Source organism: Culex quinquefasciatus, chromosome 3 (genome assembly GCF_015732765.1).
Source record: "Culex quinquefasciatus strain JHB chromosome 3, VPISU_Cqui_1.0_pri_paternal, whole genome shotgun sequence".
NCBI classification, from domain to species: Eukaryota; Metazoa; Arthropoda; class Insecta; order Diptera; family Culicidae; genus Culex; species Culex quinquefasciatus.
The window spans coordinates 120,083,915-120,371,575 of record NC_051863.1 but is presented as its reverse complement, the minus strand read 5'-3'; the positions used below and the strand labels follow the sequence as shown (position 1 = coordinate 120,371,575).

The 287,661-nt window shown below is 39.7% G+C and overlaps 6 protein-coding genes across 6 annotated transcripts; 3 read left to right on the top strand and 3 right to left on the bottom strand.

Moving 5' to 3' along the window:
* The first annotated feature begins 2,048 nt into the window (after positions 1 to 2,048).
* LOC6045499 (ribosome biogenesis protein BRX1 homolog) lies at positions 2,049 to 3,456 on the top strand. Its single transcript, XM_001862826.2, has 2 exons — positions 2,049 to 2,328; positions 2,400 to 3,456. Exons 1-2 carry the CDS (start codon positions 2,167 to 2,169, stop codon positions 3,399 to 3,401), a joined length of 1,164 nt encoding a protein of 387 aa, XP_001862861.1. The 5' UTR covers positions 2,049 to 2,166; the 3' UTR covers positions 3,402 to 3,456.
* A 10,473-nt stretch (positions 3,457 to 13,929) lies between these two features.
* On the bottom strand, positions 13,930 to 15,210 carry LOC6042340 (zinc finger matrin-type protein 2). The gene is made up of 3 exons (XM_038265556.1): positions 15,068 to 15,210; positions 14,847 to 15,006; positions 13,930 to 14,788 (listed from the first exon to the last, which is right to left on the bottom strand). Exons 2-3 carry the CDS (start codon positions 14,950 to 14,952, stop codon positions 14,313 to 14,315), a joined length of 582 nt encoding a protein of 193 aa, XP_038121484.1. The 5' UTR covers positions 14,953 to 15,006; positions 15,068 to 15,210; the 3' UTR covers positions 13,930 to 14,312.
* A 148-nt stretch (positions 15,211 to 15,358) lies between these two features.
* LOC6042339 (type 1 phosphatidylinositol 4,5-bisphosphate 4-phosphatase) lies at positions 15,359 to 33,989 on the top strand. The gene is given in 6 exon segments (XM_001851415.2): positions 15,359 to 15,864; positions 15,867 to 15,917; positions 23,521 to 23,690; positions 23,981 to 24,190; positions 24,265 to 24,429; positions 32,387 to 33,989. Coding segments are annotated over 6 exon segments (738 nt in total). The 5' UTR covers positions 15,359 to 15,839; the 3' UTR covers positions 32,504 to 33,989.
* A 4,131-nt stretch (positions 33,990 to 38,120) lies between these two features.
* Positions 38,121 to 38,908, top strand: LOC6042338. The gene is made up of 2 exons (XM_001851414.2): positions 38,121 to 38,421; positions 38,488 to 38,908. The coding sequence occupies exons 1-2, from the start codon at positions 38,245 to 38,247 to the stop codon at positions 38,857 to 38,859; spliced, it is 549 nt and encodes a 182-aa protein (XP_001851466.2). The 5' UTR covers positions 38,121 to 38,244; the 3' UTR covers positions 38,860 to 38,908.
* Positions 38,909 to 38,951: 43 nt separating this feature from the next.
* LOC6042337 (probable tRNA N6-adenosine threonylcarbamoyltransferase) lies at positions 38,952 to 40,275 on the bottom strand. The gene is made up of 2 exons (XM_001851413.2): positions 40,027 to 40,275; positions 38,952 to 39,960 (listed from the first exon to the last, which is right to left on the bottom strand). The coding sequence occupies exons 1-2, from the start codon at positions 40,139 to 40,141 to the stop codon at positions 39,032 to 39,034; spliced, it is 1,044 nt and encodes a 347-aa protein (XP_001851465.2). The 5' UTR covers positions 40,142 to 40,275; the 3' UTR covers positions 38,952 to 39,031.
* A 5,153-nt stretch (positions 40,276 to 45,428) lies between these two features.
* On the bottom strand, positions 45,429 to 257,182 carry LOC6042336 (DNA N6-methyl adenine demethylase). Its single transcript, XM_038263793.1, has 15 exons — positions 257,001 to 257,182; positions 222,965 to 225,369; positions 222,756 to 222,896; positions 186,257 to 186,331; positions 186,064 to 186,123; positions 181,472 to 181,546; positions 68,361 to 68,747; positions 58,047 to 58,175; positions 54,947 to 57,737; positions 54,683 to 54,887; positions 54,410 to 54,573; positions 54,060 to 54,338; positions 53,761 to 53,992; positions 51,989 to 53,654; positions 45,429 to 49,884 (listed from the first exon to the last, which is right to left on the bottom strand). The coding sequence occupies exons 2-15, from the start codon at positions 224,171 to 224,173 to the stop codon at positions 49,846 to 49,848; spliced, it is 7,452 nt and encodes a 2,483-aa protein (XP_038119721.1). The 5' UTR covers positions 224,174 to 225,369; positions 257,001 to 257,182; the 3' UTR covers positions 45,429 to 49,845.
* Positions 257,183 to 287,661: the final 30,479 nt, after the last annotated feature.

Sequence of the window (287,661 nt, the reverse complement as noted above, 5' to 3'; positions counted from 1 at the left end):
GTGTCAAACGAAAAAGTGACCAACCACCGGGGGTTGAGTGTACTTGACATTCCCGTCCGTGAGTTGGAAGCGCTCATTTTGCAAAATCTGTGCATTTTGAAAACATTTTAAAACATTCAATTGTTTCAATAGTTAAACTATTTTGCCAACAATGAAAGTTTTATCGAGAAATTAAAAATGCAACATGGAGTTAAACTTTCTGTCAAGCTTCTGTGAAGTTTACCATGACAGTTGCGAAAGTTTAACTCCATGTTACCGGCTCACATCTCTCTTTTTAATATCTCGATAGCAAATTGGGTCCTAAAATGAAGCTTAGATTGCTGATATTATGGTTTACAGCGATAAAGCTTATTTTTCTGAGTACAATGACTCTTTGTACGAGCACAAAGAGTTTAAAATGGATTTTTTAAATCAATTTTGAAAAATTAACCTCGCGGTCCTTCTTGACAGAAAAGCTCCTACTTGACAGCTCGTTCCAAGGGGACCATTAGGGTGTAATATGGTTGTATGGAAAAAAATAAAGTTGTCCAAATTTAGCGAGCACAGCAATTTTTCAGTTCCTTTTGGGGTCCTAAACAACTCCCCAAAGTTTGGGAACGATTGGTTTAGTCCTCACTTTGCGCAAAGCGATTCAATTTTCCATATAAATTTGTATGGGAAAAACCATTTTTTTTTGGATTTCGATATTTATAAAATCCACGTTTCACGCTGTACTAAAACCGGATTCATATTCGGATGCTCTGGAAGGTGCTCTACAACTTTCCCGAAGAGAGTATGGTGCTAACTTGCTCCTAAAAAAAGATACAGCGTGTTCAAAACTCGTCTAAAACGTGTTTTTTGCTCGAAAATCACGTTTTAGACGAGTTTTGAGGACGCTGTATCTTCTTTCAGGAACATGCTAGCACCATACTCTTTTCGGGAAAGTTGTAGAGCACCTTTCAGAGCATCCGAATATGAATACGGATTTAGTACAGCTTGAAACGTGGATTTTATAAATATCAAAATTCAAAAAAATGGTTTATCCCATACAAATTTATATGGAAAATTGAATCGCTTTGCGCAAAGTGAGGACTAAACCAATCATGCCCAAACTTTGGGGAGTTGTTTAGGACCCCAAAAGGAACTGGAAAAGTGCTGTGCTGGAAAATCGACTTTGATATTACACCCTAGGGGACCATAGTTGATCCATCGAAAAAATGTTGTCTTGTCAAAAAAAAAAATTTGCATTAAAATGAAAAAAAGTGATCAGAAATGGTTTTTAATCGTGTTTTTTACCGTTGTACATAAAAATTGACATAGGACTTTAGTACCCAATTGCTGAATAATTTTCGAATCGATTGGAACATAAATCGTGTCGATTCGATTAGAGGGAAGGAAGATATAAGCGTTTGACGGATGACGCAGTAATCCAGGGCCTTCGGCCCGGGTTTTTTGAAATGGCACCCCAATACCTTCGACAAAGACGTAAGTCTACGTCAAAAGTGACGAACTGTCACTTTTTAGTTTGTCGAACTGTCACCCTTTACACGGTGCTCACGCACACTATCAAAACAAACGTTTGATAGTGTGTGTGAACTCCGTGTAAAGGGGTGTCAAACTAAAAAGTGACCCCGTTCGTTTGACAACAGTTGGTGTCAAACCATCGTTTGAGTGTACATATATGGGGTGGCACGTCATTTCGTCAGTGGCAAACTTTGACGATTGGATGCGAAAAAACTCATCTGAAATAGCGGGATTCGAATGGAGCACTTCCATTCGAGCAGTTTTGCTTTTTCTACAATGTATTTCTTATGGAGCGAACTGTCAAAAACTGCTCGACTGCGGGTGCTCCATTACCGAGGTTCCAATAAGCGAGATTCGAGCTAACAAATCGACTCTGAGTTGCTACTTTTTGAACTACTCAAAATTAACTCCAAATTAAACAAGGCTGCAGAATTGATTACCTTTCGCTAACCGTGTAGACGTGAGATGTGAGCCGATTTGTATTCTCAAAATCTACCCCCTTGAGTTCGGCCCATTGAGTTTCCAATTTAGGTAAACATGTCAAAAGTTCTGTTTAAAACCGCGTGTTGTCGTTCAAGTTTCACTCGTGCTGCTGATTTCGCTGAAATTTCACGGAAATTTCGTATTTTGTGATAATTATAAAAAACTTCCCGGCGCACCGTCATGAAGGCCAAGCTGGACGTAAAGAAGGTCAAGCCCAAAAACAAGAAACAGAAGGAGAAGGCCGCCAAGAAGCGTAAACACGAGGATCTGGATGCCTCCTCGGAGGACGAGGGAATTCACCTGAAGGAAACCCGAACCTCGGACGAACCGGTGCCCAAGAAGGTTTGTGAGGGTCTTGTTGGGTTAGAGCGTTAGAGGATGGTTTTCCTTAAAGGGGGTTTCTTTTGTTTCAGACCAAATGGGTTAACAAGCAGCGCGTGTTGGTTCTGTGCGCCCGCGGTATCAACCACCGGGACCGGCACCTGATGAAGGACCTGAAGACGTTGATGCCGCATCACCGGTCCGAGCCCAAGATGGAACGCTGGAAGACGCTGTCGGTGGTGAACGAGATGTGCGAGATGAAGCACTGCAACAAGGTGGTGCTGTTCGAGGGTCGTCGCAAGCGGGATCTGTACATGTGGCTGGCAAATGCTGGCCAAGGTCCGTCGGTGAAGTTCCTGATCGAAAACATCAACACCATGGGCGAGATGAAACTAACCGGCAATTGCCTGCGTGGATCGCGTCCACTTCTGTCGTTTGATCAGAACTTTACCAAACATCCGCATTTGGCCGTCATCAAGGAACTGTTGACGCAGATCTTCGGCGTCCCGAACCACCACCCGAAGAGTCAACCCTTTGTGGACCGGGTGGTGAGCTTCACCTATCTGGACAATCGCATCTGGTACCGACACTTCCAGATTCTATCCGAGGACGGGGGCCTTGCCGAGGTGGGTCCACGATTCGTGATGAATCCGATCAAGATTTTCGAGGGCTCGTTCACCGGAGATCCAATTTGGGAGAATCCCAACTACCAGAGTCCGGCCAAGCACCGGCAGCTGCTGCGAAAGTCCGCCAAGGACAAATATCTGAACAAGCAGCAGCAGAAGGTCGATCAGGAGGTGAACGCGCCGAAGGTGACGCACGACTTTGATCCGCACGCGGAGGTGTTCCAGGGTGACGAACAGAGCAAGGCCAAGGAACTGCTCGAGAAGGAGGAACAGCGGGAAGCGCAGGAGCAGGAGCGGCAGGCCATCGAGGAGGAGCACAAGCGTATGAAGAAGAAGGAGGAAATGCGCAAGCTGAAGAAGATGGCCCAGGCGAAGACGAAGACCGGCAAGAAAGCGTTGACGAATGGCAAGAAGAAGGCGATCAAGGCCAAGAAGGCAAAGGCCAAGGTCGATGAGGACAGTGAGTAGGTGAGGTTTTTTTGTTTTTTCATCAAGAGCTAAAAATATAATTACATGAAATCAATCAAAACTTGTTTTTTTACTCTAGGCAATTTTGAAAGAAAGATTCACAGGAGTAGACTAAAAAAATAATAGTTGAAATTTAATAATAGGCAAGTTGGGGAAAGATGGCCACCCTAAAGCCTTATTTCTAGATTAAATTTTCAAAAGGTCCTATCTGCATAGGAAACCTATTACGGATAGGTTGTTTTGAAAATTAAATCTAGATTTAAAATCAAAACTAATACTTGTTTCTACCTCTAACCTAGTACAGATTCTAGTTGGATTACTTATTGATAGAAATGATCGAACCTGATATCTTTAAAATAAACTTTTCTTTCCTCTACAATCCACAGATGTTGGCAGTCTCTATTGCAAGATTTCTACTCGAAGCAATGCGTCCGAAGGCTTGGACACCCAAACCACTTTTACACCTAGTTCCCTTTCACCTCGGGATTCAAACTGGTGACCTTTGGATTACAAATGTAACCATTTAAAAAATGTGAACTAAATATTTCTCTAGAGAGAGCGAGGGAAAACACGACTGGTTGTGGGGAAAGTTAAATGTGGAATGAAGTTTTATTGAACGGAAAACTTAAAGTTAATGATCACCGATTGTCATTGATTACTTCGATCTTCATTACTCCTCCTCAATCAGTGATCTTGAAGTCCCATAGCAGCGCGATGTAACTCCAGTTTCTGCTTCTGTAAAGGCTTGGTCAATCCATCGGCTACCTGCACTTCGGTGTTGATATAGGTAATCTCGACATCGCCACGATCTAGTGTGTCCCGTATAAAGTGGTGACGAATGTCAATGTGTTTCGTTCTGGAGTGGAAACCACCGTTCTTCGAAACGGCTATGGCGCTCTGGTTGTCGCAGTAGATGACGATCTCCTCATTCTTCTCGATCCGGGCGCGTAGACGTTTCCACCACAAAGCTTCTTGTACTGTGGCAGACAAGGCCATGTACTCCGCCTCGCAGGTTGACAACGCCACGGTTTGTTGTCGTTTGCTGCACCACGAAATAGCTCCACCTTGCGCGATGAAAACGTATCCCGTTACAGACTTCCGGCCCTCGCAGTCTGCGGCCCAATCAGCATCCGTGTACCCTTGATGTCTGCGTTACCGTCCTTCCGATACGTCAACTTGAACTTCGATGTCCCTCGCAGGTACCGCATCAGGTGTTTGACGGCGTTCCAGTGCTTGTCTCCGGGGTTGTCGTTGAAGCGGCACAGAACGTTCACGGCGTGGCATATATCTGGACGGGTGCACTGTCCCAGATACATCAGGCAGCCCACTGCCTCCTTGTAGAGTACGTTCGCCATCCGCTTGGCTTCTTCAGGATCGGTTGGTTCCATCGACTTGGTCAGATTTTCGGCGGCGTTCATCGGTGTGGCAACCGGCTTGCAGTTGGACATCTGGAAACGAGCCAACACAGACTCAACGTACGCCTCTTGGTCCAGTGAAACGGAGTCCTTGGTCCTTGAAACACGAATGCCCAAGACGTGCTTAGCTGGGCCAATATTCTTCATCCGAAATTCACCACAAAGTTGATCCTTGACCTCCTTCCTCCAGCGCTTGCAGTTGCTGAAGATCAGCAAGTCATCCACGTACAGCGCAAGAAACAGAACCTTCTCTCCGACGACCTTGTAGTATACGCACGGGTCGTAGTCGGCACAAGTCAGACCAAACTTCTTCAACGCAGCATCCAGCTTGAGGTTCCACACGCGGCTGGACTGCTTCAAGCCGTAGAGTGCCTTCTTGAGTCGGCAAACCTTCGTCTTGTCTTGGTCGTCAAAACAGGGCGGCTGTTCCATATAGATTTCCTCGGTCAGCTCACCTTGGAGGAACGCGGTGATGGCATCCATCTGGTCGATCTGGAGATTCATCCTGGCAGCGAGCGCAAAGAGGTATCGCAGGGAACTATGACGAACCACGGGGAATAGGTTTCTTCATAATCCACCCCTTTCGCTGAGAGTACCCTTTGATCACCAGCCTTGCCTTGTATCGATCCACCTTGCCGTCAGCGTCAACCTTCGTCTTGTACACCCATTTGCATCGAATCGCCTTCCGATCAGCTGGTAGTTCCGTCATCTCCCAGGTCCCGTTGCTGATGAGAGCATCGTACTCCTCCTGCATCGCACGTCTCCAGCCAAGGGGAAAACCACTCTCATCAAAGAGCCCTGGGCACCATCGGGCACGTTCTCGGGCACTTTCGGGCACCTTTGGGCACCTTCGGGCTCATATGGGCAAGTGTTCGGGCACATTTCTTTCAATGTGAAAATCCAAATCAAAATATCAAAGTTTTCAGGATTCTGTCCAAAACATTTTAAGTTTTCAGAAGTACTTTTCCTGGGTGCAAGCGCATTTGTTCATTTAAATGAGTTGTGTTCTAAACCATTGTATTTTTCGTAAAATCATTATGTTAACATTGTTTAGATCATGTGTGTGTAATGAAAACATGGAAAATATTTATTCCATGCTGAGGAAAATCTTACAACAAATCTTCAAGATGAATTACTAATCTGGGCATTCTTATTCAAGATCAATTATGGAAACAAATTTTATGTATGTTCAAAGGAAAGTAATTTTAAACTATGACTTTATAATTATTTAACCCGCATATCTTTTCTAGATGCAGGAAAACAGCTCGGTCCTGAGGATCAATTGAAGCTAAATTTCCATATTTCTGAACTCGGCTTCGGAAGAGCTTCATTTTGAAATATGACTTTTTATTTGTACATGAATAAAATTAATGGCAAATTTCTGATGTAGTTTTTTGTGGGAAAAATTAAAAAGATTACGAACGAAGTTAGAGGTCTAGAAATTGTTTATGTCTCGTTACACCCTGTTGCGTTGCGAAAGCCTGTTAATTGGAACGGATTTCCGTTTCGGATTAGTGAAAATTAGAGAATTCATCATTAAACCATTATTAAAACAAGTTTTCTTTTATTTTCCATAAAATTTTATTGAATTGATAAATATCGATAGGTGATCATTTCGTCGAAATACCCAATAAACAGGGCGTATTTTTGGCCACATGGAACAACTCTTGAACCAGCCAGGGTCATCGCCGAGTTATTTGTAAACAGGATGAGCTGGGTGCTTGGCTGATCGGGACCTAAGAGGAACCTAGGGCGGGACCGGAATTACTTCCTTCGGGGGATTCGTTTCCTAGCTTCGAATATAATTACAAACTTTTCCAGTAAGTTTATTCCACGGTTTATTCCAAGTGTGTTTGGTTTTACGAGATTTATTCTATCTTTTTCCTGAAAGGGCAAAGTACCTTATTAAATAACATTCTATAGTTTATTTAATGCTTCTTACCAACAAAGAAATGAACAAATTCCGCAGCACTAGAACTATAACGTCCAGAATAAAAACATGAAATTGATTTACTCGTTTACGCTGACAGGATTGTAAAACTATAAACAAATATTGTAACACGGTTGCTATGCACCGTCTTGTTTTTTTCTTGGCTTCAGGGCTCTATCGGGCACCTTCGGGCACATTTGGGCAACTTTAGGGCACAGCCTACTCGAGGGCAATGAGCAGAGTGGTTTTCCCCTTGTCTCCAGCGGTCGGAATCGTCACGTGTCAATGCTTCTTGGTGTGTACACGGATCATCGAGATTGCGCTGTGAACAGTTGGAACCAGTATCGCCATCGTGGACATCAACATGGGAATACTTGCCGTGGGGTGGGCACCCCCTATCGTTGAGCATCAACCCATGTTGGAAAACGTCGTCAACTGGTCTTTGATTTGATGACGACGGGGGTGCAGTGCTGGCAGCATTCTCTAGTCGGGCAGCTGAAGTGGACGGTCCGTCCATCATCGGGGCATCTGAAACACGCGAAGAGCGCTTACCACTGCACTGGACATTGAAATCTTTATACTTGCCAGGGATTGCGCGCTCCCTACCGCTGCGCCTCAACGCCTGTGACTGGGGCGGATGTGAAGATTGTCGCGGCGGGAGCGCAGGAAGTGTCACGGAGTCATCAGCATCCTCGAACTCGTCCGAACTTGTATCGGATGCCTCCTCTTCTTCCACTTGCTCGAATTCTTGAGCAGGTTCCGGTTCTTGAACAGGTTCCGGCTCTCGAACAGGTTCCGGCTCTTGAACAGGTTCTGGCTCTTGAACAAGTTCTTCAAAGTCCAACCTCACGTACGTCGATTGTGGCCCGTTGGTTACTTTGAGAGTTGTCCTTCCGTCGCGATCCGCCAATCCTTCATCGAGGAAAGTCACGTCCCGGCTCATGAAGATCTGCTTCGATTTCACGTTGTAGAGACGATAGCCCTTCGTCTCCTCGTCGTACCCGATCAGGATACATTCAACCGCCTTCGGATCCCATTTGCGCCGCTTCTGTTTCGGGACATGGGCCATCGTTGTCGTCCCAAACACTCGCAAATTGGACAGATCCGGTTTACGACCAGTCCAGGCTTCTTCTGGTGTCGTCTGAATCCCCGTGCACGGAGATCGGTTGATCAAATACACGGCAACAGCAGCTGCTTCCGCCCAAAACGTCTTCGGCAAGTTGGCCTCGAATAGCAAGCAACGTGCCTTCTCGACGATCGTCCGGTTGGCCCTCTCCGCTAGACCGTTTTGCTCGGGTGTGTACTCAACGGTGGTCTGGTGGCGAATCCCCAGCTGACTCAGGAGCTTCTCGAAACCCTTGTTTTTGTACTCCGTCCCGTTGTCCGTACGCAAAACCTTCAGCTTGTGTCCTGTCTGCCTCTCTGACATGCTGTGAAAGTCCTTGAAGCAGCGAGTCACCTCTTCTTCGGATTTGTGACGCAGGAAGTAGATGAACATCTTCCTCGTCCGATCGTCGATGAAAGTGATGTAATATCGACTTCCACCGATGGATACCTGCTCCATTGGTCCGCAGATATCGGAATGCACCAACTCAAGCACCTCGGTCGCTCTGGTTCCACTCTTGTTGAAAGGCAGCCTGGTCTGTCGCCCCATGGGACAGATTTTGCAGCCAGCAGCACTATCAGCCTCCAGGAATTGGACTCCAGTCACCATGCCGTTGCGCAATCTGGTCAAATTCTTGATTGACAAATGACCGGTACGCTTGTGCCACAGCTCAACGGTTGTCAGCTGACACACCAGCACCTTGGGTACGTCCTGTTCCAGCTTGAATAGTCCGTTCGAGCGACTTCCGGTCGCGATGCACGTGCCCTCGAGATCGAGCACTTCACAGCCCTTCTGGCCGAAAACAACGGTGTGGCCACTATCGACAATTTTACCTACCGACAGTAGATTGACTACCAGTTCCGGAATCAGCTGCACTCCGTTGCATTTCGTCTTTGTTTGCGGCGAACATCTTCCCATCTGCTTGATGAGCGTCACGCAGCAACGACTTCGTCCGGGTGAGATGGCAAGTGGCTCCGGAATCGAAGAACCAGTCCTCAGTCTTCATCTCGTCCATCGTCGTCAGCACGGCACCAAATGCACGACCTGGCTTGCTACCACCTTTTCTCTCCGGCGGTTTCGACGACGACTTGGCGGGACAATCCCGCGCGATGTGTCCAAACTTGTGACAGGAATGGCACTTTGGACCCTTGGACTGCGGCTTACCAATATTCTCCTGCTAGTAGCTCGGCTTGCCCTTCACCGCAAACGCTGGTTCGATGGTCTCCGTCGGCTCGTGATCCTCCTGCAGCAACTTTGTCTTGATCAGGTCGCCCGTAATCTTCGAGCCAGAGTTTTGTAGCGCCATCACCATCGGCTTGTAGCTTTGAGGCAGGCCAGCAAGCAGCAGCATTCCAACCCATTCTTCCGAAATCGGGAATCCGACACCACCGAGTTGGTTTGCGGTAGCAACCATTCTCGTCACGTACGCCTCCATGGATACGGAGTTGGTCAAGTTCATTGTCATCAGCTTGTGCAGGAGACCCCAGCGACGCGTCAATCCGTTGTCTTCGTAGGTCTGCTCCAGCTTGTCCCAAGCGCCTTTGGCCGTTGTTGTCCCCTGGACATGGACGTACAACGAAGGGTCGAGGCCAAGAATAATCTTTCCTCGAGCTTTACGGTCCTTCGCCTTCGGAATTGCTTCAGGCGTACCGTCATCCTTCAGGTTCGGTTCCACAGCTTCCCACAGCTCCTCCGTTTCCAAGTAGGTCTGCATACCGAATTTCCACGTGCACCAATTCTCCCTGCCGAGCAATCGTTCGACGACCGGAGATGGTCCCGTAGCGTGCGCCATTCTTGAGGAAAACGGTTCTTCAGGAAAACTGCTTGCGTGAACTTCTTGTTTAAAATTCTTGGGGAAACTTCTTGCGAAAATTTTCAATCTTCTAGAAGCTTAGACACTTTCCACCCACACCTGGGCCCATAACCTCTAGAGAGAGCGAGGGAAAACACGACTGGTTGTGGGGAAAGTTAAATGTGGAATGAAGTTTTACTGAACGGAAAACTTAAAGTTAATGATCACCGATTGTCATTGATTACTTCGATCTTCATTAATTTCAAAACCTCAAAAGTTTAAAAAATTAAAATTCATTTATTCAGAAAACCAAAAAAAAATCTAAAATTAAGAAATTCCGAATTAATAATTTCGGAAAAAAATAAAAATCTGTAATTTAAGAATCTACCTAAACATTCAAAATTCAAAGAAATGAAAAATATTACAATTTAAAAATTCAATGTTTTAGGAGTTAATACGAGAGTTCAAAGTAGTTTAGCAGTTAACGTAGGAACGGAGAGCTTGTTATTTTTACAAATAAACTATTAACCTGTGAACCCTTACCCGAACCGGACGTACTTTCTTCACGCAGAATAAAGTTTTGTAGAATCAGCCTGTACGAGGTTTGAATCAACAAAATTTTTGTTGAATATAATCAACGCCGATTTTGCGTTGAAACAAACCTTGATTTTCTCGATTCCACAAAAGTCTTTTGTTGTTTTGAAAAAGCTGCTTTGACGTTTAGCGTTGAGTCAACAAAAATTATGATTTTTAAATCAACAAAACGTTTTGTTGATTCAAATATGTCTTATTTTTCTGCGTGTTTGAATTACAACTGAAACCTAGAAATTCAAAAAGGAAGAAATAAGAAAGAAATTTCAAAAAATCCTAAGATTTAACAATTTAAACAGTTAAAAATTTAAATTTTCAGCAGATTCAAAATTTTAGAAAATTATAAATATTAAAATTCAGGAATCCAAAATTAGGAAATTAAAATATTTAGCTATTACACAAATAACAAAAAAACTATTTTTTATTTGAAGACTCTAAAACTGAGAAATTAAACAATTTAAAAATTAAAACAATCTTTTATTGTAAATTTCCCAAATAAAAAAAAGATTTACAAGGTTTAGGGTTTGAATTTTTTTTTAATATTTCAATTAAATTTATTTAGAAACATGTAAATTCAAAAAGTAAAAAATAAAAAATAAATTAAAAAAATCAAACAATTTACAATTTTTAAAACTGCATATATTTTTTTTTTGAAGTTAATGTCCCTCGACTCTGATCCAAGTCGAGGAGGGTAGGGTAGGGACCCTAAATAGGGAGACTGGTCGAAGTGAATTTGACGTACCCAAACAGACACGAGTTTGACGTATCCAAAGGAGCATTTGCCTTTACGCCCAGCAAAACTTGGCAGTGTTAGCAAGCTCAAAACATACGTTGCCAGACCGATTTAGCAATGTTTGACCAGTCTCCCTATTTAGGGTCTCTAATCCGGCCAGCAGTAGCAGAATTAATGCATCGTGTGGTGATCAGTACCAACTTGCGGTGTCTTATGCCTTTGCTGCCGGTCGAGCAGTACCAGGATCGCTGCTGAAACCTTGATTGTTGCTGCCCGCTACATTACTGTAGTCCTGTTCAAATCCAGAAGTCTTAGAAGAATTACGATTCAAGTGGCATTTGATGATAAGTTCAAATCCTGCTGGAGCTGTTAAATCTTGATTTGGTGAGATCTATCCATTTTATCTATCATTATTTGATAGATGATATTACAGTCGACTCTCTGAGTTGTCAATATCCAAGGGAACGTCGAGGAAGAGAATCATCAGTTTACAGAACGATGCAAAACAAAGGCTCGATTGAAAATATTTTTTTCTTGATACAAGCATAAGAAAGTGAAATAATTGCCAACATTTCAAAAAAGCGCGTTTTGAGAAAAACGCATTTGAATGTTGAGCATCATTCGTCAATTCCCATTTTAATATAAAGGCAAAAGACGATGTTCTAATGATAACAAACGATGAAAAACGTTGTTTTTATTCATACTTGATCATCATATTCAATAAAACACTATTTCCGTCATTTTATTTGAGAAAAACAAGCATAACTTCTTTTAAAATTACCAACGATTATATCACCCTGCTGTCATTGAGGGGGGCGCTTTGTTATGATTCGCTTTTCGTCGGCGAATGTACATGGCGCTTTTTCATGTTGCTTTTTTCGTCACGAGGTTCATGTATCACTGAGCAAAACTTACACAGCTCAACGAAGTGTTCTACACATGATCTGGCCCTGCTGTACAGAGCACTCAAATATCAATCGCAAAACACTTGAAATTTCGGTGATTGGCCATGAAATAATGTCAATAGCCAAACACTTGAATTTTAAATGGTGTTGAAAAATAAAATTACGTACAAGCGATTTACAGGTTCTCGCTTGCTAGTCGTGCACGCTACCACTGCGCCGGCCGGCCAGTTGAAGACGGGAGAGTTTTTTGTGCTATTGGTTCTTGCCTCGCTTCTAGCCTTCGATGAAAGTCGCGCAAAAATCAATCAGTGAAACAAATTAAATTCATGTGGATAATCACGTTGACTTTGAATAGTGCCTGTTTTGGGTAGATCTTAAGATCATTTTCAAGTGTTTTGCTCATCACTTTGAATAGTTCAAGAAGGTGGGACAAATTCATGAGCAAAACAATTGAGAAGCTTGAGCCACCCGAATGAAAATAACATGTTAAAAAATACCAAAAAGTCAACCGCCTAAACACTTGCATTTGATAGTGGATTGGATTGATGTTGAAACACAAACCAATTAGATCTACGATGTGACTTTATTCAATCATTCAAGTGTTTGGGCACTTGAATAAAAAGTGTGGCATGTTTTCAGTGTAGTCTTTTATTTGACAGATGGACAGGGCTATATAAACAAGTATTGCTGATGCCAGAGATTTTGTTTATGTTACTTTATTTGAAATCATGATTAAACAGACTTTACTGAAGTAACTTTTGCTCATTTTTGGTGGAGAGGTAGCTTATGGGGAGTACTTTTAGAATATGCAATAACCCAGAAAGTGTCAAAATGTACATGATGCCTTTTGAAATGTTGCCGTCGAGACGCCAACATTTCAAAAAGCATCATGTACAAACCATGCGTTTTGAGAAAAACGCATTTGAATATTGAGCATCCATTTTCAATTCCCATTTTAATATAAAAGCAAAATAAGATGTTCTAATGATAACAAACGATGAAAAACGTTGCTTTTATTGATACTTGATCATCCAAATTCAATAAAACATTATTTCCGTAATTTTATTTGAGAAAAACAAACATAACTTCTTAGGAAATCACCTGGCATTGAGGGGGACGCTTTGTTATGATCAAGGGGCTGGAAACTCTAATATTTCTTTAAAATACTGAGTATATTAACGATATTCCAGTATACTTGTTAGTATACTAACCGAAAAGCAAAAAACTGTTAGTATATTAAGATACTCTCAGTATATTGGTAAGTATACTGGCGATATGTAAAGGAAATAATAAGTATATTAACATATATTTTGATATACTGGTTGACATAATAATTATAGCTCTAAGAGTTTCCAACCCCTTGGTTATGATTCGGTTTTCTTCGCCGAATGTACATGGCGATTTGTTCATGTTGCTTTTTTTCCGTTACGAGGTTCATGTAGTCTTTTGTTTGACAGGTTGACAGGGCTATATAAACGATATAAACAGAGACTGCTGATGGCAGAGATTTTGTTTATGTTACTTTATTTAAAATCATGATTAAACAGACTTTACTGAAGTAACTTTTGCTCATTTTTGGTGGAGAGGTAGCTTATTAGGAGTACTTTCAGAATATGCAAGAACCCAGAAAGTGTCAAAATGTACATGATGTCTTTTGAAATATTACCGTCGAAATAGATGAATTAATCGCGTGATCTTCTACCAGTCGTCATATAGATAGGTCCTCAACAATAACTACAACTTTGTCGAAGACACCAAATTGATCAGAAAATTCACTCAAAAGTTACAGCTGTTTGAATATTTACGTACCATTTTTGCATGGACAGCAGCCAAAATTGTATGGAGACTTGTATCAAAAAATACAAATAAATTCCATTTCCGGTTTTGGTAAAGAATTGCGCACTTAGCTTATGCGAGAGGTTTTTTGTTTATTTCGATCGTTACCACACAAAATTTGATTTTAATAACGATTTTTGATGGATTTTAATAATGACCCCGAATCGAAATCAAATGAAGGATCAATCTTTGTCACCAAAAGTAAGAAACACGTTTGCAAATTTCTGGCAGGCTTTCTAATATATTTTTTCCTATCATTTTCCACCGCCGTTCACGGCGGCTTCAAACTGTCGTCACGCCGTAGTAACTAATGCAGTGAATACACTTAGAGATATTCTGATTAAGATGTGTTGTTGTAGGTTGATTTGCGCCCCCCAAATTACGAATCTTGTCCACGGAGCTTCCACATCAATAAATATAAATACGTTATTCTGGTTGGTTAGTTTGCTTCGAGTTGCTTAATTGTTTTGTTTTTAAGATTGTTAGCCTTGGTTTGCGGTATCGGTGTATTGTGTAAAAATAGTTTTTTGTTGTTGTTTCATTGAGTAACGTTAATACTAGACTTTTGTTTGTTTTTTCCTTCTTCTCATTTTGTTAAATGTTCCTACTTCTTCGACCCGCCAAACCCGGCAAAGCCCATCACGGCGGCTAGCTCGGAGGGGCCCGCATCGGCGTCGTCCACCTCCTCGATCTTCCGCTTGCGTTCTTTCCTCTTTTCGCGCTTGTACTCGCGGTAGCGCTCCTCCTCCTCTTTGGCCTCCTTGACGCGGCTCTCGAGCTCGTAGTCCTTTTTTTTCTCCTCGGTTTTCTTCTTGTTAACCTTGAACCGCTCCTTGACCTGGTCCAGCGAGCTGCGCTCCACCTTCATGGACATGCCGAGGTTGCGCTGGTGCTTCTTGCCGTTGATGTGGTCGAGGAAGTTGATCGAGTCCTTGACGACGCAATCGCACACGTTGCAGTAGTAGCCGCCGGACTGGGACGACGGGGTGCTCTTGTTGATGACCATGCTCTTGCCCAGCTTCGAGTCCAGGTCGACCTTGTACTCACGCTGCTTGAGCAGCTCCTTCGTGATGGGTTCCTCTGTAATAGGTATTACGATACAATTATATGGAAGAAAACGGGACGATCCGGTCCTTACCATCTTCGGTGGTGCTTTTCGTGCTGTCCAGCAGACGCTCCTGGGCCAACCGCTCGTACTCCTTCCGGTCCCATTTGCGACGGTGGTCATCCGGACGCATCGACATCTTGGAAAGTTGCTGGCGAGCTTCTCCTGGCGAGCGTTTGTTAACTTGATGAATCTGCAATAGAAACTTTTAACTGATTTTCGCCTGGGAAAACTTGTGAAACAGCTTTACTCACCCAAAATATTTAGAACGATTGTTAACGTTTGAAATTTCTGCAATATTTGTCTCAAAACGAAAATAATTATTATTGCAAAAGTTGCAAGAATTGTAAATTTTTGACGTTTCTTTGTTTACGAAAACAGCTTGCTGAAAGTGGGAACAACGAGATGTGAGACGACATTTCAACCACTTTCAATGTACGCAGAACAGAATCGCTCTAATTTTTGAGTTTGAAACGCGGTGAACCCTACAACAGCTCGCCTCCTCCCAAACTTGTCAAAAACGCTCACTGACATTTGGCTCAGTGCACTGGGCTGACTGCACTTTCGTACGAGTCATTTTCATTGTTTGCTGTGCAAGTCCGTCGTGAAAAACGGTTCCCGTTCGTGCCGAATCCCCTGTTTTTTTCGTCGGAACAAAATCCACCGGAAGAAGCCGTGCGTGAGCAGTTCTTCCGTTCGCGAGTGGACCGTTTTTGTGCCGTTGAAAAGTGTTTTGTAGCTTGGCAGAAAATTTGCCAACGCAGAAAACCATTTTGCTTTGATTTGCCAAGAGGCTGCTGTCAAAGTGGGCAGCAAAAGAAAGGAAAAAAGTGATTAGAGTTCAGAGCTTAGCTCAGAACAGAAGGAAGGAAGGAAAAAAATCTTTATTACTTTGTGTTGTAAGCGATAAGAGAGTGGAATTTTGTCACCATCCGCCGCTGTCGGACGGGGACTAAGAAATCCTGACCAGACCTGATCCGGACGCCTTCCCACCAGATTCGCACACGGATTAAAAACCGCGAAACCATGGACGGAGAATCCGAGAGACAGCCCTGCTCAAGCAATCGTCCCAATCCGGCCCGGAGGAAGCAGCGGCGGAACGACGTAAGTGAAAAGAACGAATTTCTCTGGAGGGAGAACCTTGCGGGGCTTCCCTTTGAGGGGCCTCACACCGTATCAGGTTCCGCCTCAAAACTGGGCATCATGAACAAACTGTCCTTCATTATCATCGGCGGCGGTCACCACCAGCAGTGGTAGCAGTGTGTGTACTTAGCTCTGAATTATAAGAGGAAGAGGGGGGAGGGACATAGAAAGAAGCAGCAGCAGGGCACACACACATTACACATTATGAGTCACCCAAACTCAACACAAAACACAACACACTCCTGCTAGTCAGTGGCATGCACAGCGTTTCGGTGCCCCTCTTTCCACCTAGGCTCTGTTTGGTGGTGGAGTTTTGTTGTTGTTTTCATACACTCGGATAAGCATTTTTTGTTCTCCACCACCACTTGCCTCATTTTGCCTTCCCTGCGGGAGGTTTCGTTGGATTCTTGCTGAAAGATGTTCTGCAATCCGAGCAAAGCTTGGAGCTTATTTGTAAGGCGAAAGCTGTAGAATTGATCGCTGATTTGCTGAAATAACCTGATTGACTGTTTTATGTTTGAATTATCCTCTTCTGACCTTGTGTACTTTATTTGGTATATGTAACTAATAAAATTTTAAAACAATTATGAGCAATTTTCTACCAAAACCGGAAATGGATTTTATTTGTATTTTTTGATTTGGCTCAAACTTTGTGGGGGCCTTCCCTATGACCAAATATGATATTTTGTGTCATTGGTTCACCCATACAAGTTTCCATACAATTTTGGCAGCTGTCCATACAAAAATGGTATGTAAATATTCAAACAGCTGTAACTTTTGAGTGAATTTTTTGATCAATTTGGTGTCTTCGGCAAAGTTGTAGGTATTGTTGAGGGCTTATGAGAAAAAAATAGGTACACGGAAAAAAAGAGGATTTTTTTATAAACTTTATTTTCACTAAAACTCAATTTCCCAAAATACGTATTTTTTGATTTTCGAGATTTTTTGATATGTTTTAGGGGACAAAAATCCGCAACTTTTGAGCCATAGAGAAACATGGTAAAAAAATTCTGCCGCCGGGTTCTGAATTTTTGAAAAATAGTGATTTTTGGAAAAAAAATCGAAGTTTCATGCAAAAACAAGTTTGACATTATTTTTAATGCAAAATTGAATTTGCAATCGAAAAGTACTTTACAGATTTTTCGATAAAGGGCTCCGTTTTCAAGATATAGCCACCGAAAGTTTGATTTTAGCGAAATATTTGCAGTTTTTCAATTTTTAAAAATAGTGACCAAAAGTGACCATTTCTAAAAATATTTTTTTGAAAAGTTCAGAAAATTTGCTATAAAATTGTCTAAGAGACATTGAACATTGGATCTCTGGTTGCTGAGATACAGCGGCTTAAAGAAAAAGAAACACGAAAAATGAAGTTTCCTAAGTCTCACCCAAACAGCCCACCATTTTCTAATGACGATATCTCAGCAATTATTGGTTCGATTTTCAATGTTAATACATGAAACATTCGTGAAATTTTCCGATCTTTTCGAAAAAAATATTTTGAATTTTTAAATCAAGACTAACATTTCAAAAGGGCCAAACATTGAATATTACGCCCATTTAAAATGCTCGTCTTGATTTCAAAATTTTCAAAATATTTTTTTCGAAAAGATCGGAAAATTTCACGAATGTTCCATGCATTAACATTGAAAATCGGACCATTAGTTGCTGAGATATCGTCATAAGAAAATGGTGTGTTTTTTTTGGTGATATTAAGAAAACTTAAATTTTCGTGTTTCTTTTTCTTAAAGCGGCTCTATCTCAGCAACCAACCAGCAATTTTTAGAAATGGTCACTTTTGGTCACTATTTTTAAAAATTGAAAAACTGCAAATATTTCGGTAAATTCAAACTTTCGGTGGCTATATCTAGAAAACGGAGCCCTTTATCAAAAAATCTGTAAAGTACTTTTCGATTGCAAATTCAATTTTGCATTAAAAAATAATGTCAAACTTGTTTTTGCATGAAACTTCGATTTTTTCCAAAAATCACTATTTTTTCAAAAATTCATAACTCGGCGGCAGAATTTTTGACCATGTTTCTCTATGGCTCAAAAGTTGCGGATTTTTGTCCCCTAAAACATATCAAAAAATCTCGAAAATCAAAAAATACATATTTTGGGAAATTGAGTTTTAGTAAAAAAAAAGTTGATAAAAAAATACTCAATTTTTTTTCCGTGTACCTATTTTTTCTCAATACGACGGTAACATTTCAAAAGGCATCATGTACATTTTGACACTTTCTGAGTTATTGCATATTCTGAAAGTACTCCTAATAAGCTACCTCTCCACCAAAAATGAGCAAAAGTTACTTCAGTAAAGTCTGTTTAATCATGATTTTAAATAAAGTAACATAAACAAAATCTCCCTGGAGATGGAGCCACACGTTGCCGTCGTTTCAGGGCTACTTGCAAAGATGGTTTCCGATGTTGATATATATCACACATTTATTTTATATTTATATACTTGTGTTGATAGAAATCACAGCTTTTATAATATGTAAAATTGCAAGATATTGATTTTTTTTATTTGAATCTCAATATTCTTGTTCGTAAAATCTGTTAGGAACAGGTTTAAATCTGTTTAATAATGGGGAGGAATAATTAGTTTTTTTTTTGGAAACTTTTTTAGGTTGTTTAATAATAATTATTATTATTCCAGACTCCAGCTATGTGTAAGCCAGTTTAGTAATACTATCAGCATCTCTGATTCCAATTGAAGTGGTATACTAACCATTCTGAATTGTAAAAAAAACCATAGAGTCTCGATCAATCAATAATGCAATGATATCGAACAAAATTCGTTAATCTGTTGAACTAACGGTTTTCGGATTATGGTTGTATCGACCATTGTTGCGAATCGAGGATCTATTGGAGTTTTGACGATCAATTAGAGCCTAACATTTCAAAAGGACACACAGGTGTGAACAGGATTGTGGCTCTTTCACTCAAATGATAGTGTACATAAGGTATGATAGGGATAAACTCTTGTTTGCAAAGCTTGTGTGCCCTAATGAAATGGAAGGCACGAAATAGTCGTATTAACAATGTTGCAATGTACGACAAGACGACATGACGAAGCCCAGAAAAATGCCCTTGACAAGTTAGTTTTCATCTTTCATTTTCCAGTAAATTTATTTGATTTCCTTTAAATTTGAAATACATCATAGGTTCCCTTTGTATAAATCTCAAATTAGTTTTAGATTAAATCATAATTTCAGATTTCCTTTATTCAGTTTTAAAGTTAGATTAACGTAACTGCTCAAGTCATCAAAGTTCTTACTACTCACACCTACACTAATTTTTCTTTCACCTTCCCCCTTTCGATCCCCTATATCTTCCGGTGGTGTTCATTTGGTATGCAATACTAGTTCGGCCACTACCCTTTTTTCCACAAGAAACCGGACTTGGACTGACTTGAGGCCACGTCCCCCACCTTGCTCCGTAAAACGAAAACGAAAGTAACATAAACAAAATCTCTGCCATCAGCAGTCCCTGTTTATATAGCCCTGTCAATCTGTCAAACAAAAAACTACATGAACCTAGTGACGAAAAAAAGCAACATGAACAAAGCGCCATGTACATTCGGCGAACAAAAACGAATCATAACAAAGCGTCCCCCTCAATGACAGCAGGGTGATATAGACGTTGGTGATTTCAAAAGAAGTTATGTTTGTTTTTCTCAAATAAAATTACGGAACTAATGTTTTATTGAATTTGGATGATCAAGTATCAATAAAAGCAACGTTTTCCATCGTTTGTTATCATTAGAACATCTTATTTTGCTTTTATATTACCCTGGGCTTTGTCATAATGAGTGTCATAGGTTTGATGCTTGTTTGGCAAAGAGTATGATTTGATTCGATGTGGAATTAAAATCGAAGTGTTCAGTATATTGCTGAAGCTTCCATTTTTACTCATGGACACCACTTCATGCTGCGAGAACCCACTTTGGCGTAGTCTCAGGGCTTAATCGATGGCCGGTAAGCTGTCATCGAGACAAGGAGGTTCTCTGGTAGTGGAAATATCACATTTGTACAATGAACCGCTACATATGTGATTTTTCCCTATCTTAATGTGGGTGTCAGGTTAGGATGCGTGTTTAAAAAAATAGTGTTTGTAGAATTTAGGATTTTAACTATAAATATCAACTTTTTATACTTTGCCTTTAGTTATTTAGGGACAAAATTAGTAACATTGAATTTAGTAATTCTATCAGAATCGGTGATTTTCATTCAAGTAGCATAAAAACCATTCTGATTTGTCAAAATTTCCATAGAGTCTCGATCAATCAATAGTGAAATTATATCGGACTAAATTCGGTGATCTGTTGAACTAACGACTGTCGGATTATGATTGTATCGACCATTGTTGCGAATCGTGGTTCTACTGGAATTCTGACGATCAAATGGCCGTCTCTTTTTCAATTCACGACTTGTAAAATATGAAATGTTAATCTATTTTTTTGTGTTTTTTTTAAGAAGCCAGACAGGTTTTAAAAGAAACGTTCTAGATTTTTTGGCTATTAATTAAAATGTCGGGGATTTGAGATAAGAGTAGCTTTCGGATAGGTTGCTTTAAATCTTGTATCCAATTCAAGTTAGGTAGTTATCCGCAAATGAATATTTGGACTTATATGAATAATTGAACATTTTGGACTTATGAATAACACACAACTGTGCATTTATTCTAGAGTCAGATCCTTACAGCGTCAGTGTTTATTTGGTCGAAGTGTACTAATTCATTGGCAGATCTGATTCTAGTTGTAATGTACGACAAGACTACTGACGGACGTGACAGGACGAGGGCCCAGTTTAGAGGTTTCGACATCAACGATGTGCGGCTGGATCACCCTCCCAAAAAAAAAAAAAAAAAAAACATCTTATTTTGCTTTTATACATATTAAAATGGGAATTGAAAATGGATGCTCAACATTCTGATGCGTTTTTCTCAAAACGCATGGTTTGTACATGATGCTTTTTGAAATGTTGGCGTCGAATAGTCCTCAACAATACCTACAACTTTGCCGAAGACACCAAATTGATCAGAAAATTCACTCAAAAGTTACAGCTGTTTGAATATTTACATACCATTTTTGTATGGGCAGCTGCCAAAATTGTATGGAGACTTGTATGGGTGAACCAAGGACGCAAAAAAGCTTATTTGGTCATAGGGAAGGCCTTCACAAAGTTTGAGTCAAATAAAAAAATAAAAATGGTCGAAATCGGTCGATTTCGTAATTTGCCATTTTCAGTGTAAGAACGAGCCTTGGCCGAAAAAATATAAAAATAAGTAGAAATTTTGGTTGTCTTTGTATACTAAGAAAACTGTGGCCCATTCTGCCTTTAAAAGGATTTTTATTTAAAAAGCAGTTTTTGTAGTTTTTACTCGGTTTGTTCTAGAGTTCGTATCAAGGTGCACCGATTTGGATGAAACATTGATGGTTTGACTTTTTCTCATAGCTTTTGTAAATTACTGTTAAAAATAAATATTTTTAAAACTTTAATATCTTTTCTTCAAACAAGTGGGGTTCGAGCCCTTACTCAGTTTGTGGGATGATTATGAACACAAAAAATATTACTATTGTACTTTTGAAAAAACTTTTAAAACATGCCTCAGGACCAAAAAAATGTAAAGGAACTATTAGACTATGGCAAACGAACAAACTTTTTGACAGTTTGGCAGTTTGCCTGCATTTGTTTGCAGAAACGTCAACCTGCATACCTACACACTTTTTGAGTGATTTTATAGTCTTTGCTCAGTGAGGAATGCAAAATTGCGATTGGCCAAAAAGTTAGTAAGGAAAATCGAGCCAAACATTTCATTAGGGCACAAAACCAAAAAACGGGATTCGAGAAAATCGCTGGCAAAAAGTGGACAACTTGTTTCAATTCCTATTTAAAAAGAAAGCTTGACTGGTGGTATTTTTACTGATGATACGATAAAACACATCATTATCCTCAACTCTGCATTAATGCTTCTAAATTTATGTTGATTTTTGCAATAAAAATCATAATTTAAAAAAAATCTCGTTATTAGGCCCTTTTAGCTTTCCAACTGCTGTTCATAATAGGCCCTTTCATAATGCAATTTCGAAGAGAATTAAAAGGGCACTAAAGCGCTGTCACCGGATTGTTGTTTTGAATGATGTTTACGGGCCCTTTTGTTCAGTAAGAAATAATGAGGAATTGGGTACTAAAGCCCTATGCCAATTTTTATGTACAACGGTAAAAAACACGATTAAAAACCATTTCTGATCACTTTTTTTCATTTTAATGCAAAATTTTTTTTTGACAAGACAACATTTTTTCGATGGATCAACTATGGTCCCCTTGGAACGACCTGTCAAGTAGGAGCTTTTCTGTCAAGAAGGACTGCGAGGTTAATTTTTCAAAATTGATTTAAAAATCCATTTTAAGCTCTTTATGGTCGTACAAAGGGTCATTGTACTCAGAAAAATAAGCTTTATCGCTGTGAACAATAATATCAGCAATCTAAGCTTCATTTTAGGACCCAATTCAGTAGAAATTTTGATTATTGGTGAAGTTTTGTGATCGAATGGTGTAGATAAGGTATGTGAAACATAAAAATTCTTCAAAAGTGTACTGAACAGCAGCCGCGGACCGTATTAAATATTGTATTTCGACGAAGTTTTTTTTCTGCAGAAATCCTTGGTGAAACGTAAACCAAACTTTGTTTTGAAGTGAATTAGTGTTAAGAATGTATGAAAAGTTCACTTAATAACATAGAAAGTTCCTTAACCACGAAAAACTAACAAAAAAGAAAAGGGCACAATTGAACTTTTTTTCTGGTTTGGAGTGAACATTGTTATGTGCCCTTTTGTTTTTTTTTATTTTTTCAATAGGAAATTGTTTGCTATCAATCTGATTCTTGGAGGGCATGTAGGGAGTGTAATAATGAATGGAATAGTGGAATAATCCTAAATGTTTACGTTTTGGTTTTGTGCCCTAATGAAATGTTTGGCTCGAAATATCCCCATCTCCAGAACTCTAAGCCAGTCCATGACCGTCCATCTCCAATGTTCACACACAAATGAACAAATTGCTGTTGTATCATCGGCAACTGCACGCTGTAACCACTGCTGCCATAATTGATTCAAATTATTGCACACATGCGATATAGCTGACCAGCGCGGAGGGCCTCTACTGAACTGGCAAGCGCGCGTTTTGTTATGCTGCACTCGCGTTTTCTACTACGATTCGTCCTGTGTTCGAAAATTGTACGTATTTGATTGTGCAGCTTATTCAGCTGGTTCATATTTGATATTTTACTAGCTTGTACGGTATTGCCGGAAGATGGCCAACCGTTCTCAGTAATCAGTGTTGTTACATATTGATTATTACGAAATTGATAAGGAGGAAACTAAAACAAGAGTTACATGCCTCGAGATGAGTTGAGATTGAGAGTCTGACTTGTCGTTATCACGGTTCAACATTTAAAACATAACGTCATTACGACGAGACGAGCTGTGAGTCATCCGCGAAACTTTCAAGTCGGTCCAATTTAGACAAAAACATAATGCATTCCTTTGATTTCTCCATCCCGCCAGCCACCGTCGTCACAACGTCGTCAATTGGGCCGGACGAGGTGCCACCGTCGTACCAGCAGGAACAGCAAAACAGCGTGATCGTCACTTGCCGCGTCTGCCAGGCCCTGATCGACATCTCCTGGAAGAAGGAACAGCACGTCGTCAAGTGCTCCCAGTGCAATGAAGCCACGGTAAGTGTGTTAATCCAGTATGTACAAAGAGCGTACAACTGAAACTGAAAACCGGCGTCGCTGGCTCAGAGAGATAATATTCCTCCTCGTGACAAGTTTATTGCGCCCTTCTCCGATTCCTGGGCCACTTTCTTTGCCATGGCTTTCAGCCGTGTGTTTACCTTCGTCTGCGAAACCGTGCAAATGATAAACCGACCTTCCAGGTTTGATTCACTTTATGAAAATGAATTCCATTCAACCCGTACAAGTGTGTTGACGAAAGCCCCCTTCTCCCCTCACCCCTTTTCCAGCCCATCCGGAACGCGCCACCGGGCAAGAAGTACGTCCGATGTCCCTGCAACTGTCTGCTCATCTGCAAGAGCTCTTCCCAGCGGGTCGCCTGCCCGCGGCCCAACTGCAAGCGCATCATCAATCTGGCGCCGAGCCCGGTGACGCCGCCGCTGCTCTCGATGCCGGGCATGTGCCGCGTCACCTGCGGTCACTGTCACGACACGTTCCTGGTAAGTGTATCGTGTTTCACACGCTGGCTGGGCTGTGTTCATTCACGAAACTTGTTTTTTTGTTGTTGTTTTAGTTTGACACGCTGAAGAACAATCTGGCCCGGTGCCCGCACTGCCGCAAGGTGTCCTCGGTCGGGGCCGAGTTTTGCCGCAAGCGGCGCAACCTGCTGTTCTTGGGCGGGCTGATCTTCCTGGCGATCGGGCTGGGCGTCACGTACGGGACCATGTCCTACGCGAAGGTAAGTGGAGAAAGCATTTCGACGAAGCACTTTGTCTTAGGGCTCTATACAGGGTAGCTTAGATGAAACGCCGTTTCACCTATGCTTCTCTCAAGGAAAACTAAGCACCCGGCTTCGTTCTGCCCTCAAGCGCCACAAAGTGGTGGCTTTGGGAACTAGCTTTCTCTTTATAAATAAGGGTAGATCCGGTAGATCCCACTTTTGACTTAATTCTCAGGAAGGTACTGTGTCCTATCCCTCGTCAAGACCAGACCAAAATCCATGAAAAAGCTGTCAGGCCAAATCTGTCAGACCAAAGAGCAAAAAGTAAACAATCTTGGTCTTCGACGTAGGTGCATACAAAATAAGAAAAGAATATCTGAAAAAGAAGTTTATTTTTCCAATTCAATAACTGGTTTTGGGCTGCAAAATTAGTTGTACGCCAGAAAATGATTAAAAAGTACGGTGCCCTGTACACCGACAGTTAAATAAGCAGTTAAAAGCCTTATTATTCCACTTTAATTTTTGATTGCGTTTTTGGTTTACACCTGAATAATCTTGAAATTATTTATGCGGATTTGTGATTCCTCTCATTCCATCATTCCCTTGTTAATTCTAGGACCCAATTGGGATCATTGCCAGCAGGGTGGCCACTCATGTCGGGAAAAAGTCGGGAATTCGTCAAAATCCGCCAAAAATCGGGAAAAAGTCGGGAATTTATGATTTTATGTCAAAAAGTCGGGAAAAGTCGGGAATTCTGAGCTTTTTTAACTCTTGAATAAATTTTGTTATATTTTGTACAATTTTCAAATTGAATTCACTCATTTCGGCTTTAGTAACTTACTTTAAATTTAAGGATATTTTCACTATTTCAATATATTTGAGTATGGTTTTCCATACTGTTTAAGACCTTTAAAATCTTTATCTTTATTGGAGTCTTTGACACAGATTTTCATAATATTTTTTTATGAATCAAATAATCGCTTTTAATTATGGTTCACAAAGCAAGAGGTATAGTTGATAAAAAACTAATATAAAAATAGAGCGTAATGGCCAGCTTAGAATTATGATTCTATTCCATTTTGTCACATAATTGAATATTTGAAACAGGATTCGAACTTGAGTTTGGCAATAGTTTTTTTGGGTAAATATTTGTAATTGTTTAACTAAATTCATTAAGTAATTGAAAACGTGTTTTTTTTTCCAAATGTTGCCCTTGAACTTTTTTTGTGAGTGTTCGGTCTACACCCGAACGTTCTGCAGTTGCGCGATTCTACCCAACTTCGCGCATACTGTTTTCAGCGTGCAACCGACGCAACGCTGCCAACTTGACAGCGACGAAAGAGGAGGACAGAAAACGGCGCGCGTTGACAAGCAGGAAAGCGCGCGCTGTCAAAATTTTTCACACTCGTCTCGTGGAACGCGTACAGTTCGGACGTTCCCTACCACTTTTACTTCAATAAATAGTTAGTAGTTTAGTTTTAGTGGAAGTGTGTAGTTTTTCTTCTGTGGAATCGCCCCCTAAACACAGTGTTTACAGTCCACTAAATTCCGCCGTCATAATTTCACCGCCGACCGAGTTGCGGCGTGAACAGTGAGTATGGGTAAATTACCTACCATAGATATATCTTGATTTTCAGTTTGCGGAAAACTTGAATATCAAATAAAATCCAAAATTGAAAAAGATTTTTACGTTTTGTTGAAAACATTAATAAAATATTGAAATTGCAAAAAAAAAAAAAACCAAGAAATTTTGAGTTCTTGCATAATTATTTAAAAATAATGTCTCTTCAAACAGTCGCTTCAAATAAGTGGGAAAACATAAAATCATATCAAACTGAATTTTCATCGAAAAAAAAAAAAAACAGTTAAATACTGACCACTAGAAAAATTAACATTGATTAAAAAAATCAATATCAAAAATTACATAATTAAAAAGGAAACTTGGCAAAAACATTTGTTTTAATGAATTCCTTGACATTTTTCTAAATCCTTCGAATGAATAATAACAGCAATTACGTTTTAATCATTCTTTGATTTAAAATGATGATGAAATTAAAAAAATATCAAAAACTATACGTTTGCCAATTTAAAAAAATACCAACGAAGTTGTAAGTATTGTTGAACTTTCGATAATTTTTCAAAGACTAATTGTTTGTGTTTCTACTCTGAATCATAATAACGAAATTACATTTTTGAAGTTTTCTTTATAATAAAGAAATAAATTAATAACAAATTTTGTTGTTTAGTTTCTGTATTTTCAAAAAATGCTTATATTTGGATTTTTTTTTTAATTCATTGAGATTTTTTTTTCGATGGTTAATATTGACTTTTCTTATAGTGTTTGAAATCATTCTTAAGATAAGAAATGCATATTATTTGAGCATTCTGGAAAAGTCTGGAAAAAAGTCGGGAAAAAGTCGCGAATTTGAAAATGAAATTTGAGTGGTCACCCTGTTGCCATTATTTAGAAAAAGTAATCAGACATTTCATACCGTTTTTATATATTTCTCATTTTTTTTACTCTATATCATCCCCTCTACTAAAGTCACCCCTGCTGACGGTACAGAAAAATAAAAAATCGCAAAAAAGTTCTTGAATTCCCCTGTGGTGAATTTTATTTGCTTCAAGCGCTCCTTGCACACTCGCCCCGTGTTACCCATTTCCGGGTTATGTTTACTTAAATTTCGTTGTAATTTTATAATAATATTACTCAGAAGTAGCCACACCCAAATTTCAAGAAAGATCAATCAGAATTCAGCATAATGTGACAATATCAAAAGTTACATAAACCCTCACCACAAAAACTTGAAACAAATTTTGCAATGGAGCAATTCTCTACGAAATCGGTCTTTTTTCTTCAATTTTAATTTTTGTATTTTTTAATCCGACTGAAACTTTTTTGGTGCCTTCGGTATGCCCAAAGAAGCCATTTTGCATCATTAGTTTGTCCATATAATTTTCCATACAAATTTGGCAGCTGTCCATACAAAAATGATGTATGAAAATTCAAAAATCTGTATCTTTTGAAGGAATTTTTTGATCGATTTGGTGTCTTCGGCAAAGTTGTAGGTATGGATACGGACTACACTGGAAAAAAAATACACGGTGAAAAAAATTTGATGATTTTTTATTTAACTTTTTATCACTAAAACTTGATTTGCAAAAAACACTATTTTTAATTTTTTTCATTTTTTGATAAGTTTTAGAGGACATCAAATGCCAACTTTTCAGAAATTTCCAGGTTGTGCAAAAATCATTGACCGAGTTATGAATTTTAATCAATACTGATTTTTCAAAAATCGAAATTTTGGTCGTAAAATTTTCAACTTCATTTTTCGATGTAAAATCAAATTTGCAATCAAAAGTACTTTAGTGAAATTTTGATAAAGTGCACCGTTTTCAAGTTATAGCCATATTTAAGTGACTTTTTTGAAAATAGTCGCAGTTTTTATTTTAAAATTAGTGCACATGTTTGCCCAGTTTTGAAAAATATTTTGAAAAGCTGAGAAAATTCTCTATATTTTGCTTATTCGGACTTTGTTGATACGACCTTTAGTTGCTGAGATATTGCAATGCAAAGGTTTAAAAACAGGAAAATTGATGTTTTCTAAGTTTCACCCAAACAACCCACCATTTTCTATCGTCAATATCTCAGCAACTAATGGTCCGATTTTCAATGTTAATATATGAAACAATTGTGAAATTTTCCGATCTTTTCGAAAAAATATTTTCAAAATTTTCAAATCAAGACTAACATTTTAAAAGGGCGTAATATTGAATGTTTGGCCTTTTGAAATGTTAGTCTTGATTTGAAAATTTGAAAATATTTTTCGAAAAGATCGGAAAATTTCACAAATGTTTCATATATTAACATTGAAAATCGGACTATTAGTTGCTAAGATATTGACGATAGAAAATGGTGGGTTGTTTGGGTGAGACTTAGAAATCATCAATTTTCCTGTTTTTAACCTTTGCATTGCAATATCTCAGCAACTAAAGGTCGTATCAACAAAGTCCGAATAAGCAAAATATCTCAGCTTTCAAAAATATTTTTCAAAACTGTGTGCACTAAAAATGAAAAACTGCGACTATTTTCACTTAAAAATGGCTATAACTTGAAAACGGTGCACTATCAAAATTTCACTAAAGTACTTTTTGATTGCAAATTAATTTTACATCGAAAATGAAGTTGAAAAACGACAAAAATTTCGATTTTTAAAAATCAGTATTGATTAAAATTCATAACTCGGTCAATGATTTTACAACAAATTGAAAAGCATTTTATGTCCTCTAAAACATATCAAAAAAAAAAATTAAAAATAGTGTTTTTGTAAATCAAGTTTTAGTGACAAAAGTTAAATAAAAAAATCACCAAATTTCCGTGTATTATTTTTTCTAGTGTAGTCCGTATATACCTACAACTTTGCCGAAGACACCAAATCGATCAAAAAATTCCTTCAAAAGATACAGATTTTGAATTTTCATACATCATTTTGTATGGACAGCTGCCAAATTTATATGGAAAATTATATGGACAAACTAATGATGCAAAATGGCTTCTTTGGGCATACCGAAGGCACCAAAAAAGTTTCAGTCGGATTAAAAAATACAAAAAAAATCGAATGACCGAAATCCTAGAGAACTGCTCAATGGCCTTATTGGGGATCCTAAATAGGGAGATTGGTCGAAGTAAATTTGACGTATCCAGACGAGCATTTTAGCCCAGCAAAACCTGGCAAGCTCAAAACATACGTTGCCACACACAGGGTTATTACGGACGGCGCGAATCGCGCGGATCTGGCGCGGATTTGCTGGCTAATTTTGCTCAGGCGCGGATTTCGCGCGGATAGCATTTTCGATAAACAAAATAATTGAGAACGATAGAATTTCTTTCAAATTACTTAGGAAAATATTATTAGGAATTAAATAAATTCAATCTTTTTCGCTGAGTGCAAAAACATCAATTTCTAAGCAGTTATTAATGAAGAAAATTTTCTTCTAAAAATTATTGATTTTTTTTTTTCTTAATACGAAACTTCGAAATAATATTCAAGGAGCGATTTTTTTAAATGTATTGAGATTTGTTATATAAATTTAAAACATCTGCTTAAAAATTCAAATTAATAACAATTTTATTAAAATCAAAATAACAAAATTCGAAAAATTACAGAATTAAAAAAAATGAAAGCTTTTGGTTTATTAAAAAAATTAAAAATTCTGTTGCAACTCTAATTCAGGTAGAATTGATTCTACTCCCAATTATCACAAAATCTAAAAATCTAAAAGCGAAATGTAATGTTAAAATTAAAAACAATAAGAAATCTGGAATTCAACAATTTGGAATTTCAGAATTTACATATTCAAATAATAATAAAAATTGAATTCATAATTTGAAATTGCCAAAACTTACAGAGTCAAAAAACGTAAAAAATTACGAATAATTAAGTTATCAAATAATCAAATTATTAAATTTTAAAATTAATTAATTAATAAATAATTCAATGATTAGATCATTATATTATTAAATTATTAAATTTTTAAATTATTTAATTATTAAATTATTAAATTATTATATTATTAAATTATTAAATTATTAAATTATTAAATTATTAAATTATTAAATTATTAAATTATTAAATTATTAAATTATTAAATTATTAAATTATTAAGTTATTAAATTATTAAATAATTAAATAATTAAATTAATAAATTATTATTTTTTGCCATTTTCTTAGTTCGGATCATTTTCGAAGTCATATTTCAGTTTAGAGAAATTTAGAGAAGAAAATGATAGAAATTTTGTGTTTCGATTTTCCAGAGTAAAATTTTGGCGAGAATTATCAAGTACAAAATCCCTAGATTTTTTAATTTGGATAAATATGGTTTAAAGTTTTTAAATTTTTAAATTTAATTTTTTTTCCTGAATTTGTTTTTAAAGCAACGATATTTAAAGTGTTACAAGAAATGCTAATATTGTTTAAGAAGTAACAAAAAAGGTTCCACTTGGTGCAGGTGGGATATTAATCCACAACTGATCAACAAAAAAAAAAAAAAAAACGGTTCTGATCCAAATGCTCATTGTATTTTTCGTTTTTCGTTTAAAATTTCATTCATTATGTTACTTTCTTCTATGTTTATCGCGAATTTTTTTTTATATGGCGCGGATTGGGTTTTGGGGTTGGCGCGGATCTGGCGCGGATTTTTTTTCGACTTTTCCGTAACAACCCTGCACACAAAAAAAAAAACTGTTCGGTTAAAAAATCCGTAGAATGCTCAAAATTGTTGTTCACACTACGTTTCGGCAGCGCCATGTCTCGATAATCTCGTCCTAGTCCTCGAGAGAATTGACCACCCATCCCGGGCGACCACCACCGAATGCAAACGGTTCAAATCCACATCCCGATCTTTGGCAAACGCATTAACGGCGTCCTACGAAACAAACAAAATCAATCACAAACTCCACAAACAAACCCAAGCTTCCTTCTTACCCATTCCGGTCGTGAAACACCTGGAAGCTGACCTTGTCCACCAATGTCCACCAACCAATTTTCACCTAACCCCTCGACCTCGTCCAGCACAAGCATCACCCTCCTCTGAAGGCTTTTCGTTGCTGCTGTTTGGCTCACGAAGCTGTCTGCGTCCGAGTCCTGTTTGTTTATATTTGGAACTTAGGGTTACACGGTTACACGAGAACGAAAAAATGAAAGAAATTATACCGTCGTATTAAAAGTTGAGACTTTTTAACCAGGAGGAAATTTTCAAAAACCTTAGCAGTAAACTTTTAATGTAACGAACTTTGACCACTTTTCATTTCAAAAGTTACTTACTTTTGTCATTACAGTTATTTTGTTGTTTGCAGGTCGATTGGGCAAAGTCAGCAAAATTAAAGCAATATGGTATTGCGCAAACCATCCATTGTTATACCTCAAAAGTTTCGTTTTTGCACCAGGACTATTATTCCGATGAAAAATCACAATACAAGTACTGGTGGCCGGAGTAGAAGTATCAGATTTATCCGATTGTGAACTATTTGTTTGATTCCGAATTTCTCACTCCACAGCAAAGCTGGGAACGTTCACCTACCCCTATGTTTATTTTGAAGTGAGGCTCGGATGGCTTGCACAATCCAGTGAGATATAAATCTCCGATACGCTTTCTTCTGCCATGAATAGTCATGCAAAACAATCCTATGATAATATTACCATAGGACCCATCAGAACTGGATCCACCGATGTCCGGTGGCCTCAACCGGAACCGCAAACTAGCGAACTTCTTGTATCTTATGTGCGAGTGGTAACGATTGTTTGCCTTGTTGTTCGAATTATTCGTGTGTTCTTATTTCTAATGAGAAAGCTATCAATTTTTCTCATCTGTTTATTGTATTTAATGAAAAATGCCTGTCTAGGTACATTGAATATTCGTAATGATCATCAAGGGTCCTGATTGCTCCAAAAAGACTCAGTCACTCGCGAGCACAAACCTAGCGCGACGAAAAACTGCTCTAATGTATTCCACCGTTTTTCACTTGCACACCAATCGCTACTGAACAATCTCGCTTTGCTCTCCTCTCACTCCAATCGGGTTGTACAGCAAATGGTTCAGAGAGACCAATTTCGTTGAGTAGCTCAAAGCTGACTGAAAAAAGTTTGCGATCGGGCATCGCTTTGATCAGTAATTTTTAGGTTCTTGCCTCTCTGAGCATGTGAGTTGTTGCGATTCGTTCGGTGATGACTGAGTGATTTCTGATCTTTGAACTGATGATGATCGATAAATGTAACAGAAAGTTAAATAAAAAAAAAATTCCAGTTTGTATAAAATTCCAGTCACAGTTTAAGTAAATCTTTAAAATCTTTATCGTTTCACTAATAAATTATTGTAAATCGTTAATACTGGTCTTACTTTTAAACTTGCACGTTAAATATTTCAACAAAATAGTATCAATATGTCTTTCTTTCATTCAATGCCCTCCCGACAGGACCACAGCGGCATGTACATCGCGTACGTGAGTTTGTTCTTGGTAGCGCTGCTTCTGTTCGGCAAGACGATATACTACTGCACGCTCAAGGTGAGCACCGTTGACGGGCCGATCTAAGAGTACGGGGACGTTGTTTTCCAGCGGGCTCGGCTGCGGTGCCATCCTGCGTGGCCGCAACACTGATCAAAATAGCAAATCGCGCTCGCGGTGCCTGGATGTCTGGTCACACCTAACAAACAAACAAAAGCGAAAAGTTGAAAGAAAGATGCAATGATACTGAAAGAAGAAAAAATGATACATTATACACACATACACAACCGAACGCCGCTCTCACAAACATACAACATATGTACACACATTCCTAGCAAATTGGGTGGTATTCGGTTTGATTGGAAGCCATTCAAACCGTACATTTGATTAAACAAACGTGGATTGTGGAGAAAATGTAAAATCAATGATCAAAACTAATTTGGTTAGAATCGCAAAAATGCGGCTTAGGATAAGAGTAAAATGATGGAAAACCACAGATATACCCATACTGATTATGATTTATGCTTATTCGTATTTTTACACTTTTTTACAATTGTAATCACTCTTTCTGAATTTATATATCCTGTATAAATAGTTTGGATAAGTGATAGAAAGTGATGTTTTCTTGTGTTTAATGGTTATATTTAAGTTGAAAATATGGAATAAAAACAGCGCGAAGGAAGGAGTGATAAAACGAACAGAAAGAATTGAAGCAAGTTGCATGCAAACACGAGCATTAGCCGACGGTTTAATACAGTCAAATATCCAATATAAAAAATAAAATTATTACTACATACTAGCAACACCTTCGTAAATATTTTGGTAAATACGAACTGAAGCAAGGGCGGAACAAATCATATACCACACATACTTGTAATGCATAACAATTTACAGTAGTTGGAATCAAATCAAGTAATTGTGCTGTACGAATACAGAAAAAACACACACACGTAACGAAAAACAGTTAAAGCTCATCGCAGATTTCTGTCCCTGTCCGCCGAATATTTTTTCCCATTTCCAGTTTTTAAACAAACCCAATCGCAAGATTCTACTAGAATTAAAAAAAGGTTCAGTGCAGGTCAATGAACGAAGAAACGGTCGGAATGGCAAATTACACATGCTTGCCTTTTCAGAGTAGTTTGGATTTCTTTTAGCCAGACTTAGCTAGCTAAACATTTTGCCCCCCGAATTTGGTATCGAATTTTCCCAACGAAAACAAAAACCCACACCTTTCCGATCATTTCGCAGTGTTGTAACATATTTTGCTTTGCCTCTAAAATGATATTAAATCTAGCGAGTAATCAACCTAAAATGCAGTCGCAGATGCTACAGTAGACAGTAAACGCTTTGGAAACTGGGAATAATAGATACACCATACAGCTCTACAAATAGACAGTCTCTTTTTAAAACAACACACTCTCCCTCTTTACTGTGAAGTTATTATTGAAAAGAAAAAAAAAAAACAATACTAATCTATAACGATAAACAAAAACACACACTATACATACAACATGCAAGAACACAACTGAGTTAGAATGAAAATAAAATGAAAGTTTAGATAAATTGTAACCGTGGTTAAGCTCGTATGTTGTTTGTGCGATAGAAGCGAAAGAAATTGCCCATGGTTTTGTCTATCAAGTATGTACTAGTCAACCAAAATCTATCTTTGTTTCATAACGTGTTATGTCTTTGGGTATTCAACAATTTGTGGGAGACTTAATTTCGTGAAACATTATTGAAGAATCATAGGCCAAATTCGATAAGCAACTTTGTAGCTCTACACAAGTTTTTTTCAAAGTAAAAAATAATCCCGATTTTGGCTATGCTTTAAAATGTGTTAATAATTTCACAATTTAGGATCACGTGTTTAATGCACGAGCTCTGATGACAGGTTAAACTATTTGGCAAATTTCGATACAACAGACACACTTTGAAACAAAACCCGAGAGTTGAAAGGTAGTTGGAGAGGCCATTCAAAACATAAAGGACAACTGGGGTGTGAAGCAACCACTCTTACCACTACACCACCAATTCCGGTAGTTTGACAAATCATTTGCTGAAATTATAAATGTTTCCAATGCTGTTTATGATAGATATCTAGAGATTTTTTTTTGAAAAGTTCCTGTACTGCCCTGTTTGCATAAATGTCCGATATGCATTTTGGTCGATTTTGAGTTTCGTACGAAAATAGAGTCCATTTTGGATTTACTTTGTGCTACACTTACCATTTTCACAACTTTGTTCTGAAAAATTGAAAAACAACGCCGGTTAAGTTTGTCCCATCTTGAGAATGGCCTTATCCAGGTTTTTAACAATATGGATGAATACCGAAGGTAACGCTTGTAACGGTACGGGGGTACTGTCAAACCAATTTTGTAACGCACGCGCACGTCACGTCATTCCTGAACGAACTCCTGTCATAAATTTTCACCAAGATGGCGTCTCACATTTTTGCTTCCGCACCGCACCGTCCGCACACAACAATTTTTTCTGCTGCTGCCCGGAATATTGTCGAGAGAACCCGTTTCTCTACAAAAGCAGCTACCCAGGAGCAACCCGAGACAGATCCGTCTTTACCCGCTGGCCGGATCGTGAGACGATAGTGCCAGAAATAAACCGGAGACAGCAAGGCAGAAAGAAAGATCGTGAAAGAATCCCAGCTTCCTGCTAACCGCCAGCAGGAACCGTGTCCGTGGCTAAGAAAAACATCAGAGGCAACATTCGCTGGCCACTGGCCGTAACATTGCGAAAGGCGCGTGGGAATACTCGACACAGAACCTGTTGTTTTCGAGCAGCGGCTGCCGGTAAAAACGGTGTTGTCTCGGGGTCGAGTGTTTTTCTTAGCCACAGACACGGTTCCAGCTAACAGTTCTGTCGCGAGTTTGTTTCTGGCGTCCTGACTCTGGTATTTTTCTGGTTCTCGGGTTTCCGGCCAGTAGGTTTTGTCTGGGGTGTTTCCTCGTGATGTTTCCCACTTACTTTGTTGCAAATTCCATTCGCCAACCCACGCCCTGGTGGATCGTCAGAGCGGTATGCAGCTAGCAATCACCCGGTGAGCCGCCCTGTCAATGTCAAATATTTTCACCAACATGGCGACGGAGCGAAACAAAGCCAAATTTTCTCAATCATTTGCCAACTGTTCTACCCGACCCGCTGACTTTATTTGTCCCATCGAGCGGAACCCTTCGGACTTTTCTTCGCATTTCCTGGTCCATCTTCCAAAAGCGGTCCCCATTCCGGAAGGAAAACACCATCTCGAGTTTTAAGGTTATGATGACAAAACAAATCGAACTGTTGTGTGCACTTAACCGTACTTTTACGAGATGTTGTTTTTCTTCCGGCACAGAACAGGCTCAGTGTCCGTAACACCAAAGAGCATCTGAGAATAAACGTTTCTGCCGGATGACAGCTACCGGGAACAAAGAAGAGCTCGTTGAAAAGTGGAAAAAAAATCGCTAGGAAACACCCCAGACAAAACCTTCAGACCAGAAACCAGAGAACCAGACAAATACCAGAGTCAGGACGCCAGAAAGAAACTCGCGACAGAACTGTTAGCTGGAACCGTGTCTGTGGCTAAGAAAAACACTCGACCCCGAGACAACACCGTTTTTACCGGCAGCCGCTGCTCGAAAACAACAGGTTCTGTGTCGAGTATTCCCACGCGCCTTTCGCAATGTTACGGCCAGTGGCCAGCGAATGTTGCCTCTGATGTTTTTCTTAGCCACGGACACGGTTCCTGCTGGCGGTTAGCAGGAAGCTGGGATTCTTTCACGATCTTTCTTTCTGCCTTGCTGTCTCCGGTTTATTTCTGGCACTATCGTCTCACGATCCGGCCAGCGGGTAAAGACGGATCTGTCTCGGTTGCTCCTGGTAGCTGCTTTTGTAGAGAAACGGGTTCTCTCGACAATATTCCGGGCAGCAGCAGAAAAATTGTTGTGTGCGGACGGTGCGGTGCGGAAGCAAAAATGTGAGACGCCATCTTGGTGAAAATTTATGACAGGAGTTCGTTCAGGAATGACGTGACGTGCGCGTGCGTTACAAAATTGGTTTGACAGTACCCCCGTACCGTTACAAGCGTTACCTTCGGTATTCGTCCATATTGTTAAAAACCTGGATACGAGTCCCACCTGGAAAATGTTCGAATATTTGTCCCTATCTTCGTAATTACTTACATGATAATAAAATGAAATTTAATTTGAAAACAATTCTTTCAACTAACTTTTTTTACTTCAAAAAAAAAAAAAAAATGTTTAGCTCGAAAAAAAATCACCAAATTTGTTTACAACTGCTGGTACCCTTGACACCATGCTTTGATCGGGCTGGTATGCGAACATTTTGATGATCCCGTTCCGCGTACTTTTGTCAAATTGAAAGAAAGAAATCAAGAGAGATTTCAATACTAACATCTCATAAAAGCATAAACAAGAAAATTTGTGAGATCCCTGTTAAATTATTTTTAGTGAAATGGTTGGTTTTTTCGAAAAGATCGGAAAATTTCAAGAATGTTTCATATTTTAACATTGATAATCGGACCACTAGTTGCTGAGATATTGACATTAGAAAATGGTGGGTTGTTTAAGTGAAACTTAGAAAACTACAATTTTAGTGTTTCTTTTCCTTAAAGTGACTGTATCTCAGCAACCGGAGGTCCAATCTTCAATGTCTCTTGGACAATTTTATAGCAAATTTTCTGAACCTTAAAAAAAAAAATTAGAAATGGTCACTATTTTCAAAAATCGAAAAACTGCAAATATTTCGCAAAAATCAAACTTTCGGTGGCTATATCTTGAAAACAGAGCCCTTTATCAAAAAATCTGTAGAGTACTTTTCGATTGGGAATTCAATTTTACATTAAAAAATTACGTCAAATTTGTTTTTGCATGAAATTTCGATTTTTTCCAAAAATCACTATTTTTTCAAAAAATCACTATTTTTTATAAAATCACTATTTTTTCAAAAAAATATAACTTGGCGGCAGATATTTTGACCATGTTTCTCTATGGCTCAAAAGTTGCGGAGTTTTGTCCCCTCAAACATATAAAAAATCTCGAAAATCAAAAAATACGTATTTTGGGAAATTGAGTTTTTGTGAAAAAAAAGTTGAATAAAAAATCTGCAATTTTTTTTGCGTGTACCTATTTTGTTGTCAATAGTCCCCAACAATACCTACAACTTTGTCAAAGACACCAAATTGATCAGAAAATTCACTCAAAAGTTGCAGCTGTTTGAATATGTACGTACCTTTTTTTGTATTGACAGCTGCCAAAATTGTATGGTGACTTGTATGGGTGAACCATTGACACAAAATAGCTTATTTGGTCATAGGGAAGGCCCCCACAAAGTTTGAGCCAAATAAAAAAAAATACAAATTAAGTCCATTTCCGGTTTTGGTAGAGAATTGCTCAAGTGGATTTATTTCAGCGTAGCCAAAAATCGAATGGTCCTAAGCACCTGAAATTGAAGCACAAATCGCGAAGACCCAAGAAGCACTTACGACACTCTGATTTAATTTACTCAAACTGAGTAGAAAGATAACTTCCAATATTCATTCCTGGTAAGGCGAACTGATTTCAACTAAATCTGAGTAAGGAAAACCTAAAAAAGCGTAATTTAAAATAAGCGTGTCTATTTTTTGTAATCCTAAATCCACCAGATGGGCATGCTCAAATTTTGACATGTTATTGTTGTGCACGCATGCGGCTTATTTTGACATTTCGCTTGGTTCGTGCTATATCTAAACAAATTTTACATAACTAGTAGTTTCTGTAGTAGAATCAAGAAATTTTCTAAAATCCTCGGGAGTATTCTACATAAAAAGTGACGTCAAAATGGCAACGATAAAGTACATCGGTAGGACCACCGACTTCAAGGGCAAAACGCTGTGGGAGATCGTCGGAAACTTGAAGAACTTTGGAGTTGGTCGGGTTGTGGTTCGCAGCATGTTCGAACGGTATCCGGAACCGAGCTTTATGCGCATTGTTAAGGTTGACGCTCTGCCTAACGAGGTAAGTGGGATTGTCATATGAGGAATTAACACTAGGAACTGGAAAAAAAACACGATTTAATTTCAGGAAACACGCAAAGTGAAGGTCACGGTGGAGAAGACATTCCGCGGCCGAAAGTATCCGAAGCTGGTCGAGATCGACAGCGTTTCGTACAAGGCGGACTATCGGTTGCTGCACAAACACGAGGAGGATGCGTACTGCCGTGGCCAGGCCCGCGCCGAGAAGATAATTCCCAGCGAGATTGATTTGCCGCCGCTGTTGCGCGAGTTTGTCCAGCGCGAGACGGGCAAGGTCGACCCGAAGATTGTGGTCAAAATGAAGCCCGGACACAACAGCATTTATCGGCTGGCGCGCGAGGGCGAGAAGCCGAACGTGGACATCAGCATGGGGCTGGGAAAACCGGCCAGCCCGAGTTTGTACGCGAATTGTGAGTTGTAGAGTGAGAGGGGGATTAGATTGATAATAAACATTTGATTAGCTTTAAAAATCTTGTTATTTTTCCATTTTCGGATGTAATGGAAATATAAATGTTTAAAGAGTTCAGCTTTGAAAATAACAAAATTTAACATTATTTGGTGTCAATACTGCCAATTCGTTTCCGCAAAATATTTCAGTCATCCCTCCAGGTGACCTCGACTTCGTCCGTGCGGAACCGTTGCGTAATAGTAGCGTCCTTCCAGGCCATCCGCGTTCCACTCCGGAACTGTTCCCAGCCGGCGTGCGCAATCATGACGCCATTGTCGATGCAGAACCGTTCGTCGGTGGCGAACAGTTTGGCGCCGCGTTCCTCGCACATGATGCCCATCATCTGCTGAAGTCGCTCGTTGCATCCGACACCGCCGACGATCAGGACTTCCTGCGAGCCGGTGTGGGCCATGGCCCGTTCAGTGGTTTCGACCAGCATAGCGAAAAGGGTTTCCTGTAGCGAGAAGCACAGGTCTTCGTCGGAGAACTGCTCCGGAATGGCGTCGGTTGTCTTTTGCTTCTTTTTTTGGTTAGCCTTCGGGCGCGCCTTTTGCTCCAGGAAGGATAGAATTCCCGAGAAGCTCACGTCCATCCCTTTGACGGAGTAGGGCAGGGGAAGGTACTTGGTGCCCTTTTTGGCCATCTGTTCGATGTTGTAGCCCGGGCTCGGGTCGTTAGAGAGGCGGATGATCCGCGCAAACCTATCCAGGCAGTTACCGATGGCGATGTCGATGGTCTCGCCGAAGATTCGGTACCGTTTGCAGGCATAGCTGATGACCTGGGTGTTCCCACCACTCACGTACAAAACCGTCGGATTCTCCGCCTTCGTAATCAACCGACCCATCTCAATATGGCCAATGCAATGGTTCACGCCCAAAATCGGCTTGTTCCAAATCAGTGCCACCGTTCGGGCTACAATGGCCACGGCCAACAATGGCGGTGCCATGCCCGGTCCCTTGGTGTAGCAAACCACGTCAATGTCCTTCGGAGATATTCCGGCGACGGCCAACGATCGCTTCAGAATGTCGTGTATCTTGGACCGGTGGTGCTGGGCAGTCTCCTTCGGAAGGAACCCTACAATCAAACACAACATTTTTAATCATTTTAAAACAAACCTCCCCCCAAGTGCGGACAACTTACCCTCGCCCGGGGGCGTGATGTAGGTTTCACGCACGTTGGCCAGCACCTCGCCGTCGCGAATGATTCCGACGCCGATTTTGTTGGCACTTCCCTCGAAGCCGATCGCAATCACCATTTTGTCACTTGTACTGCTGCTGACTAATGCAATAAATTTGAGAATATCCGCTCCGGCGCAATTTATTTTCGGCTAACCAATTGAATTGAATTTGCGTTTTGTTTTTGTCGGTGTGAAATGCCGGCTTTGACGTTTCGCCCACAGACAACGAGAGCAGACAAAGAGGGATGTGAAACGTATGCGAGAGCGCAACCTGGTGGTGGGTTGGGGACCGTGAAAATTAAACTTTAAAAAAAATTGTTGAATCCTGCACACGTGGAAGAAATCCGGATACAAAAAGCTGGAAAAATTTTGATTGCGAGTCCAACCGCCGACATGCGACTCTACCGAAGCAAGTTTGATGTTTTGTGTTGTTTCGCATTCGCATTCGCATTCGCATGGAGATGGTGATCTTAGCGGGTTGCAGACTGGATTTCGTGATTAGAGGGAATTAAAACCAATTCTACCAGAACAGGAAAGGTAGCACCATGAGAGCCATCCATTGCCGGCCGCTCCCATCTCCACCATTCACCGGGAGAGGAATAAGGATTAGGAGCACGGGAAGTGTTGATGCTGAATTTACTTAGAAAAAGGTAGCGAAACCGCAGGCTCTTTTTCCTAACCTTATTGTGGAACTCGATCAAACTGACCATTTGATCAAATTTAATTGAATTAAAACAACAAGGATGCGTAAATGTCGCGTGGAGTTGGTAGTTTTGATGGGTAAAGGTCTGGGATTCGCCCTAAGCAAGCGATACGACGACTTCATAAATGAAGTTAACTGCTAGATTTTTATTCTCAAGGCAAGCAATCGGATGCTGCTGTTGAGACAATTCCCGTTTAGATTAAGTAAAGTTTATTATTTTAACAGGATTGAGAATTTATTCTCAAAGCAAGCAGTCGGATGCTGCTGCTGAGAAAGTGTTATTATTATTTCAGTGTATTTTATATTTTAATCCCGACGCGAACATTTGTTTTTTTCATTTCATTTCATTTATTTTTTATTTTGGTGGGCAAAAAGCCCCCTTGAGCTGTGTCAGACACATTCTCAAGAAGGCATAAAAACCACCTCATCTTAACGCATCAACAAGTTTACAAACTCCAATGATACAAGATTTCTTAAACTAATACATAGAACACAAATAAAACTTTCCCTAATCCTAACCTAAACTAAGATCACAGTTGGATATCACAAGTAGAAAGCTTCTGGTAGCGATGGGTCAAGTTTTAAAATGGTTTAGGAAAAGTTTCCGAAGTACGTTGCGAGACAAATGGAAGTCAAAGTGCACGTAGCAATCGTTAAAGACTCTACACATGCTCGACACGGCCGCGTTGCGACCGTAGTTGGTCGATGCGCGTGGAATTCTAATGAATTGGTGAGATCTGATCGTACGGCGTTGAATGTAGAAGTTGACTTGCTCAAGAATCTCAGGACAGTCAATTGAAGACTTTAACAAATCAGACACGAAGATTGCTTTAGCTACGTCACGACGAACAGATAGAAGGTCAAGACCAAGGAATTGCAGCGATCTGCGTAGCTAGGTGGATTTAGTGGGTCCACTAGGGGGATGTGGCGAAGCGCATACCTAGTGAACTTCCGTTGAACCTTTTCAATTCGCTCGATACCGTTTTGGTAGAACGGAGCCCAGACCACCGAACAATATTCTAGTGTCGAGCGAACCAGTGAGCAATAAAGTGCCTTCAAACACGAAACTTGACGAAAATGTTTAGCCACACGAAAAACAAAACCAAGAACTTTGGATGCCTTAGAGACGGTGTAGGAAATATGTTCAATAAAGGACAATTGACAGTCTAACACAACACCAAGGTCTTTGATAGATGACGAACGACTAAGACTAGTATTTGATAGATTATAGTCAAAGGATATTGTCGATCGCTTGCGGGTAAAGGTAATCACAGAGCATTTCGAGGCGTTAAGGACCATTCTGTTGTCGTCACACCAGTGGGCGAAGATGTTAAGTTGGTCTTGCAGCAAGAGCGCATCGTTGCTAGAGTTTATGACAGCAAAGAGCTTGATATCATCAGCATACGACAGTTTGTGACACTTAAGTAACAGGTGGACATCGTTCATGTACAACAGGTAGATGATTGGACCGAGATGACTTCCTTGAGGTACACCGGAGAAAACAGCAAAAACTGCGGACAAGACATCACCAATTTTGACACACATTTCACGGTCAGAGAGGTACGAGCACAGCCACTTAAGAAACGATCCACAAAAGCCTAACCTTTCCAATTTAGCAAAAGCAATCCGATGATTTATCTTGTCAAAAGCGGCGGAGAGATCTGTGTAAATGGCATCTACTTGCTGGCGTTTTTGCATAGATTGGGAAATAAAGGAAGTGTAGGCAACAAGGTTGGAGCACGTCGAGCGTTTTGGCATGAAACCATGTTGCTCTTGAGCGATGTAGTTGTTGCAGTTAAGTTTAATGTGGTCAAGAACAATCAACTCAAACAACTTGCTGACGGCACACAGAGCAGCAATACCTCGATAATTTCGAACATTTCGCTTAGGTCCTTTCTTATGTACCGGAAATATGTAGGATTTTTTCCAGGACAGTGGGAACACGCCAGATTTGAGGGAAATGTTGAACAGCTTCGAAAGAGGGAGAGCAAGACTGTCAGAGCAGCTCTTCAAAACAGCTGCGGGGATGCCATCCGGACCGCTGCTGGTGGAGTACTTCAAAGCGCTGCAAGTTCGGCTAACAGTGTCGGGATCAACGAGTGGGTGCTGGGCAATAGTATCGCGATCAGGAACGTTTGATGCAGCTTGTTGTACCGTTATATCATCCAAATCCTCATTAGTGAATACGCTGCTAAATTGAGAGCGAAACAATTCGCAGATGGCAATTGGTGAAGATGCTTCTCTGCTGTCAAGTTCCATGACGCTTGGTAGGCCAGTTTCCTTCCTCTGGCTGTTAACGTGGTTCCAAAACTGCTTCGGGTTCTGCTTTAGGCGATGCTGGATGCGGCGCTGGTATCTCAAGAACAAAGTGTTGTTCAAGCGGCTGTACTTTCGGTTGATAGAGTTGTATTGGACCTTCCAGCGACGCGTTGGGTGCTTGTTGAACTTCTTGAGGGCTGCCCGTTTCTGAGTTTTCAGGCGTTTCAGTTGATCGTTGGACCACGCCGGGTGACACGCTGGCAGGTGTAACTTCTTGGGGATGAAGATGTTGATAGCTCGTAACACAACCTCAGTGAAAGCAACAACAGCGGAATTAGCATCACGGTCAGCTAGAAGGTGGTTCTAATCTTAGACAGTCCGCTGTGGAAAGAAAAGATCCAAAATAAGAATAAGTTAATGTTAGTTTTTTTTCAGATTATAGGGGAGAGTGGGGAGACTTGATCCCCGGGGACACTTGATCCCAAGCCTGTATCTCGTCAGCATGTGGGTAAAACAATTAGCTTTGTTCTAGAAAGTTGTGCGAAATTAACTAAAACTCATTGTAGAAAACAAAGAAAAAAAATAAAAAATGTTTAGATTCAGTTACACACATTTTTCTAAAACGAGCTGCAAAAAACTTCCAAGAGATCTTTTTTTCTTTGTGTTGATATGTATAGAAAACACTCAAAAATTATTCAAAAAAATATGTTTTATACATGAATTGTTTGATAAACTTATCAACTCCAAAACCCTTACGCATTTGATGTTAAATTTATCGTCATACTATTTTTACAATCAATTGTTTAAAAAAGTGCGTTTAGGGAGACTTGATCCCTGCATTTTTACAGTCACTGGAATCAGCCTCAAGATTCATTAATTGAGCTGGGTTTTCATACATAGTTTCCTTTAGTATAGTTGTACATAACTTACTGCAGTTTGAACCATTTTTCAAAAGTTTCGTAAACAAAAATTTCCAGCTTTTGTAAACATGCTTAATTTTGGTCTAAAAATAATATTTTAAGTTTTTAAATATTTAACATAATAAACTTGTTATATTTTGAACACAAACGTACAGGTTTTATGTGAAATTGCTGTAACTTATAGAAAATTAAAAGTTTGGATGAATAAGAAACATTTTGCTTAAGATTTCTTCAAAATGTTGAAAGGGGATCAAGTTACCCCTAACATTTTTAAAATGCCAGTTTAAAATATTTTTTTAAAACGCTTGGCATGATTCGAAGAGTTCATCTGATGAAATACCCTTATTAGCCAAACATAGATGAATGTTTAAGCTTTCATTTCATGCAAAAAGTTTATAGTTTTGTGAGAAATTGACAGAGTTATGTGCGATACAAAAAAAGGGGATCAAGTCTCCCCACTCTCCCCTACAGCCTGAGCATTTTAGATGGAGGCGGTGAAATAAATAAATAAACATTAGGGATTTTTTTCTCATGGTACGTTAATCAAACGGCTCTAACTCCAGAACCACATGATGAACCTGGATGAAAATTTAGGAGGTTGTAGAGTTCAAAAAATGCAATTTTTGAGACAAATAAAAGATATGAAAATGGAAAAAATTTACCATATTTTCATTTGAAAACTTTGTAATTCGTTGGAAAATCATAAACTTTGAAAAATATTTGCAACGGTCTAAATTAAAAATCACAAATTTTTTGTGCCTTGTTTCATTTTTTAAGTGTAGTCCTTATCCATCCTAGAACTTTGCCGAAGACACCAAATCGATCAAAAAATTCCTTCAAAAGATACAGATTTTTGAATTTTCATATATCATTGGTCAGCTGCCAAATTTGTATGGAAAATGATATGGACAAACTAATTAATCAAAATGGCTTCTTTGGGCATACCAAAGGCACAAAAAAAGTTTCAGGCGGATAAAAAAATACACAAATTGAAATAAAAAAGACCGGTTTCATAGAGAACTGCTCAATGAAATCATTTTTTTTATATCTCGCTGCTTTGCTCAATAAAAATGAAACTGGGATGTTAAAACTTGTTCTCTTATTATTTAGGCTGGGCTCTCCGAAAATATTTTGATTTTGTTGTACAATAAAGCAATTATTTTTCAAAATGGTAGTACAGAGAAACGTCTTTTTACGCGGTGGCGTTACGCTTTTGATTTTGTCGATTTCTCTTAAACCATATAATATTTTTGCAAGCTTCAAAAAGCGTTTTGTAGATCTGAACAAAACGTACAAATTGCTGCTATCCCAAATCGGAAGCAATAAATCAAGATTGTTTAGGGATCTCACACAATGAATGTATTTTCAGGGGATTGCATTTATGATATTTTTTCAAACTTTCAAGCTCGTATTCTTTGATGCGAACGCGGGCAGTCAAGAGGTTTTCGGAATGCTACATTTAAAAAAAGCAATAAAAACACAATTATTTTATACAATGTTTCTTTATTTTCATCATTAGTTTTCAAAAAAAAAAAGCTCACTTTCATTATTTTTTTTCCTTTCTTCTCCACTAAATATAATAAGAATATATAATAGTTTAATAATAATGTTCATAATAATTGTTTTTTTTTCTTGCTTATTTTTCTGCGTTTTTCTCCCTCGCTTCTCGTCATCCAACCGTTCATCATCACTTATAATATTGTTTTCTGGTTGCTTCACTGTTTTTTTCTCATTCTTTTTTGTTTTTTTGCATTTTGCCTGAATCCGTGTTTTTACTTATTTCCGAAGCACGTGGTTGCTGCTGCATACAATAAATACCATCCTTTTTGCACCGTCGTTCCTCTAACTTTTTATTCTTTCCTCTTTCTAAACGACACGGTGCAATCAAATCATGACGAATAATTACGTTCAGTAGGTTTAGCATGTTTTTGTGTTGCTATTTTTGTTTCTCTTGGAAGAGTTGCTCTAATCTCTATGTTCTTTTCCTTCTCTTTTGTGTGTTTTTTTTTCTCTTGATGTTGTTTAATGCTATTTGGAAATTTTGCGCTAAAGCTGCGGCTTTTTTTTTAACTTTTCTTTTTACATTAGTTCAAGTAACGAAATCGCACGCGACTGCGGATGACCGCTGTGTTTAGTTAGTTCGTCATAGTGTCTTTTTTATCCTCATTTAGTTCGCGTCGCGCTTCTCTATGATATGAGATCATTCTGAATGTTTTTGCTCAAGTTTTTTTTTATCTTTTTGCTTCAAATTATTGTATATGGGCAAAAAGAGGACGTTTCGATTATTTTTCCAGCGTCTTTTATTATTCATGATTGCTTTGAATTTCTACAAAATATACTCCTCTCTCCTCTTTTGGCATCGCATGCATGCTCCTTTCTTGTGGGGATTTCTTCAGCTGGTTGCTTAAACGTGGTAAATAGTGAATGAACTACTTTACTTTCTTCGAAGCATATGAGATTACTCGGTATTATGTGGTGTGTTTGTGTTTCTGTGGTTTGCGTGTATGTATTTTTTAGGTGGTAAAATTGAATAGCAAATATCAAACGAATCTCAAACGAGAGATTGATGAGATGTTTTCTACTACGATACGTTCTCTCAGGATTGGAACGAAATAAACAGCTTCTTTTGGTATATTTTGCTCGCGCAGCTTTTTTTCTCCTGGGCGAAGTGTAATAATCTTCCAAATCTACTACAAGCCTATCTCATGTTTAATACGTATATTAATTTTCTCAATATCTAACGTCTTTTTCAAGTTTCACATTGTTGTCAATTTTGTTCTGGTTGTTTCCGAAAAATATATAACTATCTTATTTTGCTGCTTTTGCAGCGTTTTTTTTTCTTTATTCTTTTAACAATATTTTACACTCAAATATGGCATCTTTCGATTTGTTCTTACATTTTCACGTTTTTCGATTTTTGCTGGATCTCGCCTTTTGGAAAAAGAGAATCACTTTTTTTTGTTCTACTCACTATTACAGTATATGTGGGTGTGTAGGTGTGTGAATGCTACGTTTCTCTCTATTTATGATAAATCAGTACAATCACTAGGGCTTACTTTTGCTCTGTACACAGTTTGATTGATATCGGTTAACAGGTGAATCAAGCTTATTGTTTGAAACGTAACTTTCGGAGTTTGATCGGTAAACAGTTTTTTTTCAACTCTCAGTTCTTCGATTTTTCTTTCACTTTCAAATTTGGTGGGACCAATTGGTAAAAATGGATCCACGCTGAAACTAAACAAAAAAATGGAACAAAAAATAAAACAAATTGGAAATTTTGCATCAAAAACTGCTTTTATTCATTTATTGTAAAATAATTGTCCACGTATTCCGTGTGTGTTTGTGTGTTGAGTATTCATTACCTAACGCATGCTTCTTTTTACGGGGGCATTTTATAATGTTTAATCAATATGGCAAATGTGTCCTCTCCTTCTTCGCTCTATGCTTACACAATGTCTTTCACGCACCGCATATTCTTTCTCTCTCATTGTAGGGCTCATTATTTGTTCATATTTTACGTTTTGTTTTGCTTAATAACATTTCTACGTGTTTTGTTTTGTTTTTACATCTACTAATAATGGTTTGTTGTTGCCATATGTTTTTTGTATTTTTTAATTGGGAGCAGAACACGAAATAAACGCGTTTCGTGAGAAAAGAAAGCAAAGGGGGGAAAATCAAAAGAACAAACGTCAACAGAAATGTTTGGATTTGCTCTTTTTGTATGGCCAAAACTTAAGCGCGATCCTGCCCTCTAACTTAATCGTACGAGACTTCTTCGGGTGCACGAAGCAAAAATGATACTCTTACAAACTAACGTATAATTTTAATGACGAATAATCGCTGTACTTATATGCTTAAGTGTGTGTGTGTGTGTTTGTTTGTTTGTGATTTTCTTTGAATAGATTCACTTCGTTACCGTGTGAGTGTTGTCAATAAATAGTTAAATAAGAGTTGGTTTTAAATAATTGATGATTTGATTCCTTTGCAGAATTAAACAAAAAAAAAAAACGAAAAAGAAAAACTAGCATGTTTCATCCTAACTTACGATGAGAAAGGGGGGGAGGGGGCATTTGTTGTTTTGTTTTTGCTCAGTTCTTTTATTTGATAAAACTGATTCGAGTTACGGCTTCACGGGGTGTGTTGTGTTGTCTTTTATTTGTTTCAGTTCACGACGATTTTACTTTAAAAAGGAGGGTAAAACGATAAATATTTTTAAAAAGAATTGTGTACAAATACTACAAAAATACGACAAAAACAAGAAAAAAGTGAACTACATTAATTAAAATATTAATACTTTCCATCTTTGAAATATTTCCGTTCGCTGCAAAAGCATTAGCGTTTGCTTTCGCCTTTTTGTGTGCAGTCGCGATTCTTACATGCGTACTTTTTTTTTCATTAAACCTAACAAACTAGATAAAAAATGGGGAGGGGAGGCACCGTCAATGACGTGACGGCGGAAAAGTATGAAATGATTTAACCTAGGAAATGTGTGTGTGTTTGTTTGTGTATAAAATTATGGGAAAAATCTTAAATATTACTAGTTGGTTGGCCTAAGAACGAGTAAAGATTGGAAAAGGGGGAGAGGGGTTTCGTATGTACAGAAAAATCAAAATTCTATAACAGCTTCGAATTGATTAGTTTAAAAAGTGTGTGACCTTTCACTTAGAAGCAAAGTTGGCGCGGTAAATTGGAGCTAGAGCGCGCGCACGTGTTGCGTTCTCCCAAGGGGGCAGGAAGAACTTGGTTTTCCGTTTTCCCTGGGGAAAAAATGTTGAGAGTTTTTTTCTTTCTTTCTTTTAGAACGAGAGCAGTTTCGTTTGTTTGTTTTTGTTTTGCGTCATTTTGGTAGTAATTTTTGTTGATGGTTTTGTCTTTTTTTTTACTAAGCAGCAAAGAATCAAGAAGATTAATGCAGGAGTGTGTCGCGAACAGCAAGTATTTTTGAAGTTTTGGAAAGAAAATTTGTTGGTTTCACGCATTTTTTTAACACAATTTCGAGAAGGTTCAAGATTGTGTTTGTGTGGATCAAACAGTCAGATTTTTTTTGCTTGTTTGTGTGAGTGTTAACAATTTGTTTGTTTTGTACTTTTGGCTTCGATATAGACTTTTTGTTTTTTTTTTGTTTACGTTAAATTTGCTATTTTCGTTTTCTCTAAAATATTTGATTTCTGTTCAAAAGTTTGATATACTCCCTTTTTCTGTTTACAGAATAGCGTGTGAGTGTTTTAGTGAGGGTGTGCTTGTTTGTGTATGTTTTGATCTTTGAGAAACTAACGAGAAATTGAGATTTTTGTTTTGAGGTTTCACAGTATAAAACTAAAACAAGTGAGAAGAGATTTGAGCACTGACTGGGCAAAACTCAACCCAAATGCTTATCACAAAGTAAAATGTATAGTACAACAAACTAACCTTTTTTTAAAAAAACATAAATCTTAAGCTTAAAAAAAGAACAAACAAACAAACAATTTGTGTTTTGTCTTTTGTCTTTCCTTTCGTTCAAAAATACTGGAGCGTACGTGTATTGTTCTCCCTCTCGAAGGTCCGAACCTTTCATCAACCAAGATCCGCACAGCTTCGTTTCAATAGTAGTAGTAGTAGTAGTACTGGTTGGGATCGTGCCGATCGTGGTGGTGGTGATGGTGGTGCGACTGGCTCTGCAGTCCCGCCGGGGGAAGCCATTGGTGTGACAGCGACGCCTGCTGGTGGTGGTACGATCTGGAACTAGACTGTTGCTGCGGCAGCGACTGTTGCTGTGACACCAATGGAACCGACGCCGCCGCCGGCATCGACAGGGCCGATGCCGAGTAGGGGTTGGTGGTATTGGGGGTGGTGTTGGTGGTTTTTTCCGTAATCTGCTCGTCCAGTGTTGGTCGACCTGGCGGCAGATTCTTCTCTCACCACTAGACACCCGAGTACTCCACGTCCATCATGTCGTGTTCCTGCAAAGGGAGGGACAAGGAGGGGGGTTATTAAAAAGTCACCTTTTTGGCGGGAGACTTCAACGAGCGTTAAGTCACGAAACCTTAAATTTAACTGACAGTTGGGCTATTTTTGTCTTATTTTGAACTAAATAGTGTAATTAATTGTTTGTAAAAAAGATATTACACTACAGCAAACTTTGCTTTTAAAATTATTTGGCAAGCTGTGTCGAACTAACATACAAAGTATTTCTTTTGAAACAAAGTTTAATGTTGTGTATATTCTAGGGATTTTTTTTCTTAAAAATCATGAGTCTGGACTAATTTCTTTTAATTTCCGTTAAAAAGAGTAAATTATTAGTAATCAGAATCGCCATGTTTGTTTGAATTTCATTGTTTTATTTAATTAAAAAATAAGAGGAAATTTTAATGTGAAAATTCCATTGATATTTGGGTTATTTTTTCTTCATTTCCTACAAAAGGGTTTATATGAGACAGTTGAGCAATTCTCTGAGATTTCGGGGCTAAACATTCAATATTACACTTTTTTAAATGTTAGTCATGATTTATAATTTTTTTCGAAAAGATCGTAAAATTTCACGAATGTTTCATATTTTAACATTGTATATCGGACCATTTGTTGCTGATATATCGACATTAGAAAATGTTGGGCTGTTTGGGTGGGACTTAGAAAACATCAATTTTCCTATTTATAAATCTTTGCATGGCATTTTATCAGCAACTAAGGTTCGTATTAATTTCGAAAAAAAACTGTACAGAATTTTCTTAGCTCTTCAATAATATTTTTTTCACATGTGGCAAACATGGGCACTTATCAAAAAAAATAATAACTGCGACTATTAAAAAAAAATCACCTAAACATAGATTTAACTTAAAAACGGTGCACTTTATCAAAATTTCACTTTAGTACTTTTTGATTGAAAATTTGATTTTACATCGAAAAATTAAGTTGAAAAATTTTTGCGACCAATATTTCGATTTTTTGAAAAAATCAGTATTGATTCAAAAATTCATAACTCGCTCAATGATTTTTTGCACATTCTGGAAATTTCAGAAAAGTTGGCATTTAATGTCCTCTAAAGATTATAAGAAAATTAAAAAAAAAAACAGTATTTTTTTTGCAGATCAAGTTTTAGTGACAGAAAGTAAATTAAAAATTAGCAAAAAAAAAATTCATATTGTTTCACCAAAAAAGTTTCAGCCGGATTGAAAATACAAAAATTAAATTAAAAAAAGACCGATTTCGTAGAGAATTGCTCAGATATTTCAAGGGTTTTCATTAGCGTTTTTCAAAAAGTGTTCAAACTTGTATAAAAAACGATTAAAATAAATTGCAGGGTTTGAGTTTTCAATAGGCTTCTTTTTGGGTCAAAATGGCCTTGTTAAAAAATTTCAGCCAAATCGTTGCAGACTTGAAATTGAATTGCCCAAGTAAAATTTTTGAGGATTTTTCCGGGGAGACCTCAACGCAGGTTAATAAACGAACCCTGAAATTTAACTAACATTTGGTCTATTGTTGTCTCAATTCTGTTATGAAAAGTAGATCTTGATGAGCAACGCAGTTTTGTGTTTTACGTTGTTTGTAACTAAAAAGTTTTCGAAAATACATTTTAATGAGAATTAAGTCACGAACCACTGAATTTGACTAAAAAATGTGGTCTTTTTTCGTCACAATTTAAACGGAAAACAATGAATTTTGGATGCATTATCAAATTACCATGTTTGTTAATATATTTCTGGAGTTTTTTTTGAAAAGGTTCAATAAACCAAATTTTCAGTTTTTGCTTTTTGGGTGTTTTTTAATACCCCTGACTAAAGACGGTTTCGAAAATACTCAAAAAGCAAAAACTGGAAATTTGATGATTTGGACCTTTTTTTAAAAAAAAACTCCAGATTTGGACTTGTTTGGATTGTTGACATTTTTTTAGTTCAAGTTGTGACAGATGAACTTGAACTAAAAAAATGGTTGAATGAATATAAATTGTGAAGACTTTAAGGCAATTTAAGTCATGAACCATGAAATTTAACTGTCATTTGGACTATTTTCGACTCAATTTGGTTTAAAAAATTTAATCTTAATGACTATTAAAAAAAAGCCACTCACATCCCCAATGTGCCGCATGTGGTGCAGCTCGTCCAGCGGTTCCGCCTTGATGTCGTCCAGCAGCATGTCCTTGTCGTCGATCGGATCGTTCACCGCCAGGCCCAGCTTCTTGAGGCGCATCTTTTCCGCCCACTCGGCGATACCGTGCTTCGGCCGGTTCAGGTTCCGGTGCTGGTAGAAGATCAGCGTCATCCGGGTGGGGTTGAGGCGGTTCGGCTTCTTGACGGCCGTCGTCGAGTGCATCTCCAGCTTGGCGCACTCGATGACGACGCTGCCGTGGGGCAGCGCGATCGCCACTCCGCCCATCTGGGGGTCCTCGAAGCAGTCGGTGTTCTCGTTGGATTCGGTCACCTCGCCGAGCGTTTCCTTGGGGGGTGGAGGAGGGGCCGGCGGTTGGACGGCCTGCTGCATGACCGGGGTGAGATCTTGCTGCTTGGAACCGAGGTGGGACGCGTGCAGCTGGGAGGCGGTAGTTGGGGCGATGTGGGATTGGTGGTGAGGGTGGGGTGGGTAGAGGTTCCAGTTGGAGGGTGGTGGTGGAGCTGGGATTACCGCGGTTGGCGGTGGTGGCGGCGCGGGACCGGTTCCCGCTAGTTGGGTCTGCGTGGCAGGGTACATGTTGTGATATGTTGGGTGGTAGCTCTGCGGGGGATAGCCGTAGTTGTAGTTCTGGTACGGATCGTACGGGGTGTACGGTGGATGGTAACCGTAGCTCATGGCGGTGTTCGGGTGGTAGCCGTAGCCGGGGTTGTAATCTGGAGGTTTGGGCTTGACGAAGCCTTGCTCTGGCTGTTGGAGCGTGTGGTAGGTGTTTTGGCTTTGCTGCTGACTCAACTTGGTTGCACTGTAGTCATCCATGTGGATCGGCGTTGGCGTCTTTGTTGGGTCCGGGATGCTGGGGCTGAACGCAGAGTTGCTGCTGTTGCTGCCTGGACGAGTCGTAGTGTCTGGGATCTCCTCGTTTCTTCCCAACATCTTGCTAGGATCAGTCCTGTTGCCGTAGTAATCCGTTGGCCAGTTGTTGTAGTACTGCCGATTGTCGATGTACTGACCGGTGTTGTAGTCATAGCTGTACGGCGAATCAAGCACCGTGCTGGAGATCTGATTCGACTGAAGTTGCGCATCCGTAAAGTTGTCAATCATGGACGCCATATCAACCAGCGTACTCGTACCTCCATTATTATTCGGAGAGTTGATATTATTAGGTGCCGTGAACGCACTAGTTGAGCCATTGTTTGGAACTACTGCCGGTACCTGCCCATTTCCAGCTTTGTTAGGAACATTCGGCACGCTACCACCGCTGCCGCTACCACTTCCAGCCGATCCGCTCGACTTTGTGCTGTTGTTACCCGGTGTCTGTGCCCGCGGTGAGCCCGATCCGGTCGAGCTCTGACTGTTCTGGTTGCTGTTGCTGCCGTTCGAGTTGCTACCATTGCTGTTGGTCGTCGTGTTGGTCGCACCACTGTTCGACGATCCCTTCTTGCTCTTCGACTTGCTTTCCTTCTTGGTCGGCGGCGGTGGAGGTGGCGGCGTTTCCGGCACGGAATCCTCATTGTTCGAGCTGTTGCCGTCTTTGTTCTTCTCGTCCTTGCCATTGCCACGCTTCTTGCCGTGTCGCCGACACGGTTGCAACGGAGTGGACCGCACGCGAACTTCGGTAGTGAATCTGTAAAGGAAACAAATTGATATTCCGAGTTAGTATTGACGATTCCGTCACCCGCGGTGGACTCTTGGGGGTAAGTTAAAAACGGAAACCAATGCTTTACACTCACTTCTCCAAGACTTGCACGGCTCCGGTTTCGGCCTTCTTCTTCTGGCCCTCCTCGCTGTCGAACTCGTCCGTCGTGTCCATCGTGTACAGCGGGAGTATGTGCAGCTGCTCGTCGTCGGGCTTGACGCCCGGCGGCAGTGGCTTCAGCAGCGTTACCTGCACCGTACACCCGTCCTGCATGTTGTGCAAATCACGGTGGGTGTGGGCGCAAAAGTCCAAACAGCAAGTGACACCTGGAGAGAGAACAAGCGGAGTTGTAGCCGAACGTCATACCCACGCGAAGACGCAAGCACAAATTACCTGAAAAAGGCTTGCCGGGCTTGAGGCCCAGCCGACAGTCGGGCGCCTCCCGCTCGTACTGAACCTGGTTCTGGAAGGCTTGCGGCGCGACCGTCACGTACAGCGGACTCAGCATCGTGGCGAGCACGTTCATGCGCTCCTCAATCTCCGCCTCCTCGTTCTTGACGGACAGGCGGAACTTGCGCACCGTCTTGGAGCGCGCGTACTTGCACCCGTTGTAGTACATGGACCAGCTGCAGCCGAAGCTGTACGACACGCCGCACGTTTCCGGGTCCAGACCTGTTGGTTTCGAGGAACGGTAAGGGTTAGCTTGGGGGGTTGCTTATCACGAGGCGAAGATTCAAACTTACCCTGGCAAGCGCAGGTTCGGTTCTCGTTCGTCGCGCAGCGACGCACCGTCGGCAGACCGTACTTGTTCAGCTTGACCGCCAGCATCCGGTAGACGCTGTCGGCTTCCTGCGTCGGGATGCCGTCCCACACGACGATACATATCACAATGAAGGACGCCTTGCACCTGTGTTCGCGAAAGAGATTGAAGGTGGGATTAGTAAAGGCTGCTCACTTGGCCGGCGTTGCAAAGGGGGTGTGGAGAAAGAAGTTCCGATCCGACCATATAGACTCACCGATGCCCTTGTCTTCGCTTGACCACGAACAGTAGCTTCTCCTCCTGGTCGACGCGCCGGATGACCCACTTGGCGATAGGGCAGCCCTGGCTGCTCTTGCCCTCCTTGCCGGTGTACACGACCTTCTCTATCCGCAGCTGCTTGCCGGTCAGGCCGACGCGAGCTTCCGTCTCGCGGCGCAGCTCCTCGAGCGTGCTGGCGGAACCTGCAAAATCAATGCGTTAGCATCGTTGTTCAGAGGATTCAAGAAATCAACAAACTCACCTAGATGCGTGTAGTAGCTTCCCGGCTCGGACGGTGCCTTGTTGTCGGTGGAGTTGAAGCAATCGCAGTCCGGAGCTTCCGGCTTGTGTGCCTTCTCGAGCTTTTCGTCCTCGGCCTGCTTGGCCGCGGCGGCCTCCTGCTCTTTCTTGGACGCTTTGGGTTCCTTCTTCTTGGATTTGCCACCGGAGGTGGTACCGCCCTCGGTTTTGATCTCAACTTCGCCGCCGGCAGCTTCCTTGTTGGCTTTGTCTTTCTTGTCGGACTTTTTGGACTTGCCGGTGGTGGGAGTTGGCGTGGTTTGGGCCGCGGGTAGTGGTAGCTCCGGTTCCGGGGTGATTTCCGGTGCGAGAGGGGCGGACTTGCTTGGCGGAGGTTCGTTTAGTAGGGGATCGATCGGGGTGCCCGATCCGGCGTTGAGATACGAGTTATCTTCCGCTTCCAACTTGATGGGGACGTCCGGTTGGGGTAGGTTGCTGTTCTTGGGGATTGGGTAGGTGTGGGCTGGGATTTGCTGCTCGAAGTTGGTTTGATGAGCGACTGGGGTGGTTATGGCCGGAAGGGGGATGCTCGTTTCCGGCGTCGAGGAAAGCGTGCTGGAAGTGCTGTTGAAGTTCTGGTTGTGGTAGTTGGGATAGTTTTGGTATCCCGGGTAGCTACCGTAGGGGGAGTAGTAGCTGTTGTACTCGGACTTGGTGGCACCGGGTAGACTAGAACTGCCGTGTTGCGGCGGTTGGCTTTGCGGCGGCTGGCTGCTATCGTTGTAGTCGCCGTAGCGAATGAAGTTTTGGTAATTCTTCTCGTACCCGTCGAACTTTGGTGCCGGCTGGCCATCGTCCAGCAGGCCGGGCTCCTTCTTTACGCTCATCAGGTTGTAACTGGAGGCTGTGCTACCGGAGGCAGCGCCACCACCTGCCGGATGGTGGAACGCCCCGGCCGACGATTGCTGATGCGGTAGGTGCGGATTGAAGCCGCTGTTAAGGTTGTCATGTCGGAATCGGTTCAGTGGACTCTTGTCGTCCAGTTTGGTGTCCAGGTGGCTCGGGTAGCCACCGAGGTTACCACCACCACCACTACTACTACTACTGCTGTTGCTGCTATGATGATTGGTAGCTGGATATGTTTGATTAAGATTCGGATACGGCGACGACGACGAAGATGACGACGAGTGATGTTCGTTCATAAAACTACTACTTGAATAGCTATTAAGATTATTGGAAGATTTGTTAGAGTCTATTTGTTGATTCATGTCGAGATGATGATTGTTTTTCGATTTGCTATGCTTATCGCTACCCTTATGGCTACTGCTCTTGGATTTCGAGGAGGAGGACGATGATGAAGACGACGATTTGGAGGAGTTTAGCTTATGCTTAATGTCATGTCCGCCGCCGCCACCGCTATCGTGATGGTGTCCGCCGCCACCTCCTGGATCAGTATTATTCTTGTCGATTAGTTGCTGCTTCTGCTCAAAACCCTGATGCTTACTACCGTGGTGCAACTCACCGCCCATCATTGCTCCGTGATGGTGGTGATGCTGCTGCTGCTGCTCGTGCTCTGCTCTGTTTGCTCCTCCGCTATTGCTCTCTATTCCAATTCCCGGAGATTTGCTAGTCTGCTTCCAGTTGGGATCGACAATGTTGCTGATGCTGTTGATCAGCCCGCCGCCACCATCTCCGATAGTTCCATCGTTGTTGGATGCACTATTACTGCCGCCTACACTGCCCGCTCCCATCATGGCTGAGTTCGGTGCCGGCGACTGGACGCCAGCCGTAGGCGTTAGACTGTCTCGGAGATGGTGGCTATACGATAAAAAATGACCGGTCTGCTGTTGCTGCGAAGCCGGTCCCTGGCCACCGAGGTGACCCATGTGCTGCTGCTGCTGCTGTTGCCCGATGTCCTTGGGGTCGCCCTTGTTCATGATCATCGTTTTTATCCGCGAGTTCAAATTCACCCGGTCCGACTGGTTGAACAGATCGGCCGACTGTTGCTGCTGCTGCTGTTGCTGCTGGTTCCAGCCCCAGTCCTGACCCTGCTGCTGTTGGCCACTTCCGTTCATGTGGTTCGGCGACGCGTGATTGTCTGGTGTTTGCATCGGCGACGGGGTGTGCATGCCGGTATGCGTTTGCTGGGCGTACACGTTGCTGTTGGCGCCACCGTTGTTGTTGTTGTTGTTGTGGTTGGGTGACTGCTGCAACGCGGTGTTGTTGTTGTTGCCGTTGTACGGGTTGGGCGATTGCTGCGCGTACAGCTGCTGGTTCGAGTTGGGACGTGGGGGTTGCTGTTGTTGCTGGGTTTGCCGGTTCGGCGACTGCGGAACTTGCGCCGGAGGATGCATCGGGGCTGTGGTGGCGCCGGTGCTGGTGGATGTTCCGTTGGCGTTCGTTACGTTGGTCGCGTTAGCCGAGCTGGCTTGGGTCGTGGTTTGGCCGCCATATTCTTGTTGGCCTGAATATCCATTACAATTGAGTGAGCGCGGCGGTACGCTGTTCACCCGTGGATATCCAGGCATGTCGTTTCCCGACGTCTGCTTGGCGAGCTGCAGATTGAACTGGTCGGCCGCGTGCGGATTGTGGGACACGACGGTCGCCGGGCCGGTCGAGACCTGGCCGGCGTACGTTACGGTCGGTGCGAACGAGACGCTCTGCAGCGACACCTGGTTGATGGGGGTGATCTGGTTGGTTTGAAACTCGTACCGCTGTACGGTGGGTGGGGCCGCGTACGTCCGACCGTAGTTCGGGTCGAACCCGATGCCGGCGGTTTGCACGTAGCCGTTCGGTTGGTACGCAGCGTAACCCTAGAATGGTTCAGAGATGACTCGGGTCAGAGAGACGTTGGAAAGTTGAGACTGTTTGTGTTTGAGGGATTAGAGGGTAGCTTTTGTTTCGTCCAAAATCATAATCGAAAAAGCGGAAACAAAAATTTTGACGTTCGTTTCGTTCGTGTAGGGGTTGGTTGGTTAGTAGAAAGTGTTGGTGATCGGAACCACCCGCTCCGCGTAGTCGAACTGGTCTGGCGGGTGGTGGTGATGATGGTGATACAGTTGCGGTTGCGGGTGGTGTTGCGCGATTTGGTGGTGCACAACGGGATGGTATTCGTAATGTACCTGTGGCTGGAACTCGAGCGAGTTCAGCGGCGTGATGGCGGGAGTGTTTTGCGGAATCTGCTGGATGAACTGGTTCTGCCAGCCCTGGGACGGGTCGGCCTGCCAGGTCGGGTAGAACGCCATCGGTGCCTGTAAGGAGAAAGAGGAGATAGAAAATTCATGAGTAATTTGTTCGCGATGGCTCTCCCCGGAAGCTGAACTTCTTCGTGTGGTCATATTTCAGCAAGTCTCATTACTTTGGAGCACGTGCTCGCGACCTCCATTAGAGCCATATTGCGCGTTCTTGGCGTCGCAGTTGTGCTTTCTTGGCTCACTTTAATTTTGACGTTTTCAGTGTAGATGTGTTAGTGAGAGATCACTTTTGTGTTTATGCAAAACAAATTTATTGACAAAACAACATTGCCGTGAATCAATCATATAGTTATCTACGTGCGCATGTATTGCGTGTACGTACACGATGGATTTTTAGGTTAAAATTTGTGGAAGCCAGCAAAAACAAATGGTAAGCTAGTGTGCGTTAGATCGGGCTTAGATAACTCTATAGATTTATCTAAGCCCAATCTCACGCACACTAGCACCCCATTTGTTTTGCTGGTGGGTACAAAATTTAACCTCTTCTTTTTCGTGTACGTACACGCAATACATGCGCACGTAGATAACTCTATAGTTCCACTTGGAACGAGCTGTCAAGCAAGATATTTCTGTCAAGAAAGAACGTGAAGTATTTTTTCAAGATTTATTCCAAATCTATTTAAACCCCTTTTTGGTCGTACAAAGTGTAATTATGCTGCTAAAAATAGGCATTATTGTTGTAAACAATAACATTAGCGACTTAGACTTCATTTTAGGACCCAATTTCAGCTCAATTTTATAACCCAATGCTTTTGAAGAAGATTACAACAGATTGCCCGTTGCAATAAAACATCAGAAATCTGAACCAAATTTTGGCGATATTTAAAACAAATTAATGATGTGTATCAAATACCGCATGTAAATATGTCATTTTTGATTTTTTCTCTGGTGAAATTTCTAAGATGTCAAACTAAGTTCTGAACAATAATTTGAAAAACTTTTAATTGACAGTTGATAAAATGTAAAACTGAATCAAATTGCATTTTTGATCTCAAAATGACACAACTTTAAATGACACAACTTTAAATGTGACAAGCTAGCACGATAGTGACCGTCCACTGAATTTCCCCAGCGGCGGAAAGAAAATTTGTGGCGTAATGTTTTGAAGTAATGGTAACAATAACAAAACACATTTAGAAAAAAAGCCGGAACCAGTATTGTGCAGAATATTTCAGTAATTGAGGCAAAACGAGGGGAGAGAGTTCCTCTCGCACCGTGTGCGTCTGTGTGTGTGTTTACGTTTGTCAGAAAATGTGCTGCTGTCATGTAAAATTAAAATGGTTTGCATGTTTGTCCACTTCCTACCCCACACGTTTCTCTCCTCCACTTTGGACTGATTCGATATAGACGGTATTGTGTTAAGGTGAGGGTGGATTAGAGGGAAAAAAGGGGACACACAATGAGGGAGAAGCTGTATTTCTCAGCGAGAGTAAGAGCGCGACGCTGTGTGAGTGTGTGCGTTTCTCTAAAAATAAAAGAAATTTAATAGAGTGATTTCTATGCAAACGAGACGCATCCATGTGTGGGTGCGCCACTCACGTGGCACGCTGCTGCTATTTATTGTTATTTAAAATAATTTATTATAAAATTTGCAGGGAAATTCTTTTCGTTTCTCTTTTTTTGCTTCGCGCTCTTGCATTCCGTTCGCCACTTTCATTTTAGCGTGTACACCACCTTTGCGTGTGTTTGTGCGTTGAGCCAAACAAAAAGAAAATAGGGTTGGACCCCTCGTTTCCCTTAAACTCTAGTGTGAGTAACGATGCAAGTATTCTTCCCCCTTCTGGGCAAAACGCAAAACGACGAGTGTAGTGTTGAATGTTCGTAGAAACAACAAACAAGATCAATACCCGCACACACACACACACACACATGACACACGACATGTGTAAAAATGTTTGCGCAGTCAAGATACACACATAGAACGCGTAAGCGCCAGGATAAATAAGGAACGCACCCCAAGAGAGCGAAGATACTCGGCACGAGAGACGACGGGGGCATTAGACTTTGTTAATTGGATTCATTTTGATTGCCAATAAAGCATTCCGGGCCGGCCACGACAGGGTCTGCACAACAATGCAATAAAAATTTAATTGATTTCATAAGTTATTTTTCGACCGTGTCGTAAAAGGTTTTTGCTCAGTGTCGAGGGAATGGAAATTGCAGCAAAGTTGATTCACCTGCTTATTTAAAGGCCTTTTGATCAATTTTGCCGTAATTTTGAACTTAGCAAAAAATGACTTTTAAGAAACTAGTTAAACATTATTTCGTTGATTGATTCTACTGAATTTCTTTCAGCAAAATTTGCTAAGTTTCCCAAAGACACTGGAAGAAAAAACAGAAAATCTTAGCAAAATAATTTATTTAAATATAGCAAAACTATCAAAATGTTGTTTCCGCAATTATTGCTGAGCTGCGAAACGTTGAAAAACTTCCCTAATTTATTTAATTTAATTTCAGCAAAATTTGCTGTGTTGCGTAATCAGGCCAGAAGAACATAGGGGCAAATCTTAGATAATTTGTTTCATAAAAATTTGACGAATTGCTTAAAGTCAAGTGAAAAAACTTGTTCCAAATTCTAGCAAAAAGTTGAATCGAAATTTCGTAAAATCATCGTAATTTGTTTTAGCAATTTTTGTTGCGTTCCCTGGAGACAGTAGAAGAAAATGGTAGCAAATGTAACAAAAAAAAAAAAAAAAAACAAGTTATAATCAATTCCAAACCTTATTAGCACTTCTAAATTTTGTTTCAGCAAAATTTGCTGAGTTTCCTGAAGACGCAGCAAAATTGGTTGAGTTCAAGTAGGCAACACTTTTTAGCATAAATTCCAGCGAAAATAACTGTCACTACTTAGCAAGTTTTGCTTTTAAAAGTACGCATTTTGTTGCTGAGCTGATTTTCAAATTTAGTTTTGCTCAGATTTACCGATGGACACTCTCCCGAGAATCATGCGGTATGAGGAAGACCAATGCTGCTGGTGGGGGAGCCCCAAGATTTACGCCCCAACTGGCATTTTCTCCAAGGAATGGAAGGTGAAATATTTCCTGCAAGTGCATTGTATGCGAGTGTGTGTGTGTGTGCTGATTTATTGAAGGTTTCCTGTTTTTCGTGTATTTGTGTGTGTGTGTGTGTGCAGTGCGCAAACTTTGCGCCGCTAGAGTGAAAAACTGAAATTTCCTTTTAATGACATTAAAAACACGCACACACATACACGTGTGCACACACACTCACACAAACACGCGCGCGCCGCGCGATATGCTATAGAAAATTTCGCAGACAATAGGGGTATAAATTACGTTTCAGCGACTTTGTTTAATTTATTACAATTGAATTTTCCCCTTTTCGCGTTGCCAGTGTGGCACTGACTCTGGTTTTCTCCGGCGCAGCCGGTGCTTTTCGACGTCGTCGAACAGTCGGAGAATTGTTGATGAAATAAGGGCAGAGTAATGTTTTTTTGATAGTTTTTATTGAATTAAAAAATAGTTTACCTAAACAAAGAAACTGTACAAATTTTATATTGACAAGTTGATCAACAATGTGTCCCACAATGGCATACTTCTTTTAAAAAAGATAAGGTAAATTTTCGTAACAAGAATCCTCAAATTTCAAAAGATATATTTCAAAAGTGTGTTGGTCGCACTACTTGCATAGGGCGAATCCAATAAACTGTTCCAAAGATGTTAATTTGTTCAACACAAAAATTGATCCAAGAAATTTATGTTTGTGTCCACTGTCCAGATGCACCACCCGCTGTGTATGCCCAAGGTTTCAACCAAGGTAGCGCAGCTACCGTTCTCGACGTCGTAATTTATCGATAGCTACCGAACAGAACAACCCGACAACACCTCAAACTATTGTTCCGCACTTTGCGGGGACACCAAAAACGATTGTCGCCATGTTTACTCCGTTTAAGAGTCTTTCCGCGTCATCGTGTATTCACTTTTCGCGCGGTAAACAAACAGCTGTCACTTTTTCGAGAAACTCCCAGTTGCAAAGTTTGGTCCAACATCGAGCCTTTTTCAGTTCAGATCGGTCGGACAAGCAAAAATAGCACGCCGATTGGTTACGGGGCACTGCGTTCAAGCTTCGCATGACTTCACCCTCGGGGTTGTTTTAATCAAGCATGTTTGCAAAGTGAAATTTACAAACTGTGACGGAAAATTTTGCAGCAAACTTTCGCCACATTTCCCGCTTGATTGTATTTTTTCCGGTGAAGCCTTGCCGGCGAGTTTCACGAGATAGTGAGGACAAATTTTTGCGTCCTGTCCTGAAATTCGAGAGACGTCGACGAGATGATGATGCCCAAAGTACATCACCTTTGATGAATTTTTGGACCTTTTTTTTGAGGGAGGGAAATTTGCGCGCCGAAAATGAGTTTTTCTGAGCACGATGATGATGACGGTAGATTCGACATCGTCCTCATCAGGTCGCTCTCGCTGCGATGGTTGCGGTTTGTTTATTTATGAAATTGAAAGGATAAAAAGTTTGAGGGGGAGCGGAGGTTTGTGATGAGTAGGGCGGTGCGTGTGTTTTCGGAAGCTTCCACTTGGCTGTTTCTCTCGTTTGTTAATAAATATTAAGCATAAAATGAAGGTAAAATGTGATGAATATTGAACGAAAGTTTCGCCCGAGGAACGCGCAGATGTTGCACGCGCTTGAGCTATGTGAGTAAAAGTTTATGTTATTAATTTTTTTTTCTGCTGGCTCCGTGTTCTGCTTACACTGGAAATTATATCCAAATATTTCACTTTCATCAAAGCTGGCAGCGTGTGCGGATTATGGGCAGAGCAAACTAGTTGTACACGGAGATGAACCTGAGGAGATCTGACGGAATGATTTTTTTAGAAGATAACTAAAACATCAAACATTTGCGTTGTCTTAAATATTAAGTCTTGCAAATGCGACAAAATTGAATTCAAAACTCAGATTTCAAAGAATTTCACTCTAATTTCATACAAAAATCCATGTGTTTGTGGATTTGTAAGGGTTTAGGGGTTTGTATGAGTTCGTGGGACTGTATGATTTTGTGTGATTGTATGCTTTTGTGGGATTGTGCACAACAAAAAAAACCGATGGTAAAATCGCATGCAAAAGCATGCACATCACTTTTGTGAGCAAAAGCATGTAATATTTCATGATAAAACGTGTATACAAGAAAAAAAATCGCACAATCCAAAAATAACAACAATCTGGTGAGAGTCATCTCCACACCCAAAGTTAAAGAACGAGGGGATAGTCCTCACGAAAAGAAACGTGAGGAAAGTGCTATATTGCGAGAGTATAGTCCTCTCGCGTGTTCATTCGTTCATTGGAACTGTTCATCCTATTGAGTGACTTATATGGACAAATGACCGCCACTAAGTCACCGAACCATGGTGGCCCATACGGCAAAGGCACGGTTCAATATGCCGAAGGTCTTGGGTTCGAGTCTCGGTACCGGTACTTGATTTTTTTGATAGATGAACTTTTTTGGAAAATGAACCATGAGTAAAGTACTCTCGGTAATTTCGGGATTTATCCTCTCCGTCCGCACACAGTACCATTTTACTACCGAATCGTGCTCTATATCCTCTCGTATGCCGATGCCCAGTTCTGGGTGCAGACTACCAAGTCCGCACCCCAACCATCTCGGCTATCTCATCGTCTTATTTAAGTTTTATTCAACCCAATGTACCAATAGGTTTTTCGTACGTCGTATACACAGCAAAAAATCCGATGGTAAAATCGCATGCATCACCTTCGTCAAAATAAACACCTAATATTACACACTGCATGTACAGATTTTGCAAACACAAAAAAAAAGTTGCAACCGACGGGATTCAAACCCAGCACCAACAATAAGGACTGGCGCCTTAGCCCATTCGGCCATCAGACCGATGAAAAGCAGAAAGGATAAACGCATATATCAGCTTGACATTTCTGTCTAGTAAGTTCGCCATACTGATGGGCTACATATTTCAGGGCATAAAATAATGCAATATTTATTTTACACTTAGTACTTTTACACGCAGCTGCATTACTACTTCTTTAGCTGTGTGTACTTCTTTAGCTGTGTACTGCATTAACTGTAATACGGTGTATGGGGAGCATACAGATAAATCGGTATTGATACAAACAATTTCACAGCGGCGAGATAGCCGAGAGGGTTGGAGCGCGGACTTGGTAATCTGGAGTTGACTCTCACCGGATTGATGTTATTTTTGGGGTGTGCGAAATCTTTTTTTTCTTGCGTACATGCTTTTTGTGTACACGTTTTCTCATGCAATATTACATGCTTTTGCTCACAAAGGTGATGTGCATACTTTTACATGCGATTTTACACGGATTTTTTTTACTGTGTGTGAGTATGTTGGTTTGTGTGAGGTTGTGGGTTCGTATGAGTTTGTGTGGGGTTGTGTGAGTTTTTGTATTTGTATATATTTGTGGGTGTTTTATGAGTTGTTGGGTTTGTATGAATTTATGAGGTTTGTGTGATTTTCTAGGTTTGTGTGAGTTTGTGATTTTTATGAGTGTGTGGGTCTGTGTGAGTTTATTGGTTTGTATGAGTTTGTGGGAGGTTGTGTGAGTTTGTGGGTTCGTATGAGTTTGTGTGAGTTTTTGGGATTGTTTGAGTTTGTGGGTTTTATGAATTTGTGTGAGTGGGTTTGTATAAGTTTATAGGTTTGTGTGATTTTCTGGGTTTGTGTGAGTTTGTATGAGTTCGTGGGTATGTGTGATTTTGTGGGTATGTTTGAGTTTATTGGTTTGTATGAGTTTGTGTGAGGTGGTTTGTATAAGTTTGTGGGTTTGTGTTAGCTTGTGGGTTCGTTTAAGTTTGTGTGACATTGTAGTAGTTTGTGGGTTTATGTGAGTTTGTATGAGATTGTGGGTTTTGTTATGAGTTTGTGTGAGTCTGTATGTATAAGTTTGTGTAAGCTTGTGGGTTCGTATGAGTTTTCTGTAAGGTTGTTTGAGATTGTGAGTTTGTGTAGGGATGTTTTTGTTGTGTGTTTGTTTGAGTTTGTATGAGTTTGTGGGTTTGTGAGTTTTTGGATTTGTATGAGTTTGTGGGATAATGTGAGTTTGTGTGAATTTGTTGTTTTGTGTGAGTTATTGTAGGTTTGTGTGATTTTGAGGGTTTTTATGAGTTTGTGTAAGTTTTTGGGTTTGTATGGGTTTGTATGGGTTTTGTGAGTTTGTGTGGTTTTGTGGGTTTAAGTTTGCTTGAGTTTGTGGATTTGTGGGTTTGTTTTAGTACGGCAGCGTCCAAGTTGAACTTCTGCCAAACAATGTACGTAAGACTACCTTCGCCCAACTGGAAACTATTCCATATTCAAAGCCCGTCGTCCACGCAGAACCAGTCACGTACGGCCCAGCCCACCACAAGCGCTAATAACAGCATGTTGTTTGTATCATAATACACCTCCTACACTAATGAGTTCGATGTTCAACAAATGTATTCCACAGGATTCTACACACTGAATGCACTGACCATCAACGCACACACACCCTCGTACGCGCTAGTACATCTGTTCTGCGAATCACGCCGCGGACAATTAGCTACCGATACCGCTGGCCAGCCTACAATCGGCGTCATGTTCTGCGGTTTTCCCGTCATAACAACAGCATGACCATCCACAGAGCACGGAACTGTTAATGGGCGCCGCCAGTAGTAGCATTTCATTCATAAAACGCGACGACTCCCATATCAGTAATCCTGGCGGACGCCGGCCGGCCTGAACGCGAGATGTGTACAACATGTTGCACTACAGATATGGCGCTGGTCATTAAACACTCACGTGGCGATGCTCATTAATTATTAATTTTCAATTACGGCCAGCAGCGTGCGTGATTGCATGGCGCGTTATCGATGCGCAAGAGAAAAAGGCCAAACGTGCGCGGGCGCGCGCGCGCCATCTGTTGGGGAGTAGGGCAAGGTGGGGCTGTTTGAACGCAATTTCCGCGAGGTAAACATTCAATTTGCTGCGCGCGAGCCTTGTGTTGAAATTAATTAGGATCGCAAATATTTTCGCAACGGGCGCCGGGGAATGATGTTTGCTGAATTGGTATCGCGAGATGCATCATTCGAAAGGTGGGTGTCTGAGGGTTTCTGCCTGTGTTGACAATGTTGATGAAGATGAGATTTTTTTTGGAGCGGGGTCGCCTCCAGCGGCGAACGTAGAATTTAAAAAAGTGCGTGTTTGAGCAAATTCCAGCAAAGGACGACGACGCGTTTAAGACGGGGGCAAGTCGAGCGGAATGTAGATTAAATTTTCGGGGGAAATGACAGCATGATGAGGGTACAGAGTGTGGGGCTAGTGGGGAGTTGTGTAGTACCGAGGGGTAGGACACAAGTAAAATAATAATGAATTATGTACTGGGGGCTAGGAAATTTTCGGCAAACGAGACTTGAGAGATTTCGCCAAACAGAGTAGGTACAGAGAGACAAGTAATGAAAAGCTTATGTGTAGTGTGTGTGTGTGACGTACGTACATAGAAGGGAAGACGAGGGGTAGGACAGTACATAAGAAGGCTTCCTGCGATGATAGTGAGAGGGTGGGTGCAACTGGAGCGGGAAATTAATAGTGTTCCCCACCCCGCACCCACCAGCGTCGTTTCGACCCTCCACAAGCAATAACAACAACATTGGACCACTCAAGTGTGTGCGTTCCAGTGTGCGGGAGGGTGTCTAATGCATGTGTCGACGTGTGAGTGCGAGGGGACACAAGAAAGGCGGGTGGGTTGAGAAGACATGTCGTCGTCGTGTATCGAGAGCACGCTCTGGGTGACGTAAGGTAGGGTGGTACACATCGCTAGAGGAACACGACGGTGAGTATAATGTCTCGATCGAAATTGCGCAATTGACGTGCGCTGTGGAAGAAATCTACATACACACTCAGGCGGCAGGGCTCTCCGCGCACTCACCGCGGCTTGTCTTGTGCACCCACTGTGAGTGTGTGTGTGTGTGTTCGTGTGTATGTGCGGTGACTATATAGCGGGTACATAGAAGGGGAGGCAGCGCAGCGAGAGAGTGAGGTACCATGTTTTGCCTTTTTCTTATTATGATTTATGATTATATTGTCGACATAATAAGCAATTTATATAAATTCTTCATCGTCCTGCTGCTGCTGCTGCTGCAAGCCCGGAGCAGCATCAGCAGCAGCGTGCTGCTGCTATCCTTTCATCCTTGGACGAATAAATTTTCATTATAAATTGAGATTTTTCGTTGCTGATTTTCCACGAGCTGATGCAGAAAACATGTCAGAAGCGCGCTAGGCACACCGCGCCCCGCGCGCTTCTAGTAAGTTTAATGATTTGCTGTCCGTCCTGTGAAGAGACGTGATTCACGTCTTTAAGGGGAAAATGTTTGTGCTAGCAGCGATAAAATTTACCACGAGGACGGTTGTGGCGCCGAACGCTCTTATCATTAATTTATCGCTCGTAAAGTTTTATCTCAAAACTAACGAAAAGCTAAAACTAGTATCATTCTGTAGTATCACAGACTGGGATACATCCTAAGCAAGTCATACGACCTTAAACAATGTTATTTGGTAGTTCAAAACACACACAAGGCATAAACATTTTTTTAAAGGGGTGTCTGATGTAGGACTCAATAAAAAGTGAACCCTACATTTGTTACCCCTTTGTAAAAAAAAATCTTGTGAGGTTTTTAGTTTATTTTTAAAGTTATTGCAACTAATCATAAGATTCAATAAGCTAAAAATTTCAAACGGGACAGGACAAACTTCCCTGTAGCATCAACTTTCAAAAGACTAATCAATACACCATGCGTTGACGCCAGATGATGCAGTACACAAAGCCGGCATCAGCTGCCCAAAATGCTGATGTATTTGCTCTTCGTTAGCTGGTGCTGCCTGCTGCTGGCTGATTGGTACAAGTTTTAATTGAAAGTACACAATCGTCGTTGCTGGCGAAAAGTTTCGGTAGCCGTGCCAAGAATATCGGCGCGCAAAATCTGCTGCTAGTTGCTGTGCTGCTGATTGGTCTCAAGTGCAGCGAAAGTTTGCGCTTTCTGAGGGGAGTTACATCATCCGAAATCGATATACACTCTGAAGCGAGGATGGTCAAATTCCTGTCAAAATTGTCAGTGCAGCTATGCGTGATAAAGCTGTATCGCACGTCTTTTATTTGGGTGTAACAGGACGAAGAACTTCAGCACTGATCCGCCTTTTTTTCGAAACTTACCATCGGCTGTTGTGGTTGATCCTTCATCGTGTCGGCTTTGATTATACCGGTTGGCACTTGCTGTGGTGTTTGCTGGGGAGCCTGCTGTTGTGGAGCTGACTGCTGCTGCTGCGTCAGGCCCGGATTAGTTTGGGCAACCTGCTGCTGCTGCTGCTGCAGAGCTTGGGTTGGCTGGCTGGCAAGCAGATTGACACCTGTCTGGGCACCGGAAACGGTCACCAGCTGGCTGGACTGCACAACATTGGGCGGCCCGGCCGCTCCACCGGTAGTCGTGTTCGGCGATGGGTGCGGCAACGAAGCCGGCGCCGGACTGCTCGCCGACGTGTTGCTCTGGGGCAGATTCTTCGGGGTAGCGCCAAGATTCAGCGCCTTACGTCCGCGTCCACTCTGAAAAAAAGGGAAGGAAGAAAGAGACTAAAATTAGTACCCGGCATGATTGGAATGTGATGAGAATGGGACAGGGTCAACCGTAAAAGATAAGATTGTTGTTTGTCTCGTGGCACGGTGGATGTGCTCACTCCAAAAGCTTTGCATGCAACATTGCATGCAAAGCAGATTTCGCTTCACCAGAGTTCTTTCAATAACCCTAAAATAACACTCAGACGTTCTCGATTGTCCCGTCAAAGGTTGCGCAAAAAAAAACGAACCCATCGTAAAATCCCTTCCGAATGGTTCTACTTGGCCATTTCCCCCCTCCGGTCCCGACTACCGCGGTCCGGTTGTTTACGTTCAGCGCGCATTAAAACCGAAATTTTCCTCGACTTTCATGATTCATCGGTCGTAAATTTTCTTCAGTGCGTCGCCGCACGGTCGCCGGGTTGTTTACATTTTTTTCTTGTCGCGGGTCCGAGAATCGGTCCCATCACGATTATCCACCTAAAACGGCGATAAAATTTAAGTACGAAGCAGCAAACAAAAATGTCAACATGGGTTAAAGCGAGGAATTTGGTGGGGGTTTGCTAATAATTTAGCGGCTCGCATAAAGTTGGAGCGAGCAGCTGATTTTTGTTGTAATCGTAATTCGAGCGTAAATTGGACGCGAAAATAGAACGAGTTTTAATTGTCAGTTTTAATGAGCGTAATTAGAGAAACAGAAGTTAGAAAAACAAGTGACGCGCCCCTCGGTTGTCACGCGAACTCTTTTGGCATCTTGCTTATGTCAGTTTGACAGCTACAGAGCTGGAACGTCTTTAAAAAATTGTCAGCTTCTATTTTTAAGAGCAGAGATGTTTCTTCAAACTGTCAAACGAGGGGTGATTCACACTAGAAATTTATCGTTCTGCAAATCAAATTTACGACTGCATTGAAAAAGTCTCGTACTCGCCAACGAACTCCGCTAGTCGCACCGAGCTGCATGACAGTACCTAATAATAGTAATACTAATTAATGGCATTAATAACAATTCATTACTGATAAGTATACCAGCGCGTCTGACAGGCCAACCCAAAGTGCACCATCACCATGTACGGGCTCGGCCGAGAGAGAGAGAGAGAGAGCAAAAAGAGAACTTTTAATTATCGTGATTATTCATCCGTTATCTTGCGAGCAATTGACTTGGAGTCGTGAACCCCGAAGCTGGTCGGCGACATCGTCGTCGCCGCCGCCATTTTTGCTGCACGAAACGTCACTCGCGCTCAGCTGTCACACGCACAAGCAGTGCTGCTGCTGCTGCAAATTTGAGTTTCACGGTACATTAATTTTTCGCTGGTGATCATTTTTCGCATTTTTTTTGGCGAAACGCTTGCAACGATGGGCTCCCCCTAAAGGGAGGGGTACGGCAAGATGGCGTCGTCGTCGTCTTTTGTAAAATATATCACGCCGGGTTCGCTCCCTGGCCCCGGTCGTCTTTATATCTTGGTGATTTATAGTGTTTATATATGTATAAAATGGCACCACTGCAGTGCCGCGGTGCTGTCAGGCCAAACGGATCAGCGTCGCCAGGGGATGATTATAAATCTTGGAGGTAGATTTGGCCGGGTGTTGTCGAAGGTCGCATCGATTCTTGGCGCGGCAATTAGTTCCCACCTTTCCTCGAATATCTTGGTTTTGACAGTTCTCTGGAGCGATTCGCTGAAATATCTTTAAGGAAGTCCCGGTACGGATGCCCTTAGTAATCACGTGTCCTCAACTTCCAGAAGCGTCAACCCATAACCTCACATTTCGCCGTAACAATAATACGGTAGGGGGCGCAGTAATGATGGCCGTAAAAAGTTTAAATACACATCCTGATATTTGTTTTTCATGTTTTCTTTTCCCCGGATCGTCGCCACCCGTCCATGTATCGCTTTTAATAGGCCCGCTTCCTTCGGCGGGGGTCGTCCGAGAGCCTCCTCCTCCGAGCTTGTGACGGAGGAAATGGGTGCGGCGGCCGCACGATGATGAAGCTCGGATGGACTTTCGGTCCAAGTCTCGAGTCATCGTGGGTTATTATTACGACAATAGAGCATAGTCATCCCCGCCCGATATAGAGAGGTAGAGGTGGGTGGAGTCATTAGTGAGGGGGGGAGCGAGGCGGGGGTTAGTTGCTACCAGACAGTCAATTAGGCGAGGAAAATGGCAGGGCCGTCGAGATGCCCTGAACACCGCCAGCAAAAGCCCGTGCCTGTGCCTTTTCGGTTTTGATGGGAAAGATTGGGGCTTCTTTTTGTTCGGGATGACTTGGGAGTATTTGTGCGAAAGTAACGTTGAGAGTGTGTGCCATGCAAATTTGTGAGAACATTTTGTTGAACAATATAAGCTACTTTAGATTTCGTTTAATTCATATTGCCGAAGCTTCTGCGCTGATCTCAGTTCAGATCTGCATTCTGACAAGGCAGGCGCCGATATTGATCAAGAGCACGTTGGCAACTTCAAGCTCCGATTGCTTTGATGACAAACAGAAAATTGATGACTTCCAAATAAAACTTAGTTTGACACACTTTCAAAAACCGCCAGGTTCGCGGAAGTCGTCTAATTGATTTCGAGGAAGTGTTGCCAGTTCAAACAGGTGAAAGCACGTCCCACTTGACAGTTTGGTACCACTCCCAGCAGCAAATATAACCCGGGAGGCGGAGAAAACGGTAACAACCACGGTTGTATTGATCAAACCAGGTGTTTCGGCCGCTAATGGTGAAACTCCTTCGCGACGTGCGCGAAAATAGAAGTTCTATTTTTAAGCCACAAATGAGCGGGGTTCGACGAAAAATGGGGCCAGTGATTTGTCATCTTGTCCTTTGGTTTGGTTACTCGTTGGACAGCCTCCGATGGTACTTATCGTGCTGTCAGCAGTCATTGTGTTTTAGGCCAAACGTCAGCTTAGGGTGATTTTCACTCAGACATCAACATCAATTTAGTGAAAATTGCCTCAATCAGACGTTTATCAGACGTCAGAATCAGCTGTTCACATTTCAAGCCTTATTGTTCGATTGATTTCTGAGTTCGAAGGTTTCGAGCTTTTGACAGCTGTCATATGTCATATGTCATATATGTTCTTGATTCCTTAGGCCATTGATTCCTTAGGAACATTGTTCACGATTACGTTTACAGAAATGACTTATTTGTCGATAAATTTGAGTAAAATTTACTCAATTTTTTGTTTTGTTTTGACGAAACAGAATGTCATTTCGAATGTGCGTCTGTTTACAATGCCATTCCTTAAACATTTCACCACTGCCTCCAAAAGGAGGGTACGATTAAACTTCTTTTTCAAGACGAACGAAGGATGTAATTGAGACAGGAAAGGTCTTTCCTCAATATCTGGGTGGGGACCGGGCCGAAACTTGTTGGTCAAGAAGCGCACCGCGCTCCTTCATTCATAAAACGTCGTCGTCGGTAGCCGGTCTCCTTCGGAGAAAGGACCAGTTTTGGGAGGAGTGCGCGGAAGCGCCGTAAAAAAACGAAGAAAACTTTTTACGCACAACGCTCCAAGGGATCGGGGCGCGGAAGAAACGCACGCAACGAAACGTAAAATTCCGGAGATGTTTTTTTCGCTGGTATCCAGCTGATGCGTACCGACGATGTTTTCGGTAATTAGATATCCAGGACATTCCTGGGAGGGTGCGTGAGGAGGTGGAGGACCTCTTGGTTTGTCAATTAAGGTGCGGGTTTCACCTTGAGCAATTCTTTTGGGTTTTTTTGTCGGGGTGCCAACCGAAATATCTAGTCGTGGGCGTATCTTTAGAGGATAAATTTCGCATCCTAATTGCTTTGGTACTTAGGGTACGTCATCGCGTCGTCTTCCTGGTGAGCAATTTGGCTCCTCTAATGGTTCAGGATGGCTTCGCGAGCTGATGATGATGAGCATTGAATTTGATTACGGCGCAGTCCAGGTATTGAACTGGAGGAGGATCCAAAGCATCCTGCTAGGTGGATTTCGCCGGAATTTAAGCGATTTCGCGAGGGGCTGCAGCGCAGCAGTAATGTGTAATCTAATTGCAAATTAGCACCGATTAAATTTACATTACAGCCCATTTGTAGTCATTTTCGCGTTCGCTTTTGCATAACTTGCTGTCGTCTTGCGACGTCCGGACCCAAAGATTCCGGCAAAGCCGACCTCACCAGGATTTCGCTTTCGCCCAGAACGTGTCCAATCGACTGACGTTTATTAAAAAGTGCGGAAATCGATTACTCATCACTTCTTTATCATCGAGCTATATCGATGACCATCCCCTCACTCCGTCCAGAGCTCGGTTCCAATTTGGTTGGAGCGGGAGTCAGAATCCGGTCCATTGGCAGAAACACAAAAAAATCAACCCCGGCGCAACAATTGCGGTGGGGGCCAAGCCCATATTGACGGACCTTCCCCCTCGACCGACCGGTTTGCTATCAATTTAAAACTCATCATACACTTTGTTCAACACATTTCAATCATGGACAATTTAGAGAACTTGCGATGCGATGGATTCGAGGCGTACAAACGGGGTTAGGGATTGGCATGGAATCGAATGCACTGGAAGCACAGCGAAAAAAATTAAAAAAAAAAACGCTTCAGAAGCGTTTGCACGGCTAACGCTTCCAAATGATTTTGCGAAGAAAAGACGCTTCTCAAGCGTTTGCTTTATTGTTCTAAAAGAAACAATAACAAGCGTTCTTACTGTGCCGATCCAAACAATTTGGTAGCATTTCATCCCCTTTAGGATGTCAGTCATAGATTTCAATTGTGCAATCAGACCCCAACCTTCCACTGTTTAGGGGTAGCATCCGGGCGCTATATTTTTATTCGTCATATAAAAAATATCCAACCTGGCTCTAGACACCGTGCTCTAGCGCTAGAGTTCCGATGCCCACTTGGTAGCGCAATCGAACATGCCGGGGTTGCTTTTTTGCGCCAATTGTTTACGCTTTGCGGTGCATTTTGACAGTTGTCGTGCGTTTGTTATCAAAACAATATCCCCAATATATACATAGAGAGAGGCGCGCGGTCAATGGGGCGTCAATTGTTTGGCTATAGTTTAGAGGTTTCACCTTTCCGGAGCGCTCCGGTCCCTAATGCATTCCGATTAGAACGTTTAGCCACAGACAAATGAACGGAACATTTTCTATTTTAAATTCATTCCAAGAAGCTGTCAAACACGTGGAAACGAGCTGTGGTGAATTCGGAACTGTTGTGGTGAGTTTCTAAACATTCAAATTGTCCGTTTAATTGTCTGTTTCTCTGGTCAGCATAGAATTGTGTAAATTTTCGGCGCGTGGACACGATCGCCCGATCGTGCGGTTGTTGATGTGTTTTATTATTCGAAAGGGTAGCGTGGTGTAGGGGGGGTGTTTGTTGGTGAGGGGCGTGCCGAAACCAATATTGGTGGTTTCACGCCGATTTTCGCGCGCTCTGAATGATGCGATGATACGGTGCTGAATGAGTGTCGCGTCCGGAATGAATGGAAATAAATGTGTGCACACATACACACACTCGCGTTACCCTACATGTATAGTAAAAAGGTGGTGAATGAAAACAGCTGAAAATTAAATTTGATAGCCGAGCGGGCGCGTACTCCAGCTCGGTCGCGAATGTACACACTAAATCAGGAGCGCATTACTCGGTAATCTTTTTACCGAAATTGCACTGTAAAAGTTAGTTTTTACTGAGCTGTCGGTTATTTTTACTAAACTTACTGAGCCATCGGTATTTTTTTTCTTAAAAATACCGTACTTCAGTAAAAAAAATACTGATCTATTCAGTAAACCAGTTTTGACGGTAAACTTCTGGTTCTCGGTAATTTTTATACCGGTTGCCCAGTAAATATTTATGTGTTTAACTGTGTTGCACAGTAGATACTTATGTCATTTTCTTGCTGTCATTTTTAACTTTGAAGTTAGTCATTGACCGTGCATTTTTTTTAGATAGGTGTTGAAAAAGATAGTTTTAAACAAGAACAATTATTTTGGGTAAGTGATATCAACTTTGTAAATGTAGCTTGTTTTTTTATTAAAAGATCTTTTCAGTTTGTGTTGAAGTCTTTTACCTTGGTTTAGAACTTCGGAACAATAAATTTACTTTTACACTGTCATGCTCTAGTTCTGAGTCTGCAGCAGAATAATCGAGTTTTGAAATAAATGTATTTTCAATTTTAAAAGTCATTTTTTTTTATAAAACAAGAAAAATTAGGAAAATAAAGCTTTACTGTAGGCACGGTAAATTCTCGGTAATTTTTTACCGGGTTGTTCGGTGAAATTTTAAGCAAGCTGTCAAATTAACGTTTACCGAGCTCGCGGTAGTTGTAATTTTTACCGAGCTGACTACCGAGCGCTCGGCTGTTGAGATTTCGGTAAAAATTTTACCGAGAACAGTAAAAAAATCTAAGTGTGTATGTTTTATCAATTAAAATATTTATATTTGTGCGCGGGGTCGGCTCGGACGAAGTCGCGCCAACTTCGTTGATTGAGTTCGGAGGTACGTGTTGCACAGCACGCGGAATTAACTGACCGCTTGACAGTGTTGCAACAACCGGAGCCGGAGTGGTGTGGGTGGACGGGTTGTTTGCGGTATCAATTTATCGCTTTAAAGGTTTTTGTGTGTGTTTGTCATTTTGTCGCGGTTCGCTGGTTTGAGTGTGTGTGTGTGTGTGTATGTGTGGCGGAGGTAAATTGAAAGCGATCAATTTCGCCGAATTGGGCGGCTTGTTTTGCAAACAGAAATTGCATCGTTCCGTTTTGCGCCGGGGGTTTACAAGAAATGGAAGTTTTACCGATGAGCTGACCGAGATTGAATTCTCGCGAAAAAATTACTGGACTGTGAAAAAGAAAAAAATACGCTATCAGGGATCGAACTCAGCGCGCTGTCAAACTTGTTGTCTCTACAGCTTTACCGATTAGACCACGACCGTTTGTCATGGCATGCTTGCTGAATGCGATGTAAATATCCTACAAGTATAATAATTGATGCGGTTTGCGGCACTCCAGTTCCAAAAAGCTGGACCAAAAACCGCACAGTAATGAAATTGCTTTTCCCTCAAATTCAAACTAAAAACAGACCCGAGATCCGAACCCCGCAACAATAGAGACAAATCACTGCACAAATTAATCCGTCTCGTCTTTCGATTGGCACATGTCCGTGTGCGGTGCGTGTTCCAGGTCCTGGCCGTACCCCACTAATTGAATCCGGCAATGTCCGGCACGTGTGTGTGTGCTCGCTCCATCGGAACTCCGAAGGAAACTAATTAAATGTATACGAGCTCGGCAAACTTTTACACACACGTACGACGCACACACTTCAATTCCGACGGAGGTACACGATGTGGAAAATTAAAATCTCTTGACGTGTCGTCTCCCCCTGCACGCCACTCAATCTGGCGTGGGAGTTCCGTGGGGTACGTGGGGCGGGGGGATAAATCATTATTTTCCCCAGTAAATCCCGGTCTCAAGTTGCTCCCACCACCATGGCCGGGAGTTGCGGCAGCGACGACGAGTACAAATGAAACTAATCATCGGCATCGGAGCGGAAAACCTCGTCGAACGAAAAATTGAACTGATAACCAGAACCTGTGGGTGGGTGGGCGCGCCCCTCTTCCTTTGTGTGCACTTTGACGTGCACAGTGGGGAGAAAAATAAAAGTTGCTGGTGATGGGATTTGAACCGCGATCGACTGATTTGCTTGTTTGCAACTATAACAGCTTTAGTTGGAGTTGGCTTATTTTCAACAACATTGAACTAGAGATCCTATTTAGGGTCCCTACATTGAACGGGAGTTGTTGTTGGAGTCGTAGTAAATTAGTCGTTTGGCATGAACTGTCAAAACTTAATCCTTTTAACTGATTTTGAAGCGAATACGTCAACACTGTTTGCGGTTTCGATGAACATTTTTCTCAGTGTATACAAAAAGTTGGGTTTTTGACAGCTCTAGCGGAAAGAACAAAGTCACTGTTTGTTTACATTGTCGTCGCAAAAATACGATTTCGAGAGCGCTTTCACAGTGTATTAATGCGCGAAGTGGTTTGTTTTCATTTTTCGACTCCCCCAGCAAACCTCAAACCATACAAAATTGCTGCCGGATCTTTTTCGGAAGATACCAAAAAGTTTGGTTATGCAACTGCAAAACAATAAAAATGTTTCAATTTTGACAACCCTGGAGCAAACGTACACTGTTTGTTTACACTTTTGCTGTGCACTGTTTGGCTGTCAAAATCTCCAATTTTCAAGCGAAAACGTTCGCAAACGTCAACACGGTTAACGATTTCGATGCACAATTTTCACAGTGTGTTACCGCAAGCTTTTGTTTCCACGATGTCGTTCCTCTAAGCGGGACAAGAGATATTAAAATTTTAGTTCTTGTCGTCCGCTCGGGAACTCGTGTGTGTGTGTTGGTACGCGCTCGCCGGAGTGTGACTTGGCGTTCCGTCGAAGCTGCGTGGTGTGGCAGGCAGGGCAGGAACCAATCCGTCGTCTGTCGGTTTAGGCCTTTGTGTTCAAAATTGAAAATTTGCTAGGATGCAAATTAGAAAATAACAAAAGCGTGTTCGCCGGAGCTTGGTCGTTGTACGAGTGGGAGGAGGTTGGTCGTCGGGCTTGCACTTGTCCAATCCAGAAGGGGCTGTACGTACCGTGCACACACAATCACTGGGATGCTGGAGTATGCAATTTTCGGGGAACCGTCCGGGTACGATCAGGCTGCACAAGATGTGAAACCACACTCAAGCAATTGCATTTTCTCATTTTACGCACGCAGGATGTGTGTGGTCGATGTGTCCTGAACACACGCACCCGGACGTTTTGGGCCCAACAGGGAGAAGTGCTCACATTAATATTTGCCAGGCTCCAAAATCCATTCAACGCTTCTTGCTGCTCCGGGGGACAACGGTCCGGGACCGCTCTCGTATATGTATGTAAATAAGTTTTCCCGACTGCGCGTCCAATCAGCCCGGGTCCAGGGCGAAAATCTAATTCTAATATGTGAAAATGTGGACCTTCTTGCGGGGCCGGACTGCAATTTCCCGAAACACGGCCGCTCCCGGGGAGTCGTTCTGTATGTGGCGCGCGCACTCTGTACGTGTGAAAGCTTCCGGCAGGTTTTAGATTATAATTTTCCCTTTCTCCGTGTATAGCCTAGGCCGGGGTTGGAAATTTATGGACCCGCTTTTCCGAGGCGCTTCGGAGTCTGGTCCAACCGAGAGGTAAATAAATTATTTATCAAACACGCTGCCCGTACGGTGCGAGTCCTGCGAACACTCCAACTTGGGTCTAGCTGTCCGCGTACGCACATCCATCTATCTCCGGTGCTGCATCTTGCCTTTCTGTGCACGACGACGACTGCACAAAAGCGCACCACGCACCGACGAACGACCGGCGGATGAGTTATGGTGCACCGACGAGGAAAATGATAAAATTTATTGTGCACACCAGCACCACCAGAACTCTCCTCACAGGCAAACAAATGTTGTGTACAGAGCGTTCAGGCTCATGCGTATGTGTGTACGCAGGAAGAAGATAAACATTCGTCAGGTTAGTGCAAATACACCGTTGAACTGGACGACCAAGAACCCGTAGGAGAAACGGTGGCAAAGACTGGTCGCGTTGGAAATTGGACGGTTCGTCTCCAGCTTGTCTTTGAAGCAGGATTTTCAACTACTCAAATGTCATAGAGGAAGGTGTTCAAATACCTTTAAGGAGGCAACACAAGCAGATTTATGTCTGTTCTGCCGTATTCCGTTTGACAAATTGAGGAAATCGATCCTAAACTGCAGTCCAATTGCTCTCCAGCTTGTCTTTGAAGCGGGCTTTCAATTACCGAATATTCGTAGGAGAAAGTGTCCTGAAGACCTTAATCCATAGGAGGACGTGTCTAATGGACTGTTAATGATCAGAAATGAATATATTTGAGGTTGTTTCACCGAATTCCCTTTAAAAACTGAGGAAAGCTGTTCAAAAGTGCAGCTTTTTAGCTTGTCTTTGAAGCAGGATTTCCAACTATCCAAAAGCCGTAGGAAAAGGTGTCTTAAAACCTTATAGCAAATTCAAAGCTGTGTTTCCGTTTAAAAATTGAGAAAAACGATTCGAAACTGCAGTCCGATTGCTCTCGAGCTTGTATTTTAAGCGAGCCTTTAAGTTTCAAAATGTTCGTAGGAGATAGTTTCCTGGGGACCTTAATCCATAGGAGGACGTGTCCTAAAGACTGCTTATGATCAAAAATTAACAAATTTGCGGTTGTTCCTGGTTGGTGTTGATACTGCTGTCCGACTGCTCTCCAGCTTGTCTTTTAAGCGGGTATTTCAGTTATCTAAAATCCATAGGAGAACGTGTCCAAATGGCCTAAATCTATAGGAGGACGTCTTAATGAAAACGACCGAAAGCTGCAGTCCGATTGCTCTCCAGCTTGTCTTTAAAGCGGGTTCGTCAAATACAAGAGCCTATTGTTTTTTTGTGATCCAATTTTTACCAAAAATCAACTTTAAACCCCAACAAACCTCTGATTAATTCACCTTAAAGTCGCTTTGTTTAACGCCGAGGAAACCACAACACCGCACCGACCACCACCACCTCTTAATAGCTTCCGGAAAACTCATCTCGAAAAGTGAAGAACCAAACGAGCTGTACTTAAAATTCTTTTGAGCCAACTTTCGCTTCGCTGTGCACGGAAAGTGGATTTTCCCCACCTCCCAGCAGCTTCCAGAAGTGGATGTCAAGCGCCGGAGCGGGCGCGCGCTCGTGGAAGGAGGAAAACTTTCTAGACATGCCAGACCTCGCAAAGGACGCGGCCAATTGAGGAGCTGGAGTGCCATCTCGGCATCGTGCACGCATCTACCTTCTTCTTCTGCTTCTCCGCAGGCGTCTATTTACGCAATTCGAGGGTGCTCCACACACGTGGCCCCACCGTCCTCTAATTACGCCGACGTCGTCAGAATTAAAGCCGAACCGTTAGGACGTGGAACTTTAAGGTTGTGCACACCTGCTTCTTAAATTGGATTTCAAGCCCGAAAAGGGAGAAGGTCGTTTAATTAAATTTAACTATTTTGACGGGGTCGCGCCAGAACCGGACTATGCAGTTTGCGGCGGATAAGAAGGTGCTTAAGTAATTAAACAAGTCTCCTCTATCTAGGATTTCGGATTAATCCGCGGCGCTTCCAGGAACACGTTAGACCCTGGGAACGTCGACTTCGTGATAATAAAATTGACCAATAAAACCGGACGGACGAGGAGCCGCCGCTAATTAGGAAAGTAAATCCGAACCGGCAGGATTCCTGGAAGGCCAAAATCTAATTACCGCTGAAAAGTTTAAGAGGTGCCCCGCGTGATTGAGAAGCAAACTTAGTTACGTAGTCGTCCAACTGGCGCTTCGCCGGGAATGTAAACATTGTAAACCGGCCCCGCAGGAATGGCAATTAAAAACTGTCATTTTTGTTCGAAATTGCGCGCGTAATGCTTCAGTCTGGCATGTTATTGCAGAGAAGATGTGCGTTCCGTCTCGTGTCACCGCGTGATTGGCGTGTGAAACCTAGAAAATCCACACGAGTTTGTGCACAGCGAAAAAGAAGCTTGCGAATTTTGACAGCTCACCGTTCTCAACGAGAGTGCACGCACACAATCTTAATCTTGCACGCCATGCACCAATACAGCGTTGAAACCCGCGTGTGTAACGAAGGAATTGAAAAAAATAATCAATTTTCACTGTGCAGACAACACGCTCGTCACACTCTGCCGTACGGGAACGCTGTCTGACTAGCTGCACAAGTTTGTGCAATTAATAATTATTTTAAAGATAGCATGCTGCACTAAAAATAAGCCCAGTAATGCAACAGCTGCAGCTTTTGTGTGGCGTCGCAGCGGCGGCGACGACTGTTTCTTTGCGCGATGAGTTTCAACTCTCACATTCATATTTAGGCAACTTTTTCAACGTTTCGGAACTCGTCTAACATTAGCTAAGGTATTAAAACACTTAAATTTGTCAACAAGAACCTAAACGATTCTACGAGCCGTCCACAAAGCTTCTAAACAAGCCAGTTCCGGAGTGCAATCAAGTGCGGCTTTGTTTACCCCACCAAACTTCACAATACACACACTTTCACTTATGACGTACAGTTCGCTGAATGCAACTGATAAGCCGCGCGCCCGTGTTTGACAAACACCCGTCGCGATCGAACCTTATCTAATCTTATCGCCAAACAAACGCCATAATAGCACGCAATCAGCACGAAATGTTTGACATTTCAGCCGCGGGAACCTTATCGCCGCAAATCCGCGCTCGTTTTGCCTCAACACATGCAATACAATGTCGGTGGCGACGACGACGACAACGGCCGCAATTGATTTTAATGACCTCTACCGGTCCGCGTAGCGAAAGATCCGGAACAAGAGAGTCGGGTCAGGCGGACTTGGGCTGACTTGTGTTTTGCATGCAAGTTTGACTTGCGCGCGCGGGTGTTTCAAATCTGTGTCGCGCTCGAAAGTGACATTTTTTTTCGTCTTCTTCTTGAGAAACCGGCGCAAATTTTGCCCTCGAGGGTTTGGGGTTAGGTGGAGGAAGCAGCCAAGATTCGAGAAGAGTAGAGAGAATTAAACAGAGAAAAAAATCGTCGTATGAAAACCAGTTTTTCGTGGAGGTTAGTTTTCTTTGCGCGACGGAACTCTCGCTCGCTGTATGTGTGCGCGACTCAATCAAGACTGCGTTCTTTTCCTTGTGTTGGTGGATGAATGTGTGACGTTGTGGCGGGGGATCAGCTCGGCTTGCATGCAAGTGTGGCGTTCTCGAAATGTGAGAGTGCACTTTTTTACATCGCCACCACACTCACTCTTTTTGTCTGATTTTTCTTTGTTTGCTCTGTGTCTCGGTGTGTTTATTCGCTCTGTATGTGTGCTGGTGGTGAACTTTGCGTCGTTATATTGTTGTTATTTTAAGCTTCATCGTAGACGAAGACGGCGGCTTCCTTTCGAGGAAAAATTTATTATTTCACTCAGGTTGATTACGACTTTCAGAAAAATAAAGTAAAAAAAACACGGAAAGGAAATACCCGGACGATTGTGGTGGTCGTAAAAAGGAGAGTACCCCCGAGAACATGTCAGATAAGACGACCGCAGGGACAACAACAAAAATATTCAATTAGCAGTCGAAATTCCCAGCTGGAAGGGAAGGCATTCCACGATAACACTCAACCCGTCGAACATGTCGAAAAATTCTGGCGCGTTTTCGCTTTCGTCGAAAGAATTTGTGCGAACGCAAAAGTGAAAAACGGAGAACCACGCAAAAATTAAATGATAATCAAGATAGCGCAAAATTTAATTATGCTAAATAAAACATAAAAATGATAATAACAAGCGAGCGGTGCGCGAACGAGCGACGAAAGAGAACGGCGAAAACGCGCTAAGAAATTAACAAACAGAATGAAACAAGAGAGAGAGAGAGGGAGAGGAAAATTGCACAAGAGGGTACACAAAGGAAAACGTCGTCGGAGACGGCCGCGATCCAATGATAATAAATGTCTGGATGGAATAAATTTTCAAGGAGCAAAAAAAAAAACCTAAAACTCAAGTGTCTGATCAAGTCACAAAATGAGACAGCGCGAACAGCGAGAACAAAGAGGAAGGATTGCGGGAGAGAGAGAATGAGGAGGAGGAAGAGAAAGAGAGAAAACGACTCAAGACAGAAGAGAGAAAAAAAAATGTGGGAATTTATTGATATTTTCAAATTCCGATAGCGGGTTTCTTCTTCCCGTGCATTTCTTGATTGACTTTAGCCGTTTTTGGTCGTCGTCGTCGTCGTTTTTGTTCACGCTGATGACGGCGATACTGAGTGTAGTGGTGCAGCGTGCGCGGTGGTGGTGGTGGTGGTGATTTATATGTTTTAATCAAAATGATTTATACATTTCAGCCGTTCGTTTACGTGGAACCCCCTGAATGGGAGTGAGGATACACCGGGAGTATCCACCGAACGAGGGGATTTATTATGATTTGTTTCTCGTTGCTTTCCTCGCGGCCGCGGCCGAGGGGTCCCTCGAGGGTCATAAAAATTACCACACTTGGCGTTATCCAGACGGTTTGTCTAATTTGGTCGCTCTTTTTTTGAGGTTATGTTTATGTCTTTTTTTGTTGTTGGTCCCAGAGTAAACATGGTGGCCGCCGCCGCGGCTTCCTAGAGGCCGTTTGGGTGAAGTTTGATAGTTGTATAAGTTAATGGCTCATTTAATTATTTTTATTATCGCTAACCGAATTGAAAAGTCGTTAAGGCGATTCCCCGCGCGCCATTTCTCTATGAATCAATTCTGACGGCCGATGAGAGACGAGCGGGGAGCACCAGTAGGTGTCTAATTAGTGAGAAGATAGATCTCTTGATCGGCATTGACAGATTAATAATCTTCGCGTCGTAAAGCGGGGACAAAACGTGAGAACCTGCGCGAAGCGGGGGGCTTAAATTTAGACATATAAACTTTTAATGGCTCTTGCCAGCGCTGATTGCGAGAGTGAACATAAATTTGGCACTTCCCGACAGTGCGATTGTCATCTCGCTCTGAGATTGGTGCAAATTTGCAGTCAATAAAGCTAATCAAGCTCTTAATCCGATTCTCTTTGACAGGATTCCACCTCGTTTTTGTGGCTAGAAAATGATAGTTTGCGAAAATTGGAACACAATTTTAGAACAGCCGCAAACGTTTGGGAATCTGCTATACAATATCATCTTAAGAGAGGTTTTGAAAGCAGTCGATATTCAGCGTTAGAGTTGAGATTTCTTTCGCAGCTAAACTCACAATTGGGTACTAAAGCCCTATGTCAATTTTTATGTACAACGGTAAAAAACACGCTTAAAAAACATTTCTGATCACTTCTTTCATTTTAATGCAATTTTTTTTTTCGACAAGACAACATTTTTTCGATGGATCAACTATGGTCCCCTTGGAACGAGCTGTCAAGTAGGAGCTTTTCTGTCAAGAAGGACCGCGAGGTAAATTTTTCAAAATTGCTTTAAAAATCCATTTTAAACTCTTTGTGGTCGTACAAAGGGTCATTGTACTCAGAAAAATAAGCTTTATCGCTGTAAACAATAATATCAGCAATCTAAGCTTCATTTTAGGACCCAATTGAACTCAAACTTGTCGTGGTAATGACGACAGTACTTCACAGTTTTTGTGATCGGACAGCTTTCTCTTGCACTACGTGAATGACCTCCCTCACTACCATGGTTGAAGTCACTTTATTCATTTTTTGCATGCAGTAACATTACCAACGTCAAACGTCAAATTAGTGCAATTTTGTATGGTTTGACGTTTGCGGAGAGAGTTGAAAAAAGGTAAACAAATCACTTTGTGCATCTGCTAATAGTCTGGCATTCTCAAAAACTATCGCGTTGGCAACCTCGCGAAACTGTCAAGTGTCAAATTTGACAGTTAATGCAAAAAAAAAAAAAAACAATTAACGAACTTTGATTATCACACACTTTCTGTATGCTGCTCATATTGAGATCAATCGGAAGTTTGGTTGTCAAACTAAGGTTTTAATTTTCCGTTCGACGATTTTCGAGTACTTGTCTTTGAAAGCTGTCAGTCGTTCAAATCAACTAATTTGGACTTGCTGATTCTAAAACAGTTTCAATCGAATTAGCGAACCTGCACTGTAATTGTTTACAGTTACCAAATCCAGTTTTGACAGCTGATGACAAACAAGTCTTTGTTTTGATTGCTTTTTGTGTGCAGTGCTGCCAGCTTTTCCGGGGTTTGAAGTATTCTTAGCTGCCCTATTTTCGCAAGCGAGCACCACAAAGCGGGTACCCTTTCAAGTGCAACGATCCGCAACGAACTCGCAACGATGCGGAAGTTACGCATTCTCCAGCCTCCTTTTTGCTGCTGCGGGAAGCGTAAGTTCTGTTTTGCGTACCTAACCTTAAAATAGACACCGATTTTGTGTGCGAAATTCTTGCTCGCGCATAACTTATCTGCGATTTTGTTGTTTTCTTCTTCGGCACGGCGCTTTTGTACAACTAAACAATGCGCTCCACACTCCAAGTTGGAGTTCTTGTGCGAATTTCAAACCAACGAAATAACGACGACAACAACAAAAAATGCTGACATAGACTGATTGAGTTTGCGATGAAGACGGAGCGGAGCGCGCGCTGATGATGATGAGGACGACCCCGCTCGAGAACACAAGTTTGAGGAATGCGGACGAAGGAGTGGCGGCCGGCGGTAGTCCCAGCGCGCAAACGATCTAAAGTAGAATTGAAAGAGATGAAGGTCATTTAGATACATCAACCCGGGCTGCGAGATCGTGAAGAGAGCGAAGGAACTGCGTGCGCGTAGTTCATGGGCACGACGACGAAGTTGCGGATTCCGGAGGAGGCGGAACAACAACGAGAAGATTTCGCGAATAATCGCGTAAAGCGGAACTCTCACCGCTGCGCGGTTCAGCAAGGAGGTGGGTGGTTCGGATTCCGGAATACCACGCACACCACGGTAGAAGGAGGTCGACCGCAACCGCAAGTCGTCATCGTAGAACTCTTACTCTCTAATACGCTACATCGCTGGGGGTGCCCAGATTGTAGATATCATTGCCGGATCCACTGCGCTGTGGCGCAAAAGTGGAGCGCAACAGAAAAAAGGGGCAAACCATAAAACTATTTTTATAAATAAGGTGAAGGTTATAAAGTTTGAGATGAATGCTACAACGTCAAGGCGGCGGCAGTCTCGGCAAACAAAAGCTCGCGCAGACACAGAACTCCGCCCGGCCAGACTGCCTCGAACTTTGGATCAACTGGAACACGAAAACGCGGTGCACAGCAGCGCAGACCTTGCAGACGACTTCCAGCGGGCGAGCTAGAGCGGAGATAGCATCGTAGCAGCAGCAAAGAAAACTGCAAGGAAAAACTGAATCGATTGTGTTTTCACCTCCTCAACCCGTAGCCACCTTCATCCGGAGGGAGGGGGGTTGATCCGACCCGTTGTGGACAGCACGACCGAAGGTCGCCGTCGAGAGAAGTTCATTCTCGAGACGTTGCCGTTGCAGCACTATTTTGTGAGGTTGGTGGGGTTCTCGCGTGTCTATGGGGCATACCCTATACCCACTCTCTGTTTAATATTTAATTTTTGCGCGCAAAATATAAATGAGAAAATCGAGAGGAACGAAATGTAAATTGAAGGACGTCCCCCCCCCTCGTCGGAACACAAGCCCGTGGAATCAACCTTCGAGCGAGCGCGCGAGACTCGGAAATGTGTTTGATTAGTCATAATTTATAACTCCATATACCAAGAGTTTAATATTCATTGAAAAATGGGGCCTTTTTAGCCTGTCCCTGACATGCCGAGCGAGAGAGAGGGGGAGGTTGCGGTGTTCTTGTTGTTATTCCTCCTCCTCTAGAGAGAGATACACAAAATAAAAGAGTGTGCTGGCAGCTCTGGAAGAGCGCGGTGGTTCACCAGTTTTGTATCGGAAATGTCAATGGCCGCCACGAAGGCAAGCCGGTTCTGTCGTCGTCGTCGTCGTGGAGTCTGTTGGCGGTGCGTTTTTTGTTGTTGTCTTTGGGTTGTTCTTGTGGGGTGCTGTTTTTTTTGTAGATTTTTGAAGATTTTCAGGAATTTGACTATCTTGGAAAAAATAGTGTAATGTCGAATTTATAACTAAAAGTCACTCAATTTATAGGTTCAACTTTACCCCTTTTCTGATGATCTGATGATGATATCTCATTACAGGGTTGCCCGAACATCTAGTTCATGACTAATCAAAAAGCTCAAAAAGGTGATCGAGAAAGTTATTTCTTTCCAAGTATTCTCGACTTGAGTCACGAAATCTCAGAAAAGTGTTGCCAGATTACAAAACTTCAAATGCCTTTTGAAGGAGTTACGAAATGAAGATTCCTAAAGTAATTTTCAACTAAATTTACATCATCTCGCTTTGAAAAGTTTTAAAACTTACTTCTATGTCACGATATCTCAGATCAGTGTTTCCGGATCAAATTATGATTTATTTTAAACGGTCATTTTTAAATCTTTTTCTACTAAGTTCGTATCATCCGGTCTAGAAATGTTCCTTATACTTCAACTACGTGACGACATCTCAGAACAGTGTTGCCAGATCACCATAATTCAAATTCATATCCAAAGAGGAACAGTGAAGATGTCATTTTCAATGTAAAATTATACAATTCCACTTAAGTCACGATATTGCATGTCAGTGCACGGAGAAAAAAGAGTTCTCAAAATCGTGAACAAGCGTTCATGAAAATGGGAACCACGAACAAAGTGTTCAAATTTCATGGTACGTTTTCCAAAATCGTACCATGGGATTCGAACACTTTGTTCGAGGTTCTCATTTTCATGAACGCTTGTTCACGATTGTTCAAATCCTGACTTGTTGGAAAGGTTATTTAAAAGCAATTGGATCATCAAACTTATTGGAGAGATTCTTGATATACCTATCCAAAGATGTACAGAAGGTGGTTCCGGAAGTCATTTTAGCTAAGCTTTGCTCAGTTGACCGCTCACAAAATCAGTTTGTTTAACACCTGTCAATCAGAGAAAGGGTATTTTAATTGACACACAACTACAAAATTGATCCAAAATGTTGATTGATTTGGATATCGACTCAAATCAATGCGTAACACCTACGCACTGTCCTCGGTTTATTGCATGTCACTGTAATCTCACGATATCAGGCTGCACAAAAGTTTACAAATTGAGCTGTCCCAAATTCAACCCTACCGTGCTCAAAAATACCTCCCAACGCTCTCTGCCCTTCTTCTAATCTTAAAGCCTAATCCTAAAATATCGCCCTCGCAGCAGCGCTTAAGCGTGTCGAAATCCGGTAGCTTAAAGTATCACTTTCCACCAAATACCGCGCGAGCACCGCGGGAAACCGGCAGGAGGTTGTTTATCGCCCGCCGGATTCCGATTCCTTCGTCGAGAAAATATGCTAATTCCGCTCGGAGCGCGCGCGCGCGCCAGGCATTTCTTTAAATTCTAATCATAAACTCGTCGAAGCTCGCTCTCCCTCGCGTCGAAAAACAAGTTGTTTATGGGTAGATTTCCCCCTCCGGGAGATGGAACACACACAATTTGCAAACCCCTGCCCGGATGATGAATTTCCTCATTGTCGTCAACCGCACCCCTGCGAGTTGATGATTGCGACTAGAGAACACGAATCTGCCGGGGCTGATAAGAGCGCTGTATCCAGATAATGTGACACCATTCCAGCGCCATGTGCGCGCGCTGTACATAAGGTACGGTCTGAAACAGCTGTGACGAGAGCAAGGGGAACGCGCCGATGGCAATTAAAGCCATCATACCCCCGAACTTGCCAGGCCCGTGTCAATACGCAGGACATTGGAAATACATGAACGCCACACCACGCTCAATCTGGGCTCATCGTGGTGGCTCGTGTTGTTGTTTTGCTGCTCATCGAAGTTGAGTGCCGACACGAAATGAGCCATCTCATCAGGATGCGCAGCATCCCGGGAATGGAACAAATGGAACTACTATTTTAATATTCTCGACACACTTGAAAGTTGAGCAATCAGCCGGGAGTGGAGCGTTGCACGGAAAAACTAAATTTGAAGAAGTCATGAAATGAGCCACGAACGCGTGAACCATGATTCACGATCATGCCGTTACGCTTTGCATTTTGTCGATTTCTCCGAATCAAAACAGTATTGTTGCAATACTTTTAAAGCAATTTGCAGATTAATACACGACGAAAAATTGCTTGAAAAGATAACAAAAATATTGTTCTGTGTTAGAGATATCAGCGTAACGTAACGCCTGTGTGCATAGTCGGACTATTATGCGATGGAAATTTCAAAACCAAAGTTCACTTTTGAAATAAAAATAGCAAATCCATTTTCTAGATGGAAAACTCAAAGTCAAACTTTTAAAAGGTAAATTAATGTTTGGCATTTTTGCATGGAAGCGTTACGTTTTGTGTTTTGACAATTTCTCCGAAACGACACAACCAGTTTACAATCTTTTCAAAGCAGCATGTAGATTGGAACAAAGTGAACAGCTTAGAACAGTTTGCAAAGAATATTTTTTGTTTGAGAGAAAACGAAAGGAAACACAAAGCGTAACGCCTCTGCCTTACAGAATGGTTAAACAATTCAAATGAAATTGAATATTCACGGTGTCACGAATAAAGTTATGAAAAATGAACTTTTACTTCATGATGTCGGATATCATGACCTTAAAAAGTGTATTTGATAACACACTAAATTTTGAGGTCAATTTATGTTCATAAGTTCACAGTCATTCTCTGGTTGATCTATTCATGTTTTCATGAATAAATATTCACCCCCAAAGATAAACAAATTATCTTTTCCGTGCTCGCCCGAGGTGCGGAACATTGCCGGTGACGATTCGCCGCGCGTCACACTCCACTATTGATCGCCGGGGTGCAACATTAGCAATCAGGACGTGTCCCACCCCCCCCCCACCCTCCTTCCCAAACCCCTCGCACCGTAACGCTTCTCTGCAGCAGTGATAACACCCGGGGTTGACAATCACCGCCACCACCACCACCACCCACGTGGGGGAACGAGGCAAAGTTGATAATTTTTAATTAAAACCCAGGAAAAACACACTAACGAAGAAAGCTCCCGCGGCTGCGGGGTGTGCGAAGTGAGACAAGGTGGTCACATACACCCCCACACAAAAACACACATCCACAAGCGCACCCGTATGGGTGTGAATAGTGGAACCTCCTGCGGGGGAAAATCGCAAATAACCACCCCCTCCCCTGCTTCACGAAAATCCGACGACAGCGAGCGCTGCTAATCAGAAGAAAACGTTCAGCGAAGACGAAGAAGAAGAAGAAGAAGAAGAATCCAAAATGGGGTGGTTTTCAGCAGCAGCAGGAGGGAAAAACTGAGATGAGGGTGGAAAAGTGCTACCACCCCCTGTGAATAAAAGGAGATGTTGAGGTTGAGGTGGGGGTGGTTCAATAAATCGATAATTCTCCTTCAACTGCTGCTGCTGCTGCCGGGAAAGTGTAGTGCGAGCAAAAAGTCTCCAGCTGAGCTGCAGCACAAAAAGCAGGACTCAGGTCGTCGGGAAAATGGGATCTCTCTGTGTGTGGGTGGACTGGACGACGTCTTTTGACGAAAAGTAGAGAATGCAGCTATTTTTGGGATGGATGTCAAAAATAGTTTACTTTCTGGGTTGGACGACGGATCAATATGCGCTGGGTTCAGTTTTCTGGCTCTGGAAGGGTGGATAATTGAGGGGACGTTGGGAAAGTTTGTTGAGCTAATCTCTAGTGATGAGAGTTGGCAATTTGATAAATGTATAGCTTTAGTTTTAATTGATTTTGTGTTCTGAATAAACGGAAACTATTCTTCGGATTTTGTAATATGTTTGAGCTTCTTTAATCATAAGTATATGATTTTGTTTTATTCAATCAAATTGAAACAGTTTTTTCAAAAAACAACAACAATATGTTAGGAACCAGAGTTTGAAAACAGAAATGAATTTTTCTAAAGAATTTTGTTATGTTATTGTTTCACTGTTTTGAAAACATCAATATTGCCTTTCTTACTAAAGAAAGGTATAGGTTTTACTTTATGGCTGGACGTCATTTTCATCTTCGTAAATAAGACGATACAGCATAAATATTAATCGGAAAAATCGCCAAAAAATCACTAAGTCGATAAGTTGTCAAGTTGAGCTTCGAATACTTGCGCGAGAATGCTGGTGCATATAAGTTTTGGCTCGATTTATACTCGTTTGTAGTAGCTTGTCTACCGATGTTTCCTTCAACATGTAAGATATCGTAGCTTTTCGGTTTCTTTTGCTCTGCCCGTGTTTTGCCTAACTGTCCAATGTTTATGCTAAAACATTTGCGACTTAGTACATTCATCCCGCTACAAACAATTTGTTTCCCGTGTGCTCCTAAAATCGCCTTTAGGTAGGCTTCATTTTGTCGTGATTTCGTATGTTTATTTAACAGAGTTCATTGGATTCCAATAGGAGCTTTCTAAGCTTCTAAGCTTTATATCGTTTTCAAAGTTTTCAATGTTCGCTAAGGTTCTCGCGGTTGATTGTGTAGTGGTGCGGTTGTAAAAATAGCTATCTCTGACTCTCTCACTTTCACAGATGCTGAATGGCAAGATTCCCACTGTGCAGTTAACTTGTTCCTCGGTTTTGCTTTGCGCCTGCTTTGTTCGGTTTTTGGGCTCGTACCATAACTAGAAAACCAAAACCGCGGTGTGCGTCGTCACTGGCGCATGGGAAGCTTGCTATGCTCGCGTTTGTCATAAACGCTTGTTTGATTAAGAATTTGTACGATTAAAAATATTCTTTTGGTGAAAATTGCGTTTTCAATTTCTTTTGGAAAATACATAATTAATAATACCTTGCTTTCATCATAAGATTTTTTGTATCAAGTCGATGTTATGAATTGAAAGAAGTTAAATTCTTTAGTAAGAAAGGCTCTATCTCACCTCAGGTGGGATTAAATCGGGTTTTTTTTTGTCAAAATTTAAATGTAAATGTTTTTTTTAAACGAAACATCTTATCCTTGCGGAAATTGTCTCGTTTTTTTAAATCTTGAGATGTTTCGACGTGTTTCGGTAGAAAGTACAAAATTTACATTTTACATTCAAATTATGCATTCAAGTTGTAGATAAATAAATAGATCTTTAGAAAATCAGAGATGTTTCAACATAAACATTTTCACATAAAAAATATTTTATATATTTACGTTCTTTGATGTCAATTGATTTTTAGAAAATCAAATATGTTTTATTTTATATTTCCCCAAATCTTGATAAATTGATCACCTTTCAAGAGATGAAGGAATTTCTCACAAGATTTCAACTAGTTTAAATATTTTAGCATTTTCTATAAATTGAAATGCTCTCAATATCGAAATAATAAAAATTAAGTGTTTCAAAATGGCGTAGTCTGAAAAATGACCAAAATTCTGATTTATGTTTCAACGACTAACATTGCACGAGGAAAAAATCTTTTGAAGTTATCTTGTAGGACTGTATTTCAATAAAACTGATAATCATATATGGTTTAATAAAGTTGTATCTCTGAGTATCCAGATCAAAATTTCTATCCAGACTATTCTGATTATTAATTTTTTTCAGTTAACATTACAAAATCTGATCTTTAATGTAATTTTGATTTGTTTCTTTTAATATATTTCAGATAACATTTTGAAATTCATATTCAACAGGACGCTCAAAGAGAATCTTGACTCAATTATTCGAAAGTCTTAAAAAAAGAAAAAAAATACAGATAATCGAACCACGAACACTTTTCATTCTTCTTATTGTTAAGATCAAATTTGAGCCCAGCGACCTCAAATTAGTCAAATTCGAGTGGGATCGCATGGATAATCCCAATAGTTATTCCAGCACCGCCATATTGAACGTTATCTTGGATGACTGTTCTGAGCCATACGACCCAAAATATGAATAAGATTAAACCTCGGATTAAACTGTTTTCACTTATCGAACGATAAATTTCTGATTTATTGAATTTTAAAATACTTAGCAATTTTTATGAAACTTTATCGTACCCGTAAATTGCATCACAAGAAATTATGGATCATTTTCGTAGTTTTGCGAAATAAATAACGAAGATATTCAGAATCTGAAAATCGAATTACAAGAAATTGAGGATCACTGGTTTTCTAATTTTACGCAATATCATAGTTTATCAAATCTCATATTTCATGTGTTTTTCAACAATATTGTTTAAATCTAAAAATCTTTAAATAGTATCCAGACCACGGATCACCGAACCTGTATTCGCATTTAAGACCAAACAAGTTCAAACATAAATTTAAATTTTATCATTTCTGATAATCAAAAATCGAATATCGAAAGCCTCACACTTAGATTTTTATGCCGAACTTCGGCAAAATTCTGCCGAAATCAGAACAACTCGGCAGAAATATATGCCGAATCTCGGCAAAATGGGAGTCATTCTACCGAATTCTCGGCGAAAAATGACAGTTAATATGCCGAAGTTCGGCATTTTTCTGCCGAAAAAATTAGTTGTTTTGTTTTCGGCAGAATTCTGCCGAGCTCGAAAATCAAAAATGACTGTGCTCGATTATCCGGAGTTTCGATTTTCCAAAGTTTGATTATCCGAAGCTTTTTTTGATCGGATAATCGGTCCGAAAAATCAGGTGGCAAAAAAAAAATATTTTTTTGCAATTCCGTCGTGAAACTACTTACTTTTCCTATCATTCTGGAACGACGAAATAGCCTACTTTTCTGTACCTAACATAACAGAATCGAATAGCAACACTTTTCATAATAACTGCTGAAAAGTTCTACTTTTCAGTACTGAAATGGGTGCTGAAAAGTTGAACTTTTCAGCACTTGTTTCGAGAAGTAACATTTTTTAACATTTTTTTGATTTAAACGATTTATTGACAAAATACATGAAGATTTGACCTAAAATTTCACTCAATGGATGTTTTTGGGAATTGCAAAAAATGTTGTATGGAACTCGTTGCAAAACTTGATTTTTTCAGCACTCTTCGTATTTATCCAACTCGGTGAACCTCGTTGGATAAATGTACGACTCGTGCTGAAAAAAACCTCTTTTTGCAACTTGTTGCATAAACTACTATTTTTCAAAAAACTTTAAAATTTTAAAGGAAATAGAAGTCTAACCAACTGAAAACCATTAGTAATGCATTTTCCTGCGTTTAAAACCATATTTAGCATGTCTGTGATCGATCAACAATATTTTTAATTTTGGTGAAATTTCAATGTACAGCACCGCAAAAAAGTTTTTTTTCGACAATTTTTTTTTGAAACTAATGATTGCAAAACAACTGGGCAGGTGTAAAATGCATTTCAAAACACTTTTTTCATTCAAATGTTGAGACCATGGCTTGTTTTTGAATTTTATATATATATATATATATATATATATATATATATATATATATATATTTTACCCCCTCCTCGACCCCGACCAGAGTCGAGGGACATAAACATCAAAAAATATTTGCAACGGCCTAACTTAAACCATCAAATTGGTGTTCTGCGATCCCAATTTAGTAAAATTGGACAGTTTGATTGAATGTTAGAATAACAAATTCTTTTTTTTATATTTCATCACCGCTACTGCAGTGTGTCTGGGGTAATATTTACTCCTGGAGAAAAATAAATCATTTCGAACCCTGGTTTTTTTTCTCGTAAACTTTTTATTATTGTCGAGTTTCAATATGACCCTTAAACTATTTTAAAATGATTTAGAATGTGTAAGTCCAAGATGGCGGCTAACTTGCGGTGATGAAGTATTTATAAAAATGATATATAAATATTTTAAAATGCATTTGGTAATTTTTAAAGCAATTAACCATTTAAATTTGACTGAAATGGGTTCGCAGATCTCGAATTTAATGTTAAAAATAAAAAAAATAAAAATAAGAAAATGCTTTTTTTAGTCTAATACAAACTTTTGGACAAACGAACTTCGGATAATCGAGTCTGGACTGTATCTGAATATTCGATTGTGCATTCGTTATCGAATCGGCTTTTTGTGTTTTTGTATAACTGGCAAAGGAATCCTGGATAATTTAGACACAGGATAATTTAACTTTATGTAATTTGTAAGAAGCGACCGCGTGGTCCCGTTTGGTTGGTTGCACACACACACACACAGGATAATTTAACTTTATGTATTAATATTATTGCTCTCATCTCTTCAAAATATTTGGATATTTCAAAACGCAAAACAATGTAAACATGATTTGTATCACAAAAATATTTTTATCCAACTTGTAATTTAAGCCCCAGGGGTTTTTTTTATTTCTAAATAGTAAGATTTAGTATAAAAATTCTAAATGACGCTTTTGTTGACTTTTGACTACCACCACCACCATCACCACCATCAGAACCACCCGCATATTGCGCTCAGCCAGCGATTAGCTTATCTCCGCTTGTTTGTGTCGGAGTTTGTTCTTTCCGCAGTCGACGTTCTTATCTATCCGGGATACGCGCCGACATCCCGTCCTGTGTGTCTCGTACACGACTAATGGACAACACATCACAGGAAAGAAAGTAAATACTGAATGAATCACCTTCTTTTTCTCCTCTGCCCGCGTTCCGAAGCACTGTAGATTTTTTTTCCTTCTCTCGTGCAAATAACTCGCACTGGTTGGTTGTGCACCAAGAGGGGTTGTTTTCGATTGCTGGTGATTTTTTTTTCGATTTTTTAGTTTCGAGATTCAAGGATTCTGTTTACAAAATGCTCTCACACACGCACACAATTCGCTTCCTATCTTCCGATATCGCTTTAAAGCCTCGATTCTGCACTTGTCATGCTTACTCTCCTTCAATCACTGCTGATTCGCACTTGACTTGCACAATTCTTCACTTTGACTTGCACCGTTGCCGGTGTATTCTCACACGTGTGCGTAAACTCTGGAGTTGGCTTCTTCCTAATTGCACTTTGCCACTGGAAGCATCTTCGTCGTAGCTGTTCTGCTCGGTAGTCGTCGACGCGCCACAAGGATGCTAATTTCCATCCGACCAATTTTCCTCCTTGGGTTCTTCCTCTGGGTTCGCCGCGAGGTGTGAAGTTTCGTTTCTGACTGTTAATCAATATCCTTGCTGTGGATGCACTCGCTAGGCCGTTGTTGACTCGTTCTCGACTCACGTGTGACGCGCGTTATACGTTGCTGTCACGTTTTCCAAAGCAAAGCAGCACAACACTTTACACCTTGCTTTTTCTACCCCCGCGGTGAGGACGACTGTTTTGCTCAAATTTTACGATTTTTATTTTTATGAATGAAACATACACTCTCCCGCTCCCGTACACACAGAGATCACCCCGGGAGATTACTCGCTATTTTTATATTTTTATATCTGTTATTCACGATTCCTGCTGCCCTTGCTGCTGCCGCGCACAAAACTCTCCTCGGTGCATAATAATATTTTTATGCTGCTTTGCACACTACACTCTGCTCCTGCTGCTGCTGCTGCTGCTATTGCACTCTTCTTTACTCAGTGTTGATCTCTCTGGTGTGCTCTAGTACTGCTGCTTCTGCTGCTGCTGCTGCTACCACGAAGTGGAGACCACGACGGAAAAAATACCAATTCGTTCAATGTTTCTTCAACAACTGACTCACTAAAAGTCTGCCTTCACAAAAACCCGAATATCGACGGTGATAACATTTTTGTACACACAGATACAACGACGAGCCAAGTCGTGGCCACTCGCGGGTTCTTCTTGGGTTGTGTGCGTGTGTGTGAGCGACCATCCTCCTCCCCTCTCGGAAGAAACCTGTGGTGGTTCTTCAGAAAACGGTCTCAAAAAACTCTCGCGGCACTCGTGAGTGCCGCCGGTTTTCCTTACGGTTGCGGGCGCCGGTAGGTTGGTTCGAGATTTTGGATCTGCAAGATTCACTAGTCTGAGTTGGAACGTTTGACGAAGAGCGCGAATGGTGAAGACTTAATCCAGTCGACTTCCAGAAATTTAATTGAGATCCGGAACTGCCTCAAGAAGCCGAAAATCTTCTTAATAAGCCCCCAAGCAGGTACGGCTGAGTTGAAACGTTTGCCGGAGACCGCGAACAAATTTGATTTCGTCCAGCTAAGTTAGAGGCATTTTTCCAAGTTCCGGAACATCTTTGGGGAGCCCAACAAGACTCCTAATGAGCTCTCAAAATCACATCGCTTAGGTAGAACGTTGGCCGAAGACTGCGAACAAATCCGTAGTAACATTTCAATAGGGCGAATCCGCGTTTGTAAACAAACAGTCTATCCCTTTTGCTCAAGTGACAGTTCACGTCAAGTAAGACAGGGATAGACTGCTTGTTTACAAACGCAGATACGCCCTATTGAACTGTTACTGCGGAAATTTGATTTCTTCCAACCAAATTATAGGCATTTTTTTTTGAGTTTCGGAACATCCTCGAGGATCCATACAAGTCTCCTGATTAACCGCAAAATTCGTGAAGGTTTACCCAAGGCCGCAATCTATTTGGACGTTATTCAGTCCAGTTACGGACACTTCAAAGATTTCCGGAACGTTAAGATGACCGAAAGTCGTCTAATAAACCTTCAAGATTGGCAGGTCTGAAATGGAATGCTTTCTGACACCTGCGAACGAATTGGATTTTATCCAGTTGAGTTGCAGGATTTTCTTTGTGATCCGGAACCAACTCTAGGAGCTACTAAAGTCTCCTAAAAAGTCCCACCGTTCCGCAGGTCTAGAACTAGAAAGTTTGCCAAAGACCGCGATCGAATCCGACCTTTTTCAGCCGAATTACAGTCAACTCATAAAGTGCAGGAACACCCTCAAGGAGTCCTACAAGATTGAACCAGTCTACCAGCGTGCGCTCTCACCGACCGTCATTGTATACAGAGCGTAAACATCAACATTGTCGTGAGTTCTCCGCTCTCTCTCTCTCTCGAGCTTAGAAATATCCGGAGTGGGTGGCGCTCACTGAGCGCCCTCCGCGCGCGCACACACACACACCTCAACCCTTATGTACCAACCATGTGCTTGTGTGGGGGTCTCGCGCAATAAAGAAGCATAAACATAACTTTGAAGCGTTCTAAATTTCAATTTTCTACGCTCGCATTCTCCACACACCGTGCGGCTCGCGTTTCGTTACACACCACGACAAGCGTGCGCGACCGTGTGACGAATCGGTCGTCGCCGCCTGCTGTGAGTGTGTGCGGCGGCGGAGACTTCCTCCGAGATTTGGTTCTTGGCACTCGCGTGTGGTGAGCGGGGCGCATGTGAGTGTGGAGACTTTTTCCTTTGACGATGTGTGTGCGCGGGGCGCGGGGGAGAGCATTCAAAACATACACCCACACGGGCAGGGTTAGGGGGAGGACGTTTGGTGAGGGGGCGGGGGTGTGGAAAAGACGCGCTCTTTCTCTCTTTCGCTGGTCTCTTTTTGATTGTATTTACAAAGATAACAAAGGAATGGAAATGAAAGAAAAACATATACACAGAGTGCGGCGCGTTCGGAGAGTTTCGGTGCTGCATGCTTCTCGGAGGACGGGTTTTCTGGACGGGGGAGCGGAGGTCAACGAGGACGAAGAGTAAATAATAATAAAGCTAGGAGCGGGGTGGTGGTCTCCCCCCGCGTGCGTGATAGATTGGCAGCGATTTTCCAACTTTAGAGAGCTTTTCAGCTGCGGCCGGCCTCATTAGAGAGCCACCTCGTACCCCTTGCGGCACTCGGAGATTCCCGGTACGTTGGACGACGATCCTCACGCGCGTAATTATTGTTATTAATTTAAATTAATTTCGTCTCTCCGGCAGCAGCAGCAGCTCCAGTGTGTGACCCCGACGGGCCCTCAGGATGCTCTCGCCGTTGCTCCCATAAATAAACGTAATTATTTTCGAACCGCAACTCCCCCGCACTCCTCGGGGCGATGCATGCTGCCCTCGCGGGAGGACAACGAAGTCTACGAAAAAACTCTCCACGAAGACTTCGTCGCGAGGTTGGGAACTCACCAGTTCCTTGCAAGTGTGTGTTGGGGAGATCCCCGCCGATGTAGACCACCACGACTTCGCTGGTGCCCCTGAACTCCTCGCGTTCAACGCTGCATCTTCTTGGTGGTCCTGCTTCTATCATTCTGGTTTTCTTGCGCGTTCTTGGCAGCATAGCTCCGCTGTGTCGTCGTCGTCTTCGTTGTCCTCCTCGTCGTTCGTTTTCTTCCTCGGCGAAGTTGAAGTTCTTGTTTTAGGCGTGTGTGCCTTCGTCTTTTTTTTGCGCGCTGCGCTGCCTCAACTGGCATTTGTTATTGTTGTTTTCTCGTCTTGCTCAACTACTCTTTTTTTCTTTTGGTGTTTTCTAAGGATTGGGGAAACTGGTTGTGCGAACACGCGCTCGGCTCTTCGTTAACCGACTAATCCAGTGACTTCAAGTAGGTAGTTGTCGAGCGCGCGCGCGCAATTTTGTGACAGTTTTTCCTCATCAGTTGCGTTCTTTTTGGCACCGTAAACAAACACATGTCTCTTCTGTGACTCATCGGTCGTCAATTCGTGTTTTGTTTGGCTCCACCACGGTCCGGCGGGGGACTCTGCAGTCTAGGTTCTTGAGTCGCTGAACCAACACAATACACATCGCCGTCTTTTTTAATGGCATTTGGCGAGCTGTTGGCGTTGAGCTGGTGGTGGTAACGAGAGAGTCTAAAAATGGAATTTATGTGTACCAACAACCAGCAACAGCAACAACAACAACTTTGATGAAATATTTACATCCATTTTCACCGCGCGATGGACCCCCCGGTGCGCAGACAAGACACTCGAAACTTCCTGCTGCGCCGCAGCTAGCTCTAGGAGGAATCGCGCGATGTCAAGTCTCGCGTATCATCATAGTTGAGAGGTCTGTTAAATGGATTGGTTTTGAGCTCGGGAATGTTTTTTGCGAGTTGAGCAACTCTTGAATCTTTATTTGAAAACCCCTAGTTAGGGACCATCCATAAACCACGTGGACACTTTTTTGGAATTTTTTGGAACAGAATAAGACGGATCCGGCCAAAATTGGTTCAGCCAGTTCTGAGATAATCGTGTGGAAAAAAATCATGTCTACACACTTCCCCACAGACATTTGTTCAGAATTTGATTCTGAGTCGATAGGTATACGTGAAGGTATATCTAGGAGGTGTATTTTAGAAGTTCATTTTTCGAATGATTTTATAGCCTTGCCTCAGTGAGGTGAGGAAGTCAAAAATCGTTTTTAAACATTGAAAATTCGATCAATAGGTAGTTACCGAAACACCACTCCATAAAAACAAACAAATTATTTTCTCCTCCGTTCAGATTCGACTAGTTGAATGCAAGTTGAATTTCCAAATTAATGTCGGTGATTAGTTTAAAATTCACATTTCCAGATCTCTTTGAAGTTTTGATGGGGCCATATTTGAGCCTAATGAATTTCGTGTTATCCAGTCTGGATTGTATCTCAAGATTTTACCAATATCTCAGAATTTGAGCGATTTTTTTTACAAAATTTCTATTTCTATTTCTATTATATTCTATTTTATTGAGGTTGAAGAATAAAAAAAAATCATTTTATGTTGAATTTAAAAGTACCGTCATCTGCCAAGCTATTTAAAGCGTTGTTTTTGCATTATAGTGTAGTCCCGATTCGCCCCAATTGGCGAGAAATCATACAATCATTTTTGAAAAGACAAGTTTTCATGAAAATAATTACCTAAATAGGCAGGTTTCTGTGAAAATAGAAACATGTGTAACATTGAAAATTTTAAAAGAAATTGAATTGTTATTTTTTCGAAAGTTGAACAACATAAAATAAACAGAAAAAATATACAAAAGTGAATCAATTGCTATTCAGTTTTTGATTTATTTTAATCATTAGCTTATAAAGCAATAATTTTTAATAATAATTTTTCGGATTTTCAATTAAAACACAACTTGTATGTTTAGCTTTTTGTGTGTTTTGAATCCGCCCTTAGTTAGGGGTATTCAAAAAACACCTATAAAGCAAAAAAAAAATAACCAAATGATTTTTTGGATCTTTCAAAATAAAAGTTCCAGGTGCTTTCTTTTTTTTCCAAAAAATATTAGAAAATCTGTAACTTTTGAATGAGTTTTCTGATCGATTTGGTGTGTTGGGAAAAGTGTTAGTTTTTTTTTTTTTTGAATTAAATATACTTTATTGAATCTTTCTTATAATAATTACATTTGGTTTACATAATAAGTGGTCAGCTGTGGCTCTTCAGCTTTAGTTTGCTTTTCGTGATTTAAACACTGTTCATTTTTATAACTTTAAAAGTATATGATTTATCATTTTTGTAACACTAGGTACAATGAGGAAAAAAAAATGTTTTTAAGAAAACATAACCTAACCTAAAACTAACTTAATCTTACCATAAACTAAACCAATCCTTGAATCAAGGGGTATTCAAATATAGCACATTTTGAAAAGTGTTAGATGAAGAACACTATTCATAAAAAATAGGGTCACGATTTTTTTGGCCCTTATTTTTTTATTAACTTTTTTCACAATTTTTGATTTTTTAGGGAACAAAAAACCGCAACTTTTGAGCCATAGAGAAGTATGAAGAAAATTTTGCCATGATTTTTTTGTTATGATTTTTTTGACAAAATTAAAATTTTCCAATAAAATTGCCCAAGAGACATTGAAGATTGGATCTCTGTTGCTGAAACACAGCTAATAAAAGACAAAAAAAAAACAAGAAAATATAAGTGTTTTGTTTCTCATCCAAACATTATCACATTTTCTTATTCCAGCAACTAATGGTCCATTTTTCAATGTTGGAAAAAGAAACATTTGTGAAATTTTATGATCTTTTCGAAAAAAAAATATTTTGAAAATATTGGAATCAAAGAAAAGTTTTAGATCGGCGTAATATTAAATGTTTTGCCCTTTTAAAATGTTAGTCTTGATTCCAAAACTTTCAATGATGCATTTTTGGAAATGTAAAAAAAAATTTTTTTTGCTTAAAAAGCACCAATTTGTAACAATAACTTTCAGAATTTTAAATTAATTTTACAAGAACAATTCTATAGTTTTTTCTATATTTGTATTTAGATTCAAAAACATTTATTTTAATTTTTTACTTTTTGGGTGAGTTTGAATTCGCCATCCCATGTCTATTCAAAAACTCCCATACGGCAAACAAAAAAAAAATGGTTTATAGGACCTCTTTAAATAAAAGTTCAGTTTTTTTTCCCCATTTTTATCAATTATTGTTGTTTTTAAATTGTACTTATGATGATTTGAATGTACTTTATTTAAAATTTGTATACTTTGATTTATTTTAAAATTTCTACCAGTTCTGCAAACGCGATAATCGAATTATTTAATAAAAATTAAGCTTTTCCAAAAATGTATTACTTAAAAGATGAAGCAAAATAACAGTTTGTTTTTTTAGAATATTAAAAAAATGATATCTATTTTAAATGTATGTGTACTAATAAATAACTAATTCTTAAGTGTAAAATGTTCCAAAAACTGAAAAAATACAGTGAAAAGCACATTTCAGTCATATTTCCTTAGTTAGCTCTTCATGAAATTGTATAAATAATTATTTTCCGATTCTATATGTCTATTTGAGCTGTCAAATCAGGGTTCCAGTGAATCAACAAGACTTTGCAAGAATTTTGGTAATTTGTAATTTTGGAAGGTTGAATATGACCTCTTTTATGATGTTATTTTACCTCAATTTAGACAGAAAAAGTGACATTACACCAGAAAAGTGGTAAAATTACACATTTCCAGAGGTAAAATTACACTTTTTTCTGAAATAAAAGATGTACCCCTTCCCAGATGTAATATTACCATGATCTTTTTTTCTGTGTTCGATCAGAAAACGAAGATTCATAAATATTACTGTTAATTAAATTTAATTGAATCAGATTTAAAACCATAACAAAATTTAAATGTTTAAATATAAATCGAATGTTGTTTAATCAAAAGTAATAGAAATAATTACTTGATTGGAAGTCTGATTTGCCAGCATGATTGGAAGCCCCAATCATTCTTAATTTTGATAAAAACAAAACCATCCTTCATTTTCTAAATTTTTGAGAGACTTGAACGATAATAAGTAATTTTGAACCCGTTTTTTTTAAAAGAAATCTTCATGTCAAACAAACCCGTTTTTTGCAACCCACTTCCGACGATTCGGCCCACCGCTCTGACCCCACAATGACCCTTCCCGTTACAGGGTGGATGACTCACATCACATTTTGTGTAAAGAAACAAAAGTTGTCTCCGTTCCAGTTGAGGTATTTCTGCGCGCGCTCCGTACGCGTTTCACCGTTTTATTGCGGTGTGTGATACGCAAAATACTATCCAGGTTTTTAAGCGAAGATGGCATTCAAATGGTGAACGCCCGAATTGTCAAAATCGCGCAGTAGCACCAACATTAGAAAAAAAATGTGGCTGTCATGCCATGGCACACTTGCTCCGTAATGTTGGTACCACTGCGTGATTTTGACATTTCGGGCGTTCACCATTCGAACGCCATCTTCGCTTAAAAACCTCGATACAAAACCAAACCGACCCGTTTGGTGGATTTCAATTTTTCGAAACTTGGTTCAACACTCGATCCAGCGACCTGCCCTGCCAGCAGCAGCTGTTGAATGTTCGTGTGTGTGCGGTATGTGTGCATCGGCATGTCGGGCTGGTGGTTAGCATACAAAGGCCGGAAATTAGCCACATTACTTTTAATTGAAGTACTCATTACGTCACACACTACGGCGCACAGCGCCGCAATTGTGTCTGAGTTCTTGGTTTGGTTGATGAACAGCTCTTGTTTTTCAGAGAACTGTTTCGATTGGAGGGGCCATTTTTCGGTGCAAGTGTTGCTGTTGTTGTGGGGCGGCGGCGGTGATTATGGTGATGATGCATCGGGCCCTGAGAATAAAGACAAATATGTACGTTTTGCTGGTCAGCCCGGAGGGTTCGAACGCCCGCCCCAGGCGGGAAGGGGACATTCATTAAGATGATCGACGCTAGAGGTTAGAGGTGGAGGCGGCGGCGGCCAAAGAAAAGCTTTTCCAGTGTGCATCGAGGTCGAGACCGACCGAAGGTTTTCTTAAACAATCTCCGCACAAGGTTTTGTGTTCTGCGAGCAGAGTCGCCGGGAAAACCGACCCCCAGAACCTCAACCGCTATCCCGACCCCCTTTCGAAACTCTGTGTGTCCACACGGGAGAGTGTGTACGAGGAGATATCGTCCTTTTCTGCACATTGGAGCATGATGGGAAGAAAAACAGAAAATGAACCATCAGCTAGACCCGGCCCGGGGATCCTGGGAGGGGCGTAGGGGGATCCACGGGGTTTGGACGGGGAGGGGGTGGAAATGTGTGTGTTGATGAGATGGCCAACGCCGCTGCTCTACGAAGGCGTGGGGACCGACGGTGGCGCCACGCGCGGGGAGTCCTGAACAACACGCCGACTAGCAGCAGCACTAGCTTCAGAGTGAATAGATGAGCAAGAAATAAAGCACGTACATCTCGACGTCCTTCCCCGTCCCCGTCCCCGATTCCATTTTTCGGTTAGGCTCCGGGTCGAAGCTTCCATCATCGAAGCAGGAGAAGCAGGGAGGGGTACTATGTAAAATATGTACATATTCATTAGTCACTTTTCATCTTCTTGTACGGGCAGAGGGGAAGAAGTGGTGAAGGACGGAGAACCGTCCAAATGACATACCCTGTGATGTTTTGGGGTGTGAGCGACGATCGGCTCAAATTTGGGGGGCGAACAATGCTTTGTCAAAGACTCGATTCCTTGCTGCTTGCTAAAGTTAGCGAAAATTGTGAAAATCGGACCTTCAACGTAACTGTTTTGATGAAAACGTGGGTTGATAAGGCCAGACCTGAGATAGATGTCACTGGCTACCAATCTTAACATCTTCCATATGACCTGTGAGAGATCCTGATCAACAGTTTGAACGAACTACCAAAATTAATTTTCTAACCTTAAATATGAGAGAACGCAAAATGGGAAAGGTCAGACCTTGAATAGACGTCGCTGACCGATCAATACGATAGGATCATCAACTTCAACTGCTGTGTCGCCTCAACCCAAGTTATGATAAAGTCCGACCTCAAAATCTTGTAACATTTGCAAAGCCGGACCCCGAATAAACGTCACTGGCCGGAGACCATCACGACGGTGCACCACGTCACTCGAGTCGCGTTCCGAATTTCGAGCAGCCCAGCGTGTCCGCGGGGAAGTGATGTGTGTCTTTTCAACGCCCTGTCCCACCGAGAAAGGTTCCACCCTGACCCCCCCCCAACTCCGGGCAAAAAGCTTTTTTTTACACACAATCAGCAGAAAATTTGTTTAGAATGGGTCGAGGGACGGGGACGTCCGGATATCCCTGGAACGGAGCGGACGCGAGGGGGAAAAATCGATTCCACACACATAATCAGAGCGGTGGCGGAGGAGGAGGTGATTGAAACTTTTTGTCGGGGATGACGCGCGGGAGGAGGAATTCGTTATTATAGGCGTATGAGATCTGCGGGGAAGCCTTCTCCTCCTCCGCGCGCAGCTATTGAAGAAGTAAACTGACATCTCATGCTTTCTAATGGTTCCTAATTGACTCCATTCGTTGGGGGCTCCAAGTGCCCGGGAGATAGCGAACCCGGGAGGTCGCCTCCGAGAGAGGTACGGAGTGTGTGTAATCTTGCTGATGGTGGCCGCGAGTCCAGATTTGGTCCGTACGGAAATTGCCATCGCGTCGTCGTCGCAGATATAGCGTCGTTGGAGTGGTCTCTTGGCGCAATTGGTTGTTTGACGTTTCGTGAAGCTTCTAGCATCAAGCAAAGGAAATGTCAAACCAGCAAGTTTACTTTGTTTTGACGTTTGCTGGAGATGCCGAAAACAAGGTTATGTCATTGCGTGCAAACAAGAATAGTTTGTTTTGGTGACAGTTCGTAACTTATAAATTTGACTTGCCGAATCAGCTGGGTTGGACACTTCAACTTGACAAATGGCGACTGTGACAACAGAGCACGACCCGCACAACAACTTATACGGCCCAAGACTTCACGATATTCGGGGCAGGACCTACAAAACGCTCTCTAAAAACTGCTTGTTAGCCGTGTAATTAGAAACGATTATTTGGCGTATCTATTAATTTAGTACAGAGAGAGAGGGAATGATGGCAGCAGCACTTTTAGTACTCCGGGCATGTGGGGCCGCGCCACCGAAGTGGGGCACATCGGGCACAAAAACACTCGCTGCCCGGGGAATACGGAGCAGCACGCCAAAGAAGTCGAAGAAACGCCTCACAATTTAGATATCAATCACTAATAGCCTTTTAAGAGATTAATGGATTTCTACTCTATGGAGGTGGTTTTCTAGGCCGCGCGGGTCGTCGGACGCGGGACGCGACCCGGGAGTTCACAAGTGACCGCATGGGAAATTGATCCTATTGATTTTGGCGGGGCTCTTCCTTGAATGCGTCAAAAATCTCCCCGACATCTGCAGAACAACGCATGTTTCGAGAGCGCTCCTACACCTGTCAAATCGTAATAAATTCATCTCCGTCATTTGCGTGTACTTCCACCACCCGGTTCCGCCCGGCTACGCCAGGTCGTCCGTCAACGTGCTTCACGGTTCCCGCCGGGCAGGTTGTACACGGGCGGGGGCGGTTGATTGATTACATTTAACTTATATACTAATATATCAAGCTCCGCGGTGGCCCCGCGCTCGAAAGAAGTAAAGTTGTTGTATTTTTTTCTACGCTCTCCCTGTTAAAAATAATTCAAAATAAGCAAGCAAAATGGTTGTCTCATGAGTCTCATGCATTTGGAGGCAGGGCGCGCGCCCCGGTCGTCATCCATTATAGTTTATTGTGTTATTGCTGGTGGGTACTTGAAAGATACGATCTTTCTCACTCGGTGTGTCTCGTATACATGCATATCGGTTATAACCTGTCACGAGGGGGGGGGGGACAACAAATTGGTATCCGGCCAAGTGACGCAACGGTTAAGGTTTGTAGATGATCTATGACTCGGTTACGAATGGTGACCTCGAACGTTTGTCTTGATTTTTGTAACGAGAACCTCGTAGTTTAAATTCTAAGAAATTACCTAAATCTTCGAGTTCCGAACAAGTGTCCCCGTCAAACTGCGATTTTAAACGCAAATTAGTTCGCCTTAAGCTCACACCGAGTTGTGGTGACGCTGTTTTGACATTTCTCCCAATATCAAAAAGTGTCAAACTAGCAAGGTTGTACTAAGCTCGGAAAACTCCACCAGAATGACCCAGTTTTAAAAAGAAATTGATAATTATATTTGTTCCCCGCTGGCTCCAAACCACGGAGTCGCGCAGAATTTGATTTGTCAACCAGGAATCGGCACCAGGAGGTCACGGCGCGCGCGGTCTCCAAGACTCGGCCACGACCAAGGTAATTGTGAAAACTAATTAGAAAATTAATTATAAATAAAGTTGCTATTTTTTCTCGGGCCTTTTTTTGCCGAGCATTTCCTGTAGTTGTTTCTAATTACCTTCCTCGGGTAGCTTCACCAAATTTGCCACAGCCGCGCGACGTCATTACTCTTTCGCGGAGGATTCTCCTAGTGTTCTTGGGGCTGTCTGGTTTAAATTTGTGTACGAGTGTTGGAAATCGTACACTGAGAAAGAATTGAGAACAGTGAGACTTTGGTAGATTATTCATTAGTTCTGCCAACAACTACAAATAATTTGTTTAAATTCAAAATTAAGAAAAGATTTTTAAAGATCACTTTGTTAGAATGAATTTGAATTTGATTTGAATTGATGCATGTTTAAACAAAATTCTCATCGTTTGACATGCTAGCAACTTTGTTTATCGAGATGAGTAGCGTTATTTGGACTTACTAAAGTGATGATTTTATTTCCATTTAAAAATATTCGATGCTTACCTGGAAGAAAAAAGAAGAAAAAAAGATTTGAAATGTAGTTTAGTTGAAGTTGAAATTTAAGGAAAATTAAAAACAAATTTTATTGAAATTATTTCGAAGCTTATAAATTAAATAATTGAAAAAATAAAAACGAAAAAGAGAAACACTTTCTTTTAAACTAAACCTCCCTGTTGGTTTCACTTAACACTTTAAAGTTTGAACCCATTTGGTTTGACAAAGTCAAACTAAAAAGTGTCGAACTGTCACCTTTTACACGAAGCTCACTCACACTATCAAAATAAACGTTTGATGGTGTTTGGGAGCTCCGTGCAAAAAGGGTGTTAAACTGAAAATTAACCCCAATGGTTTGACAACAATCGATGTCACACAATCGGGGTTTCAGTGTACAGAGCGGAGTCGTTAATTCGATGAGCGAATCCGAATTCGCTAATTGGAACAACTGACACCTGTCAAAAGTACGAAATCACGTGCTCGGTAATCGACGAAAAAAGGGGACGAAATGTAAACATTAGTTTGACAACTAAAGTTTGACGTAAGATTGCTTAAGATAAACTGAATTATTAATTCATTAATTCATTAATTCTCTCACAAGTAACACGTCAAACATGGTGCTTAAACTACAGTAAACCACCACTGGTTTGACATTTTTTGGATTGTATGCGCCGTGTACGAAATCGGTGTCGAAGTTATTGAGTTATCAAAGCAAACTATTAAGTTTATTAAATGAATAAAAAAAAATCGCCGTTGGATTTGACAGTTCGGTGTTAATTTCTCAACAACGTAAATTAAAAAAAAATCTTTTGTACAATAATTTTGTCCCCAATTCCTCCCAACAGTGCCAGTTCACCGCGTCATCTAAGGAGATACCTCACTTTTTCCCGAAATCGTTCATCACAACGCAGAGGGGAGCCGAAGGGGGGCAACCATCTGGAAGGGGGGAAATTAGTTTTTCAAAATTAAAATCAAGTTTCGGGGAGCCGACCGGCGGAGGGGGAAAGCTCGCGGGGTAGTTTGCTCTCCTCTCTCTCTCTCTCTCGCGCCAGGAAGAAAAGTAAAAATAAAGATTTTCAATGTGCAGCAGCCCGACGACAACAACGACGACGACGACGAAGAACTGCATCGTCGTTGGAGTCTCGTAGAATGCGGTGCGCGCGTGTGTGTGTGAGTGAGTGAGCGAAAGAGTGGCTTCCCGAAGATGTGTGGGTTAAACGGGGGATTTGGGGAGATTGTACATAAAAACGGGAGGAAGAATGTACTTTTGAGCGAGAGTTTGTTGTATACATTGGGGACTTTGGAAAGATGCACACAACTGCATACTAGACAGAAGGGGGGGTCTACACTGGTGGTGGTGGAGTCTATTTCTTCTGTTGTTTCGTGAACGAAAGTGGACTCGTGTGTGAGTATCAAGTTCGTGTTTAGGGGGGCCACCAACACTAGAGAAAGGGCTTGTGTTTGGAAACTAATGGTTTGAAGAGCAAATATACAGGCTGATCTAATAAAGTTGGAAGAAAGTGTGCAGATGTCGCTGCATTAGACACAGTGACACTCAGAAGAAGTAACTCACATGGCTCCCTGAGAGCTGCTGTGGTGTGTTCGTATTCAGCAAGGCTCATGGAAGGATGTGCTGTGGAATACACTCTCAGAACGGATTCGCTGCGCTGCTCGAATGAATGGTGGTGTTGATTAAATTTTTATGCAAAACTAAATTGGATAGCTTTGTTATGGCTGCGACGCGGGATGTTTACTTGAGATTATTGCACAAATATACAAATATATGCAAAAGATGACACGGAAAAAGGAACGCAAGAAAAAAACAACACAAACACTCTAAACCGGACTGTGGCGAGTGCTCCAAGTGTGTGACGAAAACGCTCTCTTGCCAAGATGAAGCGAAAGAGGAAAATAAAGCTAGCATAAATAAGCGCAAACCCGCCGTTTGCCCGCCGCCAACCCGCCCCTCCCATCACAAGAAATCCTCGCACTCGTGTGTGTGTGGCGTTGTTTTGCATCGGTGTTGAGAGTAAACAAAACCATCATTCTCGAGCCTGGCGACGGCGGCGGGGATATTAAAAACCGAGACCGAGAGAAAAGACAACAAACAAACAAATCTCGTCAGAATAAATAAAGCTTCATCACGACGACGACCGAGACCGGGAACAAAAACAGCCATTGAACCGCGTGGTCTAGAAAAGTTCGGTTCGTCCCGAAACCCGGGAGGAATCGACTCTTTTCATGCGAGACCGTTGATGAGTTTGTGTGATCACTATTGTGTGTGTGATATCCACCCCTGGAAACCACCTGAAATGGACATGTTAAATTGACTAGAAAGCCTCGCGCGCAAACCGCAGAACCCGTTTTGCGTCTTCATCGTCGTCGGGAAAATCGAAAGACCCGAAAGACAAAGGCTGGCAAACCGCGACGAACCAGTGCGGCTCTCTCGCCGTTGATCGGCGGGATTAAACGAATCGGTTAAGCCGGGTTGAGTGGTTTTGGGTTACCAGGGTGGTATGCGACATTGAAACGTCGAACTGAAAGCTGTCAAAAGCACGAAACCACGTCCTCGGAAAAACGACGAAAACAAAGGGGTCGAAATGTAAACATTAGTTTGACAACTTAATTTTGACGTTTGAGTGCTTTTTTATTGAATTACGTAATGAATTGGCGAGCACTCGAATCAACGGACATTCGAAGTAGCGAAATTCAAATTAGCGAATCTGCTCTGTATTCTTGACATTGCATGACCTAAGACAATGAAGGTGATCCCGACAACATTTGACAGTTGTTTGAAGTTTTCAGTCTGTAGATGACAACAATTACTTAAATGTTGTATGACAACGACTTTTCTTGGATGGCAGAACTCTAGCAAAATAATGTAAATGGGCCAAAGTCAAAGTGTAAACAAACTGTCAATGCAGCTCGTGCTAGTTGATGTTTACATTACGAGCTGTTTAAGGAGCCGGAGTTGGAGTTGAAGTCGCCAAACGTTCAAATTTCCAATAACTTTGGCAGTTGCTGTTGGATTTGATGTCGAAGTTTATGGAGCCGTAATCGGAGTCGCCGAAAAAGATATCCGAACTCAAAAGTCATAATTGCAAAATTCCGTAGTAACAGTTCAATAGGGCGAATCTGCGTTTGTAAACAAGCAGTCTATCCCTTTTGCTCAAGTGACAGTTCACGCAAATAAGAGGGGGATAGACTGCTTGTTTACAAACGCAGATTCGCCCTATTGAACTGTTACTACGGAATTGTTCATTAACCAATCAAACCTAAGCCAGCAAACTTATCCATTTGCCGATGAATACCACCCTACCTTTCCCTGCATCTCCAAGGAAGCTCGAAGATCGCGCTTCTACGCCAAGAAGCAACCATAGCAGCAGAGGCAGAGCAGCATCAACACAGAGAGAGAGGCAAAAAAGTTAATTAAAAATATTCGAATTAAATATATAATTAAAATATCTCCTCGCGCCGCAACTCTTCCTCCAAACCTGCTGGTTAAAGTACCCACCGAGCAGTTGTGTGTGCCAATCCTATTTGCTCCCCACCGCGCGCTTCAAGACTAGATCTGCTGCTCCCCTGACATTTCCCCGCCTCTTCGTCCCGTTGGGATCTTATTTATTATTCTTACTTTGTTATTTTTTACTTTTAATGGGTTTGATTGTAAATTTTATCTCGCCGCCGCGCAGCGGCTTGTGACATTCAAAATCACGGTGCAATTAAAACCTACATGCGCGCCGCCATCTTGAACTCGCTCCACTTTGGGTCGAGTGAAGCTAGAATTCATCAATCTGTCAATGGAACGGGACCGTGACTGGAGCGGACGCGCGACACTAGAAGAAAACCTGCAACTTAGTTGCGTTTGACAGGTGCTTACCTTTAGCTTGCCAACATAAACAATGTCGAAGGTAAGCATCTGTCAGTTTTTCGATTTTTGTTTAAATTTTTGCTCTCCGTGCCACCCATCAGTCACCGCGCCGGGAGACTGACGGAGAGTGCATGTCCTGGCCGGGGAAACCAAATCAGTTCCACTTTTAATGGGTCTCCTCCGTGCGCCATACTCTGGTGACCTCCGGTCTCCTGCGGTTGGGGACGAGGGGCATGAAAATTAAACTTAATGGATGTCGGGTACGGAATTGGTTTCGGTTGGGCTGAGATGTGTTTTTCTTGTGTGCAGTTTACTTTGAGCTGCTCTTTGTGGCCTCTCCTTCCCTTGGAGTTCTGAAGTTCACTGTTTTTTTTGCGGGTAACACGATATCCCTTCCCTTCAGCTGGTCTAGCGCGGGAGGAAGCCGGGGATAGGTGAATGCACTGGTTTCGAGTTTCTTGTCTGCCCGCCCCGAGGGCCAAGGACTCTCGGAGACGTGTGTGTGTGTGTGTGTGCGCGCGCAAAATACACACCTTTGCGGTTTTTCCTTCGTCTTGATCCACTTCAGTAAACAATTGAAGGTGCGGTACGTGTGTGTGTCTTTGTAGGACTTGATTAGACAACTTCCAACCCCTCGCCGTTCGGAAACCCAAAAATGTGCTTCTTTGAGGTTATGTTCACCAAAGAAGAAGACACACACACACATCCTTTCATCCTTCATTATGAGGATAATGGATAATTGAAATCGAGAAGTGGCAAAAGAAAACCTCGTCCACCCCCGCCGTCGCACTAGTTGAAAGTTTGCTCATTTATCTTGGGGGAAATCTGCCGTACGTGTATGTGTTTGCGTAGGGAACTATCTCCCTAAAAGCCCTTGAAGATACGGTTTTGGGGGTGCAGGTTGAGGTGGGGGCGAATTGCACTTTGCACCGCAGTTGATGGTGCACCATATCACAGATATACAGAGAGACAGAGCGGGGGGTTCACAAGAAACCTGAGACACGAAAAAGCTCTTTCTTCTTCCGAGGCAGCAGCTTTCGCATACTCCGAACCTCCGAGAAGACACCATAAGATACGGGCTCCGTACGTAGATGAGCTCGGGCAGATTGGGTTGGGAAGCGAAAAAAAAGGTCTGATTTTGAGAAGTTGTTCCACAAGTAGGAGCGTTCCGTTCTCTTTGCGAGACTTCGTCTCAAGTGAGGCTCGAACTCACGACCTCGGTATCAAGCCCTGAAAGCGCTGCACCACCGCGGTAGACGCTGGGGAGCCTTGAGGAAATTACTGCTGCTGCTGTTTTTGATGATGAGGGTAGATTAGTTTAAATGAAGATTAATTTAACGCATTTTGGACGCCTTTTTCTGTGTCCAGACCAGGGTTGCCACATTTAATTCTGTATTTTTGAGGGTCAAAAATCTGTATATCTGTATCAGGGGGACGAAAATCTGTATTTGGAATCTGTATTGACATTTTTAAACAATTTTTCAAAAAACAAAATATTCTAAATTGTTTTTTAATGCATAAAAATGCTCTACAATCTAAAATTTAATGTTTGGGCTCATCGAGCAATTGAAAAAAAAAATATTTAAAGAATTAAAATTATTTGATTTTAATAAAAAATAGGGAAAATTTGTATATCTGTATGTTTTTCTTAAAATCTGTATTTCTTTATATACAGATTCTGTATGACCTCATCACCTCAAAAATCTGTAAAATACAGATAAATCTGTATTTGTGGCAACCCTGGTCCAGACCCCAGGGGGGGAACCGCAGACACTGAGAGCTTTTAAAGTGGGAAGTGCCACAGGAATATTTATGTTTCTGTTGATCGGACTAGCGAACGCGCGGACTAGATCTGTGTCTCAGATGTAGCTTGACCACTAAGTGGTGAAGAATTTATGGGGCTGGGGTCGTTTCTGCGAATAGAAACGTTGTTATTATCAAACCCCTCAGTTGTTACGCCGTAACGAGCGGATTATCCGGAAGAAATGACCACTTGGAAGACTGACAACCTCTTCATTAGGACTCAACACCCGTGCAGCGTTCATCGCGTTTCTTGTTATACATATTGCAAATAACTACCATTGTGCCTCATTAGTCCTGGACCATCTCACCTGTCCGGGCATCCTCATCCACATCATCGAGTGAGTTCAGCGCTCGTTATCTGTTTCCAGCGCAGCCCGGATCGATAATCTCGGGGTCCAGCAGCTAGTAGAAAAGCTCTTCACAAAAACTCACGATGCGGAATCGGCATCCCCCACTCCACATTCTACGCACCATATAATCATCCAATCGTGGTAGAGCTGCTGCTGCTGCAGCTGCAGCAGAACTAACAAAGTGCATAATCCGAGGCTTTCGCGAGAAAACGCACATCATTGCATCGTGATGCGTTGCGCGCAGGGGAAGGAGCTGGGAGAAATAGATTAGGAAGGGCTGCTGCTTTTTTTTTGTTTCGTTGTTGGGGGCGGAGTAAGGGGTCCGTTTGAAGGAGTGGTTTTGCACGGAAAATAAACTGGAAACAGTTTCTGCAGTTGTTATGATCAAAATCCACCAATCTCTGGCTTTTTACGGCGGTTGACTCACCGATGTAAACTTTAAGGAATCCTTGGATGAACCCAATTACCAAAAAAATAAGCAAAGTAGCATAGCGTGATCACTGAAGCTATGCGGGTATGATCTTGGGTCAAAATCTGCCAACCTCTTTCTTGTTACGGCGGTAGATTTATAGGTCTTACTTTCAGAGAGTCCTCAGATGGCCCAGGACACCCCAACATATCTGCAAAGTAGTCTACCATAATCACTAAAGCTATGCGGGTATGATCCGGGGTCGAAATCCGTCGACCTCTTGCTTGTTACGGTGGTTGACCGACGGGCCTTAGCTCCAGCGTGTCTCTATATGACCTTGAATAATTGGGGATATCTTTAATTTGAAGTTTCTCGTCAATTTTTGTCATTTTCTTTTCCGTGCACCCCTTTAGTTCCACCCAAACGATCCTCTTTTGCGCAATCCGCATCGCTGGAACGTCCCGGACCCACGCATGCCTTCAGTGCAGCAGAGAAAAACAAACAAATTTGCATCCGCCTAGTTCTAAAACCGCCTGGTCAGCAGCAGCGTTCGTCCTTGCGTTCATCCGTTCCGCACAAGACAAGAGTGCACCCACGTGGGGGTGGATGCGTGTGTGGTTTCCGGTTCCAGGAGGCGGTGGTGCAGGTCGTTAAATTTTATTCATTAATTAAGATCCATTCGACGCTCGGAACATCGGACAATAGCGAACGTTCCTGGCGGAAGTGTGGGATGCCCCATGAAGTCGACGCTGATGCTGCAGTTTGACGCAACGGTGGACGGTCCATGTGCATGTGCGTCTTATGGCTGCCGCCCTCATAGCAGTTGGGGGGGAGTGGGGACGACGAGATACGCATACTGATCCGGGGAGCGCCCGGATTCGACTTTCGATCGAAGCGAATGGGGGGGCTATTATTTGCCATTATTATTATTTTACCCAATAATTTAGCGCTCTAGCTGCTACTGGAACCGGGACGATAGAAAGGCAGCAGCACATCCAAGACGAGACTATTGGGACACGTCTCTGGCTCTTTTTGTCCGGGGCCTTTCCGTACCAGGCCTCTGGTACGGCCGGCTCGGGAGGCCGAGAGAGCCGGCCGTAATGATGGGACTCTGATGTATACAATTTTCGAAATGATGCTGACAAGGAAAATTTTAGATTTCGTAATTATATTAGAGTGGGGGGGTTGGGGAAGTCCTTGGAGCTGAAGTCCGGGGTGTGTAGGCAAAATATATGTACGAGCACGTCCGTCCGATGCAGCAGCAGCAGACTTTTCCGGCGGAGGACCAACGCATACGCAACTCACATCGATCACTGTGGATCTGACGTATGTGGTTGGGACCATACCCGGAAGTTCAGCAGGGTGGTTCATGCTTTCAAGGTGAGGTGAAAATCTTGACGTTAGTATGAGCGAATGGTACCATTTAGTCCTGAGGTATCCCAAAAACCACACTGTATCTTTGCAGGGTTGATCCGAATCGCTTCGCGATGTTCTACAAAGTTGTTCCTCACGTTAAAATCTATAAGAATCATGCTTATTGAACTACTTGCTTTAAGTTTCAGGTAGTCCATCAGCAATGTCAAAAAGTATCGCTTACCATATAAATCGAGAAAATCTGGACCTAGACCACCCTAAGCTTCACCGGAGGTCAGCAAGGAGCCGGAGAAGGTGGCTTTCAAATGCAGCAGCAGCAGCTACACGCACGCACATGTGCATCCTTCTTGCGTTGCACATCCTTGCATCCGAGCTCTCTCACGCACATCCGTCCCGGGCCTTTTTGGTTTTGTCCTGTGGTTCGGTGAAAGAGGTAAGGTCCTGACGGCCCCGATGCTTTTATGTATGCGAAGTTTTGTGTGTGGGGAGCCCAGGGTGGAATCCAACCGCCATGAAAGGCCTCCCCAATCAAGTACAACAATGTGTTGGACGGGGGGTTTAGGCGCAGCACACATACATTACGCCCCCCTCCCCCCCATGCACACATACACGAACTCGCGGGTCGGAGGTAAACACCGAGACGATACCACCCTGAAAACCAGCGGCACCGCAGACCATGCATATGCGAGAAGAGATTGCTTTCTCGTCGTTGCCGCAGCAGCAGGAGCAGCGCTGCCATCTCCCGGTCGAAACCGAAAACCAACCCTCCCCCTGTTGGTGTCCTCTCCGACGAAGACCAAGGAGTACGGGCAGAACTGTGCGATACGGACCGCAGCCGGGGCCAAGCCAACCGCACACACCACATTCTCCGGGGGTCGGGATTTCATATAGCTGCTGGGGTGGTTCCACACCACACGTGTGTGTGCGAGGAGTACGGCGTGGAGGAGGGGGGACAAAAATGTTGAATGCGAATACATCTGAGAAAGTATCGATTTTATAGCGAATTCCCTCGGAAAGTGTTCTAACCGAGGCACGCACTTGCAACGGGGGAACCATGCAAGTCATCACCGTTGATGAGGAAATCTTTGATCTTCTAATAGAGTCAATCAGAGCGAGGGGCGTGACACAGAGACCACCTCACTCAAACCGGATCCCGGCGGATCCAAGATATCACCTGGCCTCAATCGCCCTCCCCAGACCTTAGGTAACACGCGCGTCCATTGTGTCTGCTGCCATCTGTTTGAGGGAATCTGGTGCCGTAAATACCGCGGCGCAAGTCTCAATCAAAGTCCAATCCCACAAAAAAAGCAAATCGTGAAAGAAACAGAAATCGAAAGTATAGTAAACAACACATTGCATCATACACCTTTTCCTAACCTCAAACTCGGCAGCAAAACGCAACGGACCCGATTTATCGCAGCAGGAGGTGGAATACACGCTGCCTTTATTTTTTCTTCCTGACTTCGCTCGGAATGCTGGCAGGGTACGTACGTACGTACTCCACATGCAGTCAGTTGTCGTTGTTGTACCCACTCATAACTTGATTGCATATCTTTCGATCCCGGAGTCGGCTCCGGAGTTGTCGTTTGTCTCTTTGCGAACCTGTGGTAAACAATTTGGAGGATTGTTTTATTTGTTATTTATTTGAAAAAGAATTTCAAAAAACTTGGAGTATGAAATATTTCTTTAAAAAAACTTACAATCTTGCTGCAAATTACTTCAACTGGAAATCCCTAATATGATCCCCATATATGATGGATTTGATACTTCTTTCAAGAATCGCTAAATTTTTCAAGAGAATCACTAACATCCTGTATGTTTAGTAAACTTGTTGCACAACAGTTTTATAGAACTGTTGTTTAACAAGTTTTGTTTAGATATATTTTTTAAATCCAATAAACCTGCACAGATGATCTCGGGACGTCTTAAAAAAGAAAGCTAAAATTCGTGAACTTTATGCATTTTTTTTCAGAACAGAAGTGTGAAGAATCACTCATGTGTAAAAGTTTTATTCCTCGGAATCAAAAACCTAGATTTTCAGATTTTTGGGGAGTCAATTTTTAAAAAGTGTTTAATACATTCGATTCCCTCATGGCTTGCATAGACATTTTCCTTTGTGAAAGAAATCTTGACATTTGTTTGTTTTTGTTTGCTGTAGGTTGTTATTATTCTTTCCCATAGCAAGGTACCTACAACGAAAAACTTAGTTTCAATTCGAGTCTTCGAGAAAAACTTATTTTCATCGTTCTGTTAACTGATGATTCTTTCACGTACAAGGTTCGCCTATACTAGGTTTGACTCTATAAAAATTTTAGGTGAATGTAATTAACGCGGATTTTGCATTGAAACAAACCTTGATTTTTTCAACTCCACAAAAATCTTTTGATGTTCTGAAAAAGTTGCTTTGACGTTTAGCGTTGATTCAACAACAATATTGTTTTTCAGAGCAATAAAATGATTTGTTGTTTCAAATTTGCCTTATTTTGCTGCGTGTTTCTACTATGGTCCCTTCAATATTGACAACCGAAAAGTCGACTGTATACCTTTTAAATGAGTTAAACGTCAAAGATATGGCAACACTGTCAGAATTATGTCTACTTAATTAGGCCTCTTAGAATTTTGTATGGCTTAATGTGTATTTTTCTTATGAAAATTACGTTCGTTTTTTTTAAATCGTAAGAATATTTTGGATTAGTCTCAAAGTTAGACTTTTAGATTCTGGCAACTCTGTTGTGAGATATCATGACTTTAGTGGACTTGAAAAAACTGTAGTCGGGATGGAGAAAAATTGATAAAAATTACTTGTGAAACTGAAAAGTTAGTGCATCGCTTGACAGATTAGAAAAATCGTTGCTCTGGCAACACTGTCCTGAGGTATCGTGACTTGAGTGAAATCTGCAGAACCAAAGTAACTTTTCAGTTATTCTTTACGACATTCTTGATACCATGGGTCGCTCAGTGCCTTCCCCATTAGCCAATCGTCTTTGGTCGACATTGGTGTTTCCTCGGCAGTGCCGTTCTCTGCTAAGGCCCACGTCGTGGTCGTTGTGGTTCACGGCAAAACCAGGAACGGGGCCGTGTTACTCCAGCACGTGCTCGTGGTGCGAAATTCCCACAAACGCACGCGACACCCAGCAGCACCGGGGAATCTTCCCACCCTTCCCTTTTCCCCCAGCACTTTTTGGCAGCACTGCTGTCAAAACTTTTGCTGTGAGCGCGCGCTCGCGCGCCGCCACATGTGTTGGTGATGGAATTTTGTTAATAAATTTTATTAATTAATTAAGTTTTACAGTGCGCTTTTTGTGGGGCGCGAAGGAAGGGAAGGTTGCACATGGTCAACGTTTTGGTGGGGTGCGTCACAAGAAAGCATCACAAAAGTTTGGCGATAATTTACCGGTGAGGCCAAAACTTTTCGTGCGTGTGTGAGTGTGTGCGCCAAACTATGCACATCTGGCAACGACGGCATCACTGCTGCTCACACAAACCATAAATATCCATTAATTTTCACACGGTGACATGACGTGACTTGGGCAGGTTCACGAACTTGGTTTTGAAAAATGCGTTTTTTTAGAATTCAATTTGTTAGAATAATTGTGCTTGCTTTCAGGAAATTTCCATGATCAAAAATTTCAAATTCATTAAACTTTCTAACCAAATTTTGCACCTCAATTTCCACGTTGCAACGAGGAGAGATGCTTGCACACGTGCAATGGTCCGCAACTGCGGCGGCCGGAGGCGGAGGCGGCAAAATTAATGTTAGAATTTAAAATGTCGTGATATTAGAAAGTTTCAATATATTTCACGGGAAAGTTGCTCCCTGCGCGCCGTTGCACGGCACGGCTGCTGCTGTTGTTTCAGTTGCTTAGTGCCCCTGAACGACGGCGTTGCCGTCCCGGAACATAAAACGTTGCATGTGAATTTGCAATCTACTGCACGGTACATAGACTGTGGGGTTGCACCCAAAGAAGGAGGTCGTTTTGTGGTGGGAAATGATTTGGTGCAGTTGAATTCATGGTCAAATGGTAGCCAAATCTCTTTTAGATCCTTGCTGCTTTGATTTAAGTTTAGGGATCAAACCCTCTAATTCACCTGTGTTTGACGTTTCGACCCTCTCAGTGACTTCTTCAGGGTCAAATAAAAATGTTTTAGAAAAGTCAAATTTATAAGCAATCTTTTCAACTCTTGTATGGGTGTCCGTATGAGCCGTGCAACGCACTAAAATTAATGACATTTTGCCGAGCAAAGCAGGCTATCTACACCGGAGAGCATAGCTTTACAGCATATGGCCCAAACGGTAGGCGGCGTGGGCGTAGTAGGCTGACCAAGGCGGGTCGAGGCTTAAAAAGGATTTCCTGCTAAAAATGATTGTTTTCAGGACACCAACCCGGTCGCTAATTAAAACATGGCGCGCACACCCGGATGACGACGCCATCTTGGAGGTCTTGTCCTTCCGTAATTGCTGTGTGTGCCCATCTCCTCGGATAACAACCCAAGCAACGACGCGGCAATATCCATACATAAATTCGTGAAATGATCCCATTAGGGCCAATTTAGAAACTAATTCCACTGCCAGACGGTTTGAAAGGGGCCCCCAGAATGGCTCCACCGAGGGAGCCATCCGGCAAAAATAAACACATTTTTAAAGCATGTGTAATTATCTGTAATATGTCTGAAATTAAAGTATTATGCTGTGCGTGGCCTCGGAATACAACCGGGGCGGAGAACGTCAACAGGCCCTGGACCGTCTAAGCCCGGGCAGCTCGGAAAATTATGAACGATAATAATGATGGAACGAGACGCGAAGAAATGTTGTGCATACATCCACACAGGGAGAATCTCAAACACAACCACCGTACCGGATTGGAGTGTGAGGAACTTTAAAGAAACCAGAAAATTGGCAGTAAAACTCGGTGATGCGAAACCAAAGCCGTGGTCCATAAAGACGTCGCGCGTTCGTATCTTGAGTGAGTGATTGGAGTTGGCTGCTCCGTTTCGTCAAGGTCAGACATGGAAAACCCTCGCGAGGATCATCGCGATGGTGTTACTGAGTAAAAACTAGCATTACCGATTTTGACTTAGAAGAAACATAAAACTGAAGAAGCGAATCGTGAAGACCATCGCAAGTCTTCACGATCCATCGCGAGAAGCCTCGCGATGGCTTTTGCGATGCATCGCGATGTTACTGTCAAATATGAAGATTCATCATCAACAAATCAGATTGCAGTTATATTTTTCCGTATAACTTGAAAACTTGAGAAGTGTCACGATGTTCTTCGCGAGTGACTTCGCAAAGATCCCCATGAAACTTCACCACCTCTGCCCGGTTCTCCTCGCCGAGGACGTGCACCTCTGCATGGTAGCAGCAGCAGCTCCCGGGCCCGGCCGGCGATGATTTATCGTCCGGAGCTGCAGATGGTGACGTACCATCGATAAATCGTCCTCCCTTTCGGGGGAGTGAGCTCAAAACTAAAAAAAAAATAATACTAGTTTGAAGTGTCGATGTCTCGAGACCGCTCCAACTGCTCCACAAACAACGCGCTCGCGGCGGAATTCATTAACCTCATAAACCACTATTTAGTCGATTATTCAAATGAAGCATGATTTCGCGTTCCGTTTCGCACAGCGGGCTTTAAGCTTGTTCCAGTTTGACGATTTTGAACAAAGGAAGAGCCGAGCCGGGGCCGTTGTTGCGAATGTTCTTTCACTTCTTCGGGTCTTTGTTTGGGTGGAGTTTGGTCTCCAATGGCGGGAGGGGGTACTGACGCCATTGTTCCTACCGGTTGATGACTCGAGAGACGTAGAATGGCGCGAAAACAACGATTTTTACGGTTTCCATGAAGTAGTTCGATAAGTAAGTCGTAGGTTTCGAGCTGACAATAGACAAAATTGTCTAAAGTATTCATAGACATCTTTCTAACTCATCAAATCTGACGGATGTGCGACAAAAGGTCGAAAGACATAAGGACGAATGCTAAAAGGTCGAAAGACATAAGGTCGAATCGATAAAACGTCGAAAAAAGACAAAAGGTCGAATGTGGAAAAACCAAACAAATAATTAACATTATAAACTTCTTAAAAAATCTTGAAAAAAATATTTTCTTACAAACAAATCTGATTTTTTCTGTGAGTTTATCCATCCCTTTTGTAATGATCATTTTTTTTGAATAAGCAGAATACCTTCCAAACAATTTTTGATAAGATTTCCATTCTTCCAAACATGACCAGTTCTTTTAAAAAAAGTTCGACTTCTAAAATATTTGGGAAGTTTATTATATATTTACAGAAAAACTATTCTTGATTTTCAAAATATGTTTGTGAGTTTTTTCATTCTTTTTAACATGAGCAATTTTTCAAAAATAAGTTAGACTTCTAAAATATTTTTTAAGTTTATGTTTTAATTTTAAAAACAAATTATTTTTGGTTGTTAAAATATTTTTGTGAGTATTTCCATTCTTTCAAACAAAAAAGTTTGAAAAAAAGTTTGACTTCTAAAATATTTTGGAAGTTAATTTTTTTTTAAAAAACTTATTCTTGATTGTCAAAACATTTTTATAAGTTTTAACATTCTTCCAAACATGAGCAGTTCTTCAAAAAAAAGTTTGACTTCTAAAATATTTTTTAAGTTAATATTTTATTTTTAAAAAATACCGTTTCTTGTTTGTTGTTATATTTTTGTGAGTTTTTCCATTCTTTCAAACATGAGCATTTCCTTAAAACAAAAGTTCGACTTCTAAAATATTTTGGAAGTTCATTTTTATTTTTTAAAATAACCTTTTCTTGACCTATTTTTGTGAGTTTTTCCATTCTTTCAATTATGAGCAGTTTTGTAAAAAAAAAGTTCGACATCTTATTTATTTTAGTGTTTATTTTTTAAACCTATTCTTGACTGTCGTAATGATTTTGTGAATTATTCCATTCTTTCAAATATTAGCGGTTTTTCTTCCAAATACTTTTCTAAAATATTTTTGAAATTTTTATTTTATTTATAAAAATCGTTGGAATAATTTAGAAAGGCCGAAAAAGCAATGTCGAACCGCCCCTTTTAAATGTTGCTCCAGAACTGTAATTGACATGTAGTGCTCAAGAATAACTCGGACTAAGGCAGGGTAGCGTGCCTGGATTTGGACTTGTAGTCAGAGTCGGTAGATTAGACAAATTCTTCAGAAGCCGACGCAGAGTTGGTTGTTTCAATAACTGTGTAACGTCATGATTCGAAATCCGGACACTTAGTACCATATTATTTTTGTTATAGCTGGCAAAAAATCATGTAATAAGTTGGAAATGTAGAAATATCATCAGGATTTAGTATAAACAGTCAGTTTTAAGAGAATGCATACAAAATATTTCTTTTGTAACATTTTTTTCACAGAATTCGAAAATTAAAATGACTTCTTGTGCTTCAAATCCCGGACATTGTTAAAAGCTGATTCGAAATCCGGACACTTTTGCTTCGAATTCCGGACACTCGATGTTGCTTATTAATCGCACAAATTTGGACTGAAATGTTAGTGAATGACATTCTTTAGGTCTCAAATAAGCTGTTAACATCAAAACAATCGATAGTTTATATAAAAATGGCTAGAATTTAAGAAAATCAAAAACATAAATTTATACTTTGCCTTTCCGGTGCTTCGAACGCCTTATGAAATATTTCAAGTGAAATGTTTCGCATTTTTGGTAAACTTATAATTTTATTGTATTTAATTATTTTGGCATTAACTACAGCGTTCAAACAAACTGTAAATGATAGTTGACGTTAGAATTCATCAAATATCCAAACAATTGATAAAACAAGTTGAAGTGTCCGGGTTTCGAAGCGTCCGGGAATTCGAATCATGACGTTATGGAAGTACCGTTAAAAGTGTGTTTGTCTGCGTGGTCCATTCAGTATCTATAGGCCGACTAAGAAATTATGGGGATGTAACTGGAACTGGAACTTGGATTTTGCCCGCACTTATTTCTCGCACTTTTGACAACAACATTTCAAAAAACTAGGCAACCAGCTTTTGTTTGTTTACTTGTCCAGTCGCAGTTTCCACCAGACTGGACGTTTCGCACTTTTAAATTGCGATTGACAGTTGAAAAACAATTGTCAACCGCGGCTCGCTTTGATCTTTTTTGCGAAAATTTTAAATTTTCCAAGCCAGTTTGACAAGTCGCAATAGTGCGATCGATAGCAATAATATAGTGCGAAGTCCAAGTTAGTGGGAATTGCGCAATATAATCTGTGTCAGATTTGATTAATTTTTTTTCTAGACATTATCTCATTAGGGCATCAGTACCGCTGTAAATAGTTCAGTTGAAATAATAGGTATTTGCGGTTTTGAGTTGAGATAGCTCGAGTGATACCTCCGTTTGATAGTTCTCGTACATCGATTGGTACTTTTGACTTGACATGTCTTTCCCAACAGAGATGAAGCGTTCCCGAGTTCCGAGTCGAGACTATATCCAATATCTCTCTAATCATAGAACCTCAATGATCATCCTGAACTCACAAGCCCAATCAATATTGCCAATTGGGGCGTTCCCGAATCTCAAACCTCCCCCTGGTGAAACCCTTTGAACTTCCAGCAATGTCCGACGCCGATAATTGAATCCTCACCAGAGAGGACGCGCTTACTCGCGCACGTTCAATCGTCCGTCCATTTTGAACTCAACGGCACCATCCGCCATTACGGAACGTGCGGGTGAATCTCCCGGAAAGGATCCTTAGGGAAGGTGGTCTACCCAGGGGGAAGAAATCGCACAAAAAAAAAGCCCGCGCATTCATTTTTCATCTCCAACTGGCGGGAAAAACGAACCGCTTCGAGGACCAATCCTGCGAGTGTGCCCGCGCGCGGATATTGAAGGATTTTTCTAACTCTAACCTATAGGTTGGGCGGCCTTTTTTTTGCGCAGTGACGACCTACGGAAGGGTAAAAAAATCCGGTTCCCCCGGAACGGGTTCGGGCCCCGCGCGCGCGAGAAGATCACAGGGGAGAGTCAAGTCTCGCGCGCGCAAAAAAGACTTCCACTGGTGGACCATAACAAACACCGTCTGCGCGATGGCCAGGACCAGTATCACATGCTGAAGAGGGGGGCAACAGCAAAAAAATCGGCACATACGCGTCCAGGATCGGTCCGGAAAATGGCATCGGCTGAGCAGCGCCGCGCTAGATTGAGGGAATAAATCACAATGAAAAAGTGACCGTCGAGGGTGCCCTTCTGGGCAGAGTTCCGGGGGCCTCCGAGCGCGCGAATCTGCCTCCAGGAGCGGGATGGGGGTGTCTAGGGACACTTTTTTTTTCCGGTGCGGACGGCGTTCTGAACCGTCGGACAAACATGATGCCGCCGAAGAATAATAGGATTTTTGGCGGGGATCTGCGCGCTGGCTCCGCATCTCTTGAGGCTGGCCACGGAGCTGCACATGGTCGAGGGATGTGTGTTGTTTTGAGCGCGCACGAGGTCTCTTTTTTTCGCAAGCGTCAACGACGTCGGAACGTGTACGTTGATGGAAAATAATCGGTGTTGTTTTGTTTTGGCCAGAGGAGGGAGGGACGTGGCCACCCCCCTAGGGTTGGATTCTTTTTGGCCGGGGTGTGTGCCTTTGTTTTCTGGCGTTTTTAATTGATACTTTGGCGCGCCATTTTTTACCCCTTTCGGGAAATGTCGACGTGGTTGGGGTTCGAGGAAGGGGGCTTTGGCTGGAGGATTAGAACGTATCTCTCTGGAAGGTGCCAAGATTTGACTGTAGAGTTGGGGAAAATCAATATTTTTTCGCGATGCGCATGAAAAATTTCAAATTTTTGGTTTGGAAACGGTTGCGCAATTGAAGCAGGTCATTCAATGCCGGTTTCAACGAAACAGTTATAAAATGGCTCAATTGGTAATCAGTGTATTTTCAATATTTTGGTCTTCTGACAAAAAGTCCTTGGTTTTTAATGTCATGGTAAATAACTAAGTAAAGAACTAATATTTATCACCAGAACACTTCAGGGTACCACACCAGGGAATTTTACCCTATAGTACTAGGTTTCTTAGACCTAATGACCCGGGACATTTAACGTTGATAACCAACACCAGGAGATTTGACCCACATGTTTAATATCAGGGTTCTACGATGATCCAAGACCAACATCTAAGTACTTTACCCTCATATCCAACATCAGAGTAGTATTCTGTAAAGATCAATTAAAGGCCCTAATGTCCAATATTAGGGCCCATGAACCAAAAGGTCAAAAACAAGAGTACTTTACTCTAATGACCAAAATCACGGCACTTAACTCGAATTCAGGCATGACTGATCTATCCAACACCAGTGATGATCAATACCAGGGTAAAAAAAATCAAACCATCCACATTAACGACCCCCGGGTCTTTTGTGGTCTCTATTGCAAGTTTCTGCTCGAACCTAGGAGTCCGAAGGCTTGAATGGGGAGAGCACCCAAACCTCTCTTTACTCCAAGGAACCTTCCACCCCAGTGTTTGAACTGACGACCTTTGGATTGCGAGTCCAACCGCCGCCAGCGATTCCACCGGAGTAGGCTTGGTTTGGTGTGTTGTTTGTACTTATGGCATGGAGACGACTCCTACATCTGGAATGACTTAACGGCCTAACAACCAAGGCCGGGACCGACATTTTACTTCCTCATCCGATGGAAGGTTGCAGCAGATGGGAATCGAACCCAATATCAGGGTACTTTACCCCAATATCAAAGCATTCAACCGTAATGATCATCGTAATCGTAATGAACCGGATCACTTTCGATCATAACTTTAAGTTACTATTGAACGTTTCATTTTCTTACGTTGAAACGGTTAATTCAGAGTTCGGTCCAGGTCAGAGTTCGTCACTTGTGCCAAAATCCTTTCCCACAAAAAACTCGAAACCCCATTCTCAACCCAAGAAACAAATCGCCCTGCACAAATTTGCACATTTTTCAGCTAAATGGTGATGAATATCCGACCATCATTCAGGCCCCAGAGCTTGAGAGAAAGAGAAAATAATATTGTTCTAATTCACCACGGTCGTCCCCCGTGACTCTCCCCGCACATCTGAAGGCTCCTCCACGTGTGGGCTCACAGGTGAGGGAGGTGCAGGAGACGACGACGTACAAAAATCACTGCGCTGCGCTGCTTCTCGCTTCGTTTATTGTAAATTTTAATTTTCTTAGCGTCGGAAAAATTCGGGATGGTCATAAATTTTAATTTTATCCAATTTCTATGGGAAAGGGGTGGGGGGGCTATGCAATTTTTTATGATTATGTGTGCCGCCTCCTCCTCGGTGCGCTCTCCGAACTCTCGTTTGGCTGGGGGTCTCGTCCATGGTCCGACTCACACATGGACCGGGCAAAGACATACAGACTTGGATCTTTGGTCATTCAAGTTTTAGTGAAGCGCAATCTGGTGTTCTATCTTAAAACTGTAGAGCTGTCAAATGTAACATCAGTGGCGCCATCGTTGTTTTCGCGGATCTTCGTGGAACTACAATTTTCAAATCTCGATTTGAAATGACCGTTACTTCTTTGCTTGTCTGTGACCAAAACCTCTTTCGAGGAGGTCCAAGGAAGGGGGAGCGCCCTGTCTAGGCGTTCCGAGGGGGCGGAATTTCTGGCCAGCACTCGGTGAAAGACTGTGTGTGTGAGTGGAAAACGGAGGCACCGACCACTAGGGAGTTGGTGGAGCTCGGCAAAAAAAAAAACGAGAGGTTCGATGTTGTGCATTCCTTGTGAGCTTTTTCATAACTTGGACGACCCCGCGCGCGGTGGTCTCCCAGGAAAATACCAGCACCCGGTTCTGCGTGCTAGTGCACTGCATCAACTGACGCGGGCCAGTTTTTTGGAGGAGGAGAAGGAAAAAATCGGGATTAATCGCGTTAACTGGCGATAACTTTTCTGGTCTTGAAAATGCAATGCAGATGTTTTATCTCAAAATTATTATATAATTTTGAAAAGGAATACGAATGCTAAAAAAACCAAGACAAAAAAGTCTGACTTCAGTAGGGTTTGAACTCGCGCCGCTGTATTACTAAGCTTTGACCTGCGCCTCTATCACTTGGGCTAAACGCACACTTTTTAATTTGCTCGTTCAAAACGGATCGCCACCGAAATGGACTTTGAAACTGTTTCTCTCAGTTTTCGGAGAGGATAAACCAAAATTGAGAGCGTTTCGCTCTCTCTTTTATCACTAATCAAGCTCAGAGGAAGATCGCGTGACCTTTACTTCGCACAAACAACAACACCTCCCAAAACTAACCCCAGCCGGGGAGGCTGGCGAGCTTGTTTTTAATTTAAGTGCACTTTTTTATGTGCAATTTTGTTCTTTCCAGTCTTCTCTCCCTTGATGCGTTTTTTGTTTGCCCTTTTTTGCTGCCGCTGTTGTTGTTTTCCCGATGATGCATATTCTTCAGCGGCCTCTCTCGAAAAGCAATGCATGAGAGATAGGGAGGTGGAAAAAAGTGGGCTCGCGGACCACTAACCAAAAAAAAAAGCAAGTGAGATGAATCCTCCTGGAATATGCATCATAAACTACGGCCTGGGCTCTCTCTCTCTCGCTCTCGGTGCACGCGGGGTTATGATTTATTGAAATATCGTCCTTTTTTGGCGGAGCTCGGGCTCTTGGCTTGGCCGGCCTCTAATCCGGATTTTTTTTTACTCTGGATGAGATTTTTTCCTTGTCGAAATTCACCGAGCAAAAAAAAAACATGACCATCGTGAAAAGCCCGATGAAGGCTTCGTGAATTAGTGGGCTCAAAAAGGCGCACAAAAGTAGCTCGCTTTTTTTTGCTTAGAATCAAAATTCGGGAAAGAGTGTACTTTTTCCACCGTTGTAAAGTGGCAATGATCGTACTGTGTAACGTTGGCCGGTTTTTTACATTTTTGACTTACCGGAGGGAATGTTCTGTCTACATTTTGGTTGGGAAATAGATTTATTGTGCAATGCTTACCTGGAAAAGAGAGGAGAAAAATGTTTAGAATGAAACCATTTTGCTTAAAATCTATTTTTGAGTGAGAAGTTTAGTTGGCACAGCTTCCTTGAAAATTAGAAAATCTTACAATACAAGAGCGAAGAAAATCTTTACCAGAAGAGTTTTACTGAGCACTCACTGAGAGAGAACGTGTCTCTATTCTCTCTTGCCTGATTTTTCGGGAGAAATTTAGATCTCACCAATACATTTGCAGGGGCCTACGTCAAACGTCCCTAAATGTTTCTCATTTTTCGCAAACGATCAATGTTTGTAAACAATGTGAAAACAAACAAATTTATTAGAGATGAATTCTTCTGATAACTTGAGTGAGGTTTCCTACATTTAGTTTTAACTTGTCCCACTATAATCGGTGAGAATTTTAAATAAATCCATTGCCGCTCAACACTGAAGAATCCAAACCTAATTTTTGTTTTTCTTTGATTTTACGAGTCATAAAAATTCCGAAACAACGCGAAAAAAATCCATTCCAGCATTCTTCGCGGTTTCGAGAGAAGTCAAGAAGGGAGGAAAATTGCAATTTCGCTGATTTTTTTTGCCCTCTCCGGTCACAAAAGCATTTGTTGCACATGCCCCCCCCCCCCTTTACGCCGCCCTCTAACCGAAACGAATCCGGAGAATGAGAATAAAAGAGAGACGCGCTAAAAAAATATCCCATAAAATTGATGAGCACACGAGAATCGAAGCGCGCAGCAACAATAACAATAATAACCGTCATCGCAAATGAACTTGGGCGAACTTTGGCGATGGGGTCGTGCTCTTGTTTTATTGCACGGGATTTTCGGGGCTTTTGTTTTGGGTTGGAGGTTTCGGGGGGAGCTTCCGTAGATGCCGGAACGTGCTATAAAAATGACGTTCTGTCGCTTTTAGCTTATTAAATAAAACACTATATTTAATGAGAAAGCCCCGTTCCAAAAAGTGACTCTCTTTCTCTCTTCCACTCAGTGCAAGACAGTGAACAAGAGAGCAACTCTCCTTACTCTCGACTGATTCCTAGGTCTTTAATTTGCTCTTGCTTACTATGCTTTGGAATCAGCCATGCCAGATATACAGAAAAATCTGTTTTTGACAGATTTTTTGATCCTAAAAATTACAAAAATCTGTAAATACAGATTTTTTTTTTTAAAATGATTATATTAAAAAAAATACAAATTATAATTTGAATTATGCTATAATTTGATTAAAAAGCTAAAATCTGCTGTTAAAAATTTAAAAATGTCTTCTATGGCTTCAAATTGGACTTGATACAGATAAAATACAGAATATTTTCAAGAAAATACAGATCTCTCATAAAATAATCTGGCATCGTTGTTTGGAATAGTTAGGACAACGTAGAGGTTGCGAAAACAATACATTTGAGAGTTATGAGTTTTACTCTTTTGCTCACTGTCTTAGGTAGGTTTAGGAAGTTTCTTTTTTTAAAAAGAAATCTTTCCAAATGGAAAAAAAAGAAATGAATTCAAAACATAGAGCGCTTTTCCCTCCTAAATCTGCAATGAAATTATTTATTTCGTAATTTATGGAAGCACCCCGCCCCTCAACTTACTACCCGGTGGTACGATGTCGCAAACAATTTCCGATGAGTTTTGTAGTTTGCTTTATTACTCTGATATTCTTTTCCCTCCACTTTTTTTTTCTCGCTGGAGTCGAAAATTGGCCAGTCAAAATTTTACAACTTATTTAAGAACGCAAACGGGTTCGTCGTCAGTCGGGCAGTGCAGTGAAGTTTGGATTTGTGTGATTTGGATCGTCCCGGGAAATGTCCAACCTTTACGACTATGGTCTTAATTTGCTAATTTTACTGCGTTCAAAGCAGACTATTTCGTTTCAATGGAAGAGTTTGCTGTCAGATTAATTTATCATATTCTCTCATATTGGTCTATTTTCTTATTATTTGGTATTACCTTACTACCTCTACTCTGATTAGTTTTGCCTTTGGTGAAATCTGATTGATCTTCGAAGTGCGTGGGAAAATTGAGCCAAAAGAGCTCATATTTTAACTAAGTTTTGCAAATTGTCCAACACTGTTCGATGAATTGGTCTAATTTCCACTAAAAACTGCAAGCATGTTCTATCCGGGCACAGAGAGTCATTTTTTCCGCGCAAAAGTGCTGAAGGCTAAGCAAAACTTGGCTCAGAGTTTCGATCCCTTTTCAAAGCATGAAAAAATGCCCTGCACAAGAGACCCTCGGTCGCAAAAACCTGCACCAACAGCAATAATTTTTCATCACAACGCAGGATCGCAGGAGAGCAGAAAAAACATCCTCCGAAAAAAAAACATGATACGCGACGGAAGGTTGCACTGGCTTGGCTTTTTTTCCACGTGGTTTATATTTTGGCCTTTAACAAAAAAAAAATTTTCTATTAAAAAAAAAACATAACATAACATAATCAGTTATATTTCAATATCACAAAATTTCCCAATTCAATTTTTAATTTTATCTTTCGGCAGATTCATATCAATACCTGTTTTTAAATGATCACTTTTGAATACTCATGTAACTCCTTCCTACAAAAGTTTAAAAGCTGTTTAAAAAAAGTGACATTATCCAAAGTTAATATACCCTAAAAAATGCATACAAAATTTCCTTTTTATGTTGATGGTATCTTGCAGCTAAAAATGTGCTTGAAAATTTGCATTAAAAGTAGATGTTGTCTTCAATAATTCTATTTTCGAACCATTTAAAAATATATTGCTGACAATTTATATAAGATTTTCGTAACAAGACAAAAGACTAAATATGTAGTGTCTAAAAATTTATCTCTGAAAAAAAAAAAAATATTTTCAAAATCTTAGATCTTAGCTACGGTGATTATTGGTCCTATAAGTAATCGAAGAATTTTTATCGAAAGATTTCTTTTTGACACTAAAAACAAACTCAAGATATCTTCCCTCTCCTCTTTCATGCAAGATTTTTTAGTAAAAAGAAATTTAAAAACCCAACTTCAGGAATATCGCACGGAATTTTAGGTTGCAAGTGAAACGTCTACATTAGAAAATAACCCGTCACGAAAAAAACGAACGATACTTACTTTGAGATTCACCGAAAAATTGGATGAATATTTTGGTCTAAAAGGTATTCCTTACTCCATGCGTTACATAATTCGGATTGTTATATTACATAATATTTCCTAAAATACACGTAGTACTATCAAAAAAAAAAATCATAAAATACATGTAGTACTATACAAAAAAAATTGCCATGAAAATCATTTAAGTTTTAAAGAATTACTCAATTTACAAATGCCGATATCAATTTGTGAAAAAAAATCAATACCGTGCCGTTAAAGATCAACATAAATCAACATTTCAACTCCCAACTCCTAAAAAAAGATGGAACGATAATTTCAACTCGCTGGTTCTCGGGTATAACTTAACCAATCGTGACATTTTTTTATTGAGTGAGTTATAAGGATGTCTAGATGATCCTAAAAATTTGATCAAATTTGTACTTTTGTAAAAAATCGCCCAAAATTCTGCAGAGACAAAACCGAAAATCTGAGAGTTCCAACTTTTTAGCGAGGCTTGGGCATCCGTGTAAGTTAGACATGCGTTTGGCGTCCCAGTGTTAGAAATTTCAAAGATTTCGTTGTTTGAAAACATAACTTATATTTCTTTTTTTATTTTTTTTCAATATTTTAAGGCAAAATCTCAACAACCAAAAGTTGGATCAAAAATCTTGAATCGTAGATAATTTTCTGATCTTTCAGATAGCCTATTTAAACAAACGAAAAAAATAATTATAAACCAACTCCAAATTTTAACTTAATCTTTTTTTTTAATTTATCAAAACTACGTTTCGAAAGCATATTCAATTTAAAGTAAGAGTAATCACGGCTTTCCTAAAGGTTATTTTTATCGAACTTGAATGAACCTCGCTCATTCACCCTGAAGCTGTTTTCAAAATCATCTATCTGTGAAAATTGATTTTATCTCATTTTGAAATTTTTATATCATAAATATTAGCCAAAAACTCGAAAAAGTGTCAAATATCTCACTAAAATAAGGATGTTTTTAGGTCTTGTTCCATCAAAACATTAGTTTTGAGTTCTCTGAATGTCTTTAACATGGTACACCTTGGAATCCTCGACACCAAATTACAGTTCACATAACTCTGTTTGACCATTAGGGTGGTTCATGCAGTGTCAGAGTGGTTCAAAAATGAAAATTATGACGATTTTTGCAAAAAAAAAAAACACTTTATTGTAAAACCGTTACTTGACGCAGTTTCAACCGATTATAGTTAACCGGTTTGTAAAAAAAGGTGACTTGTTGAGATTCAGCAATGATTGGGTAAATTTAAAAACAATTGGCATTTATGACCGGTGTGATTATACCTAGCCATTTTCTGAAAAAAATGTTGTAAATCATTCAAGAACATTCCCCAAAATTGTTTATTTCGATATAATTTGAAATGTTTTTAATATGTTAAAACATATATTATATATATTCAACAGTAATATCGTTTTTTGACCAAAAGTCACCCCCACTGACGGTTTATCATTTTTGAAATCTTTACTAATTTTGTTTTTTAAAAGATTTTTTTACCTGGAAGAAAAAAGCCACGTGGCCATATAGGGGGTTGGCGTTAAACCACGAAAACCATGAGGGGGATGGGGGTCAAAATTCTCGAAAAAGGCCACGTGGTTTATGCACGACCCCTAGGCCATGTGGTTCCCGATGTTCTGCGGCAGCAAGTTGGACAAGTCATGTTTCACCGAGCGAAACCTTATCGATCGTGATAAGTCGATGGAGGAGGAGGAGCTGTTATGCAACGGTTTTTTCGACGATACGTCCTTGATGTTTTGAAATATGTGTTTTTAGAAATAAAAAATCACTTTAAAATTAGAAAAAGAGTATTTGTTATTGCTTTGGTCTAAATTTTCCGACTGAATTCACTTGAGTTTAATTGTATAACTATTACCTTATTTTTCAACTAAATCTCCAACGTTGTACAGATAAATCCGAACTTTAATGGTTTACTTCAGTCTCGATATGGCTTGACAGTGTTGCCAGATATTTAAACTTTTTGACTTAACATTTTCAATATCTTTTAAATTTGTTTTTAAGGATGGTGGTGTCGTTAGTTTTAACCAAATTACCCTGAATTGCCGGGATGTCTCAAGGCAGTGTTATCAAATATTAAATATTTATGACTCATTCAAAGATGTTTTGATTTTTTTAGAAAGATCATCTATAACAAAATTCACAGTATATGGTCTTTAAAGTCATGTATATCTCTCTAAGTCCATGAATTTCAAAACAGTGTTGCCATATATTCAGTATTTCTGACTTATCGCAATGAAATTTTAAAAATACTCATCAAAATGTTGCTCTGCATGTCTGCATGATCGACATTGAGAATTTTTATAAATTTGTTCAAGTATTCACAATAATTTACAGTGTTGCTAGAACTTTTATATCTACTCCTTGTATGGCAGATCTTATGAACACAATTTAAATTGGTTATGCTTCAAAATTTACATAATCTTACAATGTTCACTGAATTTTGAGTAAAATTCGCTCTAAACTAACAAAAAAAAAAAAATTGAATCCCGAATAGGTTTTATTTCGATAAATTTGAGTCAAAAGCTTTCGAATTTTCATTAAATTTTGAAATGTTGCAACATAGTTGCACTCGACGCAATTATGTGTGACCAATTTGTGCACAAAAAAGCTGATCTCATCGATAATGGGTTGCACAGAGAAGAATGAGAAGCCCTCTCTCTTTCTCCTTGGCAACAAAGTCCACTTCATAATGGTGGGTTCCTTCTACTCCCCTCATCTTTTGTGATCCCAATATAATTATTGCACAAGTCAACCTTAATCGATTCCCCGTCACAAGCTCAGCATAAAAGCACAAACACAAACATACACACATACGCGGACACATTTCTGCATTATGTTTTATTCCGTAAATTGCCCCCTTCCTGGGACCCCAAATCTGTGGCTTTTGTGGCGGACGAGACAAATGCCGCTAAAGTGCTTCTTTAAGCCCGCCAATAACAATCGGCCAACACAGAAAAACCAAAGAAGGACGTAATAAGAAAATCATCCTCCACCATCACCCCACCCCACTTTCCCAGTGTCTCCACGTGTCCACCCACCACCATCTATTATATTGCCCCCTTTTCCGACCCCTTCACATCACCCTCACCCCTGCTGTTTGTACTCCAAAAAGGATACGCAAGGAAGGAGAGCGAGAGAGAAAAAAAAGCAATCAGAGGAAAACCAATAATGATAATTTGTTTTTCTTTTTTTTCTGCTGCGTCCTGTATCTCTCCCCGCGCGCGCGGTTATAATCACACACACACACACACATGCCAGGCAAATCAAGACGTGCGCACACACACATTCGTCCTGCTGGCCCCCACGTGGTCCCACGCCATCATCGGGACGCGTGGACTCCCCGCCAGGGCACTTTTAATCGATTTTCTTTGCCCCTTGATGATGCCGTGGCAAGCGGCAATCACGAGCTCCACTCGCTGCTGTGATATGAGGGGGGAGGGGGCACGTACGTTGAACACACACATGCACACTCCTATATGGTTGGCGGATGAAACGCAGTTTTATTTAGAAACTGAAAATTTAAATTTGTCGAAGAGTTTGTTGTTTGAGTAGAAGTTTTGGATTCAAAAAATTATCAATGTTTATTTTTCATACTTTGAATAAATCTTCGAAACCCTACTTGTTTCATAACAAAATGCATTCAATTAAAAAAAAATAAGTTCTAAAATAATGCGGTAATTTTAGAATTCTCTTGAAATTGTCTTCGTATTTTATAACTGTTGGCTGTTATAATCATGATGCCAATTATCTAAAAATATACCGTTCAGACTCAACTTTCCGAAGCCCTCCGAAAAAATCACTTAGTATAATCAAATCTTTGAATAATCGAATCACTTTTTCATGTTTTGAGTGGCTGAGCTAAAATATATCCCCAAAAATTTCTAAAACGATCTGGAAAATTATTAATTCAATATGCAGGGAAAAACAATGCAAAGTGGTCAAGAACGCAAAATTAAGTGGAAAAATGGTGACGTTTTGGTTTGGTCCAAAATTAGGGTGGTTTTGAAAATCTAACCTTTCAAAAACATTTTTGGGAATTTTTTGCGTTTTCTAGAAAGTTGTTGAGCTTGCCAATCCAAGCAACATTGTCCGAAACGCCAAAATTTTATCTCGTAATCTACGCCTTCTACGACCAAATTTAGAGAAAGCATCTTAGCAGACCTTCAAAAATCAGTTTGTTGAACGTAGCAATTCAGGGTTAAGTTTTAGATAAATGTGCCTCAAACAACACTTTTAGGGCTCTAAAAAACAAACAATTTTATTTTTTGACAGGTCAACCTGGACTTAAGGGTCAAAAGTTGCAGCCATTTTAAAGTAAAAAAGATGCAAATTTAAAACTCAAACATCTTGAAAGGCGCATGCTAAATTTTAAGCGCCAGGTTGCATTCGAAAGAGGAGATTTAGCACTATAAACTTTAAACTCGAGATATCTTTATTTGAAAATGTATTACTTTCAAGGGAAAAGTGTATGGGACCACCCTAACGAAATTCGAAAATTGTCCAACTATATGTTTTACCATGTAATTTTGCCCGCTGGATCTGAATCTGCCCTCGGAAATGAGCCAAAGTATCGAAAAATCGATTTTTGGTCATATTTTTGGTTTTAGGATAGTTTTACATGAAAAACCCTAAAATATGACCCAATATTGATTTTTATACACTTTGGATCAATTCTGAGGGCAGATTCAGATTCAGCGGGCAAAATTACTTAAAAGTCAAGATATAAATTTCTATTGTAAATATTAGGAAACCGAAAACTTTCCGCATTTTTTCTGATAGAATAGCTGATATGTTCTAGAATCTAGCATAAACAAGAAAATGTAAGAAATTTTCAGGATTTTTTACAATTGTAAAAGTTATACAATTTTAAATTAAATGGAAAAGTTTGGGCGAATACAAAAACTGATCATTTTGGCTCAATCTCTTCAAAATTACCGCAAGAATCAGAGTCAAAATAAAAAAATCGAATTTCAAGCCAAATTTGTTTAAGCAAAAAGTATCTCAAAAGTGCTTATACATTAGCGCAGTTATGCTTCTGTCACAAATTTGCAAAATATGATTTAATTTATGACAAAAAATGATTTACTTCTTCCTTCAAATTGTGGTCCCAAAGTTCTAAGTTTTCGAGGAGATAATAAGTCTAAACTTTATTTAAAAGGCGACATAATTGCAATAATTGATGAATAAATAGTTGAAAGTAAAATTAACCATTAAGTGCATGAGTGGTTTTAGGATGATAAATTCGTGCTTGCCATTTCATTAGTGTAAATATTTTTTTCAAAACAAGAGTGTGTCCCTTTCACACCTTATGTAAACTGTCATTAAAGTGAAAGGGATACATTATTGTATACAAAAGTTATATGCCCTTTTGAAATGTTAGGCTCCAATTCACAAAAAAATATACATAAAATTTCCTGGTTTTTTAACCAAATTATTAAATAAAAAATTACATTTGCTTATGCCTTAGTTAACAGCAATTATTTTCATTCAAAATGGAGTTTGATCTTACATGTAGGATCGTCTCTAATAATTTTGATCAATTCTGAACAAATTTTAGAAAAATTTCTACTAAGAGTCATTCGAGGTCAACTGGGTTCATTTTTGGACTTGACCTTCACCGACTTGAACCAAATTCGAAGGAAACGTTCATCTATCGATAGTCAACAGAAATCCCAAGTTTGGTGCTGATTGGATCATCCCTCTATTTTTGGCACCGCCCTCTTTTTGACGATTTTCTGAAAAACTTTTTTTTTCTTTTAATCATAACTTTGCAATTATTTGAGCAAACGACTTTCCAGAGGTTGGATTTTATAGAAAATTGTCCAAGAAATTCGATATATTGTCATGCGTGAATTTATTTTTTTTTAAATTGTGTTATTTAATTTTGTTGAAACATTTGTAGAAGCAACAATTTCAGATTTATTTACATCATCAAAGTTTTCCGTGCACCCAGCGCTAAAAAACTTCAAAACAAAACAATTAATTTTCATGGAAAATTTAATTTTGCGGATCGCGCCACGGAACGCGCGCTCCGCGGAAAAGAAGCAAAATCAACATCGAACCCACACGTGGAAACCCACAAAGATAGTGAAGGCAGTGATGAATATCTGCTTTTGAGGGGGGCAGGACTCTTCCCCTAATGAAGCAAATCCAAGGTGAGTTCTGGAGCGGTGGAAAGGGGGTACGGTCCAATCCAACTCACGCTTTCCGCGGTGAAAAGTGTGGAAAACTTGAAAATAATTTTCCCTCCACGTACGCGGGGCACGCGAGGATGCCAATACACAAAGTAACGCACACACACACACCCACAGTCACACGCACAGTAAACTCCAGCACCACCACAATCAAGTGTGTTGTTTTTGCCTGGCCGCGGACCCCCGAGATATCGCCGCGGAATGTGGTTGGTTTTGGGGGGGAGGAGGAAAAGTATGTGTGCAGAAATGTGCGAAAGTTGAGTCTATGTACACATACTTTGAGCGCTGGACATGTGAATGCTTTCAGCGGCACTAGTTGTAAGGTGGGGAAGGGGGAAAGAGCGGTGTTCCGGAGGATTCGATATCCTTGCGGACTCCGCGAGTTGGTAGTCTCCCCGATCCCCCTCAGGGGGAGGATTTTGTGCAATTTTCTGAGGTGAAGCGAGTGCCGCGATTTTTCATTTCCTCCCTCTCGTGGAACTTCTCGCGACGTCTCGCCCTGCCGGGAAGTTGGCCTGCCTGCCAGGGGGTGATGTATGAGTTCGATCCTATTTCAGCTATGGTCTAAGGGTGTGGTGCCGGGAATTTGTAGTGGGCGAGTTGGAATTGTTCAAGTTGCACGAATAGCAATTTTCTGCGTCGCAATATTTTTTACAGTTTAAGGATATGCTTTTTAATCATTTAAGATCAAGTAAATTGGTAAAAAATAACTCATAATCAACGTATGTTTAGTCTAACGTCTGTTCGATCTAATGTCAAACATCGTTAGAGTGTAACGTCTGACGTTTATTTGACCTATCGTCTATTTGGCCTGACATTTTCGGATTAACTTCTGTTTGACCTAGCGTCTGTATCAATTATGCGATAGCAATGCTTAACACAGTTCGTTAATACTCTCATGTCATCACCATAAAGTACACCTCCCCAAGGTCCAATCAGATTGGGCACCCTTATCGCTCCGGGGGGAAACCCCGTAAACAGTGACTTTCGACCCCCACCCAAGTTCAACAAACCGTCTGCTGCTAATGACAAAAATTTCAGCCCGATAATTTAGATACACCGGTTTGATAAACAGAACCCCGCTCCTCTCCCCGTGTAGTGTCCGGAGAGCTAAAGAAAAATGTTTATTGGCGACAGTGGCAATAGCACTAATAATTTTACCGCACCTCGGCACCAGGCTTGGTGAATCACACCCCGCCCTCCGTCAGCTTTGAGGAATCAGGTGGGCACAGTCAAAAAAAAAAACTTAAAATTGGTAATTAGGTGAAGACGAAACAGACCTAAGACCACAGTCGATATCCATGTTTGAGCTCAGTGGTCTAACATCTGTATAAATCTAACATCTTGAATTCACAACTTTTTGACTTAAGATGTGTATCTTTTTGTGGTCTAACGTGTGTAGTCTAACGTCTGTAGCCTAACGTCTGTAGTCCAACGCCTAAATGAAACAACATGGACAGGCGTTAGACAACAGACGTTCGGTCTTAACAGTATTTGACGTAAAGTCTCAACACTGTTTGACATTTCGACACCTCAAATTTGATTTTTCCAACTGTGCCTTCTCCCCAACCATTGTCGATTCTCCTTAAATGGGGCCATATCTAGCAAGACCTCCTCCTTGCTGGTGCACCCACCTTGCCGGACGCCCCCTTGGAGCACCCCCCAACTAACAACCGAAGAGGGTAATAACAATAATAAAGAACGGGGTATAAATAGTAATAGCGCTTAAACCGGAGAATGTGTGTGTGTGTGTGTGTGTGTGTGTGTGTGTGTGTGTGTGTGTGGAGGGCGCGAAATTGAGCGCGAGTGAGGTCGAAGGGGGGAGGGGGGAGGCGAAAGAAAACACGTGGTGCACAAGCAAAAATTAATATCGAGCTGGGTGGGTGGAGTAAATAATAAATTATTGTTATTATAAACAAAAGCTTTCGGGCTTGGCTTGCTGGGTTTGTTGTTGCTAGTTGCTTAGTTTTGCTTTTTCGTGTTGGGTGGAAACTAAATTGCATCGTGGAAGATAGTGTAAACAGACACACACACACACAAACACACACACGCACACCCAAATGGTCATTAATGGGCGAGGAAATTATGTATTGTTATCATAAGGAAAGTTTGCTGACTTTGAGCTTTTTTTGTGTGTGCTGTTGCCATAACAGAGTATCAGCCCCCACGAAATCGATTAGACACGGTTGTGTAAGACTTTGCGTAGTGCCTTAAGGTATTAAACTTATACTTTGTAAGATAAGTTAAACTCTTTTGAAGACTTTGCAATCTAAAGGTATTTCAACAAACAGTTTGACGTGATTCAATTGTCAAATAAATTCAGCAAAAAAAATAGCTGAAATTTGACGTTTAGCTCAAACACAAACATGCGAACGTCGTCAAAGCAAAACGTCAACTTTGACAAGATAAATTGTTGATTCAATAACTTTGAGAGGAGTAATAATTGGTAAAGTTACTAAACGATTGTTTGCAAGTTTAGAGTCGATAACTTCTACTTGTCTTTGTATTCAACACCAAAATATTGATTGAATTAATATGACAAGTCTGCAGTCATCCTTTCAAAGAACGGCTAAAATCTCAAAAGAGCCATCGTCTTATCTTGCATCCTCTTAAACTAAGCAAAAGACGCATCTCGTTCTAATCTACAGTCTGTGCATCACTGTGTGTGTGTTCGAGTGTGACCTGTCAAAGAGAACACAACCGTCGGAGACGACACTAGAAAGGCACTTTCCATCATCATTAGAGACAAGACTGACGGAGCAGAGCCACCTCGCGTGCGGAGCTCCAACTCCGGGGTCGTTGATCATGCAAAGTGCCTAATTTCAGGGGCGACGACGACGATGACGACGATACCGTCCAAAGATGGCGCCACCACCGCCAGCGTCGCCGCCGTATCGTCTAATTCAATTTAATTTAATCAATCTTTTATATCACATTGCAATCTTCTTCGTGCATATTAAATTAAAACTATAAATTATAAACGAAACAAGAGAGTGGTGATGGCAGTTTCCCGAAACGGGGAGGGGTTACGGGGGGGGGGGGGACTTTGTACCCGGAGAATGCTGCTGGAGTCCAAGCTGGAGCTCTTGGAGCTGATGCAAGGATAATGGTATAATGGTGTAGAGTGCACACACACACACGCTGGATATGAGCACATATATGTGGGTGGGTTTGGGAACGTGTGTGTGTGTGTGCGGTGAGGGTGTTTGCGACGTCGTCGACGATAGTTTTCCATTGTGTGTTGTGCGGCATTAGAGAGGAACAGAGTGCAGAAAACCGCAGATTATGAGCGCCTGGACGGATTTGGGGAGCATGTTTTCCTCCAAGTTTCGCTGAAGGATTCTTGGAAATTGTGCGGGGATCGGATTAGCAACTGATGGCTGTATAATTCATTCAATATTTGATTTGGTTAATAACCATTAAATCCCTTTTTCAATTTGCAAACTCAATTTGAAGATCCATAAAGACCGTCAAAATTCCATTGGAGAAATTCCCTTATCCTCTTGAAAAATAAAGCAACAACACTTTTCGTTTCCCAAATCTGTTTAAACATTTTGTTTCTAGGAAATTTTTACTTACTGTGCTAGTTTTTGAGACAAATTTTCGAGACTTACCTGAAATGAAAAAAGAAATAATTATTAGTTGGGTAAAAAGCACGATTTTTTTTTAAAAACCTGTCCATTTCAAATTCCTTTGCAAATTTTAGTGTCCAATCTTTCCGCCCATCCTGTAATGCATAGATCTTCCTCGTATACCCCACATCACTCCCCCCACCTATCGCAGAATCTATCGCGGGGTCCACCGCGATAGTGCTCCATCTGAACGTGATAAAGCCCTAGTTTCTAACACGGACGACGATGACGACGTTGAGCCTCGTTTGAAACAACAACAAATTTTTGCATATAATGTGCAATTTTCCCCGGGTTTATTTTCTCCATTTGAAAAAGGTGGGAAAGTGGGGGAAATGGGGGTCGATTTCGCATACGCACTCTCTTGAGGGTGCTTTTAAGGGGGCGCCACCGACCGATGGTCGGAGATTGGTGTGAGGTTAGGTTCTCCGAACCTGGAGAATAGATGGCGTTGGGGTAGAAAGTTGATGACGTAGTCAAAGTGGAAGGTTCGAAGGTGTCTGGAGATGGTGTCGACGGGCTTGATGAATGACTTTTGTGGGGTGGTTTTGTTGTTACACAATAGAGAGAAGGACATTACTCGGAGAAGTGCCCAGAAATGGACCGTACCTCCTAGGCCGGACTGCGTGTCGTTGGCCAGAAGAGGAAGAATGCAGCAGCAGCAGCATCCACGGAACGCATTATTGCACAAAACTGCATCCACACAGCCTAGGATGCACGGCTAGCCAGCCTACGGAGTTCCCGATTGGTGGCGATGATGGCCATCGGGACTGGGCCGTCCTCTCGCTTTTTCCTACACGACTCGTTTCAGACGATCACAGTGCGTGCGTACGACGACGACGGAACATGCATGTGCACTTTCCTGCACTCCGGAATCAATCCCTCCCACGCAAAACAACGCCGCCCAGAGTAGTTTGGTGTGGCGCTCCCAAGTCCCTTTTCTAGGAGCTGCAGCAGCCGCCGCCGACCGTGAACGTGTGTGCGTAATACATAGAGGAGCCGGTCCTCATCTCGTGGAGCAGTCGAGCGCAACGGTCGAGCCCGTGTTTTTTTAGTGGGTGGAGTTCCCCGACAACGGCAAAAAAGGAAGTTCGCTTCCCCAGCCGACCTGCAGCGTCGTCCTGGCTTCAAAGGCGCTGCTTTTGTGCAGTTTCAAGTTTCAAATTGCAATCAATTTTAGCAATTTAATTACAGACAGGCGCACACACGTAGCCAGAGGAAGACGTCGTATCTTCCATTAATTTATGCATATTGTTTCGGCTGATTCAGGCGGCCAAACGTACCAAGGACGACATCAGCTCGAGTTGGAAGTGCTGTCTTGTCACATATCCTGCAGCGTGGTGTAGATAACCTCGAAGGTGGTATCAGATTTGTTGTATTCAACCTTAACCTCAATTTTGGAAATGGTCGTAATGCTTGCTTAGGGCAGACCTTTAAAGCGGAAATGGATTAGGAGACGTTCAATCTTCTGAAGCTAGAGTAGGAGTCGCCCAAGTTTTCTCAACTTTGTATGGACGTTGTTGTTAGAGTCGGATTCGGTGGAGTCGGGGTTTTTTAAAAGCTGGAATCAGAGTCCGAGTGGCTAAGTCTCACAAATCCGGAGTCGAAGTTGGAGTCACACCTACGTTTGTATTGGGGACATCGTAATTCCTCCGGAAAATCTTGACACTCACCGTCTTTCATCGACACATTTGATGTCAATGATCATTTCATTGGGAAAGCGCTTCATTTATTTTTCAAAAGTCAAAAAAGCGATTTTGAACAAGATATGTAGATTAGTAAGGTAAGGCGGGGTTTTAAGCTGTCAAAATAGTTAGTTAGCACGAAACCTGGATTTGATATGGAGATTTTCAGAAAAGTGAATGCCAAACTGAACCGAAAAACGTTAAGTTGAATTAAGTTTTTTGAAAAAAAAAAAAATGTTTTAAAAGTGTATTTCGGTTCAGTTTGGCATGCTTAACAACCCTTCAGAAAAAAAATCCAGTGAAATTTTTCCGGAAAATGGTCAAATTTTCGCTTTTCTGAAAATCTCCATATAAAATGCAGGTTTCGTGCTACTGTGACAGCAAGAAAAACCCGCCATATCTTATCTAATCTACACACATGGATTTTGAACTCATTTCCATCTCAAAACTCAGCTGTGTCACGATAGCACAACGTGTACCATTCGCCAATGTACGTCACTCGCAATTAGGCACCATTTCAACGGCCGACAGTTTGACTCTTCGTGGATCAACGCGCATCATCTTTGGATGTTGCGCCGCTGTTGAAGATGTCAAGATAAGAGAGGAATCGTCCTCGGCGGTATCGTTAGGACCCGAGCTGTAATTACCATCGTTGATCACGGCACGTAGCATAGCAAAGTAGACTAATCAGGAAAAATGCGAGCATAGATGCTGAGAAAACCGTCGTTGATTTAAACTCCTCGTCGGGACTATGGTACGTGATTTTTGCCTCTTTTTGTGTTGACCTCGCCGATTCGGGCTGACGTGAGCGGGGTTCAACGGTGGATGCTTTGAAGTCATTAGGACCATTGCGGAAGAGAGATCGAGTTGTTGGTAAGCGTTTTTCGAAAGCAGGTCAAAGCTTAAATCCGTAGTAACATTTCAACAAATGCAGATTCGCCCTATTGAAATGTTACTACGGAAATTCTGGAGACGCTGCTGAAGAAGAATGTAATTAGTAATGCTTAATAGTAACACCATGTAAACGCTTTACAATGTGGATAACTTTGTATCGTTTTTTTTATTTGAAAGCTTGGCATTGAACTGCCTTCACCTTGCCCAAGTTACAGCCCAAGGTATTTCAATATTGAAGTAACGTAAAGTTTTTGCACAAGTAAGACAGCTATATCGTTTCTTGGCTTGGTTCATTTGACAGTTGATTTAAAAAAAATTACGCACTCAATTTTGACAAACATTGATCCGCTTAAATGCTAAATACATTCAAGGTGATCAATGATCAGAATTTTAAAGATAATCGACAAAACAAACATGTGAAAAATTCCAATAAATATTGTTGACAAGAATCAAAATGTTTTGTTTCTGCGATTCATAACACTAGGATAAACCCTTATAATGATCATTTTCGTACCACAAGCAATTTCACGGAAGATATCACCGCTGTTTACTGTTTTCTACTGACTAAACATTTTATCAGAAATGCCTTCATGCACACACCCACAGTTGTTTTTCTTCCTGGAATCCAACCAATCCTTTCATCACCAAACAAACGCACACACACACATGTTTGTGCACAAACACCATCAACCGCGCGTCACCTCCACACGGAGCTAATGTGGTGTGCTGACTTTGAAAAACACAGTGCACAACCTTACCCCTTCCCTTCAAAACCATAATCACGGCACGGCCATAGACAATCAGACGTAAATCACTGAACATTTTAATCAAAAATCACAAGCACTCTTCACTAGAGCCACCTGGGTTTGAACACGCCCACTATAAGATTCAAGCAACTGTCAAACGCGCGTTATTTGAGCTATGGTGAGTTCAAAATTACGTTGTGAATGTCAGAACCTTCAAATCGACCGTTAAATTGTTGATTGATAGGTTTAGAACGTAATTTACGTCTATTTATCTGTGCCTTCGCGTGGATGGATTCCACGATGATAACAACAACAACCCCTCCTAAACAACGTAAAATTACACATTTTGATAAACGGCGATTAGAGACCAACCTACAAATTTAGCTCAACTCGCATGGTACCCCCCTCCGGAACTCCAACTCCACGTGTTTTGACGCAATGAGCACCCCCTCTCCCTCTAACTCCAACCAATTCGTACCAAAAGGGGTTACCCACAAAGTATAAGGGATGTTGCGGGAGAAAGAGAAAAAAAAAACTTTATCGCGATTTTTATTGCTCCGCTCTGATATATTTATATTCCATGAAGCTTCCGAGGAAGCCGAGCAAAAAAAAAATCGTAACGAACACAACAGAAAACGATGAAGCCAATCCGAAAGGAGTGTATTACAGCTACCAACCCAGACGGAGGGACCGAGCAGACAGACCCCGGGTAAGTATGTGTCCTGGATGGTGGCAGAGATGAATTCTGTATACGGAGCAGGTATGTTGGTCAACTTGTTTTCAAAAGTTGTCAAGTTATAATCACTTTAGTTGAGAATTTTGGTTAATTTAGGTGAAATCTGACATTTTGAGACTCCAGCTGAAATTATGACTAACTTCATCTGAGAGTGTACTATTTTGATACCATAGATGGAAATTGAAGACAATCTCAATACAACCCGCTGAGAATTTTGGCTCGAGCCTCGACTCGATTCAGGCTCGATCTCGAGCCAGATCAACTCGAATCTCGAACAAAAATTCTCAGTGGGAATCCATCCGCATTGAAGGTCATCCGATTATCTTTTTATTTTACAGAAGACTTTACGTTACCCCAATGTTCCTTGACATGGAACTCCCTTGGGTCAAGGTTAAGCTAATGTCGGTTAACATCAAGGTAACGCAAACTGTCAACTGAAGTTTACCAACAAAAAAGCCGGTAGATTTAAATTGAACGTCTGCCATATGCATTACGTGGAGCATCAATTTCCATGATGTTTTGCCAGGATATTGTCAAGTCTTGCACATCGTTCTATGTCTTCACCCTTTTTTTTAGCTCGTACCAACTCCACTAGTCTGGCGGGATTTATTTTTTGCTTTCCTACACAAAACATGTAAGCTACGTGCAATGAAAATTTATACGCTCACGACGCTGCCTCTCTGATTGTACGTTATTATCCTTTTCCTTTTTTTATTTTTTTTTAATTAAATGGTTTCGTATTATTTATAGGAGATTTTTTATCTTCTTCCTCACCGAACACACACACTTTGTGTGTGGAGGCCAAGTGAACGAACTCCCGGTACTTTCAATATCTACGGCCCAGCCCTTCCGGCTGACGGCGGCACACCTGACCGCCACGCAGGACCGTGGGCAGGTATTTAATTTTCTAAGGCCGACCATCAATTTAAACCATGCATCATCCCCCGCGTACGGGGAGGGGGGGGACCCATTTCCGCCCCACACACACACAAAAGAAGGGCTAACTTCACATACTTCACGAGTGGATAAAAATAGCTACCCTGCCCCCTCTTCACTGCAATTACGCCCTCAGCGAAGAATTTAATAAAAATATCGTATAACGCAAACCCATCGAGTCCCACCCTCTTCCCGACGACGAAGTATTTCGCTATTAGCCTCTTCAAGTGTTTTCTCCGCTGTACACACTCGAGAAGCCCATATCCTTCAGCGGACACCAGTTCGCAACAGTGAGCAGGTAATTCGATGTATTGGCAAAATTAATATTAAGTCGACGAAGATTAAAGGTAAAAATTTGACAAAATTTAACCCTCAGGAAGACTTCGGCACAGTGGCACGAAATGTTGCGAAAATTTTAGCCAAAAATACTCAATTTGCCTCACATTCTCGCGTCTTTTTTGCGGATTTCAACCAACAAAAAAAAAAAACCCGAAAAAACGCTGAAATGAGATTGCAGCAACTTCGCCCCCTCACATGTGTGTTCGCGCCCTCTATATAAAGCGCCCTTTTTTTTTTGGGGTTGGGGTCTGGCATTCCACGGAGAGGCTGATGAAGAGTCTGGAAGAGGGCAGCAAAAAAAAAAAAAAAAAACCAGGAGTATTCTCCCCTTTATCATCTCGATAAAGCATCGTAATAGCGCAATAGGCTCGTTTTTTGTAATCTTTCGCAACAAAAAAAAATCGCTCAGTTGAGGCAGTGGAATCGACTGGAAAGTAATTAAAAATGCTTTCCGAGAGGGCACTCGCGATTGGGCGCCATTTTGAGCAGCTTTTCGCTTGTGGAGTGTTGGAAATCTTGGATATATGCATTAACTTTCAATTGGGCGTAACTTGCGCGTTTTCGCCTTAAGTTACGCCCCGTTGAAAAGTATTGCGGATTTAAAGTATTAAAATGCAACTGTCAAATCAGAACAAACATTTCAAAAGGGCGTATTCTTCGAAGTTAACTAAGAGTTTGTTCCACTCATTATATTAAACATTTACAATGAGTGTGAGTGGCAAGGCAAAAGCTGCATGTCCTGTTAACCCTCTACTGCCCAAATTTTTTTTTCGAAAATTTTTATTTTTCCCGTGTTCAGGAGGTCATTTTGAGCAACTTTTGTTCTACGAAAAACTTTACTTCTCTTGTTTTATGTTTTTCTTGTTTCATTTTTAGTATTTTAATTTGCATTTATCTTGTTTAGTTTATGTTTGTTTTTAGTAGTATTTGGCCTACCCTATCACCTCCTATCATTACATTTTGCCTATCTAATTTTTTCATGTTTTTACAGTAACTTTTTCAATTTTTTGCAGGTTTTTCACATTTTCTGCTATAAAATGGAACCATTATCATTTAAATTGTAAATAAATGCGTAGAGGCATAGTCTGGGGCACTAGAAAAATTACTGCATACTTCTTTTTACTTAAAATATAGGAAATGTTAGTAAAAAACACAGCCAAAGTTGACCCCTAAAAAAATAAGATTTTTAAAAACATTGGCAAAGTCACATAAAACAAGTCAAACTTCCAACCCTAAAATGTTCCAAAATTTTAAAAGTTCTTCTTTCCAATGCTTTTTGAAGATCAAAAATTGGTTGAAAAATGGATTTTTGGCGATTTTTTAAATCGAAGCCCGTCTAGAGGCGGGGTTGGGTTGTAGAGGGTTAAACCGTCATCATAAAAATTAACAAGTGAACAAAAACAAAAAAAAAACAAGCATTCAAAAACAAAAGCCAATTGTCATGCTTTTATCATCAGGGTGTTTCTTAATTTAGTTCATCGTCAACCAACATTGAGGTTACGTAAACTGTCACTCGCAAGCTGTCAAATAGGCATAGTCTTGCCTTTCGGCACACTCAGCAAACGTCAAAACAGTACAAACTGAAACAAACGACAGTAAAAAGATCTCATAGATTTCAAAAGAAAACTTTGTAACTTCTACTAACAGGTTAGGGTGAGAAAAACATTGCTCACATGTCGACATCCCCGCTGACCGTATCCATCAGCATTAGGTTTTACGCCGTGACGTCATTTGACAGCTCGTGTGCACTGTTTACATGGTCTTCGTCGATTGTCGACGAATTTCCCCGAACAAAATCGACGACCGCATCGAACTGTGCTAAGTCCATGTAAACAGTGCACTCTTTCTAACCTCCAAATCGAGTCGGCGTAAAACCTAATTATTGCTGCAGCAAAGCCAACTCCAAAGGCAGCCTCCTTCTCTCACACTCCACAAACTGACACGTTCCCAACACCACAGATCGTCAGACGCGGAAATTGAAACTGAGGGAAAGCTATTGTTTGCGAAACCGATCAAAACAATATAAAAAGACCGAAGTGGATTTGTAAACAAACATTGTATACTATTCGTCTTGCAATCTGATCATAATATTTATCATTTTTGACAGCTATGGTGGTCTAGTGATCCATTTGCGCACTACCAAGTAACGCTATCACTCCTTTCAAAAAGGTGAATATTATGATCGGATTACATTACCAATCAATGAATATCACGTCAAGTTTAAGTAGGATTCCGGATAGTCATTATCTGGTAGTTTTATGCGTTTTTCGAGTCATGTTCAAACATCTGAGCGACGAGGTCCGGTACTCTGTGACATCCGTTTGTCCATCTCGTTCGCAAGGGGTCCGGTCCGGACGGTCGGTGGGAAATTACGACAGGATACATGCCTTCTGGGCACTGCTGCCACTCAGCATTCGCTCCCGGGTGCTTCTTCACAATTAGATTCATTATTATAAATCATACTTATATCGTGTTATTTATCACAACGTTTATACTGCTTTTATTTTGTTCCTTTCTCCGTCTCGAACGCTTTCGCAACCCGGGCAGATGCTCGGTCCTTCCCGCCAGAATTGGCGGGTCCCGGACCGGGTCAGGTGAGCCAGAGAGAGAGAGAGAGAGAGTCACCCGGGAAACCCCTCGGAGCGAAATGGCACCGCCACGCCAAGGCAAACGCGCAGCGAAACTCTTCCAGCATAAAATATATATCATAAAAATAAATGAAGAGTTGGCGCGCGCGAGAGCCCGGGTTCCAAGAACCGTGGAGACGGGGACCGTTCGCGGGAGCAAGATATCAGCAACTCATTTGCGCTAATGTGTGAGCTGTCACAGAAATAGCCTCCGGAACTTTTTACGCGCCGCCGACCGCCAATAACGATGTCTTCTTTTGCTGGGCCCAGGGAAGGTCGGTGTGATGGCCACGGCCCAAAACCGGTCCTCGTTACCACCGGGCAGAGCGCGGAGGTGTGAGAAATGGCACATAAATTGTCACCTGTGTATGTCGCGGGTCTTCCCGGCGAGCTTGGGAATTGGTTCTTATTTTTTTCTGCGGGTTGCAGTGTTGCCAGTTACGGGAAGAAAGAGTAGAACTCCAGATTTTTTTTTGAAAAGGTCCTGTTGTTGAGTAGTTTTGGCTGATCCTGGTCATCAACAAAGAACAAATGTTCCGACAGGTAAGTGATGCCATTTTGATGAAACATTAAAGTGCCGACAGATTGATTCAACTCTTGAACCTCAAGCTTCACAAAGCTCGCACCTCGCATTCCTCGCCCGGCTTCCAATGTCCAAATCTGCCCCGAACAGGGTCGGCATTCCACGGCGTCACTTGTAACTCGTAACTTAATTAAGTACTTTACGGCACGACCACGACGACCGGGGTGAAGATCTTTGCCGAAAGGGGTAGACACCGCCGAGAAGCTGCAATTAATGTTGCCAGAGATTCAGCAGACGTACAAGGCGAGAAGTGAGCAATTTTCTCCCACATCCTTTTCTGGCAATTGCAAGCAGCAGCAGCAGCAGGAGGAAACGTCCACGCGTGAGGACATGTGGAGATGTTGTAGCTGTCACGGGGTGACACAGAGAAAAATACACAGAATATTACATTTTGATTTGATAATTGGACATCAACGGCGCCTACCTAGTCAGTTTGCAGATCTCGGAGGGGCAATTCTAGCTCGTCCAACGTTCTGAAACTTTCAACAGTGCCTTCGGCGGATGCTGGCCGCTGATGATAAGCCCTGATGGTTGAAGGAGTGCAATTTCACACGGAATTCAAGACTGACGGTAAAGATTGCAATTGTACTGCGGTTGAAGGAGGAGTCGAAGCTCCCATAGGACGTTGAGGTGGGGGAGAAGCAGGGCAGGAATGATAATTATACGCGCGTTAATCACGCGCAGTGGGGAATCTACAAAGTACCGGTCGAGGATGCGAGGCCTTAAGTGTCCTAGAAAGTTGATAAATTTTGTGTTCAAACAAAAATTCTCAAGGAGAGTCAAACAGAGGTCGTCCGAACCTAAAATCAAAACTGTGGACACTTAAGTGACCTTTGATGGTTGAGACACCTAGCTGGGAAAGCAACCTTTTCAGCTAGTTTTTTTCATCTCGTTCACACAAGGGGACGCCAGAATTACAGGAAGAGACCCCACTCCTCCCTTTTCGAATCTTCACAATGGCACTGTAATAAGAGCAATCATAATTCAAGGCACAAGTGAGAGTGCAATTTCCAACTTGACAGGACCTCTGGCGGGGCTCGGCGGAGTCACGCGGGTTGAGGACTGCTTTAATTTCGCACACTCCATGCAAACGGGATGATCCTCGTGTTTCTGTGTGATGTTGCATTGAAACGTGTGCAACGCGCGAAACAATGGGCGGGGAGGGGGGGAGGCTCTCTTTTGTGAATGAAAAGGGGTGCCCACCTTTATGAATTGTGTGCATTCAACGTGGAGATTCGACAGTCACGCGATTTTGAAAACCTTCAAAGCTGGACAAAAAACGGCATGCCAAAATCATTATTGCTGCTGATTCTAAACCGATTTACACGTAAAGAGAAGGGCAGAAGACACTACGCTGTCTGGGACTTCGAACCCCGCTGGCCAACCTCCGAGACATGATGAATGATGATTGTAAATATTACTTCATAAGCCGTCATTATCGTCATTATTACAGTCATTAAAATTCTACCTTTTCCTCTTTTCGCTCCAGCATCGCTCAAATTGTCCACCCCCCGCCGTGGACACATCCTTGGCCACCTCCTGGTCCAGGATCTTCGAGCTCATGAATGATTACAAACCTCGCGCGCCCAGACAATCGCCCCCGGAACACCCTCCCGGAGAACCCCGCCACGGGGTCCAGGTCAAAACTCCGAGGGAAGAGAGTCTGCTCGAAGTCGCTGGCAGAAATCTTATCAATTTTGCTGTGTTGCCTCCCCAACCTGCAGAACCTCGAACTCGTATAAGGACTCCATTATTATGTCGTTCGTCGGATTCTCCTTCTAATCATACGAGCGCGCTCCACCACCGAAAGTGGTGTCTGTGCGTCTGTCTGCATGTTTTGTTCTCATAAATTTTCTCCAGAAAACCGTTTTTCCTCCGTGTCTGCCCACCTTTTTGTGTGTGAGCATGTTTGGTGTAGGAAAGTTTCGTGCAGATTGCACTCTTTTGGTGTGCCCCTTTTTGTTTGGGGGAATTATCGAACATGAAAATGAGCTCGTGAGATTTTTTTTTCTGTTTGACGTCAATGGTTCTGAGAAATATCATCGATTACGGCGGAATTATCGATGAGTTGGTATTTAAGTTTGAGATTGGGAGTTTGAAGTTCAATTTATTATAGAATTTTATGATTAAATTAGCTCAAAATTTAATTCATAACAACCGAAATTTTTCGCCGCCGAAACTAATCGCAAACGTTCTCTCAGAAAAATATCAAAGAGTTTATGATATTTCATAAGATTATTTCCTTTTCTCATTGTTTACAAACATAGGTAGTCTGTGAAAAGTGTGCGCGTTCTGACGTTTCACCTGCAAATGTACTTGTGAGATCGAAGTTCCTCTCAAAATCTTGAAATTGATTATTCGAGTTTTCATTTGACCGATACTTCGTGCAAAAGAGTTGAGCGACTCGGACTCTTTCGAAATTCTCTCTCAATGAATGCACAGTGAAACTCTTCTGATCTGATGAAAAATCTATTTGTTGGAGATTTTTCAACTGTTGAGAATAGCTTTCTGTGTATTGCGCAACTCTCACTAACTTGGACATCGCACTAAATTATTGCTACTGATTGCACTATTGCGACTTTTCAAACTGGCTTGGAAAATTTAAAATTTCCTCAAAAATGATCAAAGAGAGCCGAGGTTTATCACTTGTTTTTTAGCTGTCACTCGCAATTTTGAAGTGCGATAGTTCAGTTTGGTGGAAACTGCGACTGGAAATGTAAATAAACAACGAGTGGTTGCCTAGATTTTTGAATTTTTGCTGTCAAAAGTGCGAGAGAAAAGTACGAGAGAAAAGTGCGGGCAAAATCCAAGTTATAATGCAAGAATGAATATCAAATTGATTTTTTTTCAGAGAAATTCACGAATCTCAATAAATCAATTAGTCTAGTAAGGTCAAATCACAGACGAACAGAAGTAAATCATTGAACAAATTTGTCAAAAATTCATCCCTAACTATCCCTAACAAAGAGCCATCTAGTTGTGATCGCACGCATACAGTTTCAAGGAACTATCAAACGCGCGTTAAAGAGCTGTGGTGAATTGAAAATGACCGTGGTGAGTTTTAATCTTTCAAATTTACGGGTAAATGGTTGATTGATGACTTTTAAAAGAGAATAACGTCTGTTTGTCTGTGGTTTGAACAATTGTCAAATGCGCGTAGCTGGGTGATGAATAGAGAGAATGCGTAACGTGATTTTCGAATGATCCAACTTTGTTTACATCTACAAAGCAGTAGGCTGTTCAAGCACAAGCATGACTTTTTTCTTACCAGCAAATGAGCTATTTTCAAAACAGTTTTTGACAGTTTTTTGATCAGAGGGTTAAGATTTCTTGACTCCATCTCCAGGTTCCAAAAGCAACACATTTTTTTATTTTTGCAAAAAAATTACAGTTTTCAATGATCGATAACAATACTCTCTACTTTTGGCGAACCGTAAATTGGTTCCACTTTGACAGTTCAAAATTGAGGCCGTTTTACGAACCACTATTCAGCACCCAGCTGTAGTGGATTCAAAACTACCTTGGTGAGTTACAAAAATGACGTATTCGGATATTTTTTTTTTTGCAAAACAATCTAATTGGGCCAATGTTGAATGTGTAAACAAATAGTTTATCTTATTCGTTCTTAATATAAAAACCAACTGACATGAGCAGGATAGACTATTTTTTAATTATATTATTTAGATAACACACACAAGCATTCACCTTCATTTCTCTCTCCTTACTACCAAAGATTTAAGAAAATTAAGCAATAAAAATTCCCATCAGCTTCAACCCATGCCTCACACGTGTGTCCGCGTCCACTAGTCAGAAAAGCCCACGTTCACGCCTAAGGCAGTACAACCGAGGGAAAACCCCAATTTGATTTGCAAGTTTCGTACAAACACACACACCCACAAACTCACATCCCCTACCTGTTTCCTTCCGCAGCTTCAATCACCTCATCGCCATGTACCTTCCACTCTCCTCCCCTTACTCACTGCACACTGTTTATGGTTATTGCAACGATGACCTCGCCAACCTAACCTCCCTCCCCTAACATTCCCTACCAACCCTATTCCTCGTTCCCTCTTCCCAGAAAGTGTGTCCAATCGCTTTTCCAAAAAGCAAGCAAAAAAAAGCATAACAGCAAATCTGCGAGAATCGACGAAAGCCCACCACGACTACGACGAGGAACATCAGAGTACTGCGAGAGAAGAAGAAGTCGCCAACGACGACGACGAAGAAGATGGAAACCTCGGCTTAAACAACACACGACACAGGCGAGGAATAAATTGCATAAATTACATACAGTCATGTATGGTTCCTCCTGCCCTCACCTCCCTAACAGTCCCTGCACTTTTCCACACTCTTTTCGAAAATCCCTTCCGCAGCTCAAGACACACACAAACACTCACGTCGAACCTTCAGCATATACCTTTTATGTACAGTACGGGACAAACTCCCCCCCCCCCCCCCTACAACACCCGACCCCCTCCCCTAAGTGTAGTGCTGCCACCTACAACTTGGTCTTAAAACTACCAACTCTGGCGTCTCTACCGCTGAGAACCTGCCCTGATGGATGTCCTCCACGCTGATGTGCTTTATGTGTTTGTGTTTGCACACTGTGTACATCGCCGTGAGTGCCCCCTCCCCCTTAACGTGCCTCGTTCCTTTAGCTACGACGACGACGAAGAACGCATCGCGTCGTGTCACTGTGTGTGACGCACCCTCCATGTAAACAGCTAAGGTTGTGACACTCGCATAGTTGAGTTTCGTCGAGGTTTTGTTTAGGAGCGGGTCACGCAGTGAGTGCGGCTGAATGGTGGGCGCGATTTGCGGTCAAAATTTGGAGCGGAACGTGCAATACCTGTCAAATGCAGACGGTGTTGTTTCAATTGTAGATTTGAGGGGGCGCGAGTTCAAATCCATTATATTTTTGAAAATTGTAATTGTATCCAATTTTGACCAAATTTCAACCTGTGAAACCAAAGTAAACAAACCGATTTCCACCAAAACACACGCGCACTGAGTGCTCAAAAGGAAAAGTGTGAGTGACTCGATGAGTGCTCGCGCGCACTAAACAAGACCCTCTTGAAGAACACATTGCATGAGGGTGGCGATGGGCGGAAGTGTGACGATGCGTGTGTGCGCGATCCTTGCGGGGGTGGCAGTGTGCGGTTCACCGTTTTTCCCAAAGAGCATTTTACATACACGCTCACGGAAAAGTGTACACATACGTCGTCGTCGATATGTGAGTGTTTTCTGACGGCGACGACGAAGAAGTATTATGCAGACCAGGCTAGCTGTACATGGCAATGCTCTTTTAGATTGGAAATTGTTGTTGTTGCTTTTTTTTTTGGAAGGGGCTCAGTCTTGTAGGTAATATACAGCAAAGTGCAATTTCCGCCAATAATGTCAGGACGACGGAGAAGAGGAAGAAGACTGAAAGCATCATTAAAGTGGCGCAATGTCGACAGCTAATTTAAGACAAATGAGAACTTTCAGCGAAATTAAGAGTTTTCAATAATGGAAAGTTTTTCTGGCAACACTGCCGAAAGTTATGAGCACTTAAGTGAAACTCATAGAACTTCTGGAATGTTTATTTTTTAATACATCACTGGATAGCTATCTGGAATACCTTACTGAAAAGCTGTAAAGTCAGAATTTATGGCAACACTGCCATGAGACACTACAACTTAGTGAAACGCTGGCGTTTGAGCAGTTTATGTTTTTTTTAAATTTTTACTGCTGTTCGAATCTGGTATCACTCAAATCTAGTATACCATTTGAATCATTATACCTTTCCATAACTCAAAGTTTTACAAAAAAAAGATTTGTTGTGTTTGGAAGAATATTTGAAGGTTTTTTAGCCGAGTCATGAAGTTCAATGATCTGGCAACCCTGCCTTCAAATAATTTTGGACGAAAAGTTGAGTAAAGTTAATTTTAAATAATAATTTTCATAAAATTCAATTATTTTATTATAGAATATTTGTTAAAAATGTAGTTGTATTATGTTTGGGACAATTTCCAAATAACTTAAACACTTTTCGAAAGATTTTGAATGAGATTTGTTTTATTTCATGTTGAACTAAAAAATGTTCAAAACCTAAACCCTGACGCAGAGGCACCGATGCGCAAAAAACGGAAGTGAACGCAATGTTCCTCGACAAACCCCCCTTTCCTCTCTTACCCTCAAACATCCTCCCAAGGGCTGCGGACAATATTGATTGCCACCCCCTCGCCCACCTCCAAGTATCCCGAGCGGTACAACACAGCTTCCACGAGACGAAGATAGATTGAACGGCGAAAAACACCCCCCTCTCTACCCACCTTCACGACACATGACCCCCCGCCCCCACCCCTCTTTCAACAACCCAGCTTCGCCAGGATGGACCTTCCGCGTTTTCTAAAATCATCAACGGTTTTGAAAACGGCACACACACACGTCCCGGATGCACACGTGTGTGCTCGACCTCCTGGACCAATCTCACCCCCGGAAGATTCGAGCCGGGTTCACTTCCGGATTTTGGAGAAGGGAGATGCTGTTGGCCAGTCTAAAAAGGGTTTCCACCAATAGGCCGATTGCTGCTATGTATGGGTGAAGTCCGTCGAGGAGGAGTCCGGCATGTCGTGTTAGGACTTCAGGAGTTTGAGGCAAAAATAACGAGCAGGATTTCATTTTTGTGCACGGAAAGAAATTTTGTCAAAACACTGTTATCAAGTTTTCATGAATTTAGAAACACAGCAAAGTTTAAAAACATTGTTTTCGATTTGGACTTCAAAATCGTAAACATATGTTTACGATTACGCAGATATCATTTGGTTCCGTGCAAACTTCAATGAATTCGGGAAGAGACCTCCCCCGCACATGTATGTGCGAGCACGTTGAAAGGATTTATCATCCTCCCCGTGCTCCTCAGGGGTCACCCTCTCCAAACTTCCTCGAGTGACCCCGAGAGTTGCAAAGTTTTGTTTCTCGCAGCAAAAATCCAGAAATGGAGCAATGTTCGAGCTTCGTCTACCGCTCCTCTCCTCCACGCGACTCTGTACACGCTTCAAGTAAATTAAAATAAATTTCCTTATATTGATTTTCTGCGCACTAGTATCTCGCGCGCGAACTGCTACTGGCTGCTTCTGCAAAGAGTCAGTCGTCCGCCGATACACAACACACCAGACCTGCTCGCAAAACCTTCCTATAGTTGCGCTGATGTCCTTCGCGTGTGCCAGCAGCAGCAGCAGCAGCAGTTTTCCGATTTTCCTTTTCTCAGTTTTCAGTTTTCTACGGGACCCCCCCTCTGCACACACACATACTTGCCTCTATGTGGAAGGCCGGCTATCCACACGTACACATCTTCGCCGTGTATACATAAGAACGCACACAGTTGCAACGGGTGAGGACATGAACACCGCTGCTGGAAAGAATCCTTGTCGTTCGAGTATACACAGTAGTGAGTTCAAGTTTTAGAGGCTCTCGATGAAGGTGTACAGGGCTGATGCAACGCCGCGTGTCCGAGGAAAACGTGGTCCACCTTGCGGAAAAGTTTTGGCCGTCGTAGGACTTTGGATGAGGCTGCGAGGATCAACGCCGGGTTGGACCTCGTGGTCCAAGAGGTCAGGAGTTGTGAACTTTTCTTTTTCCATGAGAATGACCTCTCTAAACCCGGTCAGAAGACCGGGTGATGGAGTTTTTACCAAAGAGATTTACTGATAAAACTCAAATGCATAAAATCGAGTAGTAATGATAAAACTCATAAAAAAGGCCCATGAACAGTTCGAACATAATTTTGGTAGCTTTTTTGCTAACTCATTGACATTTTTTTTGAAGGTATCAAAACTATGTGTTTTTGTCGTAGATAAAATTTCGATCAAAAAATTCCTAAAATGATCTGTGAATTTGTAAACTAAGATGGCGATGGTGGAATTAAATGATTTTTATTATTGAGTCATGAAACAAGTAATCAACATCTTAAATTTTACTAATTTGAGGCCCTAAACGTGAATTAATTTCAAAAATTACAAGATTAAAAATAAATAAAAATATGCATGATTCGACAGTTTATTTTTTTAACCTTCAGTTAATACATAACATTATATACATAAAATTACAATGAGCTTCTTTTAGAGAAACCAGCAAAAACAAAAACAATGCATTTTTTTCGTTGTCATAAAAAAACTGAAAAAAACTTAAGCATGGATCATTTCCAAAACTTTAATTTGTGGTGTAAATATTTGCAATATCCAGAACATAATCACAACTTAATTTTAATCGGTATTGCCAATCTTAAAGATTTTCCACTTGAATTTGCATTTTCATTCCAAACAGGTGTTTTATTGTGTAATAAATACACGTTATTTTCCTTTTTGTTTTCTCTTGAAATGTGAATTGATATAAAGTGATGAGTTAAATTCAAATAAAAACAGTCTTGATTTATTTATTTTTAAAGTTTCTGTTTGAACACGTTGTTTTTTTTTAACCAAAAAATTACATCTTTTTGTGATTTATTTGTCAAAACTACTAGTTAGAAATATCTAAGAATTTATGAAAAATAACGTCTGAAATTATCAAAAAAGTGTTCTCGTGATTTATGAATGTTCCTTAGATCAGTTAAAATCAGTTTCTAAGTTATAAGTTACAAAAAGTGTTATTGAAACAGACGGACCTGAAAAAAAAAACAGAATGCTAGACATTTTTAGTATTACAAGGTTCTTAGTAAATTAAGAAAAGTTTTGGTTTGGTGGCAAAAAAAAATATTTTAATGTAAAAATCAATTTCTTATGAATTTGGAACTTTTATATAGCCTTAAATTTATAAACATTTTATAAAAAGTAAGTAAACTTAGTTTAGCAAACATTTATTTGTATTTTGTACATAAAGCATCAAAGGTAGCCATACTTATAAGAAATATGACATTATTAATTACACAGCAAAAAATCCGATGGTAAAATCGCATGCAAAAGCATGCACATCACCTTTGTCAAAATAAACACTTAATATTACACACTGCATGTACATTTTTTGCAAACACAAAAAAAAGTTGCAACCGACGGGATTCAAACCCAGCACCAACAGTAAGAACTGGCGCCTTAGCCCACTCGGCCATCAGACCGATGAAAAGCTGTAAGGATAAACGCATATATGAGCCTGACATTCGGTCATGTTTTTTTTTTAAATTTATATTTATTCAGTTTTCTTTTCCATGTACATTCATTCAGTTAAAATATTATTGAGTGTCCAATCACTCTCTCACTTTTCACCTCAATTTAAAATACTAGCAACTTTTATTTATTCATGAAATATTGTAGCATTCGCTATTCAGTGATTTCAAATGTAGGAGGTCCTACATGTACAAAAGGGAAAAGGGATACCTTAAAACTAACTTATAAACTATATAAAGAGCGGGACATTCGGTCAAGTAGGTTTTCCATACTGATGGGCTACATATTTCAGGGTGTAATATTACACAGAATTTCATAAAATAATGCAAAGTTTATTTTACACCCAGGCCTTTTACACGCAGCTGGATTACTACTTTTTTAGCTGTGTAAATTTGCACACGTTTGGACTTGAATCAGTTAGAAACACAGTGTAAACCAAAGTTCCCATGATTTTTTTTAATAATAAATTTCAACGATACGGTTACAGAACTTTGAAAAAAACGTCTTACGTGTTGAATAATATTTGAAAAAAAAAGAAATGAAATCTCATCAATGTCACCCTGGTTTACAGTACATCATATCTTTGTAAACAACATACGCTTTGTTATACAGGAATCTTTGGCGAAATTTTAAGAGCTATAATTTATTTTGTGTGCTTTTTTGTACATTTTCCTAAAATACCTCGAATAAATTAATATAATTCCTTTAACAAAAATGTTTCTAAGATCAAAATCATAGTATATGAGTGAAGTGACTTTGGTAAAATTTTTACAGTATACTGGAACATAAAAAGATTTATAACTTATTGCCATTTACTGCATTTGTGAAACTTCACCAAAATTTCAACCAATAAATAATCCATCCTTATTAGCTGAAATTGAAAAAAGTGACGATTTTATTTATAAAAAATCATTTAAAATGGTATTTTATTGAACAAGCTATAAAAAGATTTTTTTTTCAGAGCTTGTAGTACTCGAATAAATACAATAATTGATGAAAAAAAATCGTTACGAGTTGAATACAACATTTTTCGTTATTTTAGAAACAAAAAATTGAAAAGGATTTTTCCGGTTAAAAGTTTTATTCTTCGCTTGAAAGTTATTTGCCGTCAAGAGAAGTGTCAAACTCATGAACAGTTAAACTTTTCAGCACCCAAATTGATGCTGAAATAGTAGTTTGTGCAACAAGTTGCAAAAAGAAGATTTTTTCAGCACGAGTTGTCAGTCTTCCCGAAACGCGCGCACGCCGTACACGCCGTACAAGTTTTCAGTGCAGATGAACCTCAAACACACCAAGCTGCCATGTTCGAGTTCTCCCCGCACGGCGCACTCAAGTTTACACGCGGTGTAAACACGGGGTGCACACCTCGGGTACAACGCCGTGCGAGCGAAGAGCGTGTAAAGAGACGAAAAAAATGACTGCTTCTCATTCTCTCTGTGGCAAACACTGTAGTGTGACTGCAGCGGAGAATGAAACACCGCTTTACAGCAGAGGGAGCGTGAGGGAACTATTTTTGTCTCTTTTCTGCGTCGTCGGCTTGCACGGGGTTTGTACCCGGGGTGCAAGGTTCGGTTTTAAACTCGAGGTTCGTGTGCGCGTACACACTGTACACGGGAGAGTTTAAGTTTGCTTGTACGCGTGCACACGCGGTGCTGGTGTTTGATCGAGTACAGAAAACAGAGAACGCGGTTGAACGCGGTGCACGGGGATCACTGCGAGTTGTACATTTATCCAACGAGGTTTACCGAGTTGGATAAATACGACGAGTGCTGAAAAAATCAAGTTTTGCAACAAGTTGCTTACAATATTTTTTGCAATTCCGAAAAACGCTTTTTTAATGGAATTTGATGTCAAATATGCATGTGTTTAGTAAATTCATCGTTCAAAACAAAACAAATATTGAAAAATGTTACTTGTCGATACTAGTGTTGAAAAGTTTAACTTTTCAGCACCCATTGAAAGGTATTAATTTTATATTCTGTTATTTTTGGTAGGGAAAAGTAGGCCGTTTCGTTTCTCCAGAAGGACAGGAAAAGTTGACAGTTTCACAGTGGAATTGCAAAATAGTAGTTTATGCAACAAGTTGCAAAAAGAGGATTTTTTCAACACGAGTCGTACATTTATCCAACGAGGTTCATCGAGTTGGATAAATACGAAGAGTGCTGAAAAAATCAAGTTTTGCAACGAGTTCCATACAACATTTTTTGCAATTCCAAAAAACACACACTGAGTGAAATTTTAAGTCAAATTTTCATGTATTTTGTCAATAAATCGTTTAAATAAAAAAAAAATGTTGAAAAATGTTACTTTTCGAAACAAGTGCTGAAAAGTTCAACTTTTCAGCACCCATTTGAGTGCTGAAAAGTAGAACTTTTCAGCATTTATTTTGAAAAGTGTTGCTATTCTGTTATTTTTGGTACAGAAAAGTAGGCTATTTCGTCGTTCAAGAAGGACAGGAAAAGTGAATAGTTTCACGTCAAAATATTGACAAAATACATGAAAATTTGACTTAAAATTTCACTCAGTGTGTGTTTTTTGGAATTGCAAAAAATGTTGTATGGAACTCGTTGCAAAACTTGATTTTTTCAGCACTCTTCGTATTTATCCAACTCCGTGAACCTCGTTGGATAAATGTACGACTCGTGCTGAAAAATCCTCTTTGCAACTTGTTGCATAAACTACTATTAAGAAATTTGAAATTTTGGCGGTGAATAGTAAACCGGTTGGTCTTTCTAAAATTACAGGAAAAGTAAATAGTTTCAAATTGAATTTCGAACTGCAAAAATATTTTTTAACAGGTTTGTTACAGTAAATTTATGATTTATTCAATACCGATTGAATAACAATATTTAAACATATTCCGCATTGCAAATGGGATACCAAATATTTCAATCCGTTGCTTAAATTTAAGATCCAACACAGGACGCTGAAAAAAAGGAAGACCACGCCACGTGGTTCCGTGGCACGCGAAGGCCTCCTCCCGAACGACAGTTATTTATGTTGAATAATTTTCACATTTTTGCCAAACGATTTTCCTAGAAGAATACGACGACAACGGAAAGAAGCGGAAGATTGCGTTGCTGTCGCCGTCGTGCGGTTGAACGACACATTTTGACAGCAAAATTGCAAAAAAAACAACAAAAATGAAAACACAAAAGAGCAAAACCGGAAGCGAAGGTGGTTTTCCCCGAAAAACACAGAACCCTTGTGTTTCCAGCTTGAAGTTTTTCATTTCGGCGAGCATTACGAAAACACGAGTTTTTTTGTTGTTGTGTTGGTGGTGGTGGTGGTGGGGGAAAGCTTTGAGGTTAGGGGAGGAAGGGTGGTGCGCAACGAGCGGGGCAAAATTTCATCAAAGTCTGACAAAAATCGATTTTTCTTCGTTCCCTGCGCTGCTACTTTTCCTCCCCCCACATCCTAATTCCTCCTCCTCATCCTCCTTCCCAAAAACCCGAAAGCCGGTTCGCCGCAGTTTCGCGAACTTGGAGCGCTCCGTGTATGTGTGTGAGTGTGTGTGTGTGCAGGACGACGACGACGACGAGTTCGCTCCTTCTACCCCCGAAGAACGACGACGGCAGGATTAATTGGCTTTGTGTAGAGTTTGGCTCGCTCACACTCACTCACTCACTCTTCTTACTCACTCACACACGTGGTGCGGTTTGTGTGTGTGTGCGCGCGAATGTGCTCGCGCGCGCGGTTTTTCCCTACTCGCGAACAATTTTTGAAAAGGGGAAGGTAGTGTGGGGCGGTTGTGGGGTGGAGGAAAAGTCTTTTGGGCTTTTGTGAAGAGGAGTGAGGGCAAAATGATTGAGAGAAGGGAGGAGTGCGCGACGGTTTGCTGGAATTCACGTCTGAAGGCGAATATTTCATTTTCGTGTTTTTTGATTAAATTTTATGGATGAAAAGGATTTTTTAGGAGGGTTTAATAAATCATGCGCGCCCAAAGTCGCTCGCCGGTGGTGGCTGAGGTTTTTGTTGTGGAGTGGCGAGGGCTATCTATTTTGGACAACAGGAAAATGAATGGACTTACGGTGCTGTTGACGTTTTGGACAGTGATTTTCTGACATAATTTGTTGGTTGTGAAACTTACCTGGAAAGAGAGAAAGGAAATTGATTAGTTTTTTTTTAAACAAAAGTCATAAATATTTGTAAAAAAAACGTAAGAAAGAATCAACTGTCATAATAATTATTACTTGTTTCAGTTGATAACTCTTTTAACACAAAAAAGAGTAAATAATAAAATTACAAACTTCCTCACTGTTTTTGCCTGTGTTTGTGATCACCCATTCTTTTTTTTTGATTCCGATTGTTAACTTTTTGTGATGAGAATTTGTGCAGAAATTGAATATATTTCCATTAGTTGTGTGTGTGTATGTGTGTGTGTGTGCAACCAACCAAACGGGACCACGCGGTCGCTTCTTACAAATTGAGTTGTTTCCATGTATTTTTTTAGATCTACATTCTATACATGCAAATAACTCGCATAGGCATTTGGAAGGTGTTAGCTCTGCCGAGCTTCGGTGACCCATTTCTACGCTGGCTAGCCGAGCGCGAGGTCCCTCAGCTTTTATCGACAAGCCCCGCCCTGAAGAACGTTTGCACCAATCGGGTTCAAACGTTATTTAGAACTTCCGAACCCTTGTCAAATGGACAAGGACCCAGCGCGTATATAGTTTGATAGTAACAGTATTCCTAATTCCAGACGTCGCTCACCAAGCCGTGATGGCCTAGTGGTTAGCATTTTTGCTTACCAATCCAAAGGACGGAGGATCGAACCCCGACTCGGGCGACTTTGATTTTTCGTTCATGTTCAGAGTTTCAAGATTAATATTTCCTATACTTTCTCGTTGGGAGCAGATGGGAATCGAACCCAGGACCATTCGCTTAGAAAGCGAACACCGTAACCAGTCAGCCACGGCCGCTCCTTTGAATATATTTCCATTAGTTGACCCAAAAATCACTCTTTGATTCTCTGAAATTTAAGATGACATTTGTTTTACATAACTTGTTGAGATATGATAATTTTCAATTTGCTGATTGTCCACGCTCCAGACAGAAAAGTTTTTGTGGTCCTAAAGCCTTGCGTAAATGTTTATGTACAACGGTAAAAAACACGATTTAAAACTATTTCTGCTTTTTTTTATTTTAATGACAAAAAATAAATAAATTTACAAGACAAATTTTTTTCGATAGATTAACTGTGGTCCCCTTGGAACGAGCTGTCAAGTAGAAACATTTCTGTCAAGCAGGGCCACGAAGTTAGTTTTAAAAATTTGATTTAAAATCCATTTTAAATCCCTTGCGGTCCTACAAAGGGTCATTGTACTTAGAAAATAAGCTTTATCATTATGAGCAATAATATCACAAATTTAAGCTTAATTTTATACCCAATTGGGTCCTAAAATGAAGCTTAGATTGCTGATATTATTGTTTACAGCGATAAAGCTTATTTTTTTTTTTTGAGTACAATGACCCTTTGTACGACCACAAAAAGTTTAAAATGGATTTTTAAATCAATTTCAAAAATTAACCTCGTGGTCCTTCTTGACAGAAAAGCTCCTACTTGACAGCTCGTTTCAAGGGGACCATAGTTGATCCATCGAAAACATGTTGTCTTGTCAAAAAATTTTTTTTTACAATGAAAAAAAGTGATCAGAAATGGTTTTTATTCGTGTTTTTTTTTACTGTTGTACATAAAAAATTTACATAGGGCTTTAGTACCCAATTGTTCCAAAAGAAATTGCAGGAACAGAATTCAAAAAAAAAAAAAAATCTGAAGGATTAAAAAGAATTTCAATAGAGATTTAAAAAAAAAGATCCAAAAGAGAGTCAAAAGAGATTCACAAAAGATTCAAAAGATTCAAAAGAGATTCAAAAGAGATTAAAAAGAGAGTTATTCGAGAGTTAATAGAGAATAAAAAAATCAAAAGAGATTCAAAGGCGATTCAAAAGATATTGTAAATAGATTAAAAACGATACTTAATGTACCTATAGGTTGTTGGAGCCTTCCTCGCATATTTTTATCAAAATATCTGAGATCCGGCCTCCGGTTTATTAAAAAAAAACTTAAGTACTTATAGCTATTGATAGGGTTGTCAGATCTTCAATCTTCTGGGCTTGTTGGAAAGGTCTTTTGATTAACTATCCAACGATGGGTCGCATGGCCGATCCGGACAACTTTTTCATCTAAATATTTGAGATCCGGTCTCAAAAAAGTGTATAAATAACACTAAAGTGCTCATAACTTTCGATGGGGTTGTCAGATCCTCAAAATTTTGAGCATAACTTTTAAATCGGTTCAGCCAGTCTGGAGATAATCGTGTACATATTTTTCGGTGCACGGACTTACAGACATAAACACGCACAGACATTTGTCCAGAATTTGATTCTGAGTCGATAGGTATACGCGAAGGTGGGTCTACGAGGTCAAATAAAGAAGTTTATTTTTCGAGTGATTTTATAGCCTTTCCTTATTGAGGTGAGGAAGGCAAAAAGATTCAAAATAGATTCAAAAGAGATTCAGAAGAGATTCAAAAGAAATTCAAAAGAGATTCAAAAGAGATTCAAAAAAGATTCAAAAGAGATTCAAAAGAGATTCAAAAGAGATTCAAAAGAGATTCAAAAGAGATTCAAAAGAGATTCAAAAGAGATTCAAAAGAGATTCAAAAGAGATTCAAAAGAGATTCAAAAGAGATTCAAAAGAGATTCAAAAGAGATTCAAAATAGATTCAAAAGAGATTCAAAAGAGATTCAAAAGAGATTCAAAAGAGATTCAAAAGAGATTCAAAAGAGATTCAAAAGAGATTCAAAAGAGATTCAAAAGAGATTCAAAAGAGATTCAAAAGAGATTCAAAAGGGATTCAAAAGAGATTCAAAATAGATTCAAAATAGATTCAAAAGAGATTCAAAAGAGATTCAAAAGAGATTCAAAAGAGATTCAAAAGAGATTCAAAAGAGATTCAAAAGAGATTCAAAAGAGATTCAAAAGAGATTCAAAAGAGATTCAAAAGAGATCCAAAAGAGATTCAAAAGAGATTCAAAAGAGATTCAGAAGAGATTCAAAAGAGATTCAAAAGGGATTCAAAAAAGATTCTAAAGAGATTCAAAAGAGGATTAATTCAAGAAAGTTATAAAAGAGATTCAAAAATTATTCAAAAGAGATTTCAGATTTAAATGAGATTGATAAGTGATTCAGAAAACATTTCAAAAGACGTGTAATTCAGTTTTAACCGAGATTCGAACAATTTAGCTCCTAAGAAATATTTAGGCCCTTTTGTATGTTAGAGATTCTAAAGACTTCATGACTTCCAATTTCATCAACTAACCCTTTCGAAGAGTTATTCTTCCGACTCTCTTCTCAACTTTCAAGTTCATTCTCACTCAACCCTGACCTACTTCAAAAACTCCTCAAAAGTGCCCGAAAAAAAGCGATAATCCCCTTCATTAATTAAACCCCTCTAATTGGTTCCGAGGTCAAGGTTTCCGGAGGATCAAAAACTTTCCCGGAAACTTTTCACCGTCCCGGAAAAACGTCTTCTCACGCAAACACCCCCTTCCGGTGGCGGCGGCGGCGACTTTTCCAAGTGAAATAAAAAAACTGTGTCGAGAAAGTAAACGCGAAAAAAAATTAACCCAAACAATTACCCCTTTCCGCTGCGGCCTAGACATCGCAGTTCGAAAGGTTCTTTTCTTTTAATTCTTGCGCCCACGAGGGTTGAGGGAGGTAGGCGCGGATGTTCCGGGAAATTTGAGACCGTGTCGGGGAAAAGTTGATTCGATAAAAAAAGCAACGCGACGAGGTGCGAAAAAGAACCTCTCACCAAACACTTGCCGGTTTTGCCTTTCAGATGCTGGGACGGGCGAAAAAAAACCTTCTGTTTACATTTGTCGGATGAAGAAAAAAAGGAGTTTCGAAGGATCCTCGGACGGAGGGCGGAGAAACGACCCAAGGCCTTCGTCAATTCCAAAGAACGAGGAGCTCCGTATTGTTTTCTTCCCCCTATTAACACCTCCTCCGCGCCAGCAGCATCCGAGCGCTACTTCTGCCCGGCAGGACTTCCCAGAACGATACGGTACGATATTTGTGTAGGTATTCGACTTCTCAGATTTCTTCGCCGGAGCGGTCACCGGAGGTGGGAGGAGAGGCGCCGGGAAAACTTTTACTACGACCGGCAAGAAGACGACGACGATTCTGCAAGGATTCCTGCTTCTGCTTGCTGGGAAAGCCGGACTCGTGCCGTTCCGACAAAATTTCATTCAGCTTTTTTTCTTCTACTTATACATTTCTAAAAGGATAACCATTTGGCAACAACAGGAGTCGGTCGGTAATGGCGCAGGGGGACGATGAAAAAAAGGAACCCTCCGTCGTCGGGAAAAACGGTCCCGTTGGGTGAGGGAAGAAAGAGCTTTGATTTCCCTTTGAACTTTCCTTTTCATTGCCAACTCGTAGAGTCCGGCGGCGGCGGCGTCGTCGTCGTCTACCGTGTCGTCTGGACGACCTGCAAACGACCAGCAGAAGACCTGGGGGACACAAGAAGGATATCACACCCGCCGTTACGGTTTTGTTTTGACTGGTTGTTGAGAGAGAGAGAGAATCAGAGGAAATAAAAGTTTGCGTCCGGAAGAGGAAGAAAGCTGGGCTATTTACTTTTCAATGTCATTGACATTGGCGATGTCCACGCCGGCCCCCTTTCCTGGAAACCGGACGAGGGTTCACGCCGGTAGATTGGTCGTAACTTGGGTGCGGGATATAAAAATTATGAAGATGTTTGTCAGAGAGCCGACGGGGTCAACTCTGGGAGCTGACCTTCTGTTGGATGACGATATTCCAAGCTTCTTTTGGTGCTTTGGATACTATTCGTAGTTAAAAAAATAAACTTTGATACTTTTAGCATATTATATCATTCAATGGCGATCCAAGAACCGCACAACATCTCTTCCCCATTAAGGTAATAAAAAGCAAGAATCGAAATGGGGTTCCGACGGTAGTCGTCCGTCTAGTCGATTTTAATGTCTTTGCATTTCCCCCTTTTCACCGAACGGTCATAAAATCCGACGTGGAGCGACCGGAAAGAGTCTTTCCTTTGGTTTCCTCGGAAAGATCATCTGTTCGGACTACCTCCACTCCCCTCAACTTTTCGTGGAAAGGTCGACCACTTTCTATGTAAAGAATCCCGGCAAACGGTTACGACCGAAACTTTTTATAGCATTTTTGACCTATCCCTACTTTTGCGGGGAGAAGTTTTTCCCGCTGCAGCTCAAGATGACCTCCAGGAAACGGTCAACCGAAGAAGCAGGATGTCCCGTGCAGTATTCTAAACAGTCTGCACAACTTTTAGCATCTGCTGTCATTGGAAACTTATAGTAATGTTTTCGCTAGCGACGTACCCCTCGGTTTGGCGTGGTGAGTATAGAAATTCACCACCTCAGCTGAGCAGCAGAGCTGTCAAAAGTTTGTTGTTGTGGTTTAATGTCGGTTGTTGTTGATTGCGGTAGAATCTAATGTTTGCAGTGCAAGAAGTGTCTACAAATTTAAAGTTTTGTTGATGTCAAAGACCTACAAACTCTTGAAGTTTTCGAACGGTTATCATTGGCGGCGTACGTGAGAACAATGCATGGAGGAGAAGGTTGAACCACGAGCTAACGCACCTCTACGGCAAGCCAAGTTTTCGGAAAAGTTATGAATCGTAAACTGTGGTTGTAGCGATGGAACTTAAAAAGAACAATTTTCATTTATAAATATCCAGTGCAACCTGCGTAGTAAGCGGAACACTAAATGCAACCCGAAATTCCGAAAGATTCTGTCTATCATCAGCGTTATCCCGTTTCAAACCCACTATTGGCCGCATAATGTGCGTAATCAATATCGGAACTCAAAGCGATTCCAGCCAAAACAACCGCCGCGCAGCGAAAACCGGAAAAGTCATAATAACTGACATTTCGTAATTGTGTTTATGACCGTCATTCGTCGTCCAAAGGCCAACTTGCACGCAAGCCTGCTGCAGCGACTCCGCAACAATGTGGCCAAGATCGCTGGTGTCAAGAGCCCTGGCCGCTTAATTGGTACCATTCTCCCGTGAGCGTGTACCGCCCCATCCCATTATTGTTGATTGCTTTCGGCCCGCAGTCCCGGGGCTCAGCTAGTCCTTTGCCGATCAATCGGTTCAAGGTCTCGGAGAAGAAAGAAATCCCTGCAGGGGCCTCGCCGGAGACTGCAGACGGGGCTTGCAAAAACTGCTGCACACAATGGACTGGGGCATGTTATTATTATCATTAAACATGCTTTCATTCTACGTTGCGCCGAGAAGGTTGGTTGTATGAATAATGATTCATTCGTTCGGTGTAATTTAATTAAAACACTGACGGGTTGGATTGTTGGTGGAGGCTGGATACATTGTTGAGGATCTGTTAGAGTGGTGCTGCTTTGTCTATCTCCAGCAGGAGCGCTTCTTCCCGGGTTTTTGTACCAACAGCTGTTGCCCAGACCTCGCGTGAAGAGTGTCCAACTGTTACGCTCCCAGCGACGAAGTCGCTATAGAAAAGGATTACGCCGACGACAACGGCGCGCGCTGTAAACAGATGAGCAATTCTCTACCAAAACCGGAAATGGATTTTATTTGTATTTTTTGATTTGGCTCAAACTTTGTGGGGGCCTTCCCTATGACCAAAGAAGCCATTTTGCATCATTAGTTTGTCCATATAAATTTCCATACAAATTTGGCAGCTGTTCATACAAAAATGGTACGTATATATTCGAAAATCTGTAACTTTTGAAGGAATTTTTGATCAATTTGGTGTCTTCGGCAAAGTTGTAGGTATTGTTAAGGACTATTTAGAAAAAATAGGTACACGGAAAAAAATTTCCAGATTTTTTTATTAACTTTTTTTTCACAAAAACTCAAATTCCCAAAATACGTATTTTTTGATTTTCGAGATTTTTTGATATGTTTTAGAGGACAAAAATCCGCAACTTTTGAGCTATAGAGAAACATGGTCAAAAAATCTGTCGCCGAGTTATGATTTTTTGAAAAACTGGTGATTTTTGGAAAAAAATCGAAATTTCATACATAAAATTTTTTTGACCTCATTTTTTTTATGCAAAATTGAATTTGCAATTGAAAATTACTTTACAGATTTTTCGATAAAGGGCCCCGTTTTCAAGATATAGCCACCGAAAGTTTGATTTCAGCGAAATATTTGCAGTTTTTCAATTTTTAAAAATAGTGACCATGACTGACCATTTCTAAAAATATTTTTTTTTATAGGTTCAGAAAATTTGCTATAAAATTGTCTAAGAGACATTGAAGATTGGACCTCTGGTTGCTGAGATACAGCGGCTTAAAGAAAAAGAAACACGAAAATTGAAGTTTTCTAAGTCTCACCCAAACAGCCCACCATTTTCTAATGACGATATTTCAGCAATTAATGGTCCGATTTTCAATGTTAATACATGAAACATTAGTGAAATTTTCCGATCTTTTCGAAAAAAATATTTTGAAAAAAAATAAATCAATACTAGCATTTTTAATGGACATAATATTCAATGTTTGGCCCTTTTAGAATGTTAGTCTTGATTTAATTTTTTTCAAAATATTTTTTTCGAAAAGATCGGAAAATTTCACGAATGTTTCATGTATTAACATTGAAAATCGGACCATTAATTGCTGAGATATCGTCATTAGAAAATGGTGGGCTGTTTGGGTGAGACTTAGAAAACTTAAATTTTCGTGTTTCTTCTTTAAGCCGCTGTATCTCAGCAACCAGAGGTCCAATCTTCAATGTCTCTTAGACAATTTTATAGCAAATTTTCTGAACTGTTCAAAAAATATTTTTAGAAATGGTTACTCATGGTCACTATTTTTAAAATTGAAAACTGCAAATATTTCGCTGAAATCAAACTTTCGGTGGCTATATCTTGAAAACGGAGCCCTTTATCGAAAAATCTGTAAAGTAATTTTCGATTGCAAATTCAATTTTGCATAAAAATGAGGTCAAAAATTTTATGTATGAAATTTCGATTTTTCCAAAAATCACCAGTTTTTCAAAAATCATAACTCGGCGGCAGATTTTGACCATGTTTCTCTATAGCTCAAAAGTTGCGGATTTTGTCCCTAAAACATATCAAAAATCTCGAAAATCAAAAAATACGTATTTTGGGAATTTGAGTTTTTGTGAAAAAAAAGTTAATAAAAAAATCTGGAATTTTTTTTTTCCGTGTACCTATTTTTTTCTAAATAGTCCTTAACAATACCTACAACTTTGTCGAAGACACCAAATTGATCAAAAAATTCCTTCAAAAGTTACAGATTTTCGAATATATACGTACCATTTTTGTATGAACAGCTGCCAAATTTGTATGGAAATTTATATGGACAAACTAATGATGCAAAATGGCTTCTTTGGTCATAGGGAAGGCCCCCACAAAGTTTGAGCCAAATCAAAAAATACAAAAAATAAAAATGGTCGAAATCGGCCGGTTTTGTAGAGAATTGCTCAGATGCAGCTGTCAACCCGGTGTAGAAGAAGTAACACGGAGAAAAAAAAATCTGTTTAGTTTACTACAAATGCGCATACATATAGCATTTCTGATAGCTTTTTTGCTTCAGCCGAGCCAGCGTGGGAAAAAGCACACCAGAGAACGTCGTCGTCGTCGTTTGTCCTGTCACGAGATTCCGTAACAAACCCGTTCCGTACCGGTGGCGGTCGCAGCGGCAAGGGGTAGCAACAAGCATGGCAATTCGCCCACCAGATTGCAGAAAAGTGCAACAGCAAATGAAAGAGAAAGTTTCCTGCCCCGTTTGCTGCCGACGACGACCTGCAGTCGAGCTGCTGGAGAAGCTCGTCGACGACGGATTCTCGTCTTTGTCTGGAAGATGCAGCGCGTTTATTGCGAGTTGTTTTTTTTACGAACACCCCAATCAACTCACATGAACCAGTTTGGTGGAGCAGGTTTTGCGATGAGCGTCGTCGTTTGGCAGACCTTTGCGGGTTTCACGAAGCGCCCGGAGCTGCTCAGGAGTTGAACTTTATTGCGACGACGAGCAAACTTAATCCGGATTAGCTGATTGGAGCAGATTCGTTACCGTTTAACGGGTGAGGTTATGTCCCACCAAGTCTCGACTTCAGAACCCGGTTAATTGTCGCGCACTCAGACACGGAAAGTGGGCCACTCCCGGCTAGCCCCAACTGGACGTGGCCGTATTTATTTATTTTTATTTGTGCAATATACATACATATAAAAATAAATAGCTTCGTTTGGACACACGAGATGGGGCCAGACGGAATTTTTCGGGGAGGTCTGTGGTCAAGCCAAACAATGCAATAACCCGGCGGTGGGAAAAATGAGAACTCGCTCGCACACACACGTAAATGTTGACGTTTCGGAGCGTTTGTTCTGTGTCTACCACGTGGTGGCCGTGGTCTGAACCCATGTTCAGGGAGTTCAGCACATAGTGCTGGAGAATCTGGGTCAGCTGCGATAATGAACGAATTTCCCTTTCGTTTCACGACAGTTGAATCCGCTCGGGGAGGGATGTTTGTGCACAAATACAAACACACACACACACACACAGCGCGTTACAACCGAGTGTTGCTATTTATCATATATCGGGTGAGGATCAAGCTGATGATGGTATTTATTTTAAGTACCATACAATTATGTGTCCAGCGTGCGACATCACTCCGGCTGTAATCTCAGCATCGTTGACAGAGACGTGTTGAGACAAGATGGGGGGGGGGGGGATGCAATGGGGGAGGACAGGCAGCATACTAATGAGAATGAGGTAGAGTTGAACTGTTTATGCTACCGGTGGTGGGGACATGTCCAACGGCGCGAAGGTCTACCGGTTTGTGGTGTGTGGGAAAAACGCCTTGGCTGCAGTTTGTTTTTTTTTCAGTTTTAATCGTGAGGATGTTGATTTTTGCAATTTGCGTCCTTTTCTGGGTTGGGATGCAATTTAAAGCTCGAGTTCAAATCCACTGACTGTCAAAATCGTTCATTTTGAAAGCAATCTTGTTTGACACGTGGACACACCTGCAAGTTGTGACTCTGTTTTGACAACTCCATGCTTCTTCCTCGGAAAATAATCTGGTAAATTTGAGTGTCTGGCGCTGGCGGACGTTTGTCGTGCAGTTCAGACACACTTGGCACACTTATCCTAGACAAGTTTTGCGTAACGCCAGATGAATCTGGCGAAAATCGGGCGAAAGTTCTGCCAGCTGTCTGGCACAAAAATCAACCGGTTCAATCGGTTGAACCGTGCACGACCGGTTTGTGTCATATTCGCCAGAAATCATGGCAGAAATCTGGGGTAAATCTGGGGGAAATTCTGCCAGATGGCTGGCGCAAGCCCCCAGACGAACGCCAGAATTGTGTCCGCCATTTCCGACCCGGTCGGAAAAAAATCTGATAAATTTGAGTGTCTGGCGCAGGCGGACGTTTGTCGTGCAGTTCAGACACACTTGGCACATTTCTTTTAGCCAGGTTTTGCGTGACGCCCGACGAATCTGGCGAAAATCTGGCGGGATAACTCACAGCTGTCTGGCACAAAAACCAATCGGTTCAATCGGTTGAACCGTGCACGACCGGTTTGTTGCATATTCGCCAGAATTCTGGCAACATTCTTGGGCCAGTCGGGGGGGAAATCTGCCAGACGTCTTGCGCAGCTAAGTGCAGCGCCCAAGACAAAACGTCTGCCAGGCGCCCCCCTTTTCCGTCTGGGGACCGGGTACTGTATCCAGCGAGAAAAATCAAGCCGAAATGGATGCTTTTTGAACATTCGTCCTCCAACTCAATTCAACTCAACGAATCATTTTTGTGGTAAACATTAGGCAGTAGGCCTGGCCTTTTTGATGTTTATGAAGTTTCTTTGCTTTGTAACTCATTGAAACACTACAAATGATTAAATATTGTCAAGAAGAACTATTGGCGTCATCTGACCTTACGCATTTTACAGGGTAACCTCTTTTTATGCGGAGGCGTTACGATTTCTGTTGCGTCGATTTTTTTGAAACCATAAAACATTTTTGCAAGCTTTTGAATGCAATTTGTAGATCTGCACCAGACCTACAAATACAAATTGCTTTATAAAAGTTGCAAAAATGCAGCGTCGTTCCAGGAAAAACCTACAAATTAAAAAACGTAACGCCTTCACGTGAAAAGATATTCCTCTGAATAACAGTATAAAACGTTTTAAGCGTTACTCGTTGGTTTTCTCCGATTTCTTGAATCTGTCAAAACATTTTTTGATTATTTTCAAACAGTATATTAGTTTTGATTCACAGATTGCATAAAAAAGTGAAGTGATTTTGAGAAATCTACGAAACCAAAATGTAGCGCCTCCCCGTTAAATGTTCATTTTGTCCCAAAAATCTTCTATTTTTTCAACTCAGTCAGGAAATACACATTGCCCACTCAAATCAAGCACGATCCAGTTCAACATGGGCGGAGGAGGAGGGGCGGTCAGTTCAAAACACTCTGACTGCAACTGCAACTCATGCGGAACGCATCCCACGTTCCGCGCCCACCAAATTCGCACGTACGCAGTCAAAACATAAATAAAATATCCAATGAAATTATATAACGCGTGCATCACGTTTTTTTTTGCTGTGGTGGCCAGAACCGATAATTTTAGGGGTTGACGGGGGAGGAGAGTTGGTGCGCGCAACAGCTCGTGATGATCGATTTCGGGGCTGAAACTGAATGAAGTTCTGTCCGGTCACGAGCAGTGTTGCCATCAGCGGAGAGGAAGAGCGTCATAATTGTTGCGCATTCCGGTGCAATTGAGTGGAGTCAATTGGGGGAAATAAGTGGGAAATTGAGAGGAATTGTTGCCAATTGTAAAATCATGAACTTTTGTTGATGAAATCATGAAAGTTTCAATTAGTCATGAGTTCATGATTTCGTGAATGATCTGTAATCTGGATTGTCAAACCATCAAAACATTAGATCAATCAATCAGATTTTTGTGTTGATAAGTTGCGTTACGATTACTTTACAAAAATCCGATTGTTGGTGCGTTACGCTTTTTGTCTCGCCGATTTCTCTAAAAAAGTTCAATAGTTTTGAAACATTTGCTAAGAAATTCGTTCATCGTGTTGCAATCTACAAGCTGTTTGATAAGGATTTTAATAATTTTGTTTTGTTTTAAGGATATCGGCGAAATTCGAAGCGTAACGCCTGACAGATTTTAGTTACTGTATATTACTCAAATGTATCAAATTATTGACGAGACATCACAGTCAAATGCTCCCGCGGTCCTCCGAGTTGCATTTCAAATGTGCACCCTCTGATGGACAGCATGGGATGGGGTTGGTCAGCCCGGAACTCCCGACCAGGCCAATACAGTGTGTGGTCGCGCGCGAAATTATTTCGATCACACACACCACCGGTTCTGAATCGATGGGTGACCGCCCCCTCGGTACCCCCTGCTGGAGTTTGTGTATTCCCGTGAATATATGTGCCATACGTGTGGAGTCCGTCGATGAGTACGCGCATTGGTTAGTTGTGAATGAAAATGAATTAAATGCAGGGCAGAACGCCACCACCCGCTCGCATCCCCTCTGGGGACCATATCGGGGACCCTCGGTGCGTAACGGCGGCGATGCATCAGGTTATGCAATATGCATTGCTCGCAGGAATTGGGGATTCGAAAGCGAGAGTTTCGACGGATTGCCGCGCGGGGCAAAAAATGTGCATCCGATTGTACTACGCGCGCGTACATGTCTGGACGGGGCCCGATATATGGGCCACGCCACATATCTGTGGCCGGCCAGCTCTCGCGGAGTTTGGGGAAGTGCACAATTTAAAATATTTACTATATGTTTAAATTAGGCCTGTCTGGCGCGACGAACCGATACCGGTGTACATATGGAATCAACCTTGAACGAGAGGGAGAGGTAACCGGCTGTTGCTGGAAATGGGACTGCCGTTCGATACGGTTGACTGGACTGGGATGGTCGTAAATTGGGACTTTTAAAGGTGATAGAGTTGAGGCTGGAATTTTTGTTCACGGTGTTGAACGTCTACGGACTCATTCTGTTATCAATTTTAATGGAGTGACTTAAAACAGCACAAAAAAAGTATGCAAATCACCTCGTTGAACCGCATTTCCCCACATTAATTAGCGAATCCAAAGCCAACACTTCCCTGGCTTCCCAATTAAGCTCGCGTGCCAAAAATCCATAAACCACATTCCCGAGCTAGGCTAATCCGACGAATGAATCTCCTCTGTTCGCAAGCAAACACCCCCCCCCCATATCTTCAACGCCACAAATCACCTTGCAAGCTGCCTTTTTTTTTGCTTATTTTTCTTTATTTTCCTAGCAGATAACCCGTATCCCAATCACATACTCACAAGAAAGTAGGGAAAATTTGCAATTTAAATTGTTTTCCAACCCCTGGTCCCTCCTCTGCGTCTCATTGAATCTGGTGCCGATGCAATCCCCAATAGCTGCATCGTGCGCTGCACTTATCGGAAGATTTTCATCGTCTTTGCTAGGGGGTTTCTGGCCGCCGCCCTCCCAAAGCTCATCCTCCCGAGCTGCGAACGCCCACAGTTTGGGTTTCTCTAGTCGGGGGTGCACTTGGAATCTTGAGAAGATTGATTTTTAAAAGATGCACTGAAATAAAGGTTGAAAAACTTCGAAAGAACATCTTTCTTGTTTAGTTTTAAGAGTGGTTTGTGTCTTGGAAAACGCCCTCAAGAATAATAATTAGGCGCCTTTGAAGAAGCCTCAAGAACATATTTTCAGCGCCCCTAAAATAGATTTGTGCATTGGGAAACTTGGTCCAAAAATTTGGGTTAGCACCCTTAAAGAAATTTTGTATTAAAGCGCCCTCAAGAAAAAATGTTAAGCTTGTGGGTTCCGAAACGCCCTTCTTAAAAAAGATTTCTAAGCGCTCTCAAAGATGGTTTGTGTTTTGGGAAACGCCCTTGAGAAAAACATTTTAGCACCCTTAAGAAAGGTTTATATGTTTGAAACTAACCGCCCTTATACCAAAATGTTCAGTGCCCTTAAAAAAATGTTTGTCATTATAAGCGCCCCCCTGGCTACGGGCCTGGCGGTTTGTGTTGCGAAACGTCAGTTTCGAGAAAAATCTTTAAGCGCTCTCAAAGAAGGTTTGTGTTTTGTGAAACGCCCTTAAAAAAACTTCAACTAGTTCAACTTAAGAAAAACTTATTAGCGCCCTTGGGCACCATCCACAAATGACATAGTTTTTTTAGGATTTCGACGCCCCTCCTCCTTGTAGCATTTTTTTCTTATGCTACATATTTTATCATCATGTCATTTTACATGGATCATCCCAAACCCCTGAATACCCGTTGCCTCCTCTCTTAAATGCTATGTCATTTGTGGATGGTGCCTTAAAAAAAGATTGTGTAGCAATCGTAAAAAAATCTTTGAAATTTTCCGAAACGCCCTCATATAAAAAGTAAAAAAAAAAAACCAGTGACCTTCGAAAAAAAAGATAAGGTCTAATGGAGCATTTCCATTCGAGCAGTTTTTTTTTATCTTTTAAGCGCCCTTGCAGACGCCCTCAACTTAAATTTTGCTGTTATTTTTAAGCCTAAGCGCCCTCGGTGATGAAAACGCATTATTTTAGGAAAACTGATCATGTAGAATGTTTATCTTATTTGAAATTTCCAAACACCATATTCTTGAATTTTACTCTGTAAACGCCCTCTCAAAGTTATCCATTTCTAAACGCCCCTGAAGACTATTTTTGTAAGAAGTGTCTAATTTTTCAGGACTCAGGACTTCAGGATTGCATTTCTGTTGCACCTGTAACCTTGACATCCCTCCGAAAAAGATCATTTCCTAACCTCAAAACGCCACCACCGTGACTCCCGGTGCGCCGGTGTTCCACCCCAAAGACCTTCGCAACGAGGGGTTTCAAATTTCGCGTGACTAAGACCGTCTCGGAGAGATTTCATCTCAGCGGCAATGCCAATGCACTTTCCAAGCGGTGCAGCTGCAACGACAAACGCCGTCGGAACAGGTTTTTTTCCTAGCCCGCAAGTTATTTAGAACGAACGGTACTTTTACTACGGCCCGCACAGTCATTCCCACATGAATCCACCTACTTTGCACGACTTCGAGTCTTCTTGCCAGTAAGTAGGCTGTGAGAAATTTTTCGTGCGCCACCATTTTGAAGATTCCGGCGGCGGCGCGGCGCGCCGAGAAAAACTCCCAGGTTACTGTGTCATTTGGTTATGTTCTGCCGTAGACTCGGAGTTCCGCAGGGTAGCGTTTCACTTTCTATCGGGGGGTGTCTCACCATGCTGCGCACGGAAGTACTTGTACAAACCGGGAAAAGGAACGTCGTCGTCATCGCCGACGGTGGGAAGGACTTTTCCTTTCGTTTAATTCCGGACGGAGACGGAGTCGACGGAACTTGGTACCGGCAATGACGGAAAACTGTTGCCTCGTCCGGAATTCTTTTGCTTGATGGTTGCAAAAGCAGCTGAAGGGGAGAAAAAGTGTATGACTTTTCCGGTTTCATTTTCATTATCATCTGGAAAGTGGATGAGGTGCGGCAACGGACCTGGGTCCGGGGTTTACTTATGTACTTGCGGGATTTTTACTCCTCTCCGCAGTCCAATTTGGACTACACGGAGGACCACTATTGTTTCAGTCGGCCAATGAGCGGCACTGGAGAGGAGCTGGTGCCCGAGCAAACGGAAAAGTTTTTCGTTGAGAATTTTTTGTTCGCCCAAGAACCAAGTTCTGGAGCGGACAAAAAATGCAAAGTTACAATAGACAGCGAGAGCGGGTGGGATGATTATTCCGGTTCCTGACGGAGCAACCCCGGAATTATACACCGCTCTGGTTACAGTCAATTAGGTGAATGTCAGGCCACTGCAGCGGAAACGGGAGTTGGTCACGCCGAGGGAATCCGCGTGCCAACAAGTTGTTGGCTAGTTTTGGGCTGGCTGGCTACGTGTTTGCAGGTTTGGTGGTTATTTAATTAGCCGCTTTCGGGCTGTAATCCAATTACGGAATCCGCCGTTCTAGGGGGAAGGTTGTCAATTGAGTTGAGCTGTCAAAAAGTGTTGATGAAAATAAGTAGTGACGCACCCTTTGAAAAATACACTCTTAGTGGATAGTCCCTCGTCAAACGTCACTTGGATTTGTTTACATTTGCTAATTTGGTTTTTGTTCCAACAAAGTTTGATCGACACTCACAATTTGAACGCGTTCAAATTAGTTTACGTAGTTCAGAATCTTGCCAGATTGTCAAATATAGATAAAAAAAAGTGGTAGTGTTGCACCCCTCGTCAAACGCCAGTTTCCTTTGTTTACGTTTTATAGGTGTCGTTAGATTAAAATTTAGCAGAATCAACAGTTCATGCTGTGAAAAACACCGAAGTTGTAACCCAAAATTCTACCCACCATCGATTCACATCAGCTGTGGTGCCCTATTCGCCGTGGCTTAGTGTGAAATTCAAAGCCAAGTACAACAGGCCCCTGTGCAAACCGGCAAAGCAGCTCAAGAGTCAATCCACCACGACGCTGCCACCTGTTGGCGGCACGTGTTACGGCAACACCTTACCGCGCGGAAATAACAAGCCATCGGCAACCCGAACCTACTACAACCATCTGTGTCGTAGCCGGTTGACGTCGGTTGAAGAGTGCTCAACGTAAAACCCTTCTTCCCCGATGGTAGCGCCACCTCCGCCGAGTTAAGATCCAAACGAAATTCATTCACAAAAAAGTTTGCGCCCCCCCCCCTCCTCACGCCACCGGGAGGGTGCGGGTGTGTTCCTCTTGAGAACGTAAAATAAGAAGAAGCACCGCGGCGGCTCCCGTGAGTTTTTATGCGTCGTCGTTACTCATCCGTCCACACAACCGGCAGCGCCCCCCAAAGGGAGAGACCAACCGGCAGCAACATTGTATACAAAACACACAGCCAGCAAGGCAACACCGCGTCATGTGAGTATCATCATCTCATCTCTCGTTGAAGATCTTGTTGCGGCGGCAAACCCAGACCTGCTGCCGCAGAGTCTCCTGGCGCGGAGGCGTCATATGAATCAATTCCCTTCAACGGCTCTGCGTGGTTCACACGCGAAGAACCGTCGTCGTCGTCGTCGTCGGGAAGAACCGCACGCTGAGGTCTCTTGCTTGCTCACGTGCCAGCATTTTTGGGGACTGCCTCGGGTTTGGGGAGTTCCCCCGAATCTACACGCGCGCGCCCGTGCTTATAAACATACACACGGCATGAGTGAGAAGTGGATATAAAGCGATATTTGATATCTTTTGGGAGGTTCGGGGGAGGGCTGGAGAGGTGCTCCCAGCGTCGTTCTGGAATGATGACGACGGTCGGGTGTTGGCACGCCAAAGAATGAGGAAGTTGTATCGTCTGCCGACTGCCGTGGGACGTCTGGTAGATGCGCTCCCGATGGTGGAGTCTCTTAAGAGTCCGAAAAATGAGTCTCTCAACGCGAGAAATCCCGTCGGCTTTACGGCAAACATCTGTTACGAAATTGAAAACGTCATTTATTGATGTTCTGAAGGTTCGCCGGCTTCTCCAAACCATTTGACATTTGCTTACCTTCAGCAGTATTACTTTATGCGTGGTCAACGGAACAATGCATTCAACGTTAGAGATAAGGTAAGCGGTAGCTGTCAAACACAGGAACGTTTGACAGTTGCTTACCTTTATCAGAACGTGCTTAGAATGTTTAGGACGCTTAAGAGCCACCTACCGCGAGTTTCCAAAAGGCCAGAAGGACAACTCATTTTGGACAGAAAGTATGAGGCACCGAAACATCAGGGCAGGTACGAGTTTGTTATGATTCACTTTTGTTGAATCTTGAACGGGTCGGATGATTTCAAACGATTCAATAGGTCTTCAACTGCGATTAAAGATTCTACAGTTTCACTTTCATCACAATTTATGAGCGAAAGTTTGCTAGTATCGATGAATGCCAAACCAATTGAAGAATTGATCTCGAAAGAAAGCTACAATCCCCTCTTCCTTCCTGGAAAGGGTTTAAAAAATTCATACCCATAAACGAGTGAACTTCTCGACCGACCCTCACTGCTCGGTGAAGTGGAGCGTAGAACGATATCCTTAAGCTGCTCGTCTTCCACAGCAAGAAAAACACGACATCAGACGGAGCCAGGCAAAAGCCGGCAGACGTTTCCGGAAGTATCGTAGGACCAGCAATCCTATCATATCGTCATCACAAACACACACCCACCTTAACTCCTAGAAAAAGAACCCGGTGGTGGAGAAGGAAGCGGTATCATTGGCAGTCTGACGACCTTTCTCGGGTGTCGTCGCAACAAAAAAAAAGAAAGGACGACAAAGTCGTTACGGGGAAGAGGCTGCCTTCGGTATCCTTCGCCACTCAGCTCATCGTAATGATGCTAACTGATGCCGAGAAGAGAGTGTAGCATTTTACGGGCAGATACGGTTTTTATGTGTTTTTGCTCGGGCAGAGTTGGAAAGAATTTTCCCTACCCCGGGAGGTGCGGGGAGTCGGGGAAGACGACGACGTCTGTGGTTTGACTTTAATTCCGATACTTTTTCCCAGACTTTCTCCCAGACGCTCTGTTCAGGCTGGATGACAACAGAGCCGATGATGCCGGCAAGTCTGGCAAGTCTCGGGGAATCCCCCGCAGACAGACGATAGACGCAGGGTTGACATTGGGTTCTACCGTCGACTTCTTTACGGACGGGCGCGAGGCGCGCCCGGAATGGGTTCTTCGTTGATCATGTGTTTTGACGGCGGTTCGAAGAATGGGATGGGACTTCTCCTAGCAGCCGCCGACGGGTTGGGCTGGGAAAAAGTTATTGTTGAGGCAGATCCAGTCTACACCGTCGTCGTCGTAGCGTAAACATATAAAACGCCGGCCGTAACCCTCGAAGTCGTGGGGTCTAGGCGCGATTGAGAAGTTTTCAATTCCCTTCGGGGGCCGGCGGCCCCCGTCTTTACGGGTCGCCTACAATGACCGTCTCCAACGTAGAGGTTCAAGAATGGAGGCAGGTACCGAACAACGGCAGAAAACAGATATTGATATTAGTGAGAAGAAGAGAGTTTCCTTACCCCGCCACCGCGTCCTCGTCCGCGGCCACGCTTTCCGTCCCGGATCGGGTTCCCGTTGGCGTCGTACGTCACGACCTAGATTTTGGGAGAAGAAAAAGTGAAGAAAGGGGTTTTGAAGGTGGGATTGATTTTTTCGACTGCGAAGGTTGATTTCTAAGAAAGATCTACTTGTTGCACAACTCACACACCAGCTATGACTACGAGGTGTCTAAGGGGGATTACTGGGAAAGGGATTTCTGGAGTTAGACTGTACTCTATGAATATTTATGTCAGAAAATATAATTTTGACATGAAAAACTACAGATAAATGTACAAAAAAAATAATAGGTTTAATCTGCTAAGTTTACCCCAAATATTCCTGAAATCGTTTTTTTCAATTCACTCTACCCGGAAAAATCCAATGGATTTAATGACCCTACACGGAGAAAAAAGAGTTCCCAAAATCGTGAACAAGCGTTCATGAAAATGGGAACCACGAACAAAGTGTTCATATCCCATGGTACGATTTCCAAAAACGGACCATGGGATTTGAACACTTTGTTCGTGGTTCCCATTTTCATGAACGCTTGTTCACGGTTTTGGGAACTATTTTTTCTCCGTGTAACAGAAGAAGAATATATCTCGGATTAGTTTTCAAAAAGCCGTAAGAGCCATTGGTAAACGAAGTTTTTTTTGCATCGGTATTCGACCTACTTACGAAAAACCAATATCAAAAATGCTCGAGATTGTTCATCTACACGTCCTTCAAGTGCCCCATATACTTGAAATAAATGAAATTTTGTTTCATTTTCGAGAAAAACGAAAATTAGTGTCAGAGGTCACAGTGGCTCTTACGGCTTTTTGAAAACTCACCCGAGATATGTTAAAAATACTGAAAAATTGTTTGAGGAAGGTTTAATGTGTTGGAGATAACGACATTCATTTGGCCCAAATATTCCTAAATAAGTATTTTTAGTGAAATGCCGTTTATATAGCAATAATGATCAATTTTCTACAAAATCGGCAAATTTTTACCGTTTTTATTTTTTTGTATTTTTTTTTATTCTGCTCAACCTTTGTGGGAGCCTTCGTTATCATCAAAGAAGCCATTTCGTGTTATTGGTCCACCCATACAAATCTCAATACAATTTTGGCTGTTGTTCATACAAAAATGGTACGTATATATTAAAAAATCTGTAATTTTTCAGGGATTTTTTTTTATTGATTTGGTGTTGGGCAAAGTTGTAGCAATCTGAACCGGAACTACGAAAAAATGAAACTTTGTAGACATGTTATCCTACGCTTATATAAGCCATTTTTGTGTATATGGAGCCAGTTTCACTCGATAATGACTTTTGAGAAGGGCGTAAGTGTTTTAAATATTTTTGTATTTAGTAATTTAGCCATTGCTTCGTATCAAAAAGTGGTCAAAGACAAACTTGTAGGAAATTTGACGGGCTTTCCGAAAAAGATACTGAAACAAAAAAACACTCCACTTTTATGAAAATTTTTGATTTTGAAGTTTAAAAGTTAAATTTGAAGGTGAGCCCACGATTTTTTTTCGTTCAATTTTTTTGTGAAAATAGCCTAAGATGTTACAAAAAGACTCAAGAAAAATACAGGATTGAGCAACTCTCCCAAAAAATACAAAAATCATTTACTGAAACTGTTTTTTTTCTCAAAAGTGCTCCAAACATCAAAATTTGCTAAAACCGATAGTGGGTATCGATTCTGCAGACAATTTTATTGACGACCTCGAGCACAAATTTACATTTTCTCTTAATAGAACTTTTTATTGTGCAAGTTAAGAGCATTTGAAGGATTAACAAATGTGAAGATTTTTGCAATTGATTATTCAAAAATTAATAGTAAACCGATCGAAAATTGTATTTTTTTTATACATTCCTTACACAATACATCCCAGAAATCACAGCAAAATCTCAAAATTTTAATAAAAATGTTTTCATGGTTTTCTAAAATTTTATCCTATTTCATGATTAAAAATTGTATTCAAAAACTGACCGTTTTGCATCTCTCAGCAAATCTTGGCCTAAAATCGTTCACCATTCAAAAATATCTTGCTTATCTCATGTTGTATTTTCCTTTTAGTCCAAGTTTATCGCATTCCCACCCCGTCAATCTCTCTCCCTCCTCCCCAAAGTGCACATTCAAACCCTTCTTTTGTTATTTGTGTGTGTCTGCGTTCGGCGCGTTCACTCTCCTCAAATTCACCTCCCCCTCCCCGTTCTGCAGTTTGAGATAAATTAAATTTATTTAGCATATAAATTAATCTTGATTTAATATTTACAATAAACCATTGGCGATAGCAGCGAGCGCGAGCTCGCCCCAGAAATGCGCGAAATACGACAAGCAAGAAACGCTCGGCGCGCAAATTTGCAATCTCAAGAGATAAATTTTCCCTCCGTGCACCCTCCCACCCTTCGTTTGCGAGCGCGGACGCGTCGTTATCAAGGAGCAAGAAAAGAGCTTTTCGCGGAGGCCACGTGATGGAAGGGAGGGGCAGCGTTGAGGGGAGGCAAAATCGATAAAAACGTAAAACACAACGTGCCGCGAGGAAGGAAAATGTGTGTGTGTGTGCTTTCGAGAGAGCTTTTTCGATTTTCCAAAGCCTTCTGTGACTGGCAGCGCGAATAGAAGGGGGAGGGGGGGGGTCTCGTGATGGAACTTCCGCCATTTTAAGAGGGACGCGCGGTGCGTGTTTTTGTGTGGCCTCCTCTGATGCATGTGAAGCAATTTCGTTGTGGAATTTTGTTGTAAGGGGAGGGAGGGACGTCACTCTTGCGCTGGGTCTGTCGTTTTTGGGATGGACACGTGGAGCAGAAATACGCCAATTCTGGAAACTGGACGCGGATTTCAAACAAGATGGCCGATGTAGGAAGACAATGCCGGGTTCATGAATACGTAAATCAATCAAATTCTTTGAAAACATCATGAACATCATGTTATAAAAATAGTGATTTAGCTACCTCAATTGCGGACTTCAAATTAAAAGTAACTGCAGTTTAAATCTCAATACATTCGAGATTCCGAAAAGCACTTTTCAATTACGGACTTCAATCAACTGGTAAGTGTAGTCTTCAGTGAGTACGTCGAATTTGTATGCAGTTTGAATTAGGTAAGTACATGTTAGTAGTGCAAGCAGTTTGGATCACGTAAGTACAAGTGATTCTGTCAATTCTGTCAACCCAGTCAATTCTGTCAAGATTTGCCTCGAGGTTAAGAGTTATTCATTGAATTGAAAACGATTCAAGCGAATCTCTCGCTATCATAGATGTAAGAATAGTAGATTTTATGTTATAGAATTGTAAATGTTTGCGATTTTCCGAAAATTTCCATTATTATATTCAGAGCTTTTTTGTAAAGATTACAGATTAGTGCAAAATAACTGTTGTTTATTGTAGATTTAATTTACTCTCTCAAATTAAATCAATTCATCCCCTTGAAATTGTCACTCATGCGGGTAAAGTTTTACGACCCCCTCCCTTCAATCCAAATTCAAAAAGCTATTTTTAGCGACGTCACCGTAACCTACCCCGTCGTCGAAATCGGGAAATTGCTTCATAAACATTTGCGACCATCGTCAGTCGCATCCCGACGGCGGCGCCGACATTCGAATGTTAGACTGATTTTTACGGCCGGCCACCATCTTTCAGGACAGGTTTCTTTTTTTATGAAGTCATAATACGTTCAGGGTGTGCGAAAAAATGAATCAAATTTCGATACGTTGCATTTTAAATTTGGAGGAGGAAGGGTCCGTTTCGAGGAATCTGGCGGGCACGGCCAGTTGTAACGATTGGTTGGAGCGCGTAAAATCAATTTTAGTGCCAAGTTTGAGGCGTAAAAGTCACAATCGTTTGCAGGGATCGGGCGGAAATTGAATGAAACGAGAGACGATTGAACAAGTGGTTTGCGAATTATGGTGTTACGTGATCTAATTTGATGTGAAGGGGTGATTCAAGGATGTTTGACTAAATGACTTCAGAAAAAAATTCTTCCTACAGGATTTTAAAATACTCAAAATAAATTGTACTTGTAAACCCTGATGAAGTTCAGAGCTCAAGATGGAAACGTTGGAAAGAATTCGTTAATCTGTTTGTACTATGAAATTTATTTTCGAAAAAACTTATTCAAATGAGTCTACAACAAGTATGTTTTTTTCGACGTTTCGAAAAAAACTGTAAGTCTTCTTCAGCATTTCGAATTGCTCATAATAGACTTTACTTAGAATCTCTAAAGTTGTTCAGAGTTCAAGATAAAAACGTTGGACTTTTTATAAAATTACTAATTGATTTGAGTTCCGTAAACTGGGGTCAATCGGGACTTACGGGGCGAATTGGGACAGCAGTTTTAACCATGTTGGAGCACAATATTTGGATTTTTCTTTTTGGTTTCGGTTAGAACAGACTCAGGTCAACAAAATGTGTACATCCATTTTCAAATTTAAAAGCTTTAAGTGCTCTAAAAACTGCTGTCCCTATTCAGACTGTAGTCCCGATTCACCCCAGATTACGGTTCTACTTTTAAAACATTTACAATCTACTTCTACAAACAAACAACAAATCTACAAAAAAGAATCAAAGTGTTCTGCTTACCGCTCCATTGGCATCAGTGGTAGCTCCTGCTGCTGCATTGCCGTTTTCAGCATCCTTTTTCTGTAAAGAGTTAGAAAATTTGAATAATTTTATGTTTTTAAAATGTTTAATACATTAAATTTATGACAGACAATTATGATAAAAAAAATACAAACAAACTTAAGTTAAAAAATAATTATAAAATCAAACTCACCTTCGACGTTCGTCCCTTGCCGCGACCTCGTCGCGATTCCGGCTTCAACAGTTGCCCGTCGGGTCCGTACAAGATCTGCAATGGGAAATGAAACATTGCACGCAAGCTGTTAGTTTTTGAGTGTACCATGGGGCGGCGCTAGGCCGCCAGCCTGAGGTGGTTTGTGTCTACGCTAGTAAGAGTGAAAAGTTGAGATAGAATGGAAACAGAGCCACGAGGAGAGCTTTTGAGTTGATGAAATTTGTGTTGGTCGGTAAGTTGTGAGCTTTTCTAGCGATGGAATTGTTATCCAAAGCTGAAACAATTCACGCAAGCTTGAATCGTTTCACCGCTAGTGGCCGCTTGGTGTCGCCATCAGTTCCGTTTGCTCGGGAGAGCGGCTTCCGACAAATGTTTCGCGCCAAATGTGCTCTCCCAACGTGCACGCACATTTACCGGGGCCCATAAATCAGGACAGCTGTTCACGTCCGTTGCGGGTCGTCGATCCTTTCTCACCGGGTTTCGGGTCCCGGCAGGCAGGCGGGGAGGATGGCAGAGCTAATGATTTTGAATGATTTTTTTTTCGGGTTTCTCGAGCCATTCGCTTTGGGCTTTATGCATTCTCGAGAGCGCATGAAAAACCACACGAGCAGATGTGATTTTCGGGTGGGTTTCTTCTTTTACGGCGTTGTTCTCGGATCCGGTCCCGGGTTATTGCTTTACTTTGTTGCATCACTCTTCGGAGAGTTTGTGATTGGATTCGAGCCAGTAGCAGCAAGTTGCCGAAGGATTTGTCACATGGCAGGATATGATGTGTGCACATTTTCTGAGGTTTATGGAAGATTTATGGGCAGCGGATGTTTGGATTAATGCGCTCTGATTTTTGAAGTTTCTTGAGGTTTTGGCTCGTTTTTCAGACAAGTTCGCTTTCGAGAAATTTCATGAGAACTTCAAACAAAAAGTACGCTGCTGTTTACAGCACATCTCACAAGTGTTTACAGCTTCAGAACCTTTCTTTACTTTGCTTTACAAAAAAAATCTTTCAACGATGCTGATTTTCTTTTGAAGAATGCTTTCGCCAAAAAATAGCAGAATCTGCTGCGCCTTCAAAAAATCTCGCGATTACTTTCGCCAAAAATGAGGGAGCCCAAGTGGGACACACTTCATTAAAAGTCATCCCTTTGTCGCATGTCATCGACCCGGGGGACGTGACACATCTTTCCCGAGAGTCCCCGCTTTTTCGGCAATTCAATGAAGCTACTCCACCAAGCATCATCTCCAGAATGTAGGCAACAAAAAAAAAAGACCAGAAGGAAGAATACACAGGAACATGGTTCGCTAACGCGCACGGCAGTGCGGTGTGTTCAAAGTTCATTCACCGCGAGCCGGTGACGACGGCACACGACTCTCTGCTGGGGGTAGCCACACATTTTTTTCCCGGGAAAAACTCCGAAAGCGAAAACAAACACCGGGTCTATGGTTTCATGGAGGAGCATTACTGCAGCTTCCATCGGAAGGAGACACGGTGGGAAATTTCAAAGTCAATTTTGTTACTAGACACTTCCATTACGGACTTCAAATTCGCTGGAGTTGAGGTTTCAACTCAAAATTTGATTTGACTTTTATTTTAAGAAATCGACATCTCGATTACGGACTTCAAGTTGTAGGTAAGGAAGTCTTACTGAAAAAATCGAATGCAGTTAATTCAGGTAAGTACAAGTGAGTGTATCCCGAATGCAGCGCTGATCAGGTAAGTACAAGTCTAGAGTATTTTTTGAAAAGGTCCTATAAGCAATTGTCTTTCATATGTTTGTAGGACCTATTGAAAAAAACTCTAGAAGTGGTTCTGTCAATTCTGTCAAATCAGTCAACCCCAAAATCGAAAGTAATTCGATCGAATTGCAGCGATTCGATCGAATCCCTCGGCGTTTCAATCGGATCTTCGTTCGAACTCGATCGAAATCCAACCCATTTTTCCCACCGTGCCCACGCACCGTATGCGCACACGTTTCATTTCCCGCTCCCGATTCTTTTCCATCGCGCTCGTCGGAAAAAGGAAGAAAATATGTTCTCGCTCCAAAATAGCTGACATTCGCCTTGAGACGATGCGGATTTGTTCGGTGGCTAGTAGCGGCTTCTTCCAGCGAACCGTTTTGGAACCCCGACTCGGATTGGAGTATGGGAAAAAGAATTTTCTTCCGAAAATAGACGCCGCGCCGTTCGTCGCCGTCAATGATGGCTGGGAAGTGAAACGAGAATCGAACACATGTGGTCGGCCTCTAATGGGACGCCGGTATGGTTTGTTTTGTCTACCTTCGGGTGCAACTTTTCAATGTCACGCTCGGGTTCCGGGCTTTAATCTGGGCCAGTACCCCCTGCGAACCGTCCGGATGTTGGTGCAGTGGGAGATTTATGTTGCAACAGGCTGGTTTCCCTGGGTCTTTGACTAGTTCATTTAGCGGTTCCGTTAAACGTGTTCAATTAGAGAGGTAGGAAGTGAAATGTTTTGTTTTGAGTTTCCGAACTCCGAATCCCACCAAAACAGAACTAACCTCGGTCAATATCCCCGAAAATGGGTCTGCAGGCGGCTCGTATTATATATTTTGAGAAGGGAGGGGGCAGACGGATTCCGCCGCCCAGTCGGCTCCCCAAATTACATGTTGGGGAGCTTGGCGTGCCCAACCCAAAAGCGTGCGGGAGCTTCGCTGCGAGCTTGGGGAATGTCTGCTTTGGGACCGGGTGGAAGGAGGGGTTGCAAGGACGAAACCGTCATAAAATGAGGAGGTGAAACTCATAAATTTTCGCCAACTTTGAGGTCTTGAATTGGTTGAAACGTGTTTGTAAACAAACTTGAATTTACAAAAGACAACGCAAGTTGTGTGATTACTATTACGGACTTCATGCTGCATGTACACAAACAAGTTTTGGCGTTGTTGACGAACGAATTAAAAAAACTTTCGATTACGGATTTCAACATGAGGTAATCTTAACACTTGGAATGCAAGTGGTTTAAAAATTCCAAAATTAGCTTTCTATTACGGACTTCAAGATGTTAGTAAGCTAGGCAGTTCTTTTCAAAGTCGAAGTGCAATTGTGTTGTTTTATGGTGTTCTATGTTGTAAAATAAGACGGCGATATCAGGCTTAAGGTGAGTACTGTTAGTTCAACCAACTAAATGCTGGAAATCTCATCAGGTAAGTCTTTAAATCTCAGTCAATTCTGTCAACCCTGTCATACTCAGTGGCTTCAGCTGCAACAAGTCATTCGCCCCCTTCAGCGGAAAGTCCTTGGCCCGTGTAACAGTTGCACTCGAGACTTTCCGAAAAAGCAATTTCCCGTCAAATTAGCTAATCACATCCAGGCAAAGAGGGGTGTCGTGCGTTTTCAAAAACACAAAAGTACACAACCAAAAACCACACAAAGAAGTCAACTGGAGGACAAGTGCCGCCGTTACCGTTAAGGGGAGTTGTGAGGAAAGATCTTCTACCCCGTTCAGGGTAGAACACGAGCGAGGGTGCGCCAGGAAATTAGAAACAATTGCGCCAGCCAAAAGTCGGAGTCACGCGCTTTTGAGCGCGGGCGGGGTGAATTTCACGGCCACACTTTTTCAAAACCCTTCGCAAGGTCAGGTGGCTGGAAATGATTCATCAAGAGGCAAATTTGGTGGCGAGGGGATCGGTTTGTTGTTGCCAGCCAGCCAGAGGGGAGAGGAATGTTTAGGGGACGACGACATTTTGTTTCTGGTGTCTGGGCTCGAGGGAGAGTGCAACCCTCCTGCGGGCGCTTCCCGTAGCACAAAACAACAATTTTGATGCCAATAATCAGGTGTTTATGAGCCCGATTTCGGTCGGTCAAGGTCGGCCCGGGAAGGACGGCGAAACAAAAGGCCGGGTAATCCCCGTCGGGTCCAAATTGGCGGGCCCCAACTCGGAGCTAAAGGACAGCGGAGTAAGATGGATCATTTGGGAGATTGAGGGGGAGCTGTCGGAGATTACATGTCTTTACGGTTTGTTTTCTTAGAGTGAGGGGGTGGGGAGGTCGTTATCCTTGTGTTTGCGAAAGATTCCCTTCTGCCAAAAACGGGAGAAAAGTGGTTGAACTTGTCGAGAGTCAAACGATGGCTCGTAAACAGATAATAAAAGTGATATTAGGTGTAGCTTCTTGATGGTTTGGAGAGATTTTCGGAGGATAAATGTGAGCAAATTTTTACTGGTTTTATGGTGAGTTCGAGGATTGTCGTTGGAGTAGGTTGTTGATTTCTATTACAGACTTCAGGCTGCATGTAAGCAATACACTACAAATTTGGTTAATGTTTCAAAATTGCTTTCTATTACGGACTTCAAGGATAAGGTAAGCAAGAAGTGCCATTACAGTTTGAAGTGAATGAATTGTGTAAAAATTCAGGTAAGTCTTTCAGTTAGTTCAGTCAATTCTGTCAACTCTGTCAACAAATGTGATTATCGTACTTGATCGAAAAATTGCTTTGTCGTTATTTTACAATTGTAAAATTGCGATCTAAGATTTTAGATTGAAGATCGCAATTGTTCAATGGTACATATCGACCAATTTGTATCAGAAAGAAACTGAATATATTTTTGAAAATTGGCACTAGAAGTTTAAAGTACGAAAAAAATCCTTCAAACAAAACGCCCTTCTAAAAATTCTTTCCAGTTCAAGTGCGTACCCATTATCCTCGTTAGATCTCCATCAACCAGTGGATAAAACAAGAAAACGCAAACCCTTTTCTTCACATTGCCCTGCGGCAACAACGTTGCCTCAAGAAGGCAAAACCAAACATCATTAATCCATCTTGATAGAGCCCCGGCCACGGCTCACCGGGACGCAAAACCACCCTGTTCCGTGCCTACAACAAGCACTTCTTGGCATGGGGAGGCCAAAGAACCTCCCTCTTTTTTTCTTGCTGCAACAAAAAGTGCAGAAAAAAGCATCTTCTCATTCTCGTCCTTCGAAGTGCATCTTCAACGTGCGCCCTCCCTCCTTAAGAAAGCTCGATTCAGTGGGCGGGGGCTAACCTCCCCCCCCACCTCAAACAAAGCGCGGGTGGTTGGAAAATTTCCTACCCATTCGTTCGGAAGAATCGGAGGAAAAAACGCATCCATCAAAGTGCGAGAAAAAGTGCGTTTTCAATAATGCATTTTCCTTCAACCACCCTCAACCGCCCCCCTCTTTTCTGCGGGAAGTTTGCTACCACCAAGGACCTGCCTCAACGTGAACCACATTATGGCTTCAGGAAAATTAACGCACCCCACCCAACCCCACCCCCACACAAAAAAGTACGCATTAACGAAGAAAGTTTCACCCGTTTTTCCACTCTCTTTAATGGACTGAAGCAGGTTCGCCTTCGAAACGCACCCCCTCCGATCGGGAATCCCGGGAAGCCTCATTAATTGTCGGGAAAATCGGGCTTGCCGAGGCGAAGGGGAGGGGAGAAGTTCAAAGAACTTTCCCTGCTCCTCTAATTAATCATAATTTCAACCCCTCGCTCTCTTTTTTTTCTTTTGCTGAGGGCTTTTGTTCGGTGACTTGGCATGGATTCCCTGCACACTTCCCACAAGGTTGGGAGCGAAATCCCTTTCCCTGTCTTTGCTTTCACTGATCCTGTATTTGAGAAAATGAGGTGGTGTGAGTGTACATACAAGTGCAATATGACAAATGGCACGCATCGCCATTTCCTACCTACCGGGAGGACTCTCCCGAAGGGGTTACACCGATGCAGGAAAAGATTTCAAATCGAGGGTGACCTGGAATGGCCCTTGAGTGGTGAAAGAACCAACTTTTGGGGCGAAATGAGAGATTGTTGGGGCGCTTTAACCTAAAAAAAAACTTTTTTGTCTTAGCTATTAACTAATTTTGAGAAGTTTTCTATTTTAAAGGGCGCTTTCAATAAAACTTTTATATTTTCACCGGTAAAAAATTAGAAACAGAATAAAGGGCGTTTGAAAGGGGCGCTTTAGAAAAAACTTAAATTAAATCTTGGTTAAGGGCGTCCAGACCCACATTTTGATCGTTCAAACTGTCATTGTAAAAAAACAGACTTGGTTTTCTGTTTAAATTCGCAAATTAAGTCGAGGGGCGCATAAGGCCGAACTTAAGGGCGTTTCTACTATTTTTTTGCTATCATTTTACTTTTGAGGGCGCTCACATGCGGTTTCATGAACCTGTTGAAAAATAGGACTGACCTACCAGAATACATTTTCAGGCGCACCAAACATTCCTAGAGGGCGCTTATAGAAAAAAACTTTTTGAAAAATTTAGTATTCAGGGGGCGTTTATGTTCAAACAAAACTAAAACTGTTGTAATGTAAGTTCAATCTGTTGGAAAATTCACTGGCGGCGTTTAAAGTTATATTTTAATTTAAAAAAAAAAACAAAAGGGTGCTTTAAACATTTTCAATAGACAGTTTTAATTGTTGGGGGCGTTTACACCTTGTAAAGGATAAATTTATTTATAATATAAGACTAAATAAGAGAAATATTTTCTAAGGGGCGTGCGGAACTGATTTAAAAAAAAAAAGACTGAAGAACTATGCTTTTAGTTAATCTTCTTAATCTAAACAAAATTAAGGGCGTTTACAGTTATTTTTGAATGAATCCATCCGTATAGATTTAGACTAGCCATTAAATTTTGATTTTCTAAAATTAGTTTTTGGATCAGAAACGTTATCTTAAGGGCATTTAATACAACTACGTTTTTTTTTCAAAAAATTTCGCTTATAGGGTTTGTCTAGGTATCTCAGTCCAACTAATTATTTTATGAAAGATCTAGAATAGTTCATTAAATGTTTGATGTTGAGCTTAAAAACGCCCCAAAATGAATTTATTTTGGCAGTTGATATTTTTCAGGGCACTTTAAGACCGTCGCGGAAGAGGTCTCATTCGGTTTTACTCAATTAAAGTGAGAAAACAAGTTTCAGGTTTGAAATAAAACAGTTTATAAACATTAAAAAAAACAGTAACTAACGGAGACTAATCAGAAACAATGTCTCATTTATTTGATAGTTTAGGGCTTTTTTAAGACAACATTTTCCAAATACCGTAAAACGGGGTGACTTTGATAGGTTTGAGATTTTTCCGCAAAATGAAGAGTACAATTAAAATACGTACGGAATTGTTTAGAATAATACTGATCGTGGTAGAGAAGTGTTCAAAGTACCTGAAGAAGAAGTTTTCATAAAATTTTGAGAAGTTTAAATTGTTAGTTAACTATAATTTAAAAAAATGATGATGAAAGTCATTATTTTAAACTTCTCAAAGTGTCTTGATTTTCTCAATGAACATGATTTCGAATCGGAAAACGGAATGCATTCTCGGATTCTTTGGACAATTTTCCACTAGGAGAAGGTTAAATAAGTTTGTAAATAATAAATAATGTGTGTTTTTGGAACACAATTAAAAATAAACTTCCAAATTTATAGGCAATTTCAGTTGAACAATTTCATGTAAAATGTGAAAATATGTGATTCGTTCGTTCTTTGAATTCAATATAAAATGCAATATAAATCGATAATTTTATAAACAAAACTTGTTCTAACAAATTTCAGACAAAGTTCCGACTTTTTAACAATTTTACCCAAAATTGATATGTATTTTGCTAAAAAGCTTATAAACTTAGATAACTAAGTATAAATATTGATTTTTTTTCCTAAAAACTTTATCTACTACTTTAGTGATGATATATTTAACTTTTTTTTCCAAAATAGTGCATGGACTTTGTGTGGCCTACCCCAGTACATGTTTTAAAAATAATAATCTTGAGAATAACCTTACCTGTTGGAAAATATTCCAAAATCAAATTGAAATCCTATCAAAGTCGCCCCGGTTTACGGTAGTTATGTTTGTTAAAGTTGACTTAGTCTAGCCAATTATTTTAAGAGGGTGCTTCTGAAATGTGTTTCTTTTTCTAATGGGAATGAAATGTACATGGCGTTTATAAGAACCTCTGAAAGGTGAGATTTTTTGGACATTATTCAGTGTATTTTTTTTAAAAGGGGCGCATCCAAGTAACCATTTATTTGTTTCTAAGGGTATTTGCTTAGACCGAGCAGAGACAACTGTCGTTACGATTTTTAAAACAAATAATTGTTTTTGTTGAAACTAATTTCAGTCAACTTTTTAAAAGGGCGCTCAAAAAAATCCAAAAGGGGCGTTTTTTCTAAAAACTTCTTTTTAAGAGTTTTTTTTAAGAATTCCTAGTATCAGCAATTTTTTTAACGCAACAACTTCAAAAAGGGGCGTTTCCAGCCATTTTTTCGTGTACCCTACCCATTTAAGGGTTACCCTTATCTGATCCGTACCTCAACTCACACACGTTTTCCGGCAAACTGGCTTTCCTCCCCCAACCCGTTTGCGATGCGTGTACATTTCGCATTTAATGCACTTTAATCAGGCTTGAGCGAAATGTCGAGGGGTGGGGGCACCCAAAGACGCACACAACTCATAATAGAATGCAATTTATTGCATCGCTAGGCTGGCTCGTCCCCTTAAGTGAGGGTGGGCTGGCAGTAAATAAGGACGCGGTAATAATCCTTCCTTGGATGCAGTTTTAAGAGGGTTAATGCGTGCTCAAGTTTTTAATGCGTTTTTTCTGCTTGAATCTAGAATTTTAAAATTAATGATTTCAGCAATGAACTTTTTTTTAAATCCATCAATTAACGATCCAGCTTTCCGGTGGACAATAACTCCTAGCCATAATTTCCGGTTCATTTGGCATGTCCCGGGACTCTCCCGCCGGAAGAAGCCAGCATCTTCCAATTATCTTCTCTGGAGCCACCAGGCCGAGCGTGTTGCAAATTGATGACCAAGCGATAAAATGCCCAAAAATATCGTTTTTAATTTCCTCCCATCTTGTTGGTGGGTGCGTCCTGCTTGCGTGCGTGTGCGACTGGAATAAGAAGAAGTGCGTGACTTGGCCGTTTTGCCAGGATCTTCCCGCCGACCTCTGGGCGACCTTTTGATCACAAGTTTTGGCATGAGGGCTTACCTCCTTGGAGGACCAGAAACCGGAAGTTCTTTCTCTCGGTGACACTTTTTTCTTGCCAGGGCTTCCTCCTAGGCAAACAATAGCCACCGAGCCAACGTCGAAAGACAAAGAAAACAAGTCAAATATCATAAATTTGACAGGCTTAAAAGTATTTTGCGCGCGCGTTCATACGTACAGTTTATTGCAAATGCTGTGGCAGGGCTCCTTGGGAAGGAGAAGGAGGTAGACCGGACGAAGTCCTTGCTCTCCAAAGAAAATTGGAAAAAAAATCCGGCAACAGACACAAAAGTTTTCGTTTCTTTTTTGTTGATGCCAAGGAGCTCAAACAGGAATAGAAGTTGCAAAGTTAGAAATTCTCATACCGTGGCGAATAAAAGAAAAACTTCTTCCTGCGAGACAGGATCGACAAGGGGAAAAAAAGAACTGTCCTCTTCCACCTTTGTCAGGAGGAAGAATCCGGCGCAAAATGAATCTTTCCAGGCTCAAATTTGCTTACTTGGAAAATCAAGTAAGAGGTGAAAAAAAAAGTTTAATACACCTTCCAGACAGCGAAGTCAACTTGTGTTTGAACAACCGGCTGGAAGACGAATTCCCCCTTTTTTCTTCGAAATAAAAACGCAAGGATCAGAGCGACTTCCCCCGCGTAAAAGAGCTTGTGATATTGGGAAGGTTTTTTTTCTGCCTCGATGCAGGCGCAAAAAAAAACTGATAGAGAACAAGTTTGGGTTGGGCTGCGGGGGCCTAAATTTATAAGCAACCAGATAAGAAGCGGATGGTGTTGTCTCAAAATTGCGAGAAAAGCAAATTTCCGCTGCGACTTGGTTTCGGGAGAGGTGCAGAAAGGGTTGAAACTGATAATCGTAAATTTTGCTTTTGGGGGAAAAGTGAGAGAGTTTCCGGTTTGTACTTTTTTGTTTGTCATTTAGCGCAAATAAGTTACAGAAATGTCTTGAAGTCACAAATGGCAACAAAATTCAAAAAACTCCAAGTGTCTTCATGTTGCCAAGTGTCTTCAAGTTGTCAAGTGACTTTTAGTTTCCAAGTGTCTTAAATTTTCCAAACGTCTTCAAGTTGCCAAGTGTCTTAGAGTCACTAAGTGATTTTAAGTCACCAAGTGTCTTCAAATTGCCAAGTGTCTTCAAATTGCCAAGTGTCTTCAAATTGCCAAGTGTCTTCAAGTTGCCAAGTGTCTTTAAGTTGCCAAATGTCTTCAAGCTGTCAAAAGTCTTCAAGTCACCAAGTGTCAAGAAGCTCAAGAAGCTCAAGCTGTCAAAAGTCTTCAAGTCACCAAGTGTCAAGAAGCTCAAGAAGCCAAGTGTCTTCATGTTGCCAAGTGTCTTCGAGTTGCCAAGTGTCTTCAAGTTGCCAAGTGTCTTAAAGTTGCGAAGTATCTTCAAGTTGTCAAGCGACTTTAAGTTTCCAAGTTTCTAAATTTTCCAAGTGTCTTCAAGTTCAAGAGTCACCAAGTGTCTTTAAGTCACAAAGTGTCTTCAAGTCACCAAGTGTCTTCAAGTTGCCAAGTTTCTTCAAGTTGCCGAGTGTCTTTGAGTTGCCAAGTGTCTTCAAGTTGCCAAGTGTCTTCAAGTGGCCAAGAGTCTTCAAGTTGCCAAATGTCTTCAAGTTGTCAAAAGTCTTCAAGTTGCCAAGTGTCTTCAAATTGCCGAGTGTGTTTAAGTTACCAAGTGTCTTTAAGTTGCCAAGTGTCTTTAAGTGCCAAGTGTCTACAGAATAAAAAGTATCTTCAAGTTGCCAAATTTCATCAAATTGCCGAGTTTCTTTGAATTGATAAGGTTTTTCCTGGCGCCAATTGTATTGAGTTGTGTTTTAAAGTTGCCAAGTGTCTTCATGTCACCCTCTTCATCCCTGATCATCTTCAATGCAATCAGAACATTTGCAGCTCGAAAAATGTCGTTTCTTCGCAAATACGCACGCAATAAAAATCGTCTCAAGTGAAGACCAAACAACCAAACCTTGCACAGAGCAAAGGGGACCCCTTCTCATTTAGAACCAGCCGTCAGTAATGTCATGATGCCCAAATGATGCCTTCGTGTTAGTGCATGCGTGCCAAGGATTTAACGCTTGGCCAGGACATTCGCTTGCGTTCTGGCACGTGTCTCGGCTGCTAGTTCGAAATCCAGTTTTATTTTTCATACTTTTTTTTAAAAGGAATTCATTGTTTCCCGTTCGCTGTACGAAACGGGAGCTCCAGCAGAAAAAAAGGACACGACCACATCGGGTTCGCGGCTCGGAATCTAATTATGCAATGAAAATAAATTTGTAATTAAATATTCTAAAGGTTAGATTAAATTACGCCTGGTTGGCGCGGTTCTTTTTTTTTACTACGCCTGGCTCAGACTTGCTCCCTATGATTCTGGAACGGCAGTGCGCGATAAATATTACTTCTTTTCTGTCGGACCATGACAGAGCGGTGTACGGTATGCTGCTGCGTAGGGTAAAGTGTCATAAATTCGGACGCTAACGACCCCGGTTGCGCGAGCAAGCGTGAAACGAGAAAACTTCCTCCCGAACGCAAAATTGTCGCGATGGTGTGAGGTGCGCTTGTTGGGTGGTAAATTTTATGAATTTGTATTGTTCGAAATTCTTTCCTAGTTTGTTGGTCTGCCTTGTGAGCAAAGTCTTCAAAATAGAGACATCGAGTGACCCTAAGTTACTAATTGTCTTTAAATTGGGAAATATCTACAAGTTTTTAACTGTCTAAAAATCGGCAAGTGTATTCGAGTTGCCAATTGTCTTCAAGTCACCAAGTGTCTTCAAGTTACCAAGTGTCTTCAAGTCACCAAGTGTCTTCAAGTCACCAAGTATCTTCAAGATACCAAGTGTCTTCAAGTTACCAAGTGTCTTCAAGTTGCCAAGTGTCTTCAAGTTACCAAGTGTCTTCAAGTTGCTAAGTGTCTTCAAGTTGCCAAGTGTCTTCAAGTTGCCAAGTGTCTCCATGTTACCAAATGTCTTCATGTAACATAAAATTTAACAATGGACTTTTTTAAATTCAAGAAAACGTTAAAGGGTAATTCTCCGCCAACTCACACAGCAGTTGCCCCGACCCCTCTTCGATTTGCGTGAAACTTTGTCCTAAGGGGTAACTTTTGTCCCTGATCACGAATCCGAGGTCCGTTTTTTGATATCTCGTGACGGAGGGGCGGTACGACCCTTCCATTTTTGAACATGCGAAAAAGAGGTGTTTTTCAATAATTTGCAGCCTGAAACGGTGATGAGATAGAAATTTGGTGTCAAAGGGACTTTTATGTAAAATTAGACGCCCGATTTGATGGCGTACTCAGAATTCCGAAAAACGTATTTTCATCGAAAAACACTAAAAAGTTCTAAAATTCTCCCATTTTCCGTTACTCGACTGTAAAAATTTTGAAACATGTCATTTAATGGGAAATTTAATGTACTTTTCGAATCTACATTGTCCCAGAAGGGTCATTTTTTCATTTAGAACAAATTTTTCATTTTAAAATTTCGTGTTTTTCTAACTTTGCAGGGTTATTTTTAGAGTGTAACAATGTTCTACAAAGTTGTAGAGCAGACAATTACAAAAATTTGATATATAGACATAAGGGTTTGCTTATAAACATCACGAGTTATCGCGATTTCACGAAAAAAAGTTTTGAAAAAGTTGGTCGTCATCGATCATGGCCGTTCATGGTCACCCGCGACAGACACGGACGACGAAACAAAGAGAAACGCAAAAGTAACTTTTTCAAAACTTTTTTCGTAAAATCGCGATAACTTGTGATGTTTATAAGCAAACCCTTATGTCTATATATCAAAATTTTGTAATTGTCTGCTCTACAACTTTGTAGAACATTGTTACACTCTAAAAATAACCCTGCAAAGTTAGAAAAACACGAAATTTTAAAATGAAAAATTTTGTTCTAAATGAAAAATGACCCTTCTGGGACAATGTAGATTCGAAAAGTACATTAAATTTCCCATTAAATGACATGTTCCAAAATTTTTACAGTCGAGTAACGGAAAATGGGAGGATTTTAAAACTTTTTAGTGTTTTTTCGATGAAAATACGTTTTTCGGAATTCTGAGTACGCCATCAAATCGGGCGTCTAATTTTACATAAAAGTCCCTTTGACACCAAATTTCTATCTCATCACCGTTTCAGGCTGCAAATTATTGAAAATACCTCTTTTTCGCATGTTCAAAATGGAAGGGGTCGTACCGCCCTCCGTCACGAGATATCAAAAAACGGACCTCGGATTCGTGATCAGGGACAAAAGTTACCCCTTAGGACAAAGTTTCACGCAAATCGAAGAGGGGTCGGGGCAACTTTTCCCGATTTCGTGTGAGTTGGTAGAGAATTACCCTAAAGCATCTTTAATGAAAACCTTCTCCAGAACTTCTCAAGTGCATCTTGTTAGCTCTAACCCCATTTTTAAAAATACGAAAAGTGCACGCACCCATCCCGGAATCCCGGCTCTCTTTTTTTTCTGCAATTGCATCACGAAACGCACTCACCCCAACCCCATTTCGTTAGCCCACTCGACATACATAATTTTACATGTGCACATCGGTGCGCGCGTGTATTCATTAACGTCCTTCAGCAGCAGCATCCACCCACTTGCAAATTGCACTTGCACGTGAGATGCGTGAGTGCATTGTGTAATGTCACCCCCGCACAAACTCGGAATGTAATTTCAACCCCCTCTTTTGATCGCTGCACAGTGGGATCGATGTGGTAGGAAAAAGGACAAAATTTTCTAAAATTTTATAACTTTTGAAAATTTTCATTCGTAAAAATAGGCTTTACTGAAAAATCTAATTTATTTCCCTAAGTTAACGATGCAAATTTCTTTCTTTCATCAAACATTCAGTAAGTGGCACGCATCATAACTTCCCCTTAGGCTCCTTCACTCCAACCACTTGCCGGGATTTCTTTATGAAAGAGAACCCAAGATAAGGAAGCCCTTCCCCATCCATTGGCACATAATTACAATAGAGAATCCAGTGGCCAGGACCTGCCGCGGAAGCCAGAGTCCTTACGCAGCAACATTTCTGCTCTTGTGTTTCTTCTTCTTGGCACCACCCCCACACCCACCGGCAATAATTTCCTATTTTTATGTCATATTTCCATGATTACACAGTTCAACAAAAATCAAAATATGTATTCCTTTGTAAAATAGTCAACAAAGTAGCTATTTTTGGCCTAAACTAACATTTCAAACGGGTGTATCTCAAAATTGGGACCATTTGGAGCAATTCTGGACCCAGATTCGGATTCAGCAGGCAAAATTCTACTAGGAACACATATACTCGTCTCAGAGACAAAATCTTGTTGGACTGTGTTATGGAACATAAAATATTACTATTTGGGCGCGCAGATTCCCCCCCCCCTCGCGCAATAATAGGCTGTGTGTTTTTCGGGAACTGGCTAGTCCTGGCGACGAAAACCGGGAAAGACATGCGCCTTCCTCCGCCCCCAACTCCGGCAGCGTTTGTCCTCTTTATCGACTTGTTTATTTCCAAAGCTCATAATCGTAATAAATGTGCCCGAGCGAGCGCGTGTATCTATAAATAAATAATAATAAAAGTGCACACCAACGCACCACCAAACTTATAATCATGGTGAATGGACGAACATACATGTTGAGACACACACACAATTACTAAGAAATTATGTTTTCAAACTAATTTTTGCTTGATTTTCTGTAAAAATCGTTTTTTCAGACCCTCAAGATGTCTTCATTTGAGAGCCGAAACGTCGAACAATTATCTACGCCCAAATGACAAAACTGGGACCAAAAATTTTAATCGCATTGTTGGCAGATCTGTTGCTGTCGAAGAGCACTAAGCTGTCAAAGATTCTACACGTTAGTTCTAAAATAAACTTTTTTGAGTTATTTTCAGACAGATTTTCTGAAACCCAAACCATTTCGGAATTACATAAAATAAACATGTTAAATTTTGATAAATTTCACTCCAAATTTATTTCAATAAAAAATGAAATCTTTCCTTAATAATAATGATTAAAAATCATCATTAACTGAGTGAAATCCACTGCAGGCATTATGCTAAAGACTTTCTTTTAGCTAAATTAAGGGAGAACGTAGCTCAAATTTGAGTAAAATACACGAAGAACTGTGTGAAAGCAAAACAATTGCAAATCATTAGAGTAAAATCAATTTTGAATTACCACTAATGGTCATATTTCGGGTGATTTTATTTAAGTGCAGTACGCACCTCCCAAGAAATAGGATCAACAAATAGCTTTACGCACAGCAAAACAAATGTGAAGGAGCGATTTGTTGGGGCTTTTTCGTCCTCTCTGGTTTGATTTTATTTCTGCAGCTGTGCAATTGCAACTTATCTCGACTCCTTACCAAGTGCGTACTCTACTTTAGGGTGAAACTAACCAAAATTCTGAGAAAAAATTAAGCAATTAAAAACTGATTCCTGATTCAGAGATAAGTTAGAAAATCAACTTTTGGATCAATTTACGATAAAAATAAACCAAATTTAGGTAGAAAAATTACAGTTTTGATTAAAAAGTACTAGTGCGTCCATCCGTACTAGTGCGGGACAAAATTCCCGGGATTTTTCAAAACTAGGAATTCCCGAATCCCGAGATTTTTTATGTCTTGTCCCGAAAATTCCCGAAATTGGAAATCTAGAAATTCAGATTTGGATGTGGAAATAAATGAACAGTTGCATGCGGTGTAATCGATAAGAATTTTGAAGCTTTTAAGTTTGTTTTTGGCATAAATCAGAATTAGTTTAGCTTACAATTGTTCACAAGGGGGGGGGGATCCGCAAATAGCCTATCGCTTGAAACATTTTCTATTCAACTTTATTTATTTTTAAAAGACTAAGTATTATATTTACATATATTTTTGAATTTTAACTTGACAAAATTATTATATTTAATTATTTTTCATCAAACACCAGAATCTGGAACAAATCAGGACAAAAGTAACGAATTAGGACAGCTGTTTAAGCCAATTTGACAAAACAATTAAAACCCCGATTTCCAAATTTATTGCTCTAAAATCTCCTGTACAGATCAGACTCAAGTCCCAATTTTCCTCAATTGCTGAAAGTGACTTAAAGATAATTTGTAAAATATGTTTTATGTAAAACATGAAATTCTGAACTTATCAAACATTTGACATTGAATGGTATCATTTTATTTAATTCCGTTTAATGTTTTTATAGACATTTTTGTCACGTAAAAAAATATTAAGGAAATAAATTACACGAAAATTATTTAATTTTGATTACATTGGAATAAAAAATTGTGGTATAATTAAAATCTAAAGCCAATGAACAAAAAAAAAAAAAAACAATTTTAAATGTATTTTACGCTATCAAAAAACTGCTGTCCATGTTTAGTTTAAAGTATAGATTATACCCAACGGAGCATTTCCATTCGAGCAGTTTTTGCTTTTTTCCACACTGTATTCCTTATGGGAGAACTGTCATTTCTACCAATCGAATCCGGTGTTCCATTAAAAGTATTTAGCGAATAATATGATTTTAAGCTTGAAAAGTATAAAAAATGTAATGAAAACATGGATTATATGACTGTTTCAAAAATTTCCCGGGATCCCGGGATTCAAAAAATATTATTCCCGTTTCCCGGGAAATTCAAAACCAGGGAAAATTGGACGCCCTAAAAAATATCCACTTTTGAGGTAAATTTATTCAATTCCATGGAAACATCATCTAAAACTGAGTAGAAATAAAACGATGTTTGACTTTGAAGAACCAATCCTAATTTGATTAAATTCACACAAAAATGAGTAAAATGAAAACATTCAAAATCATTACTTGGTAGGCTTGTTGTTGAAGAACCACTATTTAGTAAATTAAGAATGAATATATTAAAATTAACTAAAATTAATTAAAAAATGATAGAAAATTTAAACATATTTCAAAGTAGGATGAATTTTGCAGGGCCAATTTTGAATAAATATTGGGTTAAGTTCTAAGGAATTTAAGTTAAATTAGGTTAGGTGAAAATGAAAAAAAAAAACAAAACACAAAATTTTAGTAAATTTTGAGTGAGTTTTTTTGAAAGAGTTTTTTATCTAGCATTTGTCCAAAATTGAGTGAAAATAAAAAAAAAATCCAGAAATTTTCCATTGTAGGTTAGATTTCGAAAAAGTTCTCAAAAATTTTCACTCGAATTTTTTAAATGTAAGTGAAACTAAATACATCTAAAGTCTTCACCTAAGCAATTGTTAGTGAAAAAAGTAACCAACATTTTAATAATATTGATTCAAAACTAAGTATTCTCTGAGTAGGTTTGATTTCGAAGAACTACTTTTGGTAAAAAATGAAGCTATTCTAAATTTGAGAAAAAATGCTCCCAACTTGAGTTGGATTCATAAAAAAAAACTGTTAACCAAAAATTTGTCTCAAATGGGTACGCTTATAAAACATATTTTTGGGTAAAAGGTTGATATTCACTTGTATTTCAGTGCAACTACTAAGTAAAGTGAAAAGGACACAAGAAAGTATTTTTTTTTGGATTTCATATTGTCATAATGTAAACAAACAAAAACAAACGCACCGCTGTGAAGCTCGTTTGTAAAAACAGCGGTGTCATCTAGTGGTGACTAGTGAAAACTGATTGTACCCGGTGCATTTTGCCCCTCGTTGGGGTGCATTTTCCCCGTTGTTGTAGTGCATTTTGCCCCAATGTTGCAGTGCATATTGCCCCGCATGGTTGTTTGAAATGAATCAAAAATGTTTTTAGAAATTTGATATTTTAGAACAATTTTGAGGTTTTTCAAAACTTTTTTCACATGGATGACGAAGAATAATAGTTGTTTTAGAACATCGAACAAAATTCTTCCACAGTAATGCTGTAATGGTTAAGAAATCACAGTTTTCCCTTAGGGGGTGCATATTATTCCCTCTCCCCCTAATTAAATTCAAGTGAAAATTGCGTATGTATCAATTTATAAGTCGATTTTTGGTCATAAATGAATTAAAATCAAATTGATTGATATTTGGTATGCAATTTCAACGTAGAGAGAGATTTAGTGTGCGGAATAGTTTGCCATTGATTGATACTGGCACTCTAGAAGATTGAAGCAAAAGTAGTGCGCCTAATCTAGTTACTATCCAGCTAATCTGATTAATTAGGGACTGTGCTAGATGGTGCCAACTGTTGATGGATGTGTAAGATCACGTTAACCTCATTGAAATTGTGAAAGGCATAGTTTGATTCAGTTTATTGCAGTCTTTTTGAACTAGTGACTTTTTTTAATATTCAATTCAAAATTCTTATTTTCAAAGGGAAGTAAATCTAGGTCACAACCGACCTTCAGGTGTTCCAAGAGGCAGAATTTCATTTAAATATCAACAACCATAACCCAATTAGCAGCAATCCGAGCAAATTTGACACTTTTATGACTATTACACAATCACACCCCTCTCTCCTTCCCGCTCACGCTTGCATGCAACTCACTAGGCGGCAAGTTTTTGCTGCGAACAGGCATATCTTAAGGCGCCTAAGATTTGTGCTTTTCCTTCCCACTTCTACCACTTCCCGCCCGCTACCAAATTGGTAAACCAAACAGTATTAAACAGTCAAAATATAATCATCTCAAATCTTATTACCAGCCTCCCTCGCCCCCACCTTCCTCCTCCAACGAGGCGTGTGACTTGAACCAAATTATTAGCGCCAGCGAGCAAAAAAAAAAACGAGAAGATAACCAATTGCAGCGTTTTAGGCGCGCTCCGCAGAAAAAGCGCCATCTCTTGCAAGCGCGCGGAAATGAAATTTTAATATCGGTGAGCGGGGGCTTGCGAATTTTTCACCGTTGTTTACGGCTCTCGTTATAGTTCATATTTATTGGATTTAATTTTATTTTCACGCGCGCGTCGTGTTTTCCGGCGGGGCGACTTTTTTTTCTCTCTGATTCTGGAGGAGGCTTCATCTTGGGGACTTGTTATTTGCGAGCCGCGACGACAGCCGTACTTTGTCCAATTACACATTCGTTTGGTGGGGGTTTTGCGTGCACGGAAAGTTTTAACTTAAAATGATTTTTTTTTCTGTGGCACGAACTCATCAATTCGCCAAGTCAAACGTGGCGAAAATATGCTTTGAAAAATATCTACATTCTCACTGTTATGGTTATTTTTTGTGTCAAAACTTTCCGTGTATTTTGAAGACTTCAATGCGTCCCTGTTATCAGTGCCTCAGAACGCAATTGGAACTAGTCGGGAAAAGAGAAATCTTCCTTTTTTGGGGGGCAAACCAGACAGCCACGTTCAGCTAGTACACGTGCGACGAAACCCCAAGAAGAACACGGAGAATTGTCACCGCTGGCTGGCTGGCAAATGATTTCCCTGGAACAAGCGGAACAGATGCTAAATTTTGCCTTCCGTGGAGGACGCTGTAGGTTGGTGGCGGGGAAAAATGATATTCACAGGTTTAATTAGATTTAGGCAATGCTAGGTACTTTTTTTTCGCCCGATGCCTGACAGGACACACAATTTAGGGTCATTTATCAGACTTGTTTAGGGCCGACAGTTTGAACGACTTTATTGCGCAAGGGGGGCGGGGAAGGGAGTACAAATTACCATGCGACTCCACCGCTTGCGTTTTTCAGCTCGAATTGGCATGATTGCGATGAAGAGGATTCAATTTCCCGCCCCTCGCGGAAAACGGGGAACGTGCCTCCATAATTAATGTAACATAAAATACCTCTTCACACGCGGGGGGTAAATTCATTCATGAAATTTTCATTTGTCGCCGTGCGATTTAGAGGGGGGAAGGGAAAACTGTTGATTGAATTAAAGAAAATTGGCGAAACATTTCGCGTAACTCAAGAAGGAAGCAGAATTTTAAAATTCTAACCTCAAAATTACACCAGACGCAGACGCTTCTCACGATTTGAAGTGTGACACAAAAACTGCATCGAGCTCACCCTTCAACGTATTGCTCCGTCCAGAATGGTCCAGAAAAGTGTGTCTCAAATTAATCATCCCAGCGTGACACACGCTGCTCCGTGGCAGCATCCCTGATCTGCAGCACCATCATTCGTGGAAAATTTAATCGTTTCGCTGTTTGAAATGCATTCAGATTTCATGGTGGACGAGGGTGGTTTTGATATTTGAATGGATTTTTCTAGACGGAGGGAAACGGTGAGATTTGGCGTTTCCAATGGTAAAACGATCTTGTTTCTTATAGAAGTTGAGTTGTTTTTAAATAAAATATTTGTTTTTGCTATTTGTATTTACTCACACACTTAAATTTATAGCTAAAGCTGAAAAAGTGGTTAAAACTATTTGTGATTTCAATATTATGACATTTCTTATTAAAACCAATTTGTTTAAAACAATTGGGCAATTATGTGAAAAGAAACCAAGCTGTTCTAAAGTAAGATTCCGAAAGAAACAAGATCTCTGTTTACTTTAAATAAAGCTGCACAGTAAAAAATCTTTTATTGCAATTAAAAAGTACACAGAAAAAAATAATGTAAATTTGGAAGCTGTAATTTTGGAAGGTTGAATATGACCACTTTTATGAAGTAATTTTACCTCAATTTAGACTGAAAAAGTGACATTACACCAGAAAAGTGGTAAAATTACACATTTCCAGAGGTAAAATTACACCTGACATAAAAGATGTACCGTACCCCTTCCCAGATGTAATATTACCATGATTTTTTTTCTGTGTAATGCAGATGTTGTTTCCATAACATGTGTAAATTTACACAATTACTTTACTGTATAATTCCACTTTTTTTCAACTGGAACGGTAGTGGAATAACACAAAGAGGTAATTTACTAACATTAATTTACGTGTCATTCAACATCAATGAGTATGTAATTATACATCTTTCCAAACTAGATGGAAGAAAAAATATTAAAAAAAGAGGTCAATATTTATGTATCAAAATTCTAAAGAATACTGATGTGTAGAATATTCTTATTCTTATCCGTCAATTGTGTCAAAATATGTGTAACACAGCAAATTTTGGATTGTCATTTCAGTAAAAGAATTAACTGAATGCGATTCAGCAATCATCACTTTTGCTGAAATTCGGTTATGAACAAAAACATTGCTAAAAATCAGTAACTGCATATCTGTCAAAATGAAACGTATGACTTATTGTTTGGATGCTGCCGAGAGAAAATCCTCTTTCAAACATGTTGTGTTTTTTTAAATTTTGTAATGTGATCTTTAGAAACCAAGGTAAGAAAAATGTTAAATAACAAATGCCTCGATGCTAACCACCTGTTTTTTTTAAGATTTGGACGATTGATGAAATAAATGTATAAGTAACAGTACTGGATACATTTTTAATGACAAGCAAAATCAAATTTTGACAACTGAAATACCAGCAACAATTGCTGAATCTTCAGTAAATGTTTTGTCAAACTGCCACAAGAAAATTACTGAATTTTCAGCAAAATAATTTGACGTTTCTTTTGCTGAAATTTCAGTTGTTTTGACAACCATTTAACTGAAATTTCAATAAATCACCTGTCAAAGTGACAAATATCAGTTAACTGAGAATTCAGTAAAATCTAAATTACTGAATCGTTTACTGAAATTTCAGTAGATGAAAACTCAGTAAAACTTTACTGCATTTCAGTAAAACGAATTTGGTGTTTAATTTCATATCAATAAGTCTGTAAATTTATCTATTTTTTTCAAAGTATTTCCATCTTTTCAAAAAAAAAAATAAATAAAAAATATTGAGAATCACTTTCATTAATAATGTGATGAATAAGTACAGACTTTGTGTCAAAATATGTGTCATTTCACATCAATAAATACGTAAATGTGCCTATTTCCGACAGTAATTCCATCTTTTCAACATAAATTGAGATAAAGTATCATTAATAGAGGCAAACATTTAGACTATCAAAATTTTACAGAACATTCATTAGTAGAATCAAACAATGCTTGAAGTAATAATTTTTAAACCTTGTTCGAAAAAGCTGCTCTACTTTAAATATAAATTAACAGTTTATTTTTGAAACGGAACTATGAGGCTAAAATTTCTTGAAACATCTCAAGATAATGAAGAAACTTTAGACAATATGTTGTTGCGCATTAAACGGGTTCAGCCTTGTACTGCCCAAACTTGCTTTTTTAGAAATATGTTATTCACGGGTTCAGGAAACTTTTGTTTTACGACAAATGTCAAGTTTGTTTCTTTCATATTTTTAATCATTATTTTTAAGCATTTTAAGATGCATTTTTTTCATGATAATTTAAGGCTTGTTGCATAGTCTGCAATCATTATTTTTGGTCTATTTAGTATGTTACCTTTTTTCTAGTCACTTTTTCAACACTTCATTACCCATAAAATAAAAAATAAAATGATTTACAATTTTTATACCATTTGCAAAGTTATATAAACAAGATGAACCTTTAAATCATTTTTTTTTTCTAAAAATGTTCTTTTTTTGGGGTTAGAAAAAATCCGTAAATTATTGCCACACTTTAACCACAATTCAACCGGAATAATGATTTTTGACACATTGCACAGTATTTTGGTTGTCACATTGTGTTATTTTACAGCTTGAAATGACTACGTCGTAAGAGTCAGTAAAAAGACTTACTTTTCTTTTTAAATGTGTTAACTTGCCTCTTTTTATGTGTTACTTGTTACTCGTTCAACAACAGTTTAAGTAAATTACACAAAAAAATCACAGCGAAACAAATTACACTTTTCAGATTTACTTGCTATTTTTACCGTTTTGAAGGTAAAATTCAACTAAAAACTGTCATAAAAATGCATTGAATGTGTTTTTGCCTCCCTCAACTTACTTAGGATATTACTCATAAAATGAACTTTTTAATTTAACCTCCTAGACCCACCTTCAGGAGGAAATGTATGTGTGTGTGTTGGGATGTTGGTCTGTGCATAGAAAAAAAATGTACTCGATTATCTCAGTACTGGCTGAACCGATTTTAATCGTTTTGGCCTCATTCAAATCGTCTTGGGGTCCCATAAGTCCCTATAGAAAATAAAGGAAAGTACTTCAAAAGTTATGCTAAAATAGTAGTTTATGCAACAAGTTGCAAAAAGAGGATTTTTTCAGCACGAGTCGTACATTCACCAGGTTCACCGAGTTGGATAAATACGAAAACCTGTCATGATATACATTTTTAGAAAAGCATTTTTCTAACGAGCTCAAAACATTGAAGATCTGACAATCCCATCAAAAGTTATAAGCACTTAAGTGTTATTTATACACTTTTTTGAGGCCGGATCTCAGATATGTCGATAAAAACGTTCTCCGGATCTGTCATGCAACCCATCAATGGATAGGTAATAGCGTGTCCCAAAAAAACACGAAGTCGAGGAATTCAATGTGCTCAGTTCTCAAATGATAGAAAATCATGTTAGAAACAACTCTCTCATACATGAAAACTTTCGGAAAAATCGTTTACCACGTTCCCTGGGCATTTTTTTGAAAAAAGTCAGTTTTTTCGACAATTTCACAAAATCTGCTTAGAAAAAATGGAAAATTTTAAAATTTCAAATAGCCTATACCATTAAATGATGGTCTGTGGTCCAATAAACAAATTAATGTATCGATTTGGCCTTTTAAAACCTTGTTTTTACTTTCCCTGTAGCTTTTATGTCGAAAAATACGAGTTTTTGCTTTACTTTTTTTCAATCTTTTCCCTCGGTATTGAACACAAAAATTTCCTCATATGTGAGAATACATGCATCTTGTAGGAAATTTTCCGCCGAAGATTTTCGTCTAAGCAACTTTGAAGTTTCATCAACTCTGAGCTGAGATATTCCAGTTTTTGTGAAGAAAGAATATTGAATATTTGAAAATGTTGATATTAATCATCATTGGCATACAATATTAAGGATAATTTAAGCCTAATTTGAAGTGCGGCTGTATCGCATCTGTTTTTAAACATGATTGGTTCATCCTTCAATACTAAGGGCCACCTGATTTTGTTTTCTCATGGCACACTACGTGCTAAATCAATGAATTACTTTTAGCAAATAACTCATATTTAGAGCATTTTGCATTTAAACCAATCGATGCACGTTTGCTGTGTTTCCATGGATACAAATAAACAAATAAAAAATATAAGGTTCAATTGTACGCATTTTCGTGATCTGAACCACAACGTAACGTTTACACTCCCTTCTTATAACTCCTGTTGATAAATCCGATGTTCAGGTAAATTAAAAATATCACTAATATTTGGAATTTATTCTATAGGGATCCATCCATTAATCACGTAGACATTTTTTTTAATCTCAGCTCCCTCCCCTTCTTATGGTCAATAGTCCATAAAAAAACTTTTTTGGATGGAGCGTGGACAATTGCCAACCCCGTACAATCGAATCATATATTTCGATGCCTCTGTGTTCTTGTACTAAGCTTACTGGTTTTCCTATCTAGATAGCATAAGAGAGCACAGATGCATCGATTTGTTATTTGTTTATTTGTATCCATGGAAACACAGGTGGTGATAGCCCTCGCGCTGCTTCCAACGACCCGTTTCAGAATGACAGAGCTCCTTGCGGCCCAATTCCGAGGTCGCTGGGCATTGTTCGGCCCCGCCTAAATATAGAAGCAAGCATCTGAAGGAAACTCGATCTATATTTAGACTTCCAATCCCGTCAGCCAAATCAGGGATCAGCGCGTATTTAATATGAGAAGATAACATGTTTCAACACTACGGATCAATTCACTGCAACAGTGTAAACTTTCTGATGGCCGACTGCTTAGCGTCTCAGACCACCAATCCAAAGGTGTGAGTTCGAATCCCACCTGATTCGTTTTCGTTTTTTTGTTCATATTCAAAGTTCAAATTCCTGATTCCAAATTTCAAAGGTACCGGCCGGGATTTGATCCCTGAACCTTCTGCTTGTGAGGCAGAAGCCGTAACCATTAAGCCACGGAGCCGTTTATTTGTTTATTTGTATCCATGGAAACACAGCAAACGTGCATCGATTGGTTTAAATGCAAAATGCTCTAAATATGAGTTATTTGCTAAAAGTAATTCATTGATTTAGCACGTAGTGTGCCATGAGAAAACAAAATCAGGTGGCCCTTAGTATTGAAGGATGAACCAATCATGTTTAAAAACAGATGCGATACAGCCGCACTTCAAATTAGGCTTACATTATCCTTAATATTGTATGCCAATGATGATTAATATCAACATTTTCAAATATTCAATATTCTTTCTTCACAAAAACTAGAATATCTCAGCTCAGAGTTGATGAAACTTCAAAGTTGCTTAGACGAAAATCTTCGGCGGAAAATTTCCTACAAGATGCATGTATTCTCACATATGAGGAAATTTTTGTGTTCAATACCGAGGGAAAAGATTGAAAAAAAGTAAAGCAAAAACTTGTATTTTTCGACATAAAAGCTACCGGGAAAGTAAAAACAAGGTTTTAAAAGGCCAAATCGATACATTAACTTGTTTATTGGACCACAGACCATCATTTAATGGTATAGGCTATTTGAAATTTTAAAATTTTCCATTTTTTCTAAGCAGATTTTGTGAAATTGTCGAAAAAACTGACTTTTTTCAAAAAAATGCCCAGGGAACGTGGTAAACGATTTTTCCGAAAGTTTTCATGTATGAGAGAGTTGTTTCTAACATGATTTTCTATCATTTGAGAACTGAGCACATTGAATTCCTCGACTTCGTGTTTTTTTGGGACACGCTAATAGGTAATCAGAAGGCCTTTCCATCGCGTCCAAAAGATTGAAGATCTGACAACCCTATCAAAAGTTATGAGCACTTAAGTGTTAATGAAACACCTATCTGATGCCGAATCTCCGATATTTTGATTAAAATGTCATGCGACCCATCCATGAATTGATAATTAAAAGACCTTTCCAACGGGTACAAAACATTGACTATCTGATAGCCCTATTAAAAGTTATTAGCACTTAAGTGTTATTTACGTGTTAAGGGGGAATGATGAGAATGTGAGGAAGGCACCAACCACCTTAAGGTGGATTAAGTAACGTTTTTTATTGCAAAATGCATGAGCATGTTAAACTAAATCCGATTAAAATCCCAAAAAATTACAAAATTATGGCAAATGAGGAATATATTTTTAAAAGCCTAATTTACCTAAATTTCTTATAATTCACCTTAAAAATTATAGCTTGATTTAGGGGTATTCAAAAACACCCAAGAGCAAAAAAAAGTTTCATTGAACCTTTTCAAACAACTCCAGAATTTCAAAACTCAAACATCCCTTTTATTAACCATCAAAAGGGCAGAAAAATCGATGATAAATTAATTTCCATCGAACACCACCCCGAGCGTGTATTTCCAGTATGCATCATCAACTCAACATAATGCAACGCACACCATGATCGTTTTACCATTGATGGTGGTGTGCTCAACGGGTAGTCACGCACTCCATGCACTCTCCGCACAAGTAAAAACTGCAATTTCTGCAATCAAATTTTCAGCCCAACTCACTTCACGCCTGATGAAAATGGTAATTCGGATGCTGGACGGGACTGCACTGTGAAAAATTGTTTTGTTATTTTTATGTAAATTGACGAGAGAGAAATTTGATGAAAAATAGTCAAATTTAAACTTAAAATTGAGCGTAAAATTTGCAAATAATCAAACTTTTCAACAGTGCCCTTCCCCGAAGAGTTGATGATGGTACATTGTTATGTTTCAATTTGAGGCGCATTTTTTTTCCTCCTCTAGCCTAGACTGTACTTGTAACACACAACCCGGGAGGGATGAAACTGCAACATGTCCTCACTTTTTTTTCGCCACCCCGCGTGGTCCCGATGGGCAGGTGGCCAAATTCCCATTGTTCCGGGGAGGGACAATAAAGTGTGACAAAGTTTTTTTTTTCTCTCTTTCCTTGCAACAACAATTTGTCCCGTAATTTGATAGGGTTTTTTCTACTCTGTAGTTAATCATCAAATTCGCATCTTTTCACTGCAAAAAAAAGTTCAAACTGCATAACGAGAGCAAGATAACACGCACATTCTTGCCCGGGAGGGGCAAAACTGTGTCCTTTTTAGCAAGGATAATGAATGCAGAGAGTGCGTTGCCAATGGAAGGATGAAGATCTTGGTGGGATTTCTCCTTTCTACCTTTTCACTAGATCCAGGTCGATAACGACGGTGTTCAAAGAAGTGCTCGGTTCTTCTTTTTTTCAAGCTGGGATTTTTTTTCCGACCTGAGAGAGTGCCAATGTTTGAACAGCGATGAGATAAGATGAGATTTCATTCTTTGGATCGGAGGTCTTTCAGAGTAATCCGACGGCGAAGCCACGTGGTGGAAGATTGAACGCAAATTTAACGACCTGGAAGATGTTCACTCGGTCGAGTAGAAAAGAAGCAGGTATCATAGCTTAAGTGAATTGAAGCGGATTCACTGAATGCAAATATTTCTGAGCTTGGAAACATGTAGTGATTATAATGACATTTTCTCAATACCCTGATGAAGAAAGTATGTAGGTCGAAACGTTAGAGCTTAAAAAGATATGATTCTTGGATAATATTCAAATTAGGATTTGTTTTATCATTCCAAAAATAAATAAATCCGGCAAACTGTTTCGCAACTCTCGCTGCACCAATTGCACGCTCTGCGGCCAAATCTTCATCATTTTTGGAGCAGAGCACGCCATTATTATGCTGAATGCAAATTGCACTTAATGAGCCAATAAATCCACCCAACTGGGCGCAGGAGAGGGGTAAAAGCCACGTGCAAATCAAATTATTTATACACTTGCATGCGCGCGTAAATGCAACTGGCACGCACACAGAGATATATTATTTTGGGCAGACCCCCGGAAAAGCAAACGGCCGAAAAATTCCAGTTGGCCGGATTTCCCCTACCCCCCACCCCCCTGCTTTTCAGGTGAAAAGCTGCACGCATCAGCATTTTCCATTAGTGCCACCCCCCACCGAACGTCCCACTTCAGTCGCATTAAAATATTTAATTCTCTATCGAAATTCATTATTTTATGAAAACACAAAAATTCGCAGTCTGAACCGCGAATGCGCGCGAAGAGTTCCGGAAAATTCGCTCGACACGCACCGGTAAGCATTTCGCGAGTGGCCAAAGTGGCCACTCGGGCCACCTCCCTCCGAAATTTGGTGCACCTTCCGGTTTGGCCGGGATGCACTGTCCGAAAAAAGACACCACGTCACAGACAAAAAGATTGTGGTTGGGCGAAATTGAATTTTGTTGGTTAGTTGGAAAAAGCACCGCTAGAGGCGCTGTCAATTTTGACGTTTCGTTTTTTAACAGTCACAACATTTTATAAAACATTCATGAAAGAAATGTAAACATTTCAACGATAAATGTCAGAATTCTAACCGCAAAATCCGCGCCCCCGAAAGCTCTGACAGATGCAATTTGGGCCGTTTCCTCTCGCCAAAACCGTGCCACGTGATGATGAGACCCGTCCGCGCAGAATTAAATGTACGCTTTCATGAATTTGAAATGAAATTAAAATATATTTATTTCATGACGGGTGCGCGATCTGCCACTCAGAACCGGCCCAAATCCCGGTGCCCACGTGTGCATCCTCCCCAATCGAAATCCAATCTGTTTGGTTATGTTTGTGTGAGTGTGTGTGTGTGCAGCGAAAAAAAAAAATCAATAAAATTGAAATTCATCAAAATACGGTTGTCAGTCGCGCGACCGGGAAGCCTACCCGAACTCGCTGTGCAGCCCAGCCGGGCGTACAAAATTCCAATTTTCCCTGGAAATCGTCGTCCAGACAAATACATCAGACCATTATCGATCCGGAGTCTCCCTTCGATTGATTTGCCGGGTCCGGTGGTACCTTTCGCAATATTAAATTTGTTCTGGTCTTCTCGGAAACGAAGGGAAGGGGGACGTAAGAAACGAATTCAAGAAGTTGCACCCTCTTTTGAGGGGAGAAAAAAAAAGATAGATGCGGCTAGGCAAATCGGAGAGTTTAGTATCTCGTTAATCTGACTGGGGACTGAGCTGCTGGGGTTGGCTGAACTGACCATGAAAAGGATTCAAATCAAAGAAGTCTTAAAACTTCTTTTTCAGTTTTGATCACATTTTTTACCTAAAAATGAGTATTCCAGTGTCAGTGTGCATTGTTTTTGTGAGCATAACGAAAAACTGTTACTGTAAAACAATCTCAAAAATAAAGAACATAAAATTGACTCAGTTTTGCGTAACAGTGACCTGCTCAGTTAACAGTTTTCCTGGAGTTTGAATAAACTTTTTGTAGGAAGTATTTCTCAAACTGAGTATTCCAGAGTAAGCGTGCATGATTTCCGTGAGGTAAACAAACAGCTGTCACTATTAAATATTCACAGGCATAACAGCAGGGTCTTGGAGTCGGAGGTGAAGTCGGAGTCGGTGGAGTTCACGGACCTAGTGTCGGAGTCACAGTCAGCGAATTCTGTTGTCGGAGTTGGAGTTGAATGTTGGAACTTTGTATGGGAGTTATTTTTGGAGTCTTTGTTGGAGTCGAGTATTTCTGGAGAGAATCGACAATTCTCCAGAAGCCGAAGATGTTGTCGGCATTGTCTGCTCAAATAAGCGCCAGAGAATGATAGAACAAGATTTTTGAAGAGTATTTTCACTGCTTTATTAGTAGTTAGTGATTGGTTAAGTCATGTTACAATTCTGTTTAGTACTTTTAGTAATCGTTAATAGTTTCTTCGTCGCTCTTCGCTTCGCGACAACACTTCTTACAGACTAGATTTAGCAGTTAATTTAGTAGCTGTTAGCTTTGTTGTTAGCACACACGGATTAGTATTAGTTAATGTTTGGTTAGTTAGAGTTTCTTCCTTTTATTTCACTTCTTACGCACTAGTATTAGTGGTTGTTTAGTAACGCTGTTAGCTTGTGTAGGTTAGTTATCCGTTAGAATGACGTTAGCTCGTTAGTGAAGTCTTCATTTTAGCGTTTGTTTACCGTCAAAAAAATCTTGTTTACATTTCCTGTGACCTATTTAAACAAAGTTAGAGCGAGCGTGTGTTTACTTTCCCACCGAAAACTCGATCGATCCTCACAACAAATATCGTTCAATGAACTTCCAAATGTTCCGGGATGTTTTTTTCAAGCATGAGTTTGCATGTTTCTTGAGAAAACCACTTTTTTAGCCACCATCATCATCATTACAGTCGGAAATGCGAGCGTTGAAAGCTGCAAATCCTGTCAGCCGTTAGCATTTTTGGACTTCTTTCCAACCACAAAATAAAAAAAAATGTGCCGCTATGCAGTTGCCAACCGGTAGGGGAGAGTGGGGAGACTTGATCCCCGGGGAGACTTGATCCCAAGCCTGTATCTCGTCAGCATGTGGGTAAAATAATTAGCTTTGTTCTAGAAAGTTGTGCGAAATTGACTAAAACTCATTGTAGAAAACAAAGAAAAAAAATAAAAAATGTTTAGATTGAGTTACACACATTTTTCGAAGAAGTGCTGCAAAAAACTTCCAAGAGATCTTTTTTCATTGTTTTGATAAGTATAGAAAAACACTCAAAAATTATTCAAAAAAATATTTTTTATACATGAATTGTTTGATAAACATATCAACTCCAAAGCCCTTACGCATTTGACGTTAAATTTATCGTCATACTATTTTTACAATCAATTGTTTAAAAAAGTGCGTTTAGGGAGACTTGATCCCTGCATTTTTACAGTCACTGGAATCAGCCTCAAGATTAAATAATTTGGTTGGGTGTTCGTACATAGTTTCCTTTAGTATAGTTGTACATAACTTACTGCAGTTTGAACCATTTTTCAAAAGTTTTGTAAACAAAAATTACCAGCTTTTGTAAACATGCTCAATTTTGGTCTAAAAAAGAAAATTTTAAGTTTTTAAATATTTTACATGCTAAACTTGTTATATTTTGAACACAAACGTACAGGTTTAATGTGAAATTGCTGTATCTTATAGAAAATTTAAAATTTGGATTAATAAGAAACATTTTGCTTAAGATTTCTTCAAAATGTTGAAAGGGGGATCAAATTACCCCCAACCTTTTGAAAATGCCGGTTTAGAATATTTTTTTAAGACGCTTGGCATTATTTTAAGAGTTTATCTGATGAAATACCCTTATCAGCCAAACATAGTTGAATGTTTAAGCTTTCAATTCATGCAAAAAGATCATAGTTTTGTGAGAAATTTACAGAGTTATGTGCGATACAAAAAAAGGGGATCAAGTCTCCCCACTCTCCCCTACTTGCAACAAATTTAAAAACGAGTACAACGACCAGCACGGCGTGTAAAAATAATACAACAAAATTGTGCAAAAACACACCAAATCCCGCAAAATCCTGCGGATCCGTGCATGTGTGGTGGTGGTTCTTCTTTTTGGACGTACAGTCATCCCACATATTCGGAACACCCACAAATTCGGAACACTTTTGTGGTAATTTGTCAATAGGATGCAAAATGCAACTTTTCTGTCGTCCCTCCTATTTTTAGGACCTTTATTTGGACATTCTCTTGCTATTTCACTAGTAAAATTAGTACTTTTTGAACAAAAAACTCATTTCAAGACTATTTTATCCAGGGTAGCAAAACACTGCCTCCAAAATGCCTGTTCCATGATTGTGGGATGTTATTGTGCCTTCCACAATTGTGGAACACCCGAATTTAATTGATATTTGCACAAAAAAAGTTATCAGACCATGTTTAAAACATCACTGAGCTGGAGTTTTATTGGTTTCAGAGTGTGAAGTCATTTTTTTGTAAAAAAATATGTACTCCTGAAGAGAAAAAAAAGTTTGTTTACATCGTAAGAAAAAAGTGTTCCGAATTTGTGGATTTCAAGGGTCAATGTTTTTCTTTAAAAACTTGATATAAAGCGTAAAAATGTACAGCAAGTCTATACATCAATCGAAAGATCGCAAGAAAAGCTTTCACATGAAGGAAAAAGCAAATCATTATGTTAAATTATCGATTTTCTATGATTTGTTGAACGTTGGCAGATCTGGAAACTGTTCCGAATATGAGGGATGACTGTAGAGTAAAATAATAATCGCCGAGAACGAAAAGTGCTCTAAAAATAAAAGCAACCTACAACAAAATTTCAAAAGGTTCAGCAGAACGTAGACCGGAGTCGACGACTCGAGAGCCCAGACCGACAGATGTGCAACGAAAAGGTCGACGAAGAGGAGAGAAAAGAGTGCGAAGAAGAAAACGTGCACACAAATGAAAAGCGGGAAAACAGGACTTGGATAAAACAAGAAAACGCAAAAGAAGAAGTTTGTGGAAGGATATTTAGAGTGTACGCACACACACGCTTACGGAGGATTGTTGGTTAATGACTCCCGTGCGAACGGAACACACACAAGCACAAAAAGGCAGCGTCCGTGACGAACGATTCTAATTTCGACCCATGCGGTTGTAGTGGTGAGCACGACGCGCAGGGACGAAGCAGGCTGCGCGTGTTAGTGCGGAGGACGCACGCGTAGGTCGTCGCCTTCTTTGTGCGGCATTGAACAAAGCGCGACGCACACACTCTTGCGATATTAAATCCAACGCAGTGCGTGTGAAAGCGCGATAAGGTCGCTATGAAAAATGCGATGTTTGCTCCTTTGCTGGAGGGGGGATGGGCGCAATAAATTACTTTAATTAATAAGTAAGTTCGATAAATGGAATCGAAAGTTTCCAAACCGAAAAGGTGTGAAGGTTTTGCAAAACATAACCTCAAAATGAGCAAAAAAGACTCAGGATGCAGCCCGGCTAACGAAGCCAAATTGAGCCCGGATGCATCGCGGGTTAATCGCGATCTTGCCAATTTGTCCAAACTTGGCTGACTCACAGGGCCGTTGTCTCCAAGTCGACAATTGTCCAGCCCCGGGGTCCATGGTCCGCGGTCAATTGGATTTGAAACGAAAACGACATACACTTTAATCAGGCTAGATTTAAAAATTGCGTCCCAGTGTCGTTACCGCGCGCGCAATTGACTTGGACGAGTTTGCGGCCTCTGGTGTTCCGACGAGCTGGCTTGAAGTTGTCATTTGGGTTGTTAGTTGCGTTTTATGGTTGTATTATAAGATAGAAGCACGCAGCCACTTTTAGACTTTTTTGGATGACGTTACTATTACGGACTTCAAGTCATATCTAAACAGACGTAGAAAGTTTTGAGTTTTGTGAATGAATCCAGATAGTTTCAGGTAAGTACTAAGTGATGCTGTCAAGTCTGTCAACTCTGTCAATTCTGTCAACACTGTCAATTTTGTCAACTTGTGGTGCGTTCGTTTGAAGAGCTAACAGCTCCAGTCAAACGAAGGCACTAAGTTTCAACCCGTTTCGAGAGCGTTTTGCTCTTCGTTTTCGATATTTTTGATACAAAGAAGTTCAATTACACATTTCTGCGCTCGTTACCAGTCTGCCGTCCCGGTAACGAGGTGCCATATGCCGTAATCGGCGGCTAAGCCCGAAATTGTGCATCGCACAGTTATTATGCTAATTTATGATCCATTCCCAGGCAGTGCCACACACCGAACACCGAAAAAGGAAATTAAACTTGAAACCGGTTTGCCGGCACCATTACTGGGGTATCCCAGCGGAGATCCTTGTCCTCCGGAGAGACACACACACACGCCAAGCCGATCGGTATCAAAATATACTCCGCTCCTCAACCTTCCTCTGAGCAAGTTGGTGGGCCATTTTTGCACGCCCTAAATTATTCAATCAATTAGCCCTTTTGCTGGGGGTACTCGTTAGTGCCCGACGGACTTGGAGTTTTGTAATTATGGACTTGCTGCCTTCGACAGTTGATGACAATTGGGCCTGATGAAACTTGGTGGAGCTAATTGTGTCACACGATCCCGAACTCCCGCCAACTTCCTGGCTCTCATCGTGGGCTCGGAAATGTCTTGAAACTTGAGACTTGCTGGCGAATCCCCGCGTGGTCTTCCACCTGTCCCTGTGACGTTGACGGGCCTGTCATAACTCATCGGTCAGCGTCGCCAAACGGTAGCTGATTGAGTATTCCTATTTTTTACGAGAGCTTCTCGTCAGAGAGGTCAAATTTTGACGCAGATGGTGCCACCGTCTTTTTATTGACTGGCAGACTGTAAAAGCAGTCGGTAACGAATCCTGATTCATCACTGCGAAAGCGTAGCAAATTATTTGAGCAGCAATGACAGTTCTTACGGAATGGAAGAACGAACTTTTTTTCCTGGTGCGCTTTGGACTCGCCAATTCCGACAGAAGAAGAACGGAGTGAGAACGAAAAAAGTTTTCAAAGAAAAAAAGTACCCCGGGACGGAACAATGGCAGTTGGAGACGTCGAAGGAGAGTTTTTTTTCAGTTGCCGGTCAGAGAAAAAGACAGGAATGAAATATTATTTATGAGATATTAAAAGTTTTGTCATCAGGAAGCAGGCGAGCGAATAAAAATGAAGAAACTTGGACTTTGGGGGTGCCAAACACAATCGCGCTCGCAAAGTGGCAGAAAAGTCGGAAGTGAACGCACGCGTGGTCATAAATAATCGCACAATTTGACATTTCTGCTGGAGGAAAATCGATTCTAGTTGTTTGTCCAACGTGGTTGCCTACTTTTGGGCACTTTCCGGTTGCGGTTACTATTACGGACTTCAAGATGTACTTAAGTAAATTTGAAGTTGTAGATTTCGAGTTGTTCCAGAACGTCACAGGTAAGTGTTTTAGTGGTTCCAGAGTGTCACAGGTGAGTACCCAAACTAGTGCTGTCAGCACGCTGTCAAATCAGTCAACACTGTCAATTTGTCAACCGTTTCGGGAGCAACTTGCTCCGCGATTCGGTACAGTCAATCTCGTACTACGTACACCGCACCGTGCGTCTCCGACGAATCCCTTTAGGAAGCAGATGTTCTGCGTCTTCAATTTATAAATTTCATTCTCGTGTGAAAGCGCGTCTACCTTTGTGTCGCGTCTCGTTTCAATCATCTCGTACAACAGCAGACGATTGCCGAGGCCGAAATAATACGAAAATCGAAGGAATAAAGGCAGAAGCAGCATTTCTACCTGAGATTTCATCTCTCGTATTAATTGAAAAGTTTCCTTTTTCCTTGTCGAGTCCCTTCACAAAAAAGTGCGAGACAAAAGCCGGTGGGACCGGGGATTTCTAAGGAAATCGAAACAAAGTTTAAACAGCTGACTGATACGCATTTTTCTTCTTCGCCGTGTTTGTTCGTGGCGGTTAATCGTATTTCCGTAGTGAAAACGGACGAGAAAAGTGCTTCGGCAGGAGCAAAGCCACATATGGTGTATGAAATTAAACGAAATTAATGCTTCCAGTGCGAACCCGGGCAGTGTCGGAGTTCTTGCATGAAATTAACATAGAAGATTCCTGCGCCAACTGTCACTTTGGCCAAGGGTGTTTGCGCAAGGTAAACAGCTCAGCATTGACTGACGACGCAACAAGGTGGTAAAGTGCGGGTGTTCAAACACCAACTCTTTCTACGCGAAGCTTATCTGCCAGCGGGCTCAATTGTAAACAGAGTTTTCAAATGCTCCGGTTGTAATAAAATTTATACGTTAGTCGTGCTTATCACAATGTGGGTTTTTTCTGCCTTCGGCAGTCGAATCAATATTTTGTGTTCGAGCAGTCAATGAAAAATCAATAAATTTTAATGCCCGGCAACATCTGCAGGTTTGTACCACCTTTGCAACGGAACCTAGAAGACCCAAGTCCGGAACTTGTCGAATCTAAAAGTTCATCAAACTCCAAAAATCAATCGTCGCACCCCTCGTTATCGCGGCTCGTGCGCCCCGATCATCTGCGCGATTCGCAAACAAGCTGCGCGCGCGACCAGCTGAACCAAAAAGTAAACAAACCACCAAACGTACGACATTCGCGCCCAACCTGCCGCGCCAAAGGTTTCTCTCGTGTGTGTCCTTCTGGCGTGGTTCTTTTATATTTTTTTTCGGTGTGCCGCGAGAACACACATGTTCCCCGGCCTGCTTGGACGCGAGAAAGAAAGAGTTCGGAAAGCGAAGCGTGCAAATATTTTGACGGTTGAAAATTGGTGCGCCGGAAGGTTTTTCCTTTTGTTTTTTTTTATGACGTTCTCGGCGCGCGGGAAGAAAGTGCATTGACATGGCGAGCGACTGATGATTTTTTTATTCGGGGGTTGGCGGCAGTTGTGCGAAGATTTTATCGCTTCATTAAATTTGTTAAGGATTGATTTATGGACGACCCGGTCGGTCCTGGCTTTGTGTTTGGCCGCCGCATTTCGGGAGGTTCTTAACCCTAGTTTGGCGAGGTTCCAGTTAGGGTTAAGTTTGAATGACGTTTCTTTTGCGGACTTCTACTTGCAGTTGTAGATATTGACGTTTCAATTGCGGACTTAAAGATACACTTAAGAAAATTAGAACATTGTAGTTTTTGATGTGTATTTCCGGAATGCAGTGGTTTCAGAAGTCACAGGTATGTTTTTCAGTGGTTCCAGATTTTCACAGGTGAGTACCCAAGCTAGTGCTGTCAATTCTGTCAAATCTGTCAAAAATGAGTACTTCTGATCATGTTGCACTCATAACTCTTCTCTCTGTTCACTTTTCTCTCAAAATGGAAGTCGGTCACACCGCAAAACCAGCGAGCTTACCTTCTTCTCGGTGAGCTTCTCGCAGCGCCGCGTCTTGCAGATCTGGTGGCTCTTGTCGTTCCGGCAGGGCGCGCACTCGCCGCAGTTTTCCTTGCGCGAGCAGCCGACGCACTCGCCGCAGCGCTTGCGCTTCTTCTTGGTCTGTCAAAAGAGGATAGAGATTCGGATTAGTTTCGAACGATTGATGGTCAAGCGGGAGTCGGTCGTACCGTCTTCTCGCCCGGCATGCCGCCGTCGTCGGTGTCCATGCTCATGGTGTGCATCGGGCTCTTGAAGTTGGCCGTACTCGAGATGGCCGCGACCTGTCCCGGATTGCCACTGTCGCCAATATCCATTGCACTGCCCTCGGACTCGGCACTGGTGGACTCGAGCGAGGGGGCTCGTATTTTCCGCCGCTCTTTTTTCCGATTGTCAGCGATCCGTGTTATCTGCGGTGACTGGGACTGCTGGGTGCTGCTGTCCAGCCGACCGGGCGTGCCGATCGTGGTGGAGCTGGTCAGGTGCTGCTGCTGGTGCTGTTTGCTGTTGTTGGTGATGTGGTGGTCCTGTACGACCGAGGGGGACACCAAGTTTGGCTGGTGGGGTTGATGCAGCTGGTGATGATGACCATGGTGCAGTTGGGTCTGATGGTGGGGCGTCGTCTGGGCATGCATTCCGTTGTGGGAGAAGATGTTGTTGTCCAGCAGTGGGTTCTGGAAGTTGCTGTGGTGCAACGTTCCATTCTTCAGGTGGGACAGGTCAAAGTCCACCACTTCGTTCTTGATGACCGTGACCGTGGTGGGCAGGGGTTGAGGTTGAAAGCTCGAGATCGGCTGGTACAGCTGTATGTGACGCTCGTCAATGTACTGATGGTTGATGGTTTGGATATCACGGGCCTGAATTGGGGCAGGTACTAGTGGGTACGGACGTGGATTGACAGCACTGAGCGTGTGAAAGCTCGAACCTCCGATGGACGTTAGTCCACCTTGAAGAGGCGTTAGCGGGGTTGGCGTTAGCTGTGTCAGCTGCGTTAGCGACCCACCACCCGTGTTGGGCGAGGCCGAACTCGGTGAGATCGGTACCGGAACGGCGGTAACCTGTGGTAGACTAGGCTCGGTGGCCATGGCCGTTTCCGAATATCCATGAAATTGACTCTGGAACGACGGTAGCTTGGGGAACGGCTCAAAACCGCCTCCACCACCACCACCGTTGGTGACAATTGCTCGCTGGTCCTTGGTCTCCATTTCCCAAGGTCTCGTATAGCTACTATTGCTTGTTTGCGACGATATCACATCACCACCGTTGGCGGACCCATTAGAGCGCTCCTGACGGTCGTAATAGTCCCATGAGGGCTCCAGCTCGGCGGTAAAAGAGGCAAACGAAGGTAAACTATGGTCGGTACTTTCCTCCGCGGTCGTAACACTCATCATTGATGTCATACTACATCTTAGGTTCACGTTTTGTTTACATTCACAAAGTCAAAGTGTCTCTTCCCCAACTATCCACACAAAAAACGTTCACTAGACTAGAGAAACCGAAAGTTCTTGCGTTCCAAAACAACGTAAACTGTAGTTCTTCAAAGCTCGCTAAATCTCTGTGTACTCTTGTTCTCTGAGAGGTAGATTTTGAACACTGTCACTATATTAAACACTCTGCCTTCGTTAAAACAATCCACAAATTTGGTATATTTTTCACTACTTTTTCCTCTGTTTAATTACTTTTTTCACTGGGTTTGTTCAGGTAAATATTGTTTTCTTCTCTTCACGTATCAAAAATAAGTAAACTTCTTTCTTCTCGTTCACCACTTTTCACACTTCTTAGGGTGGCGCCAAAGGTAACAGTTTTTGAACACGGTTGGCGCGCAACGGCGTTGCGCGAAATTTAGACTATTTTTGTTTTGTTTTTTTTTGCTATGTTTTACTGATTTGTTTACTGCTGGCTTTATGTTTTGTACTTGTTTGTTTTGTTTTGTTGTGGCGATTTGTATGACGATCAAAATAATACTGACTTTGGCGCGATTTTCAAAAGATTTGTGCCTCGTTTACGTATTTCCTCTTTTTGTTTTGGGGACCAACTTATTGTCAACACAGTTGTTGTTACTTTTTTGCGTTTTTGATCTAATATATTACTTTTGTTTTTGGTAAATTTGCTTTTCACTCAGACTACGGATTTATGTTTCGCTATTTCGCGCACAACTGCTTGATTTTTGTTTTGTTATTACTGATTTGGTGTGTTTGGTGAATGTTTTTTTTTGTTTTTAGACTGTAATTTGTACTTTGCTGTCGTTTGTTTAGTTTGGTTATGCTTCTGAACGGTTTTTAAAACAAATCGTTTACTTTCGTTTAGTTGATTGTAAAGTTGTTGACTTGGGGTTGTTTCGAAATAAATTAGGTTGTTTAAATTTACTGACTCGAACGTTGGTGATGAAGTTATACTGATCGATTGTTTAGATGATTTAGAAGGTTTTTGTTGAATAAGTTAAATAAATAAATAAATTAGGTTTATTATAAATACATAAATAGAATTTAAATTAACTTTTAAAAGTAGATTAGACTGAAGTTTCACTCGCGGTGCTTCATTGAATAGATTGTTTTGCTTTTGTCATTGGCTTTGGTTTCACGTTTCCTATCAGCATCTGTAACATAAAAGAAAAAAAAATGATTAGTTAAATATTCCAAACAGTTGCAAAACCTAATGAAACGAAATAAACAAGTCACTAGCCGATTACCTCAAACCTCGTTATTGCGACATCAATGCTATTGCTACAAGGGTCTGTCGAAAACTGAAATCGTTTGCTTCTAAACTGAGCAGCTGTCATAAGGTGGTAAACAAACACCACGATGCGATGCACAGCTCACGAACACATGCTCAGAAAGGGGTCCAATAAGAACTCCAATGCTGCACTAACACTACTTTGTTTAGGACGCATTGTAGATGCAAGGACCTTTACAGTAGGTTCGGGCGATTGGACAAGTAACTAGCAGTGCGAAGACAAAAATCATAACCTTTCAAAAGGAAGACTTTCCTTTCCCCCTCTTGGAATGATGTTTTGTTTATGTTTACAATTTTTTGACGCGGAGTGATGCACTGACACAAATGCATTCCTATTTGCAGATTCCTATTTGCGTGGTGAGTTTACCTTGACAGTGGTGAGTTTCTAAAAAGGCTTTCTAGCAGCCGTCCCCTAACATGACAGTTTTCGTGAATTGCGCGTATCCACCGACAGATGGCATGTGGACCTCGTCGGAGTCCGCCCATTAAAAACGCAACTCAAAATTTGCATGGGAAACTTTTTTTTCCGTTACGGCTTTCGCGGCACGCTCCCTCCAACTGTTCGAGACTAATATTTTAACGTGGCGTATCTTTAAACAAGTTTTTCAAGAAAATGATTCCAGAATGCTTATTTTGTCGTTTTAAACCGAAAGTAGGCAAAAACTATATTAATTTAAACTATTCGCCATTTTCAAATGTTTGGCTAGATGATATCAAAGGCCGCCATCTTAGGCCCACTGGGCCCACAAAAAGAGGTACGCTCAGTTTGTATGGGAGCTGTCAACATGCTCCCGGGCTGCTTTCTAGGCCCAGTGAAAAACCGTCACTGGGAATGCATAAAATACCTTCTGCTTCATATTTTAAATCTAAATCATGCCTTTATCATCTTGAATTCTAATTTGCAGAGGGGAGTAAACAAGAAATATTAGAAGTGTTCCATATTGGTAATGTTGAAAATTCATAAGAGTACCATAATGTTCGTCCAATTATTCTGAACTGGGGGTAGGTGTGATGATTTCATGCGAATTTACGTTCCATTGCAAATTGTTACTTGTTACTTGAACGGTGGAGGGTGCATAATTAAGCCGCTAAGGTAAATGAGAAGCGAGTATGAGTATATGAGATATTAAGTTTAAATTGGGATTGTTTCAAAAGAGTTTCTAAGATTCTAACTTAAAGAAATCAATCCGGAAGCATCAACTTTAAACCCCCAAAAACTCCAGACACAATCCACTGCGATTTCCAATAAAGAGTACATCGAACCTCCTCGTCGAGGACGACATCGTCGCCACCGGAAAAATTGAATTTCAGAAAATAATATTTCGCATGAGTTACGTTTTCAATTTACAATTTATTTTATTTTTTCGCACCTTCCCCAAACCCACTTTTCCCGGAAAAAAACCACAACCGCAGTGCTGCCATCGAGTCGAGTTGTTATCTTCGGTGAAGTGAATTTTTATTTTTATCCTAGATCACGTGCTTCTTTATTTTTGGAGGTTAGATTCAACCAAGCACCTGGCTCTTCACCTTTAGTCTTTCGACTCGTAACGATTTGACGTGATTCAAATACTTTCGCGAAGCCGAACGATTTTTCTTCACTCGATTCTCTTCGAGATCAGTGCGTGAGGATTAGGTTTAGGGGTTTTTTTTTGCACTGTGGTAGAAATTTGTGAAGTATTTGGTAAAAAAATTCTTTTTTTCGTGTTTAGGTTGATTTGATCACAGCAAATAGACGTCCAGTCTTGCTTTTAGTATTGCCTACATTCAGGCTTATTCCTAAAAATCGGCAAAAGATGGCGTCATATTTTATAATTTTACCCACTGTGCTCCGGTTGTCTGGAAACACTTTGCATTTAGAAAATTGCTTTCGTCTCATTTTCCAACCACCTCGTCCGGGCCCTTGATGGCACTTTGTTTGGCGCAAGTAACACACAGCCCGGAGAGCTTTTCCCGATTTCCCAAACACACCACCACCGGCTTTCCAATTATTCAAACGCGGGCGGGTGCGCAGACGAAAAGATTTCAAATTCGCTGCTGTCTCCGCAAATAGACAAACACGTCTTGGCGGCTTTTCCTTCTATCCTAAGGTTTCGAAAAGCCACGATTTTTTCCCTCTTCTTTTAATCCCAGTCATGAAAAGCAAATATTTTCTCCTCCAGGATTTCGGAAACGCCAAAAAAAAAGACGCAGTCTTTTCGCGAGCAAGACAGTGTTGCCAGACTCGGGTGTGTGGGGTGGAAAATTGAAAGTGGAAAGCAATCACATGCGACGACGAGAGGGCGTTCGATACATCATCAAATTCAGGTGAACTCACCCATGAATATTAAAAAATATTGTCGAGAAGTCGGGATGACACACGTGAAAATGAGGACGCGTGGAATTCGGGGCACGTCGCCGGATTGCGCGCAATGTTGTGAGTGACATGTCAAGTTTTTCACACGAAATCAGGCGGAAGAAGGTGAATTTGAACAACCCCGCTCGCCTCAGTCAGCACGCTTTGAGCGATATTGGAAAGTGCCTTTAGCACGGAACTGGAGGCACTGGAAGAGATTTGTATTTTTTATAACTTGAGAATTATTTGAGAATATCTTCAATGGCCTTAATACTTGAAAAAAAAAAAAATAATGTAATTTTCGCAAAATTGGAAATTGTTTAAATTTGTTAAATCTATTTTTTTCAAATTTCTTGAAATATTTAGGAAATATAAGAATTATTGAGAATTTTTCGTATTATTAAATGTTTTAAAAGTCAAAAAAATCATTCAGAATTTTCAGATTTTTTGGATTTTTTAATTTTGATAATTTATTACAAACATTCAATCTAGAGTTTTTTCAAAGGTCTTATAAGCTATTGTGTTTCTTATGTTTATTGGACATTTAAAAAATTGTCTAGACAAGTGATTTTTTAAATATTAATATTATATAAATTTTTAAAAAATTTAAATTTCAGGTATTTTGAATATTTTTTGAAATAAAAACAAGGTTTATTTTATAATTTCAAGAGAATTAATTTTGCGTTTTTTAATAGATTTTTAAGCTTCCGGAATAATAAAAAAATAATGTGTTCACTTTTTCAAATGTTAAGAACCAACCATAACAATTTTCAGAATAAAAAAAAAACAGATCACATTTTTTTTATTTTTTGTCTTATTTCGGAATTATTAGGACATTCAGAATTTGAAATATTTTTTGAAAAATCCTAAAAAACAGAATTTTGAAATATTTTATAAATAAAAAAGTTTTAATTTAAGAACTTTTAAAATGTTACAACTTGTATTTGAAACTTATGATATTTAAAAAATGTGAGTTTTCTTTTTTTTTCAGCAAGAGTTTGGTAACTTTTGGTCAAATTTGAATTGATAGAACACATAAATACAAGCAAAAAGAGGCAGTCAAGAATCAATTGAATATTTTTCAGAATTTTAACTTCACAACCATAATTGTTTACTATTTTATGAGCTACTAAAAAAACATGGCTAAGAGATGATTAACAGGTTATCATTTAGTGATCATAGTTAAAAACACAATTGTAACTATCCAATCAAAATCAAAATACTTCAAAAAATATAAAAATGACATCTGATAAATTTCTCGAACCAATTCTCGATTCTAAAAATAAATGTAAAATTTGTAAAATAAATTTGTAGATGTTCTGAGGACCTGCATGATATCAAATATTCAACAATGAATAAATTCATAAATTTTGTTAAATTTTAGATAACTCCGACACTAGCTCAAACTCCGGGTTTATCAGAAATTTTCGACTCCGACTCCTACTCCAACTAGAGCTATTCGAGTTTTGACGACTACAACTCCGACTCCAGCTATTCGAGTGTTTATGATTCCGACTCCAGGTCCCTAAAAATACCCGACTTCACTGTCTCCGGTTCCGACTCCGACTCCGACTCCACAATTCCAGTTAAAATTATTAACAATTAAAAAACACTTAAATCCAATTTCGGCCATCAGCTTCATCTTTGCACAAGTTTGCTGGTAATGTAAGTTGAAGGAACCCAAAATGGCTCTATTATCATAAAAAAAATAAAAATGATAGGAAAGACAATCATGCGTTTACGAGCAGGTAACTGCAAATTTTGAAGAAATGTAACTTTCGATGTCGTTTTCCTCTCCACTGTTCGATAAATATTTGAATGAATTGCGATAAGTATAAAATTTGAGTCATCAGTTTTTTATTACAATTTTATCTCGTTTTGATCTCGATTGATCTTAAACTTTACAGATCTTGCAACTCTGACATGACAAACTTCCTTCCTTTTTTTTGATTTTGATTTTTCGATTAGGCACAGACATCGACATTTGATTAGGCACAGACTTCGCGTCCACCGGCACTTAGTGATTTTTGCTCTTAACCATATCAAATTTTCATTGTTTCTAAGTAAATAGCATTTAAAGGACGTGCAGAAGAACAGCTCAAACCATTTATGAGTTTGATATTTCACAAAATGATCAAGAACGTATTGAAACACGGCTTTGTTTTTTTTCTTAACTTATTTTTATTAGGTCCTTTTAGGTGCTGTGACCAGGTTGGGACCGAGGATCAGTAAAACAATACATAAAAACAAAAAAAAAACTCCTTAAATTCCATACTTGGAGATCATGTAACTGACGAGGGTTACTTGGTCCAAGCGGGTCTTGCAGGTATTGAACCTGCCGATGTACTCGGAGAAAATCCCCCACAGCTCAGCCGAACTGTAGAGCACCTCCCCGGCTTCCTTCTCCGTGGCTCCACCGTCTCGGGGGCCACCTTGGCTGCTTCCTGCGGGACGAGGGCGATCCTTGGATTTTCCGTCCGGAACTGCGCCCGGCAGCGGAGGAAACTCCGCCGGCGTAAACGCCGGAACTGCTAGACTCTGCTTCTCCGCCTTCCTTGCCGGCGGTTTCGGTTTCGACGCCTGCTGGCGCCTCCGGATGAAGTCCGCACGCTTAGGACAGCTGCGGTCCGTGGCTTCGTGGGCTCCAGAGCAGTTGGCACACCGCTTCGGCTCGGCATCTTGGACTTTGCACTCGTCCGTCTTGTGGGGACCCTCACAGTTGTTGCACCTCCCTTTTAGGTGACAGTTCCTGGTTCCATGACCCAGCTGCAAGCAGTTCCTGCACTGGGTCACGTTCGGCCGCTTGTTCCGGTAGGCCTCCCACCGGATGATAGTGCTTGCCACAACTTTCATTGCAGAGAGCTTCTTCAGATTGGTGTATCCCTTGGGGAAGACCACAATGTACGGAGTTTCGTCCACGGTGGACTTTTCCTTCCGCTTGATGATATGCACCTTCAGCGCGTCTAGCTTGAGATCCCTCTTCAGAAGGTACTTGAAATCGTCCGGTTTCAGTTCATCAGGAAAACCACGACGATGATTTCGTTCGCTCCGCCGATCGTGGGTGTAGAATTCCACTTTCTTCTTCTTGAGTAGCTCTTGCAACTTGTCAAAATCTTTGACAGAGAAGCAGGTCACCTTGGTTCCAAATCGGGTTAGTTTGTAAATCGCCACGAGCTTGGAAAAATCCGTGGTGTTCTTCAACACCAAAGGTGGTTGCTTTTGTTTACCTGCCGACTGGCCGGGTGGTGGAACCGCCGGGGCGTCCCCTCCTCCTGCTGGGCTGGCATTGTTGTTGTTTTTGTTATCCGCTAGCGGGCTGAATTTGTTGTTGTTGAGCAGGGTCTTCTCAACTTTTTCTCCTTCGATGCCGATTCCAGTGACCTCGCTGGACTTCTTCCGCTTCCGATTCCCGCGGATGGGACGAAAATCTTCCTCCTCGGAGGATTCCTCCACCTCCATCTGTCAAAAACTTCCAAGCACGCGGGATGACAACACGAGCAAAACACGTCTTAACTTGTCGCTGGCTGGCGACTGAGTGACGGCTTTGTTTACAACTAGTGCTTATGAACTTTTGAAAACTAGCCAAAAAATTTAAGCAAAGTGGAATTATTTATTTTTTAGTTGGTATTTGAATTACTATCTTGTTATCTGGCAACACTGGTCTGATATATAAGAATATCATTGAATAACTCTAGCAAAACAATGTAAATGGGTTATAGTGAGTTTGTAAACAAAGAGTGTATTTTGCTCAATCTTAATGTAAACATTTCCTGACGTAAAGAAATAAATATTAGACTTTGATATTTTTTGTTTTTTTCACTGTTGTTCAATGCTTCGATTTTGAGGTTGAAACTTTTCAGTGCCTCACTTTTCAATGCTCTGGATCTGTATACCAAAATGCATACTAGGGGATGAAGATCTATGGTTGCTTCCCCTGGAATCCTGTGGGAGGTTTTTTTTTGAGATTTTTGTTTTTTTGCGATGGGACGTCGCGACGGTGATCGAATTGGAAATTCAATATATTTTCCAAGGTGATTTTTCTAACGTCTATGAATTTAAAGGGATTTTTAAGTTTGTGGAACTCCAATATTAAGATGTTACGAATCGCACTTAAGTTAAGCTTAAATTATGGCGCTCATTAGTTGAATTGATGAGCAATCATTCCACTTCCCAAGCAGAAACAAAAACCAAATCCCGATTTCCAGCTTTTCGACAGTTAGACAGGATTTCTCCCATGTCACCGCGCGAAAGCACTTTTTCTCGCAAAATAAGGTGGCATTTTCTCTACAAGTTTAGAGAGCGCACAAAAAAGCTCCGACAAAGTTTCCGAAATAAATTATAAAACTTTCCGGGCGCAAGTTTTGGCAACAATTTTTTGCGGTGTCCTCTGTTGAGCCGGCTTCTTTATTCGCACTATGACCAAAAAGAAAGTTACTTTGAACGGTTCGGGGAAAAAAAACCCCACCAAGAAACTGCGCATCAAGCAATACACTCGGTGAAGGATAAAAAAGCACCCAGTGCTGATTCCTGCGGAGGAAAAGTTTCGTCCACAAGCTCGCACACAAAGAGCACATAAATTTCTTTTCAATTGGGTCCTAAAATGAAGCTTAGATTGCTGATATTATTGTTCACAGCGATAAAGCTTATTTTTCTGAGTACAATGACCCTTTGTACGACCATAAAGAGCTTAAAATGGATTTTTAAATCAATTTGAAAAATTAACCTCGCGGTCCTTCTTGACAGAAAAGCTCCTACTTGACAGGTCGTTCCAAGGGGACCATAGTTGATCCATCGAAAAAATGTTGTCTTGTCAAAAAAAATTTTTGCATTAAAATGAAAAAAAGTGATAAGAAATGGTTTTTAATCGTGTTTTTTACCGTTGTACATAAAAATTGGCATAGGGCTTTAGTACCCAATTGGGTCACTTTTTCATTACGCAAGCGGCTTTTATTCAAATTATGTTTTTCCTAACTTACTTCCGCGGGGGCAAGGTGGTGTGTGAGTGTGAGCGTAACATCGGTGACAAAAAATCGCAAACTTTGCTCGCAGTTTTTAAAAGTGACTTTCCGTAACAACTGTCGCTCCAGAACGCAAGTGCTTTCAACTGTTTCAAAAGCACAGGAAGAAAAAAATCATTTAAATTTTACAAAACATGAAACGCAACGTGCGCTTCTCCCCCTCTCACTCTCACTTTCGCCGCGCAATGAATACATTAAAGATGGCCGTCGCCTAATTAGCTTTTTTCCTGCTTCGTGCTCCAGCGGCCACTTGTTCGTCCTTGGTCATAAAAATGCGAAATTGTACACCTTTAATTATTATGACATCATTCGCTGAGCACACTTTTTTGTTGTTGTTGTTGTCGAGCGTACTACAAATTACTGAGTGAATTCACTTAAGCACAAAGACAATGGGCGCGAGCTTGACAGCTCGCCGAAGGGACGCCATCTTTGCGTCGACTCGCAAGTTTGGTGGGCAATAACTTGGTGAAAAGTTAGTTTTTTTTGGCTGAAAGTTTTTGCAATGCATGCTTCAGGAGTGAGCAAAACATGTTTCAATTTTAATTTGCGACTTTAATTGGTTGAAGTGCAGAAACAAAGACATAAATAGTTTGACAGCTAGCGGGAACGCCATCTTTGCTCCAACTCGCCACTTTGGCGGTGCGTAAGTCGGTGAAAAACAACTCTTCCAGCCCGAAATCAATTGCAATGATTTCCCCGCGGGTGAGCAAAGCCCCAACTCATCGATTAGGCCGCCCATATCGAGCTGCTGATAAAAACATAAACATAAATATATACGTCAAAAAGCTATTTAGATTAATTGATATTTTATTCCCTGGCGCTGGCGAGATTTCCTGGCGCTCCATTCAGCACTAGACTACCACGTGGAATGAGGTGGGGAGTTCTTTATTCAAGAGGAGGGTTTGGGATGGAGGAAGGTCTCCATTCACGTGGCGTCTACTGGGGCAAAGCTGCTCGTGTTTACCACAGTTTGGGCGCAAAATTTACGTTCGATAATCATGGAAATGAATGGGGCTCACACGGAGACGGCACACGCACGCAAGAAATATGAAAACAACAACAATCACACATAACCTCAAAACAGGGAAGGAAGAAAAAAAAAACACGTGGCGTGGGGGTGGTTCGCGCCCGCCCCGCATGTGAAAGCACGTTGTTGTTTTTGTTTTGATTTGTTTTTTTTTTTGTGTTGTGTTGGTTCGGGGGTGGCCTACTTGCAGGGGCGCGCAGCGCTGGACGCGGATAATCGGTTCGCCATCATTCACGATAGGCCGCCGGAGCGTGGTCGCGCGATAAAAGTTTTTTTTTCTTTTTCACGAAAACAAATTCGATGGTGAGATGGAAGGAGGTTTTGGGAATTCATTTTCGGATTTTTGTATGTGGGTGCTGTGGAGGGGAAAAGGGAGAAAGCTCTAAATTGGGATAATTTATGATAGGCGATGCAAACTGTTGTGAAGCCACAGGACTTTGGGCTTTTGGCAGTGCTGATCGTGAGCAATGTTTTTGGTGTGATTGTGAAAGAATCATAAGCGGAAAATGCACGAAATGACCTGTGGGCGTTGAAAGGAGGCTGATTTTGCTTGAAATAGGCGATTCAATAAATCGATGCCTTTGTTCTTATGCTAACTAGATAGAAAAACCAGCCAGCTTAGTACAAGACAGCACAGAGGCATCGAAACGTTAGTTGAGGGGGCTTTAATTTTCAAGGTTCAAGAAGCCTTAGCTGATACTTTTAAGTGATTTTATCCTCAATTTTATCAGGACAGTTACCGTATTATGATTTTGTTTTGTCTCTGAAAACTTTTAGTTTTCTGAATGCCTTCGATATTTTTAATGTTGTTCTTCGTTGCATTTGTAGTATGCATGACATTATCTGACAGTGATAGGGTAACTTTTCTTTAATTTCCCTTTCATTAGTCTACAAATAATCTCGTTTTTAGAGGAACTTGGGCCCCCCTCTTCAAAATTGGCCCGAAAAATCAAAGGGCAAAAAAAATATTTTCAAAAAACTTCATAATTTCAATAAAATTTAAGTGCAGTCAGCTGAAATTGATTTAAAATGCATTCTCCTGCGTTTACAATCATTTTCAGCATGTTTGGGTTGATTTAAACATCTTTTGAATTTCGGAAAATGGTTTAGGTTTAGTATCGCAAACAAGTTTTTTTGCTATTTTTTTTTTCGTCAAATCTTACTTTTATGAAAACTTATGATTGCAAAACAACTGAACAAGTGCAAAATGCATTTAAACCACTTTTTTGCATTCAAATGTTGAGACTTTGGCTTGTTATTCCAATTTTTATATTTTGTTATCGCCCCCCCCCCCTCTCGACCCCGGCCAGAGCCGAGGAACAATAACTTTGAAAATATTTGCATCGGCCTTATGTTTCAATACACAAAAATCTATATGTTATTAAATGAATAATACAATTTAAGCAAAAAAGTATAAATGTGTTTATTTTTAAATGTGTATCTCAATTTTTTATATTTAATACCGTCAGTGGGGGTGACTACGGGTAAAAAAACTATACACCTCTCGTAATTTCTCAATAACAAAAACAATTTAAATAACATCGACAAATTTTCAACGTAGATTTGTTCTTAGATAGTTTACTAACATTTTCCCAAAATATGGTGGATTTTGATGAGCACTTCCTTAAATGCCAATAGTTTGAAAATTGACCCAATCTCACCCCTTAGAGGGGATGACATTGGGTCAAATACAACGGTATGGTAAAAACAAGTCATCCAACAGTGTTTCTTGTTCGAGGGAATCGTATTGACACGCTACAATGTTTGAAGTGGAGGTGTTTCAAACATTTCGGTAGTTTTCGAGCAATTCCAACAAAAATATTAGAAAAATGATTTTTTGAGAGGTCATTTTTGGCCAAAAACGTATCTCAACTTTAGACAGCTGCCAAAATAACAGGATTCGTTCTAGGAACGAGATTTTTTCAGCGAAGTCATCTTAAGATGTCCCCTACACAACCCTTTTAATAGAATTCAGTTTCATTGAGAAGAATCAGAGAAATGTTAAAATCCGTAAAAATCACTTTGACCCAATGTCACCCCTCCAGACCCAATGTCTCCCCCACTGACAGTACAAAAAAAAATCTTTTCATAAACCCCGGCTAAATTTTTACCGAAATCTTAAAATATTTTATTCCCAAATACCGTCATTAGGTGACATTGGGTCTGGGGGTTAGATTGGTCATACAAATGTTGAAATTTGTACGACACAATCTCACCCCCAGACCCAATGTCACCCCTGATGACGGTAATACAATTTTAATACGTTTCCTGTTGAAACACAATATTATCTCAAAAAACATTTTTAAGGAAAAGTTTTTGAAGATTCAAAGAAGGTTGTTTGATAGATCTTATATGAATTGCAGTTTCATAATGATGTAAAAGTGTGATTGACATCATTTCCATCAATGTCCTCATTGTTAATAACCACCTTGGATTTGATACTTCTCGAGCAACGAAGTTATTTTGAATAATTATTTTGATATAAAATTACGGAGAATGAAATTTATTTTTTTCTAAGTGCTCCTGTTTTTATCAACAGCATTACAAAATGAAAGTTTGAAAGACATGTTTAATTGGCATCCATAAATGCATTTTCTAAAAAAATTTTAAGAACAAGCATATCCGGTAACTCTATGATTTTGAATTCGTAAAAATGTTGAAATGTTTCTAAAATCGTCAACATTATTACGATTTCGAGTTACAATGTTGTCGATTTTGAAAACATTAACATCAAATTTGAGAGAAATGTTGATGATTTTGGAAACATTTTAATGTTTACGAATTCCAAAACATAGAGTAACCGGATATTTTACAAGATATATTTACAAGATTTCTATCCGTGTACCAAGCCATATTTGTTGTTATCATTGGAAATGAGCTGTGAAAAAAAACTGGATGCAGTCAAATGCGATTTTCGGTCATGATATTTTTTAATTTTAAAAATTCATTATCGTCACATTATTCAATATTCTAGATTAAAGCTGACACATTTTTGAAATCTAATTCTTATGCTGCATCCATAGTTTCCAGAACCTTGGAGAATATTCTAAAAATCTATCAGCATTTCCCCTCCCCTATACAGCCCACACAGATGCGTCATGGTCGCTTCACCAGAAAACCGGAAACTACAATCCTGCAGCAGTCAGTGTTGCTTCATCCTCCCCTCGAACCACACCACCCTCACCATTGTTTTATAAATAGCAACATGGAAGTAGACCAGGACGACGACGAAAGCGATTTAGACAACGACAATGGTGGCGTCGTCGTAAAAAGAAAAATACACCCAAAAACCATAACAAAAACAACCCAACCTACACACGCAGAGAGAATCCACACCCACACAATGAAGCCCGTGCCGGGCTCTTTCGGAAAAACAAGAGAAAAACCCAAATAAAACGTTATCCACCGCGGACTTGAAGAAGGGAAACCAGAAATCATTGACGACGACTTCGTCGCCGTCATCGTCATCGACGATGCTAGATTGTGTGAGTGTGTGCGATTCTCCCCCCCCCACCCCGCTCCTAATTCCAGCCCAGTGGTTGACGATTTTCTAACCTCAACTTGTGTCAGCAGTTTCCCAGTTTTCCCGCGCTCTCTTCCGAGAAGAAGCCGAAAATTTTCGGAGGAAAACGGCAACACACTGAACTTGAACTTTTCCAAACACCCTCCCGCACACACAGACTCACACACACAAAAAGCGGAAAATCCAACACAACCAAGCAGGCGTCGTCATCGTCCAAGCTGGTGTTGGTTTCTGCTCCTTGCAAGAAAGGACGCCGCACGACGCCACGTTTTTCGTTCTCGGCTCTCCGTGGTTCGTGTTCGTGTTTTTTTTGAGGTTATGTTCGTGCTTTTAGCCTTGTTCACGATCGGGGAAAATTTACTACTCACGACGACAACGCCGAGGAGGGGAAGAAAAACACGTTGCTTTTCGGTTGAAGCTTTTTGTTTTTGTGGGCTCTTCCTTTTCCTCACGTACACACTGGCAAACGATGGAGGAGGAGGTGGGAAATGCCGGGAAAACTCGCGCTCGTCAATTTTGAGTTTGGCCAGTCATTCACAGCTGGTCGAATGATTGGATCTGCGCTTCGACCAGAATGAGTATTAATTTTCAAAGTAATTACAAATTTAAAATTAAGTTTTAATTTAAAAATAACTGTTTTAAAAGTAAAAGCAGGTTAGCAAAGTTTAAACGAATAGGAAAAAATGATTTTTTTTTAAAAGTATTATTAAAAGTGTATATCGTGGAAGCACCCAACACGAAAAAGTAAAAAACGCTAACTAAAAAAAAGAACAGTTAGACGATCCTTAGAATCGAAAGGAAAAACTTTTCCCAGACAAGTGACAGCCGGCCGGGCTGTGTGTCCTGTGGGAGAGCCGTTGCGCCGTGAAGGAAAAACGGCTGCTGTCCGTTCTTCAGGCTGGTCGAGCAAAAGGAGGAAAAAAAGAAGGAGTTCAAACGTCGGCGTCGCGGAAGAAGGAAAAATTCTGTGTCCAAATGGAAGATGAAGTTTCGTCGTGTTGTTTTTTTCTGCTTCTTTTTCTTTCTTGGTCTTTTTGGAGCTACTAATTTTTTACTCCTGTTGGTTTTTAGGGGAAATGGGGTGCCCTGAAGGATTGAAATGTGAAAGGACTAGGAAATTCAAAAACAAATTTAGGTCTTTCTTTTTACTGGTATTTAAATATTTAAGATTCAACATTTTTGAAATTATAAGTGTTTAATATACATATTGATACAACACAGCTAAAACAATCATGGTACTATTACATCTGGGAACAACGGGAAAAAAGAGTAATTTTACCTCTGAAAATGGGTAATTTTACCGCTTTTCTGATGTAATGTCACTTTTTCAGTCTAAGTTGAGGTCAAATTACATCATAAAAGCGGTAATATTCAACCTTCCAAAATAACACCTTCATCATTCAGTTTTGCAATAAATAAACATTAATTAATACAATTTAATTGATTCGCTTCTAATAATTTGAAGAATTGTTGAAAAAATGATTTAAGCCCAATCAATTAAAAAGAATAATAGATTTATTTAATGTTATACTCCTTGTGACTCTCTTTTAATCATTATTTGTTATACATCAGCAGCTGAATAATAACTGCAGAATATTTTTTGGCAGCTTTACAAATATTGTCATTCTTCACATAAACACAATTTTGTAATTTTGTATTTTTGGACTAAGACTTAAATCGAGTAACGAAAGCTGAAATAAAAAAAAGAAGAACATTTGCATGAATTTTATAAAAAAAATTCTCGAGTTTAACCACTTTTTATTTTTTACAAATAATAAAAAATAGAAACCCTTTTCTCTTTTGAATACTTCATTATTTTTTGGAAAATTCAATACATAGAGAAAAAGGGTGCAACCTTTTTTTTGATATTTTTTTTTAAATATATATTATTTGAAAATGATTACTTAATATATTAACTTATTTAATTGATTGAAATATTAGATTGTTGACAATTCAAATAATATTTACTTCAATTTGACATAAATCCAGAAACTCATTGATGATTTGATTTAATTCTATATAAAGTTTTTGTCCCTTTAAATTTTCCAATAACCAAGAGGCATAACATTTATTAAGTAGAAATGTATGAGGAAAAAACATGTACAAACAATTGCAAACTTTTTAGAATACAGTGTTTATTTTTAACATTTATTTTTGCAATTCCGCTCTGAAACTGTCAATTTTTCCTGTCCTTCTGGAGAAATGAAACGGCCTATTTTTCCTTACCAAAAATAACAGAATGGAAAATTAAAACCATTCAACAACAATGAAAAAAACTTTTCAGCACTGTAATGGGTGTATTGAAATAGTAGTTTATGCAACAAGTTGCAAAAAAAAAGATTTTTTCAGCACGAGTCGTACATTTACTCAACGAGGTTCACAGAGTTGGATAAATACGAAGAGTGCTGAAAAAATCAAGTTTAGCAACGAGTTCCATACAACATTTTTTGCAATTCTAAAAAACACACACTGAGTGAAACTTTATGTCAAATTTTCATGTATTTTGTCAATAAATCGTTTTAATAAAAAAAAAAAAAAAAAAGTGTTACTTTTCGGAACAAGTCCTGAAAAGTTCAACTTTTCAGCACCCATTTCAGTGCTGAAAAGTAGAACATTTTAGCATTTATTTTGAAAAGTGTTGCTATTCGATTCTGTTATTTTTGGTAGAGAAAAGTAGGCTATTTCGTCGTTCAAGAATGACAGGAAAAGTAAATATTTTCACGATGGAATTGCAAAAAGTATATTTTTTAATATTTTTTTGTTTTGAACGATGAATTCACTAAACACATAAATGTTTGACATAAAATTACATTCTTGATGCGTTTTTTAGAATTGCAAAAATGTTGTATGGAACTCGATGCAAAACTTGATTTTTTCAGCACTCTTCGTATTTATCCAACTCGGTGAACCTCGTTGGATAAATGTACAACTCGTGCTGAAAAAATCTTTTTTTTTTCAACTTGTTGCATAAACTACTATTTTGCAACTTGTTGCATAAACTACTAATTTATTTTTATTTTTATTTCCAGCTTGACCGGAACTTAGGTGAATCGCGAGTTTTAATTTAATGATTATTATCAAATTTTACCATTTATCCAACCAAATCCACCAAAACACCAATAATCTGTGTTTTTTCGATCTATTAGAATTAAATTTTGAATATTTGTAATTTGTTATGTACTTTTGTCTGAAAAAAAAAGTTTTATGAAGCCTAAAATTAGTTTACCAAATTTTAAAATATTTTAATTTTTTGAGTTTTTACACTTTTTTTTAATAAACCAATTTGCGTTTTTTGACGGTTTTGAAATATTCCCTACCGGTGAATCAGTTGAAAACAATTATACACCAAAAATTCAAAAAGCAGTTTAAGTTTAAGCAGTTGTACTCTATAAATTCACTAAACATTGTCATAAAATACTCTTTTTAACTCTACTAAATGATATGGTATTGAAAGTGTTTCAAAAATTATTCAAATTTCGAATATTGTTGTCCTGCATTGTGCTCCATCAATCGATACAACTTCCACAAAGTAACATAAAATTCAAACAACACAATTTGTAAGCCCCTGCATGCCACAATCACACCCAATCAGCTCAAAAGTACCCTCGTCCCCCCCCCCCACGTTTCAAAACCTCCCTGAAATCCCATTTGCTGACCAATTGCTTTGCAGTTTCGGTCACGAATCCCACCACTCACTCCAACGCTCTACAGTTCCCTAGCTTGCCTAGCAAAACAAAGAAACTCGGCAGGAAAAAGCTCTGCCAGCAAACCGAAAAGTACTAGCACTAGCCCTATCTCCCAAATGTCCAAGCTCGTGGCCAGCAAAGGATACTTTGGGGAATCTCCAACTTTCCACGTCGTCGTCCAGAAAGTGTGGAGAAATGGGAAAAGACTTCCAAAACAAGTAGCAGGAATAGAAAAAAAAAACAAAGGAAAATGTGTCTGCAAGATGGGTCGGGGGGAGACACCACCCAGCGATCCCCCCTTTACCATCACTACTATGGTGGTAAGGAAGAAGGGATGGAGACATGGGTAGTGGGTGTTTATGGGAGAACAAGTTTAAAATTTATTTCAAAAGTTTTCATTTAATTTTTTTTTCTTTTCGCCACTTCTGCTGGCGCTGCATACATTCGTAAGGATCCTTTCCTTTCAACTTTTTTCCTTTATTTTTCCACTTTTTTTGGCAAAAGGCTCTGACGACGTCTTTGACTTTTCCGGCTGCTGCTGCTGCCGGGTTTTGGAACGGGGAAAAGCGAAGACTGGTCGTCTTTGTCATGACTTTTTTTTGCTTCTCCTCTACGTTCTGTGTTGTCGTGTCTTTCTTTCGTTTTTTCTCTTCCGGTCCAGAAGCAAACCGGCGCGGGGGGAAAAGTGAATTGGTGGGAGGACGAACTTTTTTTTTTACAATCTTTATCTTTTGCTATCTCGAACGTGACTGTTTTGTGGTGAACGGCTACGAATGACTGTGGGTCTCGTGGCGCAGGGGTAGCGGCTTCGGCTGCCGATCCCGATGATGCTATGAGACGCGGGTTCGATTCCCGCCTTATCCACTGAGCTTCTATCGGATGGTGAAGTAAAACGTCGGTCCCGTTTTCTCCTGTCTCGTCAGAGGCGCTGGAGCAGAAATCCCACGTTAGAGGAAGGCCATGCCCCGGGGGGCGTAGTGCCAATAGTTTCGTTTTCGGCTACGAATGACTGGTGTGCCTTGGCCGGGGAAGCTCTCTTGCTCCGGATGTGTTGAAATGGAGCAAGATCTGGACGAGGAATTCGGGGTGGCAACTCAAAATAATATGTTTAATAATCTTTGTTTTCTTTGGAATATAACCTAATCAAAAATTCGATTAATTATCTTTTAGAAAGAAAAAACATACATTTGAGTTGGAAAAATAAAAAAATATAAACCTTTTCACTATTTAAATTTTTGCTTTTACAATTTAACTTAAATTCAGATATTTGTTAGCAAGAGTGCCAGTTTCAAAACGAATCACTAATACGGATGATTTTAAAAAAAAAAAAAGCCGTCGCAAATAATTTTCGAGGGCATTCAAGATCGGGCCAAAAAAATCAGGGCCAAATTTTTTTTTTCGTAATACTTCTAAATTTTAATAGAAATGGAAGCCTTATCAACTGAAACTATTTTGAAATCCATTTCCTTGCGTTGAGAGTCGTATTTAGCATGTTTAAGTACTACACTCAGCATGTTTTTGTATATGGGGCATACTTAAGCTGAACAATCAATAATAAGACAGTAAAAAAATATTTTTTTTCGTGATTCGATTATCCTTAGTTTCCATTATCCAAAGTGAAATTTTTCGAGGACTTCGGATAACCGAGTCTGGACTGTACTTTGAATTTTAGTGAAATTCCAATGTACAGTAGCGCAACAAGATATTTTTGCGCAATTTGTTTGTTTCGTCAATACATAGATATTTTGAAAACTAATCATTGCATAACAACAGGACTGATGTAAAATGCATCTTAAACACTTTTTTGCAATTCCGTCGTGAAACTACTTACTTTTCCTGCCATTCTTGAACGACGAAATAGCCTACTTTTCTGTACCAAAAATAACAGAATCGAATAGCAACACTTTTCAAAATAAATGCTGAAAACTTCTACTTTTCAGCACTGAAATGGGTGCTGAAAAGTTGAACTTTTCAGCACTTGTTTTGAAAAGTAACACTTTTCAACATTTTTTTGATTTAAATGATTTTTTGACAATATACATGAAAATTTGACATAAAATTTCACTCAATGAGTGTTTTTCGGAATTGCAAAAAATGTTGTATGGAACTCGTTGCAAAACTTGATTTTTTCAGCACTCTTCGTATTTATCCAACTCGGTGAACCTCGTTGGATAAATGTACGACTCGTGCTGAAAAAATCCTCTTTTTGCAACTTGTTGCATAAACTACTATTTTCATTCAAATGTTTAAATCATGGCTTGTAATTTCCATTTTTATATTTTTTGCCTCTCCCTTGACTTTGGTCAGGACATAAACTTCAAAAATATTTGCAACGGCCTAACTTAAAAGCGAAAAAATGTTCAAAAATTCCCCTCGGAGCCGACATCATATGGCAGAGGTGTGTTTTCGGTAATCTTGTTGTGTACAAAAAACGGTGCCGGAGAGATTTTTTTTAAAAATTCTGTCATGACAGTTTTATGAATGTTGACATAAAATCGGATAAAACATTATAAATAAATCAAAACTCATTTTTAAATTTCAAGAATTTATCTGAAGAAATCTGAAAAAAAAAAACACTTTCAGAAATAGCATTTTGGACTTTTTGACAAAAATTGCGAAAAAAATTAAAAAATGAAATTTTGATGATAGAAAAAATCATAAAAAGGCTGGTTTTTAAATAATCTGACCGATAACAAAAGGCATTTTAAGATTAACCTTACTTTGGTATTCACATTGAGTTAGAAGTCTTGAACATTAAATGTGAGACCAATTTGGCAAGAATAAATTTACTTTTCCAATCACGTTTTTTAAGGTTTATTTAGTATGTTGAGTCGTTTCAATTTAATTGCAAACTTGTTTTCTTCTAACTTATGAAATTTCAGGAGATTTAGATAAGTTTATTTAAATTTGATTTTGAAAAGTTTCCTTCGATACTTACATAAAAAAATCTAACAGATCTGAATGTTTAATTGACGTTTATTTGCTTACATTGAAAATTGGACCATTTTGCCGAGATTCGATGTAACACTGAGAAAACTAAATTATTCTACTTGTTTTTCTTCCAGAGTTTGAATTTCAGCAAATATTGGCTGAAAAAAAAAATAGAAATTTTCTGATCCTGACGATTTTTTTGAGTGGTGGAAAATGGAAAGCCATTGAAAAGAATCGAAAAAAAAATTGATGAAATATTCCTGAAAGTGACTTGAAATTTTAGCAAAACATTGTAATAGGGCCGAAGCCGAAGTGTAAATAAAGAGTCTATCCTGCTCACGTCAGTTGATGTTTACATTAGGAACAAACAGGATAGACTCTTTGTTTAGACTTCGGCTTCGGCCCTATTACAATGTTTTGCTAGAATTGGAAACGTGTTTTCGCTTGTTAATTCGATTTTACATCAAATAATAAAGTCAAATTATTTTCTACCATGATTTTATGATTTTTGTCCTTATGTCCAAATCTAAAAATTATGCTCAAAAATCTAAAAAATTAAATGAAGAAATTTGTCATTTTTGAAGAGAGCACCTTTTTCTTGAATGTTTTTCACCTATACGTATTTAAATTCCTTTTTGAACATTCAACAAGAGTAGTCACGCTGCAAATCGGTTGCAGAACGACCAAGAAAACGATGTAGACGGTGCTTGTACGTCTGGGAAGAACCATTTCAGGAGAAATCAGCTCAGAGGCAAGCCTCGGCAGCAGTAGTGGATAGTACTGGTAGTGGATCTTTTATTGCTTCCTGGATGCTTCGGGACGAGCAGTGCCAGAAGAGAAGCAATCGTCAGGAGTTTGCTCGGTTTATAAGACGAATGATTTATACCTTCTCGAGATTTTTTTTTCTTTCTTGTTTAGTCTTTTGGAATGGGGATCTTTTCGGGATGAAGGATTACGTTGGAGTTTGTGGCGTAATGGAGAAAGTTCAACTTTTTGGATTCAGGATGCGAACATCGATGAGTTCGAAGCAAGATTTATGTGATTCAGTTGATTCGGAAAAATTTCACAACATTCAATCATGTAATGAAATTCTCCTCCGTACTTAAAAGGAATTCTATCGATTCTAACCGAGCGAATTCAAAAGCCTTCCAACGTTGAGACTATCAGAGATCTCACCATCTCTTCCATTCAAACCAAACCTAATCCACGAACCTCTACCGCAATCAGCTCAAATTTCCCATCACACGACATCGACCCAATACCGTATAAATCACCGCACGTTTTGCTCTGATTGATATAGGTGTGTGTGTGCGCACTAAACAACATCAAAGTCTCCCCCTCGTCGAAGCTGAAATAAGAATCCAGAGACCCCAAGTGAAAAAAAGAAGCAACTTTTTTTTCTTAAGGGAGAACCGCCGAAATCTGATTAACGCTGATGATTTTGTGATAAAAAGGTGTTGAAACCATTTCACACAACCCTTTTCACAACTTTGCCCCTTTCCCTGCCTTCCTTCGTAGGGAGGGAAAATTCGAGGAAATTGTCCAGACTTGCGAGCAGCGGACAGGATTCGTTGCAACCGTAACGATGATGGAGGTTTCGGTACACTGTTAATCAAATTTGTTTGAGTTGAGGAAAGTTTATCTCAGTTTCGATCCAAACTATTTGTTTTGGCATGATTATTTTTCTTCGGTTGAAAATTTAAACAATTTAGAGTTAAAATTGTCAAACTTTATTCTGAGTGTAGTCCGGCGGCAGCAGCTGTCAATGACTCCCCCGGGGGTCTTTCCGTGGACTTGGCCGTTCTTGCAACACACAGTCGGGGCAGCCGTCAGCCAGCAGAACAAGGGCGAAAGAAAGTGAAAGAACCGTGGTCATCAATAATGAAGAATGGCAACAAATCAATCGAAAATCGAGCGCGGGAGCGAAAAAGGGGAGTGTAGGGTGCAGGGGGATTATTGTTGGAAATATGTGAATAGATTTTCCAAATAATAATAAGTTTCAATAAATACCAAAAAAAAGCTTGTTGCTGTACAATGACATTCATAAATTAATATTTTTTTGAACCCAAGAAATTGTAGTAAATTATCAAAATAAAAATAAAACTCTCATTTATCTTTTGCGGTTATTGTTGTACATAAGCTTAAAGCTCCGCTAAACACTAAAAGATTTCTTAATTATCCAAAAGCAAAATCAAAAAAAAAAATGAAAGAAAAAACACTTTATAATTTATCATAAAAGAATTACAGAACTTTGTCAAATATTAAAAATCGTTAAGGGTACAGAGCAACCAAGGAAGTTGTTGTCTTCTTATTCCAAAATTGACGAAGTTACGGAACCAATCCTGCAACAATCTGATTGTAAAAGAAATCAATCTTTGTTGATCATTAAGTAGAAAATAATTTGGAGAAAGGATAAAAAAAATTATGGATAATTATTAAGATTAATTAATGCTAAAATATTTGTTGTAATAATTTAGGTGCACAAGACTCTTTTTTCAATTCAAAATCAAAGTTTCTTGAAAAGGTTTTTAAGTGTTATATTTTTTTATAGAGAAGGCTAAATGAATTATTAATAATATTCACAACGGTTTTTATTATTATTTTGTAGTAGAACTACTATAGCATACACCAAATAAAAAAATCTAAGTGTAGTTTATATGTATGTTTGAAATCGTAATTGAAATAAAATAGTTTTATTCGAGAACATATCAATGTTATTTAACAAACTTTCTTTAATTTGAGTAAATATTTATATTCAGCAATTCCCCATGAAAACAGCATGATTCGAAAAAAAAGTTCTCAAAATTTCTCTGGAGGTTCCTTGTCCGAAATAATTAGACCCGTTTTTTTTTGTTTGGACATTAGGGTGACCTACGCCGTGTTAGGGTGGTCCGAAAAATGGCAATTTTCGTCAATTTTCGCAAAACCCACTTTTTTCAAAAAATCATATCTCCGCGCCATATACTCAAAATTCTCAATAATGTTTAGATATTAATTTGACGGGCATTTGAAAAACCTATCAAAGTCACCCCAGTTTACGGTACGAATTTTTGAAAATAAAAACTGGGTTTTTTGACGCGCCACGCGCAGAACCGGGAAAATGACGAAAACGGGGAAAAATCGATTTTTTTTTCACTAAAACTGAGATAAATTGAAAATTTCAGCGATGACTTACGGGTACCAAAAGTTGCGTATTTCAATTACAATTCGAATCATGCTGTTTTCGTAAGGAATTCCTGTATTTCTATAACCTGTTATTAGTCTGAACATTTTTCATATATAAGTTTACACGAGTCACAACAATCGTCCAAAAAATCACTATTATGCTAAATTTGCTGAATTCTCTGAAAAAAATCTATCGAAAGCAAACGAAGGATTTTTAGGGGTTAATAATTCGAAAAAATGGTCCAAAATGGTCAAAAACTTTTTTTGTAAAATTCTGATAATTTTGAAGAACACAAACCCCTTGTGTTTATAAATCAAATTTTTTTTTGTCTGCTCTAAAATTTTACACTCAAAAAAACTACAAAGTCATAAAAACACTTTTTTTCTGAAATGAAAAATATTGCTCTAGATAAAAAAATACACTTCTGAATTATTTCAGATTCAAAACGTACATTAAATTAAAAAAAATAAAAAGACATGTTTTGCGATTGTTGACAGTTGAGTAACGGGAAATGGAAGCGATTTCAAAACCATTTTTTAATTTTTTGATGAAAAATACGTTTATTCAAAATTTTGAGTACGCCATTATGTCGGGTGTCCAATGTCACATAACAAGCTCCTGACAGCAAACTTCTGTCTCTTCGGTGGTTCAAGTACAAATCACTGGAAAACGTGTTTTTGCAAAAATCCATAAAAAATGAAAGGGCCGCCCCACAGTCACGAGATATCGACCAAAATTACCCCTTAGAGCAAGTATCACGATCATCGAAGAGGGGTCGGGGCAACCGCTGTGTGAGACCCATCCATGAAAAAGATCTTTTTTTCAGGAGAATTCCACAAACAGCGTAGTTTTTTTCCTATATTGGACCGGAAATTTTGAAATCTCAAAACCTTACCTACACGGAGAAAAATGAGTTCCCAAAATCGTGAACCACGAACAAAGTGTTCAAATCCCATGGTACGTTTTTGGAAATCGTACCATGGGATTTGAACACTTTGTGCGTGGTTCTTATTTTCATGAACGCTTGATTTTAGGGTACAATTTACAATTTTTATCAATATTTTAAAACCATTGTTGAACAAAAACAATAATCGTTCAAAACAACAAATCGACGCCGTCGTGCTTGTCATACGTCGCTTTTTGACGTTCCGTGATAAACGCGTTCTAATGTTTGACTTTGAATTAACAAAAAACGAGAGCACTCAATGTAAACAATAACAAGCACGTTTTGTTTGGTTGACCATTCTGTGCAGTGTCCTGAAGTTTAGTTGAACTTGGTTGCTGGAGTCCCGAGTTATAATTACAAATGTTTACGGTACACAGAAAAAAATAATGTAAATTTGGAAGCTGTAATTTTGGAAGGTTGAATATTACCTCTTTTATGATGCAATTTTACCTCAATTTAGACTGAAAAAGTGACATTACACCAGAAAAGTGGTAAAATTACACATTTCCAGAGGTAAAATTACACCTCTTTTCTGACATAAAAGATGTACCCCTTCCCAGATGTAATATTACCATTATTTTTTTCTGTGTAGTCGAGCTCGTTCCTGTGTCAAACGCGTTCTGACCTGAAATCCTTTGAACAATTGTCGCACTTACATCAATTTTCAAGCTGTGTCAAGATAGCACGACAAGATTGAAACCTCTTTCATGTGAAGCGCGACAACAATGCACGGAGTTTTTTCGGTTTTTATTGAATATCTCAGGATTGAAAGTCGAATTTTGGGGATCTGTGAAGGTCAAAAGGTGAGGCATTGTGAGCTACACAAAAGGGCGTTCTTAAAATTCAATTCGGCCCAAAATCGACAAATGACGAGTAAGCACGAGAGCGACGAAATACTGTAATTTTTCATTTTAAAAAGACTTTTGTGGAGATGAAAAAGTATACAATATTTTGATTAATTTATTGTTTGGTAATTCAAACTATTCTTCACTTCTCTAACAGCCCATTTCTCCCTCTGCTTAAATGTAATATCACTTTTCGCAGGACTTCCCAGACCAGTTACGTCCCATCAGCAAGGAATCCGTTCGTCCAAAAACTTCGTCGTTCGTCATCCTTCGACGTTCGAGTCAAACGGGAAACCGCCGCACAAGGTTCATTCACTTCACTTCGCTCACACACACACAGGTCATTTGGACATAATACGGGAGTGCTTGCCCGATATCTACTTCTCTCCTGTGAACCTTCGTCCCTTTTTGGTTCTTCCTAACCTTCCCGACCAAAAAAACTTCTTCATCTTCTTCTTCGTCCTGATCTCGTTGTCGTTTCTGTCGATTCGGATCGCTGGCTGGTCCTTCTCAATTTTCGGGGTCGGTTTCGGTTTCTTTCTTTCCTGTTTCTTGCGCCGATGTTCTCAGGATAAGTCGGTGCTGTGCGTCGTCGTCGTCGTCCAGGTGTCTCCCTCAAGAACCGACTGGCAGGCTCGTCTTGTCTGGGAGTTTTTTCGAGTATAAGGAAGGTTGAGAAAGTAATGCCCGCCAGGAGCTCGTGGTGCAGCGACTTGGCGAATTCCGCACGAGGTAATGAGGAATGCTCGCGGAAAGTAAAGTCGGCCTGATATTCACTTTTCTTTTGCGGGCTGTGCTGTTCTTTGCCGGATGGCCGTCCGACCAACACGTCTGTAGTGTGGTTTCTTTTTTGGGATATCATCGTCACCCGGATGATACCGGATGATTAATGGGGTCGTCGGAGATAGTGTGAATTCGGACGGATTTGTGGGGGAAAAAGAGAGTTGAGCATTGCGTGATGGATGACGAAATGAAGCAAAACCCGAAAAGTTTTTTTTTTGGGAAATTGAACTTGAAATTTTCTGAGTTGGACCTTCCCGGTAAGATTTGAGAATGTTGTCCAGATATATTAAACGGATCAGCAAAATAAAACAAAATGGTTTGAAAATCTCTTTGAGAACCAGCTATCAAGGGTGTTCTACTATGTTTTTTTCCTCACAGGATTTTTGTTGCAGCGTTGCAAACTGAAAAAAATATATTTTATTTCACCAAGCTTAATCCATTTTCTGATTCCACAAAAAAAACATGCTGTACAAACCACTTTCCCAGTGACCACCGGGCACAGAAGTAAAAAGTAGTCACACAAATCGGTATTCATGCAGATTTCAGTCCTGGCTAAGATCCAGTAGAGAGGAAAAAAACCTCTTGTAAAATTGGAACCATCGTCCTCGGACGCTATAATTACTAGGGACGAGCTCCTGCTGCAAGGAAAACCCTGGAGCCGACCAACCAGCACCAGCACCACCACTTTCCAAAAGTGAGATGAGTGAGTTGAGATTAAAACTGTTGACCTACATTACGTTACGTTGCAGGTTCACTAATTCCCTCTCCCTCCACACAAAAAGGGTTGGCTATTTCGAGCAAACTTTCTGAAAATGTCGTATGCAAGCTTCGATTCCGTTTTCTCCGCAAGGAATTCGTCGCTCGAAAATCTTTTTCCACAAAAACAAACAAAAAACAAACATTCAAGTGCCCTTCTACCTTCATTTTCACCCTTACCACAGTTTCCCCGTTGGTTTTTGTCTGTATGTGCCCCCCATGTTGTTAGCTTATTTTTGGCGTAAACACTGAAATCCCGTTCTTTCCTGTCTTCAAGTGTGGTAAAATGATGGAAAAGCTTGGGAAAAATCGTGTCAAGAGTGGCAAATAAAAAAAGTCCCGAAATAAAAAAATAAAACAGCCACAAGTTATCGCCTCAGAAAATATTACAAACCAACTCGGGCTTGGGTTTATGGATCTTGGACTAGGGAAACTTTCTTTTTTGGGTGGTGGGGGGAGCTTTATTTTTCGCCTCAAATCGTTTGGCGCCTCCCCGGAAGTGGGTTCGATCACACCAAATAAGCATAAATTTGCGTTGCCCCGGGCGTTATTTTTATATGACACGCGGAAGGAAAGTCACGTTTTTTTTGGTTACGAGGTTTGCCCTCAAATTTGGGATTAAGAGTAATGATTGTTTGCTGTAAGCAAAACATTCGGAATGCACCTTAATGTTCAAAACAAGTGTAAGAATCATTTGATGGCTTGACTGCTTTTAAAAAATCATGCAACTTTAAGAAAATATATAACATTTCTGAACTTCGAATCCAATTAGATAGTGATTAGAATTGCCAATGACGCAAAAAGTTAAAATGACAAAAATGCTGGAATTATTTTTTTGCAATTCCGCTGTGAAACTGTCAACTTTTCCTGCCCTTTTGGAGAAACGAAACGGCCTTGTTTTCCTTACCAAAAATAACAGAATGGAAAATTAATACCTTTCAATTCCAGTGCTGAATAGTTCTACTTTGGGTGCTGAAAAGTTGAACTTTTCAACACAAGTATCGAAAAGTAACATTTTTCAAAAAAAATTCTGTTTTGAATGGTGAATTTACTAAATACATGAACTGCCGCTCCAATCTAGTCCGTCCCATATGTAAAAAGTGAGTGCTGAGATATCGCCGTGAGAAGCCCAGAAAATGTTTCACCTTTTTTTACATTTCTAATCACCAATTTTAACAAACTTTTTTAAACAATTATTTCAATATTGGTTTAAAAAGTACTCCTATCCAAAAATTTACTCAAAAAGTTAAAATTTATAGGATAATTTGATAAATTTCCATGCTGGGACTGACCTGACTTTATTTATCCATCAATAAAGGCAAGTCTGTCAGGTTATCAAGGTAGGCTTGAACATTTACAACATAAATTTGCCTGTCATCTGTTGGTTTGTTTTGATGGTTTTCCAAATTATTTTTATCAAAGATCTAAAAATTTGTTTGTTTCAGGTTTATTTAATTTGGAGGATGATTCCAGCAGCGAAAATTTAACCAGCAACGTTGTATTATTTATATTTCTTTTGCTGCAGAACAAATACATATTTGATTGCAATTATCAATATCTGGGCCCTAAAATTGAGTTATCCAGAATCGTTTAACGGAAGAGGAACCTAATCCAGAACCAGACCATGGCTATTCATTCAAGAATGAAAAAGTACTGATTGTATTGAATATTAGCTCAACGGTATGTAGTTTATTTTATTACCGTGGTTATCTCATGCATGAGGAAAAAAAAAGACAAAATATGTTTTCTACTATTATGCTTCAAAATTCAAAATATACCGTCAATATGAAAAACTTTATGTTTTTAAGTTCTGCGAGTAATTAGGTACATAGTCTGAGTAAATATTATTATTAGACAATTTTTGCTGTGGATTTGTAAGACATTTTTATACAAGGAACTGACTTTCCTTTATTTTGCATATGGGACAGCACCAAAGTGATTTTTGTTTTGGAATTTTTAGAACAAACATAACTTTTTTATTAAATAGGCTTAAAGTAGAAGTTCATACAAGACAATTTTTAGGTTTATCTCAAAATTGACAAAAATACATATGGGACGGACTTGATTCGAGCGGCAGTGAATATTTGACATAAAATTCCATTCTAGAAGCGTTTTTCGAAATGGCAAAAAAAGTTGTAAGCAACCCGTTGCAAAACATGAGTTTTTCAGCACACCGCGTTGGATAAATGGACGACTCGTGCTGAATAAATCTTCTTTTTTGCAACTTGTTGCCTAAACTACTATTTCATGACTACAAACTTTTCAACAAAATGTTTTACTGCTCAGACTCCTCGTGTTTTTTCTTGTGAAATCACAACTCAAAGTTTTCAAATATTAGGAGCGAGTTTTTGAAATATGTTCGCATTTTTTGGGGCACCTTTACTAAATTGCGCAGTACTTTTTTATGATTTTTAATGATTTAATTTTACATGATGTACAATTTAAGAATTTTTCAACATGTTTTATAGCACAAGTTGTTTAAAATTTTACAATAAATAAACAGCATTCCATAATCAGGATTCATTTTTTTTTCAAATTTAACCGTCTAACCGTCTAATTGCTTCAAAAAATGTTTACTTCAAACTATAATTTTTCGGAATCCATTGAGTTGCATTTATTCTTCTAATAAAATCCTATTTGAGATATCAATTTTTATTCAATAATTAATACACAATTCAATTATTTTACACAATGTTTAGGTAATATTACTCAAAAAAGGGGTGATATTCAACTAACAAAATTTTCAGCATTCCAAAATTCAACTTTTTTTGCTGTGTAAATTTTATCAAGTGATGTAACATCCATTATTTGAAAAGCTTACCAAAAAGTGATAGTTTATTACGCATTACATGATATCAATATTTTTACTGCCCATCAAATAAGGAAGAGCTGTTCCTAGTTTGAATGCTGAATGCTTTAAATTTTTTTAAAATAAACCTGGATGTAGAATATTCAGAAGAGCTAATCACGGTGTGTTTTCCAGAACAAACTTAAGACAAAAAAAATCGACATGTCTGATATTTGGCACCATGAAAGAAGGGCTCTTTCCCGACATTTTGCGGGGTCCGGCGAAATATTTCGTCGGGGGGTCTAGAGCAACTTTTTTTTTCAATTTTATAGTATTTTTCTTCAGAAAAGTCGATGGAAATCGATGGGTTCATGTTCATATCCATCAAATTTCTTGTGAATGTGCCCCAAGAGACTCTGAATTACATATTTGACTTCAAATAAAATGTTTCCAACCCAAATCCAAATCAGTAGGTGGTGTTCATCGTTTGAATGGGAATTAAATCCAGAAATTTTGGAGGAAGTCACTTTTTATTTTATGAAATTGGGTATATCTCTGCTTATATTGAACCAAAATTGATACTTTTTTATGGAAATTGTTCAGAAAACTGTTCTCTACAGAAAATGTTTTAAAATGTTTTAGTGTTGTTCGGAAGAGAATTGAAAAAATAATGTTGGGAACCTTTTGAGTAATAAATAGCTTTTAAATGGAATACTCTAAGTTTAGCAATGGTTTAAGCTCGAATTTGTATCCGGGCAATCTGTTGCTGTATTTTTATGACAAATTGTACAAATAAAAAAAAATGTTCGGTCGTTTTGAGGTTTCCAGCTTGCATGATGGGATTATCACAAAGAAAGCTAGAAGACTGGTAAATTTGGGTTGGAAACTTTTTATTTGAGGTCAAAGAGAGTCTCTTGAGGCACATTCATAAGAAATTAATTTGATGGATATGAACATGAACCCATCGATTTCCATCGACTTTTCTGGAGAAAAATCTTATAAAATTGAAAAAAAATACGACGAAATGTTTCGCCGGACCCCGCAAAATGTCAGAAAAGAGCCCTTCTTTCATGGTGCCAAATATCAGACTTGCCGAATTTTTTATCTTAATATTCTCGGAAAATACACCGTGCTAATAAGTTCAATGAGAACAGTAAATTGAAATTAATTCAGTTAGGTTAATCATGTTTTATTGTTTCAAAATTCATTTTCCCAAACATTTTTAAATCATTTGATTTTTTTCTGGGAAACTGGAAATATTTGTTTACTAGAAACCCTGGAAATTCTTGGACGCTCTACGAAAATCTCATGTAAATATCAACCATTTTACGAGCTTGGGTGTTTCGATGTTATAAAATCTTTTTTTAAATACAAATTATCATTATTTTTATTATTTTTGAGACATTTGACATAACAGTGTCTATTTGATGAAACTAGCAGCAAATTTACAAACAAGTGAGACAATTTTAAGATTTTTTAGTTTTTTTTTTTAACTAATGAAAAAGTATTGTTGTAGTCTCGATTTAATAAATTAAGATGATTTCAATAATAAAGAATCAGTTTATAATTCAGTGGCAAAACCATAAGCAGATCTGGGAACACTGCCTGTTGTTATGAGCACTTAAAGAGACTTTGATGATATTCAAATCTAGGTGGAGTGAATTTGATGTTGACTTCCTCAATGATTTTGATGCAAATCTGGCTGTATTGCAAAACATTATAAAGGTATGCAAAAGACTATTCCATTAAACTATAATGATCCAATCTGGCATCCCTGTTTTAATATATCAGCACTTTAATGTAGTTCGCAAAACTATTTTCATTTAAATATCCGACAATCAAGTTAGATGGATGATGTGTAGAACTAAGCGAGGTTGAATCTTACATTTTTTTTATGAATTTAAATAAGTGACGTCTAATTATATTTGGAATAAAATATCGAATACATATGAGGAATTCCACATAAATTAAAAAAAAGGATGAGTGTGAATTTGCATTGTTGCACATATATTAGAACATATTGTCAAATGAACTCTTGCATAAGCATTTAAAATAGACTTGAAGAAGTTTCAATATAAAATACTTTCAAAAATTATGTACATTATGACTGAACAAAAACATCATCAAAAAGACTCCAAATTTCATCATACAACACCTTCGAATATCGTCAACTGGGGCGAATTGGGAGAACAGTTAGAGCACAATATTTTGATTTTTCTGGTTGGTTTCGGATAGAACAGACTCAGACCAACAAAATGTGTACATCCATTTCCAAATTTAAAACCTTTAAGTGCTCTTACAACTACTGTCCTTATTCAGACTGTAGTCCCGATTCGCCCCAGATGACGGTACTTCTTCTTCCCCAAAAATCCTTCCCACCAAAAACCTTCCAATCACATCCGGTATTGCTACCGCGCACAACATGTCAATATCCTGAGCAAACTGGTACAGCACATTCGAGGAGCATTACAGATGCACTGTCTACTGCCGTGTGAGGATGCACCCAACAGCCCAACCATAAGAAAGTAACCCAATACGGATTTTCCGCCATCAGATAGCAGCCGGTACGGGCCTGATGGGTCCTAAGAGTACGAGTGCACACGAAGCAACCATGCTTTGGCTGTGAGATGTTTTCGGTGTAAATTCAATGGAACGGTACATTTTAAAACTTGGAAATAGATCACAAGAAAGTTACGGGGATGGGTGCACGGTGGGAAACACGTTTACGTACACTTGATGTAAAATTACGTTTTAGATAGATTTGCGTTTCCATAGATTAAACGTAAAGTTTATCTCTACACAAAAATGCATGTAAAATTACACGTTTCCGTTCTTTGTGTGTCATTTAACAGAACGAAAGCTTTCCAGAGCAGTTCCAACGGAACAGAGAAGCAGATGTGCACGACGCGATTGAGGTATGAGGGCATGAGTTAACGGCTAAGTGTACTTATTCCTTTTCGATTCTTTGAGCGTTTGTAGCGGTGGTGGTTGATGGTTCAGCTGCCGAAGTCTCATCAACCAGTCGGTTGGTTGGTGGAGACGCCGGGTTAGTTGGCTTTGTGGTGCGCGCACAAGTTAGAATATCCAATCAAAATCCATTTCAGTTCAGACTGAATCACATGTGGTGGTTATACGGGTGGTGATAACGATGTTCGCCGGTGGTTATCACACTTATCAGGAATGATGCATTTTTATTTTCAGCACACAGACAGCGATACACAGACATTTATTTGTTGGCACTAATGGCGCGCGCGTTTTGATTAGACACAATTGGTTTGATTTAATATAGGCAACTTCCTTTTAGAGTGGAGCACACACAGATATTGCACTCTCTCTCTTGTTTTATGTTTTGTACAATTTTAGAACACCGTCACACTTTGGCACACTGATTCGTTGGTCGTTTTATCTGCTATCAGCGCACTTTGTTTGTTTTCGTTAGCTCATCACCTCTTTTTTTTATCACATTTATTGCCGTCAAAACCTTCACGTATAGTTTGGCTAGGTTTCAATCATTTCACCTGTACAAGCTTATCATTTGTAATTGTAATTGTTTTCCTTTGAATATCTCACTAAAATCACTAAACCCAAATTCTTAACCTAAAAATAACCACAATAAACCACCACAATTGCACCGTTACAACAAAACACAACATAAAAACCCTGCAAGCCGGTTCCGGAAGCCCACCACGTTACCTTGTGCGTCCACGGAGTTCTGGTGCTGGTTCTGGTTTCGGGGGTGGCAACGCAATACACACACCGCCTCCTCACGCTCACTCACGCTCGACACGTCTCGACGGAAGATACACAACAACTGAGGAGCGCGCGCGACAAAACATTGAGCCTGTGCCCGCCACCAGCTCTGGAACCGTTTTGGTGTGCGGCGACCGGAGAACCGGAGGACCACGCGCAAAAAATCGACGGTCCTATGCGCACCAACACCAAGGAACCCAGCACAGTGGTAGTGGTGACGCGAGAGTCCTTTCGTTTATGCTTTGTGCGTGCGTTGCACAAAACATACACGCACGCACAACTAATACAAGCTTGCCACGAAACGACTCAACGAAGAGCATAGCGACGAGCATAATTGCGAAGGAGAATCATCGTCATCGTCATTCGTGTGGACGACGACGACGCCGTACGACCACCATCATGCGAGTACGAGACACGGGGTGGACAGATGGTAAGTTTTTTTTTAGTTCGGAATGGATCGAATGGGACTGTACACACGACGCAGTCGGAGCGGTCCTTGTGCAAGCGCGGTGTTTTTGCTTCGGTGGAGTTAGGGTGGTTGTTGAAAAAAAGTTTTGATATTATGTTCAGTAAATAATTATTATAAGCAGTTCTCTCAGATTTCGGTCATTCGATTTTTTTGTATATTTTAATCCGACTGTAATTTTTTTGGTGCCTTCGTTATGCCCAAAGAAGCATTTTTTCATCATTAGTTCAATTTTGCAGCTGTCCATACAAAAATGATGCATGGAAATTCAAAAATCTGTATGTTTTGAAGGAATTTTTTGATCGATTTGGTGTCTTCGGCAAAGTTGTAGGTATGGATATGGACTACACTGGAAAAAAATGACACAGGGTAAAAATTTTTTTGGTGTTTTTTTATTTAACTTTTTGTTACTAAAACTTGATTTGCAAATAAAAAACACTACCGTAATCTGGGGTGAATCGCGACTACAGTCTGAATAGGGACAGCAGTTTTTAGAGCACTTAAAGGTTTTAAATTTGGAAATGGATGTACACATATTGTTGGCATGAGTCTGTTCTAACCAAAACCAACCAGAAAAATCAAAATATTGTGCTCCAACATGGTTTAAACTGCTGTCCCAATTCGCCCCATGTGCCCCGATTGACCCCAGTTTACGGTATTTTTAATTTTTTTCATTTTCTGATATGTTTTAGGGGACATCAAATGCCAACTTTTCAGAAATTTCCAGGTTGTGCAAAAAATCATTGACCGAGTTATGAATTTTTAATTAAAACTGATTTTTCAACTGCAGTTTTCGATGTGAAATTGAATTTGCAATCAAAAAGTACTTTAGTGAAATTTTGATAAAGAGCACCGTTTTCAAGTTACAGTCATTTTTAGGTAACTTATGTGAAAATGGTCGCAGTTTTTAATTTTTTTTTAAATTAGTGCCCACTTTTGAAAAAAAAAAATTTTGTGAAGAGCTTAGAAAATTCTCTATAATTTGCTATTTCGAACTTTGTTGATACGACCCTTAGTTGCCGAGCAAAGGTTTAATAACATAAAAATTGATGTTTTCCAAGTCTCACCCAAACAACCCACCATTTTCTAACGTCGATATCTCAGCAACTAATGGTTCGATTACAATATTTTCATTTTCTTTTAAATAAAGACTAACATTTCAAAATGGCCAAACATTCAATATAAAAATATTTTTTTCGAAAAGATTGGAAAATTACACGAATGTTTCATATTTTAACAATCGAACCATTAGTTGCTGAGATATCGACATTAGTAAATGGAGGGTTGTTTGGGTGAGACTTAGAAAACATCAATTTTCCTGTTTTTAAACCAATACCACAGCAACAAAGGGTCGTATCAATAAAGCTCAAAAAAGCAAAATATAGAGAATTTTCTCAGTTTTCAAAAATATTTTTTCAAAAGTGGACTAACATGTGCACTAATTTAAAAAAATGAAAAGCTGCGAAAATTAAAAAAAAGTCACCTAAAAATGGCTATAACTTGTAAACGTTGCAGTTTATGAAAATTTCACTATAGTACTTTTTGAATGCAAATTTGATTTTGCATCGAAAAATGATTTTGAAATTTTTTTGCGACCAATATTTCGATTTTTGAAAAAAACAGTATTGATTCAAAAAATCATAAGTCGGTCAAAGATTTTTTGCTCAACCTGGAAATTTCTGAAAAGTTGGCATTTAATGTCCTCTAAAACATATCAATAAATAAAAAAAATAAAAATGGTGTTTTTTTCAAATCAAGTTTAAGTGACAAAAAGTTAAATAACAAATCACCAATTTTTTTTTACCATGTACCATTTTTTTTCCAGTGTAGTCCATTGCCATATCTACAACTTTGCCGAAGACACCAAATCGATCAAAAAATTCCTTCAAAAGATACCAATTTTTGTATTTTCACATCGTCAGTTGTGTGCTATCTTGTGACAACGACCATTTAGTCAACATTTAGTACTTTTCGAAAAAACGATTTTTAAAGTTCGTTGGTAAATAATTTCAAAACTATGAATAATAAAGCCAAACTTTTTGAAGCAATCGGTTCGTATACTATTGCCTAACAAACGCTCCAAGTTTCAACTAATTTGGTTACACCAGTTAAAAGATACAGTAAATTATGTAAACAAAAATCTGAAAAGCTCGTGTCACAAGTGTGTTTCGAAATTTAAATTGTACTACGTGTCACAAGTGTGCACAGAATTCCCATACTAACTAAAATAAGCTCAAATCAATGGTTTAATCGACTTAATCAGTATATTTTTATAAACAAAAGGTTGCATTGCCTTTAGAAAGTATGTGTGTACATAAATTTGTGAAAAACGATAAAAATTTTCCACATTTTCCAACAACATGTATGACGTGTCACAAGTGACGAGATATCATTTTTGTATGGACAGCTGTCAAATTTGTATGGAAAATTATATGGACAAACTAATGATGCAAAATAGCATCCGACCGATTTCGTAGAGAATTGCTCTTATACTATGACACAAATCGACATTTCTGGATTTGATGTCAGTAAACGCTTAAGTTTTATCAAAATATGATAGATTTGGACTCCCTCAACATACTTCAATCGACAGAATTGAATTTTAATTAATTCCTTGCCAATAAATAAAATTGTAAATTTCGGGAATAAATGGAATGGAATCATCTTAAGCAACCATGCGCACCTACTTGTATGTCGCTGTAATAAGGGGTGGACATGGTTGTTATGTTTATAGTAATCAAAGGTTATAGATTTTTTCAGCTTCAGCTTCAGAAAAAAAGGAACAAATTTAACTCAATAATTTCAACTAACTGTATCGGCGGCGTGCTTTTCGTAAAACAAATTTGTCCTCAATTGATACTCTTAACATTTTAGCTTTAGCTGATTTAATTTTTGAGTGATTTTAATAACGTTGCTTCTTCAGAAAAGTCTCTAAAAATCGAAGGAGTCATAAACACATCGATATTTTTTTATGAATATGCCTTGGGAGACTCTTACTTAAATATTTGTTAAATTTTTGACATCTAATGATAAGTTCCGAGCCAAATTTACCAGTTTTATACCTTTCTTTGAAATAAGTCCAAAATCAAAGCTAGAAAAACCAAGTAAAAAAGTCAATTATTCCCATAACCTGTGAAGCTATTTACTACCCAATTGTTGTTGTTGTTAATTACTTTATTTCCGGCAGCTTTAACCTTTCGGTCATTCGCTGCCCACTACCCAATTGGTTCAAACAAATATTTTTTCCAATCCACTGCCATAATACATAATACATAATACACCATTTAATTTTTTAAACTTTTCGAACAATCACATTTTAGAGAACACTTTTCAGAACAAGTTCCAGAGAACTTGTTATGATATGTCCGATTTCATAAAATAAAAAAAGACTTTCTTATAATTTTCAGGAATAAGTTCCCTTCTACATGATGAACATTGCCAATAACTCAATTTTGAATATCTTTTTTTTCACTATCCTCAGTAATACTGAAGAAATAACAAATATGACATTTACTAGTTAAAAAAGGAAAAAGATCACCACAATAACATTCTTCAAGATATGCAGTGAAATATTGTACTGAAAACGACATCAATAATAGTAGTGATTTTAAGTTTACCCATTAATTAATTTTACTTAAAAAGATAAATATCAAGCAATACGTTTTTGGCCAAAATAAGAAGATCTGTATTTTTTTTTTTTTGGTGATTAGGGTAGCTTTATCCAAAATAGGGTGGTTTAAACCATTTCCGGAAAAAATACATCATAAAAAAGTCATATGTCCACACCCAACCGGTGGTCGCATGGTTGTGATGCATGGCGGCATGAAAGTATATCAGAATCTGCATGAAATCTGCCCTCATGCATTTTTTGCGATATAGGGGTATGACATTTTTGCCCGTTGCCGACAATTATCGACATTACCGACTGTTGATTGATTGTATTGCAGAAAAAAATTTTAACAGAACGAGGATTGAACCATCAACTTCTAGGTTGCTGATCCGACACGCTAGCACCGCGCCATGGACGCTTGAAGAATTGTGAGGGACAGAGCGCGAACATATTGTTCTCTCTGGAGTGAAGCGCGGGGACGCGCCAGCATTCTATGTGTTGGTGAGAACTGCAGATCGCTGACATGTTTACACGCGGGCAAAATTGAGCTATGAGCTTGCTGCAGAAACTGTTATAAAATGTAACATTTTCTGTAGCAAATCCACTGCTGCAGATTTTGAGCTATATATTTCCTTTGGGTGCAGAAAAGCTAAACCAATTTTAGCAAGCCACCTATCAAAAGGGATGTGATCTGTTGAGTTTTTAATGAAAAATACTAAACCATTTTAAAAAATTAGCTAAATACGCTTACAGATTAAATGAAAATTTAGTTTGCTGATTTTAAGGTCTCGGAACCAAAGAGATTCCATTATTTTTCAAAATGTTTTACGAGGTACGTTTAAAAAAGCCTTTATTTTGTACCACACCACATGGCACTATGGGGTTTCAGGCGGCCATAAATCGAAAAACCGACATACTCTAATTATTTTTTTGGTATTTTTTTTCGAAAACAAACATTCTAACTAAGAAAAATCCGGAGTTTGAAAGTTGTAGGTTCAAAATTCACTGAATTGCAGACCTTCAAAGGCGAAAATGGTAAGAAAAAACATGTTTTTTGACAAAAAAATAATTATTTTTCATAGTTGTACTGTGTAGCTGTTTATGTATTTTTTCCTGCATCATTATATATATTCAGAAAGGTAATTGATTCAACTATTCAATAACATTTCACAAAACACACTTTTACAGGCTAAAAAAATGATAAAAATCAAAAAAGATGGATTTTTATTCAAAATTTATTTTTTTTTAACTTTGCTAATGGAGTACTTTTTTTGTGTGCATTTGTGCGATCTGAAAATTTTGCAGCTTAAAATTTGAACCATGTCCTAACTTGTCTCCAAATTTCAAAGTGCACTTATGTGCACTTTTTGAGTTATGCCATTTTGAACATTTTGATTCATGCAAGAAAATTAATGGTTTTGCGTATACGCTTGGTTAAAATCACATTATTTACCTGCGGAGGCAGAAATGACGTACCTGCTGTGTTTGTTTTTAAATTGATTTTATATTCATGACTTTGTTGGTACTTAGGTACGTTTAATAAAATTAGAAATTCCTATTCTAGGTATTTTACAGAAACGATTCGTCGTATATTTATATCAGTTCGTTGTTGTGTTGTTTTGAAAGTATGGATAATAATACCGTAGTGTTCCTGTACGATATAACGAGGCACTATTCTGAAAACGTGAGAACTGCTTTCAAGTATATTTGTAAGAATTACAACATTGCAGAACCATCACATGATCAACTCAGGGAAAAACCACAGAGGAAAAACTACGCATGCTGTTCTGTAGCATCAAAACGAGGTACCGTCAGTGGGGGTGACTATGGGTCAAAAAACGATACACCTCTCGTAATTACTTAATAACAAAAACAATTTAAATAACATCGAAAACCTTCCAACTTAGATTTGTTCTTAGATAGTTTACTAACATTTTCCCAAAATATGGTGGATTTTGATGAACACTACCTTAAATGCCAATAGTTTGAAAAAAGACCCAATCTCACCCCTTAGAGGGGGTGACATTGGGTCAAATGAAACTAAAATGATGCTCAAATACAACGATATGGTAAAAACAAGTCATCCAACAGTGTTTCTTGTTCGAGGGAATCGTACTGACACGCTACAATGTTTTAAGTGGAGATTTTCAAACATTTGGGTAGTTTTTGAGCAATCCCAACAAAATTTTTAGAAAAATGATTTTTCAAGAGGTCATTTTTGGCCAAAAACGTACCTCAACTTTAGACAGCTGTCAAAATAACAGGATTTGCTCTAGGAACGAGATTTTTTCATTAAAGTCGTCTTAAGATGTCCCCTTCACAACCCTTTTAACAGAATTCAGTTTAATTGAGAAGAATCTGAGAAATGGTGAAATCCGTAATAAATCACTTTGACCCAATCTCACCCCCCAGACCCAATGTCACCCCCACTGACGGTATACAAAAGCCCATAGAAGAAGTTCATATTTTAAGTAATCTAACGACAATCGGTTACATAGTGGTTTTGATTTAGAAGAATTTATCGTGGAAAACGTGAATTTTGCAAGTAGATCAACCAAAAACGTGGACGAGAATCCATACAATGTTCCAAAAAATAAACCGTCTAAAATTCTGAAACACCGCAAAAATTAAATTTTAGTTGGAGGAGGGGGTCTTCAAAGAGAGGTGGATTTTAACCCAAGAAAAGGGGAGGGAGATGGAACGTAAATCAGAAACTTTAACATAGCATAAACCGCCATTCCGTGCATCAAATAGACAGAGCAAGAATATTAAAATTCACCACTTTAATGCATGTGGCCTCAAATATATGAAAAAATCAAAAATTAAACTTTTTTTTTTGGAAAAATATCAAAATTCATTTTTTTCATTATACTAAGTACAAACAACACAAAAAAAGTCACAAAAAAGCAAAAAAATATTTTTGGCCGCTCGCTTATATGGAAATACCCCATAGTGCATGGGAGCGATGCACATTTTGAGATGAATTAAGTGAATAATTTAAAGATTGACAGAAACCTTCTAGTACGTTTTGTTCAGAAACTTATGCCGAACACTTTGCTACAAAAAGCTAAAGATGATTTCTATAAAAGGTTCTATAACAAATACTGTTGAAAAACAACATACAAAAAATAGTAGTTTATGCAACAAGTTGCAAAAAGAGGATTTTTTCAGCACGAGTCGTACATTTATCCAACGAGGTTTACCGAGTTGGATAAATACGACGAGTGCTGAAAAAATCAAGTTTTGCAACGAGTTCCATACAACATTTTTTGCAATTTCGAAAAACACCCATTGAGTGAAATTTTAAGTCGAATTTTCATGTATTTTGTCAATAAATCGTTTAAATCAAAAAAATGTTGAAAAGTGTTACTTTTCGAAACAAGTGTTGAAAAGTTCAACTTTTCAGCACCCATTTCAGTGCTGAAAAGTAGAACTTTTCAGCATTTGTTTTGAAAAGTGTTGCTATTCGATTCTGTTACTTTTGATACAGAAAAGTAGGCTATTTCGTCGTTTAAGAATGACAGGAAAAGTAAGTAGTTTCACGACGGAATTGCAAAAAAATATTTGTTGACACCATAAGTCCAGAGCCTCAACTCGAAATAGACATTATCGACTGAATAAATACATTATGTGGAGTGCACTAGAGTGTGGTTGATGTGTTAGGATGCACATCAACCACACTCTAGTGCACTCCACATAATGTATTTATTCAGTCGATAATGTCTATTTCGAGTTGAGGTTCTGGACTTAATTACATGAATAACACATTGACATTTCAGTGACATTTGTGATCTAAGTTGTTTTGCAATTAATCGTTTTCTAAAAAGTTTCAACGAAATTATATTTGTTTGCAAAAAATGTAATTTTATTTTTTGTTGACAGTTTTTTTCAATGCAGAAATCTTTTTATTATTAGATAAGGCCGTTGCAAATACTTTTCAAAGTATGTTTGAGCTCGCTTGAAAATATTTAGATTTTTTTTATAGATTTTCAATGTACGTCACCGCAAAAACTTTTTTGTCTCGAAGAAATAAAACTTTCGTCAATACTCAGAAATTTTGGAAACTTATGATTGCAAAACAACTGGACAGATGCGTAATGTATTTTAAGAAACCAGCCCCCACTCAGACTTTGATCAAAGTCGAGGAACATAAACTTCAAAAAATATTTGTAACGACTTAAGTTATTTTTTTTTTTCAAAATCAAATCATCAGCATCATATAATTCAAAAAAAATTAAATTAATTTTGTGCATTTTCCGGTGATAAGAGTTAAATGTTCTTGGAAATTTTTAAATATAGTTTAATTTTATACGCGATCCACCCCATCTACAATACAAAGAAATCTTCCAGCAGCTCGCTCTCTCCCAACCGTGCCCAGCAAACATCAACAAAGACTCGTGTAAGTTGAGAGGAGCAGTTCGGAGCACGAAGCATTTTACTCGGCTTTCCACGGGTTTTCCACCGTCCAAAACAGAAGAACCCCGAGCGAACGTTTTTCGGTTCGCTTCTGTTGGTCGAATCCTTGTTGCTTCTTTGTCCCCGTTCGTCGTCCTTTTTGGGGTGTTTGAATGTGCGTGTGTGCAGAATCCAGCTCCGTGCGTGCGTTTTCATTTCGTTGTACGAAAATGTTTGGAAGGATGCAGCAAGGAACAACGAACAATAATGGCCAGCATCGGCAGTGGTAGTGCTCAGAACGATGAACTTGGCTCTTTTTACACACACACAATGAGCGGAAGGAATGTTGGCAACAAATCTTGAGAGAAAGAGCCAGTTTGGGGGAAAATATGCACGCGAACGAACAAGTAGCTAAAAGGATGACTCTCCTTTTAAAATTGAGGGTACTTGCTTCTTTTTTTGCGAGATTTTTTCCTTGTTGTTGGCTGTTTCCACCGGTGAAAGTGGCATAGTAGAGAGAGAGTTCACTGAAACCAAATTCAAGTGTGGACAGAGTGGGTGGGTGGGGTGATTCTGTACAACATGGGTGATGTTGGGTGAGGTACAGCACACATTGAGCTACTGTCAGTGCACTGTCAATTGGGCATAATAGGGAAGGATGATTCACGGGGAAAATGAGGTTATTGTAGGTTTGGTAGAGTGAGGATTTCTCAAGAGTTGGAAATGTGACTCAGAATGAGATCTTTCAAAGTCATGATTTGTATGACTCAAACTTTATTTCTTTGTGATGAAAAGTTAAAAAGAATCTGTCGGTTTTCTAATTCTTATTTAGAGGTACACAAACTATTAACTCTCTGTTCCAAATGAAATAACTTGGTTAACGAAGTTAGTATTTGTATGCATATGAAATTGTAAGAAAATCTTTCCTTTGGGTTGTATGTGTCGAGTAGGTTGCCAAAAAAAAGACCTCCTGCTCCAAAAGTGGAAAACGGGGGTTTTGGGTTATTTAAAGCATTATTTCAAGTCTTTATGATTAGTTAGGCTAATACAAATATTATTTAAAGTTTTTGTAGCTCCTCCAAAATTAGCCCCTGTCAAAATTAGCCCGAAAAATCAAGAGGCAATTTTTTTTTCGTTAAACATCAAAATTTGGAAATTTAAGTGCCATCAGCTGGAATCGATTTAAAATGCATTCCCTTGCGTTTAGAATCATTTATAGCATGTTCGGGTTGATTTAAAAATCGTTTGAATTTTTGATAATTATCGATCGTTTCTTTTCGTTGAAATATTGGTTTTCGTCAAATCTTACTTTATTCGAAGACAAATGATTGCAAAACCCTTGAACTAGTGTAAAATTCATTCTAAAACACTTTTTGCTTTCAAATGTTGAGACTATGGCTTGTTATTTAAATTTTTATATTTTTTTGTAACTTGTAGCTTGCATAAACTACATAAATTGAACTTTCCTGATCTGCAATAACCTTTTTTCGTTTAAGACATTTTTAACAACGTTATGTTATTATAATTTTGCTAAATTTGTTGACAGTCATCTAAAAATGTTGGGCAAGTTTCATGTGCAAAGCAATGACCAAAACAAGTATTTTTAGATTATAATGTTTTGTTTTAAATCTTCTTAAATGTTATGTTTTAAATATCTTGACTAGGCTTAATGATTTTTCACGCTCAAAAATTGCAAATTTCACGGGAGACCTTTATTTAAAAACACCAAATTTCACGAAAATTTCGCGGAACGTGAAAAATATAAAAATAACTATCAAAATCTTATGTTAAACTTACCGAAACTACTTATTATGCTTCATTATAAATTATTTCAATAAACTCAAAAAATCTAAATTTTCAACGTTTAACGTTCAACGTGACACTACAAAAAAACTTTTAGTAATTAAAAAAAATCCACTTGATTTATGGATGGGCTCTATCTGTTTTTTGAAACTAAAAGGTAGGGCATGCGTATTGTAATTTATTGAGCTGCTTTTTTAAAGTTCAACAAATATAGCTGAACAATTTTCGCTGATTTGCTACTATTTTATCCTTTACATTTTATTAAATTTCATATTAAAGCCAAATTCAACAAAACAATCTAACAAAACTTTTTTGCGACATTTTGCCCCATTGAAAATATTTTTAGAGTTTTCATCTCATTATTCAAATACTTAATTTAAAATCAATAGACAAAAATAATTCAATCCGCAATGAAATTTTCAAAATGTTATTCAAAATCCGAACAGAAAACAAACTTTTTTTAATTTCCACGGGAGCCATTCACCCAAATAATAAAATACAGTCATGCCTCGGTTTTGCACGCCTCGGTTTTGCACCGTTCAGCTGCCTCGGTTAAGCACGGCCCAGTGCTTAACTGAAGCACAGAGCTTATGGGATTTTGGCTGTATGGGAGACATTGGCTATAATTCTATGAATATTCATGCAAACATAAAAAATTATAGTGTTTTGGAATCGGGATGATATCAGCTATCCATTAAAATTATAATTTCATGAAATTTTTTACCAAAATACGTATTTTTCCTGTATTTTGAAAATGCATATTTTTTCTCTAAAGAAACCAAAAATATATTGATATTGCAATATGGGTATCAAATGATCAGGTTTTTTTTCATACATTTTGGATGTAACAATAACATTTTTAGAAAATACTCAAAACTTTCACAAAACTACGTATTTTCGAAAAAATACTCAAAATTTCAATTTTTACAATATGGATATCAAACGATCGAGATATTTTCATACATTTCGAATGTAAAAGCAACATTTTTAGAAAATACTGAAATTTATCACAAAACTACGTATTTTCGAAAAAATACTCAAAATTTTAATTTTTACAATATGGGTATCAAACGATCGAGATTTTTTCATACATTTCGAATGTAATAACAACATTTTTAGAAAATACTCAAAATTTTCACAAAACTACGAATTTTTGAAAAAAAGTACTCAAAATTTCCGTTTTTACAATGTGGGTATCAAACGATCTTGATTTTTTCATACAATTCGAATTTAATAACAGCATTTTTTTAAATACTCATAATTTTCACAAAACTACGTATTTTCAAAAAAATACTAAAAATTTCAATATTTACAATATGGGTATCAAACGATCGGGATTTTTCATACATTTCGAATGTAATAACAACATTTTAGAAAATACTCAAAATTTTCACAAAACTACGTATTTTCAAAAAAAAATACTCGAAATTTCAATATTTGCAATATGGGTATCAAACAATCGGGATTTTTTCATACATTTCGAAAGTAAAAAAATTAAAATACTCAAAGTTTTCACAAAACTACATATTTTTGAAAAAAAAATACTCAAAATTTCTGGTTTTCACAAGAGGTATCAAATGTTCGGGATTTTTTTATACATTTCAAAAGTTTTAACACAAATTTGTGAATATATCCAAATTTTCACAAAACTACGTTTTTTTTAAAAAAATACCCCAAATTTCGGAAATTTTAAGTATTTTTTCGTTTTTTAGTTTTGTGAAATTTTTTAGTATTTTCTAAAAATGTTGTTTTTACATTCGAAATGTATGAAAAAATCCCGATTGTTTGATACCCACATTGTAAAACCGGAAATTTTGAGTACTTTTTTTCAAAAATTCGTAGTTTTGTGAAAATTTTGAGTTTTTTTTTAAAATGTTGTTATTACATTCGAAACGTATGAAAAAATCCCGATCGTTTGATACCCATTATTGCAAACATCGAAATTTTGAGTATTTTTTCGAAAATACGTAGTTTTGTGAAAATTTTGAGTATTTTCTAAAAATGTTGTTATTACATTCGAAATGTATGAAAAATCCCGATCGTTTGATACCCATATTGTAAAATTGAAGTTTGAGTATTTTTTAAAAATACGTAGTTTTGTGAAAATTTTGAGTATTTTCTAAAAATGTTGTTATTACATTTGAAATGTATGAAAAAATTCCGATCGTTTGATACACATATTGTAAAAATGGAAATTTTGAGTATTTTTTCGAAAATCCGTAGTTTTGTGAAAATTTTCAGTATTTTCTAAAAATGTTGTTATTACATTCGAAATGTATGAAAAAATTCCGATCGTTTGATATCCATATTGTAAAAATTGAAATTTTGAGTATTTTTTTCGAAAATACGTAGTTTTGTGAAAATTTTGAGTATTTTCTAAAAATGTTATTGTTACATCCAAAATGTATGAAAAAACTCTGATCATTTGATACCCATATTGCAATTACAATATATTGTTGGTTTCTTTAGGAAAAAAATATGCATTTTCGAAATACAGGAAAAATACGTATTTTTGTGAAAACTTTCATGAAATAATAATTTTAATGGATAGCTGACATCATCCCGATTCCAAAACACTATAATTTTTGATGTTTGCATGATTTTTCGTACGATTAAAGCCAATGTCTCCCATATAGCCAAAATCCCATAAGCTCTGTGCCTCGGTTATGCACGCCTCGGTTTTGCATCCCCCATATGCGGTGCTAAACCGAGGCACGTCTGTATCGTGAAAATTAAACAGGTGACTTTAAGGATAAAAAAAAACTAAATAGAATAAAAAAATAACTAATAAATATTAATTTAATGTTGAATAAACCTAGCATGACTCTTAAAATTTCTTTTAAAATTGTATGTTTCAAATCTCAAATTAAATAATGATTTATTTTTATTACGGCTGATGAATCTATTTTCTCAATATTTTTCTTTATTCTGATGTATTTCAATTTTTCAATCTATTTTTTTTTGCTCCTTCGTTAAATCATTGGCCGGAGGAAAAGGAAAAGACGACTTTTTTCACTGAATGTTATTTTTACAAGAATGTTATCTTTTAATCGATTTCTTAAAAAAATCAATTATATTAAAAAAAATCTCTGCAATCTTTATAAAAATATCACAATATTCTTGTTCAATCAAATTTAACAAGTTTCGGTTGAAAAAGACAGAGTTTATAAAAAAAATGCAAGAATATTTTTTCTTTCTTTGACTGATGTTTGTTAACATCATTTATGTTTTTGCAGCATTCACTTCTTAGTAAATATTCTATCAATTTTTTGTTAATGTAGGTTTTGCTAACAATTTTCCAAATGGGTCATATCACATTTTCAAATTGAAAACTAATAAAATTTACTTAAAAAGTATTTTATGAATGAAATATAGATTATGTTATTATTCTTAAGAATTGAATTGGGAAAATTAATAAATTTCACGGGATTTCTCGGAAATCTTACAATTTCACGAATTCCACGCTATCCGCGAAATCGTGAAAATTCACCAACAATAATCTTGACCTTTCTAGAAAATTGCGTTTTAATTTTTGACATTGAATTAACAATAACAAAGAGCATGCAATGTAAACAATGACAAACACGTTTTGTTTGGTTGGTTCGCTATATAATTAAAAAATATAAAAAAAATAACTGAAAATTTCTTGAAGACAACGCTTAGGGGCTGTAGGGTCAACATGTGATATCTTTCATTTTAATCCAATTTTCTACAAAATCATGCAAAATACAATCCATCTGGTCACAGAATCCAGATGCTTCCACTGCATTACACTTTCCAATATTTATGATACCAATAATGAGAGTGTACATAAACAGATCCTTATGCAAACAAGCTGCTGCTGCTGCTGCTACTGGAGGCTCTTACCAGCAACCGAAAACATAATACAACTCACCATTATCCTCGCCCATTTTGCCCAGGCCACACCGAACCAACTTCGGCCAAACTTCACACAAGTTGGCAACATATTTACTACCCAACGGTCAGTTTTTCCAGTGCTAGTTCGTTGCACTCAGTTGCCTTCCAGGGCGGACCATCAGGACACTGTGAGAAATTTCACTATTATTATGAGAATTATGTTTAAAACATAAATAAAAAAAAGTCGTCAGTAGTTTTCACTGTTCCCAAATCGAGGGTGGAAAGCCGGACAGTGGGCAACAAAGGACGATAGTAATTTTCATCACGGTGGTTGATTTTCGCTAAATTTTTGCATTTCCAACGCCCAAACCGAAGCTTTTTTTTCAGTTTTTAAAACATGTTGTTTTCATTCCATTCGCCCCAAAAAGCCACACATCAATACAAAAGAAACCGCTGCTGCCCACTGCTCGCAGGATATTCGTCCGAATTTATTCGCGCGCGCAGATTGTGGTTCAGGATAAAATAACCAACAAACCTTGCCAGGGTGCCAGAGTTAAACATATTGTTGCAACGTTTGTTTAATGATGTCGGAACTTTTGTTTCGCATATGCATTAAACATTGGTTTTTGGTGTTTCGTTTCTAGCGTGGTCGGTAGTTAAATTATCGACTTAATGAGCTGATTTGCGTATTTTGATAAAGTTTCCAGTACTGTTGACCGGTTGCGCTGAATCACTGAACCTTCTGGGGAGGGAAATGCGAAAAGTTATGTTGAAATTCTGTTTTTTTGCAAATGATTTTTATTTAAATGTATTTTCACTACTCGTCTTTTCATTGCATTTTTCTATGTTTTAATTGAAATGTATAAAATGTACGTAGAAAGGAACAACTGTTTTTGTTTCAAACCTCTGAAAGGCACTTTAGTTGTATGATCCTTTCTACTGAGCAAATCTCTACGTGTCCGTATATCGACTTTATTCGTATTTTTTTTTATTTGGAAGAAACCTTGTCCCAACGATTCCTTAGGTCCAACTACGCCATTTTTTCCATCAATGATTTTTCCATACAAGTCTTCCCCGGTAATAACAAAATTAATAATATTTCAATAACAAATCCTGTTAAAATAACAAAGAGTGTTATTATTTTATCCTGAAGTTCAACTTCAAGAAGAAAAATAATAACGGTTTCTGATAAAATAACAAAATTTGGAATTGAAGTGATATTATATTGAAAATGTTTAATAACACGCTAATAAGAGGAAATGTTATACATTTCAAAAACTCTCCTAATAACAAAATTTGATATTCGTTCGGTATACTGACTTAGAAATAAAATTACCATAAATCGCACAAATGGAAAAGTTTCTAAGTGTCCATAACACAATCTGTTATTATTTTTTTCTTTTGTTAAATAAGTTTAGATCTTTGGGATAATTTTGTCTGCTTTCGTCGGGGTCATTATTTTGGCCATGAAATGGGGTCCTTAAGCTAAAATTATTCTAAATAGTTGAAATTTTGAAAGTTGATTTTTTTAATTATTTGATATACTATTTGACTTTGATATATTATTTGACTTTGCTAAAATTGGCTAGAACTATGATCCCTATCTTTGGGATAATTTTGACCAATTTCGTCGGGGTCATTATTTTGGCCATGAAATGGGGTCCTTAAGCTAAAATTATTCTAAATAGTTGAAATTTTGAAAGTTGATTTTTTTAATTATTTGATATACTATTTGACTTTGATATATTATTTGACTTTGCTAAAATTGGCTAGAACTATGATCCCTATCTTTGGGATAATTTTGACCAATTTCGTCGGGGTCATTATTTTGGCCATGAAATGGGGTCCTTAAGCTAAAATTATTCTGAAAAGTTGAAATTTTGAAAGTTGATTTTTTTTAATTATTTGATATACCGCCTTAAGGACTTTGTTTAAAATGGTTAGAACTATGGGATAATTTTGACCAATTTCGTCAGTGTCAATATTTTGGCCATGAAATGGGGTCCTTAAGCTAAAATTATTCTAAAAAGTTGAAATTTTGAAAGTTGATTTTTTAAATTATTTGATATACCCCCTAAGGGACTTTGCTAAAATTGGCTAGAACTATGGGGTAATTTTGAGCAATTTCGTCGGGGTCATTATTTTGGCCATGAAATGGGGTCCTTAAGCTAAAATTATTCTAAAAAGTTGAAATTTTGAAAGTTGATTTTTTTAATTATTTGATATACTATTTGACTTTGATATATTATTTGACTTTGCTAAAATTGGCTAGAACTATGATCCCTATCTTTGGGATAATTTTGACCAATTTCGTCGGGGTCATTATTTTGGCCATGAAATGGGGTCCTTAAGCTAAAATTATTCTGAAAAGTTGAAATTTTGAAAGTTGATTTTTTTTAATTATTTGATATACCGCCTTAAGGACTTTGTTTAAAATGGTTAGAACTATGGGATAATTTTGACCAATTTCGTCAGTGTCAATATTTTGGCCATGAAATGGGGTCCTTAAGCTAAAATTATTCTAAAAAGTTGAAATTTTGAAAGTTGATTTTTTAAATTATTTGATATACCCCCTAAGGGACTTTGCTAAAATTGGCTAGAACTATGGGGTAATTTTGAGCAATTTCGTCGGGGTCATTATTTTGGCCATGAAATGGGGTCCTTAAGCTAAAATTATTCTAAAAAGTTGAAATTTTGAAAGTTGATTTTTTTAATTATTTGATATACCCCCTAAGCGATTTTACTAAAATTGGCTAGAACTATGAAATAATTTTGACCAATTTTATCGGGGTCATTTATTTCACCATAAAATGGGGTTTCAAGCTAAAATTAATCCGATAAAATTAACTTTCGAGAGTTATTTTTTTTTAATTTTGTTATATTCCCTAACGGAATTGATTTATTTATTGAGAATTTTTGATGTGTGAATAGCAAAAACTGTTATTATTTTCACAGAGCCAGGAAGTCGGAGCTGACGTTGAAGTTGAAGTTTGCTGCATCGGATTCAGCAAATTTTCAGCAACTTTTACTTGAAGTCAGAATCTGTGAAGTCGAGTATTTTTAGAAAGCTGAATTCGTCGTCGACGTCATATCCTGCATCCAGAGTCGGAGTTATCTTCAAAGTATGGATTCAAAGTCGCTTGGAGGTACCCGACTCTGCAGCCCTGACTAGTACAGAGGAGTTATGGCAACTGCAGGTTTATTTGCAAATTACAAATAAACCAAAACAATAACTTTTTTTGTAATGGAGACTTCTAGTTATTCCTTCATGATTCCTTCTGTGTTATTGGTTTGTTATTGCAATAACAATATAATAACAGTTTTAGTTATTCTTCGAACAAATCTTTGTTATTGATTTTTGTTATTTTAACAACTAATCCGATCATCCCAATAACATATTTCGATCTTCTCACAATATCAACAACTAACCATCCCAAGTTATTTCCGTCTGCTCGGGTTCATACTAATTTGGGAGTTTTCCATAGAAAAGTGCTATGCTAATATTCGAAAATTTGTATCATGAGAAGGAAATTTTTGATCGATTTCGTGTCTTCGGCAAAGTTGTACGTTATAATAAGGACTAAATTGAGGAAAGATACAGGGGAAAACATTTTATTACCTTTTTATCACAACAAATCAATTTTGACAAACTTTACCCCCTTCGATTTGTTATTCATATTTTGATATGTTTTAGTGACAAACCCCCGGAAACGTAAGGAAAAAGAGTTTTTTTTAACACAAAAAATCGGAAAAAACGACCAAATGGGTGGCACTTAACAAAATTCATTTCTTGTTTTGATTCTTTACCTCAGTAACCAAAGTTGAGATCAACAATGTCCAAAAAAAAAATTGTGCAGAATTTTCCTTACGTTTCCGGGGGTTTGTCACTAAAACATATCAAAACATGAATAAAAAATCGAAGGGGGTAAAGTTTGTCAAAATTGATTTGTTGTGATATATAGTTTTTTAAAGATGGATATTTTTGAAAATTTTAACCTTAACTCGAATAAGGTTTGCAAAAAAAAAATTCTTTCTCTCAAAAATCTTTTTGGAGGCATTTTGGGGTGCATTTTAATACTTTCCAAAAATCACTTAAGTCACTTATCGTCCATCATACCGTATTGTTCAAATGTTGGCACTATTTATCCATCGAAACATAAAAAAATAATATAGGGTAATTCTCTACCAACTCACACGAAATCGGGAAAAGTTGCCCCGACCCCTCTTCGATTTGCGTGAAACTTTGTCCTAAGGGGTAACTTTTGTCCCTGATCACGAAACCGAGGTCCGTTTTTTGATATCTTGTGACGGAGGAGCGGTACGACCACTTCCATTTTTGAACATGCGAAAAAAGAGGTGTTTTTCAACAATTTGCAGCCTGAAACGGTGATGAGATAGAAATTTGGTGTCAAAGGGACTTTTATGTAAAATTAGACGCCCGATTTGATGGCGTACTCAGAATTCCGAATAAACGTATTTTTCATCGAAAAAAACACTAAAAAAGTTTTTAAAATTCTCCCATTTTCCGTTACTCGACTGTAAAAAATTTTGGAACATGTCATTTTATGGGAAATTTAATGTACTTTTCGAATCTACATTGTCCCAGAAGGGTCATTTTTTCATTAAGAACAAAATTTTTCATTTTAAAATTTCGTGTTTTTCCTAACTTTGCAGGGTTATTTTTTAGAGTGTAACAATGTTCAACAAAGTTGGAGAGCAGACAATTACAAAAATTTTGAAATACAGACATAAGGGATTTGCTTATAAACATCACGAGTTATCGCGATTTTACGAAAAAAAGTTTTGAAAAAGTTACTTTTTACGTTTAACTTTGTTTCGTCGTCCGTGTCTGTCGCGGGTGACCATGAATCGATGACGACCAACTTATTCAAAACTTTTTTTCGTAAAATCGCGATAACTCGTGATGTTTATAAGCAAACCCCTTATGTCTGTATATCAAAATTTTTGTAATTGTCTGTTCTACAACTTTGTAGAACATTGTTACACTCTAAAAAAATAACCCTGCAAAGTTAGGAAAAACACGAAATTTTAAAATGAAAAATTTTGTTCTAAATGAAAAAATGACCCTTCTGGGACAATGTAGATTCGAAAAGTACATTAAATTTCCCATAAAATGACATTTCCAAAAAAATTTACAGTCGAGTAATGGAAAACTGGAGAATTTTTAAAACTTTTTTAGTGTTTTTTTCGATGAAAAATACGTTTATTCGGAATTCTGAGTACGCCATCAAATCGGGCGTCTAATTTTACACAAAAGTCCCTTTGACACCAAATTTCTATCTCATCACCGTTTCAGGCTGCAAATTATTGAAAAACACCTCTTTTTTCACATGTTCAAAAATGGAAGGGGTCGTACCGCCCCTCCGTCACGAGATATCAAAAAAACGGACCTCGGATTCGTGATCAGGGACAAAAGTTACCCCTTAGGACAAAGTTTCACGCAAATCGAAGAGGGGTCGGGGCAACTGCTGTGTGAGTTGGCGGAGAATTACCCTTTATTATGTAAAGAAATGAAGTATAAAGTTAATATATTTTTTTCTGTTTCAACATTAATTTGAACAATTGTTTTTTTGTATACCTTTTTCCGAATGGTCTCTATGGCTTTGCTCTTACACCAAATTAATCTCAATACCAATTTTCGAATATTTTCTTAGCACTTTTCTATAGACAGACCCCAGACGTGGAGAGTGTGGATAAACTATTGATTCAAAATGTTTTTTTTTACTATTAAATCGAAGGACAAAATTTTACATTTTTACGCAAATGGGAAGTTTAGTTTTCTGTTGTCTTTTTTTCGATCAAATATGGTCGTTACAAAGTTTATTCACACCCTTTAAAATCGGCCCAAAAAACAGAAAGAAAAGAAAATTAAAAAAAAAAACTTAAATTTATAAACTTTTTAAAACCTTTTAGAACTGTTTTTTTCGTTTTAGCTCGTTTAAAAATATTTTTAATTTTTGATAAATTAGAATGTACAGTCAAATTTTTTGCCAAAAATATTTTTTTTGAGATGTTTGAGAATTATAAGAATTTCAAAATTCCTATGGGACTACGTTGCAACCAAAATGCGTTTAATGTAATTTTACATGACCTTGAATAATTTTGGGTCGTGTAATTTTGCGTTTTATTTGACACAACTTTACGTCTAATTTGACGCTCCAGTTATGTGCATCAAATTTGACCGAAAATTACACGTTTTTTTCGTAGTGTGTGGAGTTTTTTTTTTTGAAAAGGTCCAATAAACCAAAATTTCAATTTATACTTTTTGGGTGTTTTTTATTATCCCTGACTTAAGGCCTTTTCAAAAACACCCTAAATGCAAAAACGAAACAATTTGGTTTTTTGGACCTTTTAAAAAAAAACTCCAGATTTTTTTTCGTTCTGTAATCTGGAAATTTAAAATTTGATAAGGCCAAAAGGACCCTATTTCGCACCGAACATGCAAAAAAAGTAATACGATGTGTTCCTAATACTTATCATTCGATTGTATAGAAGTATACTGTAAGGATAAAAGGTGGACAAAAAAAGAGCGAGTATTAAATATAAATTATTGAAAATGTAATATTAAAATTGTTTTTGAGAATTAAAAATGCAATTTCAACTAATAATTCAATGCATACAAAAATAAATCTCAAAAATGTACTGAATAGTTCAGAGATTTTAGATAAAAATAAAATCTTTTGTTCGATAAAGCGTTTAAAGGCTTTATTGAATTGATCCAGAATGTAGAAAAGAGTTCACAGAATATTTTCTCCAAATAAAATATCAGCACTAGTTCAATTGTTGCATAAATAATCTCAATTTTCCTAGAATCCTAGATTTAAGTTTTGATGCCATTCAATCACTCGAATGTTTAGGTTCGAGTAGAATTCTAGACATAGAGACCATAAATACCATGGTTTCAAGAGTATCTTCTCGTTCTCAGTTTTAATTTTTTTATCAAATAATTTATAAAAGTCCAATGTAAAATAACTTACAAAATAACACGATTCTTAAAAAAACCTTTTCATCCAAATTTCGAAAAAGAGCGGCTCTTTTTGATGAGCAAACGAAAATGAGCGGCTCCTAAAAAAGAGCGGTTTTGCCCACCTCTAGTAAGAGTAGAAAAAAAAGTTATTTTTTTAAGCATTTTGTTTCTCTCCGGGTTTTTGGAATTTTATTTTAAAGGAAGTATTGGGTGAATACAGTTCAAAATTGATATATTACTAGAATTAATTGAAGCTTCATTTTTTTTTTTAATTTAATGACGATGTGGATGATAACAGCTTTGTCTTACTTAGTAAGGGAGACAAAACAAATAACATTTCTAAACCATATCCAAACTAATAATTTGATGATAAATGACCTGCCTCCAAGTAAGTCCTCGTTCCCTTCTAATCAACCCACGCTCGTCTCTGCCAGAACCATAATCCGTCATTGTAGCGGCACGGTCCAAAGTACAGAACGCCATATGAATAAAATAAAAATAATGCTCACATGTTCGATTTTGTGCAGTTGCTGCATTTCACATATCGCACCAACATCACACATCGGAAAAGGACTCGCTGTTGGTTGCACTCCTTTTGCAACGATCCCTCGTCAAAACATACACAAACACACACACACACACAGTTGGTCGGTGTGGTGTATAGTAAATTGAAAATCAACCATGAACACTCTCCTTTCGATCCTTTCGTCGGACCTGGAGCAGTAGAAACTCCATGGCCTTGGTTGTGTGTGTGTGTGAGAGAGAGCGAAAGCTGAAGCGAAAGAAGAAGAGGACAAAAAGTGAAACGAAACGAGGATAAAATCGAGCAGCTGGTACGTAAAACGCCAATCAACATTTTCGGTTGATTCACACTTGGCCATGCGATGCGATGCAAGGACCAGAAGGAGCAGGAGGAAGGACGTGGACGACCGAAGTGCAGAAGGACGATGAATGATGATGGTTTTCAACGGGTACGTGTTTGGATTGATACGGATGGTGGTTGACGATGGAGAACACCAGAAACCATCATAGAGCGAAGCAACGCCGGATTGAGGTTCAGAAGAGCAGCGGAGTTCGTCCTAAGCCAGATGACGATGAAACGATGATGGTTAAGGACGATGACTTGCTGTGAAACACTCTGTGTGCAGTGTGTGACAGTTACTAAACGAAGCACAGTTACCGGTTACGATGTGGTGAACGTTGAGAAAGAAGTGTTATGAAGTTGAACGGTTTTGGTCCCTTAGCTTTTGATATGTTTGTTTTTCAATGAAAGGACATTACTTAAGTTGACAATGTGAAGCTTTTTAACCATAAACAAATATTACTTAATTAATTAAAGATAAAATAGATCGATCTAAAATCTTGAAAATAAAGCTACTGAAACAGTTAAGACGTAAAATTGATATTTTTAAACATTGATTTGATCCTATTGCCATCCGACTCGCCGATTTCACCATTAAAACTTTTTTTCTCAAAACTTTTCAGATAAACTTGCTTTCTCACTTATCCTTAAGCTGATTATGACATGATTTCACATGAAAGCTTGTAATTCTAGTTTCTGATATGCTAACATTTCGATGCCTTTCTTGTACTAAGCTTGCTGGTTTCCCTATCTAGTAAGCATAAGAGAGCACAGAGGCATCGATTTGGTGCCCGATGAAATAACTTGCTGTTTTCCTAAAAAAAAGTTTATCCTTTTAAAGAGATTTGATACCGTCATTCGAGGTGACATTGGGTCTGGGGGTGAGATTAGGCCATACAAATTACATTTTTGTATGTCCCAATCTCACCCCTCAGACCCAATGTCACCCCTGATGACGGTAAGTAGAAAGTTCAAAAAATTGTGACATATTTTGAATTAAGGATAAGTGTTGTCCAACCAAAATCCCAAATTTTCTGGAAAACTGTTGAATGTATATAAAGAATACTTGTGAAATGATTTGAGTATTGATTATTAAAAAAATCATTTGTCTATCGTCACTACCCGAGCAGGGGTAAATAACACGGGAATACCAAATTTTTGTATTACTTGGGCAAATAACAGCGACCAAAATGTGCCCTTGGTTGCCCAGTAATAGATGGTAAAATACCATGAAATCATACCAAAATCTTGTATGTGTAAGGGCACAACAATACCAAACCATGTTATTCCAATGGTAAAATAATACCTCAAAATAAAACCATTTCGATACCAAGTTGAGGTCTTCTGGGTTTTTGAACATTGCTTGAATACCAAAACTTGGTATTGCCATGGTTTTATTTTTAGGTATTCCCGCGCCCTTGGAAAATCATATTTTGGTATTTCTGTGGTCTTTCACATACATGATTTTGGTTTGATTTCATGGTATTTTACCATCTATTACTGGGCAACCAAGAGTACATTATGGTCGCTGGTATTTGAACAAGTAATACCAAAATTTGGTATTTTCATACCATTTTTAGTGCAGCAGTTGCAGTTAGTGAAAAAACGGAAATTATTCATATGCAACAGCCAAATCTACTCACCTGATGATTCCATGTTGTTATTAGTGATATTCTTCACCACACCGAATGCATTTGTCATTGATGAACGGCCTGTGCTTGAAGTTCTTGAAGCTTCTGAAAAATAACAAGATTGAAAAATAAGTATTATTAAAATGAAACTGAATTGAAATTCACCAAAATTCATTAATCTGTCGATTGACTCGTTTTTCAAAGTATTTGGTTATCCCGACTTAGAGATATTTCAACTTTTTTGATAAAAATATTAGTGGGTTTATTACACTAATTTTTAAAATCATCTTTAACATTTTTGGGTTTCAAGTCATTTTAGCGCAAAATTAATTAACTCGTAAAATTTTTTTAACAAATTTCCCATAGTTTCAGAGAAAATTGATGAAACCTTTCAATATTCAAATAATACCAAAATGTGCCATCCTGACTTAGAAAATTTTCCACAATTTCAAGTCATTTCTGTAGGGGGTATATCAAAAGTGTTTAAAATCAAGTTTGAAATTTCCGGTTTTGAATGAAAGCATTCGCTTTGAGACATCATTTCAGCGCAAAATTAATTATTTTGTCAAAACTGGTCAAAATTTTCCCAAAGTTTCAGAGGAATTTGATAAAACACCTAAATACCAAAATAATACCAAAATGTGCCATCCTGACTTAGAAAATTTTCCACAATTTCAAGTCATTTCTATAGGGGGTATATCAAAAATGTTTAAAATCAAGTTTGAAATTTCCAGTTTTGAATGAAAGCATTCGCTTTGAGACATCATTTTAGCGCAAAATTAATTATTTTGTCAAAATTGGTCAAAATTTTCCCATAGTTGCAGAGGAATTTGATAAAATACTGTAATACCAAAAGAATACCAAAATGTGGTGTTCGATCATTGACAAATTCTGCAATTTTGCAATATCAAAACAATACCTTAAATTGGTATGATACCACATTTTGCTCTTGCATAATCCTCAAGACAAATTTTAAAGGGTCCAGGAATAGCAAAATTTGGTATTGATACCAGAGAAAGGGTATTATTACGCATTTCCCTTGTTATTTACCCATGCTCGGGAAGTTGAACGGTTTTGGTCAGTTAGCTTTTGATTTGTTTGTTTTTTAATGAAAGGAGACATTTCTTAAGTTGACAATGTGAAGCTTTATAACCATAAACAAATATTAATTAATTAATTAAAGATAAACTAGATCGATCTAAAATCATGAAAATAAAGCTACACGGAGAAAAAAGAGTTCCTAAAATCGTGAACAAGCGTTCATGAAAATGGGAACCACGAACAAAGTGTTCAAATTTCATGGTACGTTTTTCAAAATCGTACCATGGGATTAGAACACTTTGTTCGAGGTTCCTATTTTCATGAACGCTTGTTCACGATTTTAGGAACTCTTTTTTCTCCGTGTACTGAAACAGTTAAGACGTAAAATTAATATTTTTAAACATGGATTTGGTCCTATTTCCATCCGACTCGCCGATTTCACCATTAAAATATTTTTTTCTCAAAACTTTTCATATAAACTTGCTTTCTCACTTATCCTTAAGCTGATTTCACATGAAAGCTTGTAATTCTAGGTTCTGATATGCTAACAATTCGATGCCTCTGTGTGTTCTTGTACTAAGCTTGCTGGTTTCCCTATCTAGTAAGCATAAGAGAGCACAGAGGCATCGATTTGGTGCCCGATGAAATAACTTGCTGTTTTTCTAAAAAAAAGTGTATCCTTTTTAAGAGATTTGATACCGTCATTCGAGGTGACATTGGGTCTGGGGGTGAGATTAGGCCATACAAATTACAGCATTTTTGTATGTCCCAATCTCACCCCTCAGACCCAATGTCACCCCTGATGACGGTAAGAAGAAAGTTCAAAAAATTGTGACATATTTTGAATTAAGGATAAGTGTTGTACAACCAAAATCCCAAATTTTCTGGAAAACTGTTGAATGTATATAAAGTATACTTGTGAAATGATTTGAGTATTGATTATTAAAAAAATCATTTGTCTATCGTCACTAAGAAAAACATAATATTCAAGTATTTTTCATTCAGAAAAGTAATGTTGTAAACAGCGAGGGAAGTTACTTCAGCAACAGTGTTTGATTTAACACTCAAAAAATCAAATCAAATTATTCGCTCTACAGCATTGCCTTGGCGTTCTCGATTGCGAGATTCCTACTCGAAACTAAGTGTCCGAAGGCTTGATTGTTGAGGCAATTGCAAACCTCTTTTTATACCTTAGCTTCCATCCGACCCGGGATTCGAACTGACGACCTTTGGATTATTAGTCCAACTGCCTACCAGCGACTCCACCGAGACAGGACCCAGGGAGACGACTCCTGCACCTGGACTGAACTAACGACCTAACCTTTTTAGGTTAGTCCGGGGCCAACATTTACTTCCCGTCCGACGGAAGGCGTGATCAGACAAATCTCGTCTCGAAAAATGCCACCGGGACCTTCTGAGATTGAACCCAGGCCGACAGGGTGAGAGGCAATCACGCTTACCCCTACACCACGGGTCCCGGCTTTAACACTCACTAAGAAAGAAATTGAAAAGAATTTGGTGGCAAAAAATCGAAATTACGCAGCATGCCATTTTTTTAGAGTACCGTGAAATTGCCGTGAAATTTCAAAACATTTAAATTTCACGACAACTTCAAGGTACTCTAAAAACTGCTCAAAATAAACGTAAAAATGTATTATTTTAGCAAAATTATTTACAGAAAAGTGTCTTAAAACTTTGAAGTAGTTCTAGATACAAAATAAACCTCCTCGACATAAATTATTTATTTCAAAAAACGAGTATTAGATTTATCTTGGAAAATTTTTAAGAATCTCCGTCAGTTGAATTTAAGACTTTTAATAATAGGTCTTACAAACAAATGTAAACATTTAGTGTATCCCGCTTACTCCAATGAACATAGAATATTTTTAAATTAGGGAGGGGGAGGGGGGGGGGCAAAAAATAAAAAAAAAACATTAAAATTTAAATAACGAGCCATGGTTTCAACATTTTAATGAAAAAAGTGGTTTAAAATGCATTATACACCTGTCCAATTGTTTTGTCATCATTATTTTCCAAAATATCTAAGTAGGTATTGACGAAAATTTTATTTTTTTTGCAGAAAATAATGTTTTTGCGGTGCAGCACATATAAAAAATCAAAACATTTTTAAACAAGCCCAAACATGCTTAATATGATTATCAATGCAGAAAAATGCATTTTAGATTGTTTTCAGTTGATTAGACATCTATTTTCATGGACTTTTTTAAGTTTTTTGAAAAAATATTTTTTTTGCACCCTTGTTTTTCAGACAAATTTTAAAGGGGGGTGGAGGGGGGCGTCAAAAACTTTGAAAAATATTTGCAACGGCCTTATTTCAGCAATAGGAAAATTTCAGTATTCTAATAAAGTTCAGGCAAAACTTCATTAAAAGCAGTTTTTACATTCATTGATATAATTCAAGAAAAAATATAATACATTGCAAATTGGTTAAAAATATGATTTCAGTATGTATTATTTTACTATTTAATTGAATTTAAACACATAAATAATATTTAAAATATTGAAATGCAATTTGTTCATCGCTGATTAACAAAAATAAATTTTACCAAAAAAAATAATGCTGTTTTTGGCATTTTTTTTAAAGTGTTGATTAATGTTCTTTTAAAATCTTTATGGAATTTTGTGGAATAAAGAAACTATCTGCATATTGTTGAATATTCTAATGAACATTATCTTCAATAAATAGTTGTAGATCTGATATGAAATATCTTTTTTTTTTTGTAAACTTCTTTAAAATGCTTGTCAAAAGTCCTTTAAAATGTTTGAATTAAATTCGAACGAATTTCGCGGATTACGCGGCTTCCTTGAAATTGCGAAAAATCACTAGCCTTACTCATACAAGAAAATTGGTAAAAAGAAACTCCAAAAATCAGTTTCAATTGTTTACAGTGACATTCGTGAAAAGTCATTTACTGATTGACTTTATTTGAAGGTTTAAGAAAGATTTTCATTCGCATGTATTAAACTAATTTTAGTGACTAAGAGAAATTTAACCAGTTAAAACATTTATGTGTTGAGAGAATTCTATCTGTGGAAAAGTTGGAAAAACTCTTAACGATTCATCAAACTGATTTTTTCGAATCATTTCGAGGTAGATTTAAAAAAACTTCACGGAGAAAAAAGAGTTCCCAAAATCGTGAACAAGTGTTCATGAAAATGGGAACCTCGAACAAAGTGTTCAAATCCCATGGTACGATTTTGAAAAACGTACCATGCAATTTGAACACTTTGTTCGTGGTTCCCATTTTCATGAACGCTTGTTCACGATTTTGAGAACTCTTTTTTCTCCGTGTTGGGATCTGAAAAATAACTTTTATCAGGAAGTACTCAGAATTTTATTACTTTTGTGAAAATTTTAGTATTTTTGCAACATGCAAAATTTGGGAGCATCTACCATTTTAAAACTTTTGATTATATTAAGTATATCACTGTGAAAAGACTCTGGTAATTTCAATGAGTTTTGAGAAGTCATGGTCTTAAAACATTATAATTTTGTAAACATTTTTTTTTTCAGCCGCCAGTTTTACCACCCAGCACCCATTGGTGAGTCATACTGTGCAGTGTATCGGGTGCAAACACGATCACAGTGGGTTCATTCACATACATTCAGGTCAATGTAGAGTAGATTTAATGAATTTCTTATAATTTTTAGATGCTGTTGTGAAACATTATCGCTTATTGTATTTTCATCAATTTGCCTTACTTTTTTCGTAACTGATTTTCATCTCTTGTTTATCTAAAAAATCAAGTCTCCCAACAGGAGTTATTATTTTTTCTGAGAAACTTAGATGACAATAAAACATCAAAAGTTGTTTGGGTGGTGTGTTCTTTGTACGTGTTTGAAATCCACCAGCACACATCCTTCAAATTCGACCCAACTCCACACATCACCGAATGGTCCGTATCCTGGCTGAGGTATGCCACCACCACTACCATCATCATCATCAGCAACATCGTCATCATGCCAAATCCAATCCTGCAAAAGTTGGACAAATCGAAAAACGCGTGAAACTCGATGGCACAGAGTGAAACCGGAGATATGTGTGTGCGAACAGGCGAGGAATTGAATTTTTGTGCAAGGACCTTCTTTTGCTTTGGTTTGTTTCGGTTGTGCAGTCGGGATTTTTACAGATATTCGGGATATATTTTGCGAAGTGTACGCATACATGTATGAGTGAATCGAATAGATACAGGTCGAATGTCTTTTGAGCTTCGGATCTATTTATATGATTTTCAATAGATGCACATTTATTGAATTTGGCAACGATGGAACTGAATTGGAAGATTTTGTAGGATGATTATTGATTGGAATTGGAATATAAGCAATCTAAAGTTAAAAGGGTTGAAGCAGAAATATTCTTTAAAACTCAATTGCAAAATAAAAACGATATAAATTTATTCCAATGCGTATTCTTACCTCGATAGTCAAAAACTTTGAATCTACAAAATATAATGATAAATCCAAGTCTGGTACCAGCGTATCACCCTCAGCGTTCCAACGACTCAAAATGCCAAAACACATTCCAAGAGTATTACCAAAATTGTCTTCTGAAAGTTTCAAACATCATTACGCTTAGTGACTCGTGACCATTTTCAAAATCAAGCTCCTCAAACTCGTCGTTCCCAACATCAAGCAAAATGATAACAGCTCTTTCTTCTACGCACATTTCCCGCAAATCCTCCAGCATCCTGGGAAAACGTGAGAAAAATTTCAAATCTTTTCTCATCATCACACGTATCAACAAAGAAAAAAAAAAAGGATTCCATCCCGACAACAGGCTCTGAAAAATAAATGTTGAAAAGCAACTCCGGCAGCACCATAAATAATGCTGCAAATGAGCAAAAGCATTGGCCTCATCACATCTCATATATCTGAAGGAGCAGCACTCTCACTTTCGCCTGGGCACAACGAATCCTTCGAAACGAATATGCCATCAACCGAAAGGTGAGGTCCTCATTTGCATACCTGGTTCCACCATGTGTCAGCTTTCGGGACTTCTGCCTAGCATATATCTAGGTTGGGTTTACGAACAAATAAAAAATGAGCAGATAAACCATCATGTTTGTGTACAATAATGGTCGACCGATGTAAGGACCTTCTCGCAGGATAATAAAACAAGTTTTCGCGCGGTTGGTCTGCTGCCTGTGCTGGAACTAAAAACTTGATATCCTTTGGTTGAAACGTTTCACATGCGGCGTTTTCCAACCGAATGATGGAGCAGATCTTGTCTGCATTTTAATTATTTTAATTACTGCATCGAAGGCGAAGGACGGCCTGTGAAACGGGCTAGAACTCGACATGGAAAAGGATGATGTGCACGAGTCAAGACTATGCAAAGAGCAAAAAGTTTAACACCACATGGCGCTTTCTAACTTTTCGCAGCATTATTCCGTTGAAATAAATACTTCAAATAGAACCTCAAAATCAATTATTGCTGCACGTGACAGATTTCTCGCCGAAAATCTACAGGAAGAGTTTTCAAACATCATGTGTGAATTAAAAGTTTTGCTTCTCATTTACAATTTCGATTAAGAAAACGCGGTCCGTGGGAATGTCACGGAAATAGAAAGCATGATGACATGCTATCGTCACTCGAATAACCTCGCATAAGTTATATTGATTCGGGAAGAACGACAGGTGAGTTTTCAGCCATTCCAAACTGGGGTGACTATATTTGCATAAGTACACATGCATGTTCAATGATTAATTTTTTTCAAAAAAATTTCCTAATTGAAAATACACAGAAATTTCAATAGCTAACTTTTGGAGTAAGGTTTGAAAACTTCGTTGACGCATTTTGACAGTTGGCACTTTTAACTATTTAACAACTATTTATCAAAACAAGCAATGTTAAACATTGATCCGAAGCCTCGATTATTCCAGGTTTAGATAATAGGAAGTTTTTTAGGAACTTCGGACAAGCGAATC

Bases quoted from the DNA above. Each gene is read 5' to 3' on its own strand.
- LOC6042336 (XM_038263793.1), bottom strand. From the start codon at position 224,173: ATGACATCAATGATGAGTGTTACGACCGCGGAGGAAAGTACCGACCAT. The intron at 57,738-58,046 runs GTACATTACGAA...GAACCATTCTAG, and splicing joins CGCTCGAGTTCCAGCCACAG to GGTTACGCTGCGTACCAACC. The intron at 53,993-54,059 runs GTAATTTGTGCT...TTCTCTCTCCAG, and splicing joins GCCCGGCAAGCCTTTTTCAG to GTGTCACTTGCTGTTTGGAC.
- LOC6042338 (XM_001851414.2), top strand. From the start codon at position 38,245: ATGGCAACGATAAAGTACATCGGTAGGACCACCGACTTCAAGGGCAAA. The intron at 38,422-38,487 runs GTAAGTGGGATT...ATTTAATTTCAG, and splicing joins TTGACGCTCTGCCTAACGAG to GAAACACGCAAAGTGAAGGT.
- LOC6042337 (XM_001851413.2), bottom strand. From the start codon at position 40,141: ATGGTGATTGCGATCGGCTTCGAGGGAAGTGCCAACAAAATCGGCGTC. The intron at 39,961-40,026 runs GTAAGTTGTCCG...GTTTGATTGTAG, and splicing joins CATCACGCCCCCGGGCGAGG to GGTTCCTTCCGAAGGAGACT.
- LOC6042340 (XM_038265556.1), bottom strand. From the start codon at position 14,952: ATGTCGATGCGTCCGGATGACCACCGTCGCAAATGGGACCGGAAGGAG. The intron at 14,789-14,846 runs GTAAGGACCGGA...TACCTATTACAG, and splicing joins GAAAAGCACCACCGAAGATG to AGGAACCCATCACGAAGGAG.
- LOC6045499 (XM_001862826.2), top strand. From the start codon at position 2,167: ATGAAGGCCAAGCTGGACGTAAAGAAGGTCAAGCCCAAAAACAAGAAA. The intron at 2,329-2,399 runs GTTTGTGAGGGT...CTTTTGTTTCAG, and splicing joins ACGAACCGGTGCCCAAGAAG to ACCAAATGGGTTAACAAGCA.